General features: G+C 52.9%; 7 protein-coding genes across 14 annotated transcripts in view; 2 read left to right on the plus strand and 5 right to left on the minus strand.

The window, feature by feature from the left end:
• Positions 1–1,560: 1,560 nt before the first annotated feature.
• Positions 1,561–148,379, minus strand: EIF4G3 (eukaryotic translation initiation factor 4 gamma 3). 3 transcript variants are annotated; one of them, XM_058039277.1, is made up of 37 exons: positions 148,327–148,379; positions 106,948–107,023; positions 98,391–98,534; positions 79,731–79,826; positions 78,334–78,447; positions 74,495–74,527; positions 68,479–68,499; positions 66,914–67,093; positions 64,809–64,923; positions 60,993–61,093; positions 58,269–58,391; positions 52,861–52,960; positions 47,282–48,100; positions 40,011–40,099; positions 38,206–38,455; positions 35,102–35,259; positions 33,894–34,019; positions 32,719–32,829; positions 28,911–29,081; positions 27,761–27,958; positions 26,802–26,948; positions 25,511–25,747; positions 23,371–23,475; positions 21,423–21,555; positions 20,280–20,374; positions 18,629–18,722; positions 17,947–18,064; positions 16,366–16,589; positions 15,171–15,286; positions 13,230–13,402; positions 11,118–11,243; positions 10,014–10,095; positions 8,108–8,206; positions 7,190–7,336; positions 6,037–6,118; positions 4,590–4,736; positions 1,561–3,730 (listed from the first exon to the last, which is right to left on the minus strand). In XM_058039277.1, exons 4-37 carry the CDS (start codon positions 79,758–79,760, stop codon positions 3,549–3,551), a joined length of 5,046 nt encoding a protein of 1,681 aa, XP_057895260.1. In that variant the 5' UTR covers positions 79,761–79,826; positions 98,391–98,534; positions 106,948–107,023; positions 148,327–148,379; the 3' UTR covers positions 1,561–3,548. The 3 variants fall into 3 exon arrangements, with proteins under 3 accessions (XP_057895260.1, XP_057895261.1, XP_057895262.1); XM_058039278.1 differs by lacking the exon at positions 78,334–78,447 and having other exon boundaries at positions 148,327–148,378; XM_058039279.1 differs by lacking the exons at positions 78,334–78,447; positions 148,327–148,379 and adding an exon at positions 110,481–110,567 and having other exon boundaries at positions 106,948–107,155.
• Positions 148,380–155,373: 6,994 nt separating this feature from the next.
• On the minus strand, positions 155,374–166,970 carry ECE1 (endothelin converting enzyme 1). 3 transcript variants are annotated; one of them, XM_058039276.1, is made up of 18 exons: positions 166,947–166,970; positions 163,727–163,813; positions 162,667–162,808; positions 161,456–161,668; positions 160,037–160,161; positions 159,568–159,780; positions 159,287–159,478; positions 158,610–158,752; positions 158,410–158,524; positions 158,089–158,199; positions 157,708–157,806; positions 157,516–157,593; positions 157,038–157,141; positions 156,725–156,835; positions 156,529–156,596; positions 156,262–156,452; positions 156,070–156,165; positions 155,374–155,801 (listed from the first exon to the last, which is right to left on the minus strand). In XM_058039276.1, exons 2-18 carry the CDS (start codon positions 163,811–163,813, stop codon positions 155,625–155,627), a joined length of 2,265 nt encoding a protein of 754 aa, XP_057895259.1. In that variant the 5' UTR covers positions 166,947–166,970; the 3' UTR covers positions 155,374–155,624. The 3 variants fall into 3 exon arrangements, with proteins under 3 accessions (XP_057895259.1, XP_057895258.1, XP_057895257.1); XM_058039275.1 differs by lacking the exon at positions 166,947–166,970 and adding an exon at positions 166,821–166,905 and having other exon boundaries at positions 163,727–163,849; XM_058039274.1 differs by lacking the exon at positions 166,947–166,970 and adding an exon at positions 166,821–166,899.
• A 1,262-nt stretch (positions 166,971–168,232) lies between these two features.
• On the plus strand, positions 168,233–176,391 carry ALPL (alkaline phosphatase, biomineralization associated). Its single transcript, XM_058039337.1, has 12 exons — positions 168,233–168,338; positions 169,131–169,217; positions 169,289–169,408; positions 170,274–170,386; positions 170,961–171,135; positions 171,222–171,397; positions 172,811–172,954; positions 173,100–173,169; positions 173,799–173,933; positions 174,567–174,758; positions 175,373–175,492; positions 175,617–176,391. Exons 2-12 carry the CDS (start codon positions 169,157–169,159, stop codon positions 175,871–175,873), a joined length of 1,563 nt encoding a protein of 520 aa, XP_057895320.1. The 5' UTR covers positions 168,233–168,338; positions 169,131–169,156; the 3' UTR covers positions 175,874–176,391.
• A 1,825-nt stretch (positions 176,392–178,216) lies between these two features.
• RAP1GAP (RAP1 GTPase activating protein) lies at positions 178,217–187,239 on the minus strand. 4 transcript variants are annotated; one of them, XM_058039428.1, is made up of 22 exons: positions 187,167–187,239; positions 185,397–185,473; positions 185,269–185,311; positions 185,120–185,158; positions 184,847–185,032; positions 183,631–183,725; positions 183,417–183,495; positions 183,284–183,337; positions 183,121–183,204; positions 182,936–183,036; positions 182,724–182,853; positions 182,242–182,397; positions 182,094–182,165; positions 181,905–181,991; positions 180,996–181,133; positions 180,229–180,297; positions 180,041–180,150; positions 179,888–179,959; positions 179,089–179,182; positions 178,928–179,009; positions 178,779–178,846; positions 178,217–178,700 (listed from the first exon to the last, which is right to left on the minus strand). In XM_058039428.1, the coding sequence occupies exons 3-22, from the start codon at positions 185,305–185,307 to the stop codon at positions 178,692–178,694; spliced, it is 1,764 nt and encodes a 587-aa protein (XP_057895411.1). In that variant the 5' UTR covers positions 185,308–185,311; positions 185,397–185,473; positions 187,167–187,239; the 3' UTR covers positions 178,217–178,691. The 4 variants fall into 4 exon arrangements, with proteins under 4 accessions (XP_057895411.1, XP_057895408.1, XP_057895409.1 ...); XM_058039425.1 differs by having other exon boundaries at positions 185,397–185,573; positions 187,167–187,237; XM_058039426.1 differs by having other exon boundaries at positions 185,397–185,544; positions 187,167–187,229.
• A 2,467-nt stretch (positions 187,240–189,706) lies between these two features.
• On the minus strand, positions 189,707–222,493 carry USP48 (ubiquitin specific peptidase 48). The gene is made up of 27 exons (XM_058039423.1): positions 222,338–222,493; positions 221,328–221,448; positions 221,103–221,244; positions 219,556–219,683; positions 217,312–217,436; positions 216,647–216,755; positions 215,317–215,450; positions 215,087–215,169; positions 213,865–214,044; positions 211,243–211,368; positions 207,833–207,982; positions 205,298–205,498; positions 203,954–204,068; positions 203,695–203,825; positions 202,324–202,395; positions 199,453–199,577; positions 199,189–199,311; positions 197,327–197,388; positions 196,756–196,866; positions 195,753–195,871; positions 195,004–195,110; positions 193,112–193,216; positions 192,533–192,688; positions 191,701–191,826; positions 190,037–190,085; positions 189,912–189,938; positions 189,707–189,814 (listed from the first exon to the last, which is right to left on the minus strand). Exons 1-27 carry the CDS (start codon positions 222,469–222,471, stop codon positions 189,792–189,794), a joined length of 3,084 nt encoding a protein of 1,027 aa, XP_057895406.1. The 5' UTR covers positions 222,472–222,493; the 3' UTR covers positions 189,707–189,791.
• A 904-nt stretch (positions 222,494–223,397) lies between these two features.
• Positions 223,398–273,048, minus strand: HSPG2 (heparan sulfate proteoglycan 2). Its single transcript, XM_058039429.1, has 93 exons — positions 272,974–273,048; positions 266,322–266,451; positions 265,062–265,145; positions 264,517–264,626; positions 264,357–264,415; positions 263,332–263,492; positions 263,026–263,151; positions 261,266–261,511; positions 260,082–260,201; positions 259,876–260,007; positions 259,117–259,261; positions 257,991–258,139; positions 257,765–257,911; positions 257,526–257,689; positions 257,279–257,455; positions 256,370–256,566; positions 256,146–256,293; positions 255,939–256,066; positions 255,783–255,869; positions 255,634–255,692; positions 255,493–255,560; positions 254,705–254,845; positions 253,787–253,963; positions 253,508–253,687; positions 253,222–253,340; positions 253,030–253,141; positions 252,839–252,952; positions 252,641–252,759; positions 252,477–252,563; positions 252,342–252,391; positions 252,171–252,259; positions 251,956–252,096; positions 251,684–251,875; positions 250,312–250,404; positions 250,138–250,218; positions 249,827–250,057; positions 248,873–248,986; positions 248,655–248,782; positions 248,493–248,579; positions 245,808–246,034; positions 245,619–245,729; positions 245,439–245,539; positions 244,705–244,885; positions 244,161–244,220; positions 243,864–243,986; positions 243,637–243,777; positions 242,663–242,805; positions 242,443–242,578; positions 242,210–242,355; positions 241,986–242,124; positions 241,755–241,909; positions 241,514–241,652; positions 241,234–241,385; positions 240,676–240,814; positions 240,398–240,555; positions 239,936–240,074; positions 239,695–239,846; positions 239,461–239,599; positions 239,229–239,380; positions 239,005–239,143; positions 238,771–238,922; positions 238,549–238,687; positions 238,315–238,466; positions 238,090–238,228; positions 237,855–237,998; positions 237,646–237,780; positions 237,019–237,200; positions 236,087–236,279; positions 235,810–235,989; positions 233,942–234,202; positions 233,504–233,699; positions 233,327–233,424; positions 232,567–232,833; positions 232,380–232,492; positions 232,150–232,297; positions 231,692–231,808; positions 231,351–231,435; positions 231,122–231,266; positions 230,954–231,053; positions 230,760–230,869; positions 230,578–230,686; positions 230,400–230,498; positions 229,532–229,753; positions 228,657–228,889; positions 228,021–228,123; positions 226,605–226,739; positions 225,883–225,936; positions 225,715–225,790; positions 225,498–225,576; positions 225,322–225,392; positions 225,125–225,208; positions 224,766–224,869; positions 223,398–223,834 (listed from the first exon to the last, which is right to left on the minus strand). Exons 1-93 carry the CDS (start codon positions 273,046–273,048, stop codon positions 223,671–223,673), a joined length of 12,528 nt encoding a protein of 4,175 aa, XP_057895412.1. The 3' UTR covers positions 223,398–223,670.
• Positions 273,049–278,184: 5,136 nt separating this feature from the next.
• The window catches only part of CELA3B (chymotrypsin like elastase 3B), a 4,969-nt gene continuing 1,143 nt past the window's right edge, over positions 278,185–282,010 (plus strand). Inside the window, exons 1-6 of the mRNA XM_058039407.1 lie at positions 278,185–278,230; positions 278,325–278,401; positions 279,044–279,141; positions 280,737–280,871; positions 280,950–281,086; positions 281,906–282,010. The exon at positions 281,906–282,010 is cut by the window's right edge and continues 44 nt beyond it. Coding sequence (XP_057895390.1) covers positions 278,188–278,230; positions 278,325–278,401; positions 279,044–279,141; positions 280,737–280,871; positions 280,950–281,086; positions 281,906–282,010 — 595 coding nt within the window. The 5' untranslated portion in view covers positions 278,185–278,187. The remainder of the gene's footprint in view (positions 278,231–278,324; positions 278,402–279,043; positions 279,142–280,736; positions 280,872–280,949; positions 281,087–281,905) is intronic.

A 282,010-nucleotide genomic window follows, 5' to 3' on the forward strand; every position in this document is an offset into this window, starting at 1 on the left:
CTGTTCTGAAAAACCTTTCCTAGAAAGAAACCAGCCTTAGGTGGACATCTGGCCTGAACATGTGCTGTTTGGGGGCTTCAGGTTAGGGGACATTCTCAGTAATAAACAGGGATGAAAGCAATGCCTCTGCTCCTTGCCTGTGCTTGTCACAGTGCCCCAGCCTTGGGAAATGAAGGGTTCCCAGCAGCAGAAATGGTTCTAATGCTGCTCTTCCATGTTGAGCTGCCTTAACCCCCTGCACACAAGATGTGTTTCAATAGATCAAGAGTAGGAGAAAACCCCTCAGCATAATCTGCAGTATCCTTGGTGTAACCTGCTGCCCTCCCTGCTGAGGCTTTGCTGCAGGATAGGGCCAGTGACCACAGCTCATCTCTCCTCACTTACACAAAATGAGGCTCCTGCAAATTGCATTCCATGGGAACCCCTTTCATTAATAATTCCCTTTTCTATTTCATATACCTTACAGTTTTTTTGTATTTTAACACCCTTCACAAGAAACTGGTTCCAAAGATCTTTCATAAGCCATATCCTGAGGAGCCACAACCACCTGCAAACCTGTTTTCCTCTCCTAGAAGGAAACTGGTGAACTGCTTTCCTGGAAAGCAACTGGGTGCAGTAAATGCATGGCACAGAGCACAAGAGGAGCAGAGGAAGGAGTCAGGAGTTCTGCTCCTTGCAGTGACATTGTTGGGAAGCTGACACTTCAGGTGACACACCCACAGCTGGAGCCCTCAAGGCCTTGTGCATGAACTGCTCACAGCATCCAGCGTGCAGCTGAACTGATTGAACTTCAGAGATGCCAAACCCTGCCATGCTGAAAATCCAGCTTTGGGTAATTCTGAAAAACCTCTTGTGAAAATCTCTGAGAAGTCCCTTCCAGGCCTTTGCAAGACACTAATAGGGTAAGTTCTCACCCCCTGGAACATCATTAAATGCTCTAACAAAAAGGGGAAAGATTTTCTCACCTCACCTGTACCCACCTGCTGGCAATTCCCATTCCCTCCAGGCAGTGCTTTTCCAACTCTTTCAGCCAGAAGGTTCCAGCTCCCCAGACAGATTCCCCAGCCCTGACACACTCAGGGATCCACAGGGCTGTTCAAAGGCTCTGCAGCAAGTCTGTCCTTTCCAATCCAAGGCAATGAGAGAGAAATCAGTCTTTGCACAGCTGTTGCACACTCACATTCCCAGCAGGCTCTGACACTGCCCACCCTGAGAGGAATTCCATCATTTGCCCACACCAACTTGGCAATATTTACCCTTATTCCCATACAAACTGGCATCCATTTAATTCAACTCTTTAACTGCTACAAACCACCATGTGCTCAAAAAAAGCTTTTTGGAGGAAGAGCACCCACACCACCTTCTGCAAAGCTGTGACAGACACCCCTGGAGCCCTGCTGGGTGGGGGTTCCATGGGGACAGACCTTTTGGAGACCTTGAGAGCCCATCCAAACCTCTGGGCCCAACGGCGAGGCCGTGGATGTGGTACAGGCAGATACATGAGCATACAGTAACGGTGAGAATATTTTTTCTTTTTTTTCTTTTTTTTTTAACAAAACATCAGAGAAAAGTGTTTTATTGTTACTAAAAAAAAAAAATAACCAAACAATGCTCTAGTGTTTTAGGCCATGGATTCTCTAGCTCAGATTCATGGGGTGGAACATTAACAGGGAAAGTGTCTCATGGACCTCTCCCCTCTGGCCACAACCAGGCACCTCCTCCCTTCCCCGTGGTGATCAAATCACATCCTCAGGCAAGTACAGCAATTGTTTACATGTAAAAGTAAGATTAGGAAAGTAATGTATTTGTAGGCTTTCTTCCCCTTTTGTTTTTGTTTCTTTTTGTTGTTGTTTTTGTTTTTTTTTTTTTTTTTTTTTTTTTTAAAGAAGTGATTTAGCAGCTGGAAAGAAAAAGACAGCATCATGTGAGCAGTCAGTGCTGCAGACACCCCCAGCAAATGCTCCACAGGTTACTCACGGTCCATGGCCCACAGTTCACAAACCACATTGCAGAGTCCTTGATGGCAGGTGATTCTCTCAGTGAGGTCATCCTGGGTGGCAGCAGCTGGGTCTGGAGCAGCAGCCTGGGTCCCTCTGGGCACGGGAAGGGCTCCCATGGCTGTGGCTGTGCCCTGGCCATGTTGGCACTTGGGCAGTGCCAGGTGGGCAACGCTGCTCCTCCATCCTGCACCCTCCTGGCGCGGGCTGTCGGATCTCGGCTCTCACAGCTGCGGCCTCCAGAGCTGCCAGGGTCACAGTCCCCACTGATCCACGTCACAGAGACCCAGCTGGGCTCGGGCACGTCCGCCCTGAGGTCACCATGTCCCAGCCTCGGGAACCAACCGCTGCCGCTCGGCCCCGCAGCCACCACTGGCTGCTCCTTGGCCAGGGGCCTTCTCGGCACAACAGCATCCCCTTGTTTTGTATTTTCCTTTTTTTAACAATTGCTCTCACCCTTCATTTTTGGTAGTCACACACAGACACACACTATATTTACACAATTTGGGCCCGAGGACCTACGGCATGCCAAGGAAGCCAGCACCGCTCAGGATGGTGCACACATTCAGCAGCTGTCAAAGGAGAAGTCGTTTTAATTTCTTTTAAACTTGCAATGTTTGTCTTTATTTTGTTCTTTATATTTTGAAAGTGAAAAGAAATAGTATTGAGTCAATTTCTTTCTTTTTTTTGTTTTTTTTTTTTTTTTTAAATATTTGTTCTATGTATTTACAAGCCTTAAAGTTGCTCTAAAGGTTCTCAAAGTATCACTAGTACTTTTTTCCCCGGGGTAGCACGGTTTTCAATGAGTTATTTTCGGAGCACTCTGGTCCGCAGCGGTTTTCTCAAATGCATTTTTCTTCCGATCCAAGGTTATGTATGGTTTGATTACTATTTTCTTTTTAAATTTCTGAAGCAAGCTGAGAGGCAGGCAGAAAAATCTGATGACAATAAAAAAAAAATTGATCTTGTCCTCATCTAGCTCACCCCAACCCCCTTCAAAGTTTTGTTGATTTATCATGCTTTGAAACAAAACTGAGGTGCGTATGAAGGGGAGGGAAATTTATTTCTTTGCTTTTGTTCTATTATACAATTTGTTTACAGAAACTGCAAATTTAAAAATTACACTGGCATTTGCAGTCCTTAAAATAATAAATTAAAAGTTTTCAACTTGTTTTTGCTAAACAGATTTGTTTCGCTGTGTGTTTTCCTAAGTATGAGTCCTTGTTTAAAAAGAAAAGAAAAAGATTAAAACAGAAAATATTTTCTATAAATAATACATGTATTTTGGTTTAGTGCTCCCGCCCTCAGGTTTGAAGTTTACTTTTTGTGGGTTTGTTTTCAAGTACCTTTTTGCCTCCATGATCACCTCGGTGTTTATCGGGTTTTACCTCTCCCACTCGTGCGTGTGTGGGGCAAGGGGGGGTCTGCGAGAGAGAATTGGCCTTGCTGCACTGTGATTGGCGAAGACGTGAAACTTTTTAAAAAAATACTTAAATTGTTTCTTTTTTTTTTTTGTTTGTTTGTTTTAAATCTGTATTTTTTTTTTAAGTTTTAATTATCCTCTGACTCCTCTTCGGCCTCCCGTAGCCACGTGAAGAACGCCGTGACGGATTTGAGCGCTACTCCTTTCCCGTTCTGCTCCGCCGGGTCCTTGCTGCTCTCCCACTTGTAGAAGGCATCCTCTGAAATGACCTCCTCGTCATACAGGCAATCGAAAAACATCCGCAACAAATCTGCAGTAATGGGATAAAGGCACCAACATCTGTCAGCCCTGGCTGCATATAAAGGGATTAACGCGACCTCTTGGCACGGGAGATGATGGGAGAGACAAGGGAAACACAGAGCTCTCACTCAGTTATTGCTTTGGCTGCTCACACTCAGGTGAGGGGGAAAACTGACCCCTTGACACTGTCAGAGGAGAGGGGAAGCTGGGAAAGCAGCTGTGGGATTCTGTTATCAATATATTATCTAGAGACTGCCTGCAAGCAGGATCTCCTCTGCACCACATGGCTGGATTCCCTCCAGCCCTGGATTTTTGTGGCTCATCAGGAGAGATAATGCCCAACTAATGTCATAAAGGGCACTAAGGATGTTTTGAGGCATTCCTGGATTTTGTGCTGCAGATTCCCTGGGAATCCCTGCTTCTTTGGCTACTCTCTTGTCCCACAAGGGTTTTCTGTAGCATCTCTGGGACAAAACTCATCAGTTGACCAACTCATTTTATTCCCTCCAAGCCCACAGACATTTGTGGAGTAGCAATGCAGTTCTCATTGCATCCCAGGTACTGAAAACTCTGCAGATTATTTTTTACTGCTCTGTTTTTGCTCTCTTTTTATCAATAGAGCTTTGTCCTTCCTTCTGTGTAGCTGCTCACAGAACAACCAGAAGAAGAGCCAGCCTCTGGCCAAGCATTTGGGAACTTGAGCTGCTCTAAAAATCTGGGATCTAGACAAGCTGAACCCACCCTCACCAGCTTCTCTCATCAGCCACCTACAAAGGTAAGGAAAATACATCCTCATCCTCTTCCCATCTCCCACAGAACCCCCCAGCCCTTATCCAGGCTCAAATCCCCAGCACAGAGGCAACACTTACTAGGAGGTTGATCAAGTTTTACTATTGATGCTTGTAGTGCATAAAGTGCTTGTAGTTCCTTCTCTGTGTCTGAGTCCAGGTACTTGAGCAGGATGGGCACTCTCTGTTTGATAACAGCAGTGTCCACTCGGAAGCTGGAAGAGTCCGCTGAGGGGAGGAGGAGAAAGCAAGGTCAGCTACCACATGGCAACAGGGACAGCTCTTTGACTGCCTTTACTAATGCGAACTGCAATCATAAAGACAGTTTGGAGTGGAGAGAAAAGGAGGATGAGAAGAAACAGCAAGTATTTTTTGATTAATGGCTGTTTCTGGAAGTCTTGGTCCTTACAGCTCCCCATATTCACTGCCTGCAGTGACCCCAGCTCTAACACAAGCAGCAGCAGCACAACCTCACTTTGCAGTGCAAATGGTGTCTCCAGAGGCAACTGCATTAAAAAGGTTTTTAGAAATTTTTTTTCTAAAAATACCAGGGCAGAAACAGAAATCATAATTTGCACATGATATAGGAAATAGTGAATGTATAAAAATACGCATTAGAAGTCCATCAGCCACAAGAATAAATTATTCAGCAGCTTTCAAGTAGATCATGCAACCCAATTAAGTGATATTTTGAAAACAAAAGAAAAAAAACTCAGAGGCAAGGCCAAAATTTGAACCAGAGGATGATTTTCCTTACACAACAGCCTTGGAAATGAAGTCCTGTGTCGTGTCTCTGTTAACACTAGGTGGCACAAGCAAGGCTGTGTTCCCAGAGAGAGGAAGGAGCTGGGCTGTCCCTCCCCTCCCTCACTGGTGGAATCCAGCCTGTCCTCCCCTAAATCACAGCTCAGAGCAGAACCAGACCCTTTACAAGCACCACTTTTTGCTGTGCCAGATGCCAACAGTAAAGTTAAAGAAAACCAAGTGAACTGAGCAGATGTTTCTGCCTGTAGTGCTTTACTCAACCCCCACTGAGGGCTTGAGGCTCACATGTCTGGCTTGGGAGCCTTTCCTTCCCTGTGCTTCCAGCTGGAAAATGCATAGAAACCATCTTCCCAAAAGTGAAACTTTGGATATAAAACTCTCACAAGCCTGAGCCCCAGCCTGGCTTCTCTCCCACTGCCCACACTGCCTGCCCACACATCTTTGCTGGCACAGGAGTGGAAATGTTCATTGACTGGATGGTGATCTCAGTCATTTCCACCTTCATTAAGAAAATCAATGAAGAACCTGGCACTACCCAGAGCTGTCTGAGACCCCTGCTCACACCAGGGGCACCTCAGGAACACCACACCCAGTAAAGAAGGGAAGGGACACCCTACTCTCAGGCATAATCCCAAATGATGGAAAAGCCTTAGTGTGTGACAAAATACAGCCTTGGCCAGGGAAATGTGATATAAACCTCAAAAATACCAAATAATTCTTTGCAGGTTTGGTTTGTGTGGTGTTTACACTGCAAGTTACTCACCTATAATAGCTGCTTTACAAACTGCTGTCATTAAAGCTCTAAGGAATGTAGGTGAACTCATCTGGCTTTCATCTAGATTAGCCTGCAATCAAGAGGAAATGGAGCAGTTAAAAACACTGCAGGACTGCAAAACTCCAGAGCTGAGCCTGGCAGCAAGTCCAGGCTCAGCTGCTGCTGTGGCACAAACCCAGCTCAGCCCTGCAACCCTCAGCTCCTCACTCACCCCCTGGAGCTCCCTCAGGGACATCAGCAGCAAGATCCCATCCCTTGGGATCCCTGTGCCACTGAGCACCTCCCTCAAGGAGCTGTTTGTGTGCAGAACCAAACCCACCACACTCCTGCAACGCCCTCACAACAGTCTCAAAGAGTTTTGGGCTTTTCCAACAAACTTTACAGCGTGCTCCTTGGGTGGAGATTGTTTGTTTTGTAAAAGAAATTCAGGGAATGGATGTGGAAACTGTCCAAGGCTCCAAAAAGCCTGTGGGTGATCCCGGATTTTCAGTGCTGCTTTCATTCCACTCTCAACTCCTTTAACAGCAGTGGAAAAATGACATTTCTAACACATTGCTCTGCCACAGAAATAACTGAACTGAACCTGACCAACATTTAGTACAAGCATAGATATAAATGGAGAGGTTGGGTATAATTACAGACAATAAATATCTGAGTTAAAGGCAGCCAGAGACTGAGAGCAAAGACCATGGGTTGATAGGCCTTTTCCATTTTTCTTTATTTTTATTTTCTCTTCCAGTGTCTGGCCCAGTGCACTGGGAAAAGGTGCTCTCAGTGACTGCCCAGGATGTTTTTCAGCAGGAAATTTGGAGAGGTCATGTTGGGAAAAAATAGTGAATTCCCTATTTTATGAAGAAACGATGCAGCAGTGCACATCTTAAATATACTAAGTGGCAGAAGCAGGATTTTCAGTGTCAGAAAGTCTAGAGTACATAAAAGATTACACAGTTAATATGGCTAAAAGCCTTCCTTCCTGAAACTGACCCTTAAATACTGATTATATTTTAGATTTTAATTCTTTGGAAGTGTTGATTGCACAGACAAAATCCTTGCAGTGTCCCATAGCTTGAGATGTTCAGATCAGAACACATTTACAAAAGCAGTAAAACAGTCTGCAGGGAGGGTGAAAATCTCTTTGTACCTCTACCCAGTCAAAGATTTGTTCATCATTCGCCTTGTCCTCAACAATGAGTTTTTCCAGCTGCTTGTTCAGCTCTTCTGCAGACAGTTCTTTCTCTGAAAGTGCTTCTGAGGAACTGGAACAGTCAGACTCTGTGAACTCCAACTTCTGCAACACCACATGGGATGATGGCAATTAGTGAAATGCACTTTCCTAGGCTGAATTACATCAGATTGAAGTAGGAAATTACATTTAATTCTGCTTCCTGGCATCTCTCACCTGCTCAGTTATTGTTACAATATCAACTTGCCCTGTTCCAAAGGTTAGGAAGCATTTTACACATGGGAACTCCATTATCCAGCAAAGACAAGGAGGCACCTCAGGCAGCTCCAGCACAAAATCCAGTGTGCATTGCCTGGCTGGAGCTATAGGGGCTGGAATGCAACACCTAGAGCTGGCACTGGCTCAAAGGAATTGCAGCCAGTGCCCCAATTCCTTGAGAACTGTGACAGAAGAGCTGCAGTCCCCTCAGCAAGGCCCAGTCCATGGTAATAATTTCATTTCCTGCAGCACTTCCAAAGTGCCACAACAGGGCAGTGGACCACACAAAGCTCCAAAGGGAGGCAGTGACTCCCTGAGGAGCAGCACCAGCAGGAGGTGAGGTGCCTCCATCAGTCCTGGCTCCCTCCAGGACCATAACCCAAGGTGGGATGAGTGAATAACTGCTACCATTAATTGTGGCCCTTCTGCAGGTTGTCTGTCCCTGCTCTAAAACTCATTATTGAATGTTTTTTTCCCAGGACAGGCTTGTCCTCCCTGTGCTTCACATTGTGGTGCTGAAATCATCTACCCCAACTTGGATACACTTCACCCCAAATTCCAACTGCACATAAGAACAGGATGGAAGAGGATGAACAAATGGGTTTGATCTGAACTCACCTGTTCCATGAGAAAGGTATGTACATCCTCCCCTTCGGGCAAGTAGTCCTTCCAACTGAGGCCAGACTCCCTCCATAAGGCTCCCACTTTCTTATGGCTCTGAAACACAAGAGTTTGTCCCTTTAAAGAGCTGAGGGACACCTGGCAGCTCACAGGGGCCGGAGTGGTGCAGCTGTGTCAGGAGGAATAAAGGACACTTCAGCCACCCAACAAACACCCAGCAACGAGTGAGAACATCTGGAGAGCCCGTGCAGGAGGAACCACATGTGCTGCAGAGGAACCACATGTGCAGTCCCCAGGAATGCACATCTGGTCAGGTGGGCAAGGCAGGAGTGACACGGGGGGGTCGCAGCGAGCGCCGAGGTCACCCTGAGCAGTGACACTGGGACAGGGCACCTTCCACACCTGATTCAAACCCTTCTCCTAAATTACTCCATCACACACTCCCTTGCCTTGACAGTAAGGCTCTGGCAATTTGCTCCTTTGAGAAAACTCATTTACTCAGCTGTTTTCAGCCTCAAATTCAGGCACAGAATCCCAAATCCTCTCTTCAGTTCCTCGAGTTTATGCAAACCTTGAGAGCAGTGCCCTTGAGCACAGACAGTTCAGCCTTTTGCAGCCTCTAATGTCACACTGACCTTTGAGCCTCCTGCCTCAGAGAGCACAGTTCTGACACACACAGTTCTGACAAGAATAAAAATGCTGAGCACAACCAGCTCTTTTCACCCAAATGCTTTGCCAAAGTTTCACCTTACAGCCCCTGCTCACAGGAGATCACTGAGTAGCCTAAGCCAAGCTGAGAAATGCTGCCTGATTTTCAGTTTACAAAGCAGATTACAACTTTCAGTTTACAATACAGGTTGTTAAGAGCCAACTGTGCATAGTTCCTGCTCTGATCCACCAAGATCTGGGTTAGATGGCTGATGTTACGCTGAAATACCCGAGTCCAAGTCTTGGACTGGACAAGATCTGATCAGAAAGCTGTGGCAGAAACAGAGACCCAAGGCTGTGCTTCCACACCCAGAGCACAGCAGCTTTTCTTTCACAGAATAGTTAAAAAAAAAAAGGAAATTGACTGTCCAAACAAGCACAAGACTAAAATAAATAAATAAAAAGTCACTCTTTGCACTGTTGGACTGAAATGCTCCTGGAACATTCAACCTTACTTGAATGCATGCTTGAAAAAAAAAAAAAAAAAAAAAAAAAAAAAAAAAAAAAAAAAAAAAAGCGCCAAGTGAGGGATTTTACAGGGTTGGAAAATAGACACTATCCAAAGTGCAGGATTCAGCTGAATCACAAAAAAAAAAAACCAAAAAAAAAAAAAAAAAAAAAAAAAAAAGACAAAAAAATGGAGATGAGTTATAGGGAAACCACCAAACTGGTTGGACACGCAGCTGTGAGGTGTGAAAGAGAGCTCTGGGAGTCCCGGGGTGAGGAGGTGTCACTACCCCAGTGCTGGGTGAACCTCGAGAGTCGCAGCTTTAGTTTGGATAAGCACGCAGCAGTCTGAGGCCATCGCAGCTTATCCGAACCCTGAGAACCTCTCCGGTCTGCAAGAACAGTTCTCTCGCAAGATTCCCGGCACTTGCTGCTTCTGCTCAGCCCAGAAATCCCTTGAGCATGTCCCTCTTGCAGTATTTCAGCACTCTTAGCTTCTGGGAGAAGCCAGGTGCAAAGGTACCTGCAAAAGGGAAAAGTGATGAGAAAACAAAAAGTTAACTCAACTTTTTGGAACCTCCTAAGGGTTGCTTGGAAACTGGGGGTGCGAGGCAGAGTTCCTAAGTTAGCTGGACTGGCTGGCCCATCCCTAAATGTCCTCAGGTGGGAATGGTGAAGGTTTCATGCATGAACACGAGCGCTGCATCCACTCCTCCCTCTGGAGGAGGACACAGCACCAGGCACTCACCATTTGTTTGCATAGAAGGTGCAAGATTTCAGCAAGCAAGACGCCGGCTCTTCCCACAGGAAGCAAGGGTTTGCTAAATTCTCTAGAATGAAAGAAAAACAGGTGTTTTTCTGTTATAATTTGGGACTTCTGTTATAATTTTGGGATGCAAATCCAGAAAACCAGTGACCAAACTGAAGCAGGAAATCATCTTTAAACTTCTGCCAGGGAGGAAGGATTTGATTAATCCAGCACTGCTGATAAAACATTTAGTGATGCAGTGACCTTGTCACTACAGGGCTAATTACAAAGACTTGAATTTTACATCAAAAAATATTTTATATTTATGTCAAATCCACTCATTTTTGTGGGATGCTACACTTGGGTAGAGGGAAAAGACTGCTATTTTCTTAACATATTGTGCTCCCAAATCACTCCACTCTACAGCACGGGGGTATTTTTAAGCTCAGCTGGAACCAAGAGAAATAGGAACCATTGAACTGGTTCACAGTTAATCCCCAGATATGAAGGACATACAGAAAATTCTGGAATTCTGGTCCAGGAAATGGTTTCTGGTCTTGCAGACAAGGTTTTGTGCCCGTTTAAGGCAGTGCCCAGGTGGTAGAGACATGGAATCCCAGTTTGGGCAGGGACACCTCCCACTGTCCCAGGCTGCTCCAAGCCCATCCAGCCTGGCCTTGAACCCTTCCAGGGATGAGGCAGACACAGCTGCTCTGGGCAAGATATGCCAGGGCCTACCCACCCTCACAGAGAGGGGAATTCATTCCAACATCCCACCCAGCCCAGCCCTCCTTCAGTTACCCTCTGACCTTCTAGGATGCCTCACTCTCTGCAAGTGCAATTCCCAGAGCCTCTGTGCTCCCAAATCACCCCACTCTACAGCACTGGGGTATTTTTAGCTGGAACCAACAGCAGATTTATGGATAAAACCCTTCTCCAAGGGTGAAAACACCAAGCTCCCTTCCCAGCAGAGCTCTCAGGCTGGTGTGGGCCCCCAAGGATGTGCAACAGCTCTCCTGAGCCTCCAGCACTGCTCATCCTCCACCACTGATGGAAATCATACAGAGAAATCACTACAGGCACAGCTGGGAAAGCATCACTTACTGTATAAGTTCTCTCATAGAGATTCCTCCTTCTTTTAACATGGGGGTCACCAACTCAGCCAGGTACAGCCAGATATGGGGTATATCTATGGCCATGTCATCTGCCATCTCCAGGGTCTCAGAGAAACTTCAGAAAGAGGAGAAAAACATCAAGTGTTAAATCAAATTTAATTGGAGACATTTCCATCAAAGAAATCTGTGCTTTAAAAATATTTTTTAATATAAGAGGAGTGAAGAGAGAGAGGAGGGAGGAGAATCACAAAGATAACAAAAAACCTATTGACATTTTATGCCTTTGGTACTTCCAAACTGCCAAGACTGAATTTCTCCATGCACTAACAAGGAGAATATGTGGAAAAGACACCACCTTTGGTAGATCCAACAGATACACCCAGGAAAACTCCTGTTATAATAAATCTTATATCCAGTACCAAATCACTTGCTAAACAGTAACATCTATAAAACTAAAAAGCTTTCTTATCTGTATATATAAACTATGAAGTAAATAAAACCTTAAAAATATCCAAACATTTAGAGAAGGGGGTGAATCCTAACAGAATTCCAAATGTAAGGTAAGCAGTGAAATGTCTGTCAGAGCTCAGTTCAGCAGTTTCTATCTGCAGCAGGAATTACAGGGCTGCTCCCCAGTGATACACTTTCCAGAATGGCTCAAAACTCTTTCTTTCCCATGAAACCCTTGCAGGTGGCTTCACTTCCCATGTCTGTGAGATGGCAATTTTTCTGCTCTCCTGCCAGTTTCTATCAAGGTTTGTTTTTCCTTGAAAACCTTGAGAAGCCCAGTGTCCTGTTTAGTGACTATAAATCCACATTTTTTCTTATGTTTCAAACCAGGAACCATTTCCTTTGCTTTATTCTTTGCAACCTCTGCTGCTCCTCCAGCCTTTGTGGCAGAAATAATTTTCCTGTTGTGCATCTCCCCAGCCATAGGGTGGGACCAGTGTTCACCCTGTGATCCCTCATTACATGGTCACTTCTCCTGTGTCAGCAGTGAGGTGGTTTCTGGTGTTCTCCTCAAACCCTCTGAACACCACTTGCCCTTTCCATCATCTTCAGGAGCTGTTTCACATTGTTTATGTCACATTCAGAGCACAGATCCCAATATTTCATCAAGATCCACTTTCCAAACTCCAGGAAGCTCAGGAACAACTTTCATCAGAACACATTTTGGGTGTGTATCACCTCAAACGAGTCCCTCTGACCATCACTGCTGTGAGGACACAGAGTATTCCCTGTGGATTTAGATTTTTTTCAGCAGTTCCATATGATTTTGAACTCAGGCTGCCAAAACCTTTCCTGTGAGCTGGATGAAGTTCAGGGGCAGACAAAGGTGCAGGGAGTTTCCTGTTGGAATGATCAGTGGTACCACAATGACAGGGACTCAGATTAAAGCCAGACAGAGCCAACTGTTCTTACAGCAACTCAGAATATTTCATCTACTCCTTCACTGCTGCATTTGTGTTTTATTCCTGTTTTATCCCTCCTGTTCTGTACTCCAGTGAGGACTGAGAGCCACCAGGGACCTCCATGGGAGCAGGGATTGTTTTAGGACTGGACAGCAGGCTGGGAACTCAAATCTCAGGGAGCTGAAATGAGCCAGCAGCAGAAACTTGGGTCTCTCTTGGCAGGTCCAACCCCTCTGCTGTGTGTTCTCCTCCTCAGCCCCTTGAGCTGAGCTGTCCTGGAAATGGCAGGGTGTGGGTGAAGCCTTCATCCCAGTGGGACAGTGCCTGTTGTGTGAAGGATTCTGATTTCCTCCTGTTCCACTTAGACTCAGGGATTTGCAAAAGTCAGACAGGGAGAAATGCAGCACAAACAGGGATCTGAGCACACACATTTAAACAGACACCTACAGATCTGCTTCAAAATGCAAGCTGATATAAATATGAACATATTTATGTTCACTAAGGCATCTGAAACACTTTAAAATATATTACAGCAATAATATTCCTTATAAATACACCCAAATGACACAGTCATTCCATAAGAACATGTGGAGAGGGCAGGGTACCAAAACAAGGTGGGAGATTTCTCTGCAGCACAGCAAGAGACACTGCAGAAAAGAATCTGTGGATTCTCTGAGCAGAATACCAACCCCTTGAAGAACTCCTGCTTGCTCAGCTTTCCTGAGTGCACCAGCTGATGTAACAACTGGCCCATGTGATCCCTGGTGATCTGGCTCCGCTCCAGCGTGGACTCCACGCCCACACGCACGAACACGGGCAGCAGGCTCTGGGCACTGAGCTCCTCCACACACTGCATGGCCTCCTGTGGAACAACACACAGAGTCACCCTCCTCTGAAAGCAGCAAACCACCCTCCTCTGAAAGCAGTAAACCACCCTCCTCTGAAAGCAGCACACACACCCTCCTCTGAAAGCAGCAAACACGTGGCACAAGAGAATTTCTTACTGTAACACCAGGGATTTTTGGTGAAATGAGGATTTAGTGAGGCTGCCAGGCAAAGTGGTTCCTAATTCACTGAGGTTCCACAGCCTCACTGAATTAGGCTGTGGAACTTCATCACATAATAGTAACAAAACCAACAGTAATAGCAATAATGGAATTTATACCACTCAGCTAATAAATCACATTCCAGGGCTGCTTGGATGGCAGGAGTTATCTTCTGGATGCCACCAAAACACTGATTACTATATCAAATATCAAGTCAAACAAAAGGTATCAGACCAGATTTGTTACTGATCTGACCAGGCACAAATGTGTGTGTTACAAACTCACAGCCCATCAAGGAGCAGAAAATAGCTGGGGAGCACTTGGAGAAGATTTCCCCTTTCTAAAGCTCCCACTTTCTGACTTGAGCATTTTGCAACCTAAACAAAGAAACACTCAGAGACTTTGAGAGCAGCTCTCAAAGTCCCACATCAAAAATCTCCATTACCATCACAAGGACCTTCCAGTGACCCTCTGGGTCCAGCCCAGAGATCTCAGTGGCCTTCCTGCTTCCTTAAGCAGTCAGAGCTTTGCTGCACCTGAGGGCACCAAGAATCCCCCAGTACCAAGTAATTCCTGATGCAAACAAACTGCTTTGATTCCATGGACTTTGAACCAGCCCTGCCCTGCCTAAAGCAATTCAGCTCCACTTCCAGCAGGCCACAGAAATACAGAAATACCCAAATTGCTGCATTTGCAAACAGGGACCTGAAGAGGCCCCTTCATCACAGGCATCCAGGGCAGCCTTTGGAGTCCATCATAAGCAGGAAAAGAGCAGAGACTCCTTGGCTCACCAGCCCCTGGGTCCCAGGCCAGCTCACTGCCAATCAGAGCAAGGTTCTTCCCCTCCAAACCAAGTATTTAATAATTAATCCCATTAACTAGATGTGAACTCTGAACAATCCATCATGAGAATATTCCTCTTTCCAATTATTAATTGGAAGTTCAATGAAATGGAAGCAGCAACTCTGCTTTTAAGGTGCCAAACCAGCAACTCCCAAGGGCTGCCATTTCAAACTTGGCAGGTTTTAAAATTTATTTCAGTGAAAGATCAAATGAAGCAGCCTTGCAGCCAATGTAACATTTCTTGCAAACTCCCTGGACGAGCTAACAACCCCATTTACAAGGGAAACAAAATTTCAACCTTTTAACTAGGAAGTGATGACAGCTGCTCAGTAATTTCCAATGTTTATTAAAAATCCTCTGGAGTGGTTTGTTCAATATTTAGTATTGCTTTATCTGCCTCCAGATCAGAACAGCACATGCTTTGATAACTAAATGAAAACCTCTGTTTATTTTCCCACTAGCTTTTCTGCTTCCAAAATTGCTGGTATTATGGAGCTGCTCAGTGATTCATGACAGATACACATCCATCCTGCTACTTAAAACACACAGCCTGGGCTGTTCTTCCTATTTCCAGCAGGGCACAAAACAAGCTTGGGAGACAGACAAGTGTCCTGAAAGTGCCCCTGGAGCTGCTGCTGGGTTCTGTCTGTGGGCTGGGTGCTCACAGAGACACATCCTGGACAGAAACCACAGAGATGTCCCTCAGAGATGTCTGTTAAGTGAGGTTTTCATCTTGCTTACCTTAAAATCATTAATATGCAAGAACTCATCAATGATAGATTTGCATTTTCTCTCTATTTCCTCCTCTGATAGTGAAGGCTTTTCCTGCACTGGAGCTGGGGGAACTTCTGGCTTGGCTGGTGGAAATACAACAACAAAAAAATGTTTGGAAAAGGAAAATCAGCATTTCAGAGATGACATTCTGAGAACTGAAGTCCCTAGGGCAGGTGTGTCCCCTGTCCCATCCTCAGGTTCTTTGATGGGGCTCGGAGCAACCTGGGAGAGATGAAAGGTGTCCCTGCCCACAGCAGGGGCTGGAACTGGATGAGCTTTAGGGTTCCTTCCAACTCAAACCATTCTGGGATTCTGGGATTCTTTCCTGGCTACTTTCCCCTCATATGAACTCCCAATATTTCTGTAAGTTGACCTTGCAGGATCACAGCTGGCAGTGGCACAGGTCAAACACCTTCAAAGCTCTGCACGAACATTAAATAATTAAATGGGAGCTGCTGCAGCAAAGTTAAAATGTGCTGACTGAGATGGGCAGCAGCTCAAGGCAATCTCCCAAAACCCCATGGACTGTCTAGAACATCCTAAAGCTTCAGGACAAGCCTGTGCTGTGGCAGTTGAGGTGTTTCCCTCACTGCAGCAGTTTCCAGATGTTTCCCAGGGAAGGAGCTGAGTGTTGTCCTTACTGCAAAGGTTCTGTCCCCTTAAGTGTCACATTTTCCAGCTAACAGAGCAGCCCAGGCTGGCAGGAGGGAAAAGCAGGAGCTGCAGGGCTGACAAGGTGACAGACAGGTCACCCTGGTGGGTGGCACCCTCCTGCTGCACCAGGGCTGGCTGGAAGGAGGGCTGGCAACAACAAGGTGCTAAAAAGCTGCTGTGCACCATCTGACCCAAATCCCTGCCCTGGGGAATCCTTGAAAAGGGCAGATATGGCATTCCTGAAGAAGTGACACTGATTTGGGGACAGGGACAGGATCAAACAGGGCAGTCAATGCCATGGGTGGTGCTGTGCTGGCACCTGCAGCCTCTCAGCCCTGCTGGATCCCACAGAGGAGCTGCAGAGAGGAGTGAGGCCCAGGCCTGCCTGGCTCAGCTGGGTCACCCAGCTCTGGGAGGTGCATCTGTCACTGCCCTGCACGGACAGACACCTGTCCCTGCTCCTGACAGGTTCTCCTTGTGCCATCCACACATGCAGAGGAGCCCTCACCAGGTTCCTTGGCTTTGTTCCTCTCGGCCTCGGTGCTGTTCCTGTCCATCTCCATGGCTCCTGTCAGCTGCTTCACCGTCTCCAGCATCTCCCTGCGCTGCTCCTCCTGGGCCTGGTTGTCCAGCAGCAGCTCCTTGCTGCTGCTGCCCCTCAGGAAGGTGTTGGGCCGGGCCAGGGAGGGTGGCAGAGCTTTGTCATTCTTCTCCCTGCCCGTGCTCCCACGACTGCCAAACAAAAACACAAAATGCAGCTCAGGGGTGAGGAGAGGGACTCCGGGGCTTCACTGCAGGGAAAAACACCTCCCAAGCCCTGCAGGATTGCTGGCTCTGTTTCTGACAGAGAATTTGCAGGATTGCTGGATTGTTGGCTCTGTTTCTTACAGCTGTAGCCACAACCAAAATGAACTCAATTTCAGAGATGCACAAACACAAATACCCAGAGTGGACAGGAACAGCCAATGCTTCCTAGAGAATATATGGAAAAGCACAGCTCTACAGCACCCATTTTATAATGGAATAGTGAATTTTATAACACATGGACTCTGTTTCCCTTTGAAATGGTGTGGGAGCTTTAAATTAGATGCAACAAAGGAATTCCTCCCTGGCAGGGTGGGCAGGCCCTGGCACAGGTGCCCAGAGCAGCAGGGGCTGCCCCTGGATCCCTGGCAGTGCCCAAGGCCAGGTTGGACAGGGCTGGGAGCACCTGGGACACTGGAAGGTGTCCCTGCCATGGCAGGGGGTGGGAATGGGTGATCTCTCAGCTCTCTCCACCCCAAAACATTTTGTGATTCCTTGAGAGTTGTATTTTTTACCCATAAATTAAAAAATACCTCCCAAAGAGTGAAGGCTCCCAGTAACAGGTGACAATTATCTGTCCTATTAATTACTGTGTTAATGAGTAAGATGGGCAAATTGAAACCATAATGGAATAAGCCCGAGCTTTACTTGAAATAGGAGGGAAAACATTGGAGGCACAACCCAGGAAAACACTTCAGCAGCTTGTGTGCACTGAAAGGAAGACCCAGTGACATTTTAAATGAACTGTACATTTATAAACCACGTCTAGAGTCAATAAATTATTGAGGGTTAATACATGTTTCATGCTCCACGCTGGAGTGGCTGCAGCCCTGAAGGAGCTGGAGTGAGAGAGAGGCTCTGGAGTTTTTTGTTGGATGTGGGAGCATGGGCAGGTCACAGCTGCTGGGAAGGGTCAGACATGGTTTAATGCTGCATTTCTGCCAGGTTTTAGGTGTGTTTATCTGGATAAATAAACCTACTGACCTGGCTGAATTCACAGCCATTAAATCCAACCTATTTATTACTACATTTTATCTGAAGAGTTTTTAAAATGTTAAACACAACCACCCTTGGCTGAAGGGTGAAGCGGAAACTAAAACATTAATCAAAACGGTTTTAAAAATTAATTCCACCTCCCTCTCCTATGATATTATAAAATACAGGCATGTTGGAAGCTAACTCAGAGTGGGAAAAGGACCCAGCCATTCCTGGAAAAGCAAGGAATTCTCTTTTTTCTGAGTGCTGGTGCAAAGGGCAGCATGAGGAGTGATGGAGTGACACTCACCTCGTTAAGGCCCTGCGAGATTCTAGTTCTGAAGATGCAGATGAGGCAGATACTGGGGACACTGGAGGCTGCAGGGCAGAAAATCTGTTCAGACTTGTGGCACTTGGTCGCAAGGAGTCTGGAGATGGTGGAGACAACACAGAGCAGAGCAACAAGGTCAGGAGCTGCTGAGAGCTCAGCACCACAGAGCAGCTCAGCCCAGCCACAGGGACAGAACTGCAGGGAAAGGCTGGGCCTGCCCCACCTCAACCCTTCCTGCCAGGAGGTCACACAGAGGGGACAGAGGGGAGCCCTCACTGGGGACAGCTCTGATCCCTGCCTGTGAGCAGGGACAGCACCCAGGGAAGGGCTGGGGCTGGCCCAGGGGGCTTTGGGTTGGAGATCAGCAAAGGCTCTTCCCCAGAGGGTGCTGGCACTGCCCAGGCTGCCCAGGGAATGGGCACAGCCCTGCCAGAGCTCCAGAGGGTTTGGACAGGCTGGGATTGTTGGGGTGTCTGTGCAGGGCCAGGGGTTGGGTTTGATCCCTGTGGGTCCCTTCCTGCTCAGGACACTCCATGACTCTGTGAACCCCACCCAAAGGTGCTCTGTGAATCTCTGTGAATCCCACCCAAAGGTGCTCTGTGAACCCACCCAAAGCTGCTCTTTAGCAGCAAACCCAGGGTGAGGGTCCATCCTCACTTACCCATCTCGCTTGCCTTGGCTCCACCACTGCTGCCCTTCCCCCAGCTGCCCAACTGGGCTTTAGGCACGAGCTGAATCTTCTCATCTATTGTGGGCTGTAGAACACACCAAGAGGTACAGTTACAAGGGCAAATCCTACAGTGTAATGATAAATGGGAGATTTCTTGGCAATAATCCCAGTCTTGTGAACATCAAAATACACTTCACATATTTCTGGAAGAGTAAACTGTGGCCCAAGACAGGGCACACAAACAACAAAGGGCATCACAAAGATGATGTGATCTCTTCCAAATGTCAATGAGACATTGACAGTGAGCAGGAGCTTCTTTTTATTGGAAATTCTGAAGCTCAGCAAAGTGGAAAAGCTCAGTAAATCCATATTTGAAAGATGTTCAGTTTGTTTCTGATGTTTAAACCAGATTCACTGTCCATCAACTCTCCAGTCATGGCTTTGGGGGGGATCTGCAGGACAACAAACAATCCAGAGGGCAAAGGATGACAACAGGTGGCAGAACTTGGAGGAAGAGGTGTCTGGCAAGAAGAGAATATTGATTTTACAATGTTCAGTGGGAGAGTTTATTGACAAGGAGGTTGTGACCTCGCAGATCTCAGGGGAGCTCCTGTCTCATTCCAAAGCAGCTGCTGTGGAACCAGCTCCATTTGTTTGGAGCAGAGGAGGAGGGCTCTTCCCAGGTGAGCTGTAAGCCCAGGCAGAGGGAGGCTGAACCTCTCCTGCCAATGAAGTTTTGGAAGTTTTTTTATGACTTTCAGAAGGAACAAACTGATTGGATTTGCAGAGGGGCTGCAGTCTGTCCAGGTCCTGCTGTACAGCTCTCCAAGAATCCAGGCACTGAGTGTAAAAATCCAGGGCAAGTGACATTAAGTGGGACAAGGGAATATTTAGGAGTCAATGATTTATGCAAAGGCCAGACTCCTCCTTGGCAAAATAACCCAGAGCTGTTCTGAACTTCAACAAAGGAGAAATCTCCAACTTGCCCAACCTGCAGCCTGGAAAATTGTCCCAAATTCACCAGTTTACTGGAGAAATAACAGGAGGATATTAATCTGGAGGATGACCATGAGAGTTTATCACATACTGGGGGATGCAACCATGCCACAAAGTTGAGAAACCTCTAAAGCAGACACAGCTCTCTCCATTCTACTGGAGCACCCTAAGTCTGGAGTGCTGCTGTTTGTGACACATCAAAATGGATGTGGCCTCCCTGTTTTACTGAGGAGCAGCATCAGATGAGGGTCTCAAGAACTTGGGGCAGCCAAGGATTTCCAGCAGGTGTTTGAGACCCCCAGGGGATGTGTTTGAGACTCCCAGGTGATGTGTTTGAGACCTGTGGAACATGGGGGCTGTGCTGCTGTCACACAATACCTTGGCTCACATTTTCATCACTGAATAAAATGCAGATTTTTTGACTGTGAGAGCTTCTGGAGCTCAAAAGGACACTGTGAACCTGAGAAAGAAGGTCTGCACACTCCTTTCCCTCAGGACAAAACAGGAACATCCAGAAGAAAATGCAGCTTGATTTACACCCAGTATTAACTCTGAGGATTGAAGTTTTGACCTGCACACACCATCCTGGTTCTTCCTGGACTAACAGATGTTTTATTGCCCTGAAGGAGGCTGTGCTGGCACCTACCTTGGTGATTTTAAGGAACTTGGTGGGGTCCAGCACTCTGCTGTTCTTTGCCCCCTGCACAGTGTTCCAGCCGCCTTCATCGACCCGTGGGACACCTGAGGGGACAAACAGAGCCATGTTTGGCTCAGCTCAGCCCAGCTCAGCTCAGATCAGCTCAGCCCAGCCCAGCCCATTGCTGGGTCCTGCTTGGGAGCCTCCCTGCCCCTGCCTGCCTGTGCCCTCACACCCCAGCCTGCACAGAACAGCTCTCGCTCCTCCAGGGGCTGTTTTTGGAAGGGATGGCTCCTGGCAGGATTTCTCTGCATTCAGGAGCTCACAGGAGCAGGTGAGGTGAGAGCCTCCCCTGACCAGAGCCTCACTCACCCCACAATTCCTGCAGCACTTGGCTGGTCTGACACAGAGCCCCTCAGGCACTCCCAGGTCCCTCACCTTCTCCTGGTGTCACTTTTAGGATAATTAAAGTCTACATGGATTTTTTTTCCATCCTGTTTTCAAAGCACTTTCATTTGACAATCCTTAGAGAATTTCCCAATCCCTAAAGAATCCCTATAATCCCTCTCTCCTTGCCCTGCTCTGTCCCACTCTTCATTTTCCCAGTCACTTCAACTTCATCTTCAGACAGTGCCCTGAGGGCCAGGAGCAGTTTAAGGTGACACCAAGACATTCCCTCATACAGAGTCAGCACCTCACGGCTTTAACAACTGAAGACAACATGGTTACTCCTGAAATGAGATGTTTTTCTCTTGAAATGAGATTTTTTTTCTCTTGAAATGAGATGTTTTTCTCTTGGAATGAGACTCTGCAGTGCATGAGAATGGATGGCAAATCTGACTTCTATATAATAACTTGTTAGAACAGATTTCTGGCAGCCTGTCACAAAATCCAACATGGTTTGTGGAATGGAATGTGTAAGCACTGTTGGCCTGTGGTTGGTTATTGTCACCCATGAGATTTGCCCCTGAAAATCCCCACAGCCACTCCATGGCAGATCTGCTCCTTTTCCCGCCTCTGACATACCAGGCCCCAATTTCCTTTGCTCATTACACATAGCAAAAAAAACCTCACAATTTTTTTTCCTTTTATGTGGATTCCCTCTAAGGGCACTGGATGTGAAATGAGCAGCCAACGTGGCTTTTACTTTACCTGGTCTCCTCTTGTCTTTGGTCATGAGTTGTTGCACCTTCCTCTGTTCTTCCTGCTCTTCAATCTTGGCTTCTTTATGGATCTGCTCGATGGTCTTGGGGCCCTGGTCTGCTCTCCGTGACACCCAGTTGCACTGGGGAAGAAACAAAAAAAACAAATGTGCTCAGGGAAACTTCCAGAGGAGCATCAAACATGGGGAGTCTGAATATTGGGAACAAGGCCTCATCCTCCCACCCTTGTCATGCCTTAAGAGGGCTGGAGAAAACCCTGTGGAGCTGGGACACATTATGGACATGGTTATGGGCATGGTTATGGACACATGGGCATGGTTATGGACACATTATGGACATGGGTATGGACTTGGTTATGGTTATGGACATGGTTATGGACACATGGACATGGTTATGGACACATTATGGACATGGTTATGGACACATGATGGACACATTATGGACATGGTTTTGGATATGCTTATGGACATGGGTATGGAATTGGGTTACGGACACATTATGGACATGGTTATGGAACTGGGTTATGGACACAGGACATAGTTATGGACTTGGTTATGGACACATGATGGACACATGGTTATGGACACACTATGGACATGGTTATGGACATGGTTATGGACACATGATGGACATGGTTATGGGTATGGACACATGATGGACATGGTTATGGACACATGATGGACATGGTTATGGACTTGGTTATGGACACATGATGGACACATGATGGACATGGTTATGGACATGGTTATGGACACATGATGGACATGGTTATGGACACATGATGGACACATGATGGACATGGTTATGGACATGGTTATGGACACATGATGGACATGGTTATGGACACACTATGGACATGGTTATCCCAGCACCCCAGAGCAGAGCCTTGCACTCAGGTACAAGGACTCCAGCCAAGACCTGACTGAATTCATTAATCCCCAGCCTGCACATTCCCAGCTTCTCTTTCAAGGCTCAGAGGAAAGAGAAAAGCTATCACTCTCTGTTTATGACTGATAGTCTTTGTGGGAGCCTCTCCTCCAAGCTGGAGGGAAGAAATGAAAATAAAAAAAAAGAAGTGACTGATTTTAAGTGGAGACAGTGCTCTGCACTCCAGGAATGGTGATGGCTGACACAGGGATCCTGCAGAGAGGAGCAGCTGTCACTCCAAAAACACTTTCCTTGCTTGATGTGTCTTTTCAGCCATGAAGTGCCCAGACCCCTCCAGCCCTGGAATGACCACACTGTCCCTTATCTTGCTGCAGCTCTTGGGGTAATTACCTCTACCTGCAGCCAAGATGGTCACTTCAGCCTCCACACAACCCAGACCAGCTCCCCTGGAGGGGAATTACAGCTGCTGGGAAGGTTTGTTCCACCCAAGGTCACATCTTCACCTGCACAGTGTGGGGACCCCCAGCACCCCAGGTGTGCTGACCATGGCACCAGGACAACATGGAGACATCTGGCTTTGGACAGCCAGACCTGGGGGAGAAGGGAACAGATCTCCCCCTAACACCCCACTAGAGCTGTGAATCCCTGCTCTTGCATGAGAGCTTATCCAGCCTGGATGTGGAAGGGAACATGACAGACTGGCATGGGAGCTGCAGGACAGAGGGCCCCAGGGAGAGCTCAGAGCCCTACCAGGGCCTAAAGGGGCTCCAGGAGAGCTGGAGAGGGGCTGGGGACACAGGGAATGGCTTCCCACTGCAAGAGGGCAGGGTCAGATGGGATTTTGAGAATTAGGAATTGTTCCCTGTGAGGATGGGCAGCCCTGGCACAGGGTGCCCACAGCAGCTGTGGCTGCCCCTGGATCCCTGGCAGTGCCCAAGGCCAGGCTGGACAGGGCTGGGGCAGTGGAATGAGATGATCCTTGAGGTTCCTTCCAAGCCAGACCAGCCACCCATGATTTCACACTTCTACTCACTGGAGCTGGCACCTACCAGCCTTAGGTCTATTACATCCTGAAGCATGAACCGAATCCTTGAGGAAGTTTTCCTCTCTTTCACAATCTTCTCCATCTGATTAAAATACTGGTCCATGCGGGGCTAGACAAGAAAAAACATCAGCAGCACCATCAGTTGTGGAGGAAAATGAAAACATTCCCTGGAGAGGCACCCAGCAGGTTCTGCACTCTGGGATTTCTGTGCTGGAAACATCAGGGCTGCTCCCCAGAGAGGTGAGTGCTGGGTCCTGTACACTCCTCCAGGGTGGATTTGAGGGTGCACAGGGCAGCACCTGCAGGAGATGAAGCACAATTCTGCAGGCACACACTTCTCTGGGTTTTTAATTACATTTTCTCTGGGTTTTTAATTACACAAACCATCTACACCCTCTGCACGTACATCATAAACATTATATCCATTAAAAATATATCTCAATCTGAGCTCCCAGATTGATATATCAATCAAATATCTCAAATTTGGAAGATCCAAATCAGCTGTGTGCTCACCTCAGCCCAAGAAAAACTGGCTCAGGAAACAAAATGGGTACAAAACCAGCCTAAGACACATCATTCCATGGTTTATTCCCTGAGCTGAGCCAGGCCAGACTGAGCAGCAGCTCTGGGTCTCTCTGCAAGAACAGTTTAATGGGCTTGGCTGGGGGAAAAACCCCACAAACTCCTCATCCAGAAAATTGTGATGTGGTGGAATCCCAATAGGTTCACACTAAGACATGAATTGGGATCAGCAGAGAAGCTCCTGTTAGGTCTAAATTTGGCTCACCAAGCTCTAAAAAGGCTTTTTCTCAAATCAAGCCTTCTGGTTGTTTCAAACAAGAGTTTAAGAGCAGTTTTCTACCATGTTTCCAACTCTCTTCACTGAAAACCAGCTAAATCGTTGTTCTTGTAGTTAAAGAAACAAGAAAAAATCCATTAAGATTTGTGTCTGGCCTTGCCTTGGAAACTTCCAGTTGTTATTTCCAAAGTTAGGCATGATGGGGAAATATTTCCAATGGACTTTGTTTAGAAGTTTTAATTAAAACTATGACTAACAGTTCAGTTTCAATAAAAACACATAATAAAATGTCTACCCCATTAAGAAGGATTCTGTCAGTACTGACAGAAATAACCAATCCCAAGGGCAGGACAGAGACCTCTGGAATTGCTCCCTTGCCCTGCCATGCCCCAGCTCGAGGGGGCAGAACCAGCAGAGCACCAACATGTTGCTTTTAGAGTGCTCCAAAAATCCAAACCAGCACTCAGGCCTCATCCAGCCTGGAAGTCAGACCTGGTTTTCCTCCCAAAGCACACAGAGAAACTGAATCTCACTCACAGCACAGGGACTGCTGATAAACCCTGCTGGTTTGGTCACTGCTCACAGAACAGCCTGGGAAATTCCTTCCCCTGAGGCTCAGGGCTGATCTGCTGCAATCCCTGAGATGCTGAGTGCAGAGGGAACTCCCTGCCCGGGGCAGCTGAACACAATTAGCTCTGTTTGTTTCCAGAGCCCAGTCCCACTGATTCCTGGCAAAAGCCTCGAGTTGTTCATCCCAAGGCTGGTTTTTGTGAAGGAGCAGCAGAGTGTCTGTGCCAAGAGAAGCTCTTGGAGTGCTCTGTGCTGCAGATATATTTGCTGGAAAAGGGAGAAGGAGGATGCAGAACAGCTGCCACATCCCAGCACATCTGGAGACAAGGATGACACAAAACACAGGCACCCCCAAGGTTCAGGTGGGGTTTGGACTGGTTAATGAGGGTGTTGCAGATTTAACCTGAACAAGACATTTCACGGTGGCTTTTGTAGGTAACATAAACCTTGACCTGGAAATGTTTTGGGAGCTACAAAGGAAGAGGGACATTCAACTTGGAAAAAGGAAACGTTGAGCATTTCTGGGCTGTGTGTTTGGATAAAATCTTTGGAAATAACAACTGGAGAACACAGCTGAAAACGATACAGAATCTATGACAGAGCAGGGAGCGAGGCCAGGTCATGACGAAACATCCACAGAGGAGTGGATGATTTCCTCATGCCATATGGAAATTCCTGAAGAAAAAACAAATCTTCAAACAAAAACACTCCACACCCATTTTTCCAGCTCTGCTCTCCCAGAGAACCTCATCCCTCACTCCCATTCCTGCCCCACCTTTGCCTTCTCAAAGTCCAGGTCCTTGCCAATGGTCGTGAGCAGGCGGCAAAGGCACTCGAGGGACTCCTCGTCGTGGTTCTTCAGCAGCTTCACCACGCAGTCGTGCATGATGGCCTCAGTCAGCATCTTCAGCTTGAAGAGTTCACCGATGAATTTGATGTTCCCGATGGATCTCCGCCGGGCTTTGTCCTTGGCCTCCTCCAGCTCGTCGTGGAGCCGTGTCTTCTCCTCTGGCTGCAAAACAGGAAAACAGCTCTGCAAAACCACATTCCCAGTGCACAGAACTCTGTGAAAGATCCAGTTTTATGAAGAGGATCTTCATATGAAATTGAGACAAAAAAGAGGAAGCTGACTGAGTAGCAGTCACATATATTTGGTATTATGAGATATTTTAAAAACTCTCATCCCTTGGTCACTTTTATTACAAAGGTAGATTATATATGGATTTATGTTGGACTCAAGCTTGGGAGCAGCCACAGGTTTGGTGGTGGGGATGTTCAGCAGCTTCTGGGCATAATTCTCATATGGAGGAAGGCTAAATGACAATTATCTCCTGGTTTCCTTGTACAGGGATGAGGGAGGCCTTCAGCCTTCTGTCTCAAGTTCCATTAGGCTAAAACCTTCATGAATTTTTGTTGAAGAACTTTGCAGTTAAGCACAAGTGGTCACCTCCTCCCTACCCTCCCTTCTGCTTTCATAGACACTGTTCTCTCTTTTACTCCTAAAGCCCAGAAAGATGCTGGGATAAACCTGTGACGGTGCTCACAGGGGTCTCAGGTTGAGGGAAGAGATGAGGATCTGACTCCGTTTCAGAAGGCTGATTTATTATTTTATAATATATATTACATTAAAACTATACTAAAAGAATAGAAGAAAGGATTTCATCACAAGGCTAGCTAAGAATAGAAAAAGAAGGAATCATAACAAAGGTTTGTGTCTCGGACAGAGAGTCTCAGCCAGCTGACTGTGATTGGCCATTAATTAGAAACAACCAACATGGGCCAATCCCAGATGCACCTGTTGCATTCCACAGCAGCAGATAATCAATGTTTACATTTTGTTCCTGAGGCCTCTCAGCTTCTCAGGAGGAACAATCCTAAGGGAAGGATTTTTCATAAAAATGTCTGTGACATAAACCCACTGTCAAGGCAAGTATTTTTTATTATGCTCAGACAAAGTGACAGAATAAAAGTCTCAACTCCAAAATCCCCCCAAATTAACTGCTGTTTCAAAAGGAAATAATTTTCTGAGGGAGCTCTGAGAACTTAGGGAGAAAAACACCACTTACAGTGGTGGCAGCTTCGAGTTCCTTCTGCTTCTTTTCAAAGACATCATCGTCAGCCTTGTCCTTTTCAAATTCCTTCTGGCAGCGATTTAACAGCAACTTACGGAAATTTACTGTGCTCCCAGGTTTGTCTGCCATGGGCACTTTCAGCTGGAGTGAGAAGGAAAAAAACATCAGCAGAAATAGGGATAAACTCCACAGAGGAGGGGTCATCCATAACAATTTATTTTGCTCTTCATGTTGAGCTGCACGGCTCTGCAAGGCTGTGAAAGTAAAGCCTCACATCAGGATTATCAGTGGAGTTTCACATTGCAGATGTAAAGTCACACTCCAAACTTGGCTGACACCACCTCTGCCCGGGGATGAATTACATTTCCATCCGTATGATCCCTTAAAAACACCCTCTGCTTGAAAACACTCCTGTTCTGTGCTGGGGGCTTAAGCCATATTCCTTCCCTAGGGAAGGAGGGAAAAAGGGGCTCTTTTGTCCCAAATTCACCATCTGAGAATTATCTGTGCAAAGCCTGGCTCATCCTGGGCTCCTTTGGAACTGACAGACACAGAAGGGTGGGCAGGCCCTGGCACAGGGTGCCCAGAGCAGCTGTGGTTTCCCACCCCAGAAGTGTCCAAGGCCTGTTTGGATGAGGCTTGGATCAACCTGGGATGGTGGAAGTTGTCCCTGCCCATGGCAGGGGGTGGAATGAGAAGAGCTCTAAGCTCCCTTTCCTGCCTATGCTGTTCCACGCTTCTGTGATTCCATGAACTTCCCAGACTCATCTTGCAACCAGGTGGAGCAAGGAGTCCTCAACTCCCAACAACTGCTCCAAATCCCTCTCCCTTGGGCCTGGCCAACAAAAAAACTCCACATTAATTATTCCCACTCACACTCAGGAGCTACCACTCTGCTCTCTGCAGTTTCTGTGGCTGCCCCTGAGCCCAGGGCAGCTCCTGTCTCCTCTTACCGTCACCAGGCAGCGGCACATGTTGGCGTAGGCCACGGAGAAGCTGGGCTCGTCGATGGCCTTCTCAAAGACCAGGTCAATGACTCCCTTCAGCCTCTCCTCCGTGTCCACCGTCAGGTCTGTCACCTGCTTCATCAGCTGGTTGAACATCTGGGGGGTCAGCTTGTTCAAGATGCTTCGTACCTTGCGGAACAGCTCCTGAGGGACACAAACGCCGCAGGCTCAGCACAGCTGGTGCAGGTGGAGCTCAGGAAGGAGCCTGGATGCTTCCCACAGGGGAATGGAGACACCCTGGAGGAATGGCTGGGAACCTGTGACACACCACAGGTTTCTGCACAGCCCAACCCCACTCCTCACTTGGATACCAAAGACCAAGACTACAGGGAGGAGTTCTGGGAACACCCAAGGGCTTTTGTCAAGTGCAACAAATCCCTTCCTCTCAGAAATACTCTTCTTTATATCAGTTTAATCCATGAGATATAAATTAACAGGGAGTGGCCTCTGTCTCCTTCAGCCAGAGGTAACCAACCTCTGCTATAATTCACTTGAAGGTATTTATTTTTCCCTATCCAGGATGATAATGAGGCCAACAATGCCACCATTAGCTCCAAGAACAGAATTCCAGTGTCCTTCAAGACCATTCCAACTTGTCCTACAAATTACAAGCTTGGCCACCAGACAAACACCTCCTCCCAGAGCAAGTGCCCCGTGGAGGAGAGGAGGGGGAGAAGGACAGAGGCAGCTCCAGACAGCACTGCTGGGCTGGGCAGGACCAACTGAGGGATTTCACAGAGGAACCTCAGTCTTGCTGAGGATTCAGGGAAGAAATGTGGTCTAAAAGGAGATGAAAACCAAGTTCTGTGCTGGGAACGTAATGCTCTTTGCTTTAGAACAGAGACAGAAATATTCCAGTAAAACAGCAGTAGGGAAGCAATCCTGCAAGAGAGACAGGAGCTTGTGTGGTGTTCTCTGCTTAATATACAGGACTGGCATTTAAACAAGAATAAACATACAAAAATACCATCAGATAGGGGAAAACTGGGATTCCAACTGGAATGCATTGCCCTTTTTCACTGTCTGATACAAAAGGGAAGACAACTTTCCATTACCTGGGGCAGCTGATGCACCTCAGACCTGCTGATGCTCTCACCTGGGTTTTGACATTTTCTGGGTCCTCAGTTTGGTTTTCCCTCTTCAGGCTCGGCTTCCAGGCGTTCTCTGCCTTCTTCAGGTGCACATCCTCCTTCACACACACAGTGATGATCTTCCTGGGCTCCCTCCTCTGGCCAGGCTGAGATCTCCTCGGTCCAACATTCAACAACTAGGACAAAAACATTCCTTATTATATCCCACTTGAGGCTGGGTAACACATCCAGGGCAAGCACCAACACCCACTGACGGCACTGCTGAGCACCAGCACGTCCTGCTGGGACACCAGGAGTCCCTGTGACCCAGCACTGCTCCAGGCTGCTCACAGGGAACATGGAGACACCCAACACATTCCTCTGGGCAGCTCCTCCCAACAGAGAGATTGGGTTTGACTCTGCCTACACAACCTACATAACCCAGCTGTGCTCTGGGTGCTGCTACAGGGGGCAGAACTGACCCCAACTGGCCAAAAATGCCTTTTGGGATCAGAAACTGCATAACTGAGGCATCACAGCAAGGTGTGCAAGAATTCAGCCCTTACAGGTGTATTTCATGCCATCCCAAGCACTTAGACAATGAGAAACTGGCAGCTCTGCCAGAAATGTTGTTTTACTGGGGACTGCTTCCAACAAAGCCATTTTGAGATGGGAATTACATAAAACACAGTGAAGGAGTATCACTGCAACTCCTGGGCATGAAAAATATGGATCCTAACAGATATGGGACAAACTCTGGGTGGTTTCACAGAAGAAAGGGAATCAGGGTGCTTTGGAACTTCCTGAGCACCTCTGCAATCCTGTGTGCTGTGATGCTCCTCCTGAACAGGCACAAGACCTGCCACAGCTGGGGAGTGTTTCACCACATGTACAAGTGGTGGGGCACAAGACACCCCCAAACCTCCTCTCCACCATCTGATTAAGGGCTAAAGGTACCAGGTGCTACTGGGAGGCTGCTCTTCCCCCATGCTCCTTCACTGGTCTGAACTCATTTATCACAAATTGTCAACCTCAAGTACAAATTAAAGCAGCAAAACTCCATTATCAAACCTGGTCCTTCCCACAGCAGTAATTAATCTGCTCAGCAGCCACTCATGGAAGATGGGCCATTTCAAAGACTGCTTTGTTCAACAAAGGGATTCAACAAGCATCAAAAAGGCCACTGCAGTTACTTGAAGAGCCTCAGTGAATAGGAGGAAAGAGCTCTTGGCTGGTGCCTCTTATGTCATACATCAGCCACAAACCTGGATTTGTAGTTATTGAAAGGCAAAATTCTTCTCAAAGGCAGGAGGGAGTTGAACCACTTGCCTTTGACAAGGTAAATGTGTGCAGGATCACCAGCAGGGCTGGAGCTCTGGTTTGGGATAACAGCAGCAGAGGAAGATGTTGTCAGAAGACAACACCTCACCCTGAGGAGTGACTGCTCCCATGGTGCCTGGGAGAGGGCTCCAAGGGCCAGGGTGTCACTGGGCTCCCCCCAGCTTACAAAGACCCCTGTTCACATCCCCTGCCACGCACAGAAATAGCCCAGCAGATTATTCCAACTGCACAGGGCACAAGGCCCATGAATGCTGTAATCACAGAATCTTTTATCTTGGAAAAGAGCTCCAAGATCATCAAGTCCAACCACTTGTAGCACAACCACACCAGCTGATCATTGTTGACTCCTCACTGATCACTCCTGAGGAGTCAACAGTGGAACAGGGAGCCTTGAGGAGTTTCTGTGTGTCAGACACCTTCCTAGAGCAGACACTGATCCCTCCTGTGCCCCACCCTGAGCCCTGAGTGACACCAGTGTGGCTCAGCAAGGCCTGGCAGCAGCCCTGCCTTCACCCAGCACCTCTGGTGTTACACAGCTCTGCTGCCCAGGCTCTGACCACGCTGCCCACGTGCAGAGAAGAGACTTCCCTCCAGCTGAAGGAGCAGACAATGGTGTCACAGAAACTGACTGGGCACAGCCACGTGTGCCAGAGCTCAGCACACATCTCCTGCCCACAGACAGCTCTGGAATCAGAGCCAGGCTGCAGCGTGCCCTGAAACCCCAAACCTTTGAGCTCATCCCCCCCAGAACAGGGGCAAAGCCAAGGAGAGGTGACCTGCAGCCACCCCATGTCCTGCAGAGGCAGCTCTGGTGTGAAGGACCCCCCAGACACTCCAGGCTGTGACACACGGGCACGGAGTCGCAGAGGCGGCGCTTCCTCGGGCACGGGTCCATGCAAAGGCTCCTGTGCAGCAAACACCCACCCACCCCTGAGGGAGGTGACTCCCTTGGACAACTGAGGGGTGCACAGAGCCCCAGTGTGTCACATGTCACCTCCTCACATCCAGCTGCCTTTGAGCCCTTTCAAGCATCAACACAACGACGATTTTCTTTGATATGGTATGTTTTTAATATCTGTGAATAAACTCAGTTCAAACTGTGTGATTAGGTTTTTAATCAGTGAATAGAAGCTTCCTTTGAAGATGTAATAACAAATTAGAAGGATCTAACTTTTAAGAGAAATGGTCTAGGGGTCTGGGGTTTTTGGCTCCAGATTTCTACAGCAACTTCAAGAGGTGCCTGAGCTCAGGCCTGGCTTCCTGTAAATAATGATGGTTCTGGAGCATGGGACAAGTACCAGGTGCTCCTGCATTAATCTGAATGACCTCTTTTCCAGAGGAAGACACAGGGAAGGAAAGCAGGAAGACAAAGGTACAAGACTCCTGCAGAGGAGCCAAAGGCTCACAGCAGCACAGACTGGCCTGGTGCTCCCACCCAGGCTGCAAGTCATGGAAATACTTTAGAAACCATCCAAGGAATTAAGGAAGTGCTTCTCTCTCTATAAGAGGCTTTGAATGCAGACAGTGAAATTGATCTTCCATGGTGGGAGGGGTTGTTCCTCCCAGGAACAGGAACTGAGGTGATTTCAGTTTCCATCACCTCTCAGGAAGGACAAAGCCAACGCAGCCTGTGCACCGACAGACCCGTCTGCTCCAGCCCCACATCTCTGAGTTTGCATCTCCTCGCCTGCCACGCTCACCTAACCCTGCCTACACCACAGAGCCTTCCCAGCTGCACCCTGTCCTGTGCAGCTCCACCCCACTGTCTGACACAACACTGGTTAGTGGCAGAGACAGTCATAAAAAACACGTTCAAGCAAAAAGAGGGAAACAAAGACAAAAGCCAAAGAAGCGAAACAAAAGACGCTCAACGTGCCGGAAGCGGTTAGCGCTGAGCTGCTCCACGTTACTGGGGCAAGGAAGAGGCAGTGGATGGATGGTTGATGGCATGGCCTGTGCACAGGTGGGATGGCTGGGGACAGGCAGCACACGCAGGGGTGGCCATGCTCACGAGAGGGAACGTCTGCCACTGCTGGGCTCAGAACCCTCTGATCCTACAACCGCCGGCGTCGAGGACAGGCTGGTTAAACCACGGCACCTTCCAGCCCTCCTCCAGAACAAGGCAAGGAGAGGCTCTGCTCTGCAAAGGCGCAAATGTAAGATGTATGTTACGTGCTGAATGCTCCAAATGAACGGGGTAAGCGGGACTTACCTTTTCTCCCCCTTTCCACAGGTCTGCAAAGTGCAGACCCTCGCGGATCCCGCTCGGGCCAACGTCCCAGCATGCCCTCAGCTGGTGATGTCCCACCCACCACTGAAGACTGCCTAGAGGGGTACAACGCAAGTCTTGTTTCGTTTTTTTTTTTAAACAATGTTGCACCTTTTTGTAAAGTTTTCTGCCAGTCGTTCTTTATCAACGGTGGGTGTTGGGGAAAAAAGGCAACTCTACAAAAAGGTGCAAAGGCTGGGGGGAGAGGGGGGGATTTGGCTTACCCCTATCGGCAGGTTCCTCAATGGTGGGTGAGGCGAGACCAAGAGAGGGCATGATGGGGGCCCGCACCGAGCCAGGGAGGGCAATCCAGGGGTGCTCTGCACTTTGCAGGCCTGCGGAGAGACAAAGAGCGACAGCGGCGTTACGCGGGCGCCGCAGGGCTCGGGACACTCAGCGCTGACGGGACAGGAGGGAGGCACCACAGTGCGGCCCAAACGCGGCCAACACCGCGACCTCGCCGGGTTCTGCAGACCAGGTGGTGCTCCAAGAGAAACTGTGGCACCCAGGCAACTCCAGGACACAGGGGTGCACCCCCGAACTGAGGCACTGGCCACGAGGCTGCTCCCAAACCAGAGCTATTGCATTGACCCAAAATCGCTGGGTTTGACTCCTGGAAATCTGCACACTTGGAAGTTGGGGTGATTCGGGGAACTCTTCTGGAACCAGCAGATTTGAAAGCTCCACGATGGCTGTGTCGTTAGACACATCCAGATGGACACAGCAGAAGCAGCTCAACAGCTGAAAATCAGTGATTGTCCCTAATGGTGGCAGCGTCCTCCTCCAGTAGCATTGACTGGGGGCACCTGTGCCCCAGGAAAAGACATGGCAGAGGCATGAGTGAAGAACTCACAGGGGGATTTCAGAGGGTGGACAAAGCCAGACACAGGGAGAAGAAGGGAAAATGGAAGAAAAGCAGCAGAAAAGTGGAAAAACAAGGAATGAAGTGACCAAAGCAACATGTGGAAGCACAGAGAAAGCAGGAACACACAGGTGCTGGCTGGATTTAGTTTGTTAGTAAAATCTCTTTGCTCTGGGGGTGTTTTGCAGCACAGCCCCCAGGGTTGTGACGCTGACGCCGGGTCTGTTGTACGACGAACGCACGACCGCGCACGCAACTGCCGGGTCCTGGTGTGGAAACGCTTCCACCTCTCCCACAGGGAAACAGGAAGGAGACAAACCCTTCCCAAACAACAGCTCCCCGTGACAAACATCCACAACCGTTCCCAATTCCCCCACATTTTGTCCACCGAGCAAACATCACCCCTGCATTCATCCCGACAAAACCAGAACCACCGGCGCATTGCAAGAGGCCCAAAAGCAAACATGAGTCCCACTGAGGAGGGACTTCATCAGTGTTAGGGCCAGCTTTGAAATGAGCAAGTTGGGGTAAACTCACACTTCCAGACACGTTTCTTCCCCCGGGGGCTTGCCTCCCAAAATCAGCAAAGGCTGGCGTGAAGTCGGGGCCTCGTGGCAGGATCCGGGGGTCCAGAGTCCTCAGCGGCAGCTTGGGCTGACTGACCTGTGCCACGAGCAGAGCACACACACAGGAATGCTCAGCCCATGCAATCCACACACAGCATCTGCTAAAGCATGGCAGTCATTCCTAACAGCCAAATTAACAAACTGCTCAAGTTTTAGGCATCCGCACTCGTGCTAAAAATAAGTATTTAATTTAAAACATCATTCATTCATAAAATATATTAATTTAAAACGTATCTTTAGGAGACTATTGAGGAAACAGGTGGAGCTCAGAAATATTTAAAGGATAAAATCATAGTAACACAGGCCTGTCTTGGTTCAGGAGCATGAAACTGCCACCTTCCCTCAAAGCAATGGCTTTTGTGCCAACATGAGAGATGGGCAACTGAGCCCAGGAAGCTCAAACACAGAACAGTGAGAAACAATCATGGGAAAGCAGAACGTAGATGAAATAATTTTGGCAATAAAGCTGCATTTTACAATTTGCCTGGGTATGAAACCCACAGTGGAAATGTTTCTGCACACCCACATCCCTGAGTCTCAAGAGTGAGGCTGTCGTGGCTCCATCAAAGCCAAGGAACTCTCCAGCTCTCTGTGAGAGCAGAACAAGGCCTTGGTGTCAGCACTCAGAAATCCCAAGTGTTTCACTAAGCCCAGACCTCCAGCTCTGAGATGAAGCTGGAGAGAAATCCCAAAACTGCCCCAGAATGGAGTTCTTAAAGATCTTTTATTAGATCAGATTACAAATAGTGAAGAAACTGCTTCAGATCAAAAACAGTTTGCCCAAAAGCTTCTCTCTGCCTTTTAACTGATCTAATAGATCAATTAATTGATCTAACAGAAGCCACTGCCTCTCCATCCAGCCTTGCTTGGATCCTCAGCTCTTCATGGCTGGGTAATTTTAAATTTTAATAACATCCTGGTATAACTTAATCTAGATAAAGACTATCAAAAATGCTTCAGTTTTTAATCATCTGTGCACATTCATCAGGCACCAACACCTCTATATGTAGAATTTTGAGATGAGACCAACTATTCCCACTTCCCACTAAAACCTGGCATGGAAATGGATCAGGAATGAGGCACTATGGATCTTTATTTCTATCAAAACCCTGCACATACCTGTTTTATGGGCTCTCCTCTCACCTTGTCGAGCACCACGTCGCTGATGGGAGGCAGCCCCTCGGGCTTCTGGATGCAGGCAGGCATGAACTGGATGTCCAGCAGGAACTCCCGGTCGTATTGCTTCTTCCCCTCGGGGTCCAGGGGCTTCCACTGCTCTATAGGGAGAGAAATCCCTGAGAGTCACAGCAAACAAACCCCCTGCTCACCCAGATGTGGTCCTGGTAAACCCAAAGGGATGAGGATGCTGCACCAGCCTGGGATGTTTCAATTTAATTTGATTTTCATTTTGAAGGGAGAGAGAAAGGCAACACGTGAAACATTAAAGGGACATGAACAAGAGCCAGGTCCAACTCCACCCAGGTCTGGGCACTAATTCCAGTTCTAACCCATGTATGCAACTTTGACTTCTGCTCTCCTGTGGGATATGGTAGAATGGGGACAATTCCCTGTTTCTGTGTGAAAATGCAGAAGTTAAAGGGGTTTGTCTGGTGTAAAAGGAAGTCATAAACATGAAGTCAAGGAGAGCAGAGCATGGAACAAAAACACCCTCTGAAAATGTGAAACCATGAACTGTGAACAATCCTGGCTGGAAATAACAAGCAGAAACAGGAGAAGCCACAACCACAGGCCATGATCTGGGAACCACAACTTTCCACCTGTTTTACATTGAGCTTTTTGGGTGGGGAGGACCCTGCCTGGTGCAAATCACAGCATAAACCTCCAGCCACTTTAGCACAAGGTAAGTCAGCCTCTGGTGGTCTGGAGATGGGATTTTCAGCACTGGCCACACAGTTTGTTTGAAATTAGGGAAGAAAACATGTTTTATCTGAAGGAAAACATCTGTATGAGATGCTACCTTTGGAGCTCCTTCATGCCAGACTGCATTACTCAGCACTCATCAGCCCTTCAGGTATTTATTATTCCCTTTTTTCATTCCCTGAGCCCTGGCTTTGGATCTCTGGGATCTCACCATCTGCACCCCTGCAGAGGCCACGAGCAGGGACTTACTCCAATGATGGGTTTTAAAAACTGGGAATGAAAATACACAGAAGTGAGTGCAAACTTTAGCTCTTCATGCAGTTTTATCTCCACGGAGCTTCAGGATCCAGGGGTGCAGAAATGGCTTGGCTGGATCCTGGCTGCAATTCCTGGCCTGCCCACTGTACCTGTCATTTACCATGGAAAAGCTCCACCACAACAACAAGCAGTTTAGGTGTAGTTTCCTTCTCCTGCAAAGCTCTCAATGAGCTGTTTGAATGTGAACAGCAGCTGGGCAGCATCACAGGAAGGATCCCCCATGCAGGAAGAGACAGGGATGAAACACACAATTCCTCCAAAGGCAGAAATTCCCCTTTCTCAGAAGAGCAGAGCTGAAATTGAGGACTTGCACAAGTCTGATGTATGATGCTTTCCCAGGGATCCATCCAACCCTTCCAGCTGAGTGAAAGGACAGCTGGACACAACTGGGATTGTTCTGACTGCACCAGCTGATGAATTATGGATGAACTTCAGGAGTGGCCAATGAACTGCTCAGGTACCCTGAGTGTGATGAGCTATCAAGAGGCCTCTGTGTTTTCCCCTTGCAATATAACTGTGCTGAATTAATAAAACCAAAGCAATTGAGGTCTTTGTCAGAACAAAGTGGTGCACAAATAACCACTGCAGTGGAGTCCCTTAATGGTGGTGGCTCCTTGTTCACCAGGTCCTCCAGGTCCTTTCGTATTATTATTATTCTCTTTAATTTCTGGGCTCCTAAAAAATGACTACTTTATTTGGAGGGAGCTTCACTTAAATAAGAAATTGCTTAAAAATCGGGAGCAACTGAGAAGTTGGTCTCAAGTTCTCTCTAAATGAAGTGGATTAATTGAGGTTCAGGTCTATAAATTACAAAATCTTCATAAATAACAAAAAAGGTTAGGTCTTCATAAATAACAAAAATGCTCTATAGATGTCCTATACCCTAATCACTGGGACTGAGCTGGGCAGTGCCTGGATCCAAAACCACAAACTTTTTCTTTTCCTTACTTTTGTAGAAATCCAAAGATCCATGCAATTGTTTAGCCAGGAAATTAAATCTTTATGAATGCACACATTTGTATTTAGGACCCAATGAGCACTTTCATTTCTTATTTAACCACCTCTTATTTCAGAAGTATATTGGTTTATGTGAAATTTTTTGGATGGTTTCCAGCTGTCAATCACACAGGAATCAACTCTCTGTCATTTCCACAGTGCTGTAGCCAGCATCCAAATGCACAAAAATGTCAAGGAATTCATGATTTTCTCTTCTCAGTGAGACAAAAACCATTTTGCCCTTGTCCTAGGGTGATGTTATGATGCTTGTATCCCCATTTGTGTGTTCTGTTGATGCTGGATTTGTTCTGTGCCTTCAAGACTGGCTCTGAAGAGCGAATGGTTTGGTTTGGTTTTGTTATCAGCTGCTCCCCCACAGCTGGTGGGACACAGAGATGGGGCAGTACATGGTGCTGCTTTTGCTTTTTGCTTGGATTTTTGCTTTACTCTTGCTTTTTGCTTCTGCTCATTAGTTAGTTTAGCTAAACAGTCTGATTTTTCCCTGGACTGTTTCTCCTTTCCCTTTTTTTGGACCTACTCGAATCTGCTCCAGACTGGGACCTGGGAACACTGAGAGTTTGCACCTTGTGGCTGCAGCAGCTGCCCCAGCACAGGAGGGATTGATAACAGAGTGAACACTCCCAGAGAGACCTTCTGAATTTGTCATTTTTTTCAGAGCAGTGACAGAGTGGTGTCACCTGGTATTGTTCATTTTGTGTGTTGGGGGGTGCTGTGCCTGTTAAATAAACAGGTTCTTTCTACTTCTCTCTGAGGAACTGGTTGGGTAGAGGGGCTGTGTGGGTTTGCTTTCTGGAGGGGCCTCCTTTGGAAGTTTTCTCCCATATTTGTCCTAAATCAGGACACCCTTTTCCCCGTGGAAGATCTCTGAGGGCCTGCTGGGTTGCAAAACTCAGCATAGCTGACACAGTGCACACCAAATCCCCTTCCAGCCCCATGGGAGCACCCATAGGGCTGGCACTCGGGGTGGCAGCAGCCCTGGCAGGGGCAGGCAGAGCAGCAGCACCTACCTGGTTTGTACTGGTACAGGGTCCCCTCCGCGGAGCTCTCGGTGCAGCCGGAGGTGCCGTCGGCGCCCTCGCCCTCCGAGACGCTCTCGGCTCCGTTCCGCACCGGCTCTGCCTCCTGCTCCCCGTTCTCCTCCACGGCTTTCACTGCTTTCAGCTCTGAGGGTTCCCTCTCTGCCTCAAGCCCATGGCTCGTTTTCTCCTGGTCGGATTCAAGTACTTTGTCCCCTGAAGGTTCCTCCTCCTCCTTCGGCTGGAGCAGGGACAGAGCAGAGGTTTTGTTACAAACACCCTGACAAATTCAGTGCACGTGGAATGGCTCTTCATGGATTCACACGGCATTTTTGGGAGCAGCAGGAATACAAATGCATCTTACACAGGGATATGGAACAGCACACTGAGCCACTAGGTGATTTATCAGCTCATTCCCATGGATAACCCACTGATAATTAATGGTGCAGCTGGAGAGACTCAGCATTGCCCATGAAATCCCCACGGGATTGGACAGAGGGAACTGTTAAGCCATGAGCAATCCCAGCCTGGAAACACAACTCTGCTTTCCTCTTCTCCTACCAGCCATGAGAAAGGGGTGGTAAAGGGCACGTGGGGCTTGTTTTGGGGGTTCTTCCTTTAAATGCCTGCTGTCAACTGGAGCAGATGCCACTAAGGAAGGCAGTGTGAGATCCAGCCACAATGCCAGCATCTCAGTTTCAGGAAAAAGCATTAATAGTATCCCTGGCTGTTAATTTTAGAGCTCTCCAAGGACACAGCCTGATTGTGCATTCACACGAGGAGGCGTCGGAATCGCTTCTCCCGGGAGAGATCCCAGCCCCTCTCAGCACTGAACAAAGGAGAAACTTCACTGAGGATGCTCTGGAGGAGGCTCCTGATCCTCTGCCTCCCTACCTGACTGCACCACATCCTAAAACGCCTCTTGCAGGTTTTTCAAGGGAATTCTCTGAAGAATTGCCCAGTGGAACTGCCAGGTGGTGCAGGAGACACAACTCCTCCAGGGGAGGATGAGGAAAGTGTGGAGGCTGAAGCTGCTGCTGCAGCCCCTTTGCTCTCCTGCTCTGCACCACATCTGGCCAACCTCAGCTTTTATCCACACACTGGGCAGTCTGAACTTCCACATTTTTACTCTCTTGCTCCTTTTCTGATTGATTCTAACCCCATACTGACCCAGGATATTAAGCACAGCCTCCTGCTGCAATACCTCTACCAGAACAGCAGCAAGGGAGTTTTTCTTTACTCATCTAATCACTCTTGAGGTGGTTTTGCCTGAAAACTTCAGCATTTTCCTTTATCAGCTTCTTCACTAGTTGGTCACCAGGAAAACTATCCTTGGCCATGATGTCCCTGTGCCAAGTGTCAGGATGGTGGCCTGGGACCAAAATGGGGCAGTGCTGAGGGATCCAAAACCACTTTTCCCTCACCCTTCACTGAAAGGGGTTCCTCAGTGCTGGAGGCTGGTGGAAGTTTAGTGGAACCTTCCAGTGGAAGGTGTCCCTTGCCATGGCAGGGGTTGGAATGAGGTGAGTCTTTAAGGGCCCTTCCAACCCAAATCAGTTTGTGATTCTATCACTGTAATAATCATTAAATTAGGCAAACCCAAAGAAAACTGAAGAGCTTTAAAGGGAGCAGACTGACACCTGTTATTTAAAGGATGCTGAGGAATAGCAGAGTTCCTCCCCAAAACTGCCCTGGATCCTGTGGGACAATCAGGAAGCAATGTCTCTAAAGTACAATACCCAGAGAGGAACAGCATCTTTAAACATGGGTAGAGCAGGACTTTGGCTCCCTCTCACCTCTGTTTCTGCCTCTGTCACCTCCTCAGTGCCTTGGGGCCGCTCTTTTGGTTTCTTCCAGGTCTTTGGTGCAGTTACAGCGGTTTGGGCTGCAATGGAAAGGTGCATCTGTTACAGCCCTGAATGCACAGGGCTGGTGGGGCTGGGGGGATGAACTTCCCTCCCAGGGGCTGCTCTGAGGCACAGAACAACAAAGCAGCTCAGCCTTGTGAGGATTCAGCTTGATTCCACCACTTGGGCTTTCAATGCAGCAATAAGAATCACTAGAAATACATGAAAACACAGGAATTGCTCTACAAGTTGTTCATTCAAGCCTCAAATGGCACTTGGGGTAGCAAAGGAGGTCACTGCCAACAGGACAAGGATCATGCAGGGAAAAAAACCTTCAGGAAGTCAAGTTTTTGGACAGACCAGGTACTGGCTGGGAGAGAAGGCTGTTCTTAACATATTTTCTCAAGAATTATCATCATTATAATATTAACCATAAGCAAGCAGAAACTTCCAGTATCTCATCCAAAAGGAAAACTCCTTCAATCCTGCAGCACTGCTTTGAGCTGGATTTATATTTCAATTCAAAAGCAGGTTGTAACTCCAGCATTAATGATCTCCCTGGCCAACTGAGTCAAAGGAAACACCACAGAGTATTCCCAAGATCAGCACTGATTTACTCCAATCGTGTTTTCCCCCTAAAGCGTAGAAGAAACCACACAATATATTAAGAGGAGACAAACCCATTAATCCAATCTGCTCCTAATTTGTGGCAAATGCTCCCAGTTTAAATTCGGATCCCAGGCACACATGCCCAGTTAACAGAGTGTAAATGGGATTGATTTTGTGACTGAAGATTACTGCAAACAGATTTCCAGCTCTGCTTTTGGTTTCCAGCAGATACTGTGGAAAAACCCAGTGTGCATTTCCTTTATCACAATAAACCAGAATTTTGAAAGGTTCTTCTCTATAAATAAGAAGAGTTAGTAACAGCCAGCTCTGTTCCTGAGGGCATGGAGCAAATGGGATTTGCTGCATTCCCCAAAGAATTCACAGGAGTTTCTGTGGCTTCTCCAGGGTGTTTCCCTGTTTGGAGGGTGACCATGGACCTGCAGATTCCCAGGGGAATCACCACATCCAGGCCCACCCAAAGAGCAACAGGAGCTACCAGCACTGATGGAAGACTCTTATCTTCAGGCTGAACACCTCAAAAGCAAAGTCAATTAAAAAAGGAAAGTCTTATTTAAGTATTGAAACATCATCTCCTTGTTCACAGAACCAACAGCTGGAAAAATCCCCCAGATCTCCCAAGCTCCAGGTCCTGCCCATCCCATCCATTGTGTCTCCCTATGGAGAGGCTCTAAGGGCAGGGCAGAGCCCCAGCACAAATCCTGAATTTCCTGGGGCTCAAAGGAGGGGAGAGGAAGGGCCAAGCAGGCCCAGACTGCAGCACAGCTTTGTCTCCCCCAGCAGGGATCAGCCTTTGCTGCTGCTCCAGGCAGCTCCCTTGGCAGGAACAGCCCAATTATTGTTCCCAGTATCCAGGGGCAAAACCAAGGCTGGGGATGGTCAGTGTCCATGCACGTGGTAATTCCTGGAATTCAGCAAAACTCACACCTAAGACAGGCTTCCCCAGTTCCCTCCATCACAAAATCTGCTAAATTCAGTGAAAGCTGAGCCCTTTTCCAAGAGCTGTTTCCAGCCTTGTTTGGGGATGTCACCAAACACTCCCAAGGGTTTCTCCAAGAAGGGATTAGGCTGCAAAGCAATAACCTCAATTTTGCCCCAGCCAAGTAATTTAACTGATCAATCCCAAAGTTTTTAATCTGACAGAACTCCACTGCCCTCAAACCCAAACCATGGAAACCATCCATGGTGTAAAATAACATTTCATTTTTAACCACACAGAAATAAACTCAGGGGTCACGGATTTGGGGCTGCCAAAGGTCTGGGGTGTTTCCTTCCTCAGCTGTCAGGATGTGAACATTACTGCTGCTCAAGTATACATTTTTTCCAGCTTTTTTTGGCAAAAGTGAGCTCTGTAGAGGCTGCAATCCTGCCAAGCCTCCTGAATGATTCTTGCCTTAAATCCCACGACTTCCATCAGCCTGGGGGTTTGTGCTGTGGAGCTGCCTGGGGTGGATCTCCAGAGATCTCTGGAGACATTGCTCAGTATTCCCTCCTTTTAAAATAGCAGACACCAGATTTCTTTTTTTTTTCTGTCAAGTTCACGTTTCTGCTGCAGGAGCTCAAAGGAGAATTTGCACTGCTGTGAGTCTGGGTGCCAACATTCCCACAACCCAGATCCAACAATGGATATTTGTGTTATTCATCTGAAGATGGAGTTTCATCTGTGAGGCTGTAGGGAAATACAAAGTAATGTGTCCAGGGAAATACAAAGTAATGTGTCCAGTTTGGCTCTTGGAAAGGCACAACTCCAGACACTTCTGCTCTTCTTTTCCATTTTCCTGTCCCCAAGTTGAGCAACTTCATGTCCTCTCCAATAGTTTAAGTCCTGCCCAATTGCAGGTTCATTTTTGCCACTGTTCACACTTCCAGACTTTGTCTTCAGCTCATTTCATTCCTTTGAAGAAGGGACACCAGAAACCCAACCAACACTGAGCTCTTATCACAGCTTCCAAAGCCAAGGGAGATAACAGGAGTGACAGCACAGATTTACTTTAGGACTGGAAAGAGGAGCAAACCCTGAATTCCAGACTGCCCTGGACACCCCTCCCAGCCCTGCAGGATCTGCTCAGCAGGCCCAGTGCTCCCTCAGCCATTTCTCCAGCTGTGTCACGTTCCCTGTGGAACATCTTCCCACAGATTTACCCACCCACAAGCTCACACCCATCCAGCAGGGCACGAGGCCTCTCCCCTCTGATGTGGTGCCAACTGTGAAGCCTAAATTAATACCAGCTCTTGCATTTTTATTTTATTATCCAACATGCCATGAAAGACCAAAGCAAAGATTCACCATCGCCTTCCAGCTCATGGAAAAGAAAATATATTCCAGTGGTTATGGCAGCAAATCAAGAAGAAGGCGACACCTGATTTATGTTTCTGCCTCTGCAGGTTTCAGTGCTGGAGAAATTTCTCCAAGGAATTTCCAATTACAGCCCAAGCTGCTCGTTAGAGACTCCTCAGCTCAGAAACTCCAGGGCTCGCCACAGCTGGGCTATTTAATCCACAAATATATCTCATAAATGAGCTCTGCAAGAAACAGCCCTTTGAATTCCTTGTGTTTTAAGTTCTTTCAGCTTCTTGTGTCCCAAGGAGCTCTGCCTGGGACACACATCAGTCTCTTGTTTTCTTCTTTGCTGCTTTTAATAGCCATGATAGAATGGGGACATCAAAGGCCTCAGGTCTGTGGTAGCACCTTCTGCAGAAATTCCACTCCACCAACAATATTTATCCTGTTTTGTTGCCTGGAAAGTGCTGGTCCCTCACTGTAGCTATGGAAATCCCAGAGTTTAATAAAAAACAACTCTTGTTGATGACTTTTAGCCAGGGTGATGTTTTTAGTGCAGATTGGAGCTCCCAGATCCTCTCTTGATAAGCTACTTTTCTCCTTGTAGAGCAGCAGAGCAGATGAGTAGGAATTAAATAAAAAGCATGTGCTCTTACCCCTTGCAGATACAGCTCTGTCTGTCCTAAAAACTTCAGGCAAGAATTCCTGAGGAGGCAGGGACACAACCTGTGCCCTGGGAATGGGGGAACGTGTCCCCTGTGGATGCTCAGAGCAGGAACAGGGTCAGCAGCAAGGAACCAGCCCTGGGTACAACACCCTGCCCTGCTCAGAGCTTTAGTGCTCTGAAACCACCAAATCTTCCCCTTTTCACCAGGACACACAACCAGTGATGCTGATGAGCAGGGAATGGTGATCCAGTCACTCACAGACAGAGACTGAACACCAAAGCTGCCAACTTTGCTGTGAGGGTGCTCAGAGCAGGCAGAATCCCTCCTTTTAAAATAGCAGACACCAGATTTCTTTTTTTCTTCTGTCAGGTTCACATTTCTGCTGCAGGAGCTCAAAGGAGAATTTGCACTGATGTGAGTTTGGGTGCACACATTCCCACACCCCAGATCCAACAATGGATATTTGTGTTATTCATCTGAAGATGGAGTTTCATCTGGGAGGCTGTAGGGAAATACAAAGTAATGTGTCCAGTTTGGCTCTTGGAAAGGGACAACTCCAGACACTTCTGCTCTTCTTTTCCATTTTCCTGTCCCCAAGTTGAGCAACTTCATGTCCTCTCCAATAGTTTAAGTCCTGCCCAAATGCAGGTTCACTTTTGCCACTGTTCACACTTCCAGACCTTGTTTTCAGCTCATTTCATTCCTTTGAAGAAGGGACACCAGAAACCCAACCAACACTCTGAGCTCTTATCACAGCTTCCAAAGCCAAGGGAGATAACAGGAGTGACAGCACAGATTTACTTTAGGACTGGAAAGAGGAGCAAACCTTTAATTTCAGACTGCCCTGGACAGCACTCCCAGTGCTCCAGCAGAATCCCCTGACCTTGGAAATGTGGTAGAGACCTGATGCCAGTGGAAAAGGAGGAATGGAGGCTCCCCTGGATCCCCTCAGGATTAACTCAGCTCCAGCCTCTCCCTGCAAACACTGACCAAGTCCTTTTGTGGAGCTGTGAAAAAAAAACTGCTGCAGCATAAAGATGCTTAAGAGTCTGAATGTATTTTCTTTCTTGCCAAAGAGCTTGACAGAGCAAAAAATCCAAGTCTGGTTTCCCTGACTGTTGGACAGAAGCTGTGTCCTGTAGAAATCTGCAGGAAGAGGCAAATCCCTTTGCTCATCCCCAGAAAGCTGCCACCTCCCAAAATACAGGATCCAGCCTTGGCAATGCTGCCCCAGCAGCTCAGGGAGGAGGGGATGAAGGTCTCATTCCCAACATCAGGCAGGCCAGGTCATAGCTATGAAAAGGACAGGCAGGAGGAGCTGCTGCAGCAATGAGATTATCCCAGCACTGTCCCAGCTCAGCTCCCTTTAAAGGGAAAGCAGGGGCATGATTTGTGGCCAAGCTCTGCAATAAAAACACCATTCTGCTGAAAACCCCAAAGAAATATTGCACAAAGTCACAGAGCTCACAGCTACCACCATGTGCTCGAGCAGTTTCCCTTATCCCAGGTTTAATCCTAACTCCAGAGATCATAAAAAAATCTCTCAGCCTTTAGTCCAAGAAAAACACAACAATATAACCCCTTCTCCTTGCTCCTGAGGGTCAGCAGCTGGATTTTCCAATGTATATGGCAGACATGCTGCTCCTTGTTCCTGAATTAGCAGGCAGCCTCAGATGATGTTATTTCAATCTTCCTTCCTCTCTCCAAGAAAGAACTGGAAAATTATTGCTCAAAAGAAGGCTGGCAGAGAAATGCAATAGTTCAGGATCATTAAATCAGGGGTAGAGCACAAAGAACCACTTGGAGAGCTTTGTGCTTTCTTTGAAGCCCTGAGCTTTTAATAGAAATCTGAGTTTCAACTCATCTTTTACATGACTTGAGAACTCCTTGTTTCCATGTTGCCAAAGCCAATGGCTTGGCTAATGTGTGCATAATGACATTACAGCATTAAAATTAATCTTCTGCATAATTAAAAGCCCAAACACTGTAAGTTAATTTTTTTTTTAATTTAAACTACAGGCCATTACAAAGCCAGCAATAACACCACAAGCTGGAACCTGCCTGTGCAAAACCTTATTTACAGAGTCCCATTTCTCCTCTCCTTTTTAAGGAAATTAATTTGGGTTATGAAGTAGCTCAGACTGAAAGAACAACAAGTGCCACAGCAGTGAAATGACCCAAGTGAAATAAAAATAGAAGAAGATTAACAAGAAAAAATCCTCATGGTTGGTGTAGTAAAGGGATCTTTCTTCTCATCTATCTGTAGATACTGGATTTTAAAATCAGCATATTGAGCATCACACAAACATGGAACAGGGCCAACCTCAGCCTTTCAATGCATTTAAGAGCAGAGCCTGAGATTGCTATCTATCTATCAAAGCAAAAACCAAAAAAACCCTAAATGACATGTTACTTTAAAAAAATGAAACCAACATGATCCAAATGACAACTGACTGTTTGTCCTCTTTGTCCAAGCTTCACCAAGTTCCAAGGAATTGAAATAACTGCAGAACAGGATGTAGAAAATGTGACACATGAGATGTTTTAACACTACTTGGTGTGAAGAACAGCCCCCATTGCACCCCTCCAGCAGCAAATACAAGGAATTGATCATTTCACTTCTTTTCCACAGTGTGATCTCCAGGAAGTCCTGCAAAAAAAGCCATTTTCCATAGGAAACACAGAGTGTTAAAACCACAGTGCCAAAGCAGAGATGTGGCAGGGCTGAAACCAAAGGCAGGCAACAACACTGGAGAAACAGGCTGCATTTTAAAAGGCAGTTGCAGAAATTGTGATTTTAGTGAACTTTAAACTGTTAACTGCAGAATTTAAATTTAAAATTGTAAATTGTACATTTAAATTTAAAATTGTAAATTGTACATTTAAATTTAAAACTGTAAATTGTACATTTTGCTTACATGTGACTTTTGCAAAAGAAACCAGAAGCATCACTAGTGAAGGGTGGGCAGGTAGAGGTGTGGGACCCTGGTGGGTGACCCTGGTGTGACTTTGTCAGTTGTGTGGGTGAGTGTGAATGGTCCATTTCATTTTCCCACATCTGGGAGCACCATGACACATTTTTTCAGCGGGAAAAGACCCCACTCCAGCAGCTCTGGGGCTTCATCCCAAGAGTTTCATGGTCTCAAATCCAGAGCCACTGGCCCTTGGACCGACCACTCACCTTGGGGGCAAGAGCAGCTGTGGGAAGTGCAGACACTTCCCTGGAAGTGCCCAAGGCCAGGTTGGACACTGGGGCTTGGAGCACCCTGGCACAGTGAAAGGTGCTCCTGCCCTGGCAGGGGATGGCACTGGATGGGATTTAAGGCCCCTCCAATCCAAACCATGCTGGGATTCCATGAAGGGCAGTGTGCGCTGCACTCCCCTCCACCAGCCCTGGGCTGCCATGACAGCACGAGCCCAGCCCAGCCTGGGACACCAATGCAAGTCAGTGACCAATTATCAACAACCAGGAGGGATTTCTATTCCTGCCAAGGAAGATCAGCATTTCACAGTCACAGCAGCCACACAGCACCACCAGGCCTTTTCTTTTGCAAATGAAAACAGAAATATCTATTGGAAGAAGAAAAAGCCTCTTTCCTTCATCCTGCAGTTCCCAACATGAACCCCCAGAGGCCAAGGCTTACCTGGGACAGGACTCTTGCTTGAGTTCACACCCAGAGCCTCCCGGCTCTCCTCCAGTTGCCCATCTGCTTCTGTCTCTTCCTTCTTTTCAGTTTCTTTTACCTCTTCACTAAGAGTAGTTCTTGTGCTCTCCTCTCCTTCTAAATCCCCCTGGACAACAGGGAGGGCACTGGGAGACGGGAGAGGAGGTGGAGAAGGAGTTGTAGTGGTGACAGCAGCGCTGGGGGGCAGCGGAGGGGACGGGGGCGGCGGGGTGGGCGGCGGGGTGGGCGGCGGAGAGGGAGCGGCGGCAGCAGCACCGGCAGGCGATGGAGCGCTCTCCACCTCGGCTGGGGCGGCCTCGCTGGGCTCCACCTCCACAGTCACCGCCGCAGCCTCCTCCTGGGCCGCCTCTGCCGCGGGCTCGGCGCCGCCCGTGTCGCCGGGGACAGCGGGCACGGCCGGCAGTGCCACCGGGGTGTCCCCGGGGGATGCTACTGCACTGCCGGGCTCCGGGCACGCCTCAGCACCCTCCTCAGGAGGAGCGGCCGCAGGCTCCGGGCAGGCTGCGGCACTGGGGGAAGGCAGCGCCTCCTCTCTGGGGAAGGCCAGTTCGCATTTGTCGCATTTGTCCTCCGGCTCGGCTCTGCTGGGCGCGGGGACAGCGGGGACCGGAGCGGCCGGGGCCGGTGATGGAGCCCGAGGAACCTCTGGGGCTGGGGCTTCCACTGAGGGAGGGATCTCAGCCGTCTGCCCTGCTTGATCTTTCTTCTCCCCAGCAGGTTCCGCTCTGAGGACTGGAGAAGGTGGTTTTAATACTGGATCTGGTTTTGGCTTCTCTTCTGGGAAAGGAGAAAAAAACCCATTATCAACAGCAAGGCAACCCCATGTCCTGCCTGGTGCCTTGGCTCCCTTGGTTCCTGTTCCTGCATTCTGCCCCTGCACCTCACTGGGAATCTAAATTTGAAAATACAACCTCTGCCATCCTGAGAAGAGAAGGATCTGGAGAGACTCATTGCACCCTTCCAGCACCTAAAGGGGGCTTATAAAGCAAGGAGGGCAACTTTTTACATGGACAAAACCTTGCAGGACAACAGGGAATGGGTTAAACTGAAAGAGGAGAGGTTTAGATTAGATATTTGGAAGAAGTGTATCAACACAACCCCCCAAATCTTGTGCAGAAAGAAGTCCCTGCACTTGTCCCATGATTAGCATCAGACCATGACCATGACACAGCTCCCAAAGCTCTGCTGCAGCTCTGCTGCCTCCCACTCCTTTGCTCCAGAAGTATGAGCCATTATTGTTCAGGATCTTCAAGGAACACTGGACTCCTTCAGGACACGGTTACACCAGCAAAAATAATTCTGGAGAAGCCAGAGGCACAAGCCTGCTCTTCAGATTAGGAGTCAAAGGCCACAACCAACTGCAAATCATCAAAATTCGGGTAGAATGGAACAGGTTTGGCTCTGCTGGATTTCCATTTGGGACTTATTCAACAGCTCAGCTGAAGGGAAAGGGTTTTTGAAGGAGAACCAAAGGGGTTTTTGAAGGAGAACCCATTTGAAACTGCCTGGAGCTCCAAATCCTACCTTTAGGAATAACTGGAGCTCAGCTTGCAGCCCTCAGCAGCCCCAGCAGCACTCCAGAGGCCCGTGGCCAAAGCAGTAGTTTATCAAGCTAATGAAGCACCCAGGGACGTGGCTTTGGAGGAGGATGACAAGTGAGGAAAGAGATGGGAAAGAGTATCCCAACAGCTGATTTTGATTCTGGAGGCCCCATGGAAGGAAAAGGATGCAGGAAGTGGTTTGGAAAAAGAAAACATGTCACCTCTGATTTCTGGAACATCCTCTGCAGGAATTCCTGGAGCATTCCTGACATTTACAGCTCGCTATAAACAACTGCCTGGATATTCTCTCCCCAAGTCAAAGGAGAATGCTCAAAAAAAACCCCAACAAACCCAACCAAACACATTTGAAATGTTAAGGAAATAATTCTGAGAGATAAAACCAGCACAAATCCACAGCTGCATTTGAAACCAGAGGTTTAACTCCCTTCCTTCAAACCACACCTTGTCTGGCCAATGTTACATGGATACAGGTTGTGTGTGCAAAATCCCAGAGAAAAGTGATTTGAGGAGGGATTTCAGAGAATGAGGAGCAGATTTGGCTAATGAGAAGCAAATCTGAACTTGAACCCCCATCCCAGAGAAGAAATCTCCAAGTTCTGGCAGAAGGGGACTCATCCCTGCCAACTGTTACAGAGTCACATGGACAACTCACAGCTGGGGAGGGAAAACAAAAATCAACACAATTCATCCAACTGGATCAAATCCCTCTTCCTAAACACACTGAGATCATTCCTCATGTTATATTTAGAAAGTATTTATAGAAAGTGCTGGCTATTCCAGGGGAAATATCAAGATATATTTTTTTAAATTTCCTGATAAATACAATTTTTGCAAAATTATTTTTCCTTAAAGATTCTTTCACATACCCAGTGGGACAGACCCCACTGCCTGCTTCATGGAAGAGCCACTGCTGGGCTGCTGGGTGGTCCCAGTGGCACAGACTGCCCAGGGCAGTGCACAAGGAGGAGTTCACTGGATACAGGAATTTGTTCCTGCTCTGTGGTGTTTATCTGACAATAACTGCTGGGCTCTCTGCCATTTTTCCATCTTTTGTCCCGATGCAAACACTCACGAGGTGGCACCAGGACTGACTCAGTGTCAGCACAGGGGCTTTGGAGCTTTCCAAACTCCAGGCTCTGACATTCATCTGTTTTCCACCAACTATGCTGAACATTCTCCATGTCTGATACATTGCAAGATTTGGAAAGAGGTTTTAAAAGAGGATAATATTACTCCAAACATCCCTGTGAGTGGAAAAAGTGGAAAAAATGTGGGCAGCTCTGATTCCATGCAGTTCTATATCCTACTGCAGCTCCTGCACCAGCCTGGCCTGACCTGGATTCTGCAGCAGAATCCTCCCCTCTGCCAGCCTGGCTGGTATGGACACACCAGGGGCATCTCCAGGAACACAACCTGCACCTAAATATTGTGATTCTTCAAGGTATTACAGTAGCAATTCCTGTACTTGGTCACTGGAAGTGTCCCTGCCATGGCAGTGGGGTCAGAATGGAAGGACCGTTAAGGTCCCTCCAACCCAAATCATTCTGGGATTCTATGAAATGCCAAAGGTTTTGTCTTTAAAAAAACCCCAACCACAGATTTAAACAAGGCAATCCCAAATCCAGCCTTGGGAATGAGTCGCACACCAAGCCAGCAGGGACTGCAGGTCCTGGTCTGCCAGCAGAGCACACAGCTCTGATCCTGACCCTGATCCCAACACCAGCCAGATGCTGCCAGATGCTGCTCACTGTTAGAAGCAGCTGCACAAGCAGCCCTGGCTGTGACAGAATCACAATGAAAGCTGATTCCAAACTTCAACAGCTGCCAGCACAGGAGGGCACAGGAGAGGAAGGGCATGAGGAGATCCAATATGAGGATGCACAGGACAGGTACTCTGTTTTCTTTGGAGAAACAACAGCACTGGTTTGAATGAGCACTTCAGCCACACAGCACTCTGTCACTGCTCTTGGTTTGGAAACAAAAATCCCCCAGTATCAAAGTGAAAAATCATTTTGATACCATGGCATGTATTTCTGAACAGATGTGCCCCCCCCAAAAGTCATTAGTTCAGTTTAAATATCATTAACAGGCTCTGTTAATTACTGACACCAACCCCTGCACTGCTCTGCCCCCCCAGCCATGGCTGGGTGTTATTCCAGGGCTTTCCCTGCAGTGCTTACATAAATGTGCTCTTTAGCAATTTTTGGACTGGAACAAATGTTTGACTCTTTCTGGGATGGAACAGAGATAAACACAGGGAAGCTCATCAGTGTTAAACCCCAGTCAAGCCCTGCTTTGTTTAAACCAGCACTGTCAGAGCTGTGTAACTAAGCAAACACTTACTTCCAGTTTACTCACAGCTGCCTACAAAGGGATTAAGTTAAAGAGAGAGAGAAGAGGGATAAGACCCATTTGTGGCAATCCACATTTTCATAGACAGAGATGAAATACTGTGATGGAAAGTGCTGCATTTTCAGAGATCAGAGTTCAAGGAGCTCCTGGTCATATGATTTAGTGGTAGGTGACCCTGTAAGAAGCAGGGGGTTGGACTTGGTGATCCTGATAGGACCCTTGTGGCTGGAGATGTTCTGACTCCATGATACTCTGAAATAAAAATCCCAGCACCCCACGATACTCTGTACACCCTGAAATAAAAATCCCAGCACCCCATGATACTCTGGATACTTTGAAATAAAAATCCCAGCACTCTATGATGCTCTGAAATAAAAATCCCAGCACCTCATGATACTCTGAAATAAAAATCCCAGCACTCCATGATACTCTGGGTAATCTGAAATAAAAATCCCAGCACTCCATAATACTCTGAAATAAAAATCCCAGCACTCTATGATACTTTAAAATAAAAATCCCAGCACTCCATAATACTCTGAAATAAAAATCCCAGCACTCTATGATACTTTAAAATAAAAATCCCAGCACTCCATGATACTCTGAAATAAAAATCCCAGCACTCCATGATACTCTGGGTAATCTGAAATAAAAATCCCAGCACTCCATAATACTCTGAAATAAAAATCCCAGCACTCTATGATACTTTAAAATAAAAATCCCAGCACTCCATGATACTCTGAAATAAAAATCCCAGGACTCCTTGATACTCTGGATGCCCTGAAATAAAAATCCCAGCACCCCATGATACTCTGGGTACTCTGAAATAAAAATCCCAGCCCTCCATGATACTGTGGGTACTCTGAAGTAAAAATTCCAGTGTGGGAACAGCCTGGCCCTGCTCTGTTGTCTCCTGGGACAATTTCCTTGAACAGCTTTAAAAAATCTCCCTTCCAATGTATATTATGGGATATCCTGAGCTGGCAGGGACCCATCAGGATCACTGAGTCCAACTCTTGGCCCTGTGCAGGGACCCCAAGGATCCCATCCTGTGCCTCAGAGCCTTGTCCAAGGAAATGGAATTTTCAGAAACTCTTTCCATCTGTGCCATTTTTACCAAAGTCAGCAAAATCTGCTGTGGGCTTTATAAGGCACTTGGCACACTAATGGGATTTTTCTTAGTTAATGTTGCCCATTCCTACAGGGCTGGACACACAGGCAGCTCTGGGGAAGCCATATGATCCTCTGGATCTGTGCCACTGCTGGGGCTAATTATCCAAATGATCCAAAGCCTCTGTGGCTACAGTGTTACCCTGACAACACGCTGGCTTCTGGAGGATGACACTTGGGTGAGAGGAGTTTCTTCCTTCTGTGTGCTCTGAAACAACATTTAGGACACAGAGGATTGAAGACAATTATTTTTAACCAGTTCCACATTAGCAAATTCCAATTAATTGCCTTAGCAACACACTTAAAATGTTCCACTGGAGGAAGAGAAGTTCCTCCCCTCCTATTTCTGCTGCCTGCTGGTCTCCCTGCCAAAAATATTCCAACTAAAACAAGAAAAGAGGGGGAAAAAAAATAAATGATTGAAAATACTGAGGGAGGAAATCTCCATGAACTGACCTTGTTTGGAGGCAGGGGGTGCAGTGCTGCTGGAGGGGTGGGAGCTCTCCAGGGCTGCCAATGCCGTGGGAACGGGCTCGGGGACCTGGCTGGGCACCTGCTGGGGGACAGGGACAGCACCATGAGCCTGGGAACACAAAACAGGCAGCAAAGGCAAGGGGCAGGTGAGGCAGGGGGGATGGAGAGGAGAAAGCAAAGGTGGGGAGAATAAAGAGAAAAAATAGAGAAAAGGTACACAGGTCAATAATAAATCCAAAAAGTTCATGGGAAAGGGAGGGAAAGGCAGCAGGAAAAGGGGAAGGAGATGCTCCCTGTTAAGAACAGCAAGGAAGGGACAGCACAGCCCTGATGTCAATGTGCTTTGCCCTCCCAACACCTCTTAGGAGCTCCCCCATGTAGGACACACACCAGGGCTCCTGCATCCCTCTGTGACTTCAGTTCACCTTTGGGACTTGACTCCTTTCTCCACTGATCCACATTTCAACCCCCTGAGAGATTCAGATCTATTGATTTGCTCCTCTGTGCACTTATCAGAGCTGATGTGTGCAGGGTGGGATGAACAGTGCACAGATGTGTCTGCACACACAGCACTCCTGATCCCAGGGGGAAAATCATCCCAGCCTGGCAGTGCTTGGATGAAAAACATCCCCTGTGAGCAGCCTGGGGGTGGGACCTGCAGATCTGCAGGGCAAGGGAAGAATAAAACCAGCTGGGCAGAAATCTGAGGGAGAACAGGAGGAGCAGATTCCCCAAGAACATGGACTGGGATTTCTCTATGGAAGAACAAATCCAAAAGGTCTGCAAAGAACTGAAGGAGCTCCAGCCTGTGGCAGACACACATATTTCAGTGGTCTCCCACCAAATACTCACTTGTGCTCTAGAAAGTTTGCTAAAATCCTTTGTATTTAGTCTCAGAATTTAAGTTAGTGCCCCAGACTGAAAGGTGAGGCAGCTGCTGGAGTGACCACAGACAGGTCACAAATTCCCCTTCAATACACATTGGGGACCAGGCACAGAAGAAAATGGGGCTAAATTTTAATTTCCTAATCCCAAGTGGAAAGGCAGGCAGCTTCCTGCAGCTGTCTGCTCTCACCCAGCTCCACATCCATGAACTCCTCTGAGCAGCTACAGGAAAAGGACTTTTCAATCACCCCTGATTGCAGACAGGCTCTGAGAAATCCATGCAAAACTTATTTCCTTATAAAAGGAAATGCTCTGGCAACCTGCTTCTCTTCCTGGAACTCTGTTTTTTCCTCCCATCTCCAGCTTTTTGCCTATTGCATCTGAACAGTGCAGGATAAAGAGGGAATTCTCTCCAAGAATTTGCACTATTTTTCACCATTTCAAGAAGACCAGGAAAAAGCACATCTGGAAAAATAAGAATGAAGATTTAAGTGGGGGTGAAGGGTTGAAGTTTTCTTTGGGATTGCTCCTCTTTCAGGAATGAGCCTGACAGATTGACTGGAGAATGAATGAATGAAGAACTGCAGCCCAGCCTGCAGCCAAAGGGAAGAAGTCAAAGAAAACCCAGCTCTACAAATGAGAAGGTTTCAAGAACATTTTCCCCTCACCCTCAGTGATCAGAACTTTCCTTTTATAAGAAAATTTATGGATGAAATCAGTGTGGAGAAAGGAAACTGTGATAAGAACCAACCTAAGCAAAACAGTGAAGAAGAAACCTGTGAGGCCAGAAATTTCTTGGGTCAGGAAATGTATTTCCTTAAGAAATGTGGAAAACATTTCTTTTGTAGGAATTATATTACAAATGAATAAATGGTCCTTATGCACTGAGCCTTGCAGCTGCAAAATGGAGCATTTAGAGAGTTTTTATGCAAAAAATCCCACTGAAAATTGCTCCCCTGATTTATGATGCTCCAAGGGTTGCTCTGGGTTATTTTGCTCCTGGACAGTGAGCAAACACAACTCTGACAAACTCACTGAGGCTTGGAAGAGTTTGGCCAGGGAAATAAGAGCAGTCACTCTTTAAAAAGTGATCTCCTGTGGAAGCCAATGCTGAGGCAATACCATAACCAGATTCTGGCCTTGGATTTTCTTTCTCTTCCCAGCAAAAACCAGAGTGAAAACAGTGTCTGGCTAGAAATGGATAAATCATATCTCCATGTACCTCCAGCTTCTCTTGCAGGAGCTTTAAAGCTCTTCATTTGCTCAAAAGCAATTAAAACACACGGCAGAGGCACTGGGAAACCCCACCTAAAGCACTTTTTGGTCAGTGCTGCTGAGTAAAAGGTACAGGAATGGCTCAAACCACGCAGCTCATCCTGGCAATGCTCATCTTCTGCACAATTCCAGTGACTTTCTGATGTTAACCACAGTTCCAACAATTTTTTGATGTTTAGCACTTAATCTACTGAGAGAAGAGGGTGCTTTGGGCTTGTGTTAGCTAAGTTTTGGTTTATTTGAGTCTGTTAATAGAGTAATTCAAATCTAAAGAAAAAAATTTGGAAACTATTACTATTATAAAACAGTTTCTTTTTCAAATGCAGAATTTGGGACAGGGAGTGGTCTCCAGCACTTCCTGAGGATGTTTCTTCCTCTGTGTTTCTGCCATTTAAATAATGAGATAGCAGATTCAGAGAAAGAGGTTTTATTAGAATTTGCTATAATTCTAAAAATCTCATTGAGCTGGGAGTCACTTTGATGCTGCCTTGTCAAGCCCTGAGGCTGCACATTCACATTTTTAATGCTCAAGCAGTGAAATCTCCATGAGCACCCTGGTGAGCAGGGTTTGGTCCAGAGGACTGAGCAGGGTTTGGGGTGAGCAAGGTTTGGGTTCAGGGGTGAGCAGGGTTTGATCCAGGGGGTGAGCAGGGTTAGGGATGAGCAGGGTTTGGGGTGAGCAGGGTTTGGGGTGAGCAGGGTTTGATCCAGGGGATGTGCAGGGTTTAGGTTCAGCAGGGTTTGGGGTGAGCAGGGTTTGGTCCAGGGGAGTGAGCAGGGTTTGGGGTGAGCAGGGTTTGGTTTAGGGGGTCAGCAGGGTTTGGGGTGAGCTGGGTTTGGGGTGAGCAGGGTTTGATCCAGGGGGCTGAGCAAGCAGGGTTTGGGGTGAGCAGGGTTTGGTTCAGGGGATGAGCTGGGTTTGGGGTGAGCAGGGTTTGATCCAGGGGTCAGCAGGGTTTGGGGTGAGCAGGGTTTGATCCAGGGGATGTGCAGGGTTTAGGTTCAGCAGGGTTTGGGGTGAGGAGGATTTGGGGTGAGCAGGGTTTGGTCCAGGGGAGTGAGCAGGGTTTGGGGTGAGCAGGGTTTGGTTTAGGGGGTGAGCAGGGTTTGGAGTGAGCAGGGTTTGGTTCAGGGGAGTGAGCAGGATTTGGGGTGAGCAAGGTTTGGAGTGAGCAAGGTTTGGGTTCAGGGGTCAGCAGGGTTTGGGGTGAGCAGGGTTTGGGGTGAGCAGGATTTGGGATGAGCAGGGTTTGGGGTGAGCAGGGTTTGATCCAGGGGGTGAGCAGGGCTTGGGATGAGCAAGGTTTTGTCCAGGGAGCTGAGCAAGCAGGGTTTGGGGTGAGCAGGGTTTGGGTTCAGCAGGGTTTTTTCCAGGGGGTCAGCACTGTTTGGGGTGAGCAGGGTTTGGTTCAGGGGGTCAGCACTGTTTGGGGTGAGCAGGGTTTGGTTCAGGGGGTAGAACAAACAACAGCAGCTCTGCTCCCCCTGCATTGTCCAAGAGCTGCTCCAAGTCAGGAGCATCTCAGAAGTTATGGCTGGATATTGAGAATTTACTGACTGGAGCCTGTTCAGAACAGTCCCACCCCCACCAGTGCAATTCCTGTGCAGTTATTAAGGCACTATTTAATTTCACCCAAGATATTAAATGTGCTCCCAAGACTTGATTTAGAGAAGCTGTTGGGACAATAATGTTGAATTTCCTGGCTTAAGTGGGCTTAAATTTTCAGTTATGCTACACTAATGAACTTATTCTGGTGAGCCCAATTTCAGAGCTCTTCTGTGATTACCAAAAGTGGTTCTAAGCACCTCATCAAAAAGAAGGCTGGATATTAAACAATGGAATATTTGCATACCTTGGAGGAGATGATTGGACATCACTGCTGTGCTCTGCATCTAAATTGCAGCTGATCACAATTCAGGCCTAGTAACCTCCTCTTGAAATACATTTATTTCCTTCTGTTGGACTTAATTGTAGTGCCTTAAAATAGATTTCAGAATGTAGGAATGATCAGGTAAGTGCCTGGATTCACTGCACTGTGCAGGAATACCACAGGAAATCCTGGCTGGTTCCAGCTCTTCCCACTTCCAATGGGGAAGGATGGGTGGGAAGAAGAAATGGGGAGATGATCTCACCAAGGTTCCCAGGTTTGGCATCTCTGATGGAAAGAAGTTTACTTGGTGCCTTGCTGCTGCTTGTCCTGGGTGGGGACCAGAGGAGAAAACCAGTGACAAAGCACAAGGTGGTGCCTTCAGGGACACAAGGATTGGGCTCAGCTGGGAAAGATGAAACCCTGCTGGTCCCAGGGAGGGATCTCCAGGGATCTCTCTCACTTCACCTCAGTTACATCTCCCTGCAATCCCCAGCTCCCACTCCAGCACAAGCAGTGCTCCCAGGGCTGAGCTCCTGCACAGGACTTTCAGCAGAAAATCTACTCCCACACAGAGAGGAAAGCAAGGTTTGAGCTCAGGAAAAGCTGTTTCACCTTCAAACTTGCCAAAAGCTGGTGACATCAAACAGGGAAGAAGGTGGAAGAAGAAGAAATCACATCCCAGCACCAGCTCTGCTCCACAGCCCAGCCTTCAGCTGGAGAACCTTCCTGATCTCTAACCAGGGACTTAAAGGGGTCAGACTCAAAGGTGCATGACAAGAAGGGATTTAAGACCTACAGAAAATGATTAGGAGTATTTTTTATATTTATAATTATAAGATTTTTATAATTATATTTATTATTAATAATAATTAATTAAATTTTTGTCCTTATAATTATAAAAAGTTATTTATCATTTTTCTCTCATTAGCAAAATGCATTGTTAAGTCTGAACACCCAGAGAACATTTGTGTGATAACTTATTACAGTTCTGTGAGAAAATTCCTGAGCTCCAGATCTTCTGGTGACTCTAAAACAGCTGCACAGAGGCAGAAAGAAAAGTGAAGCAACTGAAGGTCTGTGACCAATCACGGTGTGACATGGACTTTCCTCAGGTGCACAAGACTTCACAGAGACACCTCCTTTCCCACAGATATTTTGGCTCCTCCTTAAACACTGAAAATCTACTGTTGATAGAAAACCAGGGAGGGGAAAGTACAGCAGCACTGGGGCTCCAATTATCAAACTTGGGAAAACATAATGGCTGAAGGATATTGACCATTTGGGAGTATGCAGGTCTCTGGGATGGTCAGAGGTGAGGCTGCAGGTGTGAGGGAGAGGAGGAGCAGAGCCCTTCCTTACCTGAGGTGGAGTTGGGGTGGAGGTGGGTCTGACGATGGGGGGCGTGGGGTTCCTGCTGCCCCCTCCAGACATGATTTCTTCTGTTATGTCTTTGCCCCCCTGGTTTGGATCCCGGATTCGGATCTGCAGGATTGAAAGAATTGCAATTAGAACAAAGGAATAATTCCCACAAGTGTTCTGTTACTGCTGTCCTGGTGTACACCAAAATCTCCCACCACAGCCAGCAGGAGATGCTTTGGGATAAGCTGGTGCTCAGCAGCAGCACTGGGATGTGCCTTGTTTCCATGGCTTGGAATGCAGGGCATGTCATCCCTTCATCAACACCTAATTTAATCAAAATCTAATTGAATCATCAACAACACCAAGTTCAGTCTAAATATGTGCACCCTGTAATGTAAAATGCAGGGGGAACGTGAGTTTCCCGCAGCTGAGAACAAGTGGGAGACAGTTCAGGTACAAGCTAAGCTTGCCCAGCAGTGAAAAAGGCAGGAATGGAGAAAAGGCTGATTTTTACCCTGCAGGAAACTCCCTGACCTTGCCAGCCCAGCTTCTGGGAAAGGGGGAAAGCAAATCAGTTCCCAGTTCCACCAAAACAGAGGGAATCAAACAAAAATACTGAGTGGAGGAAAGGGAAACTGAAAGAACAAACTCAAGTCCTTAGAACTCTGCAGCATTTAGGAAAAAAGTGGGACTTTTGAGTCTCTTCACAGCACCAAAATGGGAAGAAAAAAATATTTTCCAAAATAAACCACTCCAGAACACATAGTGAATCCTCAACTGACACTTGAGCCAATCCATGTCCCTGAGCAGGGGGAAGAGCCAGCATGTCTGGGAAAATGTGAAATGCTTTTCATCTCCAGCAGAATCTGAAAACCCTAAAGACAGAGCTCTGTGTATCTGCCCACCTTCTCCAAAGCTCTTGGCTGAACTTGAGATTAATTCCATGCAGAAATCCAAGCAAACAACTCCAAGCAAGCCAAGAGACACCATCACCCTTCCCAGGGCAGGGGTTCTGCTGGAAACCACCCTGTAATAAATTGTGCCATGGCAGGGGTGGGAATGGTCCTGCAGGACCTTCCAAACCCTTCTGGGATTCTGGGATATAAAACTGGAACTGCAGAAGGGCTTTGTGATTTGTCAAACTCAGTTTGGTGGGATGGTGGCTTCACTGTGTTTGTGAGCACACACACACACACTGTACTCAGGGTGTTCAGTCTGGGCTTCTCTTATTTTTGATAAAACAAGGATAAATGAAATATTTTAGCAAAAATATATTTTTTTGCTAAAATATTTCATTAACTACAGTAACAACCTGAGAGTTGGCCCTCTCCTCTGCTTGACACAGTCAATGGCATTAAAAACAAGATTTCCCTGCCTGCAAGGGAAATTTGTAGTACTCAAATACTCAACTCATGGTGGATGTGGGCATGTGCACATTAATGCATTTAATTTTTCTCATTTCTCCAGTTGCAACACCAATTACCAAACTGAAACAGCACATTCAGAGAGAAGCATCTTGGGCATTTAAAATGCCTTTTCTGCCTCAAAGAACTCAGCTTGGCTGGCATGGAACTGCCTTAATCCCAGCTGAGCGTGTCTGATCAGCTCTGCATTTCAATGGCATTGGGGATCTGGGCATGTCGTGTTTGGGATGCTGAAAAGAGACTCCTGGGGACTGAAGAGGTGACAAAAAAGCTGCTGAGAGCAGCCACCAAAAAGGCCTTTCCTGCAGGCACAGCTCACACATTGTTCAATTCTTCCGGTCTCCCAAATCAAGTGTCACCCCAGATCACCCTCAAAACTCCAGAGATGCAAATATTCTGCATTTTGAGACGTGTCTAAGTCCTTTTATTCTTTTCTACCCCCAGGAAACTGTTCTTTTAATGTTTCCAAAACACTCTCACACAAACACTGCTGTAATTTCCTTTTCAGTCCTTTACAAACGATTCATTCACAAGTTCAAGCCCACATCATATTTTCCTGGTTCAACCTCACATTCACCCCACACACTTCCACTGTTCCCCACCTGTAGATGGGTTTAAATTCCATTCATCTGCCTCTCTCAAATTCCCCCCTTGAACTAGAAAGAGAGGGAATGTGCTCTCCAAAACTATATCCACTTTGATGATGTCGTCAGGCTCTTTCAAGCCTGCAAATATATCCACAACCTCCGGGTTTTCCACTTTTTCAAGGCCTAATATTCAATAATTTCTGATTTGTCACTTTGAACTAATTCTTACTATTCTCCCAAACTGCTGAGTTCACTCATTCCCACCTGGCTTTTTGGTGGGAGCCAGGTGGGAATGAGTGAACCCCTCTAAGCAGCAGCACAGGTGAGGATTCCAGGCTTGGGCAGACCATGCTGCTTTTGTTCCTGTTTATTGAAAACCAGCAAAATTATTTTTCTTTTCAAATGGCTGAGATGTCACAGATCAGAGTGGACAGTGCCCATGGAGAAATGGAAACCAGCACTGTGCAATGTTTAATTACACTTCATCTCTTTGGGAATGACAAATTGGTTTGGGGTGGGAGAGACCTTAAAGTTCATCTTAGAGCATGGGCAGGACACCTCGCACTGTGCCAGGCTGCTCCAAGCCCTGGCACTGCCAGGGATCCAGGGGCAGCCCCTGCTGCTCTGGGCACCCTGTGCCACGGCCTCCAGTGAAGATAAAGAACATTTTTCATGTCCTTGCAGCTCCCCCCAGGACAGGGTCCCTCACTCACCGTTTTCTTCTCTCTCTTGGCAGGCGGCGGCTGCTGCTGCTGCGTAGGCACAATGATGGGTGCAGACTGGTACACGGGCTGGCTGGGGTAGAAGGGTGTTCCTGGGGCACCAAGGACACAAACCAGAGGGACAAGGTCAGCTCAGGACACACAACCAACGCCAGAGGTGCAGCTGGGCACAACTTCCAGCATCCCAGCTCCACAGCCACTGAACAGAAGCTGATGCTGCATCAAGACAAGAGGTTCAGGCACCATTTCTTATTTGATTTCCATGACCCCAAACTGGCCATGTACATCATTGGGTTTTGGGATGGCAAACTTAAATTCATTTTGCTTGGTTTTTCTTGCCAGACCATGATGCAAAAGGTACAAGGGTTGATCTTTGCTGTTTGTAGCTTAGTTTTCATTATTATTTCATCTTTCCCTCTATGGTGCCAATGGTGTCTTTTCTATTGCCTATACTGGGACCAGTAAATGCTTTAGCTGGGTGTGGGGAGTAGCTTTGTTATTCTGAGCTATGTCTGACAGGCTGTGGACACCACAGAGGCACTGCAAGAGCATCCCTGGGCTCCTCTGCCTGACAAACAGGAAGGTTTTCTGCTGGATTTGCTGCTGGTTTATCAGGGGTTTTCTGCCTTTGTAGAGAAATTCTGTCTAACCAATACAAACAATTTGTGAGGTCAACTGCAACCTATTTGGAAGCACAACCAGAAAATTTAATTATGAGCAATGTTCCTCTCATGCTGCAACACACAAAAAGCACGACCACGGTGATGAGTGCAGAATTACACCACTGGTCACATTCCTAGCAGCCAGTGGTGGCTCATTATGGTTTTCTCAGTGGAATGAGAGTGGCTCAGTGAATAACCAAGTGCTTTAAGACCACACCAGAGATGAGGGTGGCAGAGCAGAGCTGCCTCCCGCCCATGGATCAGGTGTCAGGGGAATGTGTGAGGTGCTGCTGGGTGTTCTCCCTTCCAGGCATGGATGCTGGATGAACTGAGGGCTTGCACTTGCCTCTGGCACAATCTCATCTATTCTTCAGCTGAACTAACCTCTAACTGGGCATGAAAATCTGGATTGTGCCTGTAACCCAACCAGGAGGTCGCTGGATTTCAGGCAAAGGGTGAAATCCAAGAAAGCAAATGAAACCAGCCCAGCACAGCCTGATTTGCAGCTCCAAGGATGCATTCCTGCTGCTGAGAGCTGGAAAGCCCAGCTCAGAGCAGGCTCCCTGTCTGCATCCTCAGAGAGGGAACTCTTCTTGTGCAAGAGTTGGCATCAAGGAGCTCAAAGTGACACTCCTGGCTGGGCTGAGTCACTCAAGAAATGGGGAAATTCTCATTTTGAATGCCAGGGTCAGCAGAGCCACTTCAGATCTGGCCTCAAAGTCTCTATCTGCATCTCTGCAGGCTGGGAATCAGAAATTACTGCCCAGAGCAGCTGTGGCAGCCCCTGGATCCCTGGATATGTCCAAGGCCAAGCTGGGCAGGGCTGGGAGCAGCCTGGGACAGTGGAAGCTGTGGAAACTGTCCCTGCCATGGCAGGGGGTGGCACTGGATGGGATTTAAGGTCCTTCCAAGCCAAACCATCCTGGGATTTGGTGATTCTGTGAACCCTGCTGATGAGCAGGTGTCCAAGCAGAGCCTGGCCAAGGTGAGGGAACAGGAGGAGCCTGGGATCCTGCAAGGTGTGAATTCCCCTCACTGGCACCTCCTAGAAACCAGATCCAACCACATCACCTGCAATGTGATCCCTGCTGGAGAGGCAGCTCCAGCAGAACTCAGGGAATGACTCTCCCTTTATGAAAAGCATTTTTAAAACCTAAATACTGAAAAAAGTATCTTCAGGGAAGAAACAGCTTCTGTGACAAGCCAAATGCATTTTCCAGGGCCACACTCTCTGCTCTGCTCTCTTCCTTTGATCCCTTCCACTTCTTCAGCACCCAACTTTTATTCTCTCTCCTACCCACTGATCACTTCAAGGTCTTTCCCTGTTTTGTACAGAAACTCCCTGACATCAGAGAATGCAAAACTGAGTTATAAAATTGCACTGTCCATTTTCACAAGTTTTGCCTTCCTCTGTATTTTCCCTCATCACCTTCTTTAGGTGTTGCCAGCTGCAATGATTTTGATGTCCAGCAGCCACACTGGCTGCAAGTCCTGTGCTTGATGGAAAAGGCACTTCCAGCAGCACTATCCATGCCTGGAATGCAGATTGAGCTGCTCCCCAAACCTGGCAGCACCTGAGCATTCCCAGTCCCAAACACAGCAAGGGAGTGACAGCAGGGAAAGGTGGGTAAGTGCAGGGAAATCCCTGGTGAAACCTTCCCTGCAAAACTGAGTTATAGAACTGCACTGTTCATCTTCACAAGTTTTGCCTTCCACTCTATTTTCCCTGACCACCTTCTTTAGGTGTTGCCAGCTGCAATGATTTTGATGTCCAGCAGCCACACTGTCTACAAGTCCTGTGCTTGAGGCACAGGGCACTTCCAGCAGCACCATCCATGCCTGGAATGCAGATTTAGCTGCTCCTCAAACCTGGCAGCACCTGAGCATTCCCAGTCCCAAACACAGCAAGGGAGTGACAGGAGGGAAAGGTGGGAAAGTGCAGGGAAATCCCTGGTGAAACCTTCCCTGCCTGGAAAACTCTGCAGGACAGAGAGCTCTGGCTTCACCCACTGATGCTCCACAGCTGCAGCAACCTAAAGCTGGGACTGAAAGATTTCAAGATTTTCTGCAAAAACCCAGGAGAGGAAAGGAGCTGGAAATGAACCTTGTCCTAATTACAGGAGTGAAGACAGATAAATGGCACCAAGCAAGCAGGAAGTAAGAAAGCAGACCTGTAACAGGACAGAAAATGAGGAATACTGGGCAATTTCCTCATCTAGTGGATCAGATTTGAAGAAGCATTACAATATTTCTTCTATTTTCTCTAGGATCAACCATCAGGAAGCAGCTGCCCTGTAATTACCCTCTCTCCTATTCTGAAATTGCATTACCAGGTTCAAGGGCTTCATGACAACCTTTCAATAATTCCCATGAGTTTCACAGAGATCAGATAAATAAGAGAAGGAAAAGAGGAAATAGAAGAGACCTTTCTGAATGATGCTACTGGGTTTTTCTCTCCCTCCAAAGGGATCTCTGTGTGTGAAGAGCAAACTGCAATTCTGCCAAGGGAGCAGGGCTGTTACTGGGCAGCCTGAAGGGAATCAGTCACTCCAAGGCTCCAAAATTCCAACAGAGAATTCCCATGGGAGCCTGAGAATATCTCTGCCCCCACCAGGCTGCAGAATGTGAGTGGGCAGGGAGCAGTGAGTGACCAAATGCATGAAAAGGCCAAGTTTTGGTCTCTGCAGGAGTTACAGACTGGACTAAATTATCTTGGCAGCATCAATCGAGGGAAAAACCCACATGGCTTGTTCTTATCCCCAAGGCACACACCCAACAAGAAGCACCAGGCTAAGAACTGTTAACTGCAGTTAACTGGCAGTGCCAGGCATGGCACAGTGAAAACCAGGACTGCAAATGTACCCACAGCACCTGAACAAATAATAATGATTGAGCAGGGACTAAGAACCAGCCCCAGTGCTGGCCACAGGTGATCCTGGGCAGCTGCAGCTTCTCCTGACACACTCACACAAACAACACTCTGGGATTTTTCAGGAGTGAATAATCAGAGCTGTGACACCACCAAATTTAGCAGCTATTTGAAGTTCAAACAAATGCTAATCCAGCTTGTTATTCTAAATCTTCAGCTTGACAACAGAAAAACACAGCAAGAACAGACTGTAAGCAGTCTCCAAGCAGAACTCACCGTAGGCATTGGGGAACTCTCCAGGACCTGGGCCTGGGTAGAAGGGTCCTGGTCCTGGTGGCTGCACAGGGTATTGCTGTGGTGGCCCGACGTAGGGAGGGCCACTGTGACGATACTGGGGGGACAGAAACAGCCATCAGTCACTGCACAGGGACTGGGGGGACAGAAACAGCCATCACTCACTGCACAAGGACTGGGGGGACAGAAACAGCCATCAGTCACTGCACAGGGACTGGGGGGACAGAAACAGCCATCAGTCACTGCACAAGGACTGGGGGGACAGAAACAGCCATCAGTCACTGCACAAGGATCAGGGGGACACAAACAGCCATCAGTGACTGCACAGGGACTGGGGGGACAGAAACAGCCATCAGTCACTGCACAAGGACTGGGGGGACAGAAACAGCCACCAGTCACTGCACAAGGATTAGGGGGACAGAAACAGCCACCAGTCACTGCACAAGGACTGGGGGGACAGAAACAGCCATCGGTCACTGCACAAGGATTGGGGGACAGAAACAGCCACCAGTCACTGCACAAGCACTGAGGGGACAGAAAGAGCCATTGGTCACTGCACAAGCACTGAGGGGACAGAAAGAGCCATTGGTCACTGCACAAGGACTGGGGGGACAGAAACAGCCATCAGTCACTGCACAAGGACTGGGGCAAGCTGCACAAGTAACTGAGCCCCCCTGACCAACAGGCATCTGGTTAATGAGAGCTTTGGGCAGCACAGAATTATGGATTGTTAAAGTTGGAAAAGATCTTTAAGATCACTGAGTCCAACCATAACCAGCAGCACCAAGGTCAGCATTGACCATGTCCCCATGTCCCCAGGGATGGGGACTCCAGCACTGCCCCAAACATCCTCTGCCAGTGCCTGACCACCTTTTCCATGAAGGAATTTTCCCCAATATCCACCTAAACATCTCCAAACGTTAGTGCCAAAAGTAGGGTAAAGCCAAGGCAGGGAGGACACAGGAGCTGAGGTAGAACAGAGCCCCTGCCCTGATTGCAACACCCTGTTATGTGGCTCAAGGCTCTGGAGTGCCTATGGATTCATTAAGTCAAATTAGGTACTAGATCTATCTATGAAGTCAAATTAGGTATTATTAAAGCACTAAATATTAAATATTTAGTCCAGTATTGGACTACATTTAGTCCAATGTCCAAGACATTGGTTTCCTACTGTGTCTGAGGGAGGCCTGAAAGAGGTGAGTGGTTCCCACTGTCTCCATACAGAAGAACAAACACTTCATACAGAGAAAGGACAGAGGCTGAACCACAGAATCCTGGAATCACTTAGGCTGGAAAAGCCCCCAACAACCACCAAGTCCAACTGTTCCCCCAGCCCACCCCTAAACCTCGTCCCCAGATGCCACATCCGCACATTTCTTCAACACTTCCAGGGATGCTGGCTCCACCTGGGCAGCCTCTGCAATGCCCCATCACCCTCTCCATGAAGGAACTTTTCCCAATACCTAATCTAGACCTACCCTGGCACATGATATTCAACTACCAGCCTGATTTCACAGACACATCCCACATCCTCCTGAGACAACCCCATGGATCAAACACTGCTCTGCAGCTCCTCAGGTCTAGATTAAGTCAAATTAGGTGTTTTTAAAGCACTAACTATTTAGTCCAATATTTAAATGTCCAAGACATTGGTTTCCTACTGTGTCTGAGGGAGGCCTGAAAGAGGTGAGTGGTTCCTACTGCCTCCATACAGAAGAACAAACACTTCATACAGAGAAAGGACAGAGGCTGAACCACAGAATCCTGGAATTGTTTAGGCTGGAAAAGCCCCTACAATCACCAAGTCCAACTGTTCCCCCAGCCCACCCCTAAACCTCGTCCCCAGATGCCACATCCACACATTTCTTCAACACTTCCAGGGGTGCTGGCTCCACCTGGGCAGCCTCTAAAATGCCCTATCACCCTCTCCATGAAGGAACTTTCCCCAATACCTAATCTAGACCTGCCCTGGCACATGATATTCAACTACCAGCCTGATTTCACAGACACATCCCACATCCTCCTGAGACAACCCCATGGATCAAACACTGCTCTGCAGCTCCTCAGGTGCCTGGTGCTGGGTTTACCTGTGGGATACAGTACTGGGGGCCCTGAGGCATGGGGTAGGGCATTGGCAGGTGGTTCACCATCATGATGTGCTGGTTGGTTTGGTACACGGCAGTCGGGGTCTGCGCTCCGGGACGGATGGAGGGGTTGCTGTTCTGGATGGTGGCTCTTGGAGGCTGGATCTGAGGCCTCTGAAAAAACTAGGAGAGGGAAGGGAGAGAGGAGAGAAAACAAAGAACTGGTCAGACTTCCTGGGGTATAATTGGAAATATGCTGACAATGTTAGAGTTATGGTGTTAGTTTCCAGGGGTTGCCACACTTGCAGAAAACTGCAGGACAGTCCTTGTTTCTCTGTGAACAGCAGGGCCATCTCTGGCTTTCTATTTTACAAGGTACAAACAGACAAGGAACTTTACAAACTAAGAATTATTAGTTTGTATGCCCTGAATTTTACAGCTGAACCTTCAGAGCCAACTTTAGAAAAATGAAATTGTCTAATTTCCTTTTTATAAGGTGGGCTGGCTGCTAAAAAACCCACCTTTATAAATGCCCCAGGGAAATAAAACATCAAGGCAACTGTTCCAATTTATCTCCAGAAGAGCTAAAAATCCTGAATTTCACAGAGGAACCTCGTGCCTGTCCTTCACATCCAGGTCACCTGTTTTGCCCTGTTTTCCAAAGGGTGGCAACCAGGGTGGTCCCAAAGCCTGGCACCACACTGGCATAAGGTGCTGCCCTGGCAAATGGGCCAGGCCCAGGCAGCCAAGCAAGCCCTGGCAGAGACCCATGCCCACCCTCCTGTGCTGGGAGCAGCCCTGGGATGGGCATTGGGCTGATTCTGCTCTCTGGGATGGGCACAGGGCTGGCTCTGCCCCTGGGATGGGCACTGGGATGGCTCTGCCCTCCCTGCATGGGCACAGGGCTGGCTCTGCATCCCAGGATGGGCACAGGGCTGCAGGCCTTGGCTCTGCCCCTGGGATGGGCACTGGGCTGGCCTAGCTCTGCCCCCCAGGATGGGCATGGGGCTGGTTCTGGCTCTGTACCCTGGGCTAGGCACAGGGCTGGCTCTGGATTTCAGCAGCCCCAGGATGGGCACTGGGATGGGCACTGGGCTGGCTCTGCCCCAGGATGGGCACAGGTCTGGCTCTGGATCTGCTCCCAGGATGGGCACTGGGCTGCAGCCCTGGCTCTGCCCCAGGGATGGGCACGGGGCTGGCTCTGCATCCTGGGATGGGCACAGGGCTGGCTCTGCCCTCAGGATAGGCACTGGGGGGGCTCTGGATCTGCCCCCAGGATGGGCACAGGGCTACAGCCCTGGCTCTGTCCCAGGGATGGGCACAGGGCTGGCTCTGCCCCCAGGATGGGCACGGGGCTGGCTCTGCCCCCAGGGATGGGCACAGGGCTGGCTCTGCCCCCAGGATGGGCACAGGGCAGGCTCTGCCCCAGGGATGGGCACGGGGCAGGCCCTGGCTCTGGGCTCACAGCTCAGGAGGTGAGGGGAGCACTGCACACTGAGGCATTCACTGACAGAGGAGTGACCAGGTGAGAGACACTGATGCCATGCAGAACCAGGAGTTGGAGTTACCTGTATAGGTCTGAATCCTCCCTTCAATAACGAAGCAAGAAAGCAGCAGGAAACAGAAAGAAAGCCAATGGAACAGCTTACAGATCAACAGGAAGGAATAGGATACACATGCACCCTAAATGCACACAGCTGCAGGCAGATTCTGCCTTGCTCTCACTCATCCCTTCAGAAACAGCCAGGAAAAGACCCTGAGTGGCACCATGGACTCTGCTGCCAGAACTCTCCTAGGAAAGTTTCACATCCAAGTATAAAAGTTAAAAAAAAAAAAACCAAAACAACCATAAAACCCAATCAAACCATGATTTACTGCATGAAATGTGACACTACAGAAGGACTTTGTGTTTACTCTGTTCCTAAAACATCAAATATTTCTCCTTCTGGTCTCTTTCAGTGGTACAGAGAGAGCAGATAAAGCAGAGCAGAAACCCCAGCTCCAATCATGGATTTCTTTCCTTTTCTGCACCAAGACTGGGAGGGGAAGAAATGCCACATATTTAACTGTTCAGTAAAAAGTAATTATAATAATTAGGCCAGCACACATCCCACTGAATCCTGCTGGCTGCTGTGCAGTGATGTGCTACAGGCAGTAACTGTGCCAGGAGGAGTGAGAAAAGAAGAGAGGGGAATGAAGGGATGAGCTGGGATATCCACCCCAGGTTTGGGAAGGAAGTTGTGATGTCTCTGTCCTCAACATGACAATGAGCTTAAAATGGTCATTCTGGTGCTGCTGAAGCTTTCATGGCACCTGAGCTGCTCCCCACAGCCAACAATCTCTCCAGGGAAGCCCTGGGTGACCCTTTCAGATAAGCAGATGTTGTTAAGGTGAGCACAATGATTTATGTCCAGCCCTGTCAGCCTGGATGAAGAGCTGCCTCCAGCATGCTGGAAGGGTGACCTGAACCAGGAGGAGAGAACTGTTTGGGGAGAAAAGTTTGGAAGTGAGGGTGGAGAAAGCAAATGAGAAGAACAAGAGCCCACCATGGTCCTGCTGTGGTAAAACCTGTGTGTGAGATGTGGGGGAGATGCAGGAGTGTGCCATGAACCAAGTACAGGTGCTGAATTTATGGTGAGAATTACCAGAGTTTGTGATTTTTCCATAACCAAAGACACCAAAAAGTGTAAAAGTCTTTTTTTTTTTCACTGTAATTCACTGACTAATGGTCATTTTGAAGCTGCAAGCATGTTGCAGATATGTCTCATTGAGGGAGGGTTGGAAAAATTGAATAAGCCCCACACAGGTGTGTGTTTATGCAGAGTGAGAAGGGCTGGAGGCAGAAGTGAGACCTCTCTCTATCAACAGCACCTCCATCCATAGGGCAGTGCAGGGAAACCCCCAGTGCCAGAGATGGGGAGACTGCACCCATGGAATGTGCTCCTCAGGCTGCTGCTGCACCCACAGAACCTGCAGGGAGCACCCAGGGGACACTGCCAGCACTGGGAGCCCCTTGGGCAAGGGCAGCTGCTCCTGCCAGAGCCTCCAGCTGCTCCTGAGGCTCCCAAGGGACAGAGCCCTGGGCCCTTCCACTGCAAACCTCCTGCCACCCCTCTGCCCTTCCTTCCATCTTCCCTTTAGGCACTGCTCACACACCCCAACCCTGCCAAATCCTTTCATTTACCATCATCTTCATTTCCTTCCCCAATCACTCCATGCCCAGAGTTATAAAATCAATGATCAACGTGCCACCAAGGAAAAGCAGAGATCCAGTGTCACATACACCTTTTATGAAAAATCCTTTCCTTAGGATTTTTCCTCCAGAGAAGCTGAGAGGCCTCAGGAACAAAATGTAAACAATGGTTATCTGCTGCTGTGGAATGCAACAGTGCATCTGGGATTGGTCTCATGTGGTTGTTTCTAATTAATGGCCAATCACAGTCAGCTCAGACTCTCTATCTGAGCCACAAACCTTTGTTATCATTCCTTCTTATTCTATTCTTAGCTAAGCTTCTGATGAAATCCTTTCTTCTATGCTTTTAGTATAGTTTTAATGTAATATATATCATAAAATAATAAATCAAGCCTTCTAAAACATGGAGTGAGATCCTCATCTCTTCCCTCATCCTCAGACCCCTGTGACACCATCACAATCCAGGGGAGCCCCAGCCCCCTCTGATCTCCCAGCTCTGCTTTTCATGGCTTTGCCACGAGCTCTGTATTTCCAGGGCATGGCTCCCAGTGCCAGGAGTGCTCCCTTGGACCCCAAATCTGCACCAAAATAGAAATTTGGGCTAAGAGCCTGAGAACAAACCTATGCTAAGCTCAGCCTGGCAAACATGAGCATTGATCTATTTTTTCCTATTTTTGGATGCTGTGATGGGTTCATGGAAACTGGGGGGAGGTTTGGAGAATGGAAGCAAAAGGAAAGTTCAAGTTGTCACCCAAGCTCTGCACTTCACTCAAGCTTCTCATGCCCCTGTTATTGATTTTTAGTTTTCTGGTGCCTGGGGCAGGGAGGAGGAGGTGCCTGCATGGACAGAGCAGCAGGAACTGAGAAGCTGCAGCCCTGAGATGTGAAGATCAGAGAACTGTGGAATTATTTAGGTTGGAAAAACCCTCTAAGATCACTGAGTCCATCCCTAACCCGTGTCCCCAGGTGCCACATGCACACATTGTATGTGGCACACATTGTTTGAACACTTGCAGTGATGCTGACTCCACCTCTTCCAGTGCCTGAGCACCCTCTCCATGAAGAGATTTTCCCAATATCCCAAAAGCTCCCTTGGTGCAGCTTGAGGCCACTTCCTCTTGTGCTGTGCCTCCTCCAGGAGCTGGAGCTGAGCACAAACCCCCAGGTCCTGCTTCCCCAGCTCTTTTGGCTGGCTCAAGGCAAAGCTTTGTTTCCATCCCCTCTGACTCCCTCTGTTTTATTATTTACTAAATCATAAAATGAAGGGGGAAAGCCCCTTTTGGTATTTAGATGTGGCAGCTCCTTCACACACTCAGGGATGCAGACAGTGAAGTGACTGCAGCAGTTTCCCTATCACTTTCTGACTTAAAATACACCAAAAAAGCTACAAAATGCTCACCTGAGTCAGTTCAGGGAGTGAACTCCCAACCTTTCCAAGTCCCAAAGCTTTTCCACAGCAGCATCCAGCCAAGCCCATCCTCCTGTACCAGTTACACCCAGAGAACTCAAGCAAACTAAAACTGGAATAAACTCCACCAGCAACCTCAAGTGAGAGCTGAGCCATGAGCAGCAAACCCATCTCAAACACAGTTCAAGTCAAAATTAAACAATTACATTTCAATTTGGATTTCTGATTTCTGTTTTTAATCACACCAGCCTCTTCTGAGCACCCATTTCTAAAATAAACCCCACACTCCCCAAGTCACTTCAGAAGTGAAGGGGTTTTAAGCAGATTCAAATGCAACAAAAATTTGAATTTTGGAGCTCAGGTTAGAAGAAAACTGCTGTTCTCCACTGTGCTTTGTGAGGATCAGAAGGAATAAAGTGACTCCACAGGCTCACTCAGAAAGAAAAAACAGAAAACCTGTGCAGGAAGTGGGAAATGGAGCAGCAATTCCAGCAGGGAATAGCTCCATGTGCCACAGCATTTGGGGGAAAAGCACAAGCTGACAGTGTATTCCAAAATACTGCCCAAAACACTTTGAGGGGCTGTTTTCTGCCTCCTGTGAAGTGAGGTTTTCCTGCAGATTCTCAGTGTGTGATCTCAGAATCAGGAATTACTGATGCACACTTAACTTCCAGTCAGAACTGCTGCAATGATTTCATTTCCCTTCAGCCACTGTTGGTAACACCCCAAATCTCTGCTATTTTCTCTCTCACAGTGGGGTCACATTTCCCTCAGCATTAACTGGCTGTAACTCCCACTGTCACTGTCCAACTCCAGGCATTTCCATGCAGGAAAAAACCCTGCTCATAAAGCTGGCATTCAACTTCAGGTGCTTAAATCATGCTCATTTGAGGACCTTAAAGATCTAATAATTACAGGCAGTAACACTGAAGAACAATCCATTATTTGCCTGAAGGAGACCCAGAATCAATACAAGGCACATGTTAATAAAAGCTGGGATGGACACAGGGAATTGCAAACCCCACAGTGCTGCTGCTGCCTTCAAAGGGAAGGTGGAGTTGCAGCAGTAAATATTAGCCCTGCTGAGGCCAATTTACTTATTTAGCATTTTCTAGCTTAGGAATCTCAGTCTCAAAGCTCTCAGCTTGTGTTACACAGTTTAACCAAGTTTAAAAACTGTCCTGTGAGGATAATTATTTCTGTTGGTCTCGAGCACCCTGTGAGTGCTGGGTTTAGGATGAAATTCTCCCACAGCTGTGACACTCCTGCACATGGCAGGGGCCAAAATCCCTGTCTGCACCCCCAGTCCACACCATGGGTGTTTTGGGTTAAAGGAAACAAACTGCTCATCCACAGCCCAGGTGTCTCTGTGCCTCTCCTGGTGCAGCACATGACAGATGCAACTGGAAATAAAGCCTGGAATATTTTCTAATGGTGACAGCTTCTCACAGATCATTATAAGCAGATTCAAATGTAACAGAGACAAAAATCTAACTGTGATAAAATCAGGGAAACACTTGGAATTTACAAGCACAGCAAGGGCAGAGCCATAACTGGGTCCAAAGGAAAGTTTTGGATCCCATTCCTGTCAGAATGGTGGCCAAGTCCCAGTCATGGGAATTCATGGGAATCTTTCCTCCAAGGCTGTGCTGCCTCAACACTCATGGGCCAAAACCTGCTTAAAGAAAGCTCAGCAAATTTTAGGAGAACATGAAATGGCTCCCAGTGAATCCATCCCTTAGGAATGACCCACGAAGGAACCAAGGAGCTGCAGAGCAGGAATGCACTCTGCATTGTGCAGTGCAAACACTGACCCTGAAGCTAAGGTCAATAACAAAAGCATCTAGACAAGACCCTGATACCCCCACTGATGCCCAGGCTGGCCCTGCAAACATTCCTCTACCACAGAAATCACTGTCCCACAGGTGCCATGCCACCTTTGCCTGTGAGCCCACAGCTGCAATGGCTCATTCTACTCCTTACACTCCTTCTGCTGCCCTGCTGTGGAAGGTTCCAGCTCCCCTGAGATGGGAGGAACAAGGATCATGGGGATTTTGGGGCTGTGCCCACCCAACACTTACCCCACACTGCTCATCCCAGTGTTCAACTGCTCAGGAACACGACTGAAGTGAGAACAAAATAATTCCCTGGAATAAACCTTCCATGCCTCAAGGCCCTTGACAGCACAGGATTAATGGGATTTTTCTCCCAAAGAGCTCTGGGAGAGCTGCCCTGCCTTGTCCTGCCTCTCCTCCTCTTTCCCACCAGCAGTACCACCTCTGCTCCCTCAAAACCTACAAAAAGCATCAAAATCAGTTCCCAAGGATGTGTTTTGGCAAAGAGGAGTGTAGGAGCTGAAGAAAAGACAATTCCAGACACCCTGACTAGGACAGACAGACCTGTGCATCTGTCCTGGCACTGGAGAATTTCCAGCTCTGCCACTCCTGAGTTCCATAAGCCACAGCCATTCCTAAATCTCCTTCTGAATAATGAGGTGGTTCCTCACAAAGTCCAAGTGGTGCAACAGGAACACTAAAAGTTTCCTAAAGGTCTGGCTTTTGTGGGCTAAGTGAGAAGGACACTGAGCAATGCAATGGTGACAGATAACCAGGTGTATCACACAACAAAGGCAGGGAAGTTGTTTGCTTTGCTCCAAGGTGACATCTTCAGGAAACTGAAACCACTGACTCGTGTGGGGAACACTCAGAACGTGTTTTTAGTGATGTGAGAAGGCAAGGGAAGCTCACACACCCCTGGCAATGGCTCCCAGAGGTTCTCCTGCCCTGGGGTGCGGGTGGTTGGTGGCAGCAGTGACGCAGGGGAGGTCAGTGTCACCCAGGGTGCAGGTGGCTGTTAGCAGGGTTAGGCACGTGCCAGGAGCTACTGCAGGGCTGCTTGCTCCTCTGAGTTAGTGAGTGAGACACCTCCACCCCCACCCCCCAGGCAATTAGTGCAGGGTGATAACAAGGGGCAGGTACTGTACCTGGTGATGGGCAGGTCGAGGCCCCGCTGCAAACTGAGGGAAGGCGGGAGAAACAAACACAAAAGGAAAGGCACAAAGAGTCAGAAACACCACAACGAACCAAAATGTCACACTCTATGCAAAAATAAACCCACAGAAAATAAAAGAACAACGACACAGTCAAAAGCTTTGCTGCAGGACAGCGACACACAGGGGCTGAGGTGTCACGATGGACATTGCTGGGGACACTGTGCTGGCAGCTGGACAAACAGCCAAGGCTGCCCTGGATCCTAAAGGCAACCAGGGATGCTGGCAATCCTTATCCTGCCTGGGAGGAACACACCAAACCAAAAACCAACTGAGAACCAGCAGCAGAGGAGATTCTGAGCTGGTTGAGGTGGAGGGCAATGGTCAGAGCAGCTGGGCTGGAGCAGAGGATGGAGCCCCACGGCTGGGAGGAGCCAGGGAGGGACAGGGACATCCCTGCAAAGGGACAAATCTGCACGGGGACATCCCTGCAAAGGGACATCCCTGTAAGGGGACACCTCTGCACAGGGACATCCCTGCAAAGGGACACCTCTGCACAGGGACATCCTGCACAAGGATATCCCAGCAGAGGGACAAATCTGCACAGAGACATCCCTTGACAGGGACATCCCTGCACAGGGACATCTCTGCATAAGGGACACCTCTGCACAGGGACAGGGACATCTCTGTACAGGGACAAATCTGCACAGGGACATCTCTGCACAAGGGACATCCCTACACAGGGACATCCCAGCACAGGGACAAATCTGCAAAGGGACATCCCTGGAGAGGGACATCCCTGCATGGGGACATCTCTGCACGGGGACAAATCTGCAAAGGGACATCCTGACCAGGGACATCTCTGCACCAGAATATCTCTGCACAGGGACATCCCAGCACAGGGACAAATCTGCAAAGGGACAAATCTGCACGGGGACACCCCAGCAAGGGGACATCTCTGGAGAGGGACATCCTGCACAGGGACATCCCTGAGAGGCAAAGAGCAGCCACTCCTGGCACGGCCACCCCTGCCACTGCATTTCCAGCTAACTCCTCCACTGGGGTCACAGCAAAGTCCCTGTAAGGAGTGGCATGTGTCACCTCTCTGAGAGCCAAGGCCCAGCCCATGCCAGGCAGGGCAGCCTGGCTGGAGAACAGCAGGTCCTGGGTCCCAGCCTTGAGCTCAGGCCACTGAATAATCTCCCACTCACTTGGGCCACACTCAGAGGAAAATAACCCCAACTTAACATGCTCAGCTGACATTAAAAGCATTTCCCAAGAAGGAACTGATTGTTAAAATAGAAATAAAAATGAATGCAAGAAATGGAAAATATAAATAAAGATGACAAGGTACCCACTTCCAGAGCTGAGTTAGGTGTTGAAACCCGTAATTCTCAGTGTTAGAGCAGATAATTCTACTGAAAAGAGCTCCAATAATTATCTGCAGTGACCACAGCTATATCCACAGAGAATTTTAGCCACCATGTGCTGGGATGGCTCAGCACAGCCACCTCTGCTCACTCAGGGGCTCATTGTGCTTTACTTTCTGCCTCAAAACAGTGATCAAAACTGGGTACTAATTAGTGACTTTCTTAATAAGTTTCTTTTCTTTTTCTATATGGAAAAGTGGGCCTGGGTTCACTTGCAGCCCTTACAGCTCCTCTAATGCCATCAAACATAAAGCAAAGCATAAATATTGACTGGTCCATTTGATCTTTTCCTTTATAAACACTTAAATTGCCTAGATTTCAAGATTTCCAAGAACTACTCTGCTAATCCTGGTGTTTATATATTCCTTCTACCTTCACCTCATGGTGGCACTTGGATGAAAGTCATAAAAATCTTCAGAAATTAGTAAATATGGACACACAGACTGATCCTGGGACAAGAGTTTATTAAGAATGACCTGCACTGGTTCACCAAATAGTTTTCTCACCCTAAGCCTTACATTGAAGAGTAAAAAAGCAAAGCATGGTCATCTTGTGGAACTAAAAAGCTGTAATTGCTATTTTAATGAATCAGAAGAACTCAGAGCCTCTTGGCATTCTCCCAGTGGCTCTGTGGATGAGGAGAAACAGGTACTGGATGAGTCTCCAGAGATAAAAGCACTTCAAGTCCTTATTTTCCCAAAGAACTTTCCCTAAACCAGCTCAAGTATCTTGTGTTTGGGAGAAGGGACTAAAGGTACCCTGGGAGGGCTGAGCCTTTCCATAGGGCTGCATGTTCTGTGTTAGACACCAATGAAAGAAAACAGCCAAAAAGAGAATGCTGGGATGCAGAAACCTTGAACTGCTCCACTTCAGGGCCAAGGCACCTCTCTGATCCCTGTTGCACAGAAAAGATTTGTTCTCACTGCACCTAAAACAAGAGCTGGAAGTTTGTATCTGAAGAAGCCAAAGTTTATTCCATGGTGGAAAGTAATGTGTGTTACAAGAAATAAAATAAAAGCTCCAAGTTAGTGAAAAATGCCCTCATCTATTTTGCACTGGTCACCACTGGCTCTTGATTTGAAATTTTTTTAGAAATAATTCTGTTTGATAGGAATTATTCCTGTTAATAGCTGTAAGCAACAGAACAAACTGTAGTAGTCACTGCTGGCTTAAAAGAGACACTTGGGGTTGTTTTTTCTCTGTTTGATGAAGACAGTAGATAGGAAAACCTTATAAATCCTGGGTCCAACCTCCCTGCCCCATGGCCCCCTCCCTACAGTCCTGCTCCATGGACTCAGAATGTTCTCTCCCTGCAGATGTTGGGCTGGCACACCTCACCCCTCCTGGAGCTATCATTTTTTTGGCAGAAGTCTTAAAATTGGACAGTTTGTGTTGAGATGGGGGCTGGTATGGCCAAGAGCTACTGGGGAATTTTCAGCAGTGCTGAAGGACGCGGATTTTGTTTTCCTTGCCCAGCTGGAGCTTTGCAATTCTGGCTGTGGGAGCAAACATGGATTGCAAAGGCAGCTGTGCTGGGGGGACAGAAAAGCCCGAGCTCTGCAGCCCAAAATCCTGAGCTTTGCACTCAAAAATCCTGAGCTCTGCACCACCAAAAGCCTGAGCTCTGAACCCCAAAATCCTGAGCTCTGCACTCCCAAAGGCTCCTGGATGCAGGAAGCTCTGGCTCTGGATCAGCCCTGCCTGTCCACTCAGCTGTGCCAGAGCACAGCAGGAACCCAGGGATGGCACAGCCACCCTCCTCATCCCCTCCTCACCCTCCCCTCACCACCAAATGGGTTAAAAAAGAAACTGAACAAAATAATAATTAAATTACAAAGAAATAAATCAAGCGAAGATCCAAATGCAGGAGTAGCTCAGACCTGGGCTAGTCTTGCATTTGCTTTGGGGTGGGAGGTGGAATGAGATGTGATGGGTGGGAGCAGCTTTTAGTCATGGGGTGAGATGGGCACTAGCAGAGCACATGGCAAAACCTGCACACAGGACAGCTCAGAGCAACACAAACAAGGTGCAGATAAATTCTTCCTCGGGACCTCCTCAGTTATGGGGCCAAAACACTAAAAATTTGACATTTACTGGCCAAATTTCCTGCAGATTCTCTCTCTGCTGAGTGACACAGCCCAGGGGGCCCTGTGTCTGTCCTACCCCAGGTCAGACCCCTCTGTAATTCAGCTTTGGGCCCTTGTGGCACCACCTCACCTGGCAGAGGCTGCCACGGCAGCTCGTGCTTTCAGCAAAGAAGCAAAACCAGTGCATTTCTGTAGCCAACAAAAAAAGGGATGTGGTAAAAAAATATATATATAATAAAGAAAGGAAGAAGAAATAAAAACAGTGCCGTGGGCACAATTGCCTGCAAGAAGGAGTACAGTTTGTTATATTGCTTACAATGCAGTATTTTATCCAGCCTCTTCCAGCCAGGGACCTGTAAACCGGACTCTGTTCCAAAACCTTCCTCCTCTTCCAGTTTTCTGTGCAATGTATTGGCACTGTTCTGCTGGGCTGTCAAAAAAACTGGTTTAGAGATGCAGCTCTTCAGTCAAGTTTTTGCTCCAGTTCTAACCATACCAGCTTAGCTGTGCTTTGCAACAATTAAAGAGAAAGATGATTATACTTACTGAGGAAAGAGCTTTAGCAGCAGTGTCCTGCATTACTGATCAGAATGGGGCACTGAGGACAAATTCCCAGCTGGGCACATCAAAGAACTTCAAAGTCAGCATTACCTGGCTCCTTCATCAGCAGAGGTTGAGGGGCCTCAGAACAAACCCTGGTATGTCCTGGAGAGGAAACCTCCAGAGCTGGGCAAGTGCCCAGCGATGTTGCAGGTTTGGGGATCCTTGCCCTGGGTTTATCTGTATTTATATCTCTTTTTTGGACAAATTCCTCTGTCTCAGAGGCTTCAGTTGGCTCCAGGAGCATTTGTCTCACTCTAAAGAGAGAAGAGTGCTGGGAAGGCACCAGGGGTTATGGGCAGCCTCAAGGTGTCCTGACACAGAGGGGCAGGAGGGGCAGGATTGCTGCTCCTCAGCTGACAGAGCCCTGAGATGTGCTGATGGGAAGCCACCATGCCTCCAGAAGCTGGGCAAAGCCTCTGATGCCCTAGGAGGGTCCTCTAACATCATGTGGAGCTGTGCTACAAGCAGAGAATCCCCAGGTGTGGGGAACTGAAGTCCTACAACAGCAGAGCAGTATCACAATAAACACCCACCCCCAAAAAACAGACTGTGAAGGATAATCAGACCTGAAGCTGGATGAAAAAGGGGCTCAGCACAAAAAGATCTGAGTGCACAGAAGCTCTAGGTTACAGCTGAGCACCTCCAGGGTTAGAACTGATCAGTGGCACTGATTTGGGAGCAAAGCCCAGAGGCCACTGGAGAGCGAACGCTGCTGCAGAGAACTGCTTGTGTTTGATCTCTGGTCTATCCCTGCACAAAACACATCCTTAAAGAAAAAATAAAAAGAAAAAAAAGAAGAAAAGAGAAAGATTCTGGCAATGAACCTGAACTCTATAATGAAGTGAACCTGAAAGCATCTAGGCTAAAAATAAATGGTGTTATTTGAAGGTAGATGAGGATCCCTCCATCGCTTCTTTAGGAACTTCAGAAGGAAAATTATCCTACCAGGATAGTGTCTGAAAAACTCAACCAAGGTTTGCCATTCAGGATGTGCTTCCAGGTGAGTAAAATGGGCTTTGCAGAGAACCAGCCCCGTGCTACAGACACACACAGACAGAGAAACACAGAGCAAGGAGGAGAGAGCAGGATGGGGCAGCGTGGGCTCCTTACCGGCGAGCGGGTCTGAGGCTGAGTGTTCATTGTTTGAGGGGCTTGAGGGTACACCAGCGTGGTGGGAGCTGCATTCTGTCCTGAGGGATAAGGAGCCTGCCAGGGAACAAGAAAAGCCAAGTGAGTGGATCCAATGATTCATCCCAAAAACCAGGAACAGAACTGGAGGGACTGACATGGAGATAAAGATGAAAAGATTGTGAGAGAGAAACCATCTCTGTCGAGGAGCAATTCATCAACACTGCCTCTCATGGGAGCAGCTTGTAGATCCACTAGTAGCTCTACTTGTAACAGCTCCATTAGTAATTATTAGTCAGAGTTTACTCCCTATTTTAATCAGAGTTTGCTGCTATTTATCACCTGAGCTCCCCAAGTGCTGCAGTGGGAAACAACCCAGGAGTCACCAAAACCCTGTGTGTCCAAAGGCCTGGCCACCTGTTTCCAAAAGCCTCTCCCAAACCAGCTTCCAAGGACAGCCAGATCTGTAGACAATGCCAATAAATCCTCCAAAATCAGGCAAACAGCAAGAAACAACCCTGAGTGTGTTTAACAGAAGCTGCTGCTGCATTAAAGCATTTCCAGTGCAATGGAACAGCCCAAAACCATCCCAGATGGGAGGCAGGCCGTGGCTACAGCTCTGCACATTTTTCCTACTTCCACCCATTTCCATGGGCTGTAACAATTTATCCCACCAGATGCTCTCCCCAAGTGTTATTTGCCCAAAGTAACAATAAACTGAAGCTCTGGAGCTCTGCTGATGACGCATTTTAATGAGACATTTAGAAATAACTTTTCAGTGCGCCTTTTTCTTTATTCTTTTTGAACAAAACCATTATAATTTACATTACAATTTTAAAAAATCGTTTATTATTGTAATGGCACAAAAACCAGCCACCAGCCTGCAACAGCCTTTGCTCTCAAGAGCCATAGGATGGTGGAATTGGTAATGTTGGAAAAGCTCTCTGAGATCTTCAAGTCCAGCTGTTCCCCAGCAGTGCCACCACTAAACAATGTCCCCAAGGGCCACAGCTACACATCTTCTAAATCCCCCCAGGGATGGGGACTCCACCACTGCCCTGGGCAGTCTGTGGACTGGATAACCCCTTCCATGCAGGAATTTTCCCAATATCCCAATCATGTAACTCTGAGGCCGTTCCTCTCCTCCTGTCCCTGTTCCCTGGAGCACAGCCCGACCCCTGGCTGTCCCCTCCTGTCAGGAGCTGTGCAGAGCCACAAGGGCCCCCTGAGCCTCCTTTGCTCCAGGCTCAGCCACTTCCCAGCTCCCTCAGCCTCTCCTGGGGATCCAGCCCCTTCCAAACTCCATTCCCACCCCTGGACATGCTCAGCTCCTCCAGGTCCTTCCTGTCCTGAGGCTCCCAGAGCTGCCCCAGGAATGGAGATGCCCCAGAAGTGCCAGCACAGGGGCACAGTTTGCATTGTCTCTTTTTTTTCTGCTTTTCCATCCCTGGACTAATCACCTGCTGATTAAAGTGCAACACAAGGTAAATGAAAATATAGCTCAGAAACAATCCAACCAGGAATTCCCTGGTGTCAAGGAGAAAAAAAAAAAAAGGAAAAATACAACAAATAACACAAACACCCCTTCCAAAAACATGGTAGAGGGGATGAGGGGAACAAACACAGCCCAAAAATAGCCCCATCCCAAAACTGAACTGCTGCAACACCTTCTATTCCTACTCTGGGACCACAGTGGAACTGCTGTTTAAAAAGCAAAACTTAGACACAACTCCACAGACACATGAGGACACTGCTCCTACCACACAACTTAACCAGGCAGGACCCTCTGTTAGCTTCTGCCTCATTTTCACAGCTTTTTGGGTTAAAATGATGATAAAATGTGAGTCTCCAAGTACATCAGCAGGTCTTTACTGTGATCCAGGACACCAAACACACTGGGCAGGGTGTTTAGCTGGACAATGCTGTTCTGGAGGAGTTCACACCAATGCAGCAGCACAGCCTCTGCTTCAAGAGCAGTGAAATGCTTTGTTCAGCTCCCTCCTCTCAAATGCTTTGTCCTGTCCCTCCTCTCCAGGAGCCCCCTGATCCAATCCACTCCAGCCAGCCCTTCCCTCCCTTTTCACCACTGCCAAAACCTAATTAATGTAAACAACTAAACGGAAAGAAGCCTTCATTTTTTGTTTTTTGAGATGTCAGATGCAGCATCAACTCTTTCCCCCTTTTATTTGATGAGTGATTCTGCTGGAGCTGGTGGTGTCAGTGTCATTTCAAAATGAATAACTCAAAGCTAAAGAGAAGTGGGGAAATTCTTTTCATCCACAACCTGGAGAAGTTCTCCTGCCTTTGTAGCATCCTGCTGCTGACTTTCTGCATCGGCATCTCTGCCCAATGTGAGGTTAAAGCTTCTTCCACAGGTCCAGATGTTGCTGTTCCTATCATGGAATCATGGAAGGGTTTGGGATGGGAGGGATTTTAACCTATCCAGTCCCACCCCTGCCATGGCAGGGACACCTTCCACTGTCCCAGGCTGCTCCAGCCCTGTCCAGCCTGGCCTTGGGCACCTCCAGGGATCCATGGGCAGACACAGCTGCTCTGGGCACCTGTGCCAGGGCATTTCCTCCTAATATCCAACCTAGACCTACTCTCTTTTAGTTTAAAGCCATTCTCCGTTGTATCTCTCCCACCAGCCAGCAGTGAGCACACAGGGCTGGGGATTTCTCTGCATTTCTCTTCATAGAGAAAAGCAAGGCACAACTTCCCAAAGATTTTCTCAACCTCAGAGAAAAAAGTCCAATTCTTATCTCATTTACTGCCCCTGTGTTTTAAACAAATAAAATACATTGAAGAAAATTATTTACCTAAAAGAATTTACTTAATTAAATTCTAGTGTGTTTTAATTCCCTAACCAATTAAATCCATGTATGTGTCAGAACTATCAGCTAACAGTCAGGAAATTCTGTACACTAAAGTTAAATTAAATGCTTAAACAAGTTCAGTTAAATGTAGTGTAATATAGTGTAATAAAGTAATTAATTAGCCTTCTGATTATCAGTGGGGTCAGATGTGTCATTTCTCCCCGCCACGGAGGTCACTTGCTTTTATTACAGGTGACAGTGCTGGGAAATATTAAAAATAAATTATAGCAATAAATGCACCAGTTATCACTGGCTCCTTGTGCCTCCAGCTCCACAGGAGATGAGACCTCATCCCAAACTGCTGCTCCCACAGCACCTCAGCAACAAGAGAAGGAAATATCTCCTATTCTTCCCCATCTTTAGGCTCATGAAAACATTTTCTTCAGGCTTAAACTGCATGTGACAGAGCAGAGCTCTGCTATCACTCCCAAAGGTGAGTCAGGTATCTGATCCTGCCCCAAAGTCTGTACCCACCTCCAAAACAGCCCCCACTTTCTTTCAATCACCCAAGCCAAAGGAGATGTGAGAGAAAGGGAGAACAGCTGTCACTAAGCCTAAAAATCCTCTGAGTTTTAGCAGCAAAACTATAAAACAGGTATGTGGAAACACAGTGCCAAAGGCATTTCACTGGTGACACAATCCAGGGTTAAACTTGCTTGAGCATTTAAACCCTATCAGAATGAGCAGAGCATGAAGGTATAAATAAAGAAAATAACATACAAAGGCTTAACCAGAGGCCAGAGAAGGATTTCTGCTATGAAAGTGTCATCAACCAAGGCAGGTTTGGACAGGTGATCCCCATGAGCGGGAGGTCACAAGTGAGGAACAAGTGCAACACAAACCCCACTGAAGACCACAAACATCAGCTGAATAAATATGTTTTACAACTATTGCACAACACCAAATGTCTCTGCTCCACATTTCCAACCAGAGGGATGCTGCCTTAACTGCTATTTGTGTTAAAACCATAAAAGGGGGAAGAAAAGGGAGGGAAAAGTGGTTTATAAATTTCTGCAGGTACTAACTTCACATCGGCTGTGGGAGCCTAAATAAACTATCAAAGATCCAAGAGAATAAATCACAGCACTCTGCTGCTTTTCATACACATCAGCTGATTAAAGCATTGCATCTCTTCCTCTGCCAAAGGACTTTTTTCTGTGCCAAGCAGCTAAATGGGTACAGAGAGTGACGTGGTCATGTGCAGCCACACAGTGCACCAGGGCTGGACTGAGGGAATGAAGAGATCAGTGAGGAAATGCTCCAAAAATCCCCTAAATAAACCCCCACGGAGGGGAAAACAGGGAAGCAAGTACTGCTCTGCAGACAAATGTTGGTTCTGAAGCATCTAAAGGCTGGATTGAATCCCTGAAGTTCAAATAGCTGCTGGGAGAGGACAGAGCACTGCTGGGCTGCTCCACTTCCAGACTGAGCAATTTGCTTCCCTTAAAGCTCTCACCTTCCTGATTTTATGTTTCAGCTGTGGCTGTTCAGGGGAGGAAGGTGATAATAGCTGAGTGTTTATGTATTCCCACAACTTGCTGGGAAAACCCTTTCTCTGGACTGTTTCCACCTCAAGCTGCTGCCTGTGCTAAGCGAGGAAAAATAATCACTATCAACAAAACAACTCAAAAAAAGTTATTCTTAGCTCAGGCCCGAGCTGGTTAATAAACACTGAGCCTGCAGTGTAACATGACTCCCTTGGGACTGCCTGTCCTGGGAATAAACAGGCAAAGTACACACATCAGGCTCAAAAGAGCTGAGTCACCCAGCTCTGCCTCTGGAAAAATCTTTTGGGAACAAAACCCTTCCAGCCCCAGGCAGGAAAGCGTCACTTGCTGAGCTGTGTCTGACTTGGCTGGGAAGGGGTTAATCCCTGGGGCAGATTCCCGAATCCTCCCGGCTCAGGGAAGGCTGCTGGGTCTAAATTTACTGAAGTTACACACGAGGAGAGGAGGAGAACTGGACCCGCAGCTCCAGCACATGACCGTGACTCAGGAGCTGCGCGGCCCTGCCAGCGCCGTGACCTTGGCAGGAAACCTCTCCATTCCTGGTCCAAAACCTTCCAATTCCCAGCTCCAAACCTCTCAATTCCCAGTCCCAAACCTCTCCATTCCTGGTCCAAAACTTCTCAATTCCCAGTTCCAAACATACAAATTCCCAGCTTCAAACCTCTCAATTCCCAGTTCCACGCCTTCAAATTCCCACTTTCAAACCTTCAAATTCCCAATCCTAAACCTCTGAATTCCCAATCCTAAACCTCTGAATTCCCAGCTCCAAACATCTGCATTCTCAGTCCCAAATCCTCAAATTCACAGTTCCAAACCTCTCAATTCCCAGTCCCAAACCTCTGAATTCCCAGTCCCAAACCTCTGAATTCCCAGCATCTCCCAGATCCAAACCCCTGAATTTCCAGTCATCTCCCAGTTCCAAAATGGAACTGGGACTGTGAATGGACTCTGAATTCCCAGTTCCAAAGCTCTGAATTCCCAGTTCCAAACCTTCAAATTCCCAGTCTCAAACCTTTAAACTCCCAGTTTCAAACCCCTGAATTCCTAGTCACTTCCAAGTTCCAAACCCCTGAATTTCCAGTCCCAAACCTTTGCATTCCCAGTCCCATGGCCACGGCTCCAGCTCCCTTGGACACCAGCACTGAGCTTATATCTCTTGTGAGGAATGGCACAGAGCAATCACAACAGCTCAGAAGAACCCAGGGCTTGCCAGGGCCATGGGCAGCCCCAAAGGCTTTTCTGCATGGCCACAGAACAAAGAGGAGCTGCAGGGCCCTTGCCCAGGTGGTTTTACATCTCTTACATCTCATGTATCTCTGCACTGCTGATGGAAAGCACCTAGCTAAAAACTCACTCAAGTGCCACCACACACATTTTCAAAATATCTTATTATTTAATGTCAAGACATAAAGTACCAAAAACATTCCCTGTCTGGAAAGAGAATAAAACTGTTAAGAGATCCATCTCTTTCCCCAAACAACTCAACACCCCCAGCCCACCCCCATCTCTCCTGCATAAAACCTGCACTGGTCTGTTCCCAAGCCACTCCCTGATCTGTTTAAATGCTAAATATTGAATGAAACCCCCCAGCTGGGCACTCAGAAGCACAGTCAGTGTTCTTCATACTGTACCTTAGAAGGGCTCTGTCCCTAGATTTATAAATTCTTATTCACACAGCCCCTAAGACCAAAGGCAGCTGCCCCTGGAGCCAATACAGGAGGGGGAGGTCATTGCTCAGGAGGGAGAATCTCCTCTTATCCCCTTTTTTAACAACCAGACTTGGTTTTCCTTCCAGCTGCTGAAAAACTTTCATTGAGGAAAGTCACAAAGGGAGCAGAGCAGCTGTGTTGATGCTCAGCCCTCTAGGCAGAGTTTTCCCCTGGGTCCCTGGCCTGGACAGCAGGAATTTGGCCTCAGACACAGGTGAAGAAATCCCCCCCAGCAGCAGAAACCTCACTTCAGTCCCAAGTGTGGACTGATGGTGACAGTAAGGATGTGGCTTTTAATTGTGAATCATCATTTCTTTGTGGAGATGGGCAGGCTCTGCCCTCCCACAGCCCCAAATCCAATCACTGTGACAACTCAATCACTGCAACCCAAACAACTGCAACCCTCCAACGAGGGAAATCTCTGGGCATTCAGCTCTGGGAAAGTAAGAGGATTATAATTTAAACCCTGGCTCTTCATTTCTCCCTAATGAACTCCCTGCAGGCACTGCAGGCTGGAACAGCAGCTCCTCAGGCTGCTCCTCCTCACTCACACCCAGCACCTTCATTTCCCCCAAGCTTTGGGTTCTGCATGCCCTGGGTTCTGAGAAAGGTGCATCAGCACAAGCTCAGTGCCAGGGGAAGAGCTCTCCTGGCCTCCCCTCTGGCAGCTGCTCCCCTTCCTGCCAAAATGCACAGAACCTCTGAAAACTGAAGGTTACAGAGAGGTTTCACTTTTTATCTGATGTGAAAAGCTGTGTTAGTGAGGGCAGAGAGACCAGCCTGAGCCAGAGCATCCCAGCAGAGCCCAAATCTCCTCCTCCCACATGGCCAATGGCAGGAGGCTCCTCTCCCATCCAGGGGCTGCCTTGGGAGCTCCAGCAGCATCCAGGGAAGTTCCTGCTCTCCTTGTCCCCCTGCCACACTCCCAGGGGCTGCAGCAGGGATCACTGAGCACAGGGCAGAGCAGCTTTTGACCTAAAATCAATATTTAGGGACAAAATAAACCACTCTGTACTATGTCACTGAGCTCTGGAGATGCCAGGATCTCAGGTAGCTCCAGCATCTGACCACAAATAGGGCACTGCTCACTCCTGCACACACCTGACTCTCACCATTATCACCATAACCTCACTTTTTTTCCTCCCTGCTGTGCTCTGCACTCAGCAGAACAGGCTTGGAAGCTGCTGGCAGGAAAAAGAGTATCTGTAACATACAGATCTGCAAATATTACAGATGATGGTGGAGAAATCTGAATTATTAAATTTATTCATTTCAGCCTTTTTTTCCTACAGCATCCCCTCAAATAATGCATAAAGCGTTTTCTCCCACTATTCCTGTGAACTATTCCAGCTTTAAAAATAGCACAACAAATGATTAAACCACTAAACAAGGACAATTCCCCTCTAAATGCTCCCAGTTTGCCTTTCATTATTACAATGATATTTCAATGATCATCACACACACTCTCAGATGCCTCTGCTTGAACACAAGTCCCCACTCACAGCCATGTGTTCAAATATGCAGTTTTAGGTACCCATCACACCAGGGATGCCACATTTTTTAAGCAGCTCATTTGCAAATTATCCAGAATTACTGAAATCAGCTCATCCTCACCAGGGTAATGCTGCAAAACAAAAATATGCAGCAGTTCTACTCTGCTGCCTCTCCAAGCCAGGGCTGCTCCCCTGCAGGGTGCAGCAGCACCTGAGAAACACTTTTTTTCCTGCTTATAATACCTGGAATATTCAAAACCCCTTTAAAATCACTGACATAAGGACTAGAGCTCTTCTCTGACACCAAACAAATTGTGCAGATGAAGAGTTCCACATAAAAACCAGAATGAACACAACTCCAGTGCAAACACTGCTCCTGATGAGGGGCTGGGATGGCACCAGGGTGGGACTTGCTCCAAATCTTTGCACATTGGATTTACTGGGGAGTTTTGAGGTTTGGGTTTGGGTGGAGGCACATAATGAACAGGAACTGTGAGTGTTCAGTGAGTTTATTTAAATATGTAGGCTTTTTCTATAGCTATTTCCTCAGAATGCCAGGACAGCTCCAGGTGTTTTGCCTGATTTTAGGACTTTAACAAATTGCAGACAAGCAGAAAATGCAGAGAAGTAGCTGGGACCCTCACTGCCCTTCTCCTGAAAAGTACAGTTTTATTCCCTCTTTTTCCATAAGCCCAGCCATCAGGGAATTCCTCTTATTGGGAAATAATAACATTTTAGTGGAAGGTGTCCATGCCCATGGCAGGGCGTGGAACAAGATGAGCTTTAAGGTCCCTCCCAACCAAACCCAGTCTGGGATTCTGTGATTAAGCTCAGCCTTTGAAAGGATACAAATATCCTGAGCCAGGAGGAATTACTGCTCTGTCTCCCCTTTTTCCTCTGCAGGAGTTTCTCTCAGGGTACATCACCAGTGTCATTACCTGCACAGCCAAATTTGTAACAATCTTTTTTATGGCTTTCCATCTTTTCACCCCACACATCTGAGTGGGCAAAGGAGGAAGGCACAGGGAAACTGAGCCCCAGGAACACCCACAGAGCTACAGGCACTTTTCCTTCTTCAATGTGGATAATGGGATTGTCTTCAAGGCAAGATGGTGAAGGAACACACTCTGCTGTTCCCTGGACAAGGGACCACAGGGACACAAAATGCACATTCTTGACCTGTTGGAGAAAGTCCTGAGGAGCCCATGGAGACACCCCAGGGCTGGAGCCAGGCTGGGAGAGCTGGGGGTGCTCACCTGGAGAAGCTCCAGGGAGAGCTCAGAGCCCTTCCAGGGCCTGAAGGGGCTCCAGGAGAGCAGGAGAGGGACTGGGGACAAGGATGGAGGGACAGGACACAGGGAATGGCTTCCACTGCCAGAGGGCAGGGTCAGATGGGATATTGGGAATTAGGAATTGTTCCTGTGAGGGTGGGCAGGCCCTGGCACAGCTGTGGCTGCCCCTGGATCACTGACTGGACACTGGGGTTGGAGCACCTGGGACAGTGGGAGGGGTGGGACAGGATGAGCTTTAAGGTCCCTCCAGCCCAAACCATTCTGGGTTTCAGTGATTTTCTCCTCAGCTCCACTGGCTGTTTGTGTCCCTCAGCAGTGCAAGGACAAACAGAACCCCCAGCCTGAAGGAGGACAGGATCCTCCTCCCCTTCCCAGGCACTGCTCCAGCCTGTGAGCCCACACTGAGGACCTGCAGTGCAAGCCCAAAGCAGTGATTCTGAGCCACGGGGGTGGACAGGGGTCCTGCTGGTGGCTGCTCCCTCCCAAAGCCATTTTTAAATCCATCAGCATGGAATCTGCTGCTACTGAAGGTGTGAGGCCAGGATAATGTCACAGGAAAACATTCCAGAACATCTGGAAACTCTGCCATGGCTTCCTGGGGCTCCTTCCTGAGGCTGAACTTCCAGACTCTGCCCTGGCTCACAGCCTGGGTTATCTGCTAATGACCATTATGTAAATTAAGTAAATTGGCATTTTCTGTAATAAAGGTACTCAAAACTATGGAGTGCATGTATGTGCTGAGGGCAGGAATTCCAACATCCCCACTGCTGAAAGCAGAGCTGGGACTGTCTGCAGAAACAGCCTTGAGCTCACAGAGTGCCTCTCACCTGGTCTATAAAACTGCCTCCATTTTTAAAACAGACTCTGAGGACAACACTTGTTCCCAGGAACATAACCCCAACCAGCCAAGACCCTATTCCACAGCAGTAGCTTTGCAGCTTTCCTCTTATTTCCTTCCAAAAGCCAACAAGCAAAAAAATGTGTCCTCTGATATCTCAGAGTTCTCTCTCCAGCTGATCCAGCTCAGAGCAGGCACCTGGTGATCCCAGGTCTCCCAACCTTCAGCTCTGTGAGGGCAGCAATCAGATAAAATATCAAAGTTTTCCTCAATTCCACTGAAGCCCAGAAACACCCTCCATATAAAGTGTCTGAATTTGCACCAAGTTAAAACAAGTTAATAAATTCTGTGTTTCTAATGGCACCACAAGGAGGGATCTGTGGAGAACATGGGTGGGCACAGCCCTTCCAGGCTGCACAGTGGAATTAAGGCTCCAACACCTCTGTTGGTTCAATGGAAAGCAGCACAGAGAGTTCAGCTGGCAGGAGAACCAGGCTGTTCATGGATTCAAAGCCTCACCTCTGCAATGTGGCCTCCCTGCTGCTTCTTCAATGGCTCCAGAGGTCATTCCTCTGTTTCCCAGTCTGACACCACAGCTAACAGGGCTCCATCTCCCTGGTTTCTCTGGCTGCAGGGGTATTTTATGCCCTCTATGCTCACAAAACACAGGCTGTGTAAAGCCCTGACTTTTGTGCTGACTCTGGTGCTTCACTGAACACATGGTGTTTGTTTAAAAACTCTGTATTTTCTGGAGCATGCAAGAAAACATCCATTAAATTGCATGGAACAGAAGGTACTGTTACACAAGGAATTCCAGAATTGAAGTTATTAAATGCAAGAAAATGGCAAATTGCCTTGTATTGTTTTGTCTTCTTATATTATGAATAAAAATGTGGCTCAACAAGTGGCTAAGTCTGAAAAGCACCAAAAAAAAAAGCTCAAGGCACGTGACTGTGAGAATAGAAAATACATGTGGAGGAGTCCTGAAAAAAGGGATCTGGAGAATTTTGAAACAGCTACAGAGAAGCTCAATTTCCTATTAAAAATGCTGTTTTATTCCACCCCAAATCAAGTTATTGGCAAGTTCAGAAGAGCTTTTGATTCCCAATAATCTGACAGGCCAAACAAAGGCGCTTCCGCTCGCACAGCAGCCAGGAGGGGCCGTGGGGCCAAGACACCCGCAGAGAGATTTCCCTTCCAAAGCCCTGCCTGGCCAGGCTGGAAGGGCCAGGAGCACTCAGAGCCAGGGCACGGCTGCTCCAGAGAGGAAAAGCTCAAACAGCAGCAGAAAAACATTTCCCTCCCCACTGGGCAAAGCAGAGCGCCTGGAGAGGGATTAAACACCTCTGAGAGCAGGAATTCCTCACGGTGCCAGGGCAAGGGAAAGGCTTCCACTGCCAGAGGAAGGGATGGATGGGGGGTTGGAATGGAATCCTTCCCTGGGAGGGTGGGCAGCCCTGGCACAGGTGCCCAGAGCAGCTCTGGATCCCTGGAGGTGCCCACGGCCAGGCTGGGCAGGGCTGGGAACACCCTGGGATGGTGGAAGGTGTCCCTGCCATGGCAGAGGTGGGATGGGATGAGATTCAAATCCTTCCCAACTCAAACCATCCTGGGATCCTATAACAGCATTCTATGAGGCAGATGAGGGGTTGGTCTAAAGCCAGACCTTGTGTAGAGGGATGGAATGTAAGAGAATAGTGCAGAAGGTGGTCTCACACCTGAGGAGTTGCAGCTGTACCAATCACTACAGATCAGGAACAGCCCTGCCCTTAATACACCAGCTGTGTCCAATAAGGAGAGGAGTGCACCAAAAGAGAGGATTAGCCAGGGGTGGAGAGTTGGAGTTTGTTGGCTGTGCTGTGAAGGAGAAGGAGTCAGTGCTGTGAGGAGATACCCAGTAGAACTCACCCAGGAGGCACAGAAGATTTACAATGAGGTGACAACAACCTAGTCCCAGCTAGACTCAGTATTTGTGCTGTGATCTTTTCTTTGCACATGTGCATGATAAAATTGTGATGGCTCTTCCTTTCTTTCCTTTCCTAGCTAGAAAAAAATAAATTAAAGCTCTTCCTGTCCTTCATAAGTGCACAAATACTACAACTAATTCATACATCCCCCCTACGTTGCACCTCATGAAAGCCAGCTGCTTCCAAGGTTAAATAATTAAAATAAATAGTGTTAATCTGCACGTGAAGCTGCATTATGCCTTCCCAACTCTCCCTTCCTGCAGCTCTCACCCCCAGATGCTGTCCCAAATTAGAAGACACCCATGAAGCCCAGCATCTCCACACAAAAGCCCCCTGAAGACCAAAGGCACTGAGACACAAGCCATGTTTGATGTTTCCAGCCAGACTTAACTTAATGAGTTAAAAAGCACAGTAATGAACCAAAAATAATGAAATACATTCTCAGAGGAAATATTCCCAGCATTATTAACCCAATCAAAAACCTCCTAATCCTATTACAAACCAGAGGGTTCAGCTGCACTTCCAGCAGGTCTTGAACACAAAGGCCAAAAGGAGATTACACTTCTGGATTTATCAGCTATTAAATAACTCACAGTTTCAAATCTCCACCTGCAGTCACATATTCCTGCAAGCTTGGAATTTGCAAAATGCATTGGAATTGTGCTGGAATGGAGCCTGACCCAGATGTACAGAAGGAAGCACAAGGGAAGAAGTGAAAAGAAAAAGAAAAAATTTTTTCTGACTAGTCAAACTCTTGACTGGTCAGAAAAAAATCCATTGCTAGATATTAATCTGGTTTTTTAGGTAGGTTTACTGTTCACACTATCAGGAGTTGTTTAAATTTGCCTTATTCTCATTACCTGGAATGGACAGCAGATCCAAGAAACTGCAATCTGCTGCTTGGGGGAGCAGCACAAACAGGAAACATTTTCCCTCAGCTGGTCCAGCACCAACTTCTTCATTTATACAAGGAGAGCTCAACCTTTCATTGTGTCTACATCACAAATAAACTCCCTGACTGACAAATATAAAAGCTCTGGGATTCTGGGTGGGTTTAACCAGCAGGGAATTGCTGATAACAGCTCCTTACACAGATCAAGGAGGTTCCTACACAGGGAAATTCTCTGGGGGAAGAGCTCCCTGCAAAGCTTAGAGATCCGCTCGGATCAAGGGATCCACAGTGATGCTCCTGAGCACAGAAAATGATGGACAGGGAGTTGATCTGAATGAGCCAATAAAACTGGGAGCCCCTTGTGCCCCAGGGGCAGAGGAAGTTTATTACCTGGTTTTATGCTATTTCCTTCTAGCAAAGCACATGTGGACCCAAATAATGAGGGATCATGGAAGAGACCCACAGGGATCAGATCCAACCCCTGGCCCTGCACAGACACCCCAACAATCCCAGCCTGTCCTGGAGCTCTGGCAGGGCTGTGCCCATTCCCTGGGCAGCCTGGGCAGTGCCAGCACCCTCTGGGGAAGAGCCTTTGCTGATCTCCATCCAGCCTGACACAGCTCCAGCCCTTCCCTGGAGTCCTGTCCCTGCTCATTGAGTTCAATGTGTAACAACCAGACTCCACAGGCAGCTGCCTCCAACACAAGAAGAGAACAAGGAGTAACAATCCCCACATCCCAGGGCACCTGACTGACCCCAGGGTACCAATGGGTGAGGTTACAATTAAATTACATCCCTCCTTCTGTTACAATCCCATAATAAACATTCCTTAATTAAAAGCATCTCAAATTGGGCTGCAGAAGATGCAAGCAGCGAATAAACATCATGGTTCTAACAGGATTATTCCAGCTCCTGTAGAAAGGATCCAAGATCATAAAAGAGGGGCTTGGGGATTGCCTAATAAACATGCCACAGATGGCAGGCAGACTTGCTTCCTGGCACACATTCCCAGACCTGAAGGTACTAAGGAATGTCTCCCTGCTATTACAAACACTAATTCAGCGATGGTGACATTTTTGAGGAGCAGAATGAGACCACAAAACTCTCTTCACTTCAGGCACAGAACCAGATGGTAACAAGTTTCAGCTGGTACAATCTGTTCTGGATTTCAATCAGCCACCTAAAAGTCAAGGTCTCCAGGCACTAAGATGCAGAGAATTCAGCCCTCCTGCACTTTTGTTAATTTGGGTGTATCTCCACCTTTTCAGGAGCAGGTGAGGGATGTCCACAACCACAGCAGCTCCACAGGAAGGTCCCCAGCAGTGCTGTGGGATCCTCTGCTCCCTGGAGCTCCAGCATTCCAGCCCATCCCAAGAGGCAGCCGTGGGCAGGCAGCACCAATCTGCTCAGTGCACAGCATGTTCCTAATGAGAGCTGGAGCTGTCCCTGACTAGAAAGGAAATTCCTGGCAATTTGTTCCAAGTGTGGTCACTTGATGCTTCCAAACTGTGGCCCTGGACTAGGAGAATCCCTCAGCACCCCCCTGGAGCTGAGGCAGAGAAAGCCAAGAGTCTTTTCCAAACCATTCACCCTCACATGCCAGCACCCACTGCACTTGTTCCTTGGGATCCTGCAAAACACCCCCAGGTCATAGAGGGGTGAAACTGCCTTCTCCTGGTGCCCTGAGCTCTGCACATTGCCTCTGCAGGAGCCCTCTCCTCCTCTGTTCACCCCATGGACAGAGGGAAGCTCCTTCCTGCTGCTCCCAGCCCAGCTGCCCTGGCATTGCTCTGCTTTCCCATTATCCCATCCTGCCACAGCTGCCCCATCCATCAGGGCCAGGCACTGGAATGGGGCAGATTCACAGCATTGCAGCTGCTCTGTGAGGGGCTCTGGGAATGCTCAGCCTGCTCTGGATTCTCCATCCATCATGGGATGGAGCCTGACTGTCAATCCAGGCCCTACCTGAGCTCTGGGAGCCACATCCAAGGAGGAGCTGCTCTGCTCCTTTCCCAATGGCTTCTCCTTTCCTCCCCAACTGAGTCAACCCAGCCCCTTCTGCAGCCTCCAGCCAGGAGCAGAGGCAGAGGGGCTGTGCCCCTCCTCTCCCTGTCAGAATGAGGGAAAAACACGCAAAACCCACCAGGAATATGAAATTTTATGTGCTTGGGGCCACATCTGGCCATAACATCACTGCAGCAGCATGTGCTGCACACTCCCCTGTGCCAGAGCTCAGCACTATGACTTCAAGGCCCTGGAATTTGGGAAGCAGAGATGCTGCAAAGATGGGGGTGTGGGACTGCTGCACGTGGCTGCCAAGGCCTCCTCGCTGTGCTGCACAAACTAATCCTGAAGGGCAGCAAAGTGCTGGAGGTGTCCCTTGGGAAAGCCTCAGAGGAGGTGGAGCAGGAGCCCTGCTCTTGTTGTGGCCGCCTCCGATGGAAATGGTGCAGGAGGAAGAGAAAGAGCCACACAACCACAGCACCCAGACCCAGCTGCTTCTGTCTGTTTAGATAAAGCTAAAGGAAAGCAAACAAAGCTCCAACCTTCACTTGTGCCTGACTTCTCAACCCTATACATTCCCTGATCCCAAACCTTCCCTTTCAGACCACTGGGCACAATGCTGTCATCTCATCACACATGAACTTCTTTCTGGAGCTCCAGCAAGTGACAGCAATTCCTTTTATAACTTACTAGAATTCAAGATATTACTGCACCTGATGTGTAGGGACAGGCAGCTCTGGAGCAGCCAGGACAGTCAGGGGTCACTGGTGGAACCAAAGCATTTGTTAAATCACCTTCTCCTTCAGAGCATGGCTTCTGCTAAGGCTGCAGTGTCTGGAGGAGCCACAGGGGAGCCCTCACTGGGGGCACCTCTGATCTCTGCCTGTGAGCAGGGACAGCACCCAGGGAAGGGCTGGGGCTGGCCCAGGGGGGTTTGGGTTTTTGGGTTGGAGATCAGCAAAGGCTCTTCCCCAGAGGGTGCTGGCACTGCCCAGGCTGCCCAGGGAATGGGCACAGCCCTGCCAGAGCTCCAGAGGGTTTGGACAGGCTGGGATTGTTGGGGTGTCTGTGCAGGGCCAGGGGTTGGATCTGATCCCTGTGAGCCCCTTCCAGCTCAGGACACTCCCTGGTTCTGTGAGATCCCCTCAAGAAGCTCTAGAGCCTGAGGAGATGCTGAGATCCCAGCTGGGAACAGCAAGGACAGACTCTGCTGAGCACTCAGAGCTGCCCCACCACAGTGACACAAATTCCATCTCTGCCCAAACTCCATTTAGCACCAGGTGACATCCAAAGCCTCAAACACTCACCAGTATTGTCACTCACTACTGCCTCAAGAGCAGTCCCTACCTTGCAAAGACTCACTTTGGTGAGTATTTATTAACTCAGGAGTCTGATGGAGAAATCAATGACCCTTAATCAGACTCTAATTCAAACAAAGTGGTCTTGTCCTTATCTTTTATGCACAAACACCCCCTTGCTATGTTAGGCATGACTGGACAAAGGCAAAGACAACCTGTGTTCAGTGTTCAATCATCAACACAGCATGGGTGGGTAAAATACAGTTATTTCTGCTTTATTGCTGTTAAAGGAATTAATAATAACACATTCATCTGAATCCCATGTCAGCCTGGGATCCCTTTATCTCTAAAGGGAAACAGCAGGATTGAAGGTGCCCAAGAATCAGACAAAATTACTCAAAAATTACTCTCTCATCGCTTTCTAAAAGAAAGTAATGAATGAAAACATGATGGAAATTCACAAACTACAAGAGGTGTGGAAATAGGAAACTTCCATTCACCTGGTCCTTAACACAAGCACCAGGGTGTTCCTTGAAGCCCGGGAGACAAATCACACATGCAATGAACAGGTTAAACTTCCACCCAAATCTCCCTTTAACTTGGGAATTTCTTACCACAACAAAACACAGAAACTCAACTCCTGACAGGGGTCCAAGTGAGATACACAGAAAAACATTCAGAATATAAATTTACCCAAATCTCTAATAGTTCAGAGGTACAGAAAACTGTCCCTGGGAACAGGTTATTCTATAAAGCTTTGATCCCCTTTCACTGGTGTCCCAAGTGCAGACACCTGCATTTGGCTCTTCACATTATCCACCTGCCTGGAGATCTGGCACAGAGCCCACTCTCTGTGGATGCACTGACTCCATGCAAAATATTAAGAGAAGAAGAGAAATCCCTTGATTACAGTAGATTTAAAGAGGCTGCCCAGAATGTTCTCTTCTTCCCCTCTCCTCTGCCACATGAGTAGCTTCCTGTGCTGATGAGGTTTACCAGGAAGGAATGTCTTGATCCGTGACAAAAGCCAGGCAGCACCTGAGGGTTTGCTCTGCAATCCTGCTGTGTCCTCCATTCCCTCAGCCCAGAGCCTTTACTCCCTGCAGCTGGAGTGCAAGAACAGCCCCAACAGCACCAATGCAGCCTCTGATGTGCCAGCCATGGAGCATGAGCAGCTGCACACCCCAAACACAACCTGAGTTTGTGCCCCATCATGCTTTATCTGGAGTGTGCATCACTCAGTGAAATGTTCCTTTCCTGATGTTTCCAGGCATCTCCTGCTCTGGGAGGACAGCTGCAGTTCAATGTTTTGGGGGTTCAGATCCACCTGAGGCTCTCCCCATCATCTCCCCATTCCCAACCCACCCTCAGCCTCTCATCCTGCTCCTCTTCCTCAGAACAAACCCACTCTCCTTAACAGCTGACCTGCTCAGGCCTTCCTGCTTGATCCACACAAGTTATTGTGATATAAATCCATCAAGAGCAGAGGGAACACCAGGCTTTCCCCTAGCTCACACCTCATTCCTTACACATCCCACTTTCCCCATCCCAGTACCTTTGATCTCCCTTTTTTCTCAGCCCATTACCTGCCTCTTTTGCCCCCTCCTTTTTCAGATAAGCTTCTCCACTCTCAAGTCAGCACTGCAGAATATTTATCTAATAGAGGCTACAAAGAGATCAATTTATTCCACATATCTCACTAAACTCTATTTCTCCATTCTTATTAGAACTCCCATTTATCTCCTGTTCTGGACTTTTCTGTAAGCAGCCCTTTGTCTCATCTCTTTTATAAGAAATCATTTGTGCAACTCGTTTTCCTGCCCCATTTCTCAGAATTACAGAACTGCACCATCTTGTACAAAACTGCAACATCTTGATATCCCCTTGGAAAACCCAGAAGTCAGGAGACAGGGCACTTTTGGGGTGTTTAACCTGGAAGTCAGGCCATGCCCCAAACTGCCTGATCCAACAGCAAAATGCATTCCTCCTCATCCATGGTTATTTTCTCAAATTTTTCAAGTTGCTTTTAGTTTCTGTTACAGATTCTAGGAGGAACTAATGCCTACACAAAAAAAAAAATCAGAATATAAATGAAAGTACAAGTAATGCCTGTAATTTTGTATTTAATTTATAAATGCCAATATCACTTTAATTTATAAATTGATATTGGTATAAATAGAAATAAATTGGAATAAATTCACCAATTTAAATTTCATTTATAGATACCAATTGATGGTATTGGTGTGCCAATCTAAGTGCTGCTGATAGGTCACTGCAAGGTTCAAGCCACACCTTCTACACTGGTCACTGCCTGATCCAACAGCAAAACACATTCCTCCTCATCCATGGTTATTTTCTCTAATTTTTCAAGTTGCTTTTAGTTTCTGTTACAGGTTCTAGGAGGAACTAATGCCTGTACAAAAAAATATATAGAATATAAATGAAAATACAAGTAATGCCTGTAAACTTGTATTTCATTTATAAACACCAATATCAATTTAATTTATAAATTGGTGTAAATATAAATAAATTGGTATAAATTTACCAATTTAAATTTAAGTTATAGATACCAATTGATGGTGTTGGTGTGCTAATCTAAGTGTCGCTGATAGGTCACTGCAAGGTTCAAGCCACACCCTTTATTCACTTTGTTTCTCCACTGGTCCCAGACATCATAAATGAGTTTTTTGCTGAGCAGAGAAGCTGAGGATGGCACAGGAGGGGAGGGGAGGCTGGCAATGCTCTGCTCCAACGCCAGGTCTTACCTGTGAGAGCCCAGGGGACGATGCATGTCCCGGTGGCGTTGCAGCAAGATTTGGGTGTCCCTTATTTATTTCATGTGCAGTGTAAGGGGATGGGGCAGGAGGACCCGGTTGTCTTGCTACTTGTGTTACCTGTGTGGAGATAAACTGTTAGTAAAACATTCCATTAGTAATCAGTCTGCAGAGACTCCGTTGTACATATCTAGAGAGACAAAATAATATTGACTTGTCTGAGTGAAGCACTGCACAAGTTATTTAACTGTTTATGTGATTCAGGAAAATGTGGAAGGATCAAAAAAGCAGAGCACCAGCTGCACTGGTGGAAATGTGTGAGATCCCTCTGCCTTTAAGCCTGGAACCTTTATTCCCTCCATGAGAAGCCATATAAAAAAATATTGGGATTTTGCAAGGAGATTGTCTTGGTTTGATACACATTACCAGCAACAAAGTAAGGGAGAAATTTTCATATTCCCCTCCAAAAAGGAAAAATAAATTACTGCAAAGAGGCCATGGTATCTGCAGGGCTTGCCACAAGCAAAGAATCAAACAGCAAAGCAAATCTTGCATATGTTTATCTCCTTTCTCAACTTCTATTAAAAATGCTCAACAAAACACATTAGGCAAAATATTAGAAAAATGTTTTCATGGCACATAAATATTTGCTCCACTTTACTATCTCCACTATGGAACTGTTTTAAATATAATTTAGAGAGTGGCTATGGTGAAAAAAAAAGGGGAATCAAAGGAAAAAAAGAGTTACACAACTATTGGGTGACAACTCCAGCTGTTCAACACAATTAAATTCTGGCAGATTGGGTTAAAACCCACACTACTGAAATTCAGCATTTGCTTCTCACTGGCCTTTTCTCATTTATTTGTTTGCTGAAAAGCGCCACTTAATAATGGAATGGCTTGGGTTGGAAGGGACCTTAAATCCATCCAGTGCCACCCCTGGCATGGGCAGTGCCACCTCCCACTGTCCCAGGCTGCTCCCAGCCCTGCCCAGCCTGGCCTTGGGCACTGCCAGGGATCCAGGGGCAGCCACAGCTGCTCTGGGCACTCTCACAGGGGAGGATTTATCCCAATATCCCATCTAACATTGCCCAGTGTGAGCTGAAGGCAGCTAAAGCCCACACAGGTCACTGGCACTGCACAGCCCAATGTGTGCATGAATGTCCCCAGCAGGGTGAAGAAGGCAGAAGGAAATTCCTGGCTCTTTAATGAGTATTAGCTCCAAGAGAGCAGAAGTCACAGAGTTCACCACTTAAGTGCTTTTTCCAAGTCACTTTATTGCACCCAGAGTGTCGTTCCAGCTCCTAAAGCACCACAGCAGCTGTGCCAGCCCCGAAATCCCAGGAAATCACAACATGCAACAGCTCCAGGGCTTGGGAACGGGCCAGGAGCCTTCACTGAGGGAAGATTTACAGCCCCTGAGTGCTCATCAGAGGAAAGGGTGGGTCAGGCACAGAACCTCATCCTGTGTCCCCAACTGGATCCTTCCCTTTGCCAGGGATGAATCATCTCTTTTTCGGGCTGATCTCTCTTGGCAGGTGTGCGCACGCAGCCCCGGCTGGATCAGAGCCAGCCTCACACAGAGCTCCAGAAAACTTTCCACAGCCCATCCCCGAGAAAATGAAAGTCTGTCCCATGACTCCTGTGTCAACCCTGAGAGAGCTGGCGTGTCAGTCATGCAGCCCTCGGTGCTGGGGAGGGACTCTGGGCTGTCATGGAAATCAAATAATGCAGCCAGGAGGGGAAGGAAGCACAGACAACCCAAAACACAAAGAAATAAAAGGAAATCATTCCTATCAACAGCCCCAGAGGCAGGCTGTGCCCCTGCTCTTCACCATTCTCCTCCAATGGCACTTCTTGGGGGAAACTTTGGTTATTTTGGTTATAGAGGTTATTTTGTGACAGCTGTGGGACTTGAACCACTGCCCGTTTTCACCTCCCTGCTCTCAGCAGTGCAAACACTGAGCCATCCAAAATTCTCTGACCCAACAGCAGCCAAGCCCACACAGGGCTTTGCCAATGGGGACAGGGGCACTACCAATACCCCAGGTCACTGTGAGCACCCAGCAGTTCTCCTCCTCCTCCTCAGAAATTACAACATGCAAATAGAGTTGTGGAATAGAATCCCAGAATCACCAAGGTTGGAAAGCCCTCCATTACCTAATCCAATCTAGTTCAACCATAAACCCAGCACTGCCAGGTCCACCCCTAAACAACATTCCCAAGGTGCCAAATCCCCACACCATCCCCTGAACACTTCCAGGGGTGGTGACTCCAGCACTGCCTTGGGGAAAATAACCTAAGGTGGAGGTTACTGAAAGACATCAAGAAATGCTTTCGTGACTGGATCTGAAATCTGGAAGCTGAAATGTGGAAATATGAAATCTGGAAGCTGAAATCTGAAAATCTGAAATCCGGAAGCTGAACTGAGAGGAAAACTGCAGCTGCTTGAATGAGTCCATGAGATACCCTGGTGCAGTGCAGCAGACACATGACAGACACAGGTCGGGACCTACTAAAATTGGCTTGAAAGCCTAATGAAGGCAGCAGAACAATTATAAAATTGTACCAGCTTGATAGTTTGGCAACAGCTCACTTGGAGAGTATCCCATAGGAGCCTCACACTGATTTTCCAGGACCTCCTAAGTTTAGCCAAGTCTAGCTCAGTGCACCCAAACCAAGGACTGATGTTTGTTCCAGAAGGAAAAGCACAGAGAGCCTTTCTCAGCAGCTACAGCAATGTTGGTATTTCCACACCTTCCTCTTCCTACAACAAAATATTTAAAATAAACTGAATTTTAAGACACTGATTTTAATGTAAACAGGTAGTAAAGGAAGACAAACTTGCTGAATTTGTGTGTTTTCTTCAGTAATTTTTAACAAAGGTAAAAGGTAGAGACTGTCTAAGCTCATCACTCCTGGGGTATCTGCCTCCATAGAGCCCAGGGTGTGGTTTGCTGTTTCTTAATGGTCTGAGATTACTATGGAAGCAAATATCCTCCTTAAATCTATAGGTTAAGTTGTTCTCCTAAAAATGGATGTTCAAAATTACATATTAATTTGTTAGGGCATCACCTTCTATTTTCCCTGAGTAGCAAGAGCTAATTTTAGTTTTCCAGAAGCCTTAATCCTGTATTTTAAAGGAAAAAGGTAATGAAATACAAAATAAAAACTCAGTCTGGAATTCTTCTTTTCTTTCTGAGCTCTTTTACACCTTTTGGGTTTAGCATCTCATACAAGTTTGGGATTACTCTTCACCCTGGTTTCCCTGTGAAGTGTCCAAGGCCAGGCTGGACAGGGCTTGGAGCACCTGGGATAATGGAAGGTGTCCCTGCCATGGGTGGCTTTAAGGACCTTTCCAACCCAAACCATTCCATGATTCCAGGCTGGAGCAGGATGAGGCACTGAGTTTCCCTCCTGCACATCCCACAGCCTCGGCCTCCTGACCCAGATCCCTCTTTTGAGCACAGGGAGGCTGCAGCAGCTAATCCCCCCTAATCCCTTTTCTACAGGATTCTCTTCACTGCAGGAAGATCCCTTCAAAGGACACGAACCATGGAACCTCTGCTGGCTGTGAAACACTCGGGGGGGACCAAGGGGCACCCCAGGACAGAAACAACCAAACACCCCAAGAACCAATGGGAGTCAACCCTTATTCCTTGAAAATCTGGGGGCTTGTAGGAGGGTGGGGGGTAGGACAGATGGGACAGATGGAGGTGAGAGATCTCTGCAGCCAGGTCAGGAATTTGGGGTTTATTGCAAAGGGCCAAGTGCAGGGCCCTGCTGGGAGCTGCCAAACACAGCTGGAGCAGGGCTGGGAGAAGAGAAGGGGAGAGATGATGAGAGGGTAAGAGAGCAAAAGCATACGAGAGTTCCCGTTCCAATACCACAAATCTTCTGTGTTGAATATTCCAATTCTCACTAACCAATCTAGCACAAGATACAAATCCTACAGCATTTACATACAGCCCATAAGAATCATTGCATTACCACACTGTGTTACATTTTAAACCCTAAAAATTCCTCTTTGGGCCCTTCTGCCAAGCTGTAGGGTCTGCTCTGACCCTTGGGCCTGTCTGCAAGCAGAGGGTGTTGTTCCATCAAAAGGGGATCACCTTCAGCCAGCCACACCATTGCTTTCCAGTTGTTCAGTAACTAAGGGATCTCAAGGCTTGCTTTCATTTCAATCGCACTTATACTTCCTATATTCTCAAAATCTTTTCCAGGCAATCATATTTATAAGGCTTTCCTGTTTCATCTTCCCCAACAGGGGCTCTCCAGCACCCCACTGCCCCATTGCCTTCTGTGTCCCCAGCTGGAGTGAACTGGGCACCCTGACAGGACAGGGCCCTGCTCCAAAGGCACATGAGGACAGACACTAACCAGTGCCTTCAGTGAGTGCTGGACCCTGCTCCAGGCTGCACCTGCCAGGTGACTTCTCCTTCTCCCCACACAAACACACCTTGTGTTGTTAACACTCACTCCCAATCAGTTCTCATCCACAAGTCATTCACAGAAGCACAGAATGGTTTGGGTTGGAAGGGACCTTTAACTCATCCCATTATTCCATGGGCAGGAGCACCTTCCACTGGAGGCAGCCTCAGTGCTGCTCCTCAGCTCGTGAGAATTTATCCCAGAGTGGTTTTGGTCCAAGCTTCAGCACTTCCAATCACAACATGCTACCAAAGCAGTTACAAACCTCCACCATGACCTGTCAAAACCAGCTATTTGTGCAAAGACAGGATGTCCATGAGCACCATTATTCTTCTTATCCAGTTCCTTGTGCTGAATCTGAAGAGCATTTCTGCTTCTGCTCCTTAATCTCATTTTCCAGATTCAGCCCCATTCCCCTGGGCACAGGACAGGGGTGCCTGGTGGGATTTACACTCACCTTTTGTGCAGTTCCCTTCCTGTTAGAGGTCTACATCTTTTTTAAAAATTCCCTTGGATATATTTCTTTGAAATAATTTACAACAAAATCAGAATTTCACTCTTATGCCCCTTCTAAACTCTGCAGGTTTTGGATCTTTCAGAGGTCACACAAGTAGCCACCCTAATTTCTTGCAGTGTGGAGGATTTGGAAACAGCAGGCAAGAAGCAGTTTACAGGACAACCCCAAACCTTTATGTCCACAAGTAGCTCTGCAATAGAGCATTCTCCATTATTGATGAGGGAAAATTATTATTACAAGGTTAGTTCATGGAAATAATTATTTCCAACTGTGGTTTGCTTTCATATAATTTTACTGCTGGATTTATTAATTAAAAAACCCAAACCAACCACCCATTCAGTATAACATGTCACAATAAATACATAAAAATTACTTATGATGAATTTAGGTGGGTTTGGTTTTAATACCAGCATGATTTCCTTGATAAAGAGGTTCTACCAAAGCTTTGTTGTGAAGTTTGAGCATCTCCAAGTTCTCAGACAAACTTCATCCCACTAGGCCTCTTCCTCACCTCCTACCTCTGTCCTACAGAAAATTTTGTTCCTCAGATTTAGGTTTATTATTGGGGCTCACAGTGGAAGCCACATGATTTCCCATTCCCATTTTTGTAGCTGTGGGGAAAAAATAGCTCTGGAATGTGCAACCAAGGTCCTCATAATGCATGTGGAAAGGCACAGAAAGGATAACTGAACTATTTTTTCTCTTTATCTAACAAAAAATTGGGGGCACATCTGTGGGTTGCCCATATCTCAAGTGATTTCTGCTCCCACCCCACACACAACGCAGGGGAACAACGTGGGGGCAGCTCAGAGTCACCACATGGTGCTTCTGGACCCCAAAACTCTTCCCACACCAGCCATGCTCTGGAAAAACATCTCTGGGAGTGATGATCCATAATCCACGTGGAATCCCACAGAAGATGTGCAAGCTAATAAAATGCTGATGGGAAAAGCAGCCCCTGGGTACTGAGGATGCACTTGAAGATCTTGGAGGCTTTTTCCAACCTTCAGGATTCTGTGATCTCACAGTGCTCTTCAAAAAGTCTGTTTAATGCAGAGCCAGGCCTCAAACACATGGTGCTGCTCCTTGTGTAACAAACCACTGAGACCTTTCATGAATGAATTTGTCAAGGCACTCCCATCATGTGTTTTTTCCACCCCAATTCATTTTTCACTGGACTCCCTCTGAATCTGAAATCTGCCTGGGGCTTCAAATGGAAGCCTGAAAAGAACCCAGCCGAGAAATTTCTCTCCTTTCCCCAAAACATGAAATTTTCTCTCAAACTTTTGCATTCTCAGATCCTGAACTGAGATATTTCCAGCCCTGTCTTCTATTCCTGTAACATAGCAAGGAGTGATATTTTTCCACACTGAAAAGCTATTTTAGGTCATTCTTCACAGTTACTTTTCTATTTTACATTAATTTAAATTTTTACAGTCATATTTTCCCCACAGGCATCTGCATTATATCTTGGGAGGAAAGAAATGAAAAAAATAACCTTCTTTAAAGGACTTCAGATATTTTTAAAGTGTTTTTTAAGTGTTGTATGGGGTATATAAAAGATAATACAAACTGAATTATTTATTAGAAGTGTTTGTACATTTATGTTCACAGAATGGTTTGGGTTGGAAGGGACTTTAAAAGTTGATCTTGTTCCATGGCAGGGACACCTTTAACTGTCCAGGCTGCTCCAAACCCTGCCCAGCCTGGCCTTGGGCACTGCCAGGGGTACAGGGGCAGCCACAGCTGCTTTGGGCACCCTGTGCCAGGGCCTGCCCACCCTCACAGGGAAGGATTTCTTCAGAATTTGTTCCTCTGGTTTTGCTTATCTGCACCCAAACATTTCTGTATCAGGTATTGGAGCAGAGGCTGCCCAAAGGCTGCAGCTGGGGTTTGTGGATTCACTGCTGTCAATGCCTCAAACCTCAGAATCTTCAACCCTTGTGAGCCGTGTCCCACCCACTCCACCTTCCCTGGATGGGAATCCATGGCCCACCAGAGCCCCCAAATGTTCATAAACAAACACCCCTGAGTCCCTGTGCCCCTACAGCCACCTGAGCTGCTGCATTTCCAGACCAATGGCAGCACTTCCACCCTTAATCCTGCCCAGAGCCCAGCTCAGCACCCCTGACAGCCCCAGCAGAGGAGGCAGCACAAAACTCCTCTAAAACCCAAAAAAGGGAAGAGCTAAATATCATCATTATCACTGAACCATCATGGAATGGTTTGGGTTGGGAGGGATGGGAATCCTCCTCATCCTGTTCCACCTCTGCCATGGCAGGGACACCTTCCACTGTGCCAGGGTGCCCCAAACCCTGCCCAGCCTGGCCTTGGGCACTGCCAGGGACCCAGGGGCAGCCACAGCTCCAGCCCCAGGTGCCCAAGCCAAGAACCCCATCCCCAGTCATCACTCCTGCAAACAGAGAAGGAGAAAACCTTGCACAGCAGCTTATGTTTTTCTATAAGCAGCTTATGTTTCTGTATAAAATGTGGTGAATTTATCCCATCTACAGCTTTTCTTCCTGTTTTCCAAATAATTAAAAGAGCAGCTTAAAAGCAGGGTTGTTTTGGCATTAAAAATATTTGCACTATCCCAACCAGAACAGCAAAATATGACTTTCCCAGGGCTGTGCTGATTAAGCAAAGCTTATTTATAACCCTGGGCTTCCAGCTATTGCCATTGGAAAAAAAGAAATAGATAAAAGGAAAAGACCATCATATTCACAAACAAACATAATTGTTTCTAAGCTAAATTTCTACAATAATCAATATTATACATTAGCAATCATCTAGGACAGCAAGCCAAAGGCACCTATCCCAAATATTCTATTTACTATCAAAATATTTCTTCCTCTATGCAATGGAATTTTTCACGTGAAAACAAATCTTTCTTGATTATTTTTCTCATAAGAAGGTGTTAGAAATGTGAAGCCACTAGTATACAAAAAAATCAGTCTGTGAGATGCATGGGAAGGGAAAGAGATGGAGTCACCCAAGTGAAAATATGGCCAAAACTGTCATTCCAGTGACACTCTCCAATATGCTGAATGAAACTAGACACTTAAAAATAGCAATGGACCCACAAGTCTTTCAAAGATTTCTCCCATCTTGCTCCTATGCAACTAAAAAGGTTCTTCATAAAATGATAGAATTATTAAGGTCAGAAAAAGACCTCCAAGATCAAGCCCAAGGTTCCCCCAATATCCCAATGCCCACAGGTGCCACATCCACCCATCTTTTGAGCACTTTAAGGGACGTGACCCCACCACTGCCCTGGGCAGCCTGTGCCAATGTCTGAGCATGCTTTCAGCAAAGAGATTTTCCCAACACCCAGTGTGAGAGGTTCCCATGGCACAACTTGAGGCTGTGTCCCCTTGTCCTGTCCTTGTTCCCTGGAGCAGAGCCCAACTTCCCCCCGGCTGCACTGTGGAGAGCCACAGGGTCCCCCCTTCTTTCCCTACTCACATGCCACCAAAATTTGAGCTCCATTTATTTCAGGGGCAGAGGAGGCTGCATTTTCTCTGCTGGCTGATTTCTGGCTGCCCTGGGGTTGTGCCCAGCCCCGAGCCCACCCTGCCCAGCCCCGTGGGTACTCACAGTGCTGTACACAGCCGAGACGGTCGGAGTGAAGATCCGATCCTCCAGGGGCTGCTGGACAGGACCTCGGGGGATTCTGCAACACAGCCAGTCAAGGAAAGCAGGGTGGCAGGCAGGGGACCCCTCCAGGGACACCCCACCCTGGGGGCACAGCCTGGCAGCTCCAGCCCCTCGGGATGTGCCAGGCTCCAGAGGCAGCTGTCCCACCCTGGTAACGAGGGAAGCAACGTAAACTCCAATAATCCACAAAACCCTTGGGGCAAACTCTCCAATAATCCACAAAACCCTTGGGGCAGACTCTCCAATAATCCACAAAACCCTTGGGGCAGGCTCTCCAATAATCCACAAAACCCTTGGGGCAGACTCTCCAATAATCCACAAAACCCTTGGGGCAAACTCTCCAATAATCCACAAAACCCTTGGGGCAAACTCTCCAATAATCCACAAAACCCTTGGGGCAAACTCTCCAATAATCCACAAAACCCTTGGGGCAAACTCTCCAATAATCCACAAAACCCTTGGGGCAAACTCTCCAACAATCCACAAAACCCTTGGGGCAAACTCTCCAACAATCCACAAAACCCTTGGGGCCTGTCCACAGCGTCCCCCTCAAGCTCTGCTTCTGTTTGAAAGGGAAAAAGCCCCAGAGCCACAAGCCCTGAGCATTCAGAGCAAACCCCACAGATCAGCAGGGCGCTGTGGACAATGGCAGCTCCTGTTCTGCCAAGCACGCAGCAATCCTGCTGCAATTGTTCCCTTGTTTGCCTCTCCTCACCCAGTGACTCCTTTCCTCATCCACCCACCAGAAGGGCAGGCAGAGGGATGGGAGGTTTAGGGATGGGAGGTTTTCAGGAGCTGCTGCAGGGTGACTCAAAGGCAAATTGCAAGAGTTTTCTTAATTGTAAAGGCAGGGGGAAAAAAGGGGAAAAAACCTCTGCACAAAAAACCCACAGAACAGAATCTGGTTTATTTGTGGAATAAAACAGGGATGCAGGGATCCAAAAGAATAAAAAAGCCTGACTTGGGTAACACCTTGTGGCCTCACACTGATCCAGACAATACCTGATGCCTGCTGTCACAGAAAAGGCACTTGCTGAAAAGTTTTCCTAAATGCCAAAATCTATTTCACCTTTTTGCTGTTTGTATTTTACACACCAAAATCTCATGGGAAATGAGAACAGCTGGATTGACTGAGGTTCTTGTACATATGGAAGGACACAGACTTCATATGTTAATATACTTAAAAAGAAAATAGAGTCATTAAAACACTTCTTAGTTTTATTCTAACGTGGAAAAGCACATTGCTAAGTTTGAGTTTAGGTCAACATTTCTAGAGACTCTTTGCACCCCAAGTTTGATCCCCACATTAAAGCTGCTGCCCAAAGCTTTGCAGGGACCACAGTGACAGGACAGACCCTGCTGGTGCTGACACAACTCAACAGCCACCCCAAGCTCCACAATCCCAACTATTCCCCTAAAAATGGATCAAATGTTAAGGCTGAAGTAAAGACTGTTCAGACACAACCTGCTCTGCCCCTGCCCACAGCACATCCCAGCTGGTTCAGCTCCTCCTCCAGCAGGGCTAAAGCAAATTTACAGCACCAGACACACACAGACAGAGTTAAATTTAAAGCCTTGCTCTGCTCTGGCTCTGAACTCGTCACTAAAAAGCTCCTCCTCACCAAACAGGCTCAGAAGTCACTCTGAAACTTCTCAGTTTTGTTACAGATTCAATGTTTGAGCACCAAAGACAATAAAAAGCTGCTTGGTGGGATTATGCTGGGAAGAGCCCAGCCCTGACCCTCACAACACCTCAGCAGGGAGGCCCTGGGCTGTCACTGTGGCAGGGGACAGGGGACAGCCAGGGCCACCTCCAGGGCAGCAGAACCAGCAACAGAATCTGGTCCCTCTGGTGCCCAGGCTGCTCATTCACCCTACAGCTCTCTTTGCCTTTTTTTAATGATGGCAAGAATTCATTAGCAGGGTCTAAAGCTCATCTGCACTTACCAGCTCAGGCCCAAGTGGTGTCATTTGATAAACAGAGAGGTTTTTAACAACCAAATGGGATTTAAAACCCTGACTCAGCCAAACAACATAAGATTTGTCACAAATTTCAACAGAATCACTCCCAGCCTTCATGCCAAGGATCTTGCACTCACCCCCAATCTTTGGAAACCAACAACAAAAAAGCCAAAATCTGGGACAGAAGGATTAAACCACACTGGAAGATGTAATGAAAACTCAAATTTCCTGCTGTCCCTCTTCCCCAGAACATCTCTATGACAGGGATGACAGCCCAAGGCCCAGGATGGAGCTGCCCCCCTTGTGTCACAGCTGAGATTTCCCTTCTCCAGGCACTCCTGACAATTCACTGAAGCAATCTCTGCTTCAAAAGGGATCATTCCCGAGTTTGGAAAAACGGTTTCATCCCTGACAAGGTTGGGATTTATTTTCTTATTTTAGAACTTATATAAGTCAGGAGGAAATAATCTCCTTTGAGCAGAGCAACTGCTCTTTTTGCACCCAGGAAGAGCTGCCTGAAGGAAGGAGCAGTTTGGATGGATTTGCAGAGTTTGGAGTCAATGTTTAAGATCACTCCTAGGAAGGGAAGATTCTCATCAGATCCAGAAGAAATCTTTTAAGCCCTTTTTGCAAAAGGACACAAGACTGGTAGGAACAAAATGCCTCCAATTCCAGTAAGCCTTAATGAAATAATGGTTGGAGAAAGTGATTATTTCCAGCATCTTACTTGTGGCATCCACAGACTGAGTCTCTGCAAGAAGCTGAGCAAGTGGAAAGGCTCCTGCTTCCCTGAGAGGAGCTGGACCAGTGAGAGACTGCAGCTTCCCTGACAGGAGCTGGGCAAGTAGAAAGGCTCTTGGAGCTTGTTCCTGCTCCCCAGTGGAAATCACCCCCTTCCCTCTCCCTCCAGCTGCCAAAGGAGCCTGTTCTGGGTCCACAGCTGCTGTTGCTGGGGGAGAAGTGAGCCAGGGTGACACCAAAGTTCATCACAACTTGTGCTGATGAGGCTCTTCCAGGAAAGGGTTAAGTGACAGCATGGATACTCCAGTAAGGGAGGTGAACAGGTCAGGGCAGGCAGGTGGGAAGCAGAGGCTCATCCAGCAGCATCATTCCATCCACACCCACAGCACCCCCAGGGCACTCACTCATCCGGTCACACACACAGATTTTGGTGCTGCTGGGGCTGCACATCCCAAAATGCAGCACAAGCCTTGGGATTGCTGCCCTCAGGCTGCCCCAGCACAGTGCAGGAGGGAGAGCCCAGCCTTGCTGCAGTGCTGGATTCAGCACAGCCAGGAGCACCAGGAAGAGCCCTGAGTAATTCAGGCAGCTCTTTGTGTTACTACCCTGCTGTGCTGAGATCCAATTCAGGAGCATCCTGTGCCCTTCCTCCCCCTCCTCCTCCCCTATATCCTGCCACCCACATCACTGATTTGGGCAACTCTGCTCCAAAATCACCCAGGAGGGTGGGAAGGGAGAGGGAGTGGAGGAAAAGCAAAGAAAATCCAAACCTCACACAGTTTTCACAGCTCCTTCCACAGGGAGAAGAGACGAGGAGAGCAATGAAGCAGAAAAGCAGGAGCAAGGAGAGCCTGTTCAATCCAAGAACCTCTTAAAGCACCATCAGCTGGTAAAGTGGAGCTGCAGCCTCTGCTCTGCTGGTGTCAGGCTGAATGAGTCCTCAGAGCTCTCCCTGCTCCATCAGCATCACTCCAGGATCTGGAGAGGGATGGAAACCCTGCCAGTACCAGCGCTGGATCCTCCTCATCGCTGTGCAGGGCTCATTAACTCATGAAATACAGATCTAAAATCTCACCTAAGTGAGATACTTCTGGCAGATTCATAAATGCAGGCACAGATGCAATGGGTGTTCCACCTAGTCCCCATCTGGCTGCAGCAGTGATTACAAGCTGGGGAATTCAGGAGCTATTAGAGACCCAGTGGGAGAAGGAATGCTGGCTGGAAACCACACAGAATTTTTCTGGAAACCAAAAATCTCCCTAAAAAGAGGAGGATCTCTGTTAATTAGACAGCCACGGCCACACTCTGAGGAGAGGGGAATATGTGACTGCTCTGTAAAGTGATTAAGGAAAAAAAATCCAGCCTGGAGCTGCTGGAGCAATCAGTGACACTGCCAAATGCTGAGTGAAATGACAGCAGGAATTCCTTGCAGAAATCTCCTCCTTCTATCACATTTCTCTGCTTGTTCCAATCACACTACAGAACTGTGATTCTGCGAGATTTCTGTGCTGTTACACACCAAAACCAGCAGGAATTTGTACAGCTTGCTCTGCTCCACCGAGATTGCAGGAAGGCAATGAGAACATTATTGCATTTGCTCCCAAAATGGATTCATTTTCCCTCCAATGGTGCTTTTCACCTAAGCTCATTTCAGCAGCTAGCAACCATTTTACCCCAAGCTCCACTGACCTCTCCTCCCCTTCCAGCTCACAGCTGAGGAAGCACCTCTTCCCAGGAATAGAAACACCCACAGTACTCACAGGCACCTATGCAAACACCTTACACAAACCATTCCAGAACTCCTGATTTTCATCCCTGCCCAGAAATGCAGCCAGTCTCCCACTGATATCCCCAGGGTTATGTAATCCCCACACGTATCCCCAGTTGTACTGAAAGTGTGCACTAAAAATCCCAAGGAAAAACTGTCAAGCAAGATTACAGAAGGGCAAGAAACCACAAAGAATCTGAGCATTTCTTTCAGCTTTTTGGAGCAAGGAATCTATAAAATCCAAGCATGCATGGATGTGACAGCAGGGAGCTTTCCAGGAGTGTGTTTCTCCTCTGCAGCCTCTTCTCTATTCCCCATACAATTAAAATGCAGGAGGTGAACATCCCAACACCAGCAACACTTCATTGAGCCAGCTGGGTAATCAAAGCTCTGAAAAGGTTCAAAGGGAAAAGCTCTGTCTGGAACTTCCCTGGCATCACCCCATCCTTCCCAGCTCCACCATCCTCCACTTGCAGGGCCAAGACTTTGTATGGCGTGCTCAGTCCTACCTGGCAGGGAGCTCCAGCAGGGAGATCCAGGGAACTCTGGCAAGGAGATCCCAGAGAGCTCCAGCAGTGAAATCCCAGAGAGTCCTGTCAGTGAGATCCTGGAGAGCTCCAGCAGGGAGATCCCAAAAAGCTCTATCAATGAGATCCCAGAGAGCTCTGACAGTGAGATCCTGAGAGCTCTGTCAGGGAGATCTTGGCGAGCCCTGTCAGCGAGATCCTGGAAAGCTCTGGCAGTGAGATCCCAGAGAGTGCTGTCAGAGAGATTCTGGAGAGCCCTGTCAGTGAGGTGTGGCAGTGAGATCCAGGGAGCTCTGGCAGTGAGATCCAGGGAGCTCTGTAGCTCTGTAAGTGAGATCCAGAGAGCTCTGGCAGTGAAATCCCAGAGAGCTCTAGCAATGAGATCCTGGAGAGCTCTGGCAGTAAGATCCCAGAGAGCTCTGCCCGTGAGCCGGCTCAGCACCGCGTCCTCTCCCTGCATCCATCAGCGAAGCCCATGGCTGCATCCCCTCACTCACAGCCTCATCGTCCCCTCACTCACAGCCTCATCGTCCCCTCCGTGCCACGCCGGGCTGGCTCCGGAGCTCTCCCTGCCCATCCCCGCCCGAGCTCTTAAAGCGGCAGCGCCGGGGGAGCTCCGCGGGCTCAGTACCGAGCGCTGCCATCGCTGCTCCCCGAGCTCCGGGCTGTGCCATGAGGAGCAGGGATGGGAGCAGCACCCTGATCCCCGAGGAGCAGGGATGGGAGCAGCACCCTGATCCCCGAGGAGCAGGGATGGGAGCAGCACCCTGATCCCCGAGGAGCAGGGATGGGAGCAGCACCCTGATCCCCGAGGAGCAGGGATGGGAGCAGCACCCTGATCCCCGAGGAGCAGGGATGGGAGCAGCACCCTGATCCCCGAGGAGCAGGGATGGGAGCAGCATCCTGATCCTCGAGGAGCAGGGATGGGAGCAGCATCCTGCTCCTCTCAGCAAGCTGATGGGGGATAATCATCAAGCCAAGCTTGTAAAGGAAAGGGTAAAGGAGAAAGATGAACTCCCCCACAGCACAGAATGGTTTGGAAAGCTGCACGGCAATGAATGAGGAGCTCAGAAAGCATCAGTGCTCCCTATCAGAAGAATTAAATCTCAGCACAAACTCCTCAGCAGGAAATTTTGCAGCTTGTTTTCCCTCAGCTTTCATCTTGCTACTCCCAAATGTAGCACCACAAACTCCTTTACTTAGCAACTACTTCAGCAATCAATTTTCCCTTCAAAATCAATCCTTCTTTTGACAGATCACGTTTCAGAAGCCTGAGGAAGGAATGCTGGCAAAGCAAACTACAGCCTTTAGAAGACAAAACAACAACAAAATCCCAAAGCAAACTCCACCAAGTGACACATTACCTGGGAAAAATTAAAATCTATAACATCAAAACAATGTCATCATCTCTCCATGCTGAACTGTGACAAACTGACTTCTTCCAAGGAAAAATAAAATTCAGGTTACAAAGCAAGTAACTCCAAATTTAGGGAAAGGCAGGATTGATGTTGCCTGGGTGACCATAATTCAATCCTCCTGTGCATCTGCAGAATCCAGCCCCTTATTGTAGAGTCCCACACTGATTTTTCCCCCGTTTCCTGTCACCTCCACACTTTCAGCTCTTACAGGACTCCAGCACCCTGACCCTTCACAGCTGAGCTGCTCTTGCTCATAACAGATGAAAGATAATTCACATTACAAAAATCAAGACCAACATAACTCAAGGAAAACACTTGAAGACCTCGCCTAATAAAATGCTGACCCTCCCTAACCATTCCCCGCTTCCATCCAATGACATATCCCATCTCCCTTCCTTGCAGAGATCATGTTTTACTTTAGGATGTGTTTGGGTGGGGTTTTTTGTCTGCTCAGGGGTTTTTTTGCTAGTGGATTCCCGACAAGGGGATCAGGCTGAGTCTGAAGGAATGAGGTGGCCTCTGTATGAAAATGCTTTTATTTCCGTTTTCTCAGCTGGATGCAACTGCTCTTGCACAATGTGATGGGATGTCAAAACAAAGCACAATTCTGAGCCCTGACTGTACCACAGGTCAAGCTCCAGTGGGGCACTGGTGTTTCAATGTTTGGTGTTTCTTGTTACTATACCAGGGAAAAACAAATACAACTTTTGCTGGCACGAGCACTCAGGAATATGGTCACAGTTAAGAGCTGCAGGTGAGGAATTCCTTAAAAGCCCATGGCAGCTTTACACCAATAATTAATTCTGATCTAAGGACTATTTCTGGCAAGTCAAATGTTTTAAAAACAAAGGAATGCAATAAAAATTGTTTGCAAAGTGGCAAAAATGGGGTTCATGGTTTAAAAGTACCAAGATTTTTAATAGAGCAGTACATCACCCCTGTCAAGAGATGCAAACCTTCAGGGTCTGCCACTTTCCAGAACGACTTCTCTCCAGAGGGATCTGATGGCAAAAGCCATTATTAAGCTTGTTTCAACATTTTATGGCCCAGTATAAAGCTCCTTAGTGCCACATGTGTAGTCAATGTTCACAGCCCAGCTGCCATTTATCAGACATATAAATTTTAAGTGGATCAATGAAGTGTTTGTACAAACAACCTCTTTAATCCTTCATGTGTTTTGTGTATTAAACTGCATCACTGAACTCTCTTTAAATTCCTGTTTATGGGCTACTTTATACTTGGAACAAAACCTTAAATAAGGTATTTATCTTCTCCTTTTGTATCAGAAATGTACTTACATAAATATTGTTGATGTTTCACCACTCTTTTATTGCCCCATTCAAAATCCCTGACTGCAGGACCTGTTTCTTGCTCCCCAACTGAACTCTGAGATGATAACTGGAAGTTATCATCCTGGCCATCCCTCTGCATTAAGTGCTCCTCATTAAATCATCCTCCCCAAGCTCTGGCTGGATCCAAATGTTACAGTGAGGCTTTCCCTGCTTATCCCAGCTAATTCCATGCTCTAAATGAACACTCTCCTCGTAACAAAACTTGCCTCAAAACACATCTTGAGCTTTTTACCTAATTATGTATCATTAATCTCAGCATCAGCTTCCAAATAATCCCAAGCACTGCCTTTCCCTGCTGTCTGCCCCACAATGCACAGAGCTGAATGGGAACAGGAGGGCTTTCCAAAGAGAATGGGCACACAAATCCCCATGAACCTCAAAGCCTGCTGGAAAAGCTTTCCAGGGCTGAAAACTGCAGCTTGAAAGGAAAATGTGACCTTCCAAAGCTGACTGAACAGCGTGCTGTCCCTCTCCTGCCCCCAGCATCTGCTGCTGCTCAGAGTCCTGCTCCTCTCCCTCTGGGAGTCCCACCACATTTTGGGAATCTGCGAATGCGGGTGTTGGCACGTCCAGGTCAGGCAGAGCCCACCTGGCACATCCCCAGCCCTTCTGTCAGAGCAGCCACAGCCACAGTGCATGTCCTGTTTGCACCCCAGCACGTGTCCAAATCCTCCAACTCACATCCCTTTAAATGCACACTCCACAGAACAGCCCAGGTGTAGTAGACAGGGTCAGGCGCTCGGAAAATCTCGCGATGTCACGGAAAGCAGCAAGACTCCTCTCCCCCTAACTCCTAGTGATAAGAGATCACCCAAGAATATAGTCCCCCCTAACATTAGTAACTTTCTACTCCTTACTAACCAATTACAGTAAGGTAAGACCCCCTAACATAGAGAAAAAACTTTCCCAGTAGAAAACCCGACAAGACAGGACAATAAAAGTCTTGAGCCGTCCACCATACTAGTACCTGCGTGTGTTCTTAGCCCGAGTGACCCTGGAGAGTTTGAGTCGCCTCGCCTTGCATCAGAAAGCAACACCCAGGATGCCAGAGGGGTTTCGGTTCTGAGGGTCCTCACAGCCCATCCAGCCCCACCCCTGCCACGGGCATGGACACCTCCCACTACCCCAGGTCACTCCCACTGTCCAGCCTGGCCTTGGACACTCCAGGGATGAAGCAGCCACAGCTGTTCTGGGCACCCTGCCCACCCTCACAAGTGTGGGATCTCAGCCCCTCAGGACGGAGGTGCAGAGTGGCCAAGACCACCCTTGGGGGGCTCGGGAGTCCTGGAATGTTGCCAGCAGTGTCTGGTGGCTGCACTTTGATCCTGCACGGGAGACGACACCTGTATGAGGATGGGAGGATTTCACTGGGTGAATGGTGAAGGGATAAGTGAATTAGAGTGTAAGACACAGGGTTTAGGATTTCTGTATAGGGGGGTCTAAAGAAGTAAGATGGAGGAATTGGGGTGTGTCCTGTCCTTCTTCTTCTTGGCCTCCGTCTTCTGTGGTGATGTTGGCACTTTGGGATTGGTTATTACTAAAAGTGCACTGGTTAATAAGGGTAAAAGGTATTGGGGAAAAATGATAAATATTGTATACGTAATTTTGAGTATAAAGATAGGTGACTGCCCCGGGTGCTCTCAAGTGTGCTCATGGCTGGCTGCTGTGCAGACTCTGTCAGGCCAAGAGAAAATCTTTTAGATAAACAATTAATAAATACCGAGACAAGATCAGAAGTCTCTTCTCGTCCTTTGAAGCACGGGCTGTCCAAGGCCACCCCGGGCCTTTCCAGGTCACCCAAACAGCCGAGAAACCGACACACAAGGAAGAGTTTCTGCCCAGTATCCATCTATCCCTGCCCTCTGGCAGTGGGAAGCCATTCCCCTTTGTCCTGTATAAAAAGTCCCTTTCCCCTCATCCCTTCCCTTCCATCTTTGGTCCATGTGTGATAATCTCACAGTCAAACCAAATGGGAATGCCAAAGGAAAGCTGGGGGCTAGGGGGAAGGTAACAGGAAAAAAAAAATCCCTTTGTTGCAAATTATCTGTATTCCCAGCATCCCACTGACTCCATGATGCTTTCAAACACAAACCAGCAATACTGGGAGCACCAGCTGCAATAGTTCCACCTGCAGACAAGCACCTAATTAGCCAGAGCTCATTACTTCCAGGCTCAGTTTTGCATCTCTAAATTACCAGCAGAGAGACAGCTCAGTGGCACTAAATCACCCCAGACCTGGCCTCACCCCGGGGGCTGGCAGGACCCGTCCTCGAGCCAGGCACAAACCCCAATCAATTCTCCTGCCCGATACAAATGTGTTTCTAAGGGCAACCTGATTTTGTTAGTTCATCTCAGTCTCCCTCCACTGCAACCTCAGCATGGAGGCAAAGTGGCAATTTTCAGCTGAGACCTGGAGAGGTTGTTTGGGGTGGAAGAAATTGTGTCTAAACCCTGCTAATCCTGCTGGGATTCTCCTTGAAGCAGGGTTGGTGGGTAAGGGACAGGTCTGGAGGTGATGCATGGAATATTTCTGTAACTCTGAACTTTGAGGTGTGTTTTCACCACTCCCAGAAGTGTTCACAGCACAGCCTGAATAAGGTTAAATCCATCTTTCAACCCAGCTGTGAAATATTAGTAATTACCAAAATAAAGCCATGGAGGCTCCGTGGGTTGTGCCTGTGCCAGCTCAGGTAACAAAGTGAATGATGTGCCAGGAGAGCATCTCTTGCAACCTCAGCATGGAGGCAAAGTGGCAATTTTCAGCTGAGACCCTGGAGAGGTTGTTTGGGGTGGAAGAAACTGTGTCCAAACCCTGGGATTCTCCTTGGGGTGGGTGGGGGACGGGTCTGGAGGTGATGCATGGAATAGTTCTGTAACTCTGAACTTTGAAGTGTGTTTTCAAGGCTCCCAGAAGTGTTCACAACACAGCCTGAATAAAGTTAAATTAACATTTCAACCCAGCTGTGAAATATTAGTAATTACCAAAATAAAGCCATGGAGGCTCTGTGGGTCGTGCCTGTGCCAGCTCAGGTAACAAAGTGAATGATGTGCCAGGAGAGCATCTCTTGCTCAGCTATAGACAACTTCTCACCAGCTGACTTGTCCTCTTTCTTTCAATTCACATTCAATTCACATTTTATTCTCAAAATACATGGACTCTTCTAAGAAATGAAAAAGTCAATACATCTCATCAGCTCCTTTCAGCTGGAAATCATGGTATTGCCAAGGAGAGGCAACAGCATCACAGGGAATGTGCCAATGAAGCCTTAAAATTGCATTAATTTTAGGAGGGTTATTTATGATTGTACTTGTCCATGTTAATTGAAACTCCCATTAGGCTGCAGAAAACAGGCAATGCTCAGGAGCCTGGAGCAGCCCTATTTGTCCTCCAACAGACCTTGCTATTCTGAGTGATTCCTCACAGATCTCTAGCCACAACCCCAGGACAGGCACCTTATAAAGAGCCCAAAATATTAAGGTGAAGGAAAAAGACTCAACAAGGTGAGCTCTGGAGACTCCAGCTGAATTCTGGAGAATTGTCTCTAAGTTACAGAGGACTATGATGGGCCAACATCCCATGGAGAAATTCCAGATGAGGCCTGAACTCCAAAATGCACCCAGTAAATTGGCAGCAGAGCTGTGTTCCACCAGCAGCACACACACCCAGCCAGCTCACAACAGCCTGGCCACAAAAACAGCCCCAAAGTCCCAGGCAGGGCAATGCCAGGAAGCTGGGCTCATGCTATGTGATACAGGGCTAAATACCTCCTAAAATTTCATGGAATGACTGGATCTCTGCTGGAGCTGTGCTGCTCTCAGCAGTGATGAAGCTTTTCTTTGCTTTCTGCCCAAGGAGAGAGCCAAGGCATGGGAATGAAGGATTTTGGTGCTGCTGCTTTTTACATCCATATTTTAAAGACAAACCTGGATTTTTGTTGGTCATTTTAAGGTCTACACCAAGATATCATTTCTTTACTTCTTAAAACAAGTACCAAGTGATCAAAACACAGTCAGAGTGTGTTTGTAAGGATCCTACTATGTGTAAATGCACCTTTACAGGTGATTCACAGGCACATAAAGCAGGGAAAGGATTTAATCAGAGGTTTGATGAGACTGGGGAAGGAGGAGCAGCACACACCCTCAGGAAGGAGCTGAGCAGGGCTGTGCTGTACCACAACCATGTATGTACCCAAGCAATGCTCTGACTCGAGCCACAAGGGGGTTTTTGAAGATGCTGCTCCCCACACCCATGTGCATCTCTTCTAGCAGCAGCTCACTCATCTGGAAGCACAAGGGATAAAAAGACCTCAGCAAGATAAAGGTAATAACAAACAGCTTTTAGTTTTGCCCTTCCCAATTTCAGAAGAGCCACCAAGACATCCTTGGTGCACCTGACCACACTAGCAATGAACAATCTGAAGGCTGCAAATACAGATACAAATGTTAAAATCATCCAAACTGAGTAAGTATCAGGCTTTCAGCTGACCAGAGACAGTGACATTTCTTCTAAAATTATTCTCATGGTTGGCAGCAGCTGCTAAATCACTTTCTGTGCTCTGAGATGACCCAAACATCTGCACATTCCCACAAAGGCAGGAGGGCTCCTATAGGAAATGCTGGAGGGGCAGCAGTTCCTGGCTCAGCTGCTCCAGACAGGGCTTGGAGCAACCTGGGACAGTGCAAGGTGTCCCTGCCTGTGGCAGGGGGTGGCACTGGATGAGATTTAAGGTCCCTCCCAGCCCAAACTATTCTGGGCTTCTATATAACCCATGAACTTGATTTAAACAGGAGAAACCTTCATGACTCCTAATGAAGAAGCTTTTCCAGACCTTCTCACATCCCAAAATAATTAGTATTTTAGTAGCAGTTCACAAGCCTAAATAGCTCAGCTGCTTCTTTTAATTAGAAGATTTTTATGCAACTATTGCACCCCTGCTATTCCTGAAATGAGACAAAGCTCTGAAGCTCCCATGCCACTGAAATACTTATTTTGTGGCCCTGACAAAAATAAAAACCCTTTTAGTGTCAGCCAACAGACTGCCTATCTACAACACCACCTCACCCTGCTGCCCTTTCAACACAAAAAATTCTCATCTGTCTACTCAAGTAAAATGAATGCAATAAATAATATTAATTCTAATAACAACAACAATAATAATTTATTGTGCAAGTGACTGAAGTCAGTGTCTGTTACTATTTTATATGGTTCTTACACTGCACATCTCACGCTTTCAAAACACAAGGGACAATCCTGGATCAGAACCAGAAAAAGCTGCAAAAAGCCCAAGTCCTCCATCCTGCAATTCCTCCATCCATCCATGCCTGGGTGGCCAGGTAGGGAAAGAAACAGAGACTTCCAAGGTGCTGCCAGCTGTGGGTCTAAAAGCTTCTCCTTGCACCCTGCACCTCCATGGAGGGTTTAGAAATCTTCTGGAGCACTGTTAATTAGAGGGGCAAGGGGGAATGATTCCAGGTCATGGGGTAGCCCCAGTGTCCCTGGGGAAAGGGAAGAAGACCAAGGCTTCCATGGGATCCTAAACCTACCTCACTGCCAAACACTGGCACCCACAGCTTCTGCCAGCTCCCTCAGCAGGGAAAGTTCCTCACAAAGGAGTAAAGATCACAAGATTCCTTGGTGAACCAGCTCAGCCTGGTGATTCAAGAGAAAACTATTTTTTTTCCTTGGCAGGGTGAAGTTTTCCATGGATTCTGTGAGCTGATTTAAATCACCAAACGCTCACATGATCATCACATCTGAGACCAGGGTGCAGCCAGCCCAGTCAGCAAAGGCAGATCCACCCTTCCCACTGCACTCAGGGGACATCTATGATTCCCAACATGAAACCACATCCATGAAAGCACCCCCAGAAGATCCCCAACCCACCCTGTGAACCAGAGGCTGGGGCCTTTCTCAGCTGGGCAGAGCTCCCTGTCCTGCTCTGGGGCTTTGCCTTCTTTGCATTCCAATGGAGGGACTGGCTATGGCTGCACACCAGGCCCTTCCTACACACCAGCTCTTCCCTTCTTCTCCTGTGTTTCCTCACCTCCACTACAGTCCTGCTGGAGCCAGGACACTGCCCTGAGGGGCCAAAGCAGATTCTGAGTCTATGAGAAAAGGAAGTAAAGCAATGGGCATGTTCACAGCAGCTGGAGTCACAAGGAGCCCTGTGATTCTGCAGGATTATTTTAGTCCTTCATGTGAGATGGCAGGGAGGTGAATCTTGCAGGATGTGGCTTATTCCTGAGGAATGGGGTCTGTCTAGGTGAAGGGAAGTGGTGCAGAGCAAATGAGCAAGAACCAGCACAGACACCACAAAGACCACTTGAGCCTCAAGGCAATTCAGGCCTCAGGACAGGACACAAAACTTGTGCATTTACCAAAGAACAAATAAGGACATGGGGAAAGCAACACTTAGTATCTGAGTACACATTTCCCACTGCTTCCCTTCAACACTGAGACTGGTCTCTATGCTACCACCTGATTTGAAATCTTCAATTCTTTAACAAGCAGTTCATTTCAGTGCCATTAGTTCATTAGCACACTAAAGCTCTCAGATGTTTCACATACGACCTTGAACGTGTCATCTCTTGCTTCCTCTGGAAACACACTTTGGGAAGGGCACCCTTACATCTGGAGCTGTGTCCAGCAGTGCACAGCCCCATCCTTGTCTGTGGAATGGGTCCAAACCCTGCAGCTCCACTCCTGCAAATGCCCCAGTATTGTTTAAAACCACAAGCCAAGCTGCCATGGGTATTTGGGATCTGTCCCTGCACAGCCCCTGACCAAACAGCAGTGCAGGATGACCCAAGTGATGACTGAAACACAGGAGGGGGTTTGGAAGGGAGAATTCCCAGGGAAGACAAGTTTATGCAGGGGTCAGGCTGCAATTCCACATCATCTGCCAGATGAGGGGCTTTAAAAGGTTCCTTTTTGTGGTTTAGGGATTCAGCACTGTGGGGAAGGAGATCAGCACTGGAACAGGGAGGGAAGAGAGATCACAGACAGGGTCCAGCCTGGAGCTCATGATTTATCCCAGCTCCCACCTCTCAGTGCTCTGTGGGAACAGTATTTATAGCAAGTGACACTAAATGGAGCACTGAGCACTAATTAACACCCAGGGAATCTTTTCAATGGACACTACAAGCAAAAACCAGTCAAGAGTAGAAAAAAAGTTTAACCAAGGAATCTACCATTGAAACCTATGCTTGAAAGTATTGTAATTCAAGATGTGGGACATTCCCAACAGGCACAAGGAGCTACAGGGCACTTGTCCCTATGTAGGCAGGTCCCTCCAGCCATCTGGAGACTTCAAAGCAGAAGGGAGGGGAGGGAGGAGGTGACCACTTCTGCTTAACTATCAAGTTCTTTGACAAAAATTCATGAAGGTTTTAGCCTAATGGAACTTGAGACAGAAGGCTGAAGCCCTCCCTCATCCCTGTACAAGGAAGCCAGGAGATAATTGTCATTTAGCCTTCCTCCATATGAGAATTATGCCCAGAAGCTGCTGAATGTCCACACCACCAAACCTGTGGCTGCTCCCAAGCTCAAGTCCAACATAAATCCATATTTATGTTAACCTATATAATAAAAGTGGCCAAGGGGATCAGAGTTATTTTAAAATATCCCATAATAGCAGATATATGTGGCTGCTACTCAGCCAGCTTCCTCTTTTTTGTGTTAATTTCACATGAAGGTCCTCAGAGGAAGCAATGCTGGTATTGGAGGACAAGCTGCTTATTAAGGAAGGAGTTTCCAGCTTGTGCTACTTCAGTGCAGGAAATTTTCTGGCACAGCTTGAGAAAGAGCAAGTGGCTGCACTCTGCTCTAAACTGATGAAGTGCTGGTGTTACCTGGGACACTGGGCCCATGCTGAGGGGGTCCCTCGAGGTGGGAGCCAGCTCTAAGGCCCATGATCCCAAGGAGCAGCACTAACACAGGGGCAGCCATCAGGAAAGCTGCCAGGACAGGGCTAATTACACCAGGACTCCCTCACAGAGCCACAGAAACAGAGATAAAGATCTCCAGGAAGCATTCTGGGCTGTTTGTCCTCAGTAACCATATCCATCACTAGAGGGGTCAGGCACATAGATATTTCCAGCATCACTGGAAATCTCCATGCTGGAGGTGGAAGGTTTATACCTATTCTATTGGAGATATTAAAGCCTCTTAAATTCAGGAACAATTAAAGAATCCCCATGCTGCACAGCAAAAACTACAGAGTGATGTAGATTTTTAAGCAGATTTAACTGAAAACAATCTTCCTGGATGCCCCAAGCACCACGTGTGGCTTTTCCAACAGTTATCACATCCCTATCAGCATAAAGAGCTCTCATTCTCTAATCCTCCATAATGCTTCAAGACCAAAAGTATCCTGCCCTTCCCTTTTCTCCTGAGTCATCTCACTCCTCATGCTCCTCTATTTTCCCAGCAAATGCCAAGGTCACTGAGATTTTCCTGGGCAAGCAGTGTCATTTGATGGCACAAGAAGTGAGGTGGAAGAAGCGCTTACGCAAGCGAGTGGCTTTAACGTAAGCCAGGAGTATCCGAGGTCAGCGCTCACCTGGGCAGCACAAACACAGCCCTGATGTTCCAGGGCAGGAAAAGCTTCTCTGGATCACACACCAGCCCAGTGCCCCCCCGTTTCCAGTGCAGTTGCTACCAGCAAAGCAACTTTTCACTCCCTAACCACTGCTGAAGTATATTCCTTAAATATTGTAGAGCATTTATAAGGTTTGAATCCAAGTTTGGACAAAGTCCTACCTGTATATTTGCATTATAACCAATAAAAGGGATGGATTTATGAATTTTCCATCTGTGGTTAAAATCCAATATTCCTTTAAAAGAATAAAATAGGGGCTAATCACGAATACCTGCAGCAGTTTTGCCCCAGTTCTGCCAGCAGAAGTCTCACTAACCATATCCTGGGATTGATGTGCAATTCTGTACCTGTTATGTAACATCAGACATTTCCTGCAATTGGTGCTGAGTATGGGCACAGTCAGACCTGCACCCCTGAATGCTCCAATCCCCCAAAATCATCATATTTTTAGCAACAAATTATCAGAATGCAGAAAAGTCCCCAAAAACTAACTCCCTCAAAGCCAGGCAAATTCACATTTAATCTAAAGCACTTTGGTGTCACTTTGGCTGAGTTTGTTTACTTTAAAAAGGAATTTTTAAGGCCCCATAGACAAGGAGTTTGCAAAACTGCAGAGATAACTGAGTTTTCCTTTCAGGAAAAAGAGAAAACAGATGCTGTAAAATTCCAAAGCATCCAAGCCCAGCTAACCCACAGAGCTCTTCAGAGACCATCCCCATTAATTCAAGTGTGCTGAGCTGTTCACAGTTTCTCACACACCTTCACTAAATGGATTAATTGCAATACAGACAATGACAGAATCATTTATAGTGAATACACGTGTGATTTCAAGATTTATTTAAGTAAATGTCTGAATTTTTATAAACCACACACACTACCTGTGGATTTGTGTGAGGTTTCTTGTGGATCAGAGTTTGCTTGAGAAGTTGCTTCTCCAGCTAAGTGGAATATTATGTATGCTGCCTCTCCATATTTTAAATAGAACCAAGTGTTTGCATCCATGTCCTGTAATGTGTTCCTCCATATTTCAGAGCACAAAGCCAAGAGAAAGCATTTTGCAAGGTCAGCTATTTCATCAGCCATCTCACTTTTACATAACGCTTTTTTCCCTTTCATCCCATGGGTTATTAATCCTTCCCCTATTCCGATACAACCAACGGCGCTCTTCAAGGGGAAACCCAACTGGAAATCCCCAGCAGGAGCTCCACATCTTGAATTCCAATTCATTTAATCACACTTGCTGTAGCCTGAAGTGCCCAGCCTTGGCTACATAAAAAGGCTGTTGAAGTGGACACTTCCATTTGGGTTGATTCACACCCAACGTGCCCAGACACACTCCTGAACCACCACGGTGACCTGACATGAGGCCTTGTGTAAAAACAAGAAATCAAAAAGCTTTAGGGAGGGCAAGTGAGGATCTGTGCACAGATAAAGGGCAGAGAAGGCTGCTCTCCAAGCAGGAGGAGTTGCTCAGCCCAGTGGGTAAATGTAATCCTGATCTGTACCTTGCAGTGACAGAGCCCTGTGGCAGTGGGAAGCACACCATGGTTTGTAGGGCAGGGGGGAAAGCCCTCATGGCACTGCTTGAAGGACATCCCTGCCACAGATGAGGTGACACTGAAGGACATCCCTGCCACAGGTCAGGTGAGGTGACACTGAAGGACATCTCTGCCACGGGTGAGGTGAGGTGACACTGAAGGACATCTCTGCCACGGGTGAGGTGAGGTGACACTGAAGGACCATCCCTGCCACGGGTGAGGTGAGGTGACACTGAAGGACCATCCCTGCCACAGGTCAGGTGACACTGAAGGACCATCCCTGCCACAGGTCAGGTGACACTGAAGGACCATCCCTGACACAGGTGAGCTGAGCTGCTGCCATGGCACCCAAGGAAAAGCCAACACCTATAAACACTGGCTGACATGTACCGTGGCAAATCCCAAAGCAACCCATGCATGATCCCACAGACAGCAGGGAGTCACCTTCTGCTATTTACTAAAGAATAAATTCCCTCTTATGGCAGAGAAAAGAGTCCTGAAAAATAAAAATCCTTTAGGGATCTCCTCCTAACACTGCTCAGCCTCCAAGGATGAGGTGTGTACAGGGATTTGGGAGCAATCCCATGGGACGTGGCAATGCTTTGTATCCCAAATTAAAAACCTCAGCTCTGAGCCTGGCACTTACACACTTTGCAGGGTGAATAACCAGCAGCACTAACGACTCTTTGCTCATCCCCAGGGGCAGAAGAGCCCAGGGGGATCCTGCCTGCCTTCCCCTCATGGCCTGGGGCCTCCCAGCAGCTGAATGAGGCACTCCTGACCCAGCTTCCGGGGCTCTCAATGCCTCCATTGAGCAGGGACAGCTGACTCGCTCTTTCTCTGGAGAGATGGGGGTGATGGCAGAGCATAAGAAATGGATATTTATGGCATTTGGGAAGAAAAAAAAAATGTGGGGTTCTAAACCCCCCAAAAGCTTTTGAAATCCAGTAGCTACTTAGCTGCCAGATATTCCTGAATTGTGGTTCCCTACCCCACTCCCTGCACTGATTTTGGTATGAGGTCATGACAAATCATCTGTACCCCCACAGATTAAATCTCCATGCTCCTATTTCCAGTGATGTGCAAACTTTCAAAGGAAAAAAAACCAACAATGTAAACAGACCTCAAGAGGACAAATACCTGAAACAGAACCATGTGCATGGAAAGTACTGTGACAATTAGTAAGAAGGTGTGAAAAAGCAGGTTAGTGCTTATTGCCTAGTAGAAGAGCTGGAGCTGAAAACTCACTGAAGGGAAGGGAAGTTAAGGAAGAGAATAGAAGGACCCAAACAAAAAGGAGTCGATCCAATTCCTTCAAAGCCCAGCAGTGTGTGAATGTGGCCATGCTCAGTACTAACCCCACAGTAAAACAAAGGAGCAGCTCCTCTTGTCACAGCCTGACTCATCTCCTACATTCCATGTCAGGGAAACAGCAAAGCTTCCTCCAAGATCAGAAAGGGACCCCTGCCCCAGCTCCCGTGGTGTTTTCACTGCCCCCCAGTCAATCAGACACATTGAACACACCGGGTTCTTGTGCCAGGGCAGCTGAGCCACTGTAACAGGCATGCAATGGGATTTTGTGTTTCTGGACAGCAAAGGCTTAAGGGACTAAAATAGGGACTGTGCCTTCCCATGGCTGACAGAGGGACAAACTCACAGCTCAGAGGATCAAGCACCACACAAGTGTGGTCAAGACCCCTCCTAACTCAGCTGCATCAATCCCATCCCAGAGCTGCCTCCTACCTCTGCACTCTAACACTCCCACTGTAATTAATTATCTGATTTAAGAGTTCCAGCCTGATGGTTCTGCATTACAAAAATCTCTCTTTACTCCAACCTAATCACACTGAGGCTGAGCTCTGGTGTTAAAGTCTGGAAGCACAGCCACGTCTGCCTGAGCACAGCACATGCCTGTGGAAATCACCACAAACATGCAGCACTCCAGCATCAAAGACAGGAAAAGATGAGCAGTAAAAAGGGCACCCAAGGTCAAAGCCAACACCAGGGCTGCTAAACCCAAGGTTTTTATTAGAAGAAACCTTCCTGAAAGACTTGCAGAGGAGGGTAGCAGATTTCCTCCCAAGAAAGAAACCCAAGATCTGAAAACCTGCATTTCAGCAGGCAGAACAAGGGCATTGGGTGGATTTGTGCCACAGGTGATGCTGAACCACACTGTGGCTTGGGTGGCTTTGGGGGTAGGGGGGATTAGAAGAGCATTCCTTGCTTCAGTCAGGGCTATGTGTGTGCCAAAGCCCAGCTCATTGGTCCAGTCCTGAGGTCTAAACCCTCTTCCACTGAGCCAAGAAGTGTTTTATTCACTGAAGATGCCAAGGACACAACTTATTTTTACTTCGTTGGGTAAGTTTGGGCATAAATTTTAAATAAACTATTAAGAAAGGACAATTTGAGTGTCGGCTCATGGACACATCTCACACTTTTAAAGCAAAGCAAAGGCCCCAAGGGCTTCAGATTCATTTCCCTTTTGATTTACAAGCCCCTACATTTATTAGCCTTCTGGACATGGGGTGAGGCCCATCCTTCATACAGGCAACTGGAAAGAATTCAGACAAGGCTTCAGCTAAAGGTCACACTCCCCCTATTGGGCTCCACTGCCACACAGGGATTTTACCCCAGGCATGACTTCCAAAGCTAAAAAACCCAAAAAAACCAGAACCAGGCTCCCTGACAAGAATAACAGAATTAAGACAATGCTCACCAAGGCATGAGGAGTGTTTGCACTGCGTGGTCGACCGGTTGTGAAGTTGTTTCTGCATAAATAATCCCCTCTGAGTAATTAATGAAATATTAGTGCCTTTTTTGGGCACAGAATCCCAGAACAGTGTGGGTTGGAAGGGCTTTTCAAACTCATCCTGTTCCACCCCTGCCATGGGCAGGAACAGCTCCCACTGTCCCAGGCTGCTCCAAGCCCTGTCCCACCTGGCCTTGGGCACTGCCAGGGATCCAGGGAATTCACTCCAGGATGGAGACACTGCAATCAGACAGACCCACATCCCTCCAGACAGGTGGCAAAGAAACACCAACCTAGGGGGGCTCTCCCACCTTCCATCCCCACATTGCCGTATCTAAGTTGGTTTAATTTATTTAAAACTATGGATCTTCAAGCCTTCCAGTTGTTAAAAATAAGTGCACTCAAGGATGGGTACTTTCTATTGGTGAGGCACGAGCTGGCAGAGGGGGAGGGATGAGCAGTCATGTCTGGGGTTACTTTTTCCAGTGTGCTCAGCATCCATCTATTGAAAAGTTTAAGCCATTCTCCATTTGGTGAAGAAAAAAAAAAAATCAGTCATGCTCTCTTGATAAAGATTTCCTCCATGACTGACTCAGGCCCCTCCATGTGTCTGAACATTGGTTTTCACCCCATTTATCACATATTCACTATAGAGGGTTCTGGTGTCCTTTAAAAGGTGCAGAGATACAGCCTCACTTCTCCCTGCTCCACAATTCATGTTCCAGTCAGGGCAATGGTAACCAAAGATGACACAGCTTTACATGCTATTAAAAATTGGTTCAGAACACCAAAACCCCAACTACTTCTAGAAAAACCAGCTTCACTGAGGTGCTTTGAATCCTGCAACAGCCTTTGTGGTCACCTCTCAACTGCTGACACTACCTCACTTGCACAACCAAACTCATCCCTGTCCTGTTCTCCCAGTTTGTTTCACCCAACAGTGCATTTGATTTTGGGGCACAACTGCTCCAAAACCTGCCCACCTTAAGGATAAGAAACAACCATTTTCCCTTCATTCTTACCCCCAGCAGCATTTGGATTTTTGCATGCCTGCTACACATCAGTCCTCTCCATCAGCTGCTTCCTAACAGTTCATTTCCAGGAATCAATTCCATAGTGATGTCTCATAGAGATTACCTACCAGCACCTTTCAGGTTTATTAATATGGAATTGGAAAAGTAGCTTTGCTTTTGGTCTTCTCCATGCACTGGTAGGAAATGCTGACCTAGGAGATTCTCCCACCTTCCATGCCCATGTAGCTGCATCTATCTAAACTTGGTTTAATTTATTTAAGACTCTGGATCTTCAAGCCTTAAAGCCACTAAAATCAGAGTCAGTCTGGGGTGGTGCTGAGCGAGTTCCCAACTGTTGCACAGCACTTCCCAACTCAGCACTGCCGCTTAGCAGAGCAGCTGTTTCAGTAAGGGCTTACGTCTTCAGCTGCCTAATGCAGTAACAAAATTAACCAGGACAACATGGAGCCTAATCCAGCAGGGTGGGGGAAAGCCAGTTAGTGCTCCCAGGGCTGGAACAGGCGCTGCCCCGCCACGCTCGGGCACGGATTTGTCAGGATCTGTTTACACAATCCACTTTTCCCTGCGAAAGGCATGAAAGAAAATACTCTGCGGAGAATCTAAGAGGCAACATGTTCTCTCTGCAGCTTTCTGCAACTTTTCCTGCAAACTGAGCAAACAAAATGAATTCAGAACTATCAGTGCTGCTCCGGAGCTGCATTAACAATGAGCGTGAGGCAGCCTGGAGAGAAAGGGGGGACTGAGGCATTAACAAAAGCCCAGAGAGCGCTGGCTGTGCCCAAAGCCCGGCCTGAAAGGCTCCTTTGTCTCTCTGGTCAATGCAAAGCCATTCAGCAGCCCATAGACAGCAGAAAGAAAGTGAGGGTGGGAGGAAGAAGAGTTCTGTCTCTTTAGGGGACGTCTCCTCAGCTGCCAGGCTGTGAGGCAGAGCAGGGACTTGCATGGAGCTCCAAGCACCCACAAGCCTGGCACTGGGCACACCAAGTGCCCACTGAGGGCATGCTCTGCTCACACCCAACCTTCCTCCACCAAGGGACACACATTCCAGCAACTGGACAGCTAGTCCCCAAAAAGCCTCCAAGTGCAATATAAATAGTAAGCTATAGAAAATAACCCCCTGTTTCTGAGTCTGCTGGCTTTTCTGCAATCCCTTCCTCCCAACAATGAGCTATTGTTCCACTCCTGGGACTGAGGAAATGTTTGTGCTCCTTCTCTGAGTCCTTTACATTTAGAGACCTGCTCCTCGTTTCAGCATCATTCCCCACTGGGCTAAAAGAACCTGGCCTTTCACAGTTCAAGAGAAAACACATCCAGTATTGACTCCACCAAACAGAACTAACACCCCCTTCCTCATTTTCTTAATGCTACCATAAAACTCAGCAGAGTTCAGCAGCGAACCAAAATATCTAGAAATGGTCAAAGGAGGAGGGACCCAGTTGGCACTGGTGTCCCATTTAAACATGGACACATGTGACCACCAGTCTGAAATGCAGAGTGATAAAGGTGAGCACCAGCTCCAAGGGTCTGATGCTTGCTGGGCATGTTTCTCCTCACAGATGTTGAAAGAAGGATACACACACTCCTCACCTTGGCCACACAGCCACCAGCACACCAGGAAGGTCCATAAGGCAAGATCTTCCATGTGGGGGAAGATGTGGCCATCACGAACCTTTTTGTGGCCCACATGTCCCAAGGAACACAAATACTCTACTGTAAAAACCCAAAGCCGTGAATTCATGCTGGGCTGCTCCTCTTCTCTCCCAAACTGGGCTCTTGCTGCACATGGGAGCCTCTGAGAAAAAAGCAAAGTTTGAACCCTCTGTGCTTCAGCAGAGCCAAGGTTTTGACACAAACACAGACTCTAGGAAGAGATTTCTGCAAGGAGTCTCACCCATGTTCAAAAGAAACATTTAAGTGAGCAAAACCAACAAAGTGTCTATTTCCACTGCTTTAATATTTATCCATCTCTCCAGACCAGGCTCATCCTGCCCTAACCAGGGAGCTCCTGCATGTTCCACACACAGCACACACAAGCTGGCTCCATTTCCCCTCAGCAGCCTGTCTTGGGATAACCACACAAAAGGCAAAGCTGGCTAAATCCTGTCCTTTTGCACCACCCTATGAGCTAATCCATATGCTGCCTTTAAACACTTCACTTTCAGGGACTCCACATCTATTTTTGGAGATGGCCAAGGGGCAGGATATTTCTTTATACAAAGAAACAAGCTAATTTATTTTTGCCTAAAACACAAGGGTTTCTTAATTGCAATCACAGGAACAACTTCTGCAAGAATAGCTTGTAAAGATTAAAACTTTCTTCTCCCTGTGTTGCAGCTGAACTAAAAAGGAGGAAAACCCCACCATAAGCAGAGTTTTAATTAAACTGATTGACAGCCCATTCACACGGGCCACAGCTCGCTCAGGATGCATTTTCCTTTCAGGATTTTTCAATATAGAGAAGCCTCCTGCTCTTCACCATTGAGATAAAGATCTTTTAAAGGTGCTCATCTGTTGCTTCATTAGAAAAAGAAGGAATAACTCATTAAAAACAGCCAGCTGTGCAAAAGAAGTTACTGTTCTGGGAAATCCACTCAGGCGGACCAAGCCTGGAGTCATATCCAAACACACCCCTGGCAGCACAAAGAGGCATTTCACTCACACACACATGCTCACACTCACACACACATGCTCACACTCACACACACTCCTGCACTCTCTCCTCCTCCACTGCAGGAATATTTTTTGCCTCCTTTGTTTCCTTACAGGTGAGGAATGGCAATCTTGTAAAGAGGGGAAGAGGAACTGACAAACCAAGTCCCTTGCACAGTGAACAGCCATGGACCCATGGCTGCTGCAGAAGTGAGAATTTACAGCTGCTCTGGCAGCACATCTTTTATTTTTCCCCTTTTTTTGGTCAAGTCCAATTCTCAGAATACCCTCAAAGATGAGAAAGAATAAAGAAGCAGAGAAAAAATAGAAAGTTATCCTTGGGGTAGAAAAAAAGTGATTCCTGTGCTTGTCTTGTGCAGGGTCAGGAGCTGGACTTGATGATCCTTGTGAGGCCCTTCAAACTCAGGATATTCCATGATGATCTGGCATGAAATCAGGTAATTCTTTGTGCACTCAAAACTCCCATGAAGGCAGCAGCTGCTACAATACACAAGCCTGGAACCAAAGCCTAAAGAAATGTGGAAATAGAGAACAAACTAAAACACCTAGTGCTGATTGGCAATGACTTGGGCTTCCACTGGCAGCTCTGGCATGATGAACAGTGGTGGGATACAAATAGGAAATTCCTTTTCACCTTCCTTAGGTAGAGCTGCTGTGCTGGTCATTGAGAACAAACCCAGAGAGTCAGTTGTACTTATTTATATTTCCAATCACTACATGCACCACACAGCATTAAATAACATTAAATAACAACTCCTTACTCCAAAGCTTCAGCGTTTGCACCATAGATAAGAGAACATCAATAATGTGTAGCAAAGTACACCCTGTGTCCAGATAAAGCAAGATGCATTTGTTCTATTTAATTCTGCTCTGTACAGTCCAGATAACACAAGTTTTGAGATGCAATTATGAAACACCAGCATTTAAAATCAATCTATGATAAAAGTTAATATAACAACCAAAGGAAAAAAAGCAGTTCTCAAATGCACTACATTGTACAAGAGAACTCCAAGATGCTGCTTATACCTGAAAATTCATGTGGAACAAAATTAGGACTTAAGAAAAGCCACACAAAAACCTCATTAAGGTTATTAGGGCCACTAGAAGAGCTCCAAGTGTAGATGGCACTGAGCAGGGGGATTTAAATCCCAACTGCTGGGCTTTCCTGCTTTCAGTACAAACATTGCAGCCAACACTCCAGGCACAAACAGGCTTAAAGGGACACAAGCAAAATGTGTGAACCAAATGAGCTTCTTCAAAGCATCATCTGAAGAGATTTCCTGGTTTTATGTTCCTTGCTTTCACTGGTGGTGAACTGCAAAGAGGGTGATGTGTGTTTTGGGTATAGAGATACCACAATCTCTGTTCACTGATCTCACCCCATTTCTCAGGTGTCTGAGTAAACTCTGAGATTGGGATGATGTTAAAATATTGTCCTGTCCCCTGGCACCATGCAAAGTGACTCCAGAAATTGTGCTTTTCCCATGGAAATCCAAGCCTGCCCTCTGATCTTACTGCTCCTAAAGCTCACAACAGGCAGCACACCTGAGGCCTCTTGAGAGGCCTTTCCCTCATGGGGAACTTCACTGTGATTACACTGACCCACAAACCCAAACCTACAAAGGGACATCCTGGGCATTGCAAAGGCAAGGCCAGCCTGGGAATAATGCAGAAAAAAGTCACAATTCCAGCTGACAGATGAACAACTGCTTGCTTGAGGGCACCATGTGATGAACCATGCAAGCTTTGGCCTTTTCTGCCCACTGCCACTGAAGGTTGCAAAGGGAAATCGATATTATTACTAGACACAAGCAAAATGACAATATCATGCAACACCTGCAGCTGATCTTTACTTTTCAGTCCCTGGAAACACTATTGTGTCACAATTCCCTTGTATCTAAGACAAATTTAGCAAGACAGCTGCTCTGATTCTCTCTGGAGTCAGGACGTGTCAAGAAAGTGAGGAAGCTCCTTTAAAATAATCCTGATTCATTCAGCTCCCATGCAGGTGACCCCACTTTCTTCCACTCAATCCTTCTGCAACCTGGCTTCTCTGGCACAGCAACAAACAGCAAACAGCCTCAGCAGCTTCACAGAACCACAGACTGCTTTGGGTTGGGAGGGACCTTAAAAACAACCCAGTCCCAACTCCCCAGAGTTATGTTTCCACCTCTCCCAGCCTATCACTGTCTCATTTAATGCAGATAAACTTCCTGCTTTCCTGAGCTGAAGATAGAAAGTTACAGCAAAGAAACAGCTTTGTTCTCACCTTTAAGCAAGGGAAAATAAAACACCCAGACAAAGCTCAGTTACAGCACCCTGCAAGGTGACAAAGGAGGCACCACAGAGGGCCAAGGCCTCGAGCTGGACCAGATCCTTGGGGCACCACCAAAAAAACCAACATGGGGAAAAGGTTCAGGACCTCACACTATGACACCAGTGGCAACAAGGGCAGAGCCTGAACTAAGTGATCAAAATGTGAGGTTTAGTGCCTCACCAAGTGTTTCTGACAATCATGGAACACCCTGAGCTGGAAGGGGCTCACAGGGATCAAACCCAACCCCTGGCCCTGCACAGACACCCCAACAATCCCAGCCTGTCCTGGAGCTCTGGCAGGGCTGTGCCCATTCCCTGGGCAGCCTGGGCAGTGCCAGCACCCTCTGGGGAAGAGCCTTTGCTGATCTCCAACCCAAAAACCCAAACCCCCCTGGGCCAGCCCCAGCCCTTCCCTGGGTCCTGCCCCTGCTCCCAGGGCAGAGACTGGAGCTGTGCTCCACTGCCCTTGGGAGGAAGGCAAATACAAAAGGAGATAAAGTCCCTCCATCAATAGCAGCTCAATGTTTTTACTGATATATCTGAGGTGTATTTTGGGTGACAACACTCAGTGCTGCAGTGGAATCTCCTTGCTCTAATTTGCCAAACTTTGTCACAACACATTTATTATGGGATGTGTTAACAGGATGAAGCTGCCAGTACCAAACTGCAGCAGATCCTCTCTGTCCAACATCCTTTGGATCAGTTTGCCTTCAGAGCCATGGGATGGAAAACCTGGGGAACAGCACATCCCCATCCCCACCTAAAAATAACTGCATTCCAGGAGTGACAGTCAATTCTGACTCCATTACTCAATCTTGATTAAATCTAACGTTCAGTATATTTCTTAATCAACTTGCCTCGAGTGCCTACCTTAAGGTTAATCTCTCAAAGCCTTTTTTTTCAGGGGAGAGAAGATTCTTCCACCATCTGAACACACCAAGGAGCAGGTAGAACATGAAAATGATTATCCACAAAGCTTGTTCTTTCCAAAAATATTTGGCAAAGCACTGGGGTTTTTTTTGTCTGTTTCATATAAACACGATGTAAAACGAAGTTAAAACAAAGTCTCAAAAATGCCCTTCAGCATTTAAAAAGGATCCAAACTCAGAGGAAAGAAAGCATTCTGTACAAGCATGGTGCAGTAAAAAATAAGTCCTTTGGATCCTTTTAACTGCATTTATTTTTGTGATTAACTACAACAGAAGGGAAAATAAATCCACTACCTAACAGAGAGGTATCTTTGCACTGCTTTCCTTGATGGAGCTCTCCTAGAAAGAGGAGACTTTTTTTGGCTTCCAAGCATTTGGAAAGTGATAAAAACCATATTTCTGTATGGAACAGTTCAGCAGGGGAATGGTGTGCCAGCTGCCAGAGCCCTGAGCAGACATGGAGGCACCTCTGCACACTGCAAACCTCCTTCTGCAGACCATGGAATGCAAAGGGGCTGCCAAAAGCCCTCCAGCTGCTCAGGAAGGCATTTCTGCCCCAGCTGATAACACTCCCCACAAAGCCAACCACACCCAGCCCTGGCCTGGCAGCTCAAGAGTCCTCCCTGAGCTGTGACAGTAAAATGAACCTTGCTGGAAACAGTGAAATGTGGAATCAGGGAATCCCAGAATGGTCTGAGTGGGAAGCAGCCCTAAAGCTCATTCCACCCCCTGCCATGGCAGGGACACCTTCCATTATCCCAGAGTGCTCCAAGCCCCATCCAGACTGGCCTTGGACACTGCCAGGGATCCAGGGGCAGCCACAGCTGCTCTGGGCACTGCAGAAGGGTTGGGAGAAAAAGAGATGTGCTAGGAAAAATTCCTGGGTCGCTTTTCCAAGCAAAGACACCAACCAAATTAATTTCAACCATCCCTGGAGAAAATGGAAGATCCTCATCCCAGATGTTGGTCAGAACCATCACTCCTAGAGAATGAGAAGGAGTTTTTAGAGTGAAGAAACCACATTGTTCAAGAAATGAGGGGAAAGTAGGAATCTCTAACAGGAGACATGCATTCAAAAAAACACATCACACACACCAAACTCCCAGGCAGAGCAAAGGAAGGGCCAGGGGAGACAGGGGCAGATCTGACATGAGGCAATGTCAGACCCACAACTTGTGATGATAATTTCCTTTATTGAATCTTCAAGCAGGAAAAAAAAAGCAACAGTAGTAGTCTCACACTGAACAGCAGCTAAACAAGGCTAAGACTGAGCAAACCTCCTGGTAGATGCTGTAAAAATATCCAAAGCAAGGCTGTGAGCAAGCTGCCTTGATGGAGATGACAAGGAGTGACTGGGAGGAGACAGCCAGGGAGGAGAAGGCTCTGATCTCCTGTCTGGCCAGACACACACACCAGCCCACTCCTTTCTGGAGTAACTTTGGCTTTTGGTCTATTCCAAAAGGAACAGGAATGGTTCCTCAGCTGTTTTCTGCACTTTTGGCTGCATCAGATGCTTGTGCACATCTAGTCTGGCAGGAAAAAAGAGGGTTTTAAATAAAATGCCACAGAGCAGACAACACAGCTGAAGCCACACCCATCTTCCTCCTTTCCCACTCTGAAATGCAACTGCAGATACAACAGTTATTTTCAAATACTCCTGAATTTCAATCATTGAGCTTAAAGAAATTCACATCAAACAGCCAAACCAGGCACTATCTCACACAAATCCAATGAAAACAAAGGTGCCCCAATTCAGTGTAGCTGTCCCCTGAGCAGCAGCTGAAACAGCAGTTTCTGGCCTGATAGCAGCTCAGGGAGAGGGAGGCAAGCTGATAACCACACACTGCTCTGGGCTGGGCAGCACAGAGCCACTGCCACTACAGCAGGGGACATAAACTGGGGAACACCCCAGTCCCAACAGGAAGAGAAAATTGAGATTGTTTGGGGCTGCCTCCTTCAGAGCAGTTACTTAACACACACACACACACAGAGTTATTTCTATACCAAGTTTGCCCTGTGCACACATAACCAGGTAAGAGCATTAAAACCACAAGAGCCAAAGCAGACAGGTGACATAACTGAAAAGGCACAAGCAGGGGAAAGCAGAGCAGGAGGAACAGGATCCCATTGCAGAGAAAGATTCACAAGCTTTTATTCAGGTTACAGCCTGGAATAAACCTGTGTGGGTATGGCATCCTACCTTCCCTCATGCTAAACTCACAAAGTAAAACCCCCCAGCTCTGGCTCCCCTCAGTGCCAGCAGTTCCTGCAGCTGGGGCACCTTGTTACACCACAGAAAAGAAAGTTCCCACCCAGACATGAGCACTGCAGAGCTCATTCATGGCAACTTTCACCAGGAGTCTGAATTGCTGTGAAGCACTAAAAACCACCTGACTTTTTGTTTCCTGTGCATGCCATTACCACAGAACTGGCCCTGCCCACTCACCTCAAACTCTGTGCCCCAAAAACACAAATAAATCACTCCAGCTTTGCAGGCTTTACCCCCCTCTGCTCCACAGGGACAGCCCCTGCTTGTGTGCTGAGGGTTGGGGACCCTGCAGCAGCATCTATCTATTTCTGAGCCAGGCTCTCCATGTGGATGATAAGCAGGAATATCAAACAGCCTGGTATTTTACTGTCTCATTCACTCAGCTGTGCTTCCTGTGGTGTCTCCAACACTTCACACTGTGACCTCATGGGGAAATGCAATGCTCTGCTGGTCACTGTTGTGGTGACAGCAGTGTTGGCACCCAGAATGATGGTCATCCCATCAGCTGAGCAAGGAATCCTGGAAGAATGATTCTCCAGAATGTTGATGCTCATTTCCATTCCCAGTGCTGTAATTCCTTGTGGGTTTTGGCCCATAATCTTTATTTCAGCAGTTTATCAACATGAAATGAAATCCTAAGTCCCTTCTTGCCACATGCAGAGCTTATGACTTCCCCTGAACTAAAAATCTGTGTCATACAAAATGAAATCCAAGGAAAGCTGGCATCCAGGGAGGGCAGAGCATCCTACACAGCTGCACAAAAACCAAATTCACAGAGGGCTGTTGGTAGGATGAGAGCCCTGAGTCTCCTCAATTCAACCCTCTGCACCTCCAACTTCCCCTCCTAAGGAATCTGAGGTGCACACTTCACACACACCCGTGCAGGGCAAGCCAAGAAAGAGAAACAGCAATGACATATTCACCCCACCTGGCTCTGGAGATGAGCAGTAAATTAGTTTCTGAGCATTTCTCATTCAAAGAAATCCTGCTTTACTTCCATTGGCTCACCCAGGTCAGATGGGGCTTGGAGCAACCTGGTCCAGTGAAAGCTGTCCCTGTGGAACAGGATGAGCTTTAGGGGCTGAGCTTTAGGGTCCCTCCCAACCCAAACCATTCTGGGATTCTATGGATTCAGGCCACAAACAGGGACAGAACACCGAGGGAAGTCTGCAGCTGCTGATGTGATGCCACACACAGAACCAACAGTCAGTGAAGATGTACCTGATGCCCTGTCCCACATGGGAAAGGAAAGGAAACTGCAGGACCTGTCCCTGCCTGGCTGCTGGGGCCCATCTGCACCACCACAGCTCCTTTTCTGAGGACACAAACCCCAGCTGTGCTGATTGCAGACTGCAGTACCTCTACAGCCACAGCAGGGCTTTAAGACTGAGCTTTCCACCTACAAACATTTGGATTTCATCACCACCTTAAGCACGGACAGGGAAGCCCTGAGAACTGGCCCCAAACAATCCCAGTGCCATTTTAGCAGCCTTTTTTCAAATTAACCATAGTTAAGACCAACACTGTGGATGGGAAGAGTAACAGAAGTATTTTTCCCTTAAATGCTGATGTTTTGGAACACTGCAGAACAGGAATGGATCAAATCAAACATTTTGGATATCCCTAGCACCTTTGACATTATCAGGGGCTGCAGTGCAATCTGGCTCCCCAAGCTGGCTGGAACACATTTCATCTCCCTCCTTTTTCCCCACAACCCAGAGACATTTCACACCCACTCACAGCCAGTGTGGATGATACAGATATTTTGTCTCCCATTCCTAAGCACAACATCATAAAAGCAAGGATGGAGCTAGACCACAAGAAAAAGCAATCCAAGCCTGAGGAGTGAATTCTCCTCCTTTGAGGGAATATTTGCAACTCTCCTCCCAGTGGTGGAAGCTCAGCAGACTTTTCCAAGAGCTTCCAAAGCATCAGTGACCTTTAGGAGTTTTAGCTCAACCAGTGAGACCTCAAACTCTCTGATGGAGGCCAAGAGCCACCCCTGCTTTCAACACTTCCAAGCCTGGCTGCATTCTTCCCCCAAAAACTCCTTTCAAACAACAAGACAGAGCTGACCTGACAGCAGAGACCCAGCTCTCCCCACTCTCTGTGTCTGTCCTGCTCCCTTGTTTTATTTTTTATTGCTGTGCTCCAGCTCCTTTCTCCACACCCTTCCTAGGTTGATTAATACTCATCCTGGAGCATCAGATGTCTGGTAATTCAAGCTTTTACAGCACTCCACACCATCACTCTCTGTAAGGCTCACACATTTCACCAGAAAGCTTTTTGCTGACTGTTCCCACCCCTGACATCCTGGATGACATTCTGGACAGGGGTCCTGGCTATAAAACTCTCATTTCTTCAGCTGCCAGGATGGGAATTTGGTGACAGTACAATTCATTCATTTATTTAATGCTCCTAACATCAGTGTGAGTGGATGAAGTGTGCTCTGGCTGCAGCAAGGCAGGGAGGGGCTGTGCCAAGGGCCAATTGTTTTGGTGACTGCTGGCAATGCCAGGTACTGCTGGCACCTCCATGAGATGGGGTATCTGGGGCAAAATGGGAATTATTTTTTATGGCGCACAACCTCACAACCAAATAGCAAAATATAGAGGAGTTTATCTGAGCAGATGAACTTTTTCAAAATTGACAAAGTGTTTTGGAAAGGTAATCAATGGAATTAAGGCAAACAGCTTAAACTCATTGAAACTTAGGCTTTGTGATATTTGTATATCAGCACAAATTAGGTCTTTTTTTCTTTTTGAAGAGACAGACATAAAGGCACTTTGAAATCAATTTTAAAACACAACACTGAAGAAAAACATAAAGCTCAAGCTGGACAGGTTGACAGCTGAATTGTTTGCATTCACAACTCTAAAATACAAAACACAGAGCCCAGAAAGACTGATTATTTGGAAAAAGACTGTCCAGTGACAAGTATTTATAACTGTATGAGCACTACTGAGAAAGCAAATTGAAGCTGGTTTCATATTATACAGAGCAAGTAGAACTCAAGATGTCTCACCAGCTCAAGAAATACTACATCCAAAAGCACCTTCCAAATGAGCCATGCTAAAGCTGCTGAAATCCCCTTCCCAGCACACTCCAGAGTTCAAGGTGCACCATGAATTTCACATTAAAAGTCACAAGAAGCAGGCTTTAAATGTTTCTTTGGTTTCAGTTCTTGAATTCCCCCCAAACAACTGGCATAGGTTGCTCACCCTCAACTCCAAGAACCCTGCTGAGTTCCCTTTCCAACATAAAACATTGAGTCAGCCCCGTGATTCAGCTGCACATTGCAAAACTCAGTGTCCACTATGGAGCCTGTACATCACCCCAAACAGGAATTCAAGACTCCCAAAAAGTCTTCACGCCAGATTTCAGTCTGAATTTCACATCAGACCTGACAGTTGTGTGGAAGAGCTCGTGGCAGCTCCAGGACAGAAGGGCTGGGTCTCACCCCTCAGCAGAAATGCACTGGGTGTTTTTGACAAGGTCCTTTCCTCAGGATCCTCAGGAGCCTTCCCAAGAACAGAGGTGACTAAAAAAACAAAGCTGAAAGGAGCATCACTAAAAACTCTTTCCCTTTGATGCACATAGAAAGATCCTCCTGCTTGGTTTGAAAGACCAAAGACTTCTCTCATTTTTGCCTTTTGGCAAGAGAACAAACTAAGCCCAGGAAAAGCCAGTTTCAAGGCACAGTAACTTCTATGACTTATTAATAACACATAAAAGAGGGAAATCAGTTTTCAGACCACCATTAGCAAAGCCATAGCACCAGCTGAAATGGATTCTCACCCATCACCAGTGACACAGACACTGCAATCAGACTCCTCTGACTGCTCCAACTCAGTAACTCACAGTCACCCTCACGTGTAAACCAAACCACATAATCATCATCTGACAACCCCAAACAGAGCAGCCCTGCAACATTTATCAGTTTCCACCTTCCAAAAGCTTCCCAAACTTAGGAAAATCTGTGTTATTTAAGGCCTTTAACTGCATTAATTCCTCCTTGCTTAGTGTTTTCACAGTAACAAGAGCAAACTCCAGGGAAATTTCTGTTCCCACCACATTCAGTCCCCTCCCCTGCTGCAAGCTTTGTGCTCCCAACTTTTCCAGCTATTCCTGTGCAGACACTCTCACTCCAGAGCATGGGAGCCTCATTCCTGCTGAGCTCAAGCACTTGGAAAGGAGCAGCTGCTCGTGCACCTCAACAAGTCCTAACCCATTCAACACTCCAAGAGACTCAGAGAGGGCTCCCAGGATCAGCTGAGGATGGGATAAGTTTTATTTCCAAGACATTCTGGAAGCCACTTGGATTTTTTTTTCAAGCCTATCTAAAGCTCTACAAATATTTCAACTCTCATGTAGATAAAGGAAACATCACCTTGTTACAACCAACAACCAAAATATCTTATTTTTGGTGGCAGAATTGATTTAAACCTGATACAATCTTGGTGTGGGGAAACTTGTCCTTTTCTCAGCTACACAGCAAACAAAGGTAAAAAACAACTCCTCAGGTACAACAGAAATACAGAGCATGTAATTTTCCTTTCAGGAAAGAAAAAAAAAAATAATCATGCTGTCCCATTAACCTAGTTCCATGCCCAGCAGCAATTTGACTCAAGTCCCATCAGCAACAGCGTGCCATCACCTATTCCAAAAAGAGGGAGTGCGCCCTGGGACACCTTCCAAAGGTAAAGAATAAACCAGAGCAATAACATGCACCAGAAAATTTCACTAGCCTAAAAGCTGATTTTGCTCTCCTCCCTTTGATCCTTTTCTTTTTTAAGAACACATTCTATTTTCTTCTTCCAGCTGTTCCACATCATCAGCTCCTGTTTGGGAGTCCAGGGTTTGGGAAGGAAAAGTTGTACAGAGAAGTGCTTGAAACTGCAGCAAGTGTAAAACACAGCACTGTGAGAGTGTCATCAACTGCATTCCCTTAAAAAACAAGAAAAATTCATTTCCCCTGGTTCCTCCAGAGCACAGGGCACACAGCTCCTCCCCCTACATGCTCATGCCTTGGAACAAACACCAGTTTTCTCTTCCCCATTCATTCCAGAAAAGCTTTTGCAATTGCCAGCAACCACATTCAAGTCACAGATAAAGTTTCCTACCAAAGCAATGCCTGTAAACCAGTGATACCCCATCTGTAATTCCCCAGAGTAAAAATTCCAGCAACTCTAATCATATTAGTGGATTTACACACAACTAAAGTTGACAGTTGACTAGCCCTGAAATTGCTGGATTAGGAGAAAAAGAAAATATAGGTTACCCCTGCCTTCTAAAGGGAGATCTTTACTGCTAACTCCTACTGCTAAACAAAAGTAAAGCAAATGCACCAGCTCAACACATCCCAATGTCTGCTAACAGAAAAGCCTTTCAGCCTGAAAATGATGGACAAAATCCATCACAGATAAAATAAAAACCAGATTAAAATCCTTCTACATCCCAACATCTAAAAGGAAAGTTATTTATTCTGAGTCTCCTGTTACTCTCTCAACAACTTCTTACACAAACTCTGCTCCCAAATCAGAGCTGCTCATTAAATACACATATATTTAAATGGATAAAGTAACCCTCACCCAGACTTCTGCCAGAGAATATACAAAATCATGTCCCTGGATATGAGAAGAAAACAAGCCACTTGAAATCACATTTTTAGAATGGTTTTCTCCAAGAGATTTCACCACAAAAATCTTACAAAGCTGGTAAAGTGACATATCTGTGCTCTAACATGATTAACTTTTGTCATTAAATAAATTAAAGCTATTGCTGCTTGAAAGAACACTGAGATGTGCCAAGGCTGGGGAACATCAACAGGGGAGATGGCAGAGAAGGCTTAAGGCACTTTATTTTTTGGCAACTCACTCCCCAGTCCGTGCTCGTTCCTCCCCTGCAGAGGAGCAGGGAAAGTCTCTTCTCCAACCCTCCCAAGATGTTTGATCTCCACAGCTTCAACACTTCCAAACAGAAACACTTCCCAGGCAACACCTCTGCCCCCTTCCCTTCATCCAGCTGAGATCTCAGAACATTCCCTCCTCAACTCAGAAACAGAGAGCAAGGGATACCCCTGATCTCAGCCTGGTCCCTCCTCTCACCTCTCCTTCCCTTTGGGGACCATAATGCTCCTGACACTTTCCTCACACATGGCTGTTGTATTCACATTGTTGTTATCATATTTCTAGAGTCCCATACCTTCTGAGTGGTTTCCTCACAGGCAGCTCTTCACAACAGTGTTGCTCCTGCTTCTTCCTCAGGGCTCCTCCAAGGCTCTCCCTCACCAGCCTACCCACCCCCTTTTATCCCAGTTATCTTCATTAGCCACAGCTGCCACCCAATTAACAACATCACAGCTGCAGCCCATCTAGAACAACTAGGATTGGGGCAAGGCCAATTATACCATACATATATTTCACTGAAACTCATAGGCCACTCATACAATACATATATTTTACTGAAACTCATAGACCACTCATACAATACAAATATTTTACTAGGACTCATAGGCCACTCATACAATACATATATTTTACTGAAACTCATAGGCCACTCATACAATACATATATTTTACTGAAACTCATAGACCACTCATACAATACATATGTTTTACTGAAACTCATAGGCCACTCATACAATACAAATATTTTACTAGGACTCATAGGCCACTCATACAATACATATATTTTACTGAAACTCACAGGCCACTCATACAATATATATATTTTACTAGGACTCATAGGACACTTATACAATACATATATCTTACTAGGACTCATAGGCCACTCATACAATACATATATTTTACTAGGACTCATAGACAACTCATACAATACATATATTTTACTCAGACTCACAGGCCACTCATACAATACATATATTTTACTGAAACTCATAGGCCACTCATACAATATATATATTTTACTAGGACTCATAGGACACTTATACAATACATATATTTTACTAGGACTCATAGACCACTCATACAATACATATATTTTACTCGGACCCATAGGCCACTCATACAATACATATATTTTACTGAAACTCATATGCCACTCATACAATACATATATTTTACTAGGACTCACAGGCCACTCATACAATACATATATTTTACTAGGACTCATAGGCCACTCATACAATACATATATTTTACTGAAACTCATATGCCACTCATACAATACATATATTTTACTAGGACTCACAGGCCACTCATACAATACATATATTTTACGAGGACTCATAGACCACTCATACAATACACCACGCTCTTCAAGCTGACTTTTGTGCCCAAATCCTTTGTCCTCAACTCCAAACTCATCCACAGACAAACTCCAGAGAGCACAGAGCTGCTCCCACTTCCCTTTGAGTGGGAAAACACCACTCAAAATGGAAGGAAAGGAGGGAGGATGGCATTGGCTCCAAACTTCCAGAGGGGACCACAGCAACTCTCAGAGACCCCAACCCTTCAGTGCACACTGCAGATTCTCTGCTGGGCAAAATTATTGGGCACTTTCTCCTCCAGCTCAACTCTTGGTGCATGGAGAGACAACAGAGAACCCCATGCACCCAGTCCTCCACCAAAATCTTGATTTAGCCACATCTCCAAGGCAGGCCTGGCATCCCAAGACTGGGCAAGCACTGCCAGGAACTCACCCTGACTTCCCACACAGCCTCAGCCATTCCTCAGTGCCATACTGCATTTTCTGCTCTCCTCCTGGGCCTTGGGGAAGCTCCTTGCACCCAGAAGATGCCACCCAACACAGCAGGAACCAGCACAGCACTTCCTGAAAGGGACTACAGCACAGTTAGCTGAACAATGCAGGAAAAACTGAAACTAAATGACTGAGGCAATGTTAGTAAAACACACATTTCCTTGCACAGCAATGATGGAACTCACAGAGGTCAGTCCCCCAAACACCAATCCTTCCTCTCTGCTTCTCGGAAAAGGAATTAACAAGGAGGAAGAAGAGAAAAAAAATAATTACTAACAGTCTGTTGACACCCACCCTGAGCCTGCCACAACCTGCAATGGCCTGAGGAACACCCAATTTTTCAGAGATGCCCAATCCCATATGGAAGCAGCCAGATTAAAGTCAAGTTTACTGGTGCCTGCATCAACAACCAGGAACTCCCTTAAAACGTGAGGAAGTTGGGAAAAGAAAACAAAACCCTCCTGACAGCAGCCCTGAGCTGCAGACAGCCCTGATGTGGCCCTGACTGAACCATTAACCAGTGTCACATTAACCAGCAGCTGGAGATGTCACCCCAAGTGCCATCCATCAACCTGGCTGTCCCTTACAAGCCAAAGTTTGCCCAGGTCTAGGCTGGGAAGAAACTGGTGACCTGATTATATTGATCCACAACATTTATTCACAGCACAGGGACTTTTAAAAGAACAGCTTAATGTAAGACACACAAAAATACTCCACTCCTAAGTGGGAGAGTAAAGAACAGGGTGGAGTGTCAGAAGTGCCACTGAGGTAAAACCACAAAGACCCACAGAGCCCTTGCAGCACCTTTGTTCCTGCACCTTTTTATGGAAGAAGTCTCACTCCAACCTCACTGGAACTTCTCCTGCAGAGGCAGTCTGGCAGTCAAAGCCAAGGAGGGCAGACTGGGATTTACTTTTTATAAAATCCCTTCTGTGTGTCACTTCACCCTCGCTTGTCCTTTCCACCCAAATGAGGGTCAGACTCCAGCTGAAGGGTTTATCCATACTGACAACTTCTGAGCACAGTTTCTGCCTGAAATCAGGTTTGGCTGAGTACTCACCACCACCAGAGCCACAGAATTATCCCAACTTACTTTTACACAGGAAATTTTACTTCTTAAAGCCACTGTGTTAAGGAAATTCCTCACAAGTCTGTCTTGTCTTACAGCAGCTCCAATAACTTCCTATTTAGCCGGAAACAGAATGAATCTCACATCCAGACATTTCTGCTCTTCCATCACTTTCCAGCTTCTCTTTCTCTCAAAAAATATTATTTTCTAAAAAAAAAATCTTTTTTCCCCCTGTATTTTAATTTTCCCTCCCTCATGCCTTGTTACATGCACAGGCTGAACACTTCTCTCTCACACAATTTTGATTTTTTTCCCAATCACACAGATATCGTTTAATTTCATGATACATTAAGTCTGAAACCACAGGTATTTCCAAAGTTACAAAGTTCACCATTAAGAAACTGCTTTGGTTTAAAAAGCCCAAGTCAGAGAGAAACCTGCAACTCTTTTATCTGCCGTGAGGTAACAGTGGCTCAACAGTTGTATCAAAACACAGAGAAAAAAAAAGAAACCAAAGAGGGCTAAAAATAAGGCTGAACTCAGATGACCCCCTGCACTCCAGTAAATCAGGGATGAACCCTCCTCTCCCAGCCTCAGTCAGAGCAGCACTGAGAGGTAACAGCTTTTGTTTATAATCAAACACAGGTTTTGGTGGAGGATAAAACCAGCCAGGGCACCAGAATAAGCAGCAAAAACAAAGTGTTTGGATCTATTGCAAGCACAGATCAGTAGTTCAGGAGTTAAGGAGAGAGATATCGGTCAAACACAATGTTTTCAAAACAGGCATGTCTAGAAATAAAAATGAAACTGTGTCATTTGAACCTCCCCACTTTTATAACACCAACTTGTGATTTCCATCTAACACTTCTCCCTCTCTCTGTCCCTGCAGGTCAGTTGGGTCCCCAGGACAGGACACACAGCAGCCCCACTCCTCTAGGAGCTTATCCAGCCCTTTTGTTTTTGGGCTGTGCTCAGAATAAACCCAAACTTCATCCCTCATGTGCTCCATGCAACATTCACCAAAAGGAGCAGCCACAGCAGCACAGCCCCCGTTGGACCCAGCAGGGTCCCCCCAGCAACACACGGAGAATAAAACGCTCCGGACAGCCCAGGCAAACTGCAAACTCCACCTGTCGGGGCACCCAAGTGCCACCTCCCCGAGAAAAAAGCCCCTTCCCAGCCAAACCAGCACCTTGCTGGGCACAGCCCGTGCACGGCATTCCCATTCCAACTCTTGGAACATCCCTCAAAACCGAAGCAAATTCTCCCTGAGCAACAGTTTTACTCACCACGACCCCGCTGACTCTGCTGACAGCACCTTTCTACTTTTTATATTTCCTAAAGCACCGGTTGGAATTAAGGAATGCCACGAATCAGGCAAAAATCAGCCAGCAAAGAGAACGTCCAGGGGTTTTCACTTGACCCAAACAAATCCCTAACGTCAACAGTCTCATGATTTAAGCAACGAATTTGTTGTCATGGCAGGGGTGATTCTTGCCGGAAGTTCAACAAAACAATGGACCTAAACTGGTTATAAAAGAGCTGGCTTTTCCCACCTCCAAAATGAAAGTGAGAGCAGGAAAATGCTCATACACAGGGAACACAGTTCTGAGAGCACAGAAAACCACCCTGGCACTTCCACCTTAAAATCCAACACACTGCCAAACATGAATAGCAAAACACACTCTCCCGGCCGTCCCTGCACCATTCCCGGCTAACACAGCACGGGGATATTTCACAAAGTGCGTTTTTCACGTCACACTCCCCCCCAAAAAACTCCAGGGAGAGAACAGCCAGTTTGCCACGGGATGCTGTCGGACGCTGCAAACAAAACCTCAGGCCGGCAGGCACTTTCCTGCTGATCCCTGCAGTATTTCCCTCCTGACTCGGGGCCTACTCGCAGCACAGAACCCAAGACCTTTAAAAAACACTCGCAGCCCCCGCCGGCCTCTCTTTGTAGCAGCGGCCGCTTTTGCCGGGGGGATTTTGGGGAGTGGGAGCCTCCTCCTCTTCCTCCCCATCACGCGTGGCCTGCCAGGGAAAGCTGCTCAGCGAAACGTTCCACCTGAGATTTAATCCCACCGGCCGAGTAGGAAAAATGAAATAAAATAAAATAAATCACATGAAAATCGTCCACAGATGTAAATAATAATAATAATAATAAAAAAAACCCCTGGGTTTAAATTCGCCCTGGAAAAACAACAAAACCAAAGCACTTACCTGGGCAGGACCAGAAGCAAAACTGAAGAACGATTTATAATTAAAAGTTTACCCTTGGGGTCACCGCTGCTTTGGGGGAGGGGGAAAAGGGACCCCCTGGAAAGGGCTGACCCTCCAAACCAGCCCACAGGGGAGGCGCACGGCCCCCCTTCCCCGGCGCCATCCCAGCAGGTGCAGCCCCCCTTCGCAGGGGGCCCCACACACAAACAGCCACACAAAAAAGAGCCGGGACCCCTCAACAACCCCCACCTCACACACCCCCCCCGGCTCCGGGGGGCCCCGCGACCCCCAACCCTCCCTCGGTCTGGGGGGCCCCGCGACCCCTCACCCCCCTCCGCCCCCAGGCCTGGGGCTCCCCGCAGCCCTCACCCCCCCGGCTCCGCTCGCTGTGGGCAGGGGGAGTCACCCCCGAGCCCCCGGGGCAAAGGATACTGTTGGGGCGGCTGTGGCGGCAAGGCCCTGATGTTGGGGTGAGGCGCCGGCGCCGGGTGAGGGGGAGCCGGGGGGGGAGGCGGCCCCGCCGCCGCCCCGCTCCCGGGGCCGGTCCCCGCCGCCGCCGCCGCGCCGGGTTTCAAAGCCGCCTTCTGCGGTAAACTCATGGCCAAGCGCAGCCACCACCCCGCGGCGGGGAGCGGGGCCGGGGGGAGCCGCGGAGCGGGCCGGGGGAGAGCCGGGGCAGCGCGGCGGGCCGGCACCGGCGCCGGTCTCCGTGACAACGCGCCTCCCGGAGGGCTCGGGAGAGGGGCCGGCGGGGAGGGAGGGAGGGAGGGGAGGGAGGGAGGGAAGGGGGGGCGGCTCAGGCCGCGCTGCTCATGAGCCGGCGGCGGCGGGGGGTCGCGGTCGCCCTCGCCGGGGGCAGCGGAGCCGTTCGCGGCGGCGGCTCGGGGGCGATGCCGGCGGATTTTCCTCACTGGAGTAGCGGAGCATCAAACATGGCGCTGCGGCCGCCTCCAGCTGTCCGGCCGGGCGGGCGCTCGGGCGCCTTCGGGCCGCTCCGGAGCCGCTCGGCCCAGAGCCGATCGGCGACCTTCGGCTCTTTCCGGAATCGCTCGGCCCACCTCTGATCGGCAACCTTCGGCTCTTTCCGGAATCGCTCGTCAGCTAGCGCCGCTCGGCAAACCTCGGGTTCTTCCGGAGAAGCTTTCGCGCGCGCAAGCGCCTTGCCCCGTACCCCCTCCCTCCCCTCTCGGCCCAGCACCTCCCGTGACCCCCGCGCTCGGAAAACTTCGGCTATTTCCGGAAGGCGAGGGCGTGAGACAGGTCGGGAGGCTTCGGAGGGACTCGGAAGAGGGAATCCCGCCCCGCTCGTAGCTCTTCGGAGATTCTCGGCGATTTTCGGAATCCCTCGGGATCGGCGCAGGCACAGCTTCGGGCATACTCGGCTCTGCTCGGAGAGACTTCGGCAATGCTTGGAGGGTGAGGGGTTGGCCCGGGGCTGTCCGGGGCTCTCAACAGCCACCCCACTGAGGGCTTCTCCTGCCCCAAAACTCACCCCCAGCCCCAATTCCTGGCGTCTGAAGGGGCTGGAAGGGGCAGCACCGCAGCCCCCCCGAGGTATCGTGAGGGCCAGCAGCCTTGAATGTAACATGGAAGCCTGGGACCCCCTTGACTGTGAGGAGCCCCACAGTGTCCACCCTACTGCGGGCCCGAGGAAGGGACTTAGCTAAAAAACCTCACCCCCAGCTCTGTTACCAGCCCTACAGCTCGCAGGCCCAATTCCGAGCTCCTGGGGCAGCTGACTGGGGCCCCTCATGAGGGCAGAGAGTCCTGAGGGTGACAGGGTGGCTGTGAGGGACACAGCCCACCTGTGGCAATGGGGCCCCTCCAGACCTGCCCTTGTGGGCAGACGTGTCCACCTAACCCCATGGTCACACCAAGCCATCACCCTCCCACGGTAGCCACACCACCACCACCACGCTCACCATTTCACACCTAACCTGCAGAACCCTCCTCACGGCCACCACCTGAGCTTGGCAGCGACCAAGGCAGTTTGTACCATCTCAGGGAGATAAAACGCACCTCAGAACAGATTCCGGCAGCTGCCAGATTGTCCTGACTTGTCCTGCCTTGCCGAGGGCTCATTCCAACCCGCTGGCACCTTCCAGCGTTCCTGCCATGCTGCACGTCCCAGGGAGATGCTCCCAGCGCCTTCCCTGTGCCCATAGGTATTGCTGCAGCCTGGGGTGCTGCTCTAGGAAACCTTCCCAGCGCTTATTTGTGTCCCGTCTGCTGCAAATTCTGAGCAGCTGCAAGTTTAGGAGGAAGATAATGCTTTATTTCCATCACAAATAAAGCCTTAAACGTGAAAAGCTTCTTTTACTGAAGTGAACAGCTCTCGTGGTGGTGTATTCAGGCACCTGGAGAGTAGCTGGTACAACCACAAGCTGAGAGAAGAGGTCTTGTGCACTAAAGAAAACCTGAGAAGCCTCATCCATCCTTGTCTGTGCAATGGTCCTGTTTATACGCAGAGAAGTAATTTTGAATATTAAATATAAATCACAATGGGGTTGTGCAGGACAGGTTTAGGACACCCAAGGATTGCAGTGAGTTCAAAAGCTCTCCCTCCTCTGAGGTGTGTTCTCAGGAGGAAAGCTGGGAGCTGCCACACAGGTCTCCATTAAAAGCAGCCCTGCAACTAGAATACTTTATCATTTACTCACATGCTACCCGGAGGGCACAGCCACCTCCTGCAGTGCCAGCAGGCATTAGTGCAGCAGGGGAAGGTGATGTGCTGCTCTGTGTCCCTTTCTGTGCTCTTTGTTCAGCGTGGGGTAAGGGAAATACCTGGGAGCAGTGAGCTCATACATACCTCACGCTACCTGTGGGAAATGGGGGGGGAATAACAAACACTCAGATTTCTTTTTGAGGGGAAAGAGCCCAACCAAGACCTGCCAGCCTGTAAAGAAATCCTGACTTCAGAGTATTTCTATCTGAACTCAGGAACAAATATTTAGAGGGGGGCTGTGGCTGTTTTTTCTGAGTCGGTTTTCCTCAGCAGCCTTCAGCCTGCCACATTAAATAATTCCCCACCAGGAAAACTGAAGAGAGAAATAAGGAGCACCAAAAAGAAAGGCCAAATACTCCTCCACTCCCCAAAAATGGGAGTCAAAGGAGGAACTTCTCTCATGATATGGGATTTGCCCAGGTACCAATAGATCTCCCAGCATCCCAGAGAGCTGCTGTGTTCACAGAATTCCTCTCCTGCTGGGGAGACAATTCTGGTAAAGATTTGGCTGTTATTATTTGGAGGGTACAAGCAGAGCTGTGTGTTCTGGGGGGCTGGTGCCATTCCATGACCACCTCCTGGCACAGCCCCTCTCCAGCCACCCCCCTTTGCATGGAAGGAAATTCATCTCAAAAGCAAATTGACATCCATGGCTGCCTCTGTTCTACAGAAATAGCTGCCTGTAAACACAGCTGCGAAAGAGCTTCCCAACTCCAGGATCTTTGCATTTAACACTTTTTGCCTGTTTAGAAAGGAAAAAAATGGCATTTTCACCATATTGTCTGCTGAAGCTCCCAAAATGTGCTGGCCAGGGGAAGGAGCCAGGCTCCCAGTTCTGCCTTAAAGCCCTTCCAGAGTCAAAGTCTCTCCCCAGCCATGTTTTCCCCTTCTTTTTATTTTTTCCTGAGAAGAAAAAGCAGATATGTCTCCCTTCTACCTTATGTAGGATGATTTGGCCAACAAATCCTGCAGATTTTGGAGCCTGAGCGAGTTCCAGCTGGATTCACACCCTTCTTGCCGCCTCTCCATTTTGTTTTTCCTCCTCTTTTTCCTGCTAGCTCTGTTAGCACCTGGGAACTGATGTGTCACCGTGGGCAGCTGGAACCTGCAGTGCTGAGCTCCTGTTTCAGAGCATCCCCAGCCCTTTTTCCAGCCCCACAGTGTCTCCTGTACCTGCCACAGCAGAGACACAACCCCACAGCACAGAGTGCAGTGGGAATGCTGGAGCTGTTGGTGAACTTCAGAAAACACAGGAGTGGGGTATCCCCTGAAGGGATGCTCGTGAAGAGGAGAACATAAAGTGAGAAAAGAGTAAAGCACAAAGCCTGGGAGGGAGTGAGGAGATGCAGCCTTGGCTCTGAGTGAAATGAGCAGGTCCCAGCTGCAAGGTGGGATTTAGAACCTGCTCCTCACCTCCCACTCCCCATCCTCCTGCCTTCAGGAAGGTATGGCTTGTTCAGGGGAGATTTTGGCTCTATAACCTGCTTGTTCCACTAGGTGACCTCAGTACTGTTGTGATGTGTCAGGGGTCAGATCCTACCTGCAGGGAACAGAGCAGGAAGGAGAGGGGCAGTTCAGACGGCTGGGTTCAGCCTCTCACCAGCCTTCTTGGCCCCACCGAACCTGTGAACAGCCCTCATCTCCAGCTCTGTTTGTAGGCTCCAGCATGCTCCAGGTGCCTGCTTTCACCCAGCACAGCAGCACCTCCCTCTTTTGACTTCTGATTTTCCCCCACTGTTCCTCTTCCAACACCCTCCAGACAAAAAAAAAAAAAACACCCAACATAAAAAACCAAACAAACAAAAAAAAAAAAAAAAAAAAAAAAACCACAAAAAAAACCCCAAAAAGGTCCTGCTTGGAGCTTTCCCCATTCTTCCCCCTGCCCAGGCTCAGCCCTCCAAGGCACAGCTGAGCGCACAATAAAGCGAATACCACCCAGGACCAGGCAAGCCCACACCAGGAGCTGGCACAGAGCAGGATGATTCACTCCTGCCCGCTCACCCTGTGCCCACAGCCTCCCCGGGAGGAAAACTCCTCCTACCTGCACCCAGCACGGGCAGCCTTGACCACGGTGTCCCCCAGCACAACACAGCTCATGGTCACCTTCAGAGTCCTTCCTGCCCTGGGGCTGTCCCTGACCACAGTGTCCCGCACCACAACACAGCTCATGGTCACCTTCAGAGTCCTTCCTGCCCTGGGGCTGTCCCTGACCACGGTGTCCCCCACCACAACACAGCTCATGGTCACCCTCGAAGCCCTTCCTGCCCTGGGGCTATCCCTGACCACAGTGTCCCCCACCACAACACAGCTCATGGTCACCCTCAAAGTCCTTCCTAACCCTGAACCATCACCTGCCTGGTCCCTCCCTGCAACTAAATCCCAGAGAGCCAAAGTGTTTCCTGTTTGGATGGTTAAACCACTTCTAACAGCATCTCCATGTGACTGACGCCTGTGCTCCCTTCCTTGCTGCTTTGCAGCTGGGAAAACACCCTCTCACCCAGCCCCACTCTATTCCTCTTTGCCTTACACCCACGCTGTTCCTCTCTTTCCCTAGGAATGCAGGTATTCCACCACAATTCAAACACGTGGGGCCACATCCAGACCCAGCCAGGGCTCGGGTAACATCGCTGGTTCCTGCCAGCCCAGCCCTGGATGTGCAGCAGCGATTCTCTCGGCTCCACCGCCCTCTGCGGGTTTGCGCCATTTCCAGGCGGATCTCGGGGAAAACAACGGCGGCCGCGGCCGCTCTCAGCGCTGCAGGAAGCCCAGGGCCTCACACCGAGTGAGCAAGCAGAGAGTGAGGGCTATTTACTACATTTCCATTCCGTCTGGGCGAGAAAACACGGTAAAAACAGTCAGAGATGTATTTTAATGTCTTATTTATGCAACACCCATGGCCCCAGCTCACTGCTGGCTCAGTCCTGCCCGTGCCAGCAGCAGAAGCACTCTGTAGCCCCAAAAGTTTGCTACCAGTGGGCTGCAGCCTCCTAGTTTTGCCCCAAATCCAGCCCCCAATAACAAACCCGTCCCCTCATCTGCTAATAACCCCAACACGCCCCCCATAACAAGTCCCACCACCACAACCAACCCTATCCCAAGACCATAACCAACAACACCCCACCTACCCCAAGCTTCCAGATAAGGATTCACCACCAATGACACTGAATAAACAAACACTACCAACATCCCCCCTAAATAAACTATAACCAGTACCAAAGTACCAACAATTCCTAGGTTAAACAGCAAAGGAGTACCCAGCACTTGGTGTGGTAATAACCATCAGCCCAGGGGTGAGGCATCACCAAGCCATAAATAAGGGAGTTTGGAGGAAAACCTGCACAGGGCCAGTGCCGCTGGATCCAACCGCAGCCCAGCCAGCCAAAAATTCACCCAGGAGGAAGGAAAAGCATCTGGGAAAGACCTCCCTGCCAGGGAGCTGTGTGGGGCCATGCCATAGAGATGGAAAGCAAAGAGCCACCTGCAGTGAGAGTGAGGTTTTTGGGCAAAAATCCCCTGGATTTAGCCTCCAAGAGAGGCATAGGTCACCAAGCACAGGCTAGGAAAAGGCTCAACGGCTCAGTTTTGTCAGCACAGGACAGTCTCAGTGGTGTAGACAGGGAGAAGAGCACAAATAAATGGATGCAGACCCTCCTGCTATAAGAAAATTCAAGTCATGATCAGCTCCATATCCAGTAAAAAGTATTTATTATTTCAATTACAATAAGCCTCACGCGTAGGGTGAAAAAATAGTTACAAAAACCCAGCCCCTTCCATCCCTCCCTTTACATATAAATATTAAAAATCCCTCTAGGTCTCTGCTTTGTCTAGAGCAAGAAGACAACACACAGCACCTGAGCTCCTGTCAGTGCTTTCCCCTCAAAACAGGTACTAAAAACATCCCTTAAAAAAGTCCCTCAGCCCCATCCTGATCACTTCTCACACTGGTGCCAAAGCAGCTGTGGAGGGACAGAGCTCTGGGGGCACGTGGTGCTTTTGGGGCTTGCAGTTTCCCAGGCAGAGGGCAGGCTCGGCATGAGAGAAGCAGCGGCAGGAACCGCCTGCACTTGTCTGGGAAGCTTTAGGGCCAGGAAATCCTGGCTGGCCTGGCTTCAGAGGAGAGAGGAGGGAGAACAGGATGCTTCATCCACCCCATCACCACCTTGGTTACATCTTTGGTTACGTCAGTTTTTCCCTTTACGCTCTGAAATTAAAGCTAATCCCAGGAGCTGCAGCATCTCGGCACAGCCTCTCTGACTTGCAGCATCCTCCAGCCTTGTCCCCAGGCCTGCTGTCCCTAATTTTCCCATCAGCATCCTCTAAGGATAGTCCCTCCCAGAGAAACACAGGATCCAAGACTGGAAAGATATCCACAGCCCAACCCAGCTTCCCTTGCCAAGGGACTGTCACCACAGGGTACTGCACCTACTGCACTAAGTAAAAAAAAATTAATAAATATACTAATCTTTTACTAAAAAAAAGGCTTTTAAATGCATTTTCCCTGAAAATTTCCAGTGTATTCAACAACACATGAAAAAAATATATGTATTTCCCCCCCTCCCCCAAAAAAATATATCTTAAAATACTTTCCACCCTCGTGTGCGCATCTTTGGAGAGAAGGTGGTACAGCAGGTGTATTTAGACACGCAGACAAACCTGCCACTGCTGGGGGTTCCCTTTATCACCTCCAAAACAGAGGGGTTTTCCATGTGGTGGGTCAGGCTGGAGCGCTGTGTGTGTAAATACAGGCAGTGCCTCGGCACTTGGCCCGGTCATGGTGGCAAAGAAGAGACCCCCAAACCGAAGTCATGTCACCAACAAGCAGGGGATGAGGAGTTTTCACAGTGGGTTGAACCTCGGACAAAGCCGGGGCACAGACACTGCTCCGGCTGAAGAGTCGGGCTCTCCGTGGCATGGAGAAGTGGTTTGAGCCTCAAAGGACGGGGGAAGCCCAGCTGTTGGCAGAGGACAAAGCAACCAGCCACCGGCTCCCTGGGGCACTCGCCCATCACCAGACTTCACACTTCTTGAGGGGGTTCATGGGGGAGCCCGGGGGGCAGCTGAAGTGCTCGGCGAACTCCCGCGAGTTGGAGACGGTGCCGATGACGCGGAAGCGCGAGGGGCTGTGGGGGTCGGTGATGAGCCCCTCGTGCGAGCTCTCGGGGGTGCGAACTGAGCACCACACCTGCAAATGGAGGGCAAGGGGGCTGAGTACTGACACCATCACCATGGGGCCAGTCCAGTGCTGAATCCAACCTCTCGGCCTGCGTGACAGGGGCCTAGGCAGCTCGAGCTGCAGTTCTCTCTTCCTTTGTAACCAGCACCACCCCAATCTCATTCTCCATCCACTATAAGAAGGACTCTGTTTTGCCATCACACCCTCCCAATCCCATCTGGGCATACTCCACCTCCAAAAATCTGTGTGCTCACCCTCCCAAGGCCACCACATGTACCTGTGCAAAGCCAACGAAGAAGAGCTGGTAGTTGGTGAGGCCGAGAGTTGGGAGTGTTTCTTCATCTCCATTCTTTTTCAGCCAGTTCTGATATGCCTGAAAACCAGGGAGCATAGTGGGCTCAGGAGACAGCACAAATCCCACCACACCATGTCCCTCCGCTTTGAATCTCCCCCAGCCCCGTGGTCCTACCCGGTAGGCAGCCTTGAGGCCCCCGTTGTCGGCGATGTTCTCTCCGAGGGTGTGCTTGCCATTGACCGCCTCACCGTTGACAGTGTAGTTGCCATACTGCTCCACCATGCACGCTGTCTGATGCTTGAAGGCCTCCACGGAGGAATTCTTCCACCAGGGACGCAGGTTGCCATCTTTGTCATATTCCCGGCCTGCAAAAACACAGTGGATTCTTCATCTCATACTGGCCACCCCTCCAGCTGCCCACCCACCTGGCCATGGTCGTACCTTGGTCATCGAAGGCATGTGTCAACTCATGGCCCACCACCACGCCAATCCCACCAAAGTTCAGGGACCTGCAGGAGGGTAATGCAGAGATTAAGAGAGCAGCTTTTGCTCTCCACAGCCATGAAACTTAGTCAGAGATTTGGATATAGGAGGAAAGCTGGGAATCCTGCCCTCTCTGTTTTGCCATGGCTCTTACTTGGGGGACGCACGGGTGTAAAAGGGGGCCTGGAGGATGCCAGCAGGGAAGACAATCTCATTCTTGGTGGGAGAGTAATATGCATTGACCGTCGGAGGTGTCATGCTCCACCTGCAGGAACAAAACATGGCCAACATGGCAACACAAGCCACCACCAGTGTTTGCTCCAACAACATCCACTTTTGTTGCAAAGCCATTGTCCTAAATGTATCTCCTCAAAACCAGCACAGGCTAGTGGACACTAAATCCCAGTGCTCCAGATATGCTGATATTCCCCACTGAGTACAACAGGGAAGTGGAGCAGAGGACTTACTGGTCCCGGTTTGGCGGTTTCCGGAGCTGGTCAGCCGTGACCCTGGCTGAGAAGTTGTAAAACTGCATGACATTCTCAAAATAGAGGTCGGACACGGCCTCGTACTGCAAAAGAACAAGGCGTGAGTGGTGTGTGGTGATCGCCCAGCCCCACTCCTCCCTTCACAGTCATGTCTGAGCCTCCAGAGCCAGCAGAGCTATGGCTTCTCCTGTTTCTCCACATCTGTAGAGTCTCTGGAGGGAAATGAATCACCGTTACGGAAAACAGCTCCTCCTTTTCCCAGGCAGGGATCCCAAGAGCCCCAGCCACCCCAGGACCGGCCCACAGCTCTCTGAGAAATCCCAAGAGAAGGGCCAAGGACATCAGCAAGACTCTTCAGGAGGAAACCTGGGGTTCAAGGCTGCCCTGAGGCCATGGTGATACAGACACATCCTGTACCTCCTACAGAAAACCCAGGGGACATATCTGACCTACTCACGTCATTAAACACTTTATCCAGCTCCTTGGGGTCCATGATGAATTTGGGATAGCCAATCATGTTGTAGATGGCATCTGCCTGGAGGGTGACAAGGCCCAGAGTGCTCTCAGTGCCAAAAATGGAGGACAGGCTCGCCCTGTTATGCCATCCTCCACCTTCATCCTCTCCCCAGCGCAGCCACCAGTGCCTCACCTTCTCTTTGGCTGATTTCCTTGTCTCCTCATCCATCCACTGCAGGGTCTCCAGGCTTTCCTCGAAGGCAGTTTTAATCTCCGCGATCATTTCCTCCGCCTAGACAAAACAAGGCAGCGCAGCGTCAGTCCAAAGAGCTGGCTTCCTGTCCCAGAGAGGTCAAGGACCTTCACACCACAGGGAAGAAAAAGGCTGGGAGGCCAAGACAACACATGGTGAAAAGCCCGGCACGCGGAGATGCACAGTGAATGCAACACAGTGGACAGAGAAACTCCTTTCCCACCCACAGTGGACAGAGAAACATTGTCTGCCCCGACAGTTCCACCACTGTAGAGACCTTCCCAGCACCGGGACTCGCATGCTGCTGCCTTGGGGACGTACCACCTGCTTGCTGTCCTCAGCAAAGGTGGCCTTGACAAACATGGCCCCCAGAGCGAAGCCCAGGTTGTTGTCCGTGTCACTGATGCAAAACTTCCAGCGTGGCAGGCAGCTCTGCATGGGACAGGAGGTGGTCATCAGCGGTGGCACGGAACAAAGCCCTCTACATTCCCACTCCTCGCACCACCTGGCCCATCCAACCCTCTGCCACCCCAAAAGCTGCCCCACATCTCTACTGTTTGGATGCCACATGAGAGGGCCTTGGGATAAAAAGCCATCACCATTTTAATGGTGATTCAGGGGCACTGAGGACTTCACCCTCACCTTCTTCGTCCCATACATCACTTCCATGAATTTTTCCTCGGCGTCCCGGAAGCGCTGGTCAAGGAGAGGGCTGGTTTTCCTCACCAGGTTCCAGATCATGTAGTTGTTGAGGAGACTATGGTGAGAGGGGGTGAGTAGGCAGCAGCACATTCCTGCCCACCCTGGGTACCCAGGTCTCTGCACAGGCTGGGGGTTCTCACCACTTATCCGTGGCCAGGATGAGGTCAGAGACCTGCTCCAGGTACTCCTTGGCATAGACCACAACGGGCTCTGACTCGTTGAGCTCCACAGGGTAGAAGACCGTGGAGAGGAAGGGCATCCAATCCACAGCTGGTGCCAGCTCCTGCAAAAGCCACAGCGCTGCTATGGACCTAAAAACCATCACAGGGGGTGGCAGCTGCTTCTTGAGCTGGAAGTGGCTGCATCAATCCCCATTTGATGAATTCAGCTGATTTTGCAGAGGTCAGTTCCTATAACAGCAGCATCCTTGAAAGGTTGAAGGGGAGTAAACAATTTCCTCCCACAAAGAAGGAAAAGAAAGTGGGGTGGGTGTCAGAGATGTTGACACAAGTTACAGCCCCTCTGGGGACACTGGGAGGTGACCAGGCTGACGTCCAAGGGCAGCAGTCCCAGGAGGACATAAGTGCTGCAGTCAGACAGCTGCTGGCCCCAGGGGTGGTCCAGAGGCTGGGAGGAAGGGTCAGGGTAGGATTTCCCCAAGGAGGACGTGGGCCAAGCTATTGCACAAGAGCTTCCCAGGCTGTGTCAGCTGGTGTCAGGATTCCCAGAGGAGCTGCGTCACCTCCACCCATCCACCCCAGAATGGGGAACCACACAACCACAGCAGAATGGGGAAGCTCACCAGCTCCATCCCTACCTTTAGTTCTCCTGCCGTCATTTTATGGTAGATGACCTCCTCATCCCGGTGCTTCTCCTGCGGGATGGTGATGTTGGCCAAGGCCGTCTCAAAATCCAGGATCTGCTGCATCTGCTGCCGTGTTGACTCCTCATCGGTGCCTCCCAGGAACATCCCCAGCTGCACCATGTAGTTCAGGTACCCGGCGAGCACCTGCATGGTCAGACAGGTGGGATCAGCACAGCAGGTTCACCCACCCACGGCATCCCCCAGCCAACCCACGTCTCCCCTGACACCCTCACCTTCTCGTTCTCAGTCTTGTTCAGGTAGTAATCCCGTGATGGCAGGCCCAGCCCTGACTGATCCACCTGGATGACGTTGCTGTTGGAGTTCTTGGAGTCGGCGCTGACGTAGACGGAAAAGAAGGGCGAGGTGCGATAGTGCGCCGTCACCTCCCGCAGCATCTCGTTGAAATTGTCACCAGCACAGGTACCTGTGATGTTCCAGCCACCCAGCTGGGGACAGACAGCAAACAACTTCTGAGTAAGAAACAACCACCTGAAATTGCTTCAATATCCATCCTGGGGGAAAACATCTTGCAAGGGGGCTAAAAAGCCCCACTATAGGATTATAAATCTCTGCCTGTCTGACCTGGATATGCTCTTCTGCAGGAAGCACCAAGAATGGAGTATGGAGGGTGCTGGGACTGCCCATGACTGAGCTTTTCCCCCCATTTTGCAGAGGGAAGATGGCTTTTCCACAAGGACAAACCTTTTGGATGAGTTCCATGAGCGGGGTGGCACGCAACTCCTCGATCTTGCTCTCATTCATGCAGGCCTGGTAATAGCGCTGTGCCTTGCGCTCTGCCTCGCTGGACACATTGGCCGTGGTGTTTTCTGTGGGAGGTACCCAGGGAGAATCACATGGGGCTCCAGGGATGGGCATCTGCTGGACCCAGAAGGATTCAGCTCCATTCTGGGCAAGGCCAGGCTCCAGAAAGGCACCAAGGATTGTCCCAGTAGTCCCCACCATGCCCCCAAGGCATCCCATTGGCCCCATCCCTTCCTGGCCTCCTGCTCCCCCTCTCCTTTCCCACCCACAGTGACTGCTCCAACTCTTTGGGGACAAAAGATAAAGAAAGAAAAAACAAAGAGCATTTTTATTTTTCCAGCAGCTCTGATATTCCCAGCATCATCCAGCCCCGGGTGCTGCCCTTGCCTCTGTGCTGGTGCCCCCCAGACCTATATTATTTATTCCTGCAAAAAGGAACAATAAACCCATTTTTCTCCTCTGCCTCCAAAACCTTCCTTTCATCTCCCCAGCTAAAATTCTACTTTCCCAGAGGGATTTTGGGGTTTTTTTAATTTATTTTCCTGATGACACAGCTTGCACCTTTGGCTTCCCAGCTGTGTGGTTTTATTAACTAAAGGTCCCTCAGCTCCAAGGAATTCAAGGAAATGCCGACCGCGACCACTTGGCTGGAGGCCCAGTCTCTTCTCCCGGTAAAACCAGCGCCAGATTTCTGCGGGAAAAGCCAGGGACGAAGCTGTTCCCGCGCCACCCCCTTTCTCTCAAAAGACAACACTCTTCCCAAACCTTCTCTTTCCAGATAATCAGCCCTGGCGCAGTGGAAAGTGCTGATAAGGAGCCAGTTGTTTGCTCAAAGCTTGAACAAACCGTCCCCGCCGGTTGCTGGGATAAGCCGCTCTGCTTCGGCGTTCGCACGCAGAGCCTGAGCCAGGACCCTCCTTTTGCTGGGGGAGTTCTGGCCCCCCAAAACGGCCAAACTAGCAGCCAGTCCCCTAAATGGCTACTCACAAAGGCTGGAAGTCATAGCACAGGAAAAACACATATCCTTGGGGTGATACTGGGGCACTACAGCCTCTGGACGCAGTCTGGAATGCACATCCTGAATTTCAGAGCTCCTGGGAATGCCACCATGGGGTTTACAGCACAGAGGCCTTTTCCCTACTCAGCACCACAGACTACAACACCACATCTCAGGACCATCTAGGAGAGCAAACACAGCCAGGATCCCTTTCTTAATGTCCTCACAGCACACATGTCACAGACTGGTTTGATGCTGGAGTTCAGTTCCAAACTTGAATTTGCATGCAGATGTTTTTGGCATCCCCGGGACCCACTGAGGCCCCTGAGCATTGCGGGGTCCCACTGCTCCCACACACTCACCCAGCAGGTGCTTCATGATGGCCTGGTTGTGCTCCCAGAGGTTGTTGAAGGTGCCCCAGCGTGAGTGACCATCGGGGAGGGGGTTGGCCTTGATCCAGCCCCCGCAGGCGTAGCTGAAGAAATCCTCACAGGGATTCACCGTGCGGTCCAGCGAGCTGAGGATGGAGCTGGTGATGGAGATGCAGGCTTCTGACAGGCACATGGCAGGTGGCCCTGGGGGACAGGGACAGGGTCAGCTCCTCTGCTGAGCAAAATGAGCAGCACCACAGAGCATCCTGCCCTGAGCTGAAGGATGCAGGCAAATATCCCACCTGGTTCCTGAGCATCCCACCTTGGACCTTTACCACCATGCTCTATGGCAAGCAATATGGACTAGCATGCTGATCTATGTCTGAGCATCCTGCCCTATCATCCTATCCCAGGGCAAGCATCTCATCTTATGCCCAAAGATCCTGCCCAGTGCCCAGTCATCCACCCTGGGGTGAAGGATGCAGAGAAATATCATTATAGGACATGAAAGAACACAAGTGCACACTGCTGTCCTCAAGATGAAGAAAAAAGGGAAGTTTATTTTCTGACACCAACATTTATAGTTTTCCAAGAGTGATAGTGGATTGGAAGGTGACAGTGCCATCTCTCCAATGACACTGGACAGACTGTTAGTCTGTCAACTTTCTCTTCTTTTATAAAGGAATGCAAAACAGTGCGTTATTTACAGAAAGTGTGTGAGAAAGTTCGCTACAAGATGTCAACATCAGAAGGCTTAGAAAATCTTAAAAAATCAAAGCAACAGAGAAACAGTCCATCCTGTGCTCAGCCATCAAGTTCCAGGATAAAAGATCAGAGAAACACCTTATCCTGCATCTCAGCATCTCGCCCTGGGGTGAAGTGGTGCCATGCTGTCTTGAGCCCAAAGATCCCACTCCACACCTGAACATCCTGTCTGATACCCAAGAATCCTGTCCTGAGCTGAGGAGTGCAGCTAAGCATCCCACCTTTGCACCAAATAACATATTCTGGGAACTCCCCAGCAACCCACTCTGGTCAAGAAAGCAGGATCCCTGCACAGCTGTTTGCTCAAAGCTTGAACAAACCATCCCTGCTGTTGCTCGGACAAGCTGCTCTGCCTCGGTGTTCACAGGCAGAGACCGAACCCAAGATCCTCCCTTTCCTGGGCGTTCTGGCCCCCCAAAAATGAGCAAAGGACTTACTGGCTCTGTACTGGAAGATGAGTCCCAGCAGACAGGCCACGAGCAGCACGGCCAGCACCCCCAGCAGCACCAGCAGCTGCTTCTCGGCACGCGTGCGCTCGGCCCAGCAGCCCCGGCTGCCGCGCGAGCCGCGGAAGTTCACCTGCGGGAACAGCAGCGTCGTCTCCCCGCTGGCAGAAAAACTCGCTGACGCAGCCCCCATTTCGCTCCCCACAGCCCACAGCAGAAATTTAGCCCCGGCGAGGGATCCGTCATGGATTGGGCTGGGAAAGGCAGCAGCTGCCTTCCAGAAACAGGGCAGGAAGGGCGGCACAATGGCAGGAAAGGGAGCGGGACGAGCGCTTTGGAGGGCTCACCTGCTGTCCCGTGCCACCCTGAACCCCTCCTCGAGCACAGCGTAACCCCAAGGCTGTCCCCGTCCCCGCTGCCAGCACTGGGACAGGGTGGGGGCTGCATCACAAAATGCCTCAACAGGATACTCCCACTCAGCCAAAAACATCCCCAGGAAACACCTCGATGTGACGGCAAGCGGAGACGGCCCCGCCGGGAAAACTAAAAACACATTTGGGGCAGAAACACAATTCTAGAGACTGATGGAGCTGGGATTGGGGCCAGGACAGAGAGGGTCTCTCCAGACCCGAACCTTTCCTGGTGAGGCTGGACACTGGCACTGGTGGAGTTTTTTCTTGCCACCCTCAGCCCTCTTTAAGCTGCTTTCCCACTGCTCAGGGAGGAATTAACCTAATCCCCTTTTGTGTGGGGACAAAACTCCCAGTGCTTGGATAATTGCTCACCCCAGCCATACTGGGAAGGGGTTTGGCAGCAGAAAAGCTGGGAGGTGGAGTGTTGAAACAGTGCAGGCAGGATATGGCCCTGCTGGCTCCCTGTGCCAAAAGGGGAGCGAAGGGCAGCAGTGGCAGGAGCCAACATGGCTCTGCCCACACTGGACTTTACTCCCCAGATATTGGTCAAAGGTAGAAAACCCTTCTGCACCCCCTTTGCTGCTTGCCAGGACACAAAATCCCCTTTTTCCTCCCTGAAAAGACACATGAAGCCATACCTGAAAGCCATTGGGGTATCCATCACTGTCACCAAGAGACTCCAGGGGGTCCTCATCATCCAGCGTTGCCCGCTTGTAGGTCGACATCTGCACAGGAGATCAGCAACAGAGGTGCTCAGTGGCCTTGGAATGAGGAAAAGATGAAGGAGAAGGAAGGTTTACACACCTTCCAAAGCCACCTCCTCCTTCAGGGAGCAAAATCCCGAATGGCTCAGAGGTAGTAAAGCACTACACAAACGCCGGAGGATGGTTATGGAAAGCAAAGAGGGCCGGAGCCAAGAGCTGAGCAAAGCCCGAACCCGCCTCACTTTCCCCCGGGGCCGCGTTGTGCAACCTCCCCTTCAGCCTGGAATAAATCCGGATCCACCTCCGCCCTGCAGCGGGGAGCGCGACCCCCCTGTGCCAGGGCACCCCGGAGTGCCAGGCACCTGGGCAAGGCTGGCAGCAGGGAAAATGGCTTTTCTCCCCGACACTCCCGGCTCTAGGAACCCCGCGCACCGTAAAACGCCCGGACACGTCCCTGCGAGCACCCAAAAGCGACAGCACCAGGAATTTCAGCTGCGGACTGGCTCCCTCCCGGCGCCGTGTCCCCCGGGCATTATCTTGTGCCTGTGCCCGGCTCTTATCTCATCCCCGGCAGAAAAACAAGGAAAACCTCACGGGTTGGCAGCCGGCCCTTATCGTGCCGCCGCCGCTGTTTCCTTCCCCCTGGCACTGCCCTGCCATCCAGCCAGATTGTCTCCCGATGGAGCAAACAACGCTCCACTCCCCACCGAGGCGCTGGGCACCCCAAAATCCACCCTGACCCTGCCACCGATAGCCCGAGTGGCACCACTCACAACCCTTCACCCGCAATCAGCGCAGGGAGGGGATTTAAACCCCTCTGGATGTCCCCGTCCCGCTGCCATCAATCCCAAAGGGATGAGCTGATCCAAACCCCGCACAGCCGCGCCTCAGTTTCTCCAGGCAGAATGAAAGCACCGGTTCTCAGCCTTGTTTCCAACAGCAGCATTCCCAAACCTCCCTTTGCACACTTAATAACAAGTCTAATCCTCTCCCCGAATCCCAAATCCCAGCCTCAGTTTAATTAACCACAAAACTCACCTGGGGAAGAAAAAGGGTTAAAACAAAGAGGTGGTTTCCCTCCTCGGTTGTACGGAAATCTCTGTTTGCAGTCCCAAAATCTCCCCTGGGCGCCCGCCTGGAGCCTGAGAACCGTGAGGCAAAAGAGCCTCAACTGCAAGATTTTATCGTGGGGAAAATCTCTGTTTAGATCCTATTTTTTCCCACCCCTTTCACTTTTTTCCACCTATTTTAGTTCTTCGCACATGGCTGGAATTGGCAGCTCCGGGCACAAATCCCCGCTCACGCAGAGGAGGGGGGGGATCCATGAAGCCCCCACGGCTCTGCAACACCAAATTCCTGGAATCCCAGCTTTCACTCCATTTCCTGAGGAAATGCAATCTTTTTTTCCCCTCAGCGATCCCCCACCCCGCCTACCCCAGCCTGAAAACAAGGAAAAAGACCAAAACAAGAATCCCTTTCTGTTCTTCTTTCACAAGAGATGTGCTGGCTCAACCCTGTACCAGCAATCAGAGAATCAAAACTGAGCCCGAGTTCCCCAAAACACCCCCGAGAGGCACTAGGGTCGACCCCCAGCATCTTTAATTTGAGGGGAAATCGGGCCCGGGAGGTATTTTTAACACCCATATCCTTCATATTGTGGCCATAGCAGCACCTCGGGGTGCTCCTCATCCTCTCCAGCAGGTGAAGCAGGAGCACCCCTTTTTGTCGGGTAGGTTTTGTCATACACCTCCCCCCTCCAAGCCTTTATTTGCTTCAATCCGAATAAAAACCCATTCTCCCCGCTCCAACAGGGTGGGGGACACCCACGCTTTACCCCCCGCGCGAGGGATTTTCACTCTCTTTACAACTTATAAAAATCTTATAAAAATCAGCATTAAATAATGGTTTTACCCCAAATCTCTCCTTCGCTCTATAAACAATAAGCCTCACGTGCTCGGAGCCCGCACACCCCCAGGAAGGCCCGGGGGGCCCCCAGCGCCCGGTTCTGCCCCGCCGGGGGAGCCGAGCCCCGCTCCGGTACCGGGCACCCCGAGCCTCCGCCGGCCGCTTTCAATTCCCGTCCGGGCGCCATTTCGGAGCAAGCGCGGCCACGATCGCCATGGCGATTCCTCGCCTCCTTCCAGCCCCTCCAGCTCCCCAACTCCCCTCTGAGCCCTCTGAGCCCCCCAAGCCACCCCCGCGCCCCCAAAGCCCCGCCTGGCAAAGCGGTGCCCACCCCCGGCACCCATGGGTGCCCCCGCACCTCTGCAGCCCGCAGCCAGCGCCCAGCGAGGCTCAGCTTTGCCACTTAGGATGTCCGGGGGTAATTAGCAACTCCTGGGGTGTCGGTGTTAATCAGGGAAAGTGTTTTGGGGGAGCCCCCTGTTTTGTAGGGAGCCCTGAGTGCAGATAAAATAAATTTTTTTGAGAAAAGCTTAAAAAGCAGCAAAAAAGGGGTTAAACTCAAAAAATAAAAAAAATAGGGAGGAGTACAACCCAGTTTGGGGGTGTTCGCAAACAGCCCCACAAAAGTGGGTTCAGTTGGGTGGGGGGCGCCCCCCTCTCTTTGCAGAGGGAAACACGGAGCAAACCCCCGCGAGTTTGGGTCAAGAGTGGATTTGGGGGCGGCGGGGGAGTTGAGGGGGCACCCGGGGGGGGCACCCACTTTGGGGTCTCCACTGGTGACCCCCCTGGCCACAAAGAAAAAGCGGCGGGGGGGCCCGAGCGGGGCACCCAGGGGTGCTCGGGGGTGCACCGGGGGTCCCTGGGGGTGTCTTGGGGGGGGGTCCCTTGGGATGCAATGGGGGATCCCTTAAGGGTCCAATGAAGGTCTCACGGAGTCCCTCGGGGATCCAAAGGGGGTCCCGCGGGGATGCCGGGGGGTCCCCCGCGATGCAACGGGGGGGGATCCTATGGGGTTACAAAGAGCATCTCACGGGAGATGCATCACCCGGCGCCCCGCTTCGGCCGAACGGCCCCCACTCAGCCACCCCCAGATCTGGGGGTGTCGCTGGGCCCCCCCACTCACCATGGCCGTCACCCCACTCCCGCCGGCCCCGGCCCCGATGGGGCGAGCGCCCGTTGAGCCCCGGCACCGCTCGTGACGCCGCCGCGGCCTAGCGAGGGTGGCGAGGGTGACGAGCAAAGGATGTACCTGGGATGGGAAACCAATGGGGCCGCGGAGGGACGGGCTTCCCGCACGCCTCCTTTAACTCTTTCGGGGGGCCCCGAGCCCCGTTTGGGGGGCCCCGCGTGCCCCGGCGCTGCCGGCAGCATCCCCCAGAGGCAGCCCCGGCTCCATGGCCGGAGGGGATGTGGCGTCCTGGGGCGGGCGTGCAAGGCGCGATCCCGGCGGCGGCCGCTTGTGCAAGGGCGAAAGAAAGCACGTGGGGCCGCGGGGAGAGCGCTCGGGGCCGCGGGGACAGCGCTCGGGGCTCCGGCCGCGGGAGCGCGCCCCTGCGAACGCGCGTGGCCGAGCGAGCGGGGCCACCGACGGGCACGCGCGCGGTCGTGCAAGAGCGCGCGTGTGCTGCTTGCACGCCCGCAGCTGCAGCCACTGGTGCACGCCCGCGGCTGGAAAGCACGGGTGGGTGCAGCTTTCCCCACGCCGAAAAGCAGCGGCGGCTGCCCGGCCGTGGGGACAGGGATGGGGGACACGCGGTGCCACCTCCGCCCCCTGCGCTGAGCACTGACGCGCTCATCGCACCCACGGGGCTGCAAATCGCTTCTGCTGGGCTGCCAAAAGGCCGGGGAGTGCTGAGGGGTGAAGAGAGGGTGGGAAGGGGTAAGGGGAGAGGGCCCGCAAGGCGCCGTGCCCGTCCCCTGGCATCGCGGCCGTATTGGGGCTCCCCCGGTTGCACCCCGAGGCTCACGGGGAGCGGATTTTTGGGCTGAGACCGCCACCTTCTGGGAGGTCACGGACGGCTCCGCGGGTCACGGAGCCCCCCGCGCCCACGGCACGGGGAAACTGAGGCAAGGCTGGGGTCACCCCGTCCCCCCGCGCTCGTCACGACGCCGTGTTTATTGTGGGACAGCAATGCCGCGGGATCCCACCAGGGATCTCTCGTGGGCTGCTGCAGGAGCCCGTGCGGGGAAACTGAGGCAGGGAGACCCCACTCATCTCCATCACCCCCACCCCAACGCCTCGCTGGTGCAGCTAGCATAGTTTGGGTGAAAATAATGCAAAATCGGGCAAAACACACATCTACCCCGCCGAGAGGCACCCCAAACTCCCGCGTGTGAAGAGGGGGAGGGTTGCTCAGCACTTGTAGCCAGGCTCGGTGCTCCCCAGTCCTCCCAGTCCTCCCAGTATAACCCGGCAGAGGGCACCAGTAAGCCCAGTTGTGGCCTTTTCTCCTCCCGCCCCCCCTCGCTGGCAGCAGGGGGAGGGTGGAGGAAGGGGAGGAGGAGGAGGAGGCGAAGGCCGGGTGCGGGGGGATTTAAGGGCTCGCGGTCCCCCCGGCCCGGCCTCCTCCCGCCGCCCAGAGGGACGTGGGTGTAGGGACCCAAGTTAGTGCGGTTACGAGTGTGACAGCCCCCACCCCCGGTAAGGACCCCCGGGGGCACCGCTGCCATCCCGGGGCACGCAGGGAGGCTCTCCGGGGAGGGGGCGTGCGGCGGAGGGGAGGGGATGTGCGGGTGATGGGGACAGGAGAGTGCCAGGGGACACGGGAGTGTGGTGGGGACACGGAGATGCTATAGGGACCCGGGTGTGCAACAGGGACATAGACATGCAATGGGGACATGAGCGTGTGGCGGGCACACCGGCACGGGATGGGGACACGGGCGTGCAGCGAGGACATGGATGTGTCATGGGATGTGGTCATGTGGGGACGTGGGTGCACAGCAGGGACAGAAATGCAACAGGGACGCAGGTGTGTGATAGGGATGGGGACAGGGGTGGGTGGTGGGGACATTGGGGACATGGCACACACACAGGGGACGTGGTGGGGACACGGGTGTGTGATGGGACTGGAGATGTGATGTGGAGACATGAATGTGGGATGGGAACACAGGGGTGACAGGGACACATGATGGGGACACACGAGAGGTGCACAAGCACATGATGGGGACATGGGCATGGAAGGGGAGCACACATGTGATGGGGACATGGCCATGTGATGGGGACATCGCTGTGCCACAGGGGCCATCCGTTGGTGACAGTGAGGTGACGCCTCATGGGACTGATGGCCAGGGAGGCAGGGTGGGGGGGGAGCTGGCATGTCCCCACGGGGGTCACATCGGAGGGGACATTTCTTTCCGTCCTCGCTTGGCTGACCCCAGGGCAAAGTTCTCAGTGGGGAAACTGAGGCACGAGCAGGTGCCACCCTCTTTGCAGCTCTCTCCTGGCAGCACCCACTCAGGATGAAGGCTCTGCTCGTCCTCCTCCTCCTCGCCCAGCTCTGCTCGGCATCGCTGGTCCCGGGTAGGTGATGTTTGGAGGGGCAGCCCCCCAAAAGCTGTGCTGTGGGGTGCTATGAGCCCGTTCCCCCACAGAGAGGGAGAAGGACCCCGAGTACTGGCGGCGGCAGGCGCAGGAGACCCTGAGGAACGCGCTGCGGCTCCAGCGCCTCAACCAGAACGTGGCCAAGAACCTCATCCTGTTCCTGGGGGACGGTGAGATGGGAGGGAGCACCCACCCCGGAGCGGTGCTTGAAGTGGGGCGATAAAGTGGGTGCTGGGATAAACTGGGGCTTTGACACATTGGGTGTTGTGGAAAAATCGGTGCTGTGGTGAGTTGTGTTCTGGGATAAACTGGGGTTCCAGTAAGTTGGGTGCTGGTGTGAACAGGGTTTGCAAAAAGATCTGTTCTGGGGTAAACTGGGTGCTGCAACGAACTGGATTTACAAAAAAAAAATGGGTGCTATGGTAAATTGAGTTTACAGTAAACTCAATTTATTTTGTGGGTGCTGGAGAAACTGGATTTGCAAAAAATATTGGTTGCTGCAATCAGTTTGGGTTCGTGTTAAGGTGGGTGCTGGGGTAAACTGGGTGCTGGTATGAACTGGATTTAGAGTAAGTTGAGTGCTGCAATAAGTTGGGTTTGCAATGAATATTGGGTGCCAGGGTGAACTGGGTTGCAAAAAATTGGGTTCGGCAATGAACTGGGATTGCAGTAACCTGGTGTAGGGATAAACTGAACTAGCAAAGAATTGGGTGCTCAGGTAAATTGGTTTTGCCATCATTTGAATGCTGGCATAAACTGGGATTGCAATGAAGTGGGTGCTGGGATAAACCATGTGCTGGAGAGTGAATTGGATTTGCAAAAAGTCGGGTGTTGCAATAAACTGGGAGCTGGGATAAACTCGCTTTGCAATGAGAAGTGGCTACTGGGATAAACTGGGAGCTGGGATAAACTGCCTGCACAATAAACTGGGCTTGCAAAAATCGATGAGCTGAGCGATGGGATAAACTGGACATCGGGCTAAGGGGAGATGAGCGGGGTCTGTGCGGGGTTGGCGCGGCTGACACTGTCCCGCAGGAATGGGCGTCTCCACGGTCACGGCCGCCCGCATCCTCAAAGGGCAGCTGCACGGGCAGGGCGAGGAGAGCCTGCTGGAGATGGACAAGTTCCCCTTCGTGGCCCTGGCCAAGGTGAGCCCCCACGGGGACGCGGCACCCACCGCAAGGCCACGGGCGGGAGGCATCGACCGAGCTGAAATTAGGTCAGGGGCGGGCGAAGGCAGCTGGCTCCGGTGCCCGCTGGCCGTGCCAGGGGCCGGCCGTGGGAACGGGGAGGGGACAGGAGGAGCCCGCCGGCTGCGGGACGCCACCACGGGACCCCCCTGCTTCTTGCCGGGCTCGTTTTGCTGAACAAAACATTTTAAAATAATAATTAAATTGGAAGCCAGCAGCCACCTCAGCTCACCCCGCGGGGATGCCCATGGCAGTGGCTTCCGTCTCCCTGCCAAAAGATGGACTGAAAAAAGGCTAAAAGCAGCAAAATGCAGTGAGGGAGGGATGTGCCCTCACGGTGGAGGGAGCAGGGGGTGAAATGGGGGGCAAAGGGCAAAAGAGAGGGGACACAGGTGGGATGGGGGTCTGGCGCAGCCAAACAGCTCAGGGAGGGAAGCCCCAGGATGGGAATGGTGCTGTCAGTGGCACTGGGGGTGTTGAACGCAATGGTGGTGGTGATAACGATGGGGTTCACCCATCTCCCACCTTCCAGACCTACAACACCAACGCCCAGGTGCCCGACAGCGCGGGCACGGCCACCGCCTACCTCTGCGGGGTCAAAGCCAACGAGGGGACACTGGGGGTCAGCGCCGGCGTCACCCGGGACCGCTGCAACACCACCAAGGGCCAGGAGGTGACCTCCATCCTCCGCTGGGCCAAGGAGGCAGGTGAGGGATGGAGAGACTCCCGGGCAGCAGCTCCAGCGGGCGGTTTGGGGCTGTTCTCACCGTTGTCCCCTGAACTGGTGGCGCAGGCAAGGCCGTGGGCATCGTCACCACCACGCGCGTGACCCACGCCACGCCCAGCGCCGCCTACGCCCACTCTGCCAACCGCGACTGGTACTCGGATGGGGAGATGCCCCCCGACGCCCTGGAGGGGGGCTGCAAGGACATCGCCCGGCAGCTGGTGGAGAACATCCCTGACATCGAGGTAGGGATCAGGACACCAGGGATGTGCCCTACAGGCAGGGGGATGGGACCAGGACAGCCTGGGGTGCGGGTTGGAGCCACCCAAGGGCGGGGACAGGGCTGTGGGTAGATGTGGGACCAGGACCACCAGTGGTTGAAGAGCCAGGATTCCCAGGAGATGCTGGGTTGGAGCCACCACTGGTTGAAGAGCCAGGATTCCCAGGAGATGCTGGGTTGGAGCCACCACTGGTTGAAGAGCCAGGACTCCCAGGAGATGTTGGGCTGGAACCATCAGTGGTTGAAGAGCCAGGACTCCCAGGAGATACTGGGCTGGAACCACCAAGGGGTGCAGGGCCAGGACTGTGAGTGGGTACAAGACAAGCACCACCCCTGCAAATGTGAGGCTGAGAGCAGCCACGGGTGCAGAACCAGGGTTGTGGGTGGATATGGGGCCAGGACCACAAATGGGTGCAGAGTTGGGACCCCAATGCAATGATGGGCTGGGACCACCCATGGGTGCAGAACCAGGACCACCCATGGGTACAGAGTTGGGGCCCTCACCAAATATGGGACCAGGACCACCATGGGTGAGGTACCAGCACTTTCAGGTGGACATGGGACCAGGAAATTCAAACACAGATCTTGCACCACAAGCACCTGTAGGATCAAGCCCCACAAATCCATCTTAGCCTCCTCCCTTCCCGTACTTCCCAGACCCAAAATTCTTCCTTTTTCCCCAAGTTCTGCTCCTTACTGTGGATTTATGCAGAAATTCAGCACTGTAAATAAATCTTCTTCTGTCCTTCAAAATAGCCCCAAAGCAAAACATCCCAGCCTGTTATTTAGCTCTTTAATAGCCTCTTTTGCTGTGTTTTTTTCCCTTTAATATAATTTTAACTCTGTCCCAGGCTGGAAATAATTATATAGTGGGGAAAAGAATTTTTTTCCCTTCTTTTTTGTTAATAATTTTGGCGTTGGTGTTTTGCAGCTTTATAATTCACCTTCTACGCAGAGAAAGGGGGAAAAAATACAAAAAAACCATAAAATCTCTGCTTGGTTATAAATAACAGAGGCCAAATAAATCAGGCTCCAAAGCAAACAGGGAGAGCCGCGGGATGGGGCTCCATCCCAGCGGGTTCATGTGGGGATCCCGATGTGGAGCATCCTTCCCACAGATTGGGGAAAAAAATATTCAAAAAGCCAAATCCCTGCTGGAAATGGTTATTTTTGTCCTGGGTTTTAATTAATAGGGAGATATTCAGAGTTATTTTGAGCGAGGTGAAATTCCTCGGGTGTTTTTGCCCACAACTCCAGGGCTTTCCTGGACATCCCGCTCCGCCCCTTTGGGGTCTTCCTCTATTAAACTCCAGCTGGAGGGGGAGATTAAAAACAATTTTAAAGTATTTAAAACTACATTTCCACCCCTCTTTTGCAGGTGATCCTGGGTGGAGGGCGGAAATACATGTACCCCAGAAATGCCAGTGACGTGGAGTATCCCCACGAGGAGAAGCAGCGGGGCACCCGCCTGGACGGCCGGAACCTGGTGCAGGCGTGGCGGGAGGCCAAGCCCCGCGGCAAGGTGACAGGGATTCTGGGGTTGGGGTGCACACACATCACCCCCCCGTAACCCTGCAGAGCCATTCCTAGGGCTGGAATATCCTGGGGAGCACACCAGGGATGGCAGAAGCAATGGAGAGGTGGCAACGCCTGTCCCCTGTCCCCAGGTTGCTGAGTACGTGTGGCACCGGCGAGGGCTGCTGGCGCTCAACCTCACCCGTGTTGACTTCCTGCTGGGTGAGTCCCTGCACCCACGGGTGCCCTGGCATCAGCTGGGTGCTTTATGGGTACCCCTGTCCTGCCCTGGGCTGCTGGGGCAGCTGCAGTGCCCAGTTATCCTCCAAGGGATGGTGGTGCCCTGTCCTGGATGTGCTGGTAGCTCCCAAACATGGTTCTATTCCCTTGGGGATGCTGGTACCCCCCAAAACGATCCTGTTACCTCCCTGGGGATGCTGGTACCCCAAAGGGATGCTGTTACACCCCCAAGGGTGGTGCTCCTGCTGCCACCTCCCAAAGAGGCTGCAATTTCCCTGGAAATGCTGGTGCCCCATCCTGGTGTGCCCTCAAAGGATGTGCTGCCCACCAAGGACAATGTAACACCCCCAAGGATGCTGCTGCTCCCACCCTGGGGCACATCTCCCTCCTAGGGATGCAGTTCTTTTGTCAGCAGTGAAATTCCCATCCCAACTGGAATGTGGAATCCAGCAGGGCAGGAGGAAGGAAGGGCTGGGATTGTCCGGCTTCTATCTAATCTTCCTGGATCCAGCGGTGTGTGAAACACTCGAGTCAGCACAAGGAGCAGGATTTGGCCCCCCCCTTTTTCTTTTGGTGGAAAAGGATGTCTCCAGCAGTGTCCCTGTCCCCAGGCCTCTTCGAGCCAGGGGACATGATGTACGAGCTGGACAGGAACAATGATACAGACCCGTCCCTCAGCGAGATGGTGTCCGTGGCCATCAGGATGCTCCAGAAAAACCCCCGAGGGTTCTTCCTCCTGGTTGAAGGTGGGGGAGTTCGTGGGGGTGCAGAAATGGGGCACAATGGGGGTGCAAAAAGGGAGGGATTCTATAAAAGAAGAGTGCAAGAGGAGAAGAAAATGGGTGATAGGGGTACAAAAAGGAGAGGAAAAAGGGGGTGATGGGGTGCAAAAGAGGGTGCAAAAAGGGGGGGAATTGGATGAAGGGGAGGTACAAAAAGTGAGGATGGGAAGATGGACAAGGATGATAAAGGGCGTGATGAAAGAACAAAAACGGGGATTTAAGGTGATGGTGCATAAAGGGAGGATAATGGTGAGATGAGAGTGCAGAAAAAGGGGATGACAGGGAGGAAGGATAAAGGGGTGGTGGGGGATACACAAGTGACAGATAAAGGGGATATGGGGGGCTGCAAAAAGAGGGGTAACAGGGGCAATGAAGGTGCAAAACAGGGAGGGATAAAAGGGGTGAAGGTGGAGTGCTAAAACAGATAGAGGGTAGGGGGATGAGAAGGAGGCATCAAGGGGCTGGGGTGCAAGAGGGAGGATGTGGGATGCAAAAAGGGGGGGATCAATGGGGTGAGGGGAGGACACAGGAAGGGAATAAAGGGGCTTGCAAGGCTGGGAAGAGGAGGGCAAGGCCGAGCGGTGCCCGGTTCCGCAGGCGGCCGCATCGACCACGGGCACCACGAGGGGAAGGCGAAGCAGGCGCTGCACGAGGCCGTGGAGCTGGACAGGGCCATCGGGCTGGCCACGCGCCTCACGTCCACCCAGGACACGCTCAGTGTCGTCACCGCCGACCACTCGCACGTGTTCACCTTTGGAGGCTACACCCCCCGAGGGAACCCCATCTTTGGTGAGCCCTGCCCGGCCGGGGTGCTGGGGACAGCTGGGGGACAGCTCAGGGACACCCTGGGACAGACTGGGGCCACCCCAGGGACACCATGGGTACAGCTGGGGGACAGCCCAGAGACAGCTTGAGGACATCGTGGGGACACCCCAGGAACAGCTGAGGGACAGCCTGGAGACACCATGGGAACAGCCTGGGGACAGCCGGGGGACACTGTGGGGACAGCCTAGGGACAGCTTGGGGACACCCTGGGGATAGCTGGGGGACAGGCCAGGGACAGCTGGGGGACACCCTGGGGACTGCTCAAGGACACCCCAGGGACAGCCCAGGTACACTCTGAGGGACACCCTGGGGACACCATGGGGACAGCCCAGAGACTGCTGGGGGGGACACCCTGGGGACAGCTTGGGAAGACCCTGGGGGCAGCCTGGAGATACCCTAGGGACAGGCTGGGGACACCTTGGGGACAGCTTGGGGACACCGTGGGGACTGCTGAGGGACACTGTTAGGACAGCTGGGGGACACCCCGGGCACAGCTCGGGACATCGTGGGGACACCCTGGGCACAGCTCAGGGACATCATGGAGGGATCCCGTCCTGCTGACCGTGCCCCACCGCCAGGTCTGGCCCCGATGCAGAGCGACGTGGATCGCAAACCCTTCACCTCCATCCTCTACGGCAACGGCCCCGGCTATAAAATCGTGGCGGGCGAGCGAGAAAACGTCTCTGCCGTGGATTTCGGTGCGTGCGTTTCGGACCAAAACCCCTTGAAAATCAGCCCAGCTCGGCCAAAACGAGCTGGGTTCTCAAAACAATTCTCACTTCTGCTGGGTTCTTAAACGATGATTCTCGCTTCTGCCCCCAGCCCACGCCGACTACCAGGCGCAGTCGGCCGTGCCGCTGCGGCAGGAGACCCACGGCGGCGAGGACGTGGCCGTGTTCGCCCGCGGGCCCATGGCCCACCTGCTGCACGGCGTGCACGAGCAGAACTACATCCCCCACGCCATGGCCTACGCCGCCTGCATCGGCTCCAACCGAGGCCACTGCAACGCCGCCGCCCGCGCCGCCACCCCGCTCCTCCTGCCCTTCCTCGGCCTCCTCCTCCTCCTCCTCCTCTGCTAAAGTGCCTCTCGCAAATCACCGAGGGGGGATTTATTTTTAATTCATCCCCCCTTTTTATTTTTTTTCTGTGGACAGCAGCGCCCGGGAAAGAGGAGAGAGAGAGAGAGAACAGAGAGACTCAGCGGAGCAAAAGCAGCCGCCGGTGGTTTGGTGCTGGGAGCTGCCTCTGTAAATACATGGTTCCTTCCCTATAATTAGCAGCGTTCCCTGGCCTATCCCAAAGCCACTGCGGGATTTGGGATGGCAGCTGGAGCCTCGGCGGATAAAACCCCCTCTTTGAGCGAAACGCCGTGGGGCTGGGTCCCAAAATGCCTCTGTGGTCCCTTGGCTGAGGACTGACCCTGGTGCCCAACTCGTCACATGCGTGGAGGAGCCAGGGACCACACGAAGATGGGAAAAAAAATTAACTCATCGGGTTAATTTGTCCCTAAACTTGGGTTTTGTTGTCTGCTCAGTGATTTATTTTGTTTTAAAATTCTTCGGGTTAAAGCAATTTGCTGCCCCGGGAGGGATTTGGGAGGGGCTGGGATTGTGGAAAGGGGGGTAGAGGCAGCAAAGCTGGATGTGAGGGGTGGGACGCCCTTGGGCATGCCCTCTTCTTTGGGGTGAGGTAATTAGGGGGATAATTAGTGGGTGGGGTCACAGGGGGAAAGGGCTTGTGCAGCTGGAGGGGTGCTGGGAGCGGGCAAATGTCACTGTGCTTGTGCCAATGTCACCGTGCGAGTGGGTAACAGTGCCTTGCACACACAAATGTCCCTGTGCCAGTGCCACTGTGCACTTGCAGACACTGCCTGAGCCGAGCAAAAGGTGCCCTGTGTGTGCAAATGTCACCGAGCTGTCACTGTGCCTAGTGCCCTGCACACGTGCAGATGTCACCACGTACAAAAGGCACCGTGCACGTGTGACTGTCACTGTGAGTGACACACAGTGAAAATGTGCAGTGCAGACACGTGCCCGAGTCCCTGGGCTTGTGCAAATGACCCCTGGCACGGGCAGAGGTCCCACGATGCCCCTGAGCTCCTGTGCTTGTGCAGATGGCTGGGAAAACACTGCCCTGCCTCCCCCAAATCCCCCCCAAAGCCCCTGAACCCCTCCCTCGTTTTTCATTCATTCACCAGTTTTATAATTAAAGGCTCAGTTCCTCATTAACCAGGATCCTGCAGAGCGGGTGGAGGTGCTGACCCCAGCAGGGCAGGATTTGGGGGGCACTGACCTTGGCAAGACTGCATTTGGGGGGGCTCTGACCTTGGCAAGACTGCATTTGGGGGGCTCTCACCTCAGCAGGGCAGGATTTGGGGGGCTTTAATCCCAGCAGGGGTGGATTTGGGGGGGCTCTGACCTTGTCAGGACTGGATTTGGGGGGGCTCTGACCTTGTCAGGACTGGATTTGGGGGGCTCTGACCTCAGCAGGGCTGGATTTGGGGGTCTTTAACCCTTGCAGGGCAGAATTTGGGGGCTCTGACTGTGGCAGGGCTGGATTTGGGGGGCTCTGACCTTGGTAGGGTAAGATTTGGGGGGGGCTCACCTCAGCAGGGCAGGATTTGGGGGGTTCTGACCCCATCAGGGCAGGATTTGGGGGACTCTAACCCTGGCAGGGCAGGATTTGGGGGGCTCTGACCCCATCAGAACAGGATTTGGGGGTCTCTGACCCCATCAGGGCAGGATTTGGGGGTCTCTAACCCCATCAGGGCAGAATTTGGGGGGCTCTGACCCCATCAGAACAGGATTTGGGGGTCTCTAACCCCATCAGGGCAGGATTTGGGGGGCTCTGACCCCATCAGAACAGGATTTGGGGGTCTCTGACCCCATCAGGGCAGGATTTGGAGGGCTCTGACCCCATCAGAACAGGATTTGGGGGGCTCTGACCCCATCAGAACAGGATTTGGAGAGCTCTGACCCCATCAGAACAGGATTTGGGGGGCTCTGCTCCCCGCTTTGCTCCCCAGGCAGTGCCAGCTCCCGAGCAGGGCCGGCTGCTGGCCCTTCCCAGAAGCCGGGCTATGTTTAACCACTCCCGGGGTGCCGCGTGGTTTTTGGGGGTTCGGGGGGGTGGGAACCACTCTGCCTTGGCCGGGGGGTTGGCAGGGCGCCGCCGGCCACGGGGCCGAGGCCAAAAGCCGCTCCTGACGCCGGGCTGACCGGCAGAGCTGAAAGAGGCACCGGGCAGGGGGGCTGAGGGCACTGCCTGGTGCACTTTGGGGTACTCACAGCACCCCAAAAATAGGCACCAATCAAAGGAAGGCTTTGCTCGGTGAAACCCCAACATTTTCCCCAAAATGATTGTTTTTACAGCCCCCCGCTGGTGTTTGGGGTTTTGGGGATATTGGTGACGCCCCCCCAGTGTAGCGATAAATAAACCTTTATTTTATACAGGACTCACGGGAAACACAAACACAGTTTTGGGAGGGTGTGAAAAAATATTCCTCCCTCTCCCCCCCCAGTTCCAGCCTCCGGCACATTCCGGAACTTTTGTCCCTTAAAATAAAGGGGGGGGAGAGGGAGCTCCACTTTGGGGTTACCCTGGATTTGAGTCCCCTCTGGTTTTTTTTAGGGGAGGGGATGATGCTGGGGTTGGACCCACTCCTCATTTTGGGGTCACGGCAGAGGGGAGGCCCCTTTGTGGTGCATCACCCCCTCACCCAAAGGGTTTTTGGGGTGACAGAGATTGTCTGAAGGGGAAAGGGGGCACATCCCAATTTTTGTTGGGGGTTCCCCCCCCCCCCAAATCCTGCACCGGGGACGATGGCTTCAGCTCCTGGCACGGGGGTGGCACACAGAGGGGGGTGAAGCAGTGACACCCCCGCAGGTCGGGGGGTGACTATGAGCCCTGTGGGAGGGACATCAGTGGGGGCACCCCACGGTGGGCACCCCCACTCTGTGCTGGTGGAGGGGGGCAAAGCCTCACCGGGTTCTGGGGGGGCTGCTCCAGCTGGATTTTGATCTCAGGGCAGGGGGAGTCAGGCGGGCGGCGGCCTGGGGCAAAGGGGGGGGACCGTGAGCACCCCGAGGAGCCCCCCAGCCCTGCAGTGCCCCGATCTGGGGGTGCTGGGCTACCTGGGGGGGTCCCGGGGGGCTCATCCGGCCAGGGGGTGTCCGTGAAGGCGTCGCGGTGGCTCCCCGAGGGCGAGCGGCTCTCCTGAGGGGGCACAGGGGGGTCAGGGGGCGCTGCCCACCCCAAAGTGCCCCCCCAGGACCCCACCCCGGGCTCCCCGTACCCGTCCCGGCTCGCCGGGCTCCTCCGCGGCGCTGCCGAAGCTGCTGGCGCTGGAGGAGGAGCGGGAGAAATCCGGCGGCTCCGGCTTCTCGGCCCTGCCAGGGACAGTCCCCAAGGCCAGGGACGGTCCCCAAGGCCACAACAGGCTGGCACCGCGCCTCGTGGCCACCACCGTGGCCCCGCTGCGATGCTGTGCTGGCCCCGGGACACCCTGTCCCCACACCACCCCGGCCGGGACGCTGCATCCTCGTGTCACCCTGGCCCCGGCATGTCCCATCCCTGTGGCACCCTGTCCCCACCCCAGCCCATCCCAGCCCTGGGAGGTCCCAGTCCTGTGCCACCCTGTCCCCATGTCCCTTGTCATCACACCAACCTATCCCCGTGCCATGTGTCCCTGTGCCACCCATCTTCATGCCAACCTGCATGCAAGCCACCCAAGTGCCACCCCACAGCCCCCTGGGACATACGGACCCGGTGCCACTCAGCCTCTGGGTGAGCCTGTCCCTGTGACATCCTGTCCCTCTGGGGTCTCCATGCTGCCATGTGCCAGCCATCCTGGTGCCACCTTGTCCCTGTGTCACCCCACCCCGCCGCCACTCTGTCCCTCTGCATTCCTTTGCTGTCCCATCCCTCCGGTCCCTGTGTCACCTTCACTTGTCCCAGTGCCCATCCCTGTGCCACCCCATCCTGGTGCCACCCTGTCCCGTTGCCACACCACCCCAGCGTCCTCCGCTCCCCAAACATTCCCCCCCCAGTGCCCTCCTGTCCCCGTGTCCCCATCCCGGTGCCAGCCGCGGGACCTGTCGGGGTTCCGCCGGCTCTCGGGGGAGCTGTGTGTGGAGCTGGAGCCGTCGGCGGCTGCGGGGCCGTCCCTGCGGGGAGGCGACGGCAGTGAGGCGACACCGGGAGGGGACATCGGGAGGGGACAGCGGCGGGGCCGGCAGCGGGCTCACCTGCCGGCCGGCGCCTCCTGGATGCTCTCGATGCCGATGGCGCTGGAGCGGCGGGAGCCGAGGGGGCCGGGCCGCCGCCGTGACGGGCTCTTCCCGGGCACCAGCAGCGCCTGCGGGGCGCCGTTAGCCGGGGGGACACCGGGGACCGGGGGGACACCGCGGGGGGACGGCGAGGTACCGGTACCCACCTCTTCCACCGAGCCCAGCCCGATGGCGCTGCCGCGGCGTCCCCGGCGGCTCCCGGGCACCAGCAGCGACTGAGGGGGCAGCGGGTCAGAGACCGGGGACACGGGGAACCGGGTACCGGGGGGGGAACCGGGTACCGGGGGGGGAAACTGGGTACTGAGGGGCACCCGGGACCCGGGGGCTGAACCGAGTACCGGGAGGGGAACCGGGTACTGGGGGGCACTGGGCACCGGGGGGGTAACCGGGCACCGGGAGGGGAACCAGGTACTGGGGGAAACTGAGCACCGGGGGGTATCAGTCACCGGGGGAACCGGGTACCGAGATGGAACCGGGTACCGAGATGGAACGGGGTACCGGGAGGAGAACCGGTACTGGGGGGCGGGGCCAAAGGCGAGATAGGAGGGGCCTGTAGTAAGGGGCGGGGCTTAAGGCGCGGAGCGCGATCAGCAATTTGGGCGGGGCTTGTGTCGATGAAGGGGCGTGGTCTACATGGGCGTGGTTTCTACAGGAACGGGGCGGGGTTTGCGGGCACGGGGCCGTTCCGGTCCGTGAGGGGGCGGGACCCGGGGTGGGCGTGGCCGCAGCCGCACCCCCGCAGATCGGCTGCGCGCGCAGGGGGCGGGGCCAAGGCCCGGGGCGTGGTCACGGCAAAGAGGCGTGGTCAATGTAGGGGCGTGGTCAATGCAGGGGCGTGTCCCGGGTGGGGACCTGGGGAGGGAACCCGGCCCCGCAGCGCTGCGTGAGGGAATGCGGGACCCCCGCGCCCCACCTTGAAGGACTCGAAGAAGCCCGGGGCGGTGCCGCCGTTGTCGGGGCGCTCATCGTCGGGGCTGAGCCCCAGCATGGCCTGGCTGCGCGCCTGCAGCTCCTCGTGCAGCGTCTCCAGCAGCGCCGCCCGCGTCCGCTCCTGCGCGCCAGCCCCGCACTGCTGCGCCCACGCGAGACCACCCGGCCCGCACCCAGCCCCGCATCCACCACACATCCAACTCCGCACACAGCCCCGCATCCATCCCCGCACACAGCCCTGCATCCACCTCCGCACCCAACCAGCACCCAGCCCCGCACTGCTGCGCCCACGCGAGACCTCCCGGCCCGCACAAAACCCGCATCCAGCCCGCACCCAGCCCCGCATCCACCCCCGTACCCAGCCCACACCCAGCCCGCACCGCTGTGCCGTTCCAGACACCCACCCCCGCACCACTCAGCCTCCACCCACGCAGGACCAGCCCCCGCCCTGCTGCACCCACGCGACGCCGCCCGCAGCGCCCCGCACCCACCGCTGCCACCCACCCCTGCCCGCTGCACCCACGCGAGCTCATCCCACGCCGCACGGCTGCACCCACGCGGGGCCGCCCCTCACAACCCCTTCCCCACCGCTCTGCCGCCCCCCGTGAGACACCCCCTACCCGGGCACCACCGTCCTGCCCAGACGGGGACCCACCCAGCCCCTGCCCACCCACGCTGCGTGCGGGCCCCACAGCGGGCACGGCACCCACAGCACCCACATCCACAGCCTCATGCTGCCCCACGGCGTGCCCAGCCCCTCTGGGTGCCCCCAGTGCCCTCAGCCCCGTGCCCGCACCCCATGCCCTCATCCCCATGCCCTCATCCCCATGCCCTCATCCCCGTGCCCTCAGCCCCGTGCCCTCATCCCCATGCCCGCACCCCGTGCCCGCACCTCCAGCTTGGCGAACTTCTCGGCGCGGTAGCAGGCGTACTCGGCGTTGATGAGCTTGGTCAGCAGGAACTCCTGGAACTCGGGGCCCTGCGGGGTGCGGGCGGCCCGGGGGCACCGTGGGTGGGCGGGTGGGCGGGTGCGTGGGTGGGGGTCCCCAGGGGCTCCCCGGCGGCACCCACGGGCTCTCACCTTCCTGAAGACAGCGGGGTCGGGCAGCGGCGGGCCGAAGAAGGGCACATCGTCACGGGCGGTGACGGAGACCTGCGGCGGGTGAGGCCGTGACGGGGACACCCCGCGGGCCCCCGCGGGCACGGGGACACTGAGGCACGGGGGGTACCTTGTAGAAGGTGCCCTGGGCGCCGCCCTGCTCCAGCTGCACCACCACGAAGGCGTGCAGGAAGTTGGAGGCGATCATGTCGGGGACGAACGGGGTGTTCTCGTCCTGGAAGACGATGGCCACGATGTCGTTGCCGATGTGGCGCTTCCGCTGCAGCTGTGGGGACAGGTGGGGGGCGGAGGGACACGGGGGGACACAGCGGGACAGGAGGGACAGAGGGTGGTCACACCGGGGGCATCAAAGGAATGAAAACCCCTGTGCCCCGTAGATGCACCCGAGCCCCCATGGGTGCTCCACCAGCCCCCTGCATCCCAAAGACGTTTCCCCACACCCATGAGTGCCCTGCCATCTCCTGGGCCCCGCAAATGCCCACACCACCCACGGTGACCCACGAGTCCCCTCCACCCCGTGGAAGTGCCCAGGACCACCTCTCACCCCTGCCAAGTGTCCCCCCCCTCCTTTCACCCCCCATGGGTGCCCACCTGCTGGGCGTCCCCCTCGGTGTAGGGCAGCTTGGTGGAGACGTGGAACATGATCTCCTTGTCACGGAAGTGGCAATAGACCGACTCGCTGCCCGTCTGTCCGTGGGTCACATCCAGCCCCCCTCGGAACCTGCGTGGGTGAGTGGGTGGGTGGGTGGGACAGCGCCCTGACCCCGAGGGTCCCTCCCTTCCCCTGGCATCCCCTCACGCACCCCTTGAAGTCCCGCAGCTGCACCCGCTGACCCAGCACGTCCAGGAATTCGGCGAAGGCCGGGCTCTCCTCCGTGGTGCCGAAAAGCTCCTCCTCGGAGGTCTGCAGGGGGTGGGGATGGGCGCCAGCACCCACCCAGGGACTCCCCCCACCCCGACCCCGACCCCCGCCCACCCCGCCCCGTACCTGCCCCAGTTTTTGGTAGATGACCCCGAATTTGAAGTGGTTGCTGAGCACGTGCTCATCGAAGGCGAGGATGAGGCGGGATGCCTGCGGGGTGGGGAGGGCTCAGAAGGTGGGGAGGGGCACCCAGGGGTGCCCAGGTGCCCCCTCCCTGCAGCCCGCTCACCTTGGGATAGAGCACGGGGTAGAAGCGATCCACGTTGACGTCCTCGCACACCAGCTGTGGGAAGGAGGGAGGGGAGCTCACTTGGGGGGCACCCACGGGTGCTGCCTTGGGGGGGCAGGAGGGGAGCACCCACCTTGGCCATCTGCACCACGTTGGGGAACTCGGCCAGGCAGGAGATGGGCACCACGTCGTGCAGGGTGCGGGCACGGGTGCTGCGGGGCGAGGAGGGCGTCAGGGCAGCCCCCGGGCCCAGCAGCTCCCATGGGTGTCTCCCCAGGCCCGGCAGCTCCCATGGGTGCCTCCCCACGCCCAGCAGCTCCCATGGGTGCCTCCCCAGCCCCGCTCACCGCAGCAGCAGGTGGAGCTGCTCCTGCTCGTCGTACTTGAGCGAGAAGACCAGGTGTCCCAGCGCCGGGTCCAGGGAGTAGTAGTTGAAGTGCTCCTGGGGGAAGGAGCCAAGGGTGCTTAGGATGGGGGCACTCGGCCATGGGACACCCACATCTGTGGGATACCCATGTCCATGAGCACCCACACCCATGGGACACCCGTGTCCATGAGCACCCACATCTGTGGGACATCCATGAGCACCCACATCCATGGGATACCCATGTCCATGAGCATCCAAATCTGTAGGACAGCCGTGTCCACGACCACCCAAATCTGTGGGAAATCTTTTTCCATAAGCATCCAAGTTCTTGGGACACCCATGCCCGTGAGCACCCACATCTGTGGGACATCCATGTCCATGAGCACTCACACCCGTGGGACATCCATGTCCATGAGCACCCACACCTATGGGACATCTGTGTCCATCCGTGTCCATAAGCATCCAAATCCGTAGGACACCCATGTCCATGACCACCCATGGGACACCCATGTCCACGGGATCCCCACACCCAAAGCACCCATCCCATCCCCATGGAGCACCCATGTCCATGAGCACCCACACCCATGGCACACCCAGGCCCATGTCCACCTATGGGACACCCAGGCCCTTGAGCACCTATGGGACACCCATGTCCACGGGATCCCCACACCCAAAAGCACCCATCCCATCTCCATAGAGCACTGTGTCCATGAGCACCTGTACCCACAGCTCAGGGGCACCTATGGGGCACCTGCACTCAGTGAGCCTCACACCCCTTGGGGCATCCAGCTCCTATGGACACACAAACTTATGGAGCCCCCATGCCCATGCAAACCTGTGGGGAGCCTTTCCATGGGCACCTGTGCCAGGGGCTCTCCTGCCCATGGAGACCCAATGCTCACCTCCTTCCATCCACCCCATGGAGGACCCATGTCCACAAGCAGCCATATGCCAAAGCTGCTTTGTTCACGAGGTCTCCACATCCTTCCATTCCCATGGAGAGCCCACCCCAAGCACCGTTGCCATACCCACATCCACGAGCCCCCGTGCCCATGGCCCACGGGGCTCCCACCCCCGTGGACACCACACCCACGTCCAGGAGCACCCGAACTTATGGGGTCTCCAAGCTGCTGCCCATCCACACCCATGGGCCATCCCCCAGCCCAGCCCCACACCTGCAGCCCCCAGGGCCTCACCTTGCCCAGGAAGTGCTTGCGGTAGATCTTGGCCGTGTGGTTGCCCTCCAGCTTTGCCCGGGTGCCGGGCACGGGCGTGGGGGGCGAGTTGGGGGCCCCGCTCAGCTGGTGGTTGGTGCCCTCAATCCAGTAACCCCCGAACTGCGGCAGGAGGATGAGGGGGAACGGCCCCTCCCGGCCCAGCACCTGCGCCCACAGCCCTGGTGGGTGCTTTGGGCACCCCACCAGCCCAGCCCAGCCCGGCCTGGCACTGCCCCTCAGCCCCTGCCCTACCTCGTGCACGCTGGGGTAGGGGATGTAATCCTCCTCCGTCTGCAAGACACGGAGCGGTGACGGCCACCGTGGGCACTGGCATGGGTGATGCCCATGGTGGCACCCCAGCGTGCTGCTGGCTGTGTGCCCCCCATGCCAACAACACCTACCTTGAGAGGCGGGGGGATGGCATGGCGCTGCTGGGCCATCCTGCTGCCCTGCCGAGAGAGGGGCTCTGGGTACCTGTCTGCCCACCTTGGGTGGGCACCCAGGGGCGGGGGGCACCCTCGGGTGTTACCTGGGGGTCGGGAGGTGCTGCTGGCTGGAGACGTGTCTAGGTGGTGTGAGGGCGTCCAGGGGGTCCCATGGCGCTTCCTGGGGACACGAGAGCTCCCCCAGAGCCCCTCTCCGGGACGCCCGGCCAGCAGCGCTACCCCTGGAGCCAACTGCTGATGGCAGCGAGCCGAGTGCCACCCTGCGGGTGCCGGGGCCGGCGGGGCGGGGGCGGCGGGGCGAGGTCACCGCGTGGGGACCCCCGGACACCCCCAGCCCCACCCCCCACCCCCGGAGGGCGCCCTCTGCCGGCGGGAGGCGGCGGCGCGGGGCAGCACCACGGACAGCGCCGGGACCCCGCGACAGTGGCACCGACACCGGGGGGTGGCACCGACCCCACGACAGTGGCACCGACCCCGGAATGTGGCACTGACCCCACGACAGTGGCACCGACCCCAGGAGGTGGCACCGATACCGCGACAGCGGTACTGACACTGTGAGATGGCCCCGACCCCGAGAAAGTGGCACCGGCCCCAGGAGATGGCACCGGCCCCTGGAGGTGGCACCGACACCGCGACAGTGGCACTGACACCGTGAGGTGGTACCAGCCCCGGGAGGTGGCACCGACCCCATGAGATGTGATCGCGCCCGCGCCAGTGTCACTGACCCCGAGCCAGTGCCACCAACCCTCGTGGAGCTGTCCCTGGCGCGGTGCAAGCACGGTCATTGCCGTGCCAGTGCCACCCACCCCCTGCCCAGGCTCTCTCCCGGTGCAGGTGCGGTCATTCCCGTGCCGGTGTCACCGGCCCCGTGCAAATGTCGCTGTCCCCGTGGCAATGTGACCGCTGTCGTGCAAACGCCACCTGCCCCATGCAAATGGCACTGTCCCCATCGCAAATGGCACTGTCCCCATCAAACACAGCCCCGGTGCAAGTGTCACCCGGCCCTGTGCAAACACAATGACGTGCAAGCGCGTCCCTGGTGCGAAAGGGACCCTCGTGCAAGTGTCACCGTCCCCGTGCAAACAGGACATTGGTGCGAGTGTCACCGTCCCCGTGCAAACAGGACATCGGTGCAAGTGTCACCGTCCCCGTGCAAACAGGACATCGGTGCCAATGTCCCCGTCCCCAGGCAGCCCCAGCCCAGCAGGTGTGACCCGTCCCTGTGCAAACACACCCGCAGCCAAGCCCGGCCCGGCGCAGGTGGGACCCGGCCCCGTGCAAGGTGTGACCCGCTGTCCCCGTGCCAATGCGACATCGCCACCCGGCCCCGTGCGCCCCCCGCGCCGCTGCGTGACCCCGCCGGGCTGGGGGCGACCCTGGGGGGCTCCCCCATCGCTCCCCCCCCACCCACGGGGGGGTCTGGCCCGGCAGGAGGGGGGGAGATGTTCGAGATGTGGGGGCCAGACCGGGGGGGCGGGATTTGGGTTGGGGGGACACGGGAGGCAGAACGGGGAGACTGGAACAGGGGGAGGAGGCGATGGGGGGCAAAGAGGGGGGCAGGATTTGGGGTACCCGGGAGGGGGGGCAGGTTGGGCGGGGGGCAAGTTGTGGGGTGTAATTATGGAGGGGACATTTGGGGGCTCACTGGGGGGCTCCTCCCGCCGCCCCCGCCCCCAGCCCGGCGCTTTTCCCCCAGGCCCGGAGCGTTCCCCCCCATCCCCTCCCCCGGTACCGGCAGCGCTGAAGGTCACGGGCGGACGGAGCCCCCGGTGCGGCGGCGGGGATGGGGGGACATCCCCATTGGGGATCCCCGGGGGCACCGCGCTGCCCGCGCCCCGCAGGGCGGCACTTACCGGGGGCGGCGGGGCCGGGCGGTCCCGGAGCGGGGCCGGTACCGAGCGGAGCCGAGCGGGGCCCCGGCGCTCGCTGCCACCGCGCAGCGTCACGTGCGGCGGGGCGGGGCGGCCCCTCCGGGGGCGGCGGGACCGGGAGCCGGTACCGGGAACCGGCACCGCACCGGGGAACGGCTACGGGCACCGGGAACGGGCCGCGGGTCACGGGCAGCGGGAAAACGGCACCGGGCACTGAGATCCGGAGCCGGGGATCCCCCGCTCCATCCCTGATGTCACCCCCGGGGTGTCCCCTCCTTCCCCAGCGCCCCGGGCCCCGCACACCGGGGGACCCCAAACGTGTCCCTGTCCCCCCAAACGTGTCCCTGTCCCCCCGGGTCCATCTCCATCCCCCCGCCCGCGGTTGGTACCCGGGCACCGCTCTGCCCATCACCCACATCCCCCCCAAATTCGGCTCATGGGGCTCCCCCCGCGTCTCTCCCCAGCACCCAGAGTTGGTTTCCCCCCTTTCCCTCTTCCCAGCCCTGACCCCGCTCATCTGTACCCCCCTCCCTGGGGCTCAGGGACCCCCATGTCCATCCCCGGGGCCCAAACCCCTCCTCTCCCTCCCTGGCACCCCAGGAACCCCCATCCATAATTCCCCATTCCTGGCACCCAGAGTACCCCCCAACCTTAACCCCTCCTCTCCCACAAGCAGGGTGGCCCCATCCCTACCTGGGACCCCCACCCATAACCCCCCCACACCCACAGCCCCCCAACTCCCACCCCATTTCTTAACTCCCATCCCCAGACCCCAGGGCCTCTCTTCTCCCCCCACCTCCAGCACCCATTTGCCTCCCCCAGGGGCTCAGGGACCCCCCCAGGTGGGGACAGGGGTTGATGTGACACAGCCAGGGCCACCAAATGCTGTCCCCAAGCTCCATAAAACCCATTGCAAAGGAGGGGGGGGGGGGGATTCCTGCTCCAGCAGGGTCCCTCTTGCAGCTCCAAGTGGGATTTATGGGATTAATCACCTCCACCTTGCTCCAGCACCTTGGGCCCACGTGTCTGCACTGCAACGAGGCTGCCACAGCTCCAATGACAACTTTAATCCGATAATATTTGCAAATAACAGACAAACCAGGAACGGGGCCTTGGCTCACACCTTGCACCTGCATCCTCTGCAGGATCCGGCGCTGCCGGAACCGCCACAGCCCTCAGCGCCCCACGGGGCTCCTTCCCACCACAGAGTAAGCTCAAGGAAGAGACTTTTTTTTATATATAACATTAAAAAAATTAACAGCAACTTGAAAAGATGGAATTTCCAAGGAATATGTACACAAGCGAGTGCTTCAGGTTGGGAAGAAAAGCCTCCTGTGGCTTTGGCATGGGATTTGCCATGTCTGTAGCTTGGGAAAGAATCCACGGGTTCAAACTGCCCCAAAATAGAACTTTTTAGGAAATTTAGAGCCCCTCAAATGCTGCTGTTTCACCCTCAAACCTAGCAGGGACAAGGGAGGAAGGCGCTGGGCAAAGAGCAGATGGAATTCTTTGCATATAACACTGGAAATAGAACACTGGAAATCAAAGCTAGTGGGGTTTTGGGCATGGAATTTGTGGCCCACATCCTCTTCTTGCAGCCCAAATTCCTGCAAACCTTGAAAAAATAAAGCTGATGTGATCTCTGCATTGTATTTTTCTGCAGAAACAAAGGAAAAGCTTGGAAAGGAAGAGGATCTCTAATGAAGAGATCTCTTGGCAGTGCCCAGTGTGGATCAGTCTGGAAGTGGGATACTATTTCCTGCTAAATATTAATGTGGAGAAAAGTTTTCTGGGAGATGTTAAAAAAAGGAAAAAAAAAAAAAAAAAAAAAAAAAAAAGAAAAGAAATTAGTGCATTGCTGAAAAACGAGGAGAGAACAAAACCTCTTCCCATGGGAAACCCGGCACCCACCCGCAGCCCCTGGCCAGCTCTGCCTGCCCTGAGCCAGGAACGCTCCCAGCAGCGCCAGACTGGAGGAAAATGTTCTCCAGAATCTTTAAAATATCCCAAATTTCTAAAAAAACCCCCACAGTCCCCAGAGCCCAGGTGGTTACTGGATTGTCCAAGGCGTGGAAGTGACAGCGAAGGATGCGGAGAGGGGGCGGCTCCCAGGCCTGGCAGGGCTTTGGGAGGCAGATCCCAGCTTCCATTCTGGGTTAAGAAAATGAAGTTTTGCTGTCTGAGAGCCCTCTAGACATTCCTCATGAGGTCACAATTCCTGTACTTCCATGCTGGACTGAAAGGGTGGGAGTGGATCAAAGACAGGATTATCCTAAAGAGTTCCTGCAGAGGGATCAGGGTGGGCTGGAGCTACTGCAGCACCATCCCTGTGCCACACACACCAACTGCTGCTGCTCAACTTCCCAACCTTCCTGTTCTTTGTTAAATAAACCCGGGAACGTTGTCCTGAAGCAGGATGTCCTTCAGTGCAATCTGCTTTGACATAAGGCATTTGTTTTGTTTTTTTTTTTGGGGAGCAAACGTCTCACGATGGATTTTTGCCTTCTGGAAGAGTCAAAAAGTACTGTATCCACCTGGTTTTATTCTTTTAATGCCCTACCATGTGACAAATCCTCTTCCCTTCTGGTGGCTCCTCTTGGAAAACCATCAGTGGCCAAGTAAACCAGTCCCTGGGAAGGAAAGACAGCACCAGCAGATGAGGAGGGGAAGGGGATGGGGTGAGATTTATGTGAGGGGACACAAAGGGGAAAAAACACCTGGACTCACCTTTAAATCCCTCTTCAGGCATACAAACTGGAGGCAAAGGGAAGGAAGGCATTAGAAGTGGCACAATCCCCACGTTCCACCTTCCCAAACCCAGTCCTTGGGCAGCCCTTGCCCACCCCGCTCACCTTGCATAACGTCGTCCATGGCCGCGTAATCCGCGATGGGCTCGTCAGCCTGGGGAGGAAAGGACAGGACAGGGAATGAACCAGGGAATGGACCAGGACAGGGAATGAACCAGGACAGGGAATGAACCAGGGAATGGACCAGGGAATGAACCAAGACAGGGACAGGGAATGAACCAGGACAGGGAATGAACCAGGGAATGGACCAGGACAGGGAGCAAGGAATGAACCAGGACAGAAATCAGGGAATGAACCAGGGAATGAACCACGACAGGGAGCAGGGAATGGACCAGGGAATGAACCAGGGAATGGACCAGGACAGGGACAGGGAATGAACCAGGGAATGGACCAGGACACAGAGCAGGGAATGAACCAGGACAGAAATCAGGGAATGAACCAGGACAGAAATCAGGGAATGAACCAGGGAATGGACCAGGGAATGAACCAGGACAGGGAGCAGGGAATGAACCAGGACAGAAATCAGGGAATGAACCAGGACAGGGAGCAGGACAGGGAATGAACCAGGGAATGGACCAGGACAGGGACAGGGAATGAACCAGGGAATGGACCAGGAGAGGGAATGAACCAGGACAGAAATCAGGGAATGAACCAGGACAGAAATCAGGGAATCACAGTTCTGCTCAGGAGTGGAGCAGGGAATGAACCCACACAGAAATCAGGGAATGAACCAGGACAGGAACCAGGGAATGAAGAAGGACAGAAATCAGGGAATGAACCAGGGAATGAACCAGCACAGGGAGCAGGGAATGAACCAGCACTGGGATCCAGGGAATCACAGCCCTGCTCAGGACAGGGAATGAACCAGGACAGAAATCAGAGAATGAACCAGCACAGAAACCAAGGAATGAACCAACACAGAAATCAGGGAATGGATGAGAACAGAAATCAGGGAATGAACCAGGAGAGAAATCAGGGAATGAACCAGCACAGAAGTCAGGGGATCACAGTTCAGCTCAGGACAGGAGCAGGGAACAGCTCTGCTGCCCAAACACTGGGAGCTCCATGCAAAGACTCACTCCCCAATTCAGTTGTGTTTTGGGCTTAGCAGATGTATCAGCTACAAAGTACTCTTGGAAATAAAAGAAGGAGGGTTTTCTCCTCCAAAACAAAGATAAAAAGGATTTGCCTCCTCAAAAACAATTGAAATTAAGGATACTCCTCCTCCAAAACAAGAATAATGAGGATTTTCCTCCCCTAACTCAAAAAAGTTAAGGCTTTTCCTCCTCCTCCAAAACAAAACAAAAGGATATTCCTCTTCCAAAAAAAAAAAAAAAAAATTAAGGATCTTCCTCCTCCAGAACAAAAAACCAAACCAAAAAACCCTCAAACAAGGATATTCCTGCTCTGAAAGGATATTCCTCCTCTGAAACAAAATAATGATTTTTCTTCTCCAAAACAAAAACCAATAGGGATTTTCCTTATTGTTAAAAAAAAATTAAGAATTTTCCTTCCCTAAAACAAAAAAATTAAGGATCTTCCTCCTCCAGAACAAAAAACCAAAATAAAAACTCCTCAAACACGGGTATTTCTCCTCTAAAACAAAAAACAATAGGGATTTTCCTCCCGTAAGACAAAAAAAATTAAGGATTCTCCTCCTCCTCCAAGGAGCTGGCTCCCTTGTCCCCATTTCCACACCCCTGTGGTACCTTGAGCAGGATGACAGACTCAGGGATGACTCCCAGGCTGCCCAGCGTGGCCGTGTCATCACTCAGGATCTTCCCATCCAGGGACAGGTTCTGGTCGAAGGGGGCCACGGAGAAGGCGTGCATGATCTGGGGACACAGGGACACCTCACCCTGGAGCTGCTGCACCTCCCACCCCTGTCAGGACTCAGTGCATCCCTCTGGGTGTCCAGAGTTGCCAAGGACCCCATTGGGGAGCTCAGAGACCCTGGCACGCAGCCCAGAGCACCCAGAGCAGGATTTGATTTTGACCCCTGGAGCAAGTGGCCAACTTTGTATGAGGACCTGAAAGCCACAGAAGTTTAAATATTATAATAATAAATTTATCACAGGGTGAAAATGTAGATTTTAGGATTTTTGGTGTGGAGGTTATGGTTAAGATGGAGGAATTAGGGCGTGTCCAGCCTTTCTTCTTCTTGCTCTCCATTTTCTGCAGTGATGTTGGCACTTTGGGATTGGTTTAGAGTAGAAGTGCACTGTCTAACATAGGTGATATGTATTGGGAATTAAGTGTAAATATGTTATATGTAGTTTGTAGTATAAAAGGACAACACAAAGAGTGCCTGTGGCTGCCCTGCTGAGCAGAAAGAAAATTTTATAGGTAAGAATTAATAAACAACCTCAAGACAGAAAAGTGAAGAGACCAGACTCGTTCCTCAGAGACATCCTGCACATCTCGGGGCAGCAATTACCAACCAAAACCCAAGACATGCCCAGCTCCTGGGGCACTCAGACCCTTCCCTGCTCCCCCACACTCCTCCCTGTGTGTTTTTGCCTCCCTGAGGGCTGGCCTCACCTGGATTTTCAGCTCTTTCAGGGTCTGGCTGGCTGACACGAGCAGCGCTTTCTCGCCCCGCACCTTGCGGTGCCGTGTGCTTCTCCTGATTCCCTGCTTTTGGTAGGTGATGTAGCTCTGGTGGGACAGCTTCTGGCGTTTTGTGCCACCATTGGCCTGGAGATGAGGCAAAAAACGAGGAGATTGAGGTGTTTGGGGATCAACAGAACCTTCCCAGATCCCAGAGAGTGCTTTGGGCCAATTGGTCATGCAAGGGAAGGCAGAAGCGATGGAAAACCCCTTGAAAGCCAATTGAAGCGTGCAAGTGTGGAGATGACCAAAGGATTTGCTTTCAAACCTCAGTTCCTAGTCCTGATGCCAGTGTGGGGCAGATTTCCACATGCACATGAATCCTTATCCATATTTCATCTCTCCAAACCCAGCACTGGTGTGGTTTGACCACTCAAATGACAATTTAAGACATTTTTTAAGACACTTTTTCACTGCCAGTGAGATGCAGAGGAGGAGGGTGGTGATCCCATCGTGACTCAAAAGGATGATGCAAAAATCAAGGAACCTGATGGGATTTTTCATCTCTACCTGGTTAAAATCAGGATCTTGCTCCCCCTCTGGCTTGTTTTCCTCCCTTTCCTCTTCAGCTTCCGAGCTGCTCACGTTCAGCTCTGGAGCCGCGTCCTTCATTACCTGGAGTCACAAAAATCATTCTCCAACAGCAACCAACAGCACCCACATGGCCTGTCCCACCCTGGCAAACAGCTCCTGGACACCTCTGGGTGCCACCTCCATCCAGAGAGCCCAGAACAACCCTGGGAGCTGCTCCAAGAGCTCTGCAGAGGCTCCTCCAGCCTCCCCAGCTGTGTGGAAGCTCAGGGGGATTCAGCTCAGGAATCCCCCTCTGTGGAATTGCAGGTGCTTCCTGTCCTCCTTTCCAGGCAAAGCAAATTCTCCCGAGCCCCTGACTGATTCCTTTCCCATCAGCTGCCTGATCCAAGTGTATTACAAAAGCCTCAGCATGGAGAAAGTATTTTCTGTGAATTAAGACATTTATCTGCTCCTGCAGCAGCCTGGCAGGGACACACAGCACCATTACTTATGGGGCTGGAGGTTGTAAGTAAATGAAATCTAAATAATTTACACAAATACAAAAATAAAAAGGTTGCTCAGGTCAGTGAAAGTCACTCCAGGCATAGATTTGCCTGGATGTAAATTCCCAGCTATGCTGTAGCTGGAACTGGGCTTTGCAGGAGATGTGGATGCCAAGAGCTCTCTTCTCCATCAATGTATTTGCAATTAACGATGCAATTCCAGTTCCAAACATTCCCCAGAGCCCTCTGAATTCCAGCAGTGCCACCCTACAACGATTTGATCTGGATGAGGCTTCCCTCTGCAGCACCATTCACCCCGAGGAAGAACCAGGTGGTGCAGAGGAGGGAGGAAAAGGGGTGAGGGGCTGGGAAACACTCCCTGATTTTGCAAAGCCAGCAGGAAGGGCACAGTGGCTCCCAGTGCTGCTGAGAGTGATGCTGGCCAGCATTCCTGCTGCTTCCCATCCTGCTGAGGCTGCCCTGTTACTGGGGGATCTCGTGGGCACGTTCTCACCCCCTCTCTCCAGCTCCAGCTGCTCCATAAAGAATAGCTGCCTGTTCTTCTGCCAGCCCCACGTGTGAGCACAGTCCTGTCCAGTGCCAGAAAAATACAACACCCAACCCTCTCGTGCAGCAGAGCCAAGAGGATTCAGGCTGGGGATTGAGGCTGAAAGCCCAAGGCTGAGGGCTCCAGACGGTGCTGCGTGATCCACATCTCACATCCAAGGCAGGAGCTCATCCAGCCCCCAGCTCCCTGTGCTTCCCTGGGATTGCCAGCGAGGGGGAAATCAAGGAAAAGGTAAAAAAATATTGTTTTCATCTGAGCTTGCCCACCCTTGGCTCCCTTCTTAAGAGCCCTAAGGAATGGGGTTTACCAGAACCAGCTTTGGGTACTTGGAAAACCAGTTCTAGAGCTGATCCTGACACTTAAGATCAGTAAAAGCAAAATTTACAGCTTCAGGGGATCCTGAGAATCATCTCCAAGTTCATTGTCTCACCAGCACTGAAGGGAAAGAGCTCATTTCTATCCAGGAATTAAAATGTCACTTGAGCAAGAAGAAAGGAAATGACAAATATTGGAGGGGGAGGAGAGCAGGTACAGCTTGGGGACACAGCTAAGACAGAGAAAACAGCTGGGAGCATCCCTGAAAACACAAAGGATTTGGTTTGGCAAAAGGCAGCCTCGAGGAGATGGAATTTTCAGAGTCACAATGTCCCAGTTTTCTGGTTTTGCCAAAGCTGCCTGGAGCTGCAGAGCTGGAGATTCTGCCCTCACCACCACCACCACAGAGCAGCAGCATCCCTGGGGACACAGGAGCTGTGCCAGCCCCCTGGGGACATTCCTGGAGCCTGGCTGAGCAGGGATGAGGGACAATCCCTCCCTACCTTTTTGTTGTCCACCACTTTGTGGATGTAGATGGTGGCCTGGGTGTACTCGCGCAGGTCCCGCTGCTGCTGGCACAGGAGCCCCTCCCGGCACTCGGGGCACAGCTCTGGGCAAACACCAAGGAGAAAACAGACAACATCTCACTGCTGCAGCTCCTCAGAGCCCTCAGTGCTAACTGAGAGTAGCTACACCAAATCCCACAGTGGTTGGGGTGGGAGAGACCTTTAGGATCTCCTTCACCCCCTGCCAGGGGCAGGGACACCTTCCACTAGCCCAGATTGCTCCAGGCCTTGGACACTTCCAGGGATCCAGGGGCAGCCACAGCTGCTCTGGGCACCCTGTGCCAGGGCCTGCCCACTCTCACAGCAAAGAATTTCACTGCAATACGCCATCTAACCCCATCCTCTGGCTGTGGGAAGCCATTTCCTGTGCACTCTCCCTCCAGGCCCTCATCCCACATCCCTCTGCAGCTCTCCTGGAGCCCCTTTACACCCAGGAAGGGGCTCTGAGGCCTCCCTGGAGCCTTCTCTTCTCCAGACTGAGCACCCCCCAGCTCTCCCAGCCTGGCTCCAGAGCAGAGAGGCTCCAGCCTGTGGACTTGCTCCAATGGCTCCACATCCTTCCTGTGCTTAAAACTCCAGAACTGGACACAGCATTGCAGGGGGGACCCTGCCAAGCTCTGTGTGTCCCAGTGCCCCCCTGGGACAGAAGTTTCCAGCCCTGGGAGCCCTTGCCAGGGGTCACTCACGGGGCTCGGAGGCGTAGCGGGCGCCCTCGGCCGTCTGGCTCCGGGTGATTTTGATGACGTGATCCACGACAAAGAGCTTTTGGATCCTCTCCCACTCACTGGGCCATATCAGAGCTATACTGTGCAAAGGAACAGGCAGGTGCTTTAGGACATTGGAAAAGCCAAGCCCTAAACTCACAAAAAAATCCCTCCCCTCTTTTGGCTTGTTGATCTGTCAATGAAAGAAAAACTGCAAAATCCGCCCAAAACGCAGCTCCACGGGAGGGCTGCACAGCCAGATAACAGCAGCCTGTGATTAGTGACACTGCTGTGCTCCTGTCGTGCCAGAGGGAGGGATGGAGGAGGAAAGGAGTGGAAGATTTCCTACTTTTAGTGCTGCATCACTGCAGAAGCAAAGCTGTGGAGCATGAAGTCCAGCCCTGCAGCCTGCACTCCAGGGGGGAAAGGCTCACGGAAAGCAAATTGTAAGGAAGCAGAACGTTTCTGCATCCTGGCCAAATCTAGAGTGGTTATTGTCAGGAACAAACCAAGCTGAAGGAAGCTCTATTTTCCTGACCCTGCATCCTTGGACAAGTCTTGCCTTGCAGGAAGGCTGGGGTGGCTCTGAGAAAAGCCTTGGTGTTCATTTTGAGGGAAAGGATTGCTCCTCATCTTGCTGTGGCTCAGCAGCAGGAGCGTTCCTTTGGGAATGTTCTCCCGAGGCTCAAGGAAAGGTCAAAAAAACCCACCCCACACTCCAAAGGTGCAGAGATTGTTTTCATCTGAGCTTGCCCACCCTTGGCTCCCTTCTTAAGAGCCCTAAAGAGGGGGGTTTAACAGAACCAGCTTTGGGTACTTGGAAAACCAGTTTCTAGAGCTGATCCTGACACTTAAGACCAGTAAAAGCAAAATTCACAGCTTCAGGGGATCCTGAGAATCATCTCCAAGTTCATTGTCTCACCAGCACTGAGGGGAAGAGCTCATTCCTATCCAAAAGGAGAGTGTGTGAAGGGAAGGAACTCACTGTTTGGAGTCTTCTTTGGTCATGGAAGCAAAGGTGAACATGAGCCCCCCGTGGGGACAGAGCAGGACACTGTTTGCTATGGAGGACACGGGGCTGCAGCGCGTCGGCCTCCTGCAAAAGGGAGGAGGTTTGGAAAGCTGGATCAGGTTGTCCCACCAAAAACCCAACAGTTCTTCAGGAAAACAGGAAGAAAACATAGGTGAGTATTTACACAAGGCATTCCAACAAGGAATAGTAGCTATGAGTGATGAGGAAATCAGATCTGCGTTCCTCTGTGGTGCAGAATGACTCTGACCAGCAGAGATTTCCATCTCCAGCCCCAGCGGTGACCTCTGGGATACAGCTCCAGACAGATGAAAAAACTAATCAGGTTACCAGCTTATCTGACCATCTGGTTAACACACAGCAAACAAGGAAATTCAGAGTCTTACACTGCATTACAACTGATACAAGTCCTGCAAAAACCAGCTTCACTCTTTCCATGAGCTCACCGTGCTGCCAGTCAGAAGCAAAACATCTACAGCCCCCAAAATGAGAGATAAAAAGCACCAAAACCCTCCAGCCAAGTTACCTGACAAATTTCCTCCATTCTTCTACAAAGAACTGCGAAACAATATACAGCTCATCCGTCTCCTGGGGGAAAAGAGGAGGGAAAAGGATCTTTTTAATGAACCCAAAAATGACTGTTGGGTTTTTCGGCAGCGCTCGCTCCCTTCGAGACCTCAGTGCTGCTTTACCATGACAACTCCATCCAAGTGGGCTGAGAAAGCCAAGCAAAATAATTTGGGATCAGGTACTAAGCACTGCCATTGCTAATCTTGTGTTTATTATGAAGTTACTTGAGCTTTTGATCCAATTACTTTTAATTCCCAGTGGGAAAGGGCATTTCCCTGGAGCAGCCAGGACTCCCCAGTGTGGTTCCTCTTGTTGGGGGCTCAGTGTTCAGAGCTGGTGAACCCCTCACTCCCACAGGGTGAGTCCACCCCAACATCCCTCAATTGCTTCCAACATCAGAATTCACAAGTTTTTCCTTTTGGTAGCAGCAGGGGTGCAAAATCACAGCTGTGCACCAAATGAGACAGCGTTTTGGGGGTAATCTGTGGGGTTTTGTCCCAGTCTTTCTTTAAATTGTTTGCTCCTGGACAAGAAAGCACCCTGCCCCCAAGAGCTGGGTGACAAAATTATTTCCATGCTCTAATTTATCCTCACCCCTTTCCCAAAGGCAGATTTAAGGACTTGCTCCATCTTTCTGTAGGAAAACTCAGCACACCCAAGGAATATTTATACACACAAACATATATATATACACTTCTTAATTTCCCTTCATCTCTTGATTTCTGCTGGTTTTCCTGCCCAAACCTCAACTTCTTTGGATCAGGAGAACTCCAAAGGCTTGAGGGGAAAATCCTCAGCTCTCTTCTATGAGGCTGCCTTGGGAAATTAAAAGGGAAAGAAGAATAAAAAGGGAAAGGAGGATAAAAAGGGAAAGGAGGATCTAACCCTGCTTGTGGAGACCCTTCTATGTCTGACCCACAGTGATGAGCTCCAACTTTCTCCAGCTCCAAAAGCAAATCCAATCACATACAACCTTAACCACCTACACTAGCAGGACCTGGAGCTCTCCAGCTCAGCATGAAAGGAAAACTCCTTTTAAACCATTCTGGGTCTCCTTGGTTTTGAGCCATGGATGTGTGTTGCCCCAGTTTTCATTCCCAGCTGGAGCAGTGAGGGATGGAGGCAGACACCTGCCAATGCACCTTGGCAGGGTTTTAGAGTCAGCCATTAATCAGCACCACTCCCAGGAGCCAAGGACTGGAGCCAACAGCTCATTCTGAGCACCTCAAACCTCCAAAAATTCCTGGAGAAGCTGCTAGGAGAGGGTTTGTACAGCCATTGCTGCTCTTTGGAGGGCTTCAGCATTTTGGGAAGCTCCCTGAGCTTTTGGGACACAGGATGATGCTGGAGCACACCTGAATTTTGCCCAAGCAGCAGCAAAAGATGGTGGTGGGGTGAAGTTCAGGTGTGTTCCAGCATCCTCCTGCTGATGGAGAGCTGTGGGAAGTGGCTGTGCTGTTTCCTCTTTCCAGGGATGGATACAACCATGTCACTGATATCTCCCTGACTGTGGGCCAGCCACAGCTCCTCATTCCCCTGGCTCTGCAGGGCTTTGTGCCAGCACAGCTAATCCAGGCCAGTCACACCTCAGCACAGCACCCCTGAGAGCTCTGCTGGCATGCACAGAGTGAATGGTTTGGGATCTCCTGGTTTGGGATCTCCTTCCATCATCCCAGGTGCTCCAAGCCCATCCAACCTGGCCCTGGGCACTTCCAGGGATGGGGCAGCCACAGCTGCTCTGGGCAGGAGAGGGATTAAAGCCAACAAAAACCTCTCCCAAGCTTGTCTGCATCCCCTGATCCCCCTCCTGATCCCTACCTGAGGCCAGCTGCCCAGGCAAGGCCTACATTTATCATGGAACAGGTTCTGCAGAGAAGTCTTCTGCTCACTGGCCATCATCTTATGCAGAGCTTCATTTTCCTCCCCTTCACGCTCCAAAATCTGCAGGAAACAGTGAATTACACCCCAGCTCCCACTAAAGGTGACTTTATCCTCCTCCATGGCACAGGGTTGTGTTAAAAAGGAAAACCAGAAATACAAGCAGTATTTATAGTCAACAAAAAGGGAGTATTTGGCAAATACCTTGCACTGGGAACAGCACTCTTTGTTGTTTGGGAATTCAGGGGCTTTTGGAAAATATTGCTTGAGTTTCTCCCAGGCTTCCTTGGAAACCACCCTCCGTTCATTCTCAGAGATGCACAGGTCACCTGCAGGGAGAGAATCAAGGAAAAGCTTTGATCACAACATGCTCAGGAATGTTTTTGCAGCCCTTGATTGAAGAGATTACAAGGAACAAATGTGGGGAAGAAATCCACACCACGTCAGCAAAAACCAGTAAAGTCACCTTCAACTCCTTCCTTGCTTCCTTTAGACAGAGAATTAAAAAAATAATAATAATATGACTTTAATTTACAAAAATGCTCTCTAGATTTCCAAGACCATGGCCTAAGCAGCTGATCAAACACAAGGAGGGATGTGGGGAAAAGGCAAAGGGTTTCTGTTTTCTGATCCTGGCTATCCACAGCTACATCCTCATGGTGACACCATTGCTGAGCCCCAGGATAACAACTCTTGAGTTCCATGGAACCAGGTGCCTCCCACATCCTTGAAAACCCCAAACTCCCACTGCAGAACCTCAACACAGTTCCATGTGCCCCATCCAAGCACATTCCCAAAAAGGGAAGATTTTGCACCCTAAATCTGCTCTGGGGAATAAACGGATGTGAAGATACCAAGCAAGATTTACCAGCTACCCCCCACAGAACACTTATTTATCCATCCTGATATCAGGATTATCTTTGCTGTTGCTCAGGCAGCTCCAGGAGCCCAAGAAGGATTTCCAGGAGCCATTTGTGCCTGCAGTCTCAGGGGTGGGAGCAGAAGGCACACTCAGGCACTGGGACACCACGTGCACAAGGACGACACGTGCTGGCCGGATAAACAAGGCTTGGAAAAACGGGAGAAGGCTCTGGGATCTGACCAGCTGCCCACTCACAGGGCTGCTGATGGCCAAGGGGAAAAAACACAAGCTCATCTCCCTTGGAGACAGCAGCTGGGAAGTCTCTGTGCAGGGAGGAACACGGGGAGCAGCCATTGCGACACCGGGATGCGAAGAGGATTTGGGAATATCAATGAAGAGGGAAGGAAAACAGCAACTGTGCTGTCCAAAGGGCACAATCTCTTATTATCTGCTTTTCTATAGCCTGGAGAGCTGCAGAGACAGGAGAGGAACTCCTTCCTCCCCACCCTCAGGCAGCTCTTTAACATGACAAGCAGCTCCTCAGGCCCACGACTCCCTCCAGCCGTGCCTGGAATTTGGCCAGCCCTGAGGAGGAGAAAATAGCAATGCTCCCCTCCTGCTTTTCCTCTAATAAACAAAGGTCAGGCCTCTGTGCAGCACTTGGCCACTTGAGCTTCATCCAACGAGGCCAAATGGCTCCAGAGGCTGGCCCAAGATGCTGCCCAGAGCCAGCAAGGATGGGCAAAGAAAGGAGCTTGTACAAATAAGAGCCTTGACACCACATGATTAATGGAAACAGATTAATATGGTGAGTGAAAGAGGTGGAGAAATCAGCTCTGGGTCTGCAGGGCACAAGTGTTTTGCCATCTGGAAGATGAACTCAACCACTGCTGACCCTGCTTCCCACTCCCACCATCCCACAGGGACATGTTTTGGGCACTGACATCAAAGAAGGCTTAACTTGGTATCTGGAAAAAATTCCCTGGGATCAGGCAGCTACTGGAGAGCGAGGCATTGCAGCAGGGATGCAGAGGGAGCTGTGAAGGGAACGCCCGGGTGGCATTCCTGGAGGCCAGCCAGCCCTCCCAGATCCAGCACAGCCTTTTCCAAAGCCTCCATGGAGGCAGGAACCTCCTCCACCACAAAATTAAGGCCGTAGGAACAAGACTAGAGATTTGCTGATCCGCTGCAGAGGGAGTTTTTCAAGGTGGAAAGCTTGTTTTCCATGAGTAATCAGAGGTTAACTCAAGACAACAAATCCTGCCCTGCCAGCAGCCCCCTGATTTAGTATTATTTATTCTGCTATGACCCCAAGTCACAGATCAACCAGCAATTTAACACCATACATTTTCCAAAGGCCTGTTGGCCTATTTTTTTATCGTGTCTGGCTCCCTAAATGTTCCATCCCCACGCTCCATGCTTTTATTGAACAGCAGCAGCCTCGAGGCAAAGGGAAATGCAGCGTTCAAGGCACTGAGTAACAGCTAAAATCGTGACAAAGTGCTCAAACACTCTGCTTGAAAATGAGATTTCTCAAGCCTTACTCCAGGTTCTTGACTACCTCTGATGACAGGAGATGTGTGGCTAATTTATGCCACTTTTCCTTCAGTCTGAGGTAAGATGGAGCCTCCCCACAAACTGATGCCTGCAAACAGGAGTTTAAGTAAAACTGGGTTTTATGGCTGGGAATAAAGTGATATTAAAACAACAGGGTAGCCAAGGATGCAGCTAATGAGGCATCACTTTCAAAACAACTTACAGGAGGTCAAAAGCTTCTGTAAACAAACACCAAAGCACAGCAGGTTGGGAAATCAATATCCAGGAGTGGTCCTGGCCCAGGTGCTGGGTGAATGCTCCCGATTTAATGTAAACCAGGATGTTAAACAGATACTCTCAGCTCCCACCTGCACTGATTCACATCACCTCTTCTTCTCTTACTGTTTTTAGAGCTTCCCAATGGCTGCAGCAGAGCTTTGGTGCTGCCCATGCAAGGATGGGAACTCAGCATCTGACAGCTCTGCTTGGCTGAGTCCTTACAGAGTCTGCCTGCAAGGAAAACTTTTGAGGCAAGAAACACCAGGAAAATGAGAATTAAGCACTCTTGGGCAGTGATTCCTCAAGCTGGCCAGAGTTGGAGCAAAGGCTACAAGGTTAATGTGGGCAGCAGTGGGCAACAACGGGGATATTCAGCTCCATCCCCCGGAGAGACTCACCATGAGGGCAAACGATGTCTTCATTAAAATTTAACTCCTCTTCCTCCTCCCTCTTCTCTTCATTTGATTCATCTAATTAAAAAAAAAAAATAATAATACAAGAGGATTGCACAGAGCTGCTCTCCCAAGGAAAAGAATTCTTACAGGGAAAGGAGCACGGTCGCCTTTCAAATTACAGCAAACCCCCTCACCCAAGGGAAAATTTGGAAGGAAATTTGTTATTCTCCGATGTCTTGGCCTGTGGGCAGGCGGGATTACAGCCCCCAGGTCACGTAGGAGGGCTTTGAAGTGCACGGAGCACAAGCCAGGCCTTTGTGAGATTACAAAGGATGCATTTGTTAGGGCTGGAACACCGCAGGGGTTCCCTGCTCCCAGACATCTCCGAGTTTAACCTAAACACGAGCCTAGGTAAGAGCAAAAGGAGCAGAATTCCTGGCAAAATTCCTGATCTAAACCAGATGCTGCCTGACAAACTGAGGGGGAGCCTGCCAGGGGGCTGACAAGCCCTACATCAGTCTCTAAATTAGTTAAAGTCAAGCGTTGGCCACTGAATGGAGCATCATCGAGACAATGACGTGTCAGCAAGAGCCTCTAACGAGCTGCCTAATGAGCAACTTGGCTTGTGAGTAATTCAAATGCACTACCGGGAGTTGCAACCTGTTGTGAATCGAAGTCACCCCGAGGAAGGATGAGTGGTAACTCAGAAATGCCCTTTTCTCCATGAGTGCTCCTTATCAGGGGGGCTGAGGTGCCCTCCAGCCCAAGATCAATGCCCTGAGCCATCATTCCCACTTCCATTCCAACAAGCTTCTTACCCAGTTCAAAGGAGCTCAAGAAAATACGATTTTCAACCATTTAAAGAGCAGAAGGCAAATAAAGCCTCCATCTACTCTCATGATATGGGCACAGAATGGAGTGCACTTCATGATTTTTGATCCCAGGCTGTGTTTTCGCAGTGCTGCTGCATCAGCTGTGCTGTTTTATCCCTCAACCTTCACAATAAACATCATCATCATCCCTTCCCCAAGGTAATTTTCACGTTTCTTCCTTCCCCGTGCTCTCTCATTCAAGAGAAAAGTGGATAAAAAGATCATGTGTCTGGGGTGGTAATTTCACACAGCTTTGTAAAACCACTTATCACCTCATCTCCCTCTCCAGCATGAAGATCACCCCGCAGTTTTCAAGATTAGCAAAGAAAAAGCTCCTTAAACGAAGGCCTTTTTTTTTATTTATTATCATTTCCTCCCTCCTCATACAAGGGGAACAAAACAGCTACAGAAACCTCTGACGTGTTTATTTGTTAGCAGGGATAAGGCAGAGCTAGTAGCTCTCTACAGCAGCAGAAATTAGGAGGAAATCAGGAGTAAATACCTTTGTTTTGTGCATTTCCATTCATTTTTCCATTACTGTGCTCTGCATCTTCATCTTGCTCGTTTAATTGCTCCAGAGCCAGCTGACGCCAGCTCCTCAAGGAGGCTTTGCCAACCCAAAACCCATCGGTCCTGCAGGGAGACAAGCAAATGTGTGGCACCCCAAAACCACAGCTCCCTTCTTCAGAGCCCAAACAGGGAAATTTTTTAGGAAAAAGCTGTTTAAACACTTCTAAAAAGCATGTTTGGGACTTCCATACCCTTTGACTGTCATCTTCAGCAGGTTGGTGACTGTTTTGTAGTCCTCGTTCAGCTGGTTCTTCAGCCTCAGGATTCGACACCTTTCCACCACACAGTCCTTGCAAAGTGCTTTGACTGGGTGGGAGGGAAAAGAAAAACAGGTTTTTACATTATTAATTGCATGGTTTATTGCACAGATCGTTTCCTGCTGGTTGGAAGGCCCTCAGATAGGTGTGTACCGACTATCCTGCCTGAGGATGGGTGATTTCATGTGTAAGTGAGGAAATCCTGGGGGTTACAGCCCCATCAGGCCACGTTTGAAGCTTAAAGAAGCATAAAATACTTCAAATGAGCTGTGATCTGTTCCACTGCTTCACAGATCTGCTCTCCCAGCTCCTGCAGTCACAGGGAGCCAGAGCAGCCCAGCACCCAGCCACAGGAGGCAGGAAATGCCAGGAAAACAAACAAACACCTGCATTGTGGCACTTTTGACAGCTCAATCCAGAAAATCCACCCTCCTGCAAGGCTGGAAGACCAAAGGAGTGGAAATCCTTTAGCTGGGTGTGGATTTAGATTTGCATCCTGGAGCAAGAGGAGAAGTGAAGCAGCGTGTCCATCCATCCTTTTATCCATCCCTCCCTCCCTGCCAGCCATACTCAACCCACAACCCTCCAGGCAATCCTTCCACTTGACTAATAAACCTTGCCCTGTTTTTCCCCACAAAGGCTGCCTGCGTCACAAGCAGTTTCTTCCCTACAAGCTCCCAGTAGGAGCTGAGCTAATTTGGTCTCAGTGGGAGTTACTGAGCAACTTCCTAAAAGGAATGAAACCTGGGGCTTGATGAGGGGATGTCCAAAGCCTGGAGGGGCTGGGCTGACCCTGAAATGCAGAATGGGTGGCAGATGCAGGAGCAGGCTAACAGGTAAGTGCTTCCTTGGATGAGGTGACAGACAGGAAGGGATATTTTTGGCCTAATATTTCGTAAAACCCAGCCCACACACAGGAGCTGTGGGTGCTCAGAAAATAATTGTCAAGAGTTGGGAGTGTTGCATGTGCAAGTTTTATTTTCTAGAATCGCCTTCAAACCTTCCAAGTATTATGTTTCCTAAGCCAAGTGCCCCATTCCTCCACAGCAATTCCTCCAGGAACAGCCCAGGCCCAAAGCAGACCCTGTGATCACCCTAAATAGGTTTGGGAAATGGTAACAGAATTAAGTGGCATTAAAAAAATCCCCTGGAAATAAGGCAGCACTAAAGCCATGCACTGAAATAAAGTTAGGATGATGAAGGATGGCTCAAAACAGGGCTGGGAGCAGAACAAGGCTCCAGACCACAAGGCAGGAGGTGACTGGGAGGAGATGTTACCGTTGAGCCGGGGCCCTCCTCCGTATCGGCGGTAGAAGAAATCGGCCACGTATTCTGATATCCTCTTCATCAGGGATATCTTATCAGGATGGAGTTTGCCATGGGAGCACAGGCAGGCTGTGTTATCAATAGGTTTGGGAGGAGTGGACTCATCCAGCCACTTCTGCAGCCATTCCAGAGAGATGAAGTCGTAAGGAGAACCTGGGAGGGGAGAAAACACAAAGAGAAACAAGACCACACATGTCAGCTCCAACACCAGGTGGGTATTTTATAATTACTCTTAAAAATTAACAGGCAATCACTGTGGATTAAATCTCTGAGGTACAAGTTTTCAAAGGTCTGATCCAGCTACTCCCACCCCATTCTGATCTCAGTGCCACAGACTTGGAAGACAGGAGCTTCGTGAGATTAAGATGTGCAGATCATTTTGGATTCAGCAATCAATATGCAACAGCTCCAAGGAGGAATGGGAGTGCTTTCAAACCTTTTGGGGATTACTGGAGAGCAGTTGAGGAAAGGGGAAGGTTTTCCTATCATCCATCAAGGGACTGATATAATATTTAAATCATGATCATACATTCCAGGCTTTTTCTACAACAGAGACAGTTCACTGGGGTAATTTGAAAATTAAAGGCAACAACAGCAGAGACGAAATCAGTGTTCCCCCTGTCTTTTCAGCATACAAATTTTCAGTGTCTCTTAAAATTTTAGGTGAGAAAATTCCAAAATTTACAGTGCAAATGGAAACCTGCTTAGGCTTTTTGCTGAAGCAGTGCAGCAGGTTTGCCCTTGTTTGATGAAAAAGAAATACAAAGCCGAGGTTCAGGAGCAGGTCAGTGCTTGTATGAGCAGGTTGGGGTGAAACCCCTGTATCTCAATACTGAGGCACAGTATCACTACACAACTCTTCAGTGGATGACTGGGAATTTGGGCAGAAATTAGGAAGATTTCAAACCCATTCTGTGCTGCCATGAAGGCAGCTCTGAAACCATGGGGAAATGCACCCGTCGGTGACATTTATAACTGAGCAAAAATCCTTTACATTTCCTAGGAGGGAGCAACAGAGAAGCAAGAGGAAAATACAGAAGAAGGCAGGAAAACACTGTGTCTGCAGCTTGCACTGGAGCTCTGTGAAGCCTCTTTTCCTCCACAGCCTCAATCCACGGTGTTTTCATCTTACGCAATGCCCGCCGCAGCCGTGACCTCCAGAGAATTGCGTCGCTGTCAGAACCGGTTTGCTAGTTTGGGATGAAACTGCCTCCCCCAGAAAGGAGGGTTTTCTGGGGCAGGCTCCACAAAGCTGGCAGAAAACGTGTCTGCACAGCTGCAGAGACAGCCCCAAGCTCCACAGAGATAGGACCCGGAGCAGTGCTGGAATGACGCTGCCTCCAGCTGTGCTGGAAGTGCTGTGCCCATGACGTGCCAGCAGCAGGCAGAGGGTGCCTCAGGGCAACGTTTCAGGTCTTGTCATCTCTAAATTGGGGCAGAAGAGCTTCACCTGCACTTGTAAAAATCATATTTTTTTGAGATTTATTCCTCTGTCACATCAGAACTGCCGAGAGCAAACTCTTTTGTTCCTGCTGAGGGAAAGCACACGGGAACTGTGCTGCTGCTCCTTTTCACGGGTGACTCAGGGCAGTTTCATCCCTCCAGCACAACTCTGATCTCACAGTGACATCTGAGTGCTGCTCGGGCTCACAAGGAGCTCTGACACCTTCCTGACACCTGCATTCCCAAACTGGAGAGGCAGATGCTTACAGGAACAGGAGTTGCTGCTGGGCTACTCCAATCTCATGGTGGACTCTGAGCATCCAATAATAAAAGCTGAACAGTGAATTCTCTTACAGGCCACACAATTAAACCCACTTTTAAGTCTTCAATTGTAATTATTCTGCGGTTTTTAGGAGAGGTATATAGTGATGACAAATTCTCAGGGCTGGATGATAGAACAAGTTTTGTGGGAGATGGGTGAGAAAAACAAAGTGGGAAATAAAACTCAGTGTGCTGAGGCAACAAGACACAAGGAGAAGAGAAAAAGCTTAACCCCAGTCTCCCTACAAAACTGAGACATGGAGCAGGGAAGCACTGGCAGGGATGGATCCAGTAATTTTCTGCTGGAGGTCAGGCATTCTCTCAGCCTGTTACCTACTGATGAATTGGGCTCACCAGCTCCCAAACCTGCTGTGAGCTGGCAATTTGGGAGCAGGCAGTTATTCCGCCTCGATGATCCTAACGAGCTGAGCTGCTCACCAGGCAGAAGAAAAGAGTCACAAAGCATGAGGCTGACGGATGGGGAAGGAGCAGGAGGGGAATTAGCGATGCCAGAGGCCATGAGAATGAGCAAAGAAAGGAGAAAAATAGGTTAAGGCAGGAAAAGAAGCAAAGGAAAACAAATGTAAGCACGCATGAAGCTCTCCCCTTGCAGAAGGCTGCGGGAACGCCTTCCAGCAAGGCCACAGGAGTTGGGAGTTAATCACAAATCATTGCTAAGCTTAACAGCTCTACTACAGCAATACTCCACAATGTCTTACAGACCAGCTTCGGCGGGTAACCTTTGGTAGAGCTCCTTCACCTCCTCGTGCTTGATCTTGCCTCTGGCCACGCTCTGTTTGCGCATCTCGGCCATTTCGTTGCACCACTCCTCAAACTTGCAGTTATCCCGCTCTACCAGCTCCTGCAGAAAAGCTGGGAAAGAAAAAAAAAAACCAAGAAAAACAGGAATTGAAGGGAAAATGCCAGCTATGTTAATTACCATGGGTTATCTGGGGACAACAAACCTAAAAATTCCCTCCCGCAGCCTTGCTGGGCGAGGTCTTTCCCCAAGCCAAGCACGTGGATGTGTTGCCCTCTCTGATACTGAAGGTTGCAAATTATTAAAATCAAAGTTTTGCACCCAAGAAAATAATTTACTTGGGGTTGGTTGCAATGTTAAGGTGCAGCTCCTCTGTCCTTGCTCATCATTCTGAGAGGGAAACAAATTTTCACCCTCTGCATACACCCAAAGCCTGTCACGACCTGCGATCCAGCATGCTGCAAACCCAAGGGCAAAGAGCCCTCAGGAGATGAGAGATTAGCCAGGGCAGATCAACAGAAAGGTGAAGGGAATGGGGATTTTTGCTGCCACTGATGGAAAAACCCCAAGCAAACCAAACCTCAGCAAGGAAAAAAGAAGATAAACCACTTCCCTCAGAGGGCTGGTGTGAGGGAGCAGTGAGGGAAGCTCTGCTTATCTGAGGCCTTTTCCTATTTAGAATTATTCTGAAGAGCTAAAATAGCTGCAAAAAGGTTAATTCTTGACCAAAATATCCACCTTGGGAGAATATCCAATATTACAAACTAACCAGCTTGACCTCCTCGAGATCAGAGCCAAAGTTACGTCTCTCCACTGTCCCGGAAAAGCAGCTTTTTAACAGCATCAAAGCAAAATGCCTCAAATTTACAGTTCCATGAAACCTCCCCACAACCACAGAGCTCGACTGCTGCCCTTCACTCCCTGTTCCCTGGCAGGATTCCACGGGAAACAAAGGCAACCGCGGGGCTGTGCAGGAATTTGGAGCTGGGTGGGGAGGTTTTTGTTGAGTTATTGTTTTGGGCAGAGGGGTAGGAGGAAAGGGAGAGCAAGAAAGCTCAGGAAACAGGCTGAAAATACAGATCCAGGCAGGAATTAGTGCTAATTCCTGAAGTTTTATGTCTTAGAGGGTGTGTTTTAAACGGGAGGGCCTGGGAAAGGTTTGGGGTGTTGTTAGAGGGGAATTAGGTGTATGATTTACCCCCTCTGCAGAGACCCAAAGGGACCTGCCACCTCTGCTGTCCCCACTCCACAGAAAATGAGGGAAGGGGGAACACACCTCAGCACCAGGGGCCTAATTAGTATTTCTAATCAAGGAGCAGCCTAACAGGAAACATGAAACCCACAGGGCAAAGCCCACGGGGAGCTCTGGCACCCCCATAATTCCACAGCACAACACGAAGGCACTTGGCCCAAATTCCCACTGGGGGCTCAGAGCCTCTTTATTTTCATGTCATTTATTCCTGATGTGGCAAAGCTGAAGCAGTCACAGAGGGAACCTGACATCTGTCAGGATTATTCACCTCCTCGTGCCTTGCTGATGACATTTAACCACACTGCTCTCCTGCTCCTTTGGGATCAAGGCAGGATGGTGAATCCCAGAGGGATGATCTCCTCCTGACCCCTTCCCAGCTTGACCAGCTGGGTAACAAAGCAATGTCTGAGTGGGCACATGGGAGGGATTGGCAGTTTAATGTTAATTAAGTGCTGGGAAAATCCAGGGGTTTCACTGGTTAAGACACCAAGGTGCTGACAACACCTTTGGGGCTCATGGCAAACCGTGTAAAATCATGGAATCCTGGAGTGGGTTGGGAGGGACCTTGAAGATCTTTTTTTTTTTTTTCACCCAGGGACACCTTCCACTATCCTCAGTTGTTTCAAGCCTCATCCAACCTGGCCTTGGACACTTGCAGGGATCCAGGGGCAGCCACAGCTTCTCTGGGCACCCTGTGCCAGGGCCTGCCCACCTCCAGAGCCAGGAATTCCTTCCCAATATCCCATCTGACCCTGCTCTCTGGCAGGGGGAAGCCATTCCCTCTTGTCCTGGCACTCCATCTCCTGTCCCAGTTCCCTCTCCAGCTCTCCTGGAGCCCCTTTAGGCACTGGAAAGGGCTCTGAGATCTCCCTGGGGCCTTCTCCAGCCTGGAACCACAGCAGAGGGGCTCCAGGAACTTCCTAGCTCTAAAGGGGTCTTCAAGCAAAATTCTGCCTCCTGGTCCACCTAGAGCATTGCAGGGACTCACCTGGCACCTGGACAGTGAGGGATGGAAGACCTCAGGACTTGGGGTCCTTGTCAGGAAGACCAGAAGGACCCCAGGACTCACCTGGACAGTGAGGGATGGACAAACATGACCCCAGGACTCACCTGGCACCTGCACAGTGAGGGATGGCTGAGCAGCATCCCAGGACTCACCTGGCACCTAGACTGTGGGGGATAGCTGAGCAAGGACCTCGAGACTCACCTGGACAGTGAGGAATGGACAAGCAGGACCCCAGGACTCACCTGGACAGTGAGGGATGGACAAGCAGGACCCCAGGACTCACCTGGACAGTGAGGGATGGACAAGCAGGACCCCAGGACTCACCTGGACAGTGAGGGATGGACAAGCAGGACCCCAGGACTCACCTGGACTGTGAGGGGTGGACCCTGTGGATCCCAGGGACTAAGGTGGCACCTGGACAGCGAGGGATGGCTGAGCAGGACCCCAGGACTCACCTGTCACCTGGACAGTGAGAGGTGGAAGAGCAGGATCCCAGGGACTCACCTGGACTGTGAAGGGTGGAAGAGCAGCACCCCAGGACTCACCTGGACAGTGAGAGATGGAAGAGCAGCACCTCAGGACTCACTGGGCCCCTGCACAGTGAGGGATGGACAAGCAGGACCCCAGAGACTCACCTGGATAGTGAGAGATGGAAGAGCAGCACCCCAGGACTCACCTGGCACCTGCACAGTGAGGGATGGACAAACAAGACCCCAGGGACTCACCTGGACTGTGAGGGGTGGAGCAGCAGCACCCCAGGACTCACCTGGCACCTGCACAGTGAGGGATGGAGCAGCAGCACCCCAGGACTCACCTGGCACCTGCACAGTGAGGGATGGACAAACAAGACCCCAGGGACTCACCTGGACTGTGAGGGGTGGAAGAGCAGCACCCCAGGACTCACCTGGACAGTGAGGGATGGAGCAGCAGGACCCCAGGACTCACCTGCACAGTGAGAGATGGACAAACAAGACCCCAGGACTCACCTGCACAGTGAGGGATGGAGCAGCAGCACCCCAGGACTCACCTGGCAGCTGCACAGTGAGGGATGGAGCAGCAGCACCCAGGACTCACCTGCACAGTGAGGGATGGACAAACAAGACCCCAGGACTCACCTGGCACCTGCACAGAGAGGGATTTCTCCCGGGCCTGCAGCCTGTACACCAGCATGTAGGCGTTGCGCGAGCAGTGCGTGCCCTTCCCGCACTTGGGCTTGCGGCTCTGGGATTTCGATGGCTCCGCTGTGGGGACAAAAGGCACAGCCTCAGCAACACACCAGCTCCTCCCCTGGCCCTCCATTAACGGGATGAGTGTGCCACCCAGCCAGTTTCTCTGTGCCAGGCCTCTGTGCCAAGCTCTGGGCTTGGCACGGCTCTAAATTGTATCCCAAAGAAAGCCCCAAATCTCTCCAGCCTTTCTGGGTAAATCAAAGGGACTAAATTTAGGAGCCTGTTCTGAACCTCCCTTCTCAAGAGCCTTTCTTCTCTCCCCAGTGGAACTTCTCTGAGCCAAAAGCCACTCTTGGAAAAACATCCTTTCTCCCTTTTGCCTCTTGTTCTGCTGTCCTGACTCCAAAGAAAAGAGTCAAATCCTCAGGGAAGAAAATGGTATTTACAGGTGATGGTGGATATGAAAAAAAAACACAGCAAAGCTTTTAGGAAGCCAAGAGCCGTGGAAAGGGTTGTTTTTGAGCAGCTGCTGGGGGATGTAAAGTTGTGTTGCAAGAGCTGCTCTTTCCAGATGGATTCTGAGGCAAGGAAAACACTTATCTACAGCTGCAGCTTCAAAAATCAAACCATTCAAAAGAAAGAAATAAATTAAAGGGACAACGTTCCATAAATTGAACTCTAAGTGGGCCATTGAATTATTAAGTTTCTTTCCCCCAAATTCTGAAAAAAATCATGTGCCTTTCCCCCAACACCATCTAGGGGACTTCCCAGACTCTCTTTATTTGCATTTTATCCAAGAATTTTCAGAATTGTTCCCATCTGCATGGCCAAGACTCTCCCCCCTACAGTCCTTCAGTTTATGTTACTGACCTTCTCCTGCTGTTACATGTATTTGTAACAAAGAAAAGCCTCAGTTTTGCCTGGAACAGGCAAATTACATCAAAACTTGATACAAATATTGAGCTCCAAGCTTAAAGAGGCTCCTAAACACACTTTCCTTCTATTTTCTGAACAGCCTTGAATTGAAATACGAGAAATAAGAATATTTACAGTTAAGCATGAAACTTAATAAAACTGAGGTCATGAAACTTTATAAAATTGAGGGCACAGCAGTTTACTTGCATCTCATTTGTTGCACTGGGTGAGTGGGGAGGGTAAAAACAAAGGCCCTGGTGCTGTTCAGGGCTCAGTTTCCCTGTGCACCACTAGATGTCCGGCCAGCTCCAGCCTGGGCCAGCTCTGAGCAGAGGAAGGAATGTCCTCATTCCAAGAGGAATGGGACAGAGTGGTGGCACAGGCAGGATCAGGGACTCACTAAGGCTGGAAAAGCCCTCCAAGATGATCAAAGCCAACCATTAACCCAGCAGTGCCAGGCTCACCACTGACCCTGTCCCCAGGTGCCATGGTCACACACTTCCTGAGCACCTCCAGGAATTGTGACTCTACCACTGCCCTGCCTCCTCCAATGCCTGACTGCATCTTCCATGAAGGATTTTTCCCAATGGCCAACCTAAATCTCCCCTGGCCCAGCCTGAGGCCATTCCCTCTCCTCCTGTCCCTGTTCCCTGGAGCACAGCCTGACCCCTCAGCTCTCCCCTCCTGTCAGGAGCTGTGCAGAGCCACAAGGTCCCCCTTGATCCCCCTTTGCTCCAGGCTGAGCCCCTTCCCAGCTCCCCCAGCTGCTCCTCAGAAGTTCTCCAGACTCTTTTCCTTGTGCTGCAGACCCCTCCTCAGCTCCACTGTCCATCTCTGGACACATTCCAGCACCTCAAGAAGCATCGAGGAGGTGAGAACAAGGAAATGGGAGAGGGCTTAAGAGAGCACTTAAATCTGCAGATTTTTTTTTTCTCTTAAAGAAAAACAACATTCCATAAATTCTAACCACAGCAAAGCATCCTGGTAGGTAATAATTCCTGGGAGTGGATTGCTTGCACTGCAAGTGAATTTCTTCATCATTTCCCTGGCTTTTCTGTGAGCACCTGCACTAGAGAACACTGAGCCACTACAAAACCATTTCAACTCCAAAACGAGCTGTTCTTATTTATTGACTGCAGAGTAAGAAATTCACATCCTCAGCCCAAGCTTTCCAAGAAATCTCCAAGAAATTCTCCAATCCAGGAACACAGTGATATGGGCAGCACACAATGAGCCAGTAAAACAGAAAAGAACCAAGGAAAAAGCTCAGAGTAAAAAGGCAGTTTTAGCTTCCAAGTTGTTATTTGGATCAAAAACCTTTTTTACTGCCTCCAAGTAAAACACCTCAGTGGAAACAGAAACCATAATGTGTTAAGGAAAACTGAAAGCATTCTCCTTATCTGTTCCAAGGAAATGGCAGCCGCCTGTTGCTCCCTGATAGGAACCCTCTGCCCGTGTTATCAGCATCTTATCTGCCATGTGGCAGCCAGAAAAATACTAGAGCAGCTGATCACGAGGTGTAAACACTCACACGGGGCTGAAACAAGCAAATCTGGCTGTAATCACCAGGACTGCTGTTAGGAGGAGCAGGACGCCAGTGCTTGTGGTAGAAAGAGTTACTTTAAAAAGGCACTCACAACTGAAAGGTTTTACCTAAATCTTCCTCAATTCCCAGCTGGAGTTTCTTCCCCTCCATCTTCTCGATGTCCTCATCGTTGAACTTGTACCACTCTCCTGTCTGTGGGTCCTTCACGTGGGCGATGTAGTGCCCGGAGTAGGCGCTTACTCCACGGTGTATGAGCACAGCGCTCAGCTCGTACACGTACACCCCGTCTGCAAGGCAGGCAGCACTCACACACAGCTCTGCAGCCAACAGCATTCATCCTTCCTGCCCTAAAACCTCCTGTTTTCACCAGGCAGCAAAGCCTGCACTTGAACTCACAGCGCTTCAGGACATTGCTAAGAGGGTTGCGGTTCAATAACAGGGATGTTGTTTGAAATACGGGCTTCAAACAAGTCTGGACAGAATTTTGAATCAAAATTGGAGAGGAGTCCCATCAAAAATTTGAGAGGAGTCCCATCAAAAATTCGAGAGGAGTCCCATCAAAAATTCGAGAGGAATTCAAGCAAAATCGAGGGGAATTCAAGCAAAATCCGAGAGGAATTACAACAAAAATTCGAGAGGAATTCCAGCAAAAATTTCGAGAGGAATTCCGTCAAAAATTCGGGAGGAATTCCGTCAAAAATTCGAGAGGAATTCCATCAAAAATTCGAGAGGAATTCCATCAAAAATTCGAGAGGAATTCCATCAAAAATTCGAGAGGAATTCCATCAAAAATTCGAGAGGAATTCCATCAAAAATTCGAGAGGAATTCCATCAAAAATTCGAGAGGAGTTCCATCAAAAATTCGAGAGGAGTTCCATCAAAAATCTGAGAGGAATTCCATCAAAATTTCGAGAGGAATTCCATCAAAATTTCGAGAGGAATTCCATCAAAATTTCGAGAGGAATTCCATCAAAATTTCGAGAGGAATTCCATCAAAATTTCGAGAGGAATTCCATCAAAATTTCGAGAGGAATTCCATCAAAATTTCGAGAGGAATCACAGAATCCCAGAATGGTTGGGGTTGGAAGGGATTTTAAAGCTCATCTTGCTCCACCTCTCTGCCATGGGCAGGGATATTTTCCACTATCCCAGGCTGCTACAAGCCCTGTCCAGCCTGGCCTTGGACACTTCCAGGGATCCAGGGGCAGCCACAGCTTCTCTGGGCACCCTGTGCATCATCACCCTCACAGGGAATTTCCTTCTAAATCGAATTAGAGATCTGTCAAGAGGCAATGGGCAAAGATAACAAAAAAACTGCCCCAAACTCACTTTTTTGCTCCATGAAAGGCTCCATGTCCAGCAGCTCTGAGAAGCCAATGTAGGTGTTCAGCTTCTTCTTGTGGCCAGTTTGTCTGTGCGGAGGCAAAGCTGTGGCTCAGGGCACAGCAACAACAGCTCCCATCCCAAAACACCACCCTGAGAGGCTCAGACACCTCAAATTCAAGCAGGAAGAGCAGGGTGGTGACTTCCCCAAGAGCTACCAGGGTGTTCCCACTCACCTGTCAAACACAAAGCGCATGAGCTGCAGGTTGAGGGTGCAGGGCAGGCTCAGCAGACGGATCTTCCTCGTGGCATTCTGCTTGCTCTGACAAGTCTCACAAAAATAACGATTGTCCCCTTCTAATTTTTCCTCCTGAGTGTGGAGAGGCAGAGGGAAAGGTCTTGAGAACTGTGTCAGCACTGAAAAGTCAATTGAGCTACTCAACAGCTGGAGAATGAGAAGCACCAAAGTTATTTTAACTATTTAAGTTTCTTCTCAGCTGCTGCCCGAATTTTTCTGAGTTAAAGACACACTAATGACTGCACTTTACAGCATGGCCACAGCAGGCTGCTCTCACTTTAAGGCAAAGTTTAGACTGAATCAAGCCCCATTCCAAGTTCTCAGATCTCTTACTCTTGCTCCTTGCTTGGCTGAGTTGGTTTATACCAAAGAAAATAATTAAATCACCCCTTTTATGAGTTCACATGGACCCAGTTAATGTAAAGCCACATTTTAGCCTGGAAACTACAACCCTCTGCTCAGCCACCCAAAATCACCCTGCAGGAGTCACTCACTGCCTAAGCACATCCAAGGGCAGGGTTAGGCCAGAGGAAAATTCCAACCCCTCTAAAAACGTCACAGGGTTGTTCTGTGTGAAGGAGGAGCAGACAAATGTCAAGTTCTCCAATTCAGGAATTCAATCTGTGCACCCAAACCAGTTTTTTTTTCATAGCAGACCTCCCAGGCAGAGCAACTGGTTTGCTGAGTGCACCAGAGCAAGCAAGGAGCTCAAGGAAGGGGTTCAGGTCAGTTCTGTCCTAAATAGTTGGAGTGGAATCCACACCTTAGTGTGCCAGAGCTGAATTTCATATCCAGAGAAATTTTCAAGCTGAATCGAGGGCACTTGCAGCTGTTCCTGCAGCTATTCCCAGCACTCCCTGGTACTTCTGAGAGCACATTTTTCAGCAGGGAATGTCTCCTGTTGCTATGCAGATGAGCACTGACACAGAAAACATGGAAAGCAGCCGTTCTCCCAGTGCTATCCGTGACAAAGCAGGCAGAGAGACTTTTCCCTAACTTTCCTGGCAAAGTATTTTAACTAAAAATGCAACTTTCAAGTGCTTTTTAAAGCCATAACAGGAGCATGTGATATCACAGAGTTATTCCTTGCTCTATGCCTCAATCCTCATTTTTTAGGTCTGCAGGAAAAAACATTTTCACTTGGATGGAGCTCCCTGAGCCAAGTCAGTGGCTTCACCCCAACACTGACCTCGAAGGCTGTGAATTGGAGGAAGGAACTGAAATTCCTTGCTAAAAATAGCAGGACTCCAACCCCAACGAGCTCATACCTTGAGGAATTCTGTTATACAGTCTGTCAACTGCTTGTGTCCTTGGATGTTTAACTCCAGCTCGTAAAATTTAGACACCAGTTTAGATTCTCTGCCACACTGGTTGCAGCTGGGATGGGAAAGAAGACAAAAATATATCTGAGGACAGGTCAGGGCTTATGCATTGAGGCTCCCAAGTCTTTAATAAAATATTCCTTGTGTAAAACCAGGAGAAAAAGTGAAGTCAGGGCTAAGAAGATTCACACCTCCACACCATAAAAACTCCAGGAGAAGGTTTAAACAACTTAACAGCACCTACCAGGACCTGTCACAACTTGCATGTACCATTATATTTTATTTTTAAGGTGAAATTCCCAGCTCTGAGAAAACAGGAATGAAAATACAACACCCATGATGTTGTTTTCTGGCTGCAGGACCTGCCATTCCATTAACTCACTTGCAGGTTTAGCTGGTGAATTCTCATTAAAGGAGTAAAAGCAGCTGCAGAACTGTCACAGCGACACCACACACACAGGAACAGGAAAGGAAAAGGTAAATATTTCCCAGAAAGTGTTTCTGCTGCAGCTTAACTGCCTGCTCCTGTTGCTAGGAGGGATAGTCTCCTCCTAAATCCATCTAAAAATTTAAATATTTACAGAAAGGGTCTTCCCAGAATTATTACTTACACTGTGACATAGGCATACTCTCCACAGAACTGCTTTTGCACAATGTTCCGGACATCTGGGTTTTTCTGTTTGGACAAAGTATCTTCCAGCAGGGACATGAACAGCTTGGAAAACTCCTGGGCATCCTGAAAGAGAAAACCAAGTTCATTAACAATCCACCACAGCACAATCCCAGCCCTGTCACTAATTCACTGCTAATTACCCCAAGCCCTCCACACAGGCTGAGCTGAGGCTCCGTGAGCAGCATGGAAAATAAAGAACAGGCAGGAGAACTGAGGAAAACAGAGGAATTTGGCTAAAAGGAGAGTGAGGCCCTTGGTGTGGGAGCACAGCAGGAGCTGCCCTGGCTCCCTGCCAGCCCTGCTGGGGGCTTTGACTTCTGGCCTGCTCCTCCCAGGATTCTGGAAGGGATAAAAACCCTCCTGTGGAGCTCTCGAGCCCCTTGATCCTCCTCTTTGCAGCTGTCCCTGCTCAGATCAGAGCTGAGAAGAGAAATAAAAACACCCCAAAAATGAGAAGCTGTCCTTTGGGTGATCCCAGCAATGCTCCAGAGCTTCCCCACACCCAGCTCAGGGCCTTTCTCTTCTGCCCTCGTTCTTCTCTTCCACAAATAAACACGTTTTGGCCTCTCTCAGCTGCCCTTTGGTGTCCCTGGTCAGCTTCCTTCTTCTCCTGACCCTCCCAAGGAACACTTGCCAGTGCTCTGCTCTTGCTCCAAAACCTCCCATTACCTCTCCAAGTGGATTTCCCAGCCCTGCCCCTCTCCCAGGCTGTCTCCAGCTGCAGCCCCACAGGGCCCTGCAGCTCTCAGCTCCCACACGCTGCCCTGGAATCCTGGCTGGCTCCTGTGATCCACCTCCCCCTGAGGATCTCCTCACCCTTGGGAGGCCCTCTCACCACCCAACCCCCAGGAGGAGCAGCCCATGGAGCTCACTGGGACCCTCACTGCAGCTCTGGCCCCATCCCATCCCTCCTGGGTTCATCCCACCACTCCCCTGGCTCCTCCTGATCTGCACTTAGCACTTGCTAGCCTCATTCCATTGCTCCCTGGGCTCCTCCTTGTATCCCTGTATTCATCCCATTGTTTCATGTTGTGATCCTATCACTCCCTGGGCTCCTCCTGATCTCCCTGTCTCCACCCCATTGCCCCTGGGCCCCTCCTTATCTCTGCATCATCATCCCATTGTTCCAGGTCCTGATCCCATCACTCCCAGAGCTCTTCCTTGTCTCTTTGGCCTCATCCCATCACTCCCCATTCTCACTCCCTGGACTCCTCCTGATCTCCCTGGCCTCATTCCATTGCTCTTTAGCCCCATCCTATCATTCCATGGGTTCCTCCTAACTCCCTGTCCTCACCCCATTCCTCTTTGGGACCCTTCTGATCTCCCTCTCTGCATCCCACTGCTCCCTGCTCTCCTCCTGATCTCCCTGTCCCCATCACATCACTCTCTGGACTCCTCATCTCCCTGTCCTCATCCCATCATCCCTCCTTGGGACCCTCCTGATCCCATTGCTCCCTGTTCTCCTCCTGATCTCCCTGTCCCCATCACATCCCTCCTTGGAATCCTCATTTTCCTGTCCTCATCCCATTCCTCCTTGGGACCTTTCTGATCTCTCTCTCTCCATCCCATTGCTCCCTGGGCTCCTCCTGATCTCCCTGTCTCCATCCCACTGCCCCTGGGCTCCTCCTTATCTCTGCATCATCATCCTGTTGTTCCACATCCTAATCCCATCACCCCCGGGGCTCTTCCTTGTCTCCCTGTCCTCATCCCATTCCTCCTTGGGACCCTCCAGATCCCACTGCTCCCTGTTCTCCTCCTGATCTCCTCGTCCCCATCACATCACCCCTTGGACTCCTCATTTTCCTGTCCTCATCCCATTCCTCCTTGGGACCCTTCTGATCTCTCTCTCTCCATCCCATTGCTCCCTGATCTCCTCCTGATCTCCTTGTCCACCATCACATCCCTCCTTGGGACCCTCCTGATCCCACTGCTCCCTGTTCTCCTCCTGATCTCCTCGTCCCCATCACATCACCCCTTGGACTCCTCACCTCCCTGGCCCCATCCCATCCCTCCTTGGGCTCTTCTGATGTCCTGGTCCCCTCCTGTTTCCCCCTGCACTCTATCAGGGGCCCACAGCCCCAGCTCCCCCTTCATGTTTGCAGCCAGACCCAGCTGGGATGATTCCCAGGGGTGATTCCCAGTTTCTGGAAGTGCCAGGAATCCCCCAAACACACACACACACCTGCTGCTGCCCCGTGTCCAGCCCCAGTGCCTTGACAAAGGCTGAGGGGTCGATGTAGCGCCGCTTGCTGTTCTGCAGCAGAGCAAACAGGTACTGCAGGTGCTCACAGATGGTCTGGGGCTCATAGTCTGGGAAAAAACACAAGGCACAGCAGGGATTCAGGGGGAGAAGGGATCGCTCCAAGTGTTTCACAACCAGTAAAAGTGATGGGCTTGGAAGGAAAAGTAGTTTTGAGTTGTCAGGAAAACTGAAGTGGATCGTGTAGGTGATGATAGCACATCCCAGCACAAGCTAAATAGAGAAAAATTTAGGTTGGAAAAACCCTTAGGATCATCAAGTCCAACTGTAAATATTTACATTCTGCAACTTTCAGATAGGAGGGTGGAGCCAGGCTCTGTTCCCAGGGAACAAGGGACAGGATGAGAGGAAATGACCTTGAGTTGCAGCAGGAGAGGTCTAGGTAGGATTTAAAGGAAAATTCCTCCATGGAAAGGGTGGTCAGGCACTGGAACAAGCTGCTCAGGGCAGTGGTGGAGTTCCCATCCCTGGAAGTGCTCAAAACCTGTCTGGGTGTGGCAAATGGGTAGATGGGCTGATGGTGGGCTTGGCAGTGCTGAGGGAATGGTTGGACTGATAATCCTGGAGGAGTTCTCCAACCTTAGGGACCCCAAGATTCCATCCTGCAGTGCCCAGCACGAGCTATGACTGAAGGGTTTACACAGCATGCACCAACTACCCCAAAAACAGCTTCTTATTTACCCCAGAAGGTGAAACATCACTTACAACCACCATGAAAGAGCTGAGGTGGCTGTGCTGACCCAGATCTCCAAGAGCAGAAAAATCTAGGAGACTTAATCCTGTGTGGGGCCCAAATTTCAGCCCTGCCACAGCACAGACCAACCCTGACCCACACATTCCACCCCCAGCACCACCACCAGCCTTGGCAAGCAAGACCAAACCAAACCATTTTCAACCAGCTCAGATCACTCTGACCTAGGACACTGTTGTAGACATCTTTTATGGAAAATCCTTTCCTTAGGATTTTTCCTCCTGAAAAGCTGAGATGCCTCAGGAACAAAATGTAAACAATGATTATCTGCTGCTGTGGAATGCAACAGGTGCATCTGTGATTGGTCTCATGTTGGTTGTTTGTAATTAATGGCCAATCACAGTCAGCTGGCTCAGACTGTCTGAGACAGAAGCTTTTGTTATCATTTTTTATTATTCTATTCTTAGCCAGCCTACTGATGAAATAATTTCTTCTATTCTTTTAGTATAGTTTTAACGTAATATATATCATAAAATAATAAATCAAGCCTTCTGAAACCTGGAGTCAGATCCTCATCTCTTCCCTCACCCTCAGACCCCTGTGAACACGGTCACAGGACATCACCTGGATTAAGGTCACTTCATCCCCAAAATCCAGATGATAGCTCCAAACCAATAGTGCAGGGACAGCCACAGCTTCCCCCACGAATCCTCCTGACCAGCCTAACGCCAAGGTGGGGTTTCAGGGTGGGAACCAACCCCTCACAGGTGCCACTCACCCGTGTCCTTGGGCACGCCGTCCCCGCAGGCGCTGGGGCACAGGTAGAGCGCCTGCCGCAGCTCCAGGTTCAGGAACCACATCTGCAGGAAGGTGTTGACGTAGCACGTGGCACCCAGGTTGGTCAGGCCCACAAAGGCGTTCTGGGGGGACAGAGAAAGAGCCAGCTGAGCTCACCTGCCCCGTCCCCAGCGTGTCCCTGGCCCCGTGGCCAGGGGTCGGGTACCTTCTTGCGGCGCTCGCAGTTGGGGTCGTCGATGTTGTGGAAGCTGTTCTCATCGATCTCGCCCAGCCACGCGTGCTCCCCGATGCCCACCAGGCAGTTGGGGTTCCCCCGGCAGTTCCTCCTGGGGAGACAGACGCCAGCTGTCACCCCCATGTCCCCTACAGACCCCAGCTGTCACCCCCATGTCCCCCAAGGGCTGGCAGGGTGACAGCGTGGAGGGGGATATGGGGAAGCACCTAACGTTGAATGGGATGAGACACGGAAAACCCCCCCCTCCCCAAAAACAGTGGTCGTGGGTGAGGAAGGAGGTGGAGAACCAGAGGGGTTTTTAGGTGAAAAAAAGGGGATGCCAGGACCAAGGGGATCTGTTATATCAGGGAAGTCAGGCAGGGACAGGGCTTGCCCCAGCTCCAGGCAAGGAGATGGGTTCCCTTCAGCCCACAGGGATCCCCCATAAACGGGGAGCCAGGCATAGAGGGGTCCCTACAACCCTGGGGTGGGAATATTTCCTTACATCTGAGAAGCCCGGTAAGAAGAGGGATTCCCTACAACCTCAAGGTTATCCTAAAAATGGGGAGGGACAAGCAAGGAGCAGGGCTCCCCACCACCCTATAGGAGCTCCCCTAACTCTGAAGAACCCACCCCACAACACCACGGTGGTGCCCTGTATCTGCCTGGGAGCCAGGTTGGCATGAGGGTCTCCCACCACCCCAGGGGAGTTCCCCTACATCAGAGGGGCCAGAGAAGGAGAGGGGTTCCCCACAGCCCGGGGAGGGTCGGTGCTCTGTGTCTGAGCAGAGAGACAGAAGTTCCCCCCCAGCCAAGGGAGCCCCACAAGGACACACAGGGCGCTGAGGGCCCAGCCCGGGGATGGGATCCCCCAGAAGAGAACACGGGGGAGCCTCCACCGACCCCGCGGGAGCCCGGCAGGGTTGGGGACCGCCCCGCGCCTCATGGCGGGAGGGAGCAGGGGCTCGGAGGGTTGTGTGCCCGGCCCGGCCCCGCGGTACCGGCAGGCTCCGCGCTGGCAGGGCTCCAGCCGGACGCGATAGGCCGCCTCGATGTGCTCCTGCGCCACCGCCTCGGGCGGCACCGTCTCGGTCCAGCGCCACGCCGCCTTCTCCAGCTGCAGCCGCGGCGCCATCGCTCCCGCCGGCGCCCCGGGGCTGCCCCGGCCCGGCGCGCTCCTCGTCCCGCTCCTCGTCCCGCTCCTCTCCCCGGTCCCGGCCCGGTCCCGGTCCCGCCCGGCCCCTCCCGCCGCCGTCAGGGCCGCTGACGCCACGAGCGCGACGCGGTGACGGCGCGAGGCACTGACGATATCGGGCCGCGACGCGCGGGGCTGGAGGCGGGGCCTCGCCATAGGGGCGTGGCTTGGGCGCGCCAGGTACGGGCCCCTGTGCGCCAGGGGCGGGGCTTGAGCCCTAGGGGGCGTGGCTGTTATGCTGGCCGGAGGGGGTGTGGCCTGTGCGCGTAGGGGGCGGGGCTCGTTTGTTATGAGGCGAATCTGATGCGGTGTGGGCGTGGCCTGTGGCCAGACGGGCGTGGCCTATTGCACAGTGGGCGGAGCTCGCTGCATTGTGGGCGGGGCCTGTGGTCATGTGGGTGGGGCCTGTGACGCGGGGCGCGCTGGGTCCCGCCACCCGCACCGCGCCCCCAGAGCCCCCCAGAGTTCCCCAGCCCCCTGCACCCCCCAGACCCCTCTGAGCCCCCCAGCCCTGCACCCCTGCCAGACCCCTTTGCACCTGTGTCATCTCCCGCAGCCCCCCACGCCATAGGACCCCCTGAGCTCCCACACCCCCAAACCATATCCCACACCCCATACCGCACCCCAATACCGTAATCCTCCCTGTACCAGAACCTCCCGGGCTCGTACACCCCTGCACTCCCTAAATCCTCCCACTGCACCCCTCCCCTGCACCCCCACAGCCCCCCCAAACCATCCCGCTCACACCACGCCCCTACAGCCCCCCTACATCCCCACCCCTCGCGCTCCCATCCCATCACTCCCGTACCCCCACACCGCCCCCACAGCCCCCCCAAACACGGCAGCCGCACTGGTTGTCTCTCCTTTAATAGCTGTCCCCGCGGGGGGGTCCCCGCGGCACCCCGATTGTCCCTCGCGCCCCCACCCCGCCGCCACCCCGGGGGGCACCCAGGCGGCCCGGCCGCCCCGGCAAAACAGTTTCGGGGGGCCGGTGGAAGGGGGGTGTAAACATTATTGGGGGTCCCGGCCCCCTCCCCCAGAGTCACCCCGGGGCAGCGAAGCACCGTTTCCTCCTGGTGGTTTGTTTTTGGAAAAGAATAAACTTGGCCAAATTCCCCCCAAACCCTGTTTCGGGGGCGTTAGGAGGGGCAGGGGGGCACGGGGGAGCCCCCCAGGGCGCCGTGCCGGAGGTCGATGGGGTGTCGGGGGATGCCGGCGGACTCCAGCGCCAGTCCCCGCACGCAGCCCGAGATGCCGGAGCTGAACTTGCCGCCGGTCAGGGCGCGGGGGTCGGGGGCGCCGCCTGCGGGGTACAGGAGGCGATGGGTGAAGGCACGGCTGGGCCCGCCACCCTCCGGGCCGGGACACCTGCCCAGGTCTGTCCTGTGTCCCGCCAGGTGTCCCCACCCCATGTGCCACCACCCAGGTGTCCCATCCTGAGCCTCTCCCTGCCCCCCATCCTCTGCTCCACCCCGTGTCCAGTCCGTGTCCCATCTCATGTTCCACTGGTGTCTTATCCCAAGTGTCATCGCATGTCCATCCCCTGTCCCACTCCATCTCCATCCCCTGTGCCACCCCATGCCTCACCCCATCTATCCCACATCCATCCCATGTCCCATCCCATGTCCATACCGTGTCCCATATCCCCCCCTGTACCCATATCCCACCCCATGTCCATCCCATGTCCCACTTCATGTTCATCCTGTGTCACATTATGTGTCCATCCTGTGTCACATTATGTGCCCATCCTGTGTCCCACCCGGTATCTGTGTCCCATCCCATGTCCAGCCCCTGTCCTACCCCATGCCCATCCTGTGTCCCACCCCATGTCCATTCTGTGTCCCATATCCCACCCCATATCTGTGTCCCACCCCACGTCTTTCCCGTGTCCCACTCCATGTCCCTCCCATGACCCACCCCATGCCACATCTACCCCGTATCTGTGTCCCACCCCATGTCCAGCCCCTGTCCCACCCCATGCCCATCCCATGTCCCATTCTGTGTCCATGCCACATCCCACCTTGTTTCTGTGTCCCCTCGCATGTCCATCCCATGTCCCACCCCATGTCCATGCCATATCCACCCCGTATCTGTGTCCCACCCCATGTCCATCCTGTGTCCCATTCTGTGTCCATCCTGTGTCCCACCCCATGTCCATCCCACACCCACCCCGTGTCCATTTGTGCCCCAACCCATGCCACCCCATGTCCCCCCGTGTCCCCAGTCCCACGTACCCACGTAGACGCTGCCCTCGGTGTTGGCCATGACGTTGGATCCGGGTGATTCCCCGCTCACCGGCTCCTCTCCATCCACCTGGAGCTGCCCACGCCGGCCCTCCCTGCGGGGCACCGTCAGCACCTGCACCCCCTGCCCCACCCCGTGCCACCCCCAGACCCCTGCCCACCTTGTCACCATCAGCACCTGCACCCCCTGCCCCACCCCGTGCCACCCCCAGACCCCTGCCCACCTTGTCACCATCAGCACCTGCACCCCCTGCCCCGCCCCGTGCCACCCCCAGACCCCTGCCCACCTTGTCACCGTCAGCACCTGCACCCCCTGCCCCACCCCGTGCCACGCCCAGACCCCTGCCCACCTTGTCACCGTAACCCGGTGCCACTCGCCGTCATTGACGGGGTCTTCAGAGGTGATGGTGGCCTCACCGCTGCCCAGCTGGTAGCTGTGGGTGGCACGGTGTCAGTGTGCATGGTGTCAGTGTGCAGGGCACCTCGGGGGCACCCCGTGGGCTCAGGGGACCCTCGGTGCCCATGTCACCCCACAGTCCCCCCTCACCTGAACACCAGGTGCCCATCCTTCAGCCCTAGGCCAAGGAAATCTTTGGCTTTTCCGCCCTCACTGGGCTCCTGTGGGCACAGAGGGGGGTGAGCAGGGGGCACACGGACCCCCAGCCCGAGGGGTCCCACAGGTGGTGCCCCCTGTGCCCCCTGTCCCCCTGTCCCCTGTCTCACCACGCCGTGCCACAGCAGCAGCCCCTGGGCGCTGCGCGTCCGCAGCTCCAGCTCGATGGTCTCGGGAGCCTCGGGGGGGCTGCAAGGGGAGGAGGTGATGGGGGGCAGCACCCAAAATGGGGGTGGTGCCGTGGGGGGGAGCGCAGCACCCCAAAAATGGGGGTGCTATGAGGGAGGGGGGGTGCAGCACCCACTCGGGGTGTCCTGTGTCACTCACCCACGGGGGAAGAGGTGCCCGGGGAGGGCCAGGTAGGACCCGTCCTGGAATGCGGCGCTGAACTGCCCGGGGGCGTCTGTGGGGAGATGGGGGGTCAGGGGGGATGGGAGGAAGGGGGTCCCACCTGCATTTTGGGGGGAAAAAGGGGAAATGGGGACAGGGACCCACCGCCACCCCCACTGCCCTCCTGCCAGTCTTGCTCCAGCTCTGCCAGCGCCGAGCCTGCCGGAGAAAAAGGGGTAAAGGGGGGACATGAATCACCTTGGTGTCCCCAAGTGTCCCCCCCAACACGTCCCCATGTGTCTCCAGTTGTTCCAGGCATCCCCAAGTATCCCCCAAGTGTATATCCTCAGCAGTGTCCCCAGGTGTCCCCCATGTCCCCAGGTGGCTTCACTTATTCCCAGGTATTCCCCAAGCGTGTGTCCCTGCCATGTGCCCAGGTGTCCCTCTGTGTCCCCAGTCAATCCCCAAGGGTCTCCAGGTATCCCCAGGTGTCCCCCCCATGTCCCCAGGTGTTTCCAAATGTTGTCATGTGTCCCCATGTATGTCCCTAAGTGACCTCCTTCATGTCCCCAGATGTCTCCCCTTGTCCCCAAGTTTCCCCACATGTCCCAAACCATCTCCAAGCATCCCCAGATATTTCCAAGCATTCCCCAAGTGTGCGTGTCCCTTGTGTCCCTTGTGTCTCTGGGTGTCCCCATGTCTTTCCTTTGTCACCCCCATGTCCTCCAGTGACCTGAGATGTCCCACCGTGTCTTCAAGAGTCCCCAGGTGTCCCCCCATGCCCCTCCACGTGTTCCCCCTCGCTGTGCTGGCAGTGTCCCTGCATGCTCCCTGTGTCCCCAGGTGTCCCCAAGTTGTCCCCCCATGTCCCTGTGCTGTCCCCTCACGGTGCTGGCAGCGGGCCCCGCTGTGTCCCGGGGGGCAGTGGCAGGAGCCATGGACACAGGAGCCACCGTGCAGGCAGGGCCGGGACGGGTGACAGCCTTCGGCCTCCTCCTCCTCCTCATCCTCGCAGCGCGGGCCTGGGGACAGCAGGACACGGTCACTGCAGGTGGCAGGTCAGTGTGCACGGCACACATGGGCACGGCCCGTGGGGCACGCCGGGCACAGGTGTGTGCAGTGAACAGTGTGAACTGAGTGTGCACACACATGGCACAGGCGTGTGCATTGAACAGTGTGAACTGAGTGTGCACACACATGGCACAGGCGTGTGCAGTGAACAGGTGTGAACTGAGTGTGTGCAAATGCACAGGAGCGTGCAGTGAGCAGTGTGAAATGTGCATGTGCACGTGGCCCAGGTGTGTGCAGTGAACAGGTGTGAACTGAGTGCACACACACAAAATGTACACACAGCGCGCACACACACAGGTGCAGTGCATGTGCACACATACAAATGCACATGCAGTACACGCACACTGCACACATGCATGCACACATGCAGTAATGCAGATGCAGTGCACACACGCATACACACATGTGCAGCACACACATGCAGTAATGCACATGCAGTAATGCACACGCACTGCACACATACATACACACATGTGCAGCACACACGCAGTAATGCACACGCACTGCACACACACAGCACACACATGCACACACATGCAGTAATGCACACACACATACACACAGAGTAATGCACACACTGCACACACTCACTGCACACATACATACACACATGTGCAGAACACACATGCAGTAATGCACACACTGTGCACACACACACATAGTAATGCACACACACTGAACACATACATACACACATGTGCAGCACACATACACACATGTGCAGCACACACACGTGCAACACACACACGTGCAGTAATGCACACACACTGCACACACACACTGCACAGACACATACACACACGCAGTAATGCACACATACAGTAATGCACACACAGCACACACACGCAGTAATGCACACACTGTGCACACACACACACATAGTAATGCACACACACTGAACACATACATACACACATGTGCAGCACACACACGTGCAACACACACACGTGCAGTAATGCACACACACTGCACACACACTGCACAGACACATACACACACACAGTAATGCACACATACAGTAATGCACACACACGCAGTAATGCACACACGTGCAGCACACACATGCAGTAATGCACGCACAGCTCACACAGTAATGCACATGTAGCGCGCGCACACACACGTGCAGCACGCACACGCAGTAATGCACACACAGCACACACATGCAGTAATGCACATGCACTGCACACCCGCGTGCAAACGCCCCCAGCCCAGCCCCGTGTCCCCGCTCTCACCGCGGCTCCCCGGCCGGCACGGGGCGCGGTGGCCGCAGGGCCGCACCCCCCGGCTGCGCAGGAACCGCTCCCGCAGCTCCAGGCGCTTCCCGCTGACCGACACCTGCGGGGACACCGGGGACACCGCCACTGTCACTGTCACCGCCCTGCCGCCGGCAGCACTGCCCGACCGCGACACCAGTGAGGGGCACCACTCCAATGAGGGGACACCAACAAGGGGACACCAATGGCACCGTCACCCAGCTACGGGGGTCACTTCCAACCAAGGGGACACCAAGGAGAGGTGTCACCAACCCGATGAGTGGACATCAACAAGGGGACACCAACGGCACCATCCCCCAGCCATGGGAGTCACTTCCAACCAAGGGGACACCAAGGAGAGGCATCACTAACCCAGTGAGGGAACTCCAACAAGGGGACATGAAGGGAAGTCACCTCCCCAACAAAGGGGTCACCACCCAACCAAAGGGACACCACCAACAGGGTCATCTTCCCCACAGGGTCATCAGCCCAACAAGGGGACATCAGTGGGGGCCACCTCCCTCCCCACCAAGGGGATCATGTCTCCAGTATGGGGGGATCCCCTCCCCACCTGAGGGTTCCCCTGCCCTCTGAGGGGACACAAGGGGGTCTCACCTCTCCGATGCAGCCGCGGAAGGAAGCGTTGGTGGGGGGGCGCAGGGGGGGCTCGGTGCCCCCCAGGTACAGGGGGCTGCGCAGGTTGAGCCCCTGGCTCTTGCCGGGCGAGGAGCGTTTCACCGGGGCAGCATCGTCCACCACCAGTGTCCCGTCCTTGTGGATCCGCTCAGCTGTCACCCAGTGCCACTGGCCCAGGGCCACCGGCTCTGTGCTCCGCAGCACGGCCGGGCCTGTGGGGACAGGGGAAAGTGTTATGGGGGGTGACAAGGGATAGTCACGGACCTGAGATGTGCCCTGGGTGATGCTTGGGGACCAGAATGACTCCCAAGGGCCCCAGCGACATTTGGGGACCCCAATGGTGCCAGGGGACCCCTCTGTGGCTCAGGGACTTTCATGCCAGTGAACCCTGGTAATGCTGTGTCACCCTGTCACAGACATGTTTTATGAAAAATCCTTTCCTTAGGATTTTTTCCTCCTCAGAAGTTGAGAGGCCTCAGCAACAAAATGTAAGCAATGGTTATCTGCTGCTGTGGAATTCAACAGGTGCATCTGTGATTGGTCTCATGATTGTTTCTAATTAATGGCCAATCACAGTCAGCTGGCTTGGACTTTCTGCCCAAGCCACAAGCCTTTGTTATTCATTCTTTTTCTATTCTTAGCTGCCTGCTGATGAAATCCTTTCTTCTATTATTTTAGTATAGTTTTAATACAATATATATCATAAAATAATAAATCAGCCTTCTGAAACACGGAGTCAGATCCTCATCTCTTCCCTCATCCTAAGACCCCTGTGAACACGTTCACATCACCCCCTCATTCCCACAGTCCCCGGTGCCACCTGTCCCCAGCGTCCCCTGCCCCGTGCCACCCACCTGAGCCCAGCTCGTAGCGGAACTCGAGGTGGCCACCGATCATGGCCAAGGCCACGTAGTCCTCGACAGGGGCGGCTTTGCCAGCGCTGAAGAGCAGGAGCCCGTCGGGAGCCAGGGGCAGGAACTCAACCTCCAGCCGCAGCTCGTGGTGCACGTTGGTGAGGGGCGGGTACGAGACGAAGGCTCCCTCCTCATCGAACGACGGCACGTTCACCACCTCACCTGCACATCCCAGTCAGTGCCCAGTGTAGGACCTCACCATCCCCAGGGTGAGACCTCCAGCCCCATCTTCAGAGCAACACCCATCCACAGCCTTCATCCCCAGGGTGGGACAACATCCATCCATCCATCCATCCATCCATCCATCCATCCATCATCCATCCACCCATCCATCCATCCACCATCCATCCATCCATCATCCATCCATCCATCCATCCATCCATCCATCCATCCATCCATCCACCTTCCATCCATCCATCCACCATCCATCCATCCATCCATCCATCCATCCATCCATCCATCCCCAGCCTCTATCCCCAACCTCCAACCCCACAGTGTCACCCAACATCCAACCCCATGGTGAGACCCAACCTACATCCCCAGGATGGGACCCCAGCCTCCATCCCCATGGTGCCCATTTTCCTGGCTGGTCCTTACCTCTTGCCAGTGTCCCCAAGGTGGTACCCAGCCCCATGCCATCCCCATGTCACCAGGGCAGTCCCAGCCATGTCCCCATCTCCCTGGAGTGGTCCCCAATCCCACACCCACTTCACCAAGGTGGTCCTAGCCATGTCCTCATTTCCCTGGGTGGTCCCCACCATGTCCCCATGTCCCAGGATGGTGCCAGCAGAGTCCCTGTGTCGCTCACCCTCAGTGCACCTCTCCCCAGTCTTGCCCAGGTGGCACCGGCAGGTGTAGCCCTGCCCGTCCGGCCTGTTGACGCAGGTGGCATCAGGCCCACACGCCTCTGTGGGGTGAGAAGCCATGAGCACCCATCCTGAAGGGACCTGGGATGATGTCCCCGTGGAGGGAGTGGTGTCACCTACCCGGGTGACAGTGCAAGGCCTGTGAGTACTCGCAGTTGCTGCCAGTGAAGCCGTGGGGACATCGGCAGACGTAGGTGCCGCTCTCGTCGTCCTGGCACACGCCGCCGTTCTGGGTGAGGGGTGACACGGGTGTCAGCATGGGCAGGGATGGGTGGGCATCACCTCCTCCCCTCCAAACTCACCTGGCACGGCCGGTCCTGGCAGGTGGGACAATTGGTGACACCGTGTGCCTGCAGGTCCATGTCCCCAAAGGCCACATCTTCGCCTTGGATGCGGAGCTGGCGCACGCAGCCTGTGGGGCGGTGGAGATGGGCAGAACTGTCACATGATGCCCAGCACCCCCTCACCCTGGTGCCCCCCAAAACCCCTCACTCACCCATGAAACCCCGGCTGAGCCCCGTCTTTGCCACAGCGCCGATGTCGGGGTACCCGCCCAGGTACAGCTCCTCGTTCAGATCCAGCCCTTGGAACTTCCCCTGCAGGCACACGAGGGTGGGCACCAGCTCCAGCCCCCTGACCCCCTCCCCACCACCCAAAGTGGTACCTGGGAGGTGCCATTGACGGCCGGGTGCCCGTCCAGGCCCAGCGAGCCCCAGGTGAGGTTGCGGAGCAGCCGCACCGTGTGGTACTCGCCCAGCCGCAGCGCCGTGGGGTGCCGGATGGTGGCCATGCCCGAACCAGCATCAAACCTGGTGTTTTGGAGGTACAAGGGGTGTGGGTGCATGCTGGCACCCATCTCCCACCTCTCCCCTACACCGTCTCATAGGTCTCACCTGAATTCGGGGCGTCCACCCACCAACCCGAAGGAGATGAAGTCGGCGCCGCTGTTTTTCCGCTGCCCGTTGTACAGGAGAAGACCTGAGGGGTGGTAGGGGATCAGATGGGACAGTCCCCATCCTGAGATGGGGGACACATCCTAGGGGAACCCAAAATCCTCCCAAAATGGAGGAGAAATCCGCCATAAACTGAAGGCTCTCAGATGAATGGAGAATGGGAGATAAGGAGGGCAAGTGGAGCATGAGAGGAGGGGAGGATGAAGGCAGGGAAGGGAGGGGGAAATGATGGAGGGGACATGAAGGAGGACACAGAGGACACTTGGGGCACACAGGCTCACCATCAGCAGCATCAGGTCGGAAGGTGATGAGGATCTCAAACCTCTTGTAGGCGTCCTTGATGGTGGGCAGGGGGAGGAAGGAGCGGGGCGACTGCCGAAAATAGGGGACCACGTGCTCTGCAGGAATGGGAGGGTAAGGAGGGGTGGTGTGCCTCCATCCATCCATCCATCCATCCATCCATCCATCCATCCATCCATCCATCCATCCATCATCCAACATCCATCCATCCATCCATCCATCCATCCATCCATCCATCCATCCATCATCCATCCATCCATCCATCCATCCATCCATCCATCCAACATCCATCCATCCATCCATCCATCCATCCATCCATCCATCCATCCATCCATCATCCATCCATCCATCCATCCATCCATCCATCCAACATCCATCCATCCATCCATCCATCCATCCATCCATCCATCCATCCATCCATCCATCCCTCTGTCCTCACCTTGGACCTTCAGCACGTAGTAGGCTGTCTGCTGGCCGCGGTGGTTGGCAGCCACGCATGTGTAGACACCGGCATCCTCAGGGCGCACGGCCGGCAGCGTCAGCACGTTCCCCTGCACCCTGGCACCCGCTGGCAGCTCCCCATCCAGCTGTGGCACAACAGAGGGGTTCAGCACCCCCAAACAGCCCCCACAACCCCTGCCAGGCCCACCCTCCACCCCTCCACCGTACCTTGCTCCAGGTGATCTCCGGCACTGGGAAGCCAGATGCCAAGCACGGCAAAACAGCTGCTGATCCAAGGGACACCTCCTTCACCTCCGGCTGCCCGGCGATTTGAGGAGCGGCTGGGGACACACGGATGTGTCACCAACCTGCAGGGACACACTGTGTGTCCCCACCTCTGCGTCCCCGTGCTCACCTTGCACGTGGAGGATGACGTGGGACTGGACGGTGCCCACGGCGTTGGTGGCGGTGCAGCGGTACTGCCCCGCGTCCGCCCGCTCCACCTGCTCCATGGTGAGGGTGCCGGCACGGATCAGCACCCCGGGGCGGATGCGGCCCCCCACTTTGCTCCAGGTGACGTGGGGACGGGGCTCCCCCAGGCCCAGGCACTCCAGCTCCACTGTTGTCCCTGCCAGCACCGTCTGCACCGCGGTCCGGATGTTGATCAGGGCCCTGGGGAGAGCTTGGGGGACAGTGGGGGATTGGGGTGAACCCCTGTCACAGGGAAGCATTGCAGTCTGGCAACAGAGTGGGAGATAGGGAGAAAAGGGGTTCCTGTGGGGATGTGGGACAATTGGGGTGGCTGTGGGAATGGGGAGAGGTCAGAGGTATTGGGAGTCCTCGTGAGCATGTGAGACACGGGGAATAGCTGGGTGGTTATGGGTGTGGGAAGAGATGGGGGCACTGGGGTGTACCTGGGTGTGGAGGGAGACTGATTGTGTCGGGGTGTCCACAGGCATGGGGAAGGGTGGGGGTACTGGGGTGCCTGTAGGCTTGAGGAGAGATTTCAGGTCACCCTGGGCATTGGGGGCTATCAGGGTGCCTGTGTGTGTAGGGAGATGGAAGGTGCTGGGTTGCCCCTCAGTGGGGGGACATGGGGGTCCTGGGGTGCCCTTGGTGGTGTGGGGCAGATCAGGGGGTAGACGTGTCCCCTGGTGCCGGGGTGATGCTCCTACCCTGGACAGTGAGGGTGGCCCTGTCCTCTGCCTGCCCGCCTGGGCCACTGGCCCGGCACACGTACACGCCCTGCGCCCCCGGCGCCAGCTCCGGCATCCTGCGGGGACACAACCAGGGTGAGGGACCCCACGAGGGACCAGCGAGGGGGCCCCACCTCCCTATCCCATGTTCCTTACCTCAACACCCCATCCCGCACACTGTGGGTGGGGGGCAGCTCCCCATCTTCCTTCAGCCACTCCACATGGGCACGGGGGTCCCCGGAGACAGAGCAGGCGAATTCCGCAGTGCCACCCACCCCCTTGACGAGGCTCCCTGGTGTCACTCGCACCACCAAGGGACCACCAGCGATGTCCCCACCTTCACCAGCATCACCTGGAAGGGATGCAGAGCCCCTGTGGTACCCAGAAGCACTGTGGGGTGCAGAATCCCAGCGGTACCAGGATAACTGGGGTGGGATGCAGCCCCAACGGCAGCACCCAGGGGTACGTGGAGCCCCGGTGGTACCGGAGAGCACTGGGATCATCTGGGCAGGATGCAGAGCTCCAAGGGCACCCATCAGCATTGCCAGCACCCAATGTGGAGCACAACCAGTACCCAGGCTGGGATGGGCTCACCATGAACAGCCAGGCGGGCGAAGGCCTCGGCGGTGCCGAAGTTGTTGGTGACGAGGCAGCGGTAGGTGCCAGCATCGGCAGGGGCGGCGGGGCTGAGGCGGAGGAGGCCGGCACGGTGGGCCACGCGTGCTGAGAGGCTGCCGTTCACCTTGTCCCAGGTGTAGTGTAGCGGGGGCGTGCCATGGGCCAGGCACTGCACCTGCACCGCGTCACCGGCCCGCACCGCCGCGTCCTCCGGGAGGATGGTGGCATACGGAGGTGCTGCAGGATGAGGGGAGATGTCAGCCATGGTGGAAGGGTGCAAGGAGGGTGGTGGTGAGGGGTGTAGGGGGTGTGGAGGTGGGCGTGTGTTGGGGTGGATGAGAGCTGGATGGATCCATGAGGAATGGGTGGATAGAGGAGTGAGAAGAGATGGAGACACGGATGGGTGGGATGGGCAGGGGTGATGGATGAATCCACCAGGAAGGAAGGGATGGATGGATGGATGGATGGATGGATGGATGGATGTTGGATGAATGAAGGGATGGATGGAGAATGGATGGATGGATGTTGGATGAATGAAGGGATGGATGGAGAATGGATGGATGGATGGATGGATGGATGGATGGATGGATGGATGGATGGATGGATGGATGGATGGATGATGGCTGGATGGATGATTTGAGAGTTTGAGAGGAGATGGCAAGTTGGGTGTGTGTTGAGATGGATGAGATAGATGATACACAAGGAAAAGATGGATGCAGGAGTCAGGAAATGCAGAGTTGGATGTGAGATGGAAGGATTGAATGATGGATGAATGCACCAGGAAGGATGGATAAATTTGAGGGGAGATTGAGAAATTAGTGTATGCTGGGATGGATCACATGGATGGATGCACAAAGAAGAGATGGGTAGAAGAGTCAGGAGATGGATGTGAGCTGGGATGGTTGAGTGATGGATGAATCCACAAGGAAGAGGTAGGTATGTGGGTGGATGGGTCAGTGATTGGCAGAGTTTGAGAGCAGATGGTGAGTTGGGCATGTGCTGGGATGGATGATGCACTAGGAAGGGATGGATGGAAGGGTAAGAGGAGATGGAGAGATGGCATGTGCTAAGATGAATGAGAGATGGGTGGATGCACAAGGATGAGATGCATGGAGGGGTGTGAGAGGAAACAGAGAGAGGAATGTCAGCTGGAGTGGGTGAGTCCACCCGGAAGGGATGGATGGAGGGTGTGAGAGGAGATGGAGAGATGGATGTGAGCTATGACAGATGAGGGATGGGTGAATTCACGAGGAAAAAATGGATGGAAGAGAAAGGATGTGGGGAGATGGGTGTGTGCTGGGATTGATGAATCCACAAGAAAAAGATAGATGGAAAGGTGTGAGCAGAGATAGAGAGATGGACATGAGCTGTGATGGATGACTGATGGGTGAGTCCACAAGGAAGGATGTTAGAGTAAGGAGACAGAGAGATGGGTGTGTGCTGGGATGAATGAGATGGATGGATCCATGAGGAAAAGATGGAAGGAGAGATATGAACAGAGATAGAGAGATGGGTTTGAGCTGGGATGAGCCATGGATGGATCCATGATGAATGGATAGATGCATGGATGAGAGTGCAGAAGTGGAGAGGGACATGCACAGGGATAGGACAGGCAGGTGGACACACCCATGGGAAGGGTTGGTGACGGAGCTTGAGAGGAACTTGAGAGGAGGAGAAGGATGAGTGCTGCAATGGAGCAGGATGGTCCCACGAGGAAGGGCTGGATGTAAGGGTGGAGGTGGTGATGGAGGTGACCACAAGCGGGGGAAGGACAGGTGATGGCCACAGCGGAGGTGGCAGCAGGAGCCCAGGAGCACCCCAACCCCTGACTGTCCCCTTCTTACTCATCACATCGAGAGTGACGAAGGCTTCGGTGGAGCCGAGGGGGTTGCTGGCATTGCAGATGTACTGGCCCGAGTCCTGCTGTGCAGCACGAGGGATGACCAGGGTGCCATTCACCACGCGGTGCTGCCAGGGCAGGGGTGCCCGCAGCTTCGACCACTCGATCCGAGGCGCTGGGTCACCTACGACCACACCGTGCCCATCACCGTGGTGCCAGGTACTGCTCAGAACATCCCCTCTCCAGGGATGTCTGTACATTTCCCTCCAGGCTCCCCATACCTCTGGCAACGCAGACCAGCGTGGCGGTGTCCCCGGCCACCACGACGACGGCGGATGGCACGTTGACCTTGGGGGCCCCGGGGTGCCGCTCTGCTGACTCCACGCTGACATCCACCCGTGCCTGTGCCGAGCCCAGGGCACTGTGCGCTGTGCACACGTAGGTGCCGGCGTGCTCCGGCTTGGCTGGTGAGAGCTGGGGGGAACAGGGTAGGGGTGAGCACCAGGCACTCCTGGGTGCCTGTTGAAGATTGCAATGCAAGTTGTTTTCTATTATCATCTGTATGGCAGATTATCTTTGTCAAGTGGGCAGTTTGCTTTATCTCTCTCTTTGAGTGACCACAATCACACCTCCCTCTGGAGGGGACATTGCTGATAACAGACTATTGAGTGTCACTGCATGACTGATAAGAACTACAGCATCCCATTGGGAGATGCTCCGCCCAGAGGGAGGAGCCAAGCATTGCTACCCAGATATAACCCAGAGGTTTTTGAGACACCAGCACAGCTTTCTCCCCAGGATTCCCCAGAGGAACAGCAGCTGCCTCTTCTTCCACTGGATCTTCGGAGGAAGAATACATCCTTCTCTACAGGATCCCTGCTCCAGCAGAACCACCCCTGACACTGCAGGAGGGCTGCAGCCACAATTCCAATGGGACTGCCACCAACACTCTGACCCACAGGGTGTCAGGTTGGGTTCTGACTCTGTCAGTGTCTTGGTTTACTGCATTGTTTATTTTATCCTTTTATTTTTTTTCCTTTCCCTATTAAAAAACTGTTATTTCCTGCTCCCATATTTTTTGCCTGAGAGCCCCTTAATTGAAGTTATAGCAATTCAGAGGGGTGCGGAGGGTTTACATTCTCCATTTCAGGGGAGGCTCCTGCCTTCCTTAGCAGACTCCAAACCAAGACAGTGCCCCACTGTGCCCCCTCACCTGCAGGATGGCCTGGCTGTCCATGTGCAGCAGCGTCTGGTGCTCCACCTTCTGCCGGGAGCCCAGCCGGCTCCAGTGCACCAGCGGCCGCGGCTCGCCTCGGCCCAGACACTCCAGGCTCAGGGATTTGCCCTCCTTCACTGTCACGGGGCCTGGTGGCATCACTGACACCGTGGGGGCACCTGGAGAAGAAGGAGAGCATTGGAGTGGATATTGGGACACCACCATCAAGGACAGCTGGAAGGTGCCTGGCCACAGGGGCACCCATCACCCTGGGAGCACTGGGAGCGTGGGAGGAAATGAGCACGAGTGTGGGGATGGGGACACAACATCTCAGGAGCTTCCAAAGCCCATGGAGGACATCTGCATGGGGATGGGGACATCACAACTCCTGGGGCCCCTAGAAGGACACCAGCATGGGGACACAGGCACCACCACTCCAGGAGCACCTGAAGCATGGAAAGGAGATGGGGATAGGGACACCATGGATGACATGGAGGATACCAGCATGGTAACAGGGAGACCACCCTGAGGGCACAAGGAGGACATGGGGATGGGCACTCAAGTGCTCTGAGGACACCTGGAGCACATGGAGACAGGGACAGGGCCACCCTGGCCGCCTCATACCTTGCACCACGAGGTTGACGACGCTGCTGGCGACACCGAAGCGGTTGGAGGCCACGCAGTGGTAGGCGCCCTGGTTGCCCACATGGGCACCGCTGATGGAGATGACTGAGCCATTGGCACTGATCTTCACATTGTCTGGGCAAGGAGGAGCCATCAGCACCAGGGCCACCCTGGGGACCACGTCAGGGCCACCCTGGGGACCGCCATACCTTGGAGGTGTTGGCCAGGCCCCATACGCCAGGTGATGTTGACAGGCCGGGCGCCATCGTGAACGCGGCACTTGAAGGTGGCATCTTCACCTGGTGCCACCGCCATGCTGTGAGGGTCGATGGAGATGATGGGGCTCTGCAAACCTGTGGGGGACAAAGGCACAGAGAGGTCACGAGGTCACTCACATCACCCATCTCCCCTCAGCATCCTCCCTCACCCTGTGGCTGCACTCACGGTAGCTGGAGCTGTCACGGGAGGTGACAGTGACAGAGACACTGGCCTCACGGAAGACACTGCCCGTGTCAGCCCGGCACACGTACTCTCCTGAATCGGCCACCGAGAGCTGGGACAGCCGCAGCCGGGACCCCGAGATCTGGGGACATCATAGCAGAAGGTGGTGGCATCACCCAGCCACGCACAGCAACCAGCATCCCCCACCCCACCGGTGTCCCCACCCACCTGGTGCTTGGCTGGCAGGGCCCCACCACGCTTGTACCAGGTGATGGTGGCCTGTCCCTGGCCGGCCACCATGCAGTCCAGGTCCAGAGTCTGTCCCTCGGTGACAGAGGACGCCGAGGACTCGATGCGGATGGGTGGCGTGATGCCGGTGGCTGCACGGGCAGGGTTGAGGGTGAATGGCCCCAGTGGTCCCTGGCACCAGTGGGACCCTGTCCCCAGGACGGTGGCACTCACAGTGGGATGGGTTGTCTCCGTCATCGATGGTGACAATGAGGGATGTCTCCTGCGTGATGCCACCCGATGTCACCCGGCACACGTACTCCCCTGAGTCAGCTGCTGTCACCTGGGGGATGCGCAGGCGAGTGCCTGACACCTGGAGGGAATGGTTAGGGGACAAGTCAGCACCGTAGAGCAGGAGATGGGACAAATTCAGAGTGACCCTCCCCTGCCACCTACCTGGTGGCCAACAGGCAGGGAGCCACCACGCTTGTACCACGTCACGGTGGTGGGGCCAGACCCTGCCACCACGCAGTTGAGGTCCAGGGTCTGTCCCTCGGCGATGGCCGAGGACAAGGACTCGATGCGGAGGGGCTGGGAGATGCCAGAGGCTGGGGGAGGACAGGGAAAGGGAACGTTCATCACCAAGGTGACACCTGACTGTCCCCAAGCGCTGCCCTCTCTCACACTCACTGTAATAGCTGTTGGCACTGCTGGGCACGGTGACAATGACAGATGCCTCCTGGGTGACGCTCCCCAGGGTCACGCGGCACACATACTCCCCTGAATCAGCCACTGCCACTTGGGCAAGGCGCAGGCGGGTCCCTGACACCTGGGGACGTGACAAGTTGGGGACACATCAGCACCTGATGCAGGGTTGTGGCCTGCAGGGCAAAGCCACCTCCCCCATGTCCCACCTGGCTGTTTGGAGGCAGAGCCCCCCCACGCCGGTACCAGGTGACTTGGGGGTGACCTTGTCCTGCCACCATGCAGTTGAGGTCCAGCGTCTGTCCCTCGGTGACGGCAGCAGAGGAGGTCTCGATCCTCACTGGTGGCGTGACTCCAACAGCTGGGGGTGGCAGTGGGGTCCATAGGGTCACCACTGTGTCCTCACCACATCCCTATGTCACCCCTCACCCATCCCAGTACCGTAAGAGGAGCCAGCTCCAGTCTGGATGGTGACAATGAGGGATGTCTCATGTGTGGCAGCGCCTGATGTCACCCGGCACACGTACTCCCCTGAATCAGCTGCTGTCACCTGGGGGATGCGCAGGCGGGTGCCGGACACCTGGAGGGGTGACACACGTGACAACGGGCACATCAACCCCTCAACACCACCAAAAATCCCTTTTCCACCCCAAAATGCTCCTCAGCGTCCCCTACCTGGTGCTTGGCTGGGAGGGCTCCCCCGCGCTTGTACCAGGTGACAGTGGCCTGTCCCTGCCCGGCCACGATGCAGTTGAGGTCCAGGGTCTGTCCCTCGGCCACGGAGGAGGACGAGGACTCGATGCGCACCGGAGGGGTGACACCAACAGCTGGACACAGAGACAGAGACAGCAGAGTCACCCCAAGGACTGCAGCACTGCCCCCCAGTCCTCAGTCACCTCCTCCTGTCCCCACTCACGGTAGGTGCTGGCACTGCTGGGCTGGATGGTCACCATGATGGAGATCTCCTTGGTGGCGGTCCCGCTGGTCACCCGGCACACGTACTCACCCGAGTCAGCCGCTGTCACCTGCAGCAGCCGCAGCCGGGAGCCAGACACCTGTGGGGAGGGGACACAGGGGCCATCAGCTCTGCCAAGGTGTCATCTGGGATTGCACAGGGCCCCTTTGGGCTTGCACGGGCCACCTGGGCTTATATGGGGTCATTCGGGCTTCCTTGGCGTCCCTCGGTCTTTCATGGGGTCACTCAGGCTTCCATAGCCATGGGGCCGTCTGGGCCTGCCCTGGACCAGCCAACCTTGCATGGGGTCATCAGGACTTGGATGGGGTCCCCAGGACTTGGATGGGCCACCTGGGCTTGCCCAGAGCTGTATGTCATCCCTATCTTCCCCACTTGGTGACATCCCCTTTCCGTGTCCCCTACCTGGTGCTTCGCTGGGAGGGTTCCCCCGCGCTTGTACCAGGTGACAGTGGCCTGTGCAGGGCTGGCAATGACACAGTTGAGGTCCAGGGTCTGTCCCTCAGTCACAGGGGATGACAGGGATGACGACTCAATGCGCAGTGGGGTTGTGCTGCCTGGGGCTGGGGACAGGAGGTGGGTTAGAGATTGTGACCACCACCACATGTGTGACCCTCCCAGGGACACTGGGAGAGGTGTCACACCCCCGTGGGTAACCTCCCGTGCTCCCTGTCCCCACTCACAGTAGGCACTGGCACTGCTGGGCTGGATGGTCACCATGATGGAGGTTTCCTTGCTGGTGGCCCCAGTGGTCACCCGGCACACGTACTCGCCCGAGTCGGCCGCTGTCACCTGCAGCAGCCGCAGCCGGGAGCCAGACACCTGTGGGGAGGGGACACGGGGGTTACTGGGGACACTTAGGCTTCCACGGGGCCACGTGGGCTTGAATGAGACCACCAGGGCTTGAATGAGACCACCAGGGCTTGAATGGGGACACCGAACCTTTCATGGGCTACTTGGACTTGCATGAGCTACTTGGGCTTCCATAGGTCACCTAACTTTTCATGGACCACCAGGACTTGCATGGGGTTTCCTGGTCTTGTATGGGGTCACTTGGCCTTATAGGGGCCACCTGGGTTTCCATAGGACCATCTGCATTCACACAGGTCACCTAGGCTTGCCCAGGGCCAGCTGGCCTTGCATGGACCAACAGGTTTTGGATGGGCCACCTCGGCTTGCCCAGAGCTGTTGGTCAACTGCACCCACCCCCTTTGGTGACATCCCCTCTCCGTGTCCCCTACCTGGTGCTTGGCTGGGAGGGTTCCCCCACGCTTGTACCAGGTGACAGTGGCCTGTGCAGGGCTGGCAATGACACAGTTGAGGTCCAGGGTCTGTCCCTCGACCACGGCAGAGGATGGAGAGTCGATGCGCAGTGGGGTCGTGTTGCCCGGGGCTGGGGATGGAGATGGAGGGTGACACCAGTGACCACAGCAGGACCTCACCAGTATGGACATCTGAGCCAAAGCTCAATGGACACATGAGGACCTCCCGCTGGCACTGCCACCCCCTGTCCCCACTCACAGTAGGCGCTGGCACTGCTGGGCTGGATGGTCACCATGACCGCGCTCTCCTTGCTGGTGGCCCCGCTGGTCACCCGGCACACGTACTCGCCCGAGTCGGCCGCTGTCACCTGCAGCAGCCGCAGCCGAGAGCCAGACACCTGTGGGGAGGTGACACAGGGGTCACCAGAGACACCTGGGCTTGCACACAGCTTGCATCAACCCCAGCCACCCTTCACATCATCACCCTCTGTGTCCCCTACCTGGTGCTTGGCTGGGAGGGACCCGCCGCGCTTGTACCAGGTGACAGTGGCCTGTCCCTGCCCGGCCACGATGCAGTTGAGGTCCAGGGTCTGTCCCTCGGCCACGGTGGATGAGGATGCCTCGATCCGGACAGGGACACCTGAAGCAGGTGGTCCTGCAGGGGAGGACAGAGCTGTGACCATCTGTTGGGAACCAGCAGCTCCCTGCAGTGCTGCTGAGCCCAGTCTCACCATAGGATGCGCCTGACGCAGCCACGACAGTGACAATGACAGATGCCTCCCGGACAGCGGTCCCCAAGCTGGCGCGGCACACGTACTCCCCTGAATCAGCTGCAGTGACGTGGGGGACACGGAGCCGGGACCCTGAAACCTGCAGTTGGGGACATCACGCTTTGGTGTCACACAGCAGGGGACAGGGCAGTGTTTGGGGTGCTGCCCACCCTGCTGTGCCCTACCTGGTGGCCAGCGGGCAGGGAGCCACCACGCTTGTACCACGACACGGTGGCAGAGCTGGGTCCTGCCACCACACAGTCCAGGTCCAGGGTTTGTCCCTCGGTGACGGATGGGGACGAGGACTCGATGCGGACAGGCGGCGCCGCCCCTGTGGGGAGCAAAAGGGGCGACAAGGGTGGGTTGTAGCCCCCGAAAACCATCCCCAAACACCATTGGTGTCCCTCACCCTCCTCACCTGGCACCACAGCCACCTCAATAGCAGCATGGGCCGTGCCAGCAGCGCTGGTGCCCACGCAGAGGTAGATGCCACCATCAGCCGGTGTCACAGCAGGGATGACGAGCGTGGCGATGTCACCGTGCTCAGCGCGGGACTGTGGCACGAGGGTGGGTGTCAGTGGCACCTGTGGTGCAGCCATACCCCCTGGAGCACCCACGGGTGGCAGCACCCCCCTCACCTGCGGCGGCAGAGTGCCCCCCTGCTTCTCCCAGGTGATGGTGGCAGTGGGGGTCCCCGAGACCCGGCAGTAGAGCCGCACTGTGGAGCCCTCCTGCACCTCCGTCCGCTCCGGGCTCACCTGCACCTGTGGGGTGCCTGCTCCTGTGGGGAGGGGGATCAGGGAGGTGCTGGGGGCAGTGGCGGGATGGGGACAATGGGGGTGACATGAGTGATGCAGACGGTGAGGGTGAAGGGCACCGGGGGATGATGGAGGCGATAGGGGACAATGAGAGTGATGGAGATGGTGGAGATGATGAGGACGATAAGGGTGATGGGAACAGTGGAATCATGGTGATGACAGAGACTATGGGAGTGATGGGGGTGTTGGGGGCAATGGGGACAATGGGTTGAACACAGATGATGGAGATGATGAAGATGATAAGGGTGATGGGAACAATGGAATGATGAGGGATGATGGGGGATGATGGGGGATGACGGAGATGAGGGGACAATGGGGGATGAAGGGGAAGAAGAGAATAGTGGGGACAATGAGAGCGACAGGGATGGTGGGGACAATGAAGGGTGTGAATGGGAGGTGACACAGACAATGGTGGTCATGATGGGGTGATGAGATGATGGGATGGTGGGGATGGACAATGGGAGATGAGGGTTATGGGGATGATGAGGATGACAGGAATGACGCACGCCATGGAGATAATGTAGATGGACAATGGGGATGATGGGGATGATACAGATGGTGGGTGATGATGGGAGCAAGAGGGGTGACAGGGTCAATGGGGACAACAGGGGTGATGCATATGACAGCAGTGATGGGAATGACTGGGGTAATGGAGATGATGGAAGTGATGGGGATGGGGGTGATGGGGACAATGGGGTGACAAGGATGACAGAGATGACAGGGATGATGGGGACAGTGGGGTGACTGATGATGAAGATAATGGGGATAAAAGGGACGATGGTGATGCCGCTCACCTTGCACGTGGAGGAAGGCGCGTGTCGTGTGCTGCCCGGCGCTGCTCCGTGCCCGGCACTCGTACTGCCCGGCATTGGCGGGTTCCACCGCGGGGAACCGCAGCGTCCCGCCCTGAACCACGGCCTGTGGTGGCAGCGCACCTGCAGGGACACGGCCTGCCATCACCCCTGCTCGCTGCGTCCCCCCACCCGCTCCCGGTGTCCCCTCGTCCCCAGCGGGCACCTACCGAGCCACTCAAGGCTGGGCTGGGGGCTGCCGGTGCCCACGCAGCGGAACTCGGCCGGCTGCCCCGGTGCCACACTCAGCTGGGCTGGCTCCACGGTGGCGGTGGGAGCGCTGGCGGTGCCAGCTGCGGTGAGACCCGGGTTGGGAGCTTAGGGCTGGCCAGGCCCCCCAGTGCTGTCCCCAGGCGGTTGGAAGCGGGGCGGCGTGGCACAGCCAGCAGCAGGGTGCACGTGGAGCCCTGGCATGCAGTGGGTGAGGGAGCATGCGGACCCCCAGGAACTGTCCCCTGGTGACTTACCTGGTCTGTGCCCCTCCATGAACTCAACGGGTCCATAGAACATCTGAGTCTTTGAGGCAGCTGCAGGAGGGAGTGGGTCTCAGAGGAGTGTGACCATCACCCTGGAGTCCAGGCACCAAACCTGCCCACCATCCTGGCGTGCAGGCACCAAATCTACCCATCACCTTGGCATCTAGGCACTAAACCTGCCCATTGCCCCAGTGTCTGGGCGCCAAGTGTGCCCACCACTCCAGTGTCTGGGCATTCAATGTTCCCATCACCCCAGCATCGGGGAACCATCACCACAGAGCCAGGGTGGTGAGTGTGCCCATCACCTGAAGGACTGGGCACCAAGCAAACCCATCAGCCTGGTATCCAGGCATTGACTGTGTCCATCACCCTGGCATCTGGGCATCAACCTCCAAACAGCAAGCGTGCCCATCAAACCCAGCAGCTGGGGGCCAAGTGCGACCACCACATCTTGCCCTGGCACTGTGTGCACCCATCACCCTGGTGCTGCCCATCACCCCACGGGCACGGGGTGAGGCACAGTGTGGGCGCTCACCCTGCACGTAGAGCGTGGCGGTGCCCTGGTCCATGTCCAGCATGTTGGAGCCGGTGCAGACGTAGACCCCGGCGTCCTGGGGCCGCACGTTGCGCAGCGTCAGGATCCCGTTGAAGTCCACGGCGCCCGCCGGCAGCGTGCCGTGGTTCTGCCGTGTCCACACCAGGGTGTAGGCAGGAGACTGGGGGGCAAAGATGGGGAGGTCTGAGGCTGCTGGGATGGGCACATGGCAGGGCACACGCCCAGATGTGGGACGGGTGGCACCTGGGATGGGATAATGGGATGGGATAGGCAAAGGGAAGAGGATGGGATAATGGGATGGGACAATGGGATGAGATAGGCAAAGGGAAGAGGATGGGATGGGATGGGATGGAATGGAATGGGATGGGATAATGGGATGGGATGGGCAAAGGGAAGAGGATGGGATGGGATGGGATAATGGGATGGGATGGGCAAAGGGAAGAGGATGGGATGGGGTAAGAGGATGGGATAATGGGATGGGATGGGCAAAGGGAAGAGGATGTCCCATGGAGCTACATAAGGATCCAAGAGGGCTTGGGAGGCCCATATGGGCACAGCGGTTCCTGTGCTCTGGATGTCCCCACGAGTACATTCTTGGGTGTCCTTTTGCTCTGTAGGACCAGGCGGACACCCAGGGGCATCTCCACACCCTGAATATCCCTGCACACAGGGCCCTGCAGCCCCTCTGCCATGCTGTGCCCCCTTCCCCTCACCTTGCTCTTGGCGGTGCAGACGAAGGTGACATCGGCGCCAGGCTGCACCCGCTGCACCCGCTTCTCCTCCACGGTGACGGTGATGGGCTTGTCGGGGGTCTCTGCGCCCATACAGAGAGGTGAGCCCCACTCCTGCCTCCCCTCCGTGCATGTCCCCCCCTCTCGGTGACAACGACCTACCGGTGACAATGACCTCGGCGCGGCTGGCGTTGCTGTGCCGGAGGTTGCGGCAGGAGCAGACGTAGACACCGGCTTCAGAGGGCTGGATGCTGGGGAAGTGCAGCTCCTCACCTGGAGGGGGACAGACAGGTGACACCCCACACCTTGGGGACACCCCGATGTCCCCCCACCCCCGGAGCCACCCAGTACCTTGGTGGCGGCTCTGGGCGCCCTCGGGCAGGGGCCGCCCGTCCTCTCGCACCCAGTGGTAGTAGAGCGGCGGGTCCCCGGCGGCGTGGCAGCGCAGGGTGACAGCGCTGCCCTGCGGCACCGCCGTGCGCTGGGGGTGAACGCGCACGGCCAGCGCCGGGGGCGGCCCCGCGGGGACACAGCCCTGGCCCCGCACCGTGGGGTCACCCGTGTAACCGGGGGCGCAGCTGCGGGCAACAATGGGCGTTTGAGGGAGCCTGGTGGGGTGGGTGCTTTGGGGTGTGTAGGGGGATGGGCATTTTGGGGTACACAGGGTGGGTTTATTGGGGTGAGCACATCGTGGTGAGTACATCAGGATGAGTATAGCAGGTATAAGGGTGGGCACTTTGGGGTATCTCCACTGCGGTGAGGCCATCAATGTGGGGTGGGTGGGCTGGGGTGGGCGCTTTGGGGTGTATGGGGATGGGCATTTTGGGGTACACAGGGTGGGTTTATTGGGGTGAGCACATCGTGGTGAGTACATCAGGATGAGTATAGCAGGTATAAGGGTGGGCGCTTTGGGGTGTATGGGGATGGGCATTTTGGGGTACACAGGGTGGGTATAATGGGATGAGCACGTCAAGGTGAGTACATCAGGATGAGAATAGTGGGTGACTGTCAAGGTGGGTATGAGGGTGGGTACTTTGGGGTATCTCCACTTGGGTGAGGCCATCAAGGTGGGGTGGGTGGGCTGGGATGGGTGCTTTTGTATGTGTATGGGGATGAGCATTTTGGGTGGGTATATTGGGGTCAGCATTTTGGGTGGGTATATTGGGGTGAGCATTTTGGGTGGGTATATCGGGGTGAGCACATCACGGTGAGTACATCAGGATGAGAATAGTGGGGTGGTGACTGTGTCAAGGTGGGTATAAGGGTGGGCACTTTGGGGTGTCTCCACTGGGGTGAGGCCATCAAGATGGGGTGGGTGGGCTGGCATGGGTGCTTTGGGGATGAGCATTTTGGGGTACGCAGGGTGGGTATATCGGGATGAGCACGTCACGGTGAGCACATCAGGATGAGAATAGCGGGGTGGTGACTGTGTCAAGGTGGGTATGAGAGTGGGCACCTTGGGGTGTCTCCACTGGGGTGAGGCCTTCAAGGTTGGGTGGGTGCTTTGGGGTGTGTATGGGGATGAGCATTTTGGGTGAGTACATCATGGTGAGCACATCAAGATGGGTATAGCAGGGTGGTGGTGGGTATAAGGGCAGGCACTTTGGGGTATCTCCACTGGGGTGAGGCCATCAGGGTAGGTGCACTGTGTATTGGGGTGCTTATGTCAGGCAAAAATCTGGGGTGAGCTCATAAGGGTGAGTACATCAGGAAGGTGAAGCAGGAGAACATTGGGGTGGGTGTATTAGGATGGGTATATTGGGGAGCACTTTGGGGTGGGTCTGTAAGGGGAAGGCTGTCAGGGTGAGTATATTGGGGTGCATAAATTGGGGTGCATATGTCGGGGTGAGTACACAGAAGTTCTTTAGGATGCATGTATTGGGGTGAGCTCATAGGGGTGAGCACATTGGGTGGGTACAGTAGGAGTGCATTGGGGTGGGAACGTGTGGGTGGATAAATGGGAGTGAGCCCATCAGGGTATGTGAAGGTGAGCCAATCAAGGTGGGCTTTGGGGATAGGTATATAAGGGTGACTCAATCAGGGTGAGGTTTTGGGGTGGATATATGGGGGTGAACACATCAGGGCAGGTAGAGCAGAGTGGGTATATGGGGGTGAGCCCATGAAGTGGGTTTTTGGAAGGTATATGGGTGCTGGTTCTGGCAAGGGGTATATTGGGATGGGTTTTTGGGGTGGGTATATGGGGGTGATCCCATGGAGTAGGTTTTTGGAGGGGTATATTGGGGTTGGTTCTGGTGAGGGGTATATTGGGATGGGGTTTTGGGGTGGGTATATCGGGGTGAGACCATGGAGTGCGTTTATAGAGGGGTATATTGGGGTTGGTTCTGGTGAGGGGTATATTGGGATGGGTTTTTGGGGTGGGTATATCGGGGTGAGCCCATGGAGTAGGTTTTTGGAGGGGTATATTGGGGTTGGTTCTGGCAATGGGTATATTGGGATGGGGTTTTGGGGTGGGTATATGGGGGTGAGCCCATGGAGTGGGTTTATAGAGGGGTATATTGGGTTGGTGAGGGGTATACTGGGATGGGGTTTGGGGGTGATCCCATGGGGTGGTTTTTGGAGGGGTATATTTGGGTTGGTTCTGGTGAGGGGTATATTGGGATGGGTTTTTGGGGTGGGTATATCGGGGTGAGACCATGGAGTGCGTTTATACAGGGGTATATTGGGGTTGGTTCTGGCGAGGGGTATATTGGGATGGGGTTTTGGGATGGGTATATGGGGGTGAGCCCATGGAGTAGGTTTTTGGAGGGGTATATTGGGGTTGGTTCTGGCAATGGGTATATTGGGATGGGGTTTTGGGGTGGGTATATGGGGGTGAGCCCATGGAGTGCGTTTATAGAGGGGTATATTGGGTTGGTGAGGGGTATACTGGGATGAGGTTTGGGGGTGATCCCATGGGGTGGTTTTTGGAGGGGTATATTGGGGTTGGTTCTGGCAATGGGTATATTGGGATGGGGTTTGGGGGTGAGCCCACGGGGTGGGTTTGTGGGGCAGGTTTTGGGGTGCCAGCAGCCTCACCGCTCGCAGTACTGCCCGGTGTAGCCCGGCTCGCAGGCGGTGCAGCGGTACCCGCCGCCGCCCAGGCTCTCACAGGTCCTGGAAAACCTGCGGGCACAGACCAAGGTGAGGGCAGTTCCCTTCCCTGGCACCCAGCTCCCCCAGCCCCGTGCAGGCACCCACTGGTTCTCGGGGTACGGGAGGGGACAGGCGCAGGGCTGGCAGTCCTCGGGGGTCCCGGCGGTGGCGTCCCCGTAGAAGCCGGGGGCGCACTGGTCACAGAAGTCCCCTGCTGTGTTGTGCAAGCATCCCTGGGGGACAGTGGGGGCACAGATCGGGGGTGTCAGGACTGGGGCAACACCACAGCTCCCCCCGGGAGGTTTGGGGACGTGGGGACTTACGGAGCAGGCGCCGCTCTCGGGGTGGCAGCTCTCGGAGTGGCCGTTGCACTCGCACAGCTCGCAGTGGCCCAGGTAGAGCCCCCCGCCCGTGCGCGTGTACCCGGGGGCACAGTCCTGCAGGAGGGGCAGAGCTGGCACCCCCACAGCCTGGGCACGGGGCTGGGCAGGGCTGGGAGGGGGCTTGGGGGACAGATGGATGATGGTGGGGGTGCTGGGGGTGATGAAGAGTGATGGGGGTGATGGCAGCAATGCTGGGGGGAGGATGGTGATGATGGGGGGAGGCTGATGGGATGATGGAGGATGATGGGATAAATCCTCCCTGCTGAAGGGAGAACTGAGGGATGATGGGGCTGATGGGGGTGATACTGAGGTGATGGGGGGTCTGGGGGCCGATGGATGATGATGGGTGGGCTGGGTGGGGGGGGTTGATGGAGGGTGCTGGGGGTGGTGCTGGGTGGGAGTATGTAGGGTTGATGCTGGGGATGATGTGGAGTCATGGGGGGTGATGATGTGGTGTGATATGGGGGGTGATGGGAGAGTGATAGGGGGTGCTGGGGGGATGCTGGGGGCTGATGGGCAATGATGGGGTTGCTGGTGATGATGATGGTGCATTGATGGAGGGATGATGGAGGGTGATGGAAGGTGATGAGGGGGTGATACTGTGGGGAGAATGGAGGGGTCACAGGGGTGAGGCTGGTGGGGTGATGGTGGGTTTGATGGGGGTGAGAGGGTGGAGGGATGATGATGGGGTGTGATGAAGGGGGATGATGGAGGGTGATACCGGCCATGATCGGGGAATGCTGGGGTTGATGATGGGGACAGTGATGAAAGGAGTGATGGTGGTGATGGAGGGTCACCCTGGGCTGCTGGGGGATGATGAGGAGATAGTGGGGAGGAGGGTAGGGAGGTCATGGGGGTGTCAGGGTGACACTGGGAAGGCTGGGCTGGGCTCACCTGGCAGGACAGCCCGTGGTACCCGGGGGGACAGCGACATTCCTCCACCTCGGGGGCGGGGGGCAGGCCGGGCTGGGGGGGCACGGCCGTGTCCATGGCCACGTCGGCGATGGCGGCCGCGGCCGTGCTCGTGGAGTAGGTGGCTCGGATCAGGATCTCATCCAGGTCAGCCAGTGCCATCAGCAGGTGCTCCCGTGTTGCTGGCTGCCCGTCTGGCCGCTGCCAGTATTGCTGCAGGAACAGAGGGTGAGCAGGGGACACGCTGTGGCAAAGGGGGACATTGGGGACAAAGGCTGCCCAGCACCTCCTACCTCCCGAAAAATGATCTCGAAGGCCTGGGGGGTCCGCGGGGACAGGTCAGGCTGGTAGGCCACCAGCGTGATGTCATTGCCCTGTGGACAAGGGGGACAATGGGGACAAGGGTGTCAGGGGGTGCTGGTGTCACCCGGTGTGCCCCTGTGCCACCCCAGCCAGCACCCCCTTACTGTGATCTGCACGTCGGCGTCGGGCAGGGGCACTCCCTGTCCCCCCGGGGTGAAGGTCAGGGTGTAGCGCAGCCGACCGCCGTAGGAGCCCACCTGGGAACACAGGGATAACGGGATAACGGGGTAGTGGGATTATAGATTATGGGATTGTAGGATAATGGGATGGAATAATGGGATGGGATAATGGGATGTGATGATGGGATGGGATGGGAAAATGAGATGGGAAAATGGGATGGGAAAATGGGATGGGATTATGGGGTAGGATGGGATGGGATGGGATGGGATGGGATGGGATAATGGGGTGGGATTATGGGATGGGATGGGATAATGAAGTGGGATTATGGGATGGGATGAGACAAGATAGGATGGGGGATGGGATGAGACAAGATAGTATGGGAAAATGGGATGGGATAATGGGATCGGATGGGAAAATGAGATGAGAAAATGGGATGGGATTATGGGGTAGGATGGGATGGGATAATGGGGTGGGATTATGGGATGGGATGGGATGAGACAAGATAGGATGGGGGGATGGGATGAGACAAAATAGTATGGGAAAATGGGATGGGATAATGGGATTGTGGGATGGGATGGGATGGGATAATGGGGTGGGATTATGGGATAGGATTATGGGATGGGATGGGATGGGATGGGATGGGATGGGATGGGATGGGATGGGATGGGATGGGATGGGATGGGATGGGATGGGATGGGCAAAGGGAAGAGAATGGGATGGGATATTGGGATGGAATGGGATGGGATGGGATAATGAGATGAGATGGGATGGGATGGGATGGGATGGGATGGGATGGGATGGGATGGGATGGGAAAGAGGAGAGGATGGGACGGGATGGGATGGGATGGGATGGGATGGGCAAAGGGAAGAGAAAGGGCATGATGGGGAGAGGGATGGGGATGGGGAAGGTGATGAGATGAAATACGGATGAGGAAGAGGAGAAGGAAAAGAGATAGGGGAAAGTGGAAGGGGAAAAGGGAAAGAAAGAGGGTAGGGATGAGGAAGGGAAGAGGATGGGGGAGGGGAGGGGATGGGGAAAGAGGAGGAAGAATAGAATGGGGATGATGATGGGGACAGGGGATGGCACAGGGTAGGGATGAAAAAGGCAAAAATTAGGAGAAAAGGGGAAAAGGGAAAGGAGAAGGGGCAAAGGGGAAAAAGACAAGGTAAAATTAGGAAAAAGGGAAGGGAAAGGGGAAAAGGAAGGAAAAAAAGGAGAAGGTCAGAGACAAGGAGGCTGTGCCCAACCTCCCCCCCGACAGTGCCCGGGGTGCCCACGGGGAGGGGGTGCAGCCCCTGTGGGGCATTCCCATGGCTCCCATGGGCACCCCTGTCCTCCCAGGGTCACCCTATTACCTTGTCCCCCTGGTAGGGAGGTGGCAGCTGCCAGTAGTAGGAGTCAGGGGGCAGCTCCCCGAAGCGCTCGTAGCTCAGGTGGGGCTGGGGGTGCCCCGGCTGCACCCCAAAGCCGCTGTCCACGCGGGTGCTGCGCTGGCGGTTCACCAGGGCGAACCCCTGCGCATCCCCCGCGGCAAAGGACGTCCGGATCTGCGGGATCGAGGGGTGAGAGGGGTGTGGGACAGGTGGGGACACCCTGGGGACGCGTGGGGACAGGAGGGTTCACTCACAGTGCCGCGGGCGTAGGCAGTGCTGGCGCAGTGCTGAACGATGCCCATGCAGAAGCAGGGCAGGCACCCCGCTGGCTCATCCCCGCTCAGGTGGAAGTGGTGGGGACGGCACGTGGCACACTGGGGACCTTCCACGTTGGCCTGCGGGGGAAGGCAGCGCGGTGACATTGCCCTGTCACCCCGCCCGGGGTCGGGGACACACGCACAAGGCTCACCTTGCAGTGACACTGCCCGTTGGCGTCGCAGCCCTCGCCGGTGCTGCCTCGTGGGTCACACTGGCATTGTGCACCGGGGACACCTGGCACTGAGGGGTGACACACGGTCAGCCACAACCCCTCTTAGTGCCACCACAGTGCCACCACTTTGTCCTGCCCTGTGACACTCACCTCGGCATGGCTCTCCCCGCAGCGGGTCCCCCACGTACCCGGGCAAGCACCTATGGGGGGACAAACCCAAATGAGGCAGTGAGAGGAGCGGTGACCCCAAAAACGCCCCCTGCCCCAGCCCAGTGTCCCTGTCACCTCTCGCAGAGGCGCCCGCTGTGCCCTGGGGCACAGGCACTGCACGTGGGCTGCCCGTCCGTGTCCTCAAAGCAGATCTTTGTCACCCTGTGGAGGGGACAAAGGGACAAGTGACACCCAGGCAGTGTCCTCAGGGATGGGACAGACCAGGGAATGGCACCTACTGGGTGTCCCCGTGGGGTCCATAGCAAGGACAGGGCTGGCAGTCACCGCGGGTGGCATCACCGTAGTAGCCAGGCTGGCACTTGTCACACTGGGGACCCTCCGTGTGGTCCCGGCAGCCCTGTAAAGAAAGGGGGTGATGGCACCGGTGTCCCTGCCATGGGAGCTCCTGGGCCGTCCCCTGGGTGTCCCCAGCTGACCTGGCAGACGCCGGTGTCAGGGTGGCACTCGCTGGCATGGCCGTGGCACTGGCACGGCTCGCAGGTGCCCAGGTAGAGCCCGGCGCTGCTGCGGGTGTAGCCGGTGTCACAGTCCTAGAGGGGACAGTGGCAGGGGGTGGGACACGGCTCAGCATCCCCGCGGTGGCAGTGAGGGGACCCGAGGGTCTCACCTGGCACGAGGCCCCGCGGTACCCAGGGGGGCAGGCGCAATCCTCCACCTCCAGCGCGGGCGGGCGGCCGGTGGCGTGTGGCACTGCCACGTCCAGGGTGACATCGGCCAGTCTGCGGGGCCAGAGGGGATGTCCTGTCAGCACTGCCCTGCCACCCTGCTGCGTCCCCTCCTGTCCCCACCAGGAGCTCACCTGCTCTCCTCTGGCTGCTCTGAGTAGGATGCCCGGATCATGAACAGGTCCACGTCGGCCAGGGCCATCAGGAGGTGCTCGCGGGTGGCATCGTGCCCATCTGCGCGGCGCCAGGCGGCCTGTGCCACACACCAGGGTGACATGGGAGCTGCCATCCCCCACTGCACCCTGGGGCGTCCAGGGTGACCTCCCCATGGCAGCCAGTCTGACCCTGGGGCCCCAAGACCACCCATCCCCAGCACCCCTCCACGACCCCTCTGTGGGCGTCACACAGGGACCCTCTCACCTCACGGATGGGCACAGTGACAGTGGTGGGGACACCAGCCGGGGGGGTGGCACTGGAGAAGTGCTCCAGGAGGATGCCATTGCCCTGGAGCAGCACATCAGGGTGCCGAGAGGGCAGAGGAGTGCCAGCTGAGGCCCGGTGTGTCACCGTGTAGCGCAGCTCCCCGCCGTACGCTGTCACCTGTGGGGACACTCAGCATGGCTCGGGGCCACCCGCTCCCTGAGCTGCACGGTGGGGACACGGAGAGGCACAGAGGTGTCCCCAGAGCGGCGGTGTCACCTTGTCCCCGGTGAAGGGCGCGGGCAGCACCCAGTAGTGAGCGCCCCGTGGCAGCTCTCGGAAGGCGTCGAAGCGCAGCTCCCGCGGGGACACGAAGTGTGGCACTGCCCCCGCCAGCCGCGACCCCGACAGGTTGGCCAGGGGCAGCGGGGCCGAGTCCTCAGAGCTGAGCAGCACCTGGCAAAGGGATTGTGGTGGGCATGGCATGGCATGGCATGGCACCGCATGGCATGGTGCAACGTATAATGGCACGTCACTGCACAACACAGCAAGACATGGCAAGACATGGCACAACATGGCATGGCACTACTATGGCATGGCATGGCACGGCATGGCATGGCGTGGCATGGCATGGCACTACTATGGCATGGTACATCAAGACAATGACAAGGCATGGCATGCAATGGAATGGCACAGCAAGACAATGACAAGACATGCCATGCCATGGCATGGAATGTCAGGACAATGACAATGACAATGACAAGGCATGGCATGGCATGGCATGGAATGTCAGGACAATGACAAGGCATGGCATGGCATGGCATGGCATGGCATGGCATGGCATGGCATGGCATGGCATGGCATGGCATGGCATGGCATGGCATGGCATGGCATGGCATGGAACGTCAAGACAATGACAAGACATGGCATACATGAAATGGCACATCAAGACAATGACAAGGCATGGGATGGCATGGCATGGAACATCAAGATAATGACAAGACACACCATGGCATGGAATGGCACGTAGAGACAATGACAAGGCATGGCATGGCATGGCATGGCATGGCATGGCATGGCACATCAAGACAATGACAAGCCACGCCATGCCATGGCATGGCACATCAAGACAATGACAAGACCTGGCAGGCCATGGCCCAGGATGGCCCAGCCTGTCCCGGCCTGTCCCGTGGGTACCTGGTGTCGGTGCCAGGCGGAGCTGGCGCAGGAGCGGGACAGCCCCATGCAGAAGCAGGGCAGGCAGCCCGCGGGGTTGGCAGCGCTCAGGTGGAAGGTGCCAGCGGCACAGGAGTCACAGAGGCGGCCACGGACGTTGGGCTGGGGACACAGGGTGGGCACGGGTGAGCAGGGAAATGGGTGGGACTGGCACAACATGGCATGGCAGGGGGTGGGATGGATTGGGCGGGCTGGTGGGATGGGGTACCCCAGGGACCAGACTGGGTGCCATGGGGGTCACACTGGGTGTTATGGGGGATTGGAGTGGGTCACATGGGGGATGGACTGGGTGCCATGGGGGGGTTGTCATTGTCATTGGTGCTGGGGGGATTGGACTGGGTGCCCCAGGGATCGGACTGGGTGCCCCAGGGATCGGACTGGGTGCCCCAGGGATCGGACTGGGTGCCCCAGGGATCAGACTGGGTGCCCCAGGGATCGGACTGGGTGTTATGGGGGATTGGAGAGCGTCCTTCTGGGGAAGTTGGGCTGGGTGCCATGGGGCAGGGGATGGGATTGGTGCTGGGTGGATTGGACTGGGCACCACAGGGACTGGACTGGGCACCACAGGGGTGGGACTCGCTACCATGGGAGAGTGGGACTGGTTGCCTCAGGGAATCTGGGTGCCATGGGGTAGAGTTAAGATGGCTGCTAGGGCAGGGACTGGGTACCTGCGACCACCCAGCCCCCTGTTTTCCCCCTCATTGTCCCCACCAATATTGCCCCACTGTCCCCCAGCCCCCTGCCCTCACCTTGCAGCGACAAGTGCCACCCGCCTCGTCCTGGCCCCCGCGGGCATCACACTTGACGAGCTCCTGGCCTGCAGGCAGCGAGGGTGAGGGTGGGGGGCACCCAAGGGTGCAGGGAACCCCCAACCAGCACCCTCCACTCACCGATCGGGGTGCACTTGCCACCTGGCTGGATGGGGTCTCCCTCATAGCCTGGGGCGCACCTGTGGATGGGTGGGGTGATGGGTGGGTGATGGGTGGGTGATGTGTGGGGGTGTCAGGTGGGGGGTCATGGGGAGGGACCCCCAACCCACCTCTCACAACGGCGACCAGCATATCCAGGGGCGCAGGCATCGCAGGTGGCCTGGCCATCTGTGTCCAAAAAGCAGGACTCCGAGAACCTGTGGGTGACAATGATGGTGACACCAGGGCGGGGACATCAGGGGCAGGTCCTTGGGGTGGGCACCCACCTGCGAGATGGCTCCGTGTAGGGACAGGGACAAGGGTGACAAGCAGTGGCTGTGCCCTTGGTGGCATCGCCGAAGAAGCCAGGCTTGCACTTCTCACACTGGGGACCCTCCGTGTTGTGCTGGCAGTTCTGGGAGGGGGACACAGGTCAGAGGGGAGTGGTGATCCTGTGCTGTGTCCCTGTCACCTCATCAACCCCTCATCCTTACCAAGCAGTGCCCAAAAACGGGGTCACAGGTGCTGGAGTGGCCGTGGCAACCACAGCCAGAGCAGGTCCCCAGGTAGGGTCCCCTTGTCACCCGCTCAAAACGGGCGGCACAGCGCTGGCACGACAGCCCCGTGTAGCCCACGGGGCACCTGGGGACAGAGCAGTGTGACAGTGGCATCACAGCAGCAGTGCCACTGAGCCCCTGACCGTGCTGCCAGTGCTCACCTGCACTCCTCGACGTCCCCAGCCGGGCCCAGGCTGGTGTCTGCAGTGCTGGTGATGTCCATGGCCACGTCGCTGAGCCCCACGCTGGCCATGCGCCCGTCATACACCGCCCGGATGAAGATGCCCTCCAGCCCCTGCAGCACCAGCAGCAGCAGCTCCCGGCTCACAGGGGCACCCTGCTCGTCCTCCCAGTGGTCCTGACAGGACGGTGACAGCAGTGTCACAGCAGGGTGATGGTAATGCTGGCATCACCCACTTGCCACCACCGGCATCAGTGCCCATCATCAACATCACTGCTACCAGCATCACTCACTCGCCACCAGCATCACCCACTCTTCATCAATATCTCCTTCCTAGCCCTGGATTCACCCACCCACCAGTAAAACCAGCACCACCCACCCTTTATCTTCATCACCACCGTCACCACCACCAGCATCACCCACTTGCCACCAGTGCCACCCACCCTTCATCGGTATCTCCTTCCCATGCCTGGATTCAGCCACCCACCAGTATAACCAGTGTCACCCACCCCCTCTCTGCGTCACCACCATCACCATTGCTCATTCATCACCACCACCATCATCACCCACCCATCCTCATCATCACTCACCCATCCCCAGCACCACCCACCCATCCTCATCATCACCTGCCCGTCACCACTGGCATCACCCACCCAACCCCAGCATCACTCATCCATCCCCAGCAGCACTCATCCACCACCACCATCATCACCCACCCATCCTCCTCATCACCCGCCCATCCCCAGCATCATCACCCACCCATCCTCCTCATCACCACTGGCATCACCCACCCATCCCCAGCCTCACCCACCCATCAGCACCACCATCATCATCACCCACCCATCACCACCCACACCACCTCCCCACCACCACCCCTTCTCACACCCACCTCGGTGAGGGGCACGTGCCGCCGGTTGAGGACGTCAGGCTGGGTGTCCCCAGCCCGTGCCCGCAGCTGCCGCCCGTGGCCCCGCAGCAGCACGTCGGGGTGGGCGGTGGGCTCGGGGGGCCCCCGGCCCAGCCGGTACCGCACCCCGTAGCTGAGCGCTCCCCCGTAGGCGTCCACCTGCCGGCACAGCGGGCTGTCAGCGGCCGTGCCACCGGTGTGCCCAGCCCTGCCCCTGCCCCGGCATCACCTTGTCCCCAAGGAAGGGCTCTGGCAGTGCCCAGAAGGCGTCCAGCGCCAGGAAGCGGCGAGACAGGTCCAGCAGCTGGAATTCCTCAGTGCCCACATCCACGTGGAGCTGGGTGGCTGAGAGCACCGGTGCGGATGGCGCTGCTGGCACCGTCACGTTGACACCTGCGAGGAAAACGCTCAGCCCCTGCTGCGTCCCTTGTCCTTGCCCAGCCCCTGTCCCCTGTCCCCACAGCTCACCCTTGAAGTCGTCGGGGCGGTTGAAGCGCAGGTGGAGGCGGTGGCGGTGCCGGGTGGTGGCACGGCAGGAGGTGGTGACACCGAAACAGAAGCAGGGCAGGCAGCGGGATGTCCCTGTCACCTGGAAGTGGCCCTCGGGACACGGCCCTGTGGGAGATGAGACAGCGGGTGATGGTGACAGTGCCACGGTGGGGTTGGTGGCACGGAGCAGGGAGGGGTGGCTCACCGGGGCGGGTGACGGTGAGGATGCTGTCAGGGATGCCGAACACCATGCCCAGGGTGTTGATGGCCTCGCAGGTGTAGGCGCCTTGATCGGCCTCCTTCACGTCCCGGATTGTCAGGGTGCCCTGCCCAGCCTCGCTCACGATCGACACCCTGTGGGGCACGTTTGGTACCCAGAGCCTGGCACAAGCGGAGCCCGGCACAGCCGGGAGCCACACACACCCTGTGCCCGGCACACGCAGCAGCTGGCACAGCTGGAGCTCTGCACACCCTGTATACTCAATAGCCTGCACACCCAGTGCCCTGCACACCCAGGGCCCCACAAACCCAGTACACCCAGTGCCCTGCACACCCACACCACCTGATACTGGGCACATCTGGTGCCCCACACACCCAGTACACCCAGTGCCCTGCACACCCACACCACCTGATACTGGGCACAACCGGTGCCCTGTACACCCAGTGCCCTGCACACCCACACCACCTGATACTGGGCACAACCGGTGCCCCGTATACCCAGTACACCCAGTGCCCTGCACACCCAGTGCCCCACATACCCAGTACACCCAGTGCCCTGCACACCCAGTGCCCCACACACCCATTACACCCAGTGCCCTGCATACCCAGTGCCCTGCACACCCACACCACCTGATACCGGGCACATCTGGTGCCCCACACACCCAGTACACCCAGTGCCCTGCATACCCAGTGCCCCACACACCCATTACACCCAGTGCCCTGCATACCTGGCACCCAGTGCCCTGCACACCCAGTACACCCATGCCCAGCCCCAGCCCAGCAGCCTATTCCCACCGCATGACCGGATTACACCCCGACCCCGCCCCAATCTCCAGCTCCTCCCACCGCAAAAGCCCCGCCCACACAATAATCACCACGCTCATTTGCCAAACCCCGCCCACTCAGACCACGCCCTGCACATAAGCCCCGCCCCCAGGCTGGCCCCAGCATCTCAGCCCCCAAACAAACCCCACCCACACAGACCCCACCCCAAAGAGAAGCTCCTCCCTTCACAGACCGCAGCCAATCACAAGTTCCTCCCATGACAAGCCACGCCCCTTCCTCCAATCAGCAACAGGCACCCCTTAGGCCCCGCCCCCGGCCCCGCCCACCTGTGGCTGCTGGGGGTGTGTCCCCAGTTCAGGCGCCAGGTGACGATGGGGGTGGGGACACCGGTGGCCACACAGGTGAAGGTGACGGTCTGGCCTGGCACCGCCCTCACCGACTCCCGCGGCAGCGTCACCACCTGTGGGGGCACTGCCACCGCCGCCCAGTCAGTCATTGTCACCGCCCGGGGGACAGGGACGCTGCCACTGCCACCCAGTCAGTCATTGTCAGTGCCACTGCCACCACCGGGGGACAGGGACACTGCCACTGGCACCCAGTCAGTCGTTGTCACCGCCCGGGGGACAGGGACACTGCCACCGCCACCCAGTCAGTCATTGTCACCGCCACGGGCACCACCGGGGGACAGGGACACTGCCACCCTGTCATTGTCACCACCACTGATACCATCTGCTCTGTATGGCACCACTGGAAGATGGGGACACTGTCACTGCCATCCCAGACCCACTCGGGGACAGTTTCTTTGGCACTGCCTCCAGTCCAGCTTGGGGACAGGGTCCCCAGTGTGGTGGCCAGCACAGTGTCCTCAGTATGGTCCTGTGGCACTGGCTTGGGCACAGAGTCCCCAGCCCAGTGCCATGGCACAATGTCCCTAAACACAGTGCCACCAGCCTGACACCATGACACAATGTCCCCAGCCCTCTGCAGTGGCACGAGGCCCCCTGACAGTGTCCCCATCCTGGTGCCACAGCATCCCTGGCACATCATCCAGCCGTGGTCCCCACGTCCCCTCTGGTGTCACTCACCACATCCAACCTCGTCGCTGCGGTCGGGGCAGTCGGGCTCCCTGTCGCACTGGTAGCTGGCTCGGATGCAGGTCCCGCTGGACACACACCGGAATTCCGCCGGCCCACAGGCTGCACCGGGCGCCTTGGTGGCTGCAGGGGGTGGCACACGGTGTCAGCCGTGTCCCCACGGTGTCCCCACGGTGTCCCCGAGCCCCCGCACTCACGGCAGTCGCTCTCGTCGGAGCCGTCGCCACAGTCGTTCTCGCCGTCGCAGCGCCACAGCTTGAGGGCGCAGTGCCCGTTGGCACACTTGAACTCGTTGGGCTCGCAGGGGGACGGCGTGCCTGGGGGGGCACGGGGCAGGTCAGCACCCAGAACCCCAAAATCCCAGGGTGGAAAACACCTTGGAGATCACTGATGACCCAACGCCGCCTTGTCACCCAGACCGTGGCACTAAGTGCCACATCCAGGCTTTCCTCAAACGCTCCCAGGGATGGTGACTCCACCACCTCCCTGGGCAGCCCCTTCCAGTGCCCAGCCACCCTTTCTGCGTGGAGCTTCATCCTAATGTGCAGCCTAAACCTCTCTGCACACCTCAGGGCTGTGTCCTCTCCTCCTGTTCCTCATTCTCGGGGAGCAGAGCTCATCCCCACTGGGCTGCACCTTCCTCTCAGGGAGTTGTAGAGTGAGTGACAAGGTCCCCCCTGAGCCTCCTTTTCTCCAGGGTCAGGAGCCCACCAGCTCACTTAGCTGCTCCTCATAGCTCTTGTGTCCCAGAACCCTCACCAGCCTTGTTGGCCTGCTCTGGACATGCTCCAGCCCCTCCACGTCCTCCTTAAATTGGGGGGCCCAGAACTGGACACAGCACTGGAGGTGTTGCCCATCACAGGGGAAGAATCCCTGCCCTGCTCCTGCTGGCCACACCATTCCTGAGCCAGGCCAGGAGCCGTTGGCCTTCTTGGCCACCTGGGCACACTGCTGCCTCATGTCCAGCCTGCTGTCCACCAGTGTCCCCAGGTCCCTTTCTGCCTGGCTGCTGTGCCCTCAGTCTGTAACACTGCAGGGTTTTTGTGGCCAAAGTGCAGAACCTGGGATTTGGTCTTGTTAAACCTCACACCAATGGATTCATCCCTTGGATCCAGCCTGTCCAGGGCCCTCAACCCTCCAGCAGATCCACACTCACACCCAGCTTGGTGTGGACCTCAACACCCTCACCCAGACCATCATTAAAGCTGATTTTTACTTCCCTTCACCATGACTGGGCCCAACAGGGACACATCTGACGCAACACTGACCGCTCCATCTCCCACCACCCCTTCCCAGTCTGGCACAGAGCACACCAGCCCCGAGCCATGCCCTGCCAGCTACTTAGAGCCCCCCCAAACCCCCCGTGCACCCCCGGACCCACCGCAGGCGTCCTCGTCGGAGCCGTCGGCGCAGTCGCGCTCTCCGTCGCACAGGTAATCCCTGGGCACGCAGCGCCCGTCCCTGCAGGCGGCCTCGCCCCCCTGGCACCCCCCGGGCGCGGGTCTGGGGGGCCGGGGCGTGAAGGGGCGCAGGGGGGACACCGGGGTGGTGCCCACGGGCGCGGTGCTCAGCGGGCGCGTGGTGGTGGCCGGGCGGGCGGTGCTGGGGGGCGGCCGCGGGGACGGCTCTGGGGGCAGAAAAAGGGGGGTTAGGGGAGGAGTTTAGGGGGGAAGAGGGATTTAGGGCTGGAGGAGAGGGGTGCAAGGGGGGTTTATGGGGGGGTTGTAGGGGAAAAATGGGGTTATATGGGGAAAAAAGGGGTGTGAGGAGTGTTTATGGGGGCATAGGGGTAAAACGGGGTGCAGGGGGGTTATATGGGGGAAAAAAGGGGTGTGGGGAGTGTTTATGGAGGTAATAGGGGTAAAATGGGGGTGCAGGGGGATTAAAGTGAGAAATGGGGGTGCAGAGGGGTATAAAGGGCAAAAGGGGTGTGGGAAAGGTGCAAGGGGGGCTTATGGAGGTGTAGGGGTAAAATGGGGTTATAAAGGGGAAAAAAGGGGTGTGAGGAGTGTTTATGGGGGCATAGGGGTAAAACGGGGTGCAGGTGGGTTATAAAGGGGAAAAAAGGGGTGTGAGGAGTGCTTATAGGGGCATAGGGATAAAATGGGGTGCAGAGGGGTTATATGGGGGGAAAAGGGGTGTGGGGAGTGTTTATGGAGGTAATAGGGATAAAATGGGGTGCAGAGGGGTTATATGGGGGGAAAAAGGGTTGTGAGGAGTGTTTATGGGGGCATAGGGGTAAAATGGGGGTGCGGGGGGAATTAAGTGAGAAATGGGGGTGCAGAGGGGTATAAAGGGCAAAAGGGGTGTGAGGAGTGTTTATGGGGGCATGGGGATAAAACGGGGTGCAGGTGGGTTATAAAGGGGAAAAAAGGGGTGTCAGGAGTGTTTATGGGGGCATAGGGGTAAAATGGGGTGCAGGGGGATTATATGGGGGAAAAGGGGTGTGAGGAGTTGTTTATGAGGGCATAGGGATAAAATGGGGGTGCAGGGGGATTAAAGTGAGAAATGAGGGTGCAGAGGGGTATAAAGGGCAAAAGGGGTGTGGGAAAGGTGCAAGGGGGGCTTATGGAGGTGTAGGGGTAAAATGGGGTTATATGGGGGAAGAAAGGGGTGTGAGGAGTGTTTATGGGGGCATAGGGGTAAAACGGGGTGCAGGTGGGTTATAAAGGGGAAAAAAGGGGTGTGAGGAGTGCTTATAGGGGCATAGGGATAAAATGGGGTGCAGGGGGGGGTTATATGGGGGAAAAAAGGGGTGTGAGGAGTTTTTATGGGGGCATAGGGGTAAAGTGGGGGTGCAGGGGGATTAAAGTGAGAAATGGGGTCGCAGAGGGGTATAGGGGGCAAAAGGGGTGTAGGGAGAGTTCATGGGGTGCAGGAGGGCTGGGAGGAAATGAGGGGGCAGTAGAGTATAAGGGGGTATATGATAAAAAGGGATTGCAGGGAATATTTATGGGGGTGTAGGGATAAAATAGGAGCAGGGGGTTAAAGGGGGAACTGGGGGTGCAGGAGGAGACAATAGGAAGGTTCTAGGCAGGAAAGGGGGGTGCAGAGGGGGAGTATCAGAGCCATGGGGTGGGCAATGAGGGCAGGGAGGGTTGGAGGGGACAGAGGAGGTTCTGGGGTGCCCCGTTGCCTCACCACATCCCTCCTCGTCAGAAGCATCGTGGCAGTCGGGCCGGCGGTCGCAGCGATACTCCAGGGCCACGCACTCCCCGCTGCCACAGGAGAACTCCCCGGCGGTGCAGGCGCGAGGCTGGGGGCTCACTGCGGCCAGGGAGGGGGCGCAGGGTCAGGGGGGCACCCCAAAACATCCCCCCCCACCCCATAGTTCAGCCAGCAGAGCGACACAGGTTGGGAGGATGCGCCGCTCTGAGCTTTCCAACCCCAAACTGCTCCGGAGCACCCCAAAACCCCCCAGAGCCCCCCAGAGCCCCCCAGTCTCACCGGCTCCCAGGCGGCGGAACTGGAAGCCCAGCGGGGAGGTGAGGTAGGAGGCGATGGAGCCCCCGGCCAGCAGGTCCCGCAGGACCCCCCCGAGCTGCGCCTCGTCCCCGTTGCCCTCCGAGCCCACGTCCAGCTCCACGAACACGTCCCCGTCCAGCTGCCTGGGGGACGGCGGGTCAGCATCCCAGAGCGGCCTCACTGCACCCCCAAACCGGCCCTGAGCCCCCAAACCGCCCGCACTGCGCCCCGAGAATTGCTCGTCACCTCCAATGCACCCCAGCACCTCCAAATGCTTCAGTCAGCCCAAAAACCCCAGCAGCTCTTCGCTGCGCCTTGAAACGTCCTCACTGCAACCCAAGAGCCCCTCTTTGCACCCCAAAACATCCCCATCACTGCCAAGCCACCCCAACACCCTCAAAACCTCTCTGTCCTCACAAAAGCACCCCAAAACTTCCTCATTGCACCCCAAAACCTCCTCATTGCACCCCAAAAGCCCCTCATTGCATCCCAGAACACCCCCTTCACCTCCAATCCACCCCATCACCTCCAAACATCTCCATCATCCCCAAAACCACTGTGCACTCCCAAAAGCTCCTTGTTGCACCCCAAAACTCCCTCATTGCACCCCAAAATCTCCTCATTGCACCCCAAAACATCCCCTTCACCTCCAATCTGCCCCATCACCTCCAAATGCATCAGTCACCCCCAAAAAATCCCTGCACTCCCAAAGCTCCTTGCTGCACCCCAAAACTTCCTCGTTGCACCCCAAAAGCCCCTCATTGCACCCCAAAACATCCCCTTCACCTCCAATCTGCCCCATCGCCCCCAAACATCTCCATCATCCCCAAAACGCCCAAAAGCTCCTTCTACACCCCAAAACTTCCTCATTGCACCCCCAAATCTCCCCAGATGATGCCTTGCTCCACCAGCCCCCCCCGCCCCACCTTTTCCCAACCTCCCAAACCCCTTGAACCCCCCTGGACTCCCCCAAGCCCCCCCAAAGCCTCCCAATCCCCCTCACTCACTTGATGAAGACCACGCTGACCACCTGGTCCCCGGGCACTTTGTAATACTCGGACTCCAGCTGTCGGGAATGAGGGTTCAGGATGGTCCCTCGGGTTCCCCCAAAGGGTTCCTCGGGTGCCCCCCACCCCTGCACCCCCCGAGTGCCCCCCCAGCGCTCACCGTGTCCACCACGGCCTCGGAGATCTCGCGGAACTCCTCGGAGTCAGGGTCCTCCAGCCGCGGGCTGTAGTCGATGCTGCGGGTGAAGTTCACCAGAGCCCGGAAATAAACTGGGGGTGGGGGTTGCAAAAATTGGGGATGGGGGTGTCAAAACTTGTGGGGGTGACACCTGCACCCCCCAAAAAATCCCCCTCGCCCAGCTGTGACACCCCCCCATCCAGATGTTCCTTGTAATCCCCAGCTGTGTCCACCCCATCCCCACAGGGATTGGGATCCCGCCCAGTAAAGCGCAGGAGGAGGAAAAGTGGGGGTGCAGCAAAAAGGGGGGTCCCCAAAAAGTGTCACTTACTGATCGGGGGGTCGTCCTCGGGCTCGGCCACCACCATGCCCGCGGGCGCGGGGCGGGGCCCGGGCGCTGCCCCCGGGGAGGAGGAGGAGGAGGAGGAGGAAGAGGAGGAGGAGGATGAAGAGGAGACAGAGGTTGAGAGCGGTGCCAGCAGTGGGGCCCAGCCCGGGGCCAGGTGCCATCCACAGTGTCCCCTTACCGGTGGGTGCCAGCCCGCTGCTGGGAGGCGGGGCCTTGACGCTCGGTGGCCAGGGGACACCGCTGCCATCCTCCCCGCTGCCATCTGCCACGGGCACAGCGTGAGGGTGGCACCCGCCCGCGGGGTCCCCATGCGTGGGCACCCACCCACAGTGACATCCACCCGCCCATGGTGACATCCGCCCGCCCATGGTGACATCCACCCACCCATGGTGACATCCACCCACCCACGGTGACACCCACCCGCCCATGGTGGCACCCACCCGCCCATGGTGGCATTCACCCACCCATGGTGGCACTCACCCACCCACAGTGACACCCATCCACCCACGGTGACACCCACCCACCCACGGTGACATCCACCCACCCACGGTGACATCCACCTGCCCATGGTGACATCCACCCACCCACGGTGACATCCACCTGCCCACGGTGACATCCACCCACCCACGGTGACACCCATCCACCCACGGTGACACCCACCCACCCACGGTGACATCCACCCATCCATGGTGACATCCACCCATCCATGGTGGCACCCACCCGCCCATGGTGACATCCACCTGCCCTTGGTGACACCCACCCGTCCACGGTGACACCCACCCACCCACGGTGACATCCACCTGCCCATGGTGGCACCCACTGCCACCAAATGCCACCAGATCCCAGTGCCACCCACAATGGGGACCATGTGGTCATCCACACATCCATGGTAGCCACCACCTGGTGACATTCTACTGCCACATGACACCAGTGCCATCCACCATGGGGACAACATGGGAGCACCCAGGGTGGTTCTACCCACGGTGACACCCACGGCGATGCTCACCCCCTCAGTGCCACCCTGCCGCTGTCTGCCACCAAATTCTGGTGGCATCTCTGTTGGGGCAGCACGAGTGGCACTCGCTCGCTGTGACTTCCACCCACCCAATGCCACCTTATCACCAGATACCACCAGTCCCAGTGGCATCAAGCACAATGAGGACAGTGCAAGCAGCACCCAGGGTGGCACCCACACACCCAGTGCCACCTTGGTGCTGGGTGCCATCAGGTCCCTTTCCCATCTGCAGTGGGGACAGGTGAGTGAGTGGCACCTGTGGTGGCACCAGCTGATGGTAACACGCCCATGTATGTCACACCCATCCACGGTGACATTCAGCCAAAGTGACTCCCACTCCCACAGGGTCCCAGTGCCATCCACTGTGCAAGCGGCACCCAGGGTGGCATCAGCACCCACCCACCCACCCTGCTGTCCCCTCACCTCCAGAGGCCACCAGGTCCTCGTCATCTGACAGGTGTCGGTAGTAGCGCCGTCCCTGCGTGTCCCCGACGTGATCGGCCACCGTGTCCTCGGGGAAGGCGTCGGCCCAGGCATGGGCACTGCTGGTGACCTGGGGACAGGGCCACCATAGGACGGGGCCACCATGGGATGGGGCCACCATAGGACGGGGCCACCATGGGATGGGGCCACCGTGGGATGGGGCCACCGTGGGATGGGGCCACCGTGGGACGGGGCCACCATGGAACGGGGCCACCGTGGGATGGGGCCACCATGAGATGGGGCCACCGCGGGACGAGGCCACCAGGGGACAGGGCCACCATAGGATGGGGCCACCATGGGACAGGGCCACCTTAGGACGGGGCCACCGTGGGACAGGGCCACCGTGGGACGAGGCCACCATGGGATGGGGCCACCATGAGACGGGGCCACCATGGGATGGGGCCACCGTGGGATGGGGCTACCATGGGATGGGGCCACCATAGGATGGGGCCACCGTGGGACAGGGCCACCATGGGACGGGGCCACCACAGGACGGGGCCACCATGGGATGGGGCCACCGTGGGACGGGGCCACCGTGGGATGGGGCCACCGTGGGATGGGGCCACCATGGGATGGGGCCACCGTGGGACGGGGCCACCGTGGGATGGGGCCACCATGGGACAGGGCCATCATGGGATGGGGCCACCACAGGACGGGGCCACCATGGGATGGGGCCACCATGGGACGGGGCCACCGTGGAATGTGACACGTCACCCCGGGGGGAACGGGGGTGGGGGTGCGTGGCTGTGCGGTGGCGTCACCGGGAGAAGGGAGCGGGATAAGCTCATCACACACCCCCGGCATTCCTGCCCCGACCGGCACCGGGATCACCGGGATCACCGGGACTGCACCGGGACTGCCTGCACCGGGATCACCGGGATTACCGGGACCACACCGGGATCACCGGGACCGCCGGCACCGGGATCACCGGGAGTGCACCGGGATCACCAGGATTGCCTGCACCGGGATCACCGGGACCACACCGGGATCACCGGGACCGCCGGCACCGGGACGTGCATGTGCAGGCCCTGGGGAGAGTGCCCCGGAGCCCGGTGTGCACACGCGTGTGCAGCCACACGGGAAGCGTGTGCACGCGTGTTTGCACTGCTCCACGTGTGCGCTGACACGGGGACGCGCGCGTTCAGTGACACGGGGACGCGCGTGCACGCTGACACGTGGCCGTGCACGCGCGCTTGCACCAGCACCGAGGCGCGCCCGCGGCCGGCCGTGCACACGCGCGTGTTTGCAGCACCACGCGTGTGACAGCGCACACACGGCGACAGTCACAGCCACAGGTGGCTGTGAACACCTCCAGGTGCCAGGGAACGCTGGCACTGCCACACCCGCGCCCTGGCACACTCGTGTGCCCCAGCCGGGTGTGCCCCAGCCGGGTGTGCCCGGGTGTGCCCGGTGCCCCGGGGCCATGCACACGCGTGTGCCCCAGCCGGGTGTGCCCCAGCCGGGTGTGCCCGGTGCCCCGGGGCCATGCACACGCGTGTGCCCCAGCCGGGTGTGCCCCAGCCCGGTGCCCCCGCCCCGGCCCCGGCAGGAATCCGTCGCTGCAGCACTTTGCTGTGCAAACAAGCGCCGGGGGATTAGGCGGGACAAGGGGGGACGGGACACGGGGGGAACACGGGGGGGACACGGGGGGGCCGCGCTGTCACACGGACCGGAGGACTCAACACGCCAAGGGGTCCCTCGTGGGTGCCAGCCCGGCCCCCGTGCAAGGGGAAACTGAGGCACGGGGCCGCGTGTGCTTGGGGTGGCTCTGCCGCTCCCCGGATGCGCATTGGGTGCTCGCCCCACATCCCCACGCGTGTCCCCAGCGAGTGGGGGCTCTGCCATTGTCCCCACGGGGCTGGCTGCTCAGTCCCCACATGGAGTGTGCGGGGGCACTGCCACCGTGTCCCCCACTCGTGCCCCGAGCCCGTGGGTGTCCTGGAATCACCCCCCACTCGTGCACTGAGCCAGTGGGTGCCCAGCCCCTGCTCCCCAGCCCCTGGAATTTCCCCCCACTCATGCACAAAGGCCGTGGGTGCCCAGGCCCTGCTTCCCGGCCCCTGGGTGTCCTGCAATCACTCCCCACTCGTGCCCCGAGCCCGTGGGTGCCCTGGAATTGCCCTCCACGCGTGCACCAAGCCCGTGAGTGCCCAGCCCCTGCTCCCCAGCCCCTGGATGTCCTGGAATCACTCCCCACTCGTGCCCCAAGCCCCTGGGTGCCACCCCTGCTCCCCAGCTCCTGGAATCACTCCCTACTCATGCACCAAGCCCGTGGGTGTCAGTCACTGCTCCCCACTCGTGCCCCGAACCCGTGGGTGCCACCCTTTCTCGCCAGCCCCTGGAATCGCCCACGACTCGTGCCCTGGGCCCCTGGCTGCCCAGCCCCTGCCCTGGTTGTGTCCTGGAATTGCCCCCACTCGTGGCCCGAGCCCGTGGGTGCCACCCTTGCTCCCCAGCCCGTGGATGCCCTGGAATCGCCCCCCACTCGTGCCCCACTGCCCAGCCCCGCTCCCCACTCGTGCACTGAGCTCCTGGGTGCCCCCCCTGTTCCTCAGCCCCTGGCTACCCTGGAATCGCCCCCACTCGTGCCCTGAGCCTGTGGGTGCCAGCCCCTGGAATTTCCCCCACTCGTGCCCCGCGCCCCTGGGTGCACAGGTCCTGCTCCCCACCCGTGCCCCGAGCCCGTGGGTACACAGGTCCTGCTCCCCAGCCCTGCTCCCCACCCGTGCCCCAAGCCCGTGGGTGCACAGGTCCTGCTCCCCAGCCCTGCTCCCCACCCGTGCCCCGGGCCCGTGGGTGCCAGGCCCCCCTCCCCACTCGTGCCCCACTGCCCAGCCCCGCTCCCCACCCGTGCCCCACTGCCCAGCCCCGCTCCCCACCCGTGCCCCACGTCCCAGCCCCGCTCCCCACTCGTGTCCCCCTGCCCAGCCCCGCTCCCCACCCGTGCCCCACGTCCCAGCCCCGCTCCCCACCCGTGTCCCACTGCCCAGCCCCGCTCCCCACTCGTGCCCCACGTCCCAGCCCCGCTCCCCAGCCCCGTCCCGGCCGCAGGAAGCGCAGCCGCGGGCCGGCTGTCCGGCGCTGTCGGCGCGGGGTCGGGGCCGATCCCCCCTCTCCGGTTACCGGAAGCCTCTCCCGCTGCCCGGCCCCGCAGCCCCGGGACCCCCCCGCTGCCGCCGGGGCACCGCGCCCGGCCGGACGCCACGGCCCCGCCGCCGCCGCCGCTCACATTTTCCACTCCCCGGCCCAAATCCTGCCCCGCACCCTGGGGAAAACTCGGCGGGGAAGGGGGGCGAGGAAGAGGAGGGTGAGGAAGCACCACGCTGCCAACCCCCCGCTCCCAAAGTGCGCCCCAAATTGGGGGGGAAAAAACCTCACCCCCCTCCCCGCCCCTCCTTATTTCGGTGTTCCCCGGCAGTTTGGGTGTTCCCGCACTAAAATCGGGATGTGGCCCCTCAAATGTCCAAGTGGCCCCCAAATCTGGATGTGCCCCCCCCCGTTAATTCATCCGGGTGAGGAAGAGGAGGTGACGCAGCACAAGAATAATAACCGGGGGGGGGGGGTTATTAATAGCAGTCCCCCCCTGGCTCATTGTTCCCCCCAAGGTCATGCTCAAAGGTGCTTCCCCCATGAAAAAATTCCCCTCTCCCCACTCCCGGGGGTCCCCAAGGGCTGGGGGGGCATTGGGGTCACCCCAGGGTTTGGGGGGGCTGCCAGCACAGCTGTGGGATGCTGGTCCCGAGGGGAAGGGGGGGGGGGGGACAGAAACAGCTGCTCTGACCCCCCCCCGTCCCCCCCATCCGCCCCCGGGATTTGGGGGTGAAACAGCTGCGGGGTCACCGGCACGGCCGGGCAGAAAGGGGGGCCCCAAATATGCGCCTGCCCTGCCCCCTCTCCCCTGCATTCCTCCCGGCTGGCATTGCCTAATTTATCCCGGGACGGCTCGGGACAGCGGGGGGAGGAACGGGAGGGTTTGGGGTGAGTGGGGTTTGGAGGGGAGAGTTTGGTTTTAGGGGGGATTTTTTGGGGGGCAGATGGGATTTTGGGCAGGGGGAGCGATGGGTTTTTGGGCAGGGAGATGGGTTTTGGAGAGTGGAGATGGATTTTTGGAGGGTGGAGATGAGTGGCAGGGTTTTTTTTTTGGGGAAATGGATTTTTAGGGGAAGGGATATGGGGTTTTTTTGTGGGGGGGGAGGTGGGTATGGGGGAGATGGGTTTTTGGGGGGCAGGGGTATAGGCAGATATTCAGGAGGGATTTTTTTGGGTGGGGAGTAGGTTCATTTGTGACATAACGAGACTTTTTGGGGCAGTGTCGGGTTTTCATGGCAAGAGGGGAAACCCAGGAGTCCTGGCAAGGACCCAGCGTCTGAGCTGACCTTCCTCCCCGCCTTCCTCCTCCTCCTCCTCCTCATCCCATAGCCGGGCCATCTTTGGCGATGGGAACGAGCCGGAGGCGAGAGGCCATGTGAGCCGCGGGCCCGCAGGGTCCCCGAGTGGCCCCAGATGCCCTCAGGTGTCCCCAAACGCCCCCAGGTGTGCCAGGAGCCCCCCGCCAGCAGCGCCGTGGCCGTGCGTGCCCCGGGCACACGCGTGTGCAGAGCGTGCGTGGGGTGTCCCCCCCTTTTCCCCAGCCCTTCCCCCCGGGGCACGCTGATCTTATCGCGCATTCCTGCTTCGCCCTCCCCTTCCCCCCCCACCGCATTAACCCTTCGCAGCCCGTGCAGGTGGCGCCCACCCTCCGTGGGCCGCGTGGGAATGGGAACACCCCACCCACACGTGGATGTAGGGCCAGCATCGCGGCCAGGGGGGGTCATGGGGCCGCTCCGTCCCCAAATCCCCCCCCGTTTCTCAGCAGAATGAAGGGTGGGGGGTTGCAAAGTGGGGGTCCCCCCCCCTCTGTCCCCCCCCGGGCGTGGGTGGGAGCCCCACGGAGAGCGGGGGGGCCGCGCTGGCAGCCCGGCCCCGAGCACAAGGCCCCCTCTGTTCTCCACGCCGGGCACCCGCCCAACCCCAAACCGCCCCCGGGCCCCCCAGCCCGCACCCACCGGGACCCCCCCCCGCCCATCGGTGCCACCCCGAGGTGCCACCCCCGCCCCGCTGCCCCCAGCGCGGTGGGGAGCCCCCCAGGGGTATTTTGGGATGGTTATTTTTAGGGTGAGCGGCGCCACCATCACCCTTTAAATTTAGCCGGGGCGGGGGATGGGGTACGGTGCGCACGGGGGGGACCCCAAAAGCAGGACAGGAGTGTCCCTATGGGTGACCCCCCCTAGCCAGGGCAGGGGGTGGGGGGACAGGGGGGCTGGACCGCCATGGGGGGGTTTGTGGGGTGATGGGAACCATCCCCACTCCGGGGTCGTGGGGGACCCCAATTCCCTGAAGGAATGGGGGGTGACAGAGCCCCCCCACCCAGACTGGGGCTCTCACACGGGGGTCACGGGGACCCCACTACCACAGGGATAGGGGGTGGGTGACCCCATGCACCCCCGGGCCATGGGGGAACTCACACCCCATAGAGGACAGGCAGGGGGACCCCAAATCCCCCATTCCCAGTTGGGGCAGGGCATGGGGAGAGGGACCCCCCGATACTTTGGGGGGACATTGCAATTCCCAGGGTGGGCCCTGGGGTCTCCACGGGACTCTGGTACAGGGGGGGACCCCCAATCCCTTCAGGAACAGGGACCCCCACATCTCCTTGGTGTCCTGGGGGACCCCAAATCCGGGATCACAAGGATCCTCAAGTCCTTCGAGAGACACAAACTCCGTGAGGGACCCCAACTCCCAGAGGGATCCCCAACTCCCAGAGGGATCCCCAACTCCCAGAGGGGTTCCTGACTACTCTAGGGGACCCCAACTCCTGCAGGGGACCCCAGCTCCTGCAGGAGACCTCAGCTCCGAGGTACCCAAATCCTTTAGGGGATCCCAAAATCCTGTGGGGACCCCAACTCCTTTAAGGGCCCCAAATACTTCAAGGCACCCCAAAACCACAGGGGGCTCACAACTGCTCCATGGAACTCCCACTCCGGGGACCCCAACTCCTGTAGGGGACGGGAATTCCAGCTCCCAGGACCCCGACTCATTTGGGGATCCCAGTTCCGTGTGAGGAGACCCCAACTCCTGCAAGGGCCCCCAGATCCTTTCCGAGCCCCCAAATCCGCGGGTGGAGACCCCGGCTCCCTTCAGGCACCCCAAATCCTTTAGATCTCCCCAACTCCTTGGTGGGACCCCAACTCCTTTAAGGGCCCCAAATACTTCAAGGCACCCCAAAACCACAGGGGGCTCACAACTGCTCCATAGAAGTCCCGCTCCGGGGACCCCAACTCCTGTAGGGGACCCCAACTCCTATAGGAATTCCAGCTTTCGGGACCCCGACTCCTTTGGGGATCCCAGCTCCGTGTGAGGAGACCCCAACTCCTGCAAGGGCCCCCAACTCCTTTCAGAGCCCCCAAATCCGCGGGGGGAGACCCCGGCTCCTTTCAGGCACCCCCAAATCCTTCAGATCTCCCCAACTCCTCGGCGGGACCCCAACTCCCCGCTCCTCCCCGGGCCCCCCCAGCCCGGTCCGGGGTCCCCGGGCGCCCCCAGCCGCACTCACCGGCCCGAGGCTCCCCAGCAGCAGCAGCAGCAGCAGCAGGAGGGTCCGCAGCGCCGCCGGGCCCCGCCGCCCCATCGCCGCACGGCCCCGCCGAGCTCGCCCCGCTCGCCCCGCTCCGCTCCGGCCGCGCCGCCGCCCCGGGACCGCCCCGCCCCCCCCGGTACCCCCCCGGCCCGCGGGGCGGGGCCGCGCAGCGCGCGCCCGACGGGGGACACGGGGGGGGGGGGGGAAGGGGACACGGCGGGACACGGCTGGGGATGGCACCGGGACACGGCTGGGGATGGCACCGGGACTGGGGATGGCACCGGGACACGGCTGGGGATGGCACCGGGACACGGGGACACCGGGACACGGCTGGGGATGGCACCGGGACACCGGGACACCGGGAACTTGTACCGGGACATGGGGACACCGGGACACGGCTGGGGATGGCACAGGGACACGGGGACACCGGGACACGGCTGGGGATGGCACCGGGACATGGGGACACCGGGACACGGCTGGGGATGGCCCCGGGACACGGCTGGGGATGGCACCGGGACATGGGGACACCGGGACACGGCTGGGGATGGCCCCGGGACACGGCTGGGGATGGCACCGGGACTGGGGATGGCACTGGGACACGGCTGGGGATGGCACCGGGACATGGGGACACCGGGAACTTGTACCGGGACACGGCTGGGGATGGCACCGGGACACGGGGACACCCCCGGGAACTGGGACTGGGACACGGCGGGACACGGCTGGGGATGGCACCGGGACACGGCTGGAGATGGCACCGGGACACCGGGACACCGGGAACTTGTACCGGGACATGGGGACACCGGGACACGGCTGGGGATGGCACCGGGACACGGCTGGGGATGGCACCGGGACACCGGGACACGGCTGGGGATGGCACCGGGACACCGGGATACCGGGAACTTGTACCGGGACACGGCTGGGGATGGCACCGGGACTGGGCATGGCACCGGGACACGGGGACACCGGGAACTTGTACCGGGACACCGGGACACGGCTGGGGATGGCACCGGGACACCGGGACACCGGGACACGGCTGGGGATGGCACCGGGACATGGGGACAGCCCGGGGAAATGGCACCGGGACACCCCTGGGAACTTGTACCGGGACACCGGAACACGGCTGGGGAATGGCACTGGGACACCGGGACACATCCGGGAACGGGCACGGGGACACGAGGACACGGCTGGGGAATGACACCGGGACAGCCCCGGGAACTCCTACAGGGACATGGGGACACTCCCGGGAACTGGCACTGGGACACCCCCGGGAACGGGCACTGGGACACGGGGACATCCCGGGAACTCCTACAGGGACACGGGGACATTCCCGAGAACTGGCACTGGGACACGGGGACACCCCTGAGAAGTGGCACTGGGACACGGACACGTGGGACACCCCCAGGAACCGGCACAGGGACACGGGGACACCTCTGGGAACTTGTACCAGGAACTGGCACAGGGACACCCCCGAGAACTTGTACCGGGGCACTGGGACACCCCTGGGAACTGACACTGGGACACGGGGACACTGGGTCACAGCTGGGAAATGGCACTGGGACACGGGGACACTGGGACATAGCTGGGAAATGGCACTGGGACACTGGGACACTCCTGGGAAATGGCACTGGGACACTGGGACACTCCCGGGAACTGGCACTGGGACACCGGGACATGGCTGGGAACGGGCACGGGGACACCGGGACATGGCTGGGGAATGGCACCGGGACACGGCGACACAGCTGGGAACGGGCACGGGGACATGGGCACACCCCGGGAACTTGTACTGGGACACCCCTGGGAATGGGCACTGGGACAACCCTGAGAAGTGACACTGGGACACCCCGGGAACTTGTGCGGGGACATGGGGACACCTCCGGAAACTGGCACTGCAACATTGGGACAGCCCCGAGTGATTGTACCGGGACATATTCGGCCACTGGCACTGGGACAAGGGGACACCAATGGGAAATGGGGACACCCCTGGGAACTGGCACTGGGACAAGGGGACACCACTGGGAAATGGGGAAATGGGGACACCCCTGGGAACTGGCACTGGGACAAGGGGACACCACTGGGAAATGGGGAAATGGGGACACCCCTAGGAAATGGCACTGGGACAAGGGGACACCACTGGGAAATGGAGGACACCCCTGGGAACTGGCACTGGGACAAGGGGACACCACTGGGAAATGGCACCGGGACAGCCCCGGGAACTGGCACTGGGACACACGGACACCCCCAGGAGCTTGTACAGGGACATGGGGACACCCCCAGGAACATCTGCAGGGACACGGGAGGCACGGGGAACACGGAGGGGCAGAGGGACACCGGGGGACAGCCCTGGGGTCTCGCAGAGTTTGAGGACTGTGACACGGGGACACCCCGGGAACATTTACACGGAGGGACACGGGGAGAAACTCTGAGAATTTATCTGGGGACGTGGGGTGACACCCCTGGGAACGCTTGGGGACTTCTACAAGGACGTGGGAGCACCTGGGGACACCTTGGGACACCCCTGGGAACATTTACAAGGACATGGGAGCATGTGGGGACACCCTGGAACACCCCTGGGAACTTTAACAGGGACACAGGTGTCACCTCTGGGGACTTCTGCAGGGACATGGGGGTGTGTGGGGACACTGCAGGGACACCAGGGGGACGGGGGGGACACATGGGGACACCCCTGGGAACGTGCACTGGGTGTGGGGTGTGGGGGGACAGCCCTGGAAACTTCTGCAGGGACATGGCGGGGACACAGGGGACAATTCTGAGAGCTGAAACTGGGGCACGGCTGTGTGGGGACATCCCTGGGGACTTCCAGGAGGGCACGAGGGTGCGTGGGGACACGGGGGTACAGGGGTGGTCACCTGTGGAAACCTCTGCTGGGACACACGGGTGCCTGGGGACACCGTGGGACGCTCCTGGGAACTCCTCCTGGACGTGGAGGCGCGTGGGGACACTGCGGGACAGCTGTGGGAACTGGCACGGGGACACGTGGGGACACCGTGGGGACACCCCCGGGAGATTTATGGGGACACAAGTGTGGGGGGAGAATGGGGAGGCACCCCTGGGAACTTTTATGGGGACAAGGGGTGTGTGGGGACACCCCTGGGGACTTGTACAGGGTCGTGGGGTGCAGGACATCATGGAGCACCTGTGGGGACATCTGTGGGGACACAGGGGTGTGTGGGGACATGGGCAGCTGCAGGGTGACACGGGGGTGTCACTGTGGAGCACCTGCAGGAACTGTTATGGGGACATGAGGGGACACGGGGGTCACCCCTGGGAACTTTGACAAGGACATGGGAGCGCATGGGGACACGTTGGGACACCCCTGGGAACTTTAACAGGGACACAGGTGTCACCTCTGGGGACTTCTACAGGGACATGGGAGCACTGCAGGGGACATGGAGAACTCCTGTGGGAGCTTCCATGAGGGTTCTGGTGTGCGTGGGGACACCTTGGGACACCCCTGGGAACATTTACAAGGATATAGGGGTGCAAGGGACACCTTGGGACACCCTTGGGAAAAATAACAGGGACACAGGTGCCACCTCTGGGGATTTCTACTGGGTCATGGGAGCACCTGGGGACACCCCTGGGGACTTTACAAGGACATGGAGTGTGTGGGGACCTTGGGAACTTTAACAGGGCCACAGGTGTCACCTCTGGGGACTTGTACAGGGTCATGGGAGCGTGTGGGGACACTGCAGGGACACCCCTGGGAACATTTACAAGGACATGAGGGTGCATGGGGACACCTTGGGACACCCCTGGGAACATTTACAAGGACATGGGAGCATGTGGGGACACCCTGGAACACCCCTGGGAACTTTAACAGGGACACAGGTGTCACCTCTGGGGACTCCTACAGGGTCATGGGAGCGTGTGGGGACACTGCAGGGACACGGAGAACTCCTGTGGGAGCTTCCATGAGGGTTCTGGGGTGCGTGGGGACCCCCCCGGGTGTGTGAGGGGGTTTGGGGGCAATGGGGGGACATGGGGGGCTCTGGGAGCAATGGGGGGCATGGGGGGCTGTGGGGGCACCAGGGAATTATAGGGGCTGTGAGGGGGCACGGGGGGATCTATGGGGGCACCGGGGTGTGGAGGGGGCACTATGGGGGCACAGGGGGGTACAGGGGCTATGGGGGTGCCAGGGGCTCAGGGCCATGGGGGCACTGAGCTTTATGGGGTCTATAGGGCACCCCAGGGACATAAAGTGATTTGGGGGGGCTGTAGGGGTGCAGGGGGAGTCATCGGGGCACAGGACAGCACGGGGGGGACATGGGGAGCACAAGAAGCACGGCAGATATTGGGGGGCACAGGGGTTTGAAGGGTTTAGGGGTGATTGTGAGGGCTGTGGGCTCTGGGAGGGGGCCGGGGGGGTCGGGGCACAGGGCATGTGGGGGGCACAGGGACCATGGGCTGTGGGTACATGGGGGCCATAGGGGCTGTGTGGGAACGGGGGGGGCACAGGGCTGCTTGGAGGGGGCTGTGGGGGCAGCAGAGGCGATTGGGGGGCCATGGGGGGCACAGGGGCGGATGGAAATGCTGTGGGGTGTGCGAGGAGGGACCTATGGGGCCGTACAGTCCATGGGGGCCGTGTGGGCACTGTGGGGGGCACCTGGGGTGGCTGCGGGGGCTCTGGGGGTGCAGGAGGGGAGGCTGTGAGGGGCAGCGAGCCCATGTGGGGTACGGGAGCCATATGGGCACAGCGAGGGTGCAGGGAATGGGGGCACAGGGATGGTTGTGGGGCCCGGGGGGTGGGGAGCGCTGGAGGCCGCCAGGGGCACGGGGGGTGGTTGTGGTGACTCTGGGGGTACAGCGGGGTCCTGGCGGCTCAGGGAGGCACAGAGGGCACCGTGGGGCACACAGAGAGCTGCGGGCACCGTGGGGGTCACTGGGGCTAAGGGGGAGCGCTCAGAGGGGCTGTGGGGGCACGGGGTGGGCACGGGGCGCTCCGGGGGCACACAGGGGGCACGGGGGCAGCGGCAGCAGCAGGGACAGGGGGTTCGGGACCTGCAGGGTCCCCGCTGGCCGGGTGCCAGTGCCACGTCCCCCCAGGGCCCAGGTTAATGTTTAACCCCCCCGGGGCCCAGCTGGGCACCCGGTGCCCGTTCCCAGCGGTGCCCTTGGGTGCCCGCGGGGATTTAAGGCGGGCGGGCGCCCCGGGACAGCCTCACCGGAGCCATGGCTGCCCTGCTGAGCCTCGTCCTGCTGCTGGCGGCCGGCGGTGAGGCGTCCCCTGAGCCCCCCCGTGTCCCCAGGCTCGGCTGGCCGGGGGGTGCCGGGGGGTGACGGTGCCACCGTGTCCCCGTGTCCCGCAGGTGCCCGCGCCGCCGTGCTGCCCGAGTCCCGCGTGGTCAACGGGCAGGATGCGGAGCCCTACAGCTGGCCCTGGCAGGTGAGGGACGGACAGCGGGACAGGGGACAGAGGGACAGACAGGCGGACAGGGGGACAGGGGAGAGGGGGACAGCGGGACAGACAGGGGGACAGGGGATAGACAGGAGGACGGGGGGACAGGGGACAGACAGGGGGACAGGGGACAGACAGGGGGACAGGGGATAGACAGGGGGACGGGGGGACAGACAGGAGGACGGGGGGACAGGGGACAGACAGGGGGACAGGGAGACGGGGGGATAGAGGGACAGCGGGACAGAGGGACAGGGGGACAGAGAGGGGGACAGGGGACAGGGGACAGGGGGACAGACAGGGGGAGAGCGGCACAGACAGGGGGACAGACAGGTGGACAGCGGGGCAGACAGGGGGACAGGGGACAGCGGGACGGGGGGACAGGGGGACAGACAGGGGAACAGACAGGGGGACAGGGAGACGGGGGAATGGGGGGACAGAGGGACAGGGGCACGAGGAGACAGGGGGACAGACAGCGGGACAGACAGGGGGACAGCGGGACAGCGGGACAGCGGGACAGACAGGGGGACAGCGGGACAGACAGGGGGACAGCGGGACAGCGGGACGGGGGGACGGGGGGACAGGGGCACCCGTGTGGGTCGGTGGCACCCAGCCGTGTCTCTGCCCCCCCAGATCTCGCTGCAGTACGAGCGGGACGGGACCTTCCGCCACACCTGCGGGGGCACCCTGATCGCGGCCAACTGGGTGATGACGGCCGCGCACTGCATCTCGTGAGGGCACCGGGCACCGGGATGGGCACCGGGCACCGGGAACCGGGATGGGGGCTGCGGGATGGGGCACCGGGACCGGGCACGGGGAATGGAGCTGCGGGATGGGCGCACAGGGATGGGGGCACCGGGATGGGGCTGCGGGATGGGGGCACCGGGGCGAGGGCACCGGGATGGGGGCACCGAGACGGGGCTTTGGCCTTTGGCACGGGGGCTGTGAGGTGGAGCTGCAAGGATGGGGCACAGGGATGGAGGCACCGGGAGTGGCGTTGCGGGATGGGGCTGCAGAGATGAAGGATGCGGGATGGGGGCTGTGGGGATGGGGACACCGGGATGGGGATGGGGGCTGCGGGATGGGGACACCGGGATGGGGATGGGGGCTGCAGGATGGGGGCACCGGGACGGGGCTTTGGCACGGGGGCTGTGAGGTGGAGCTGCAAGGATGGGGCACAGGGATGGAGACACCGGGATGGGGGCTGTGGGATGGGGCTGCAGAGATGAAGGATGCGGGATGGGGGCTGTGGGATGGGGCTGCAGGGAGGGAGGAGCGCAGAGAGCTGCATGGAAGAGGCGCGGGGTGCAGAGCTGGGTGTTGGGGGTGTGTTGGATACGGGGGTGAGTGTGGGGTGCAGGGAAGGGTGCAGGTTGGAGAGGTGGGTGTGGCGGGAGTCTGGGCTGAAGGAAGCGCAGAAGGGCTGCGGGAGGAGCGCAGGGCACAGGGACGGGAGCAGGAGGGGATGTGGGGCGCACGGAGGGGTGCATGGAGAGGCCTCATGGGGGTACAGGGGGGTTCTGGGTGCGGGAGGGGTGCAGGGAGGGAGTCCTGAGTGCAAGACGGGAGTTCTGGGAGTAGGGAGGGCATTCCCGGCGCAGGGAGGAGCTGCCACAGGCATTGAGCGCAGGGATGGGGTGAGAAATGTAAAGTGGATGCAGAGATGGGTGATGCGGACAGGGAGGGGGCTCAGAGGGCAGGGAAGCGAGTTTGGGTGCGGGGTGGGTGCGCGGGGAGGTGCAGGGCTGGGGTTTGGGTGCAGGGCTGGGGTTTGGTGCAGGGCTGGGGTTTGGGTGCAGGAATAGGCTCAGGGTGCAGGGCTGGGGTTTGGGCACAGGTCTGGGATTTGGTGCAGGGCTGGGTGCAGGGCTGGGATTTGGTGCAGGGCTGGGGTTTGGGTGCAGGGCTGGGGTTTGGTGCAGGGCTGGGTGCAGGGCTGGGATTTGGTGCAGGGCTGGGGTTTGAGTGCAGGGCTGGGGTTTGGTGCAGGGCTGGTTTTTGGGTGCAGGGCTGGGGTTTGGTGCAGGGCTGGTTTTTGGGTGCAGGGCTGGGGTTTGGGTGCAGGAATAGGCTCAGGGTGCAGGGCTGGGGTTTGGTGCAGAGCTGGAATTTGGTGCAGGGCTGGGGTCTGGATGCAGGGCTGGGGTTTGGTGCCGGAATAGGCTCAGGGTGCAGAGGAGATGGGGTTCAGGTGCAGTGCGGTGAGTTTGGGTGCAGATTGGGCGCATGGAGGGGGTTTAGGGTGCAGGGCAGAGCGTGTGGGTGCGTGAAAGGCTCCCGGGTGCCGAGGGGGCCCCGCATGCCCTGACCCCCCCTTTCCCCGCAGCAAAACCCGCACGTACCAGGTGGTGCTGGGCGAGTACGACATGAGCACGGGCGAGGGCTCCGAGCAGCGCATCCCCGTCAGCTCCGACGACATCTTCGTGCACCCCAAGTGGCTCAGCTTCTGCGCGGCCTGCGGGTGAGCGGGGTCCCTGGGGAGGGCGCTGGGGACGCCGTGCCACCCCCGGGCGCCCCTCTGACCTCTGTCCCCCCGCAGCAATGACATCGCCCTGATGAAGCTGCAGCGCCCGGCCGTGCTCTCGGCGCAGGTGCAGGTGGGGCGGCTGCCGCCCGCCGGCTCCGTGCTGCCCAACGGGTACCCGTGCGTGCTCAGCGGCTGGGGACTGCTCACCAGTGCGTACGGACAGACAGACAGACAGCCGGGACGGAGGGCAGGGGGCGGGGAGGAGGGATGGACAGAGGGATAGGTGGGGAAATGGATGGGAAGGTGGAGGGAGGGATGGAGGATGGATGGATGGATGGAGGGATGGATGGATGGATGGATGGATGGATGGATGGATGGATGGATCCATGGAGGGGTGGATGGATGATGGATGGGATGGGGAGATGGAGGGAGGGCTGGTTGGGGAGATGGCTGAAGGGATGGTGGGATGGGGAGGGAAGGGAGGGTTGGGTGGAGGGATGGAGAACAGATGGGGAAATGGATGGGAAGGTGGAAGGAGGGAGGGAGGGAGGGAGGGAGGGGGATGGATGGATGGATGGATGATGGATGGATGGATGGATGGATGGATGGACGGATGGATGGATGGACGGATGGATGGATGGATGGATGATGGATGGATGGATGGATGGATGATGGATGGATGGATGGATGGATGGATGGATGGATGGATGGATAATGGATGGATGATGGATGGAGGATGGTTGGGGATGATGGATGATGATGGATGGATGGATGGATGGATGATGGATGGATGGAGGGATGATGGATGGATGGATGGATGGATGGATGGATGGATGGATGGATGGATGGATAATGGATGGATGGATGGATGGATGGATGGATGGATGGATGGATGGATGATGGATGGATGGATGGATGGATAATGGATGGATGGATGGATGATGGATGAAGGATGGATCCATGGATCCATGGATGATGGCTGGACAGACGGATGGCCACGTGCACACCCCGATGCTCTGATCCCACAGCTGGGGGCTCTACCCTGCCGGACCGGCTGCAGCAGGCCGAGCTGCCTGTGGTGGATTATGAGCACTGCACCCAGCCCGACTGGTGGGGCGCCCTGGCCATCCGCA

This window comes from Melospiza georgiana, chromosome 22 (genome assembly GCF_028018845.1).
Source record: "Melospiza georgiana isolate bMelGeo1 chromosome 22, bMelGeo1.pri, whole genome shotgun sequence".
Lineage (NCBI taxonomy): Eukaryota > Metazoa > Chordata > Aves > Passeriformes > Passerellidae > Melospiza > Melospiza georgiana.

Bases quoted from the DNA above. Each gene is read 5' to 3' on its own strand.
- RAP1GAP (XM_058039428.1), bottom strand. From the start codon at position 185,307: ATGGCCCAGCAGCGCCATGCCATCCCCCCGCCTCTCAAG. The intron at 183,496-183,630 runs GTGAGCGGGGCT...CTCGCCCCGCAG, and splicing joins CAGCTCCACCTGCTGCTGCG to CACCCGTGCCCGCACCCTGC. The intron at 180,151-180,228 runs GTGGGTACCGGT...GGCGCCCCGCAG, and splicing joins GGCTGGGCTCGGTGGAAGAG to GCGCTGCTGGTGCCCGGGAA.
- ALPL (XM_058039337.1), top strand. From the start codon at position 169,157: ATGAAGGCTCTGCTCGTCCTCCTCCTCCTCGCCCAGCTCTGCTCGGCA. The intron at 169,409-170,273 runs GTGAGATGGGAG...ACTGTCCCGCAG, and splicing joins CATCCTGTTCCTGGGGGACG to GAATGGGCGTCTCCACGGTC. The intron at 170,387-170,960 runs GTGAGCCCCCAC...CCCACCTTCCAG, and splicing joins CCTTCGTGGCCCTGGCCAAG to ACCTACAACACCAACGCCCA.
- EIF4G3 (XM_058039277.1), bottom strand. From the start codon at position 79,760: ATGAACACTCAGCCTCAGACCCGCTCGCCG. The intron at 23,476-25,510 runs GTGGGGCAGGAA...TTTCTTGTCTAG, and splicing joins TGGACTTTGAGAAGGCAAAG to CCCCGCATGGACCAGTATTT. The intron at 11,244-13,229 runs GTTGGTATTCTG...CTCTTTCTGAAG, and splicing joins AAGCAGGAGTTCTTCAAGGG to TTTCTCTGAGACCCTGGAGA.
- HSPG2 (XM_058039429.1), bottom strand. From the start codon at position 273,048: ATGGGGCGGCGGGGCCCGGCGGCGCTGCGGACCCTCCTGCTGCTGCTG. The intron at 252,260-252,341 runs GTGAGTGTCACA...GTCACCCCTCAG, and splicing joins GCGGGGAGAGCCATGCCGAG to TGCCAGGTGTCCCCGGTGCA. The intron at 231,267-231,350 runs GTGAGACCTATG...CCAAAACACCAG, and splicing joins GGTGGACGCCCCGAATTCAG to GTTTGATGCTGGTTCGGGCA.
- ECE1 (XM_058039274.1), bottom strand. The intron at 160,162-161,455 runs GTGAGTGTGTGG...TACCTCCCACAG, and splicing joins CATCATGAAGCACCTGCTGG to AAAACACCACGGCCAATGTG. The intron at 156,166-156,261 runs GTAGGACCACGG...CCTGGTTTTCAG, and splicing joins GCCTCAAGGCTGCCTACCGG to GCATATCAGAACTGGCTGAA.
- USP48 (XM_058039423.1), bottom strand. From the start codon at position 222,471: ATGGCGCCGCGGCTGCAGCTGGAGAAGGCGGCGTGGCGCTGGACCGAG. The intron at 203,826-203,953 runs GTATGGAAGTCC...GTCTCCCTGCAG, and splicing joins CTGAAGATGACAGTCAAAGG to GACCGATGGGTTTTGGGTTG. The intron at 199,578-202,323 runs GTGAGTCTCTCC...CTCTCCCTGCAG, and splicing joins AGACATCGTTTGCCCTCATG to GTGACCTGTGCATCTCTGAG.